The sequence below is a fragment of the Notolabrus celidotus genome, chromosome 16, assembly GCF_009762535.1.
Source record: "Notolabrus celidotus isolate fNotCel1 chromosome 16, fNotCel1.pri, whole genome shotgun sequence".
NCBI lineage: Eukaryota > Metazoa > Chordata > Actinopteri > Labriformes > Labridae > Notolabrus > Notolabrus celidotus.
The window spans coordinates 14705024-14947645 of NC_048287.1; the positions used below are offsets into that span (position 1 = coordinate 14705024).

Sequence of the window (242622 nt, forward strand, 5' to 3'; positions counted from 1 at the left end):
GTGTTTTTAACTCTGAAATAATTAGAACTCCCTGACTAGCCGTGGAAATAACAAGCCCCAGTTAGTGTGGAATATAAAAAGCCTCTCATTGTATCTGACTAACTTTACCTTTAACTTTTCAAAACCTGGAACATTACATTAACATGTGAAATGATGTCCCTGTAACATGCTGATTCTGTTCTACGTTCTTTTATAGTTTATTTTTATTACGTTCTTTGTGTGTCACTGCATCGTGACATCTAAACTTCATTAATATCATAAGGTTACAGGAAAAACACAAGTCAATACAATGTACCTGTAGTAAGGCAGTTTGAACTTTTTTATTTGTATTAAACACCTTATCCTATTACTCCAATAACAAAACATGATGCTGACATTTATCAGATTCTTCTGCCACCTCCATGCAAAGTAAAAATGTTTCACTTTCTCAGCCCAGACAATCCTGGCAGATGTCTTAAACTCATAGCAAAGGCAAGGATTAAGAAATAGCACATTTTAAAAGGCATACATCCATTTAAAGAACTCTGAAGGAAATACAACTATTTTAAAGGAATTAGGAAGAAAAAATAATTTCAAACAAAAATTTAAATTCAAGTAAAATAAGGAAAGACTCGCTAATGTAAGTATGTCTTAAGACAGGATTTTAAAGAGATCCCTGACTGTGTCTGCACTGGCTTGAGTAACCAGGTTTTAATAGATTTTAAGTATCCTGTTTCGGAGTTTTAGGAAACTACAAAACAAAAACAGGATACTGTGACATGCATACACCGTACCCCAGTTTCTGACAGCTGGTGACTATCTGCGCTGGCTCGGCCTCAGCCAAGTGATGTTCCAGCCAAACAAACATGATGGTGGAAATTGGAGCATCCTACTTCAAGGGTGAAGTAGAAGTTGAGCCACTACGTATCTCATCCATTACTCGGTCCTCCGATGTGGCGGCAGTGACAGGCTGACACCTGTCAGACTTGAGGACACGTTTCATATTTGCTGTCACTCTCTTCTCCCGTTGCTGGAAATGATGTGGATTCACCATATCTACAACGTGAGGTTGGCATTTAATGGTGGCAAGTCCGCAATAAGCCACATGGGCCTCTCAGACTAATAGCGTAGTTTGTGTAGTTAAAAAATAAACATCCCAGGCACCTGTGTAAATGCAATCAGAGCTCAGGATACAAGTGTTTATCGTGTATCTTATCTGTGTGCATGTAAACGCCTCATCCCGAATGTGATCAAAACTGGGGTGAGGCTCAAAACAGTTATATCTATGGTGTCAACAAGCAGAAGCAAAATGTGCTGGAACTTTTTTCCGCAGATTTATTTGACATGACGTGTGATCAGTTTGCCTCTAGCGTTGCTCATGTTGGTGAAAGTAAATAACCATTGTCAAGGGATTGTCAAGGGGTTTTGACCAGTCAGAATCAAGTATCTTACACAGCAGGAAGATAAGTACGAGAGCCAGGTAAAAAGTCCATATGCATGCACACAATAACTTAGCTGACTTGATCTCCTCAAATTATTCCAGAGTCTTGGAGTAGGGTCGGGTCTGATTCAGTTTCCGGTTCTGGTTCAATTTATTGATTCTGAACAGAGTTTCTGCAACACAGGGTCTCTTCATAAGAACTATGGGCGGAGGAGTGCTATCTGACCTTGTATCTGACAAGAATATATTTGAAATATTTGTAGACATGATTTGTTTGCCTCAATATAAATGTGAACATGAGCTCAACTGTGTTTCATACCTGAGTGTGTCCAGACATTACAGCTGCTACCGCCGACTGTGACTGGGACATTTTTGTGAACCACAGCACATCAAATACAGTTGATTCCCTCAAATTCAGGCTATGTTGGAGTAAATGCCTCATCATATTGGACGTGGTTCCTCCCTTGCGTGAAATATCTTCGCTACATGTGCTGCACTTCGCTGGGCCAACTGTTTTAGTAAAGCTTAGCTAAACTATCAACAGCTTGCTGTGGCCCACCACAATCCTCGTCTCACAATCTTGTTGGAGTTTTGCGTCACAAATGATGTAAGGTTACTTCTGCACAGCAGGTGCTGGCAGATAAGTACAACTTCTGTGGACTCCAAATTTCCCAATGAGTTTTATGTTGCTGTTAGGAACTGAAAAGTGGACCTGAAACTCACATGCTATATCAAATTCACAAAGCTCAGAACTCTGGAACCTGTACTCAAAACCCAAACAAAGTTTTGAACCCTCACTACAAACCCACTGTTTCCTTTCATTTTCAGCCTGGTGTTGGGAACACACAGAAGATCTGTACCCAAGGATCTCAAAGTGTGTGTCTGTTTTCTCAGTACCAAAAGGGCTAATATGTAGCCAGGGGAGATGGGCCATTTAGAGCTTAGAAGTAATCAGTAAAATTTCAACACCAATTCTGAAGTGTACAGGGGGCCAGAGTAAAGACGCTAAAACCGGTGTGATGTGATCAAGCTTTATGGTCTTAGTTAAAAGCCTGGCAGCTGTACAGTTTGAGTCAAATCTCACAGTTTTGGTTTAAGCAGGTGAGAGGGCCATTTCATAACTGAGGTGTAATCAGATAAAAGTTGAATGAGTCTGTTTCTGCTCAAGGTTTCAGCTTATTAAACCATCCCTCCTGCCATTCTTTCCACCCTCACATTTGTATTGGTCTCAAATCCTTCCTCCCTCCTCTCAGAACTGAGCATTAATGACCAAACAGTCACCCTCCCCACTAGTCTGTAACCTTGGCATCATCCTTGGTCCCACTCTCTCCTTCAAACCACATATCAAAATCATAACCAAAACATCCTTCTTCCACCTCTATAACATTGCACGACTCGGATCCACTCTCCTTCTCTACTGAAGAATCACTCATCTAAGCCCTCATAACCTCCAGACTGGACTACAGCAACAGCATCCTTTACAGTGTTCCCTCTACTCACCCACTCCCGCTCCAGAGCTCACATTAAACCCATCACACCCATCCTTCGGCACCTTTACTGGCTCCCCATACAGCCCCGAATCCACTTCAAGATCCTGAACATCAGATGCCAATCTTCTGTTCCCTATCACCAAAACCAAGAACCACACCTTGGGGTACAGAGCCTTTGCCATCGCTACCCCAACTCTCTGGAATTATCTGCCCCCAAACATCAGCAACTTGGACTCACTTCTCTCATTTAAGAATCAACTCAAGACCTACCTCTTCAAAAAAGCCTACAACAAGTGAGCTCTTCTCCTTCCCTGTCTCTGATCTGTCCTTCTGTATCTTATACCTCTATCTGTTTTTTCTAAAGCGTCTTTGAGTATCTAGAAAAGCACTATATAAATCTTATCAATTATTATTATTATTATTATTAAAGGGTACCCTTTGTCACACGTTCTTGCTCATGGTGGATCAATGTTGGGTCTCAGTAAATTATATTACAAAGGGTACAGTGTTTTTTTCAGAAGGTGAACTACTAGTGAGTTTGTTAAAATGAGGTTACAAAGAACAGAAAAACTGTCTAAATGATCTAAAGCTGGTCAGACGGAAAGGTGAACTCGGGAGTTGGTAATTAATTTGTAATCTGGTCTGAGAGAGGTCGGAGAGGGGGAATACTCTGGATCTTCTTGCCGCAGAGTCCTGGTGGTCCATGTATGTAAAGACCACCATGGCTGCAACCTTGAGAACTATGAGCGAAAGAAGCACAGAGGGAAATAGTGGTGGAAAACGTTTGCACAAGGATGAGCATAATGACTGCAGATTCTGCCAAAATGCATATGGAGCATGTAATTGAATACAGGGAGGGGTGACTTCTGGCAATGAGGCATGGTTCATCCTGCCAGCATTAGACATTACCCAACACCCATAATTCACTTCAAAGCAGCTATAATCAATAATGTCTTTATATAAACAATGGAGCTAACTAAGAAACCACCATCAAACTCTGTTTCTTTTAGTGTCTTTCAGCTCTCTGTTTTGGTTCTCTGGTCAATTACTTCATCTTTTTTCCATTGTTTTCTTTTTCTTTTTTTTTCGATCACAGCCTTGTTATTGGTCACAACATGAGCTCTAACATGCCATTGCAAATATTTACGAATAAAGAGAACCTGACATGTGTTGAACAGGGGGGAACCTGAAACAGTGACCAATTTAATAGGAGTAGGGGGAGACCAAAATGGAGCAAATGGGAGGGTGATAGTGACAGATTCAACAGTTTCGTTCTTACGGGGTGTGGAGTGTAACAAGATGGCCAACACAGCTTTAACACATAATAAAAGATTCAATTTACTAACAACACTCAAAGCTGAATATCTAACCTAATCTCTCGCAGTCAAATGTGACTTCAGCGTAAACAAACATGGCAGATAATGGGATGGTTGTCAAGCTAAACAATGCTGCTTGTTTACCAGGTACATACATTGTGGTGGCAATTTCTGTACAACTCCTCTCTGCAGCAATTTCATTGTAGGTATATTTTGCAGGATACATTGTATGAACACTCATGTTTTTGCCACAATCAACAAGTTGGTCCTCGATTTTAGACTTCCACTTAAGTTTATGCTTCACATTTGCTATTGTCTCCATGTATGTATGTGTTTGTTGGGCTTGCTTCTTAATAATAATAATAATTCATAGAATTTATATAGCGCTTTTCTTAGTACTCAAAGACGCTTTACATAAGATGAAAACTAAAAAAAAAAACTAAAGAAAAACTAAAAAAATTAAAACACATAAATAAAACAAAACAGGGACACAGGTGGGGTGGGGGGAGAGGTCATGTGTGGTATGCTTTTTGGAACAGGTAGGTCTTGAGTTGGTTCTTAAATGAGAGGAGAGAGTCAGAGTTGCGGATGTGTGGAGGGAGAGAGTTCCAGAGAGTGGGGGCAGCGATGGCAAAGGCTCTGTCCCCCAAGGTGCGGTGCTTGGACTTGGTGATAGGGGGCAGGAGGTTGGCATCTGACGATCTGAGGCGGCGAGATGGGGGGTGGCGTTTGAGGAGGTCGGTCAGGTAAGAGGGGGCGAGGTTATTGAGGGCTTTGTAGGTGATGAGCAGGATCTTGAAGTGGATTCGGTGCTGAATGGGGAGCCAGTGGAGGTGCTGAAGGATGGGTGTGATGTGGGCTCTGGAGCGGGAGTGGGTGAGTAATCGGGCAGCTGAATTTTGGACATATTGAAGTTTTTTGAGGTTGGTGGAGGGGAGGCCGTAGAGAATGCTGTTGCAATAGTCCAGTTGGGAGGTTATGAAGGCGTGGATGAGGGTTTCTGCAGCAGAGGAGGAGAGAGAGGATCTGAGCCAAGCGATGTTGCGAGTCAGCTTGCTTCCCGATTGACTAGCGTTCAGTTCCATGTGACAAATCAACAGAGTGCATGCTTGGTTGTCCTTGAGGTTACCCCACACAACAGGATGTTTGATCGTAAATATTGAATTTGTTTAATATTTATGATTTTAAATCATTGGGGCCGTGATCGTCTTCTGAGCAGATCAAGAGAAGCAGAATCACTCTCAATGTTTTCACACCACAGGAAAATGTGGAATTGTGAATCTTTGGAATAGTTAGAAAAATCAGGCCTTTGCTTAGTTTTGTTGGATGAGGGAGATCAGGCTCATAATCAGCCTGGTCATCTTTAGATCCGTTAGTTTGAAAGTAACTCAAGACAACTTTAAAAGTTGTGTCAGTTTTTGACTCATTGAAGATTTCTGCTGCAATTTATCTTTCTGCTATGATCTAATGACTACATTGTGGATTTTGCTTCTGCACCATTGCTTTCTGCCCTACACTCTCTTAAATCTGAGACTTGTACAGGTCTGTGGCGCAAATAATGTGCTTATTTTTAAAAAGATGCACATCATACCTAATTAGCTGCAGGCCAAATACAGTAGACAACTTCACTTTCCCAGACAGATTGCCAACACTGCTCTAATACCCCAATTAAAGGCTCCTTTGTATTTCTCAAAGAGATGGAAAAACTGCTCACTTAGTAATGTTACCTTACTCTAAAAGAAAGCAGTTATGCTTTGATGCAGGAGCACACATCAGGCTGTTTACCACATTTGAGTTATTAGCTGTTGGAGTTGAAAAGTGGCTCCAACGTGTTCCATGTAGTCACAAGTAGAGAAAAGGAAACACGAAGATGGCTCCCATCAGTCTGCCTGGCTAACACTAAATAACACCAGTTTACATGGAATGTATGTCTGTAGTGCTTGAAAGTGCTTGTAATGCCAGGAAGAAGAAAAATGGCAGGGAAGTGGCATGCTCTGGGCACTGAATTAACTTAATGTATCTGGACAGAGTCTAGACTATGACTAAATCATATCCACCAGAGGCATGTTGCATTGCTACCCATGTCTCTCATATCATCCTTCCTTATAATCCCCCCTCCCCACCCTGCCTGCCCTTCCATTTCTCCCTGTAAGAGGAGAGGAAATGTGTGGGATGTCATGGCGGTAGAGATTGGGTATAAATCAACAGAGTCACAGAGAGTCCTCTTATTGAAAGAGGCTTGCTCCGAGCAGCTGGAGAACACAATGCTCTCTTGCCTCATCGCTTCCAAACATATTCCTGCTACTTCACTGGTGAATAATATTTGAGAGAGGTGCTCCAGATCAAAGGCTGGAAGGCACCAAATGTCTCAACAACAGAGCTTTTAATAAAGGGTGCAAGAGCTGGTGACCCTCCAGTGCAACCTCAAATAAAAATCAATTTTGTGCCCTCACTGGAGGGTAATCATTACTTCAATTTTTGAAAATGAAACGGCTTAAGGATGCGCAACATGTAATAAGGAAGACTGTGCATCCAATTAAATCAAATGACCTCCTGAAGATGAATCACATTATGCTGGAGGAGATGTCCAATCAATCCAGAATTTAACAGCTTTGTGTATTCAGATTGGTCTTAATTTGTTTACTCATCATGGAGATGAATTTTCCTGTCATAACGAGTCTGGTCCTCCATTGGTCAAACATTTAGACCGTCTTAGGCTGTTTAGGATGCCACACAATACATCAGGGGTCTTCAACATAATGTCTGCTTAAGACTGATTCTCACAGAAAACAATGAGCTGGGTGGTTTTTAAGCCACTCAGTCTGCATTAAGAAGTGATCAGTTTACGTTCTTTGTGCTGGAGTTACATCAAAGGTTGTATGAATACTCAATTAATTCTGATATTTCAAAGGTTTTAGCTGAAAGCAACACTAAGCGATGGACTTTGATGAATATTAACTGAAATTACAGCAGCAGTTCATCATCCAATTAATTAATTTATGAAAATGCATAAATCACAAATTAAATAAACTACATTTAAATCAAAATAGAAAATGGCTTTAGATTTGAAAAACTTTGCAGAGCAATTCAAAGTGATTACCTTGTGAACCTCCATTAACAGCATCCCCCCCAAAAAAATCACCTTAAAGTGAGCTATATCAAGAGTTCGATCCTCTGGTATGTCATAAAAACTAAATCATAAGAAACACACAATATAAGCATTCTTTTGCTTGAGGAAAAAACTGAGAGACAGACTGACCTTGACCCCCTAAGGTTCAGAGCAGTATAGTAGTCCAGCTACCAAACTTCAAGTCTGAGCTAAGAACTAAAGCAGTAATTCACCTGACTTTAAAAGATCTGCAACAATCTATTGAGATCTAGATTTTTTTTCCCTTTATGTTCCTTCGGGGGACTTAACGGCAAATTGTTCACATCTTCTTATTCACTGTTCATGTTGTATTAAGGTGTAACGTGTGGTATTATAACAGCTAGTTTCCTGGTAAGGAACAGTACAAGAACTACTAACAGATAGAAAAGGGGGAATTTTATGTGAGAAGTCTGATTTTATCTTGATTTTTCTTTTGTTAACTGATGTGAAATAGAAACAAAAAAACTTTGAGAACATGGAGGTATTGGGGGAAAGGGGCAGTGCAGTTCTTTAAGCAGAAGGGAGTATTAAAACTAACATCACAGCACTATGGATGTCCTGCTTTAAAATACTGAAACTCAAGATTTGAACTCTGTCCCTATACCGATTTATTTCCTGTTTTGTGTTTGTATGTCTTCATAAACACAATGGTGTGTGTATGTTTTTCTTGTATCAAATAATACTTTCAATTGTAACAGAATTATCTGATACTTAACAATCTTTCATTAAACTCCTTGTCTGCTGGGGAATGAGAAGATGTAGCCCCAAACTTGGAAAGCTTCTTACATTTATCCCTTAGAAATAGGATGGATTGAAATGGCCACAAAGACATCAGGTTCACTGCTGGCTCACTTTTAAATCAAATAATGAAATGGTAGTGTGTTTACATGCCCCAGTGAAGGTTTAACAAGCTCAAATATGTATTGTTACTCTATATTCATCCACTGGAAGACCATCTGTATTAATTTAATCCATTACAACTATGAAACTTTAAATCTGTACAGTATGTTACTAGCTCTATGTATGGTCTGAGTGCTTGGTCACATATACAGTAGAGCAGGAAATAGGTCTGGGGCTATTCTGTGTGGGTGTACTCTGTTGAACAGATGGATTAGTTGAAAATATGATGTGTCACCATAACAGGAACCTGTTTAATGTTTAAAAGCTACTTGATGAATCTGTGTGATCTTCCCACAGAGTTACAGAGAAAAGCTCTGAAATGTAGAAGGAAAGGGAGAGAACCAGGAGAATGGAATAGGAAGGAGGGCTGCGCTTTGTAAAGGGGGAGATTGAAAAAGGAAAAATGGAGAGCGAGAGGGGAGAAGGTGGTGGTAGGGGGGTTGAATGAGAGAGAGATGGAGAAACGAGAAGAGAAGTGAAGTAGATGAAAGGAACAGAAGATATATGGAAGTGAAAGGAGGCCAGAGAGGAAACAAGAACGCAGGAAATAGGGGGATTTAGGGGAGGTAAATGCATGCAAGAACAATGTAACCTTGTTCTTTTTACCTTAATTGGAGAGACTGGTATTGGTGTATTTTTAGATGCTAAAGCCAAAGACATGAAAGAAGTCAGGCTGCAGAGCTTTCAGCGCTTTCACCACTTACCTGCTGCACCTCGACATGAGTGTGAGTCAGAAACAGGAATATATTCACTCAAGATGTGCTGAGAGGAGGCTCAGAACACAGTGTTAGCATTGACAAATCAGTCAATGAGTCTGCAAATGAATGGTTCTACAGGGTCTCATTTCTTTGAATGGAAGTTCATTACAATGAATCTTTTAATTGGCATGTTATGTATTATTAGACAGCCTCCAAACATCAGATTAAAATGCACATGTGTTGCAATGAATAACCTACACATTTCCTTTTATTGTCAGTATTGTTTTGAAGTCAAACCAGAGATTAAAATGTGTTACCCACCGACACTCTTACTTATTACCCAAGTTGTGTTATAGTCTTGAGTTTGATTGGTCAAACTCCACAACATATGTAGTTATTCTGAATAGCAGGAGTGACACCAGGGACAACCAGATCACATATGTCATATCAAATTAATCTGCAGAAAGGAGTTCCGGCACATTTTACCCCTGTCAGTTGGCAGAGGCAAAGTTAGTTCCCATTAGAATTTTAAAGTGGTAAACAATAATCTAGTGAGGGGTCATTATGCAAAAAAGCATCTCTTTAGGGTGCAGCGGTGACCCTTATTTTAATCATGTTTTGGTCAAATCAGAAGTTTCTTGTAGAAGATGCTTCTTAGCACCTTATGGTTCTCTGACATCAAAGATTTATAAACCTACCAGCAATGAGCTTTAAATTGAAATCAGGGCCTTGAATTATTTTATATTCACATGTTTTTTTTCTGTTTAAAATTCTACATTGAAAACTAATTTAAGAAAACAAAGATGGATGCCATCAAATATGTGTAAGAGGCTTTACATTGCTTCATCAAGGGTACGTTTTTAAGCAGTCCTTGCTTGCAACGATGTGTAAAAAAAAAGCCTGAAGTATTATATGGAATTAATTGAAGGCAGTTGACAAAATGTGTCTCTCTTAAAGGGATATTTCAGTTTTTTTGAAGTGGGGTTGTATGAGTTTTATGTCACTAGTAATTGTACTTGCCACAATGGATGCTGCCCAGCACGGCCCAGTCATGAGAAACTGCGAGTAGAAACAGCACACAAGCTACTTTTCTGCAGACAGGGTCAGTTCTGTCAAGTAATTTAGCTGTAATTATTGTTGGTGATATAAAATGACATACAAAATAAATTGTATTTTACTGTATTTTACCAAAAAGAGGTGCAAAATGATACACTTACAAACTGTAAACTATAAACTGTAACATTTTTACCTCAATTTCACAAACAATTTTTTGGTGTTTATGTTGAATTTATTATGCGTACAACATAAGCTACCATGCCTTAGTATTAGTATAAGTCTTTCATTGTGATCATAGGGGGTCACACACGGAGAATCAAAAGCCTTCAGTGCTGTCTATAACTCTTTTGGAGGCCATGACAAGTTATGTGTCAGATGACAGTGAATGGGAGTGGTGTCCATGGTTTGCTTGCTGTAGAGTAGTTAACCTAAGTAGCTATATAAAGAGAGTGCTTTAATACGACTTATAGATCATGTACCGTAGCTTGCGCATGACTGCAATATTTCATTCTTTGGACGGGACAAATATGAAAGCCCTGTGGGTTATGTCCACAATGTGTCCATTCGTCAAACTAATCCACCTGAGCCTGCATTGTAATCCAGCTCATTTGTCGTGGCCTGAATATTGGATGCCAAATCACGTCCGTGTGGCTGCAGCCTTCAGACTGACTGATGGGCTCTGAAGTGGTGAAAAGTCAGAGGGAGGCAGATTGAGCCGCTACATCCTCCATCACTGATGTGATGTCAGCACAAATCTGTGTTGTCACCGCGCCCATGTCCGCTCGCTGCAAGAGGAAAGAGGAGAGATGTGTGGCTCCGTCTGCCGCTGTCAGTGTGATGTACGGAGCACAAAAAAAGAGGAGAGGCAAGATGAAGGGGAAAATGAGGCACAGAGGAAGGGCAGAGGGCAAGTTGGAGAAAAGAGAGAAAGGACAAAGAAGGAACACAAAACACATGAATGATGATACTACTACAAATCTGGACACTTTAATCCACTTAAAATTGAAACTTTGGGACCAACAAAAGAAACCCTTGGGCAGTTTAATCCCAGTTAATAAAGAAATATAACTTTTTCAGCAACCATTAAAAGTAGAAAGTAAAAGATATATATGTCAAGCTTGATTCTAAACTGGAAGTATTATTCGGTTTGAATTGAGATACGGACATATCTATGATGGGTGAAGTATAAAGACTTTAAATGAAAAGTCTGAATGTCAGGCACTCATTTATTATGCACCTTTGTATAAAGCACCAAACTCAAAGAAAAGCTGACCCTTTTCAAACTGAACCTTTTTCTGTTGAAGGGCACAATTTCAAAGTCAATCCTCACCTTAAAAGTTCTCTAACTTCAATACTTTTCTTTATCTCGTGGTTTTGAATATGTACTAAGTTTGCAAAAGTGATTCTTCAAAACTTCCATTTTAAGAGCCTGACCTTTAACTTAATGCACAGATCATTCAGCACTACATAGTATTCCTACAGCGGACTGAGTGCTGTATATGTATGCTGTGCCACGTACTCACTTGTCCTGTCTGAGTGCTTTCCTTTGTCTTCTCTATAACGGGTCTGCTTTCTCTAATGAGCTACGCCTGCTGCAGGCTTTACTGTTCATGTCACATAAGATCTAATGGCCCGTGAAAAATGCTCAGGGGATCTATGTTTAGAGACGTGTATGAGCTAATGTGTAAGGCACAAAGACAGTTATTGAAAAGACCCACACCTCCCCTTGCTGTAAGACAAACCGTGGAGGTTTGAATATGAGAAAAGTAAAACATGTGCAGCGGAGATACTAAAATATGGAATGTGCCACTGGGAAATTCATTATTGATAGTGTGTGTAATAGTGTTTAAATATTCAAGGCATTATTTGTGTGTCAAAGAAACCCAGCCTCTGCCCACCTTCAGCACTAAATTTTATGTAGAACACAATTTGGTGAATTTCAAATGACAGCCTCGCAAAACTATTTATAGCAGTTTAAGTTTTTGCATTAGAAATGTTCTTGTTCTCTAATCGACCTGCCTTTTTCTTAGTTCTTATCATAGATGCTAAGGTTTGAGCCTGGATAGCTATTTTCCCTTTCAGACTAGTCTTGATGCTAAGTAAAGCTAACAAACTTTATCTTGAATATACATACACCAGAGGGCATACTTTATCTTCTACTTTATACTTTATCTGCACCCTAAATGGAGCCACTAGCAACCGTCAATAAGCATAATAGCATAGAGCTCAAGGATTCTTTTCCCACCAAATCTGCTTCCTTGAAACCACAACTTTTTGGCTTACACTGAGATTGAACTGAATTCTTACATATCAGATTGTGTCTTTGTCCCCCGTGTCCATGGAACAAAGTTGGTGATTTTTTATTAACTTAGCTTCATATGAAATCAGTCATTTCAATTTTCTCTGTAGTTATTTGACTTGTAGAAACTTGTCTCTCTCTGAGAAAGCCCCATTTTTCAGAAAATACAAGTGCTCACGCACAGCCAGAGGTGATTAGTTCATAATCAACTGGTCGGAGCTCTGCTGATGCTGATGATGTTTTTATAGATCTCCTCGTCCTGGGGCCATTTCTGGATCCATACTTGACTTCCTCTGTCTTCTGATGTCTCTTTGCCTTGGATGTTTTAGTTTTTTGTGCTTTGCCTGTTGAAGTGTCTGTGAAGTGACTGAGTTTTGTAGCATGCTGAATAATGTGTAATCATTTGGTTTTCAGGAAGTATCGATCAGAGCGTAGAGGTCTAACGAAAATGGCTGAAAAGAGGCAACGTTTGGCTTTGTAGGCAATTACACAGTCATTTTACCACTTCACTGGTATATGGTCTCTTCATTACACAAAACACATGTTGTGTTTTTCAGGACATATGATATAGTATTTTATTTTAAGTGTATACTTAACAAGTGCTTGAGCTTATTTTTCTGTTTCTTGTTTTCATATTTTCATATCTATTTTTACTAACATTAAGCTAATAGTTGTTTCTGTAATGGAAAAAAGTGACTAAACTGCTGACTTTAAAGTATGAAGGACTAAATAAATATATTTTAAATTTCTTTTTTTTACACTTTCATCATCTGTTTATTCGTGAACAAGTGCCATAATATATACATATATATACAGTGTATATCTTTCAATCTATATATTCCGACTTTCATTCCATATATACAGACTTTCATTCCATTTATACAGACTTTCAGGCTATTAAATATCTCTCTCTTTATATACCAGGGCTGTCAAAGGATGACATTTTGTTTTAACCCAAATTAATTTCTGAATTTCAATAGTTAATCTTGATTGATCAAATTTTCAAAGAAATGTAAAATTCCATAATTTTTCATTTAAAAAACATTTTTAACTCCATATTGATAAACTAGAGCAATTCTCACCAGTGTCTTGATTTGGGAATCAAATGAATGCAATAAAATGTACTTTATTTTTATTTATTATTCAACTAATTCTGAGCTATTACACCAATGTAGTATCATATTATGACTTAAAGCTAAGAGACAGCTTGAAAGTGTTTCAGCCACAGGACTATGTCGATTCACACACTGCCGCGATTGCCTGCTGACATCAACCAGAGGCCAACGGTTATTTGAATTTAGTTGCCATTCTGATGTTCATCTTCTTTTCTCACATAGATATTTGTTGTGATCTTGCCATGCCATGTGCTTTTTTATATTGTATCTTTTTTGATGCTTAAAACCATATGATCATGGTCCTGAGTCACAAGTAAAATGAAATGTGTTGAGCCCATGTCTATTTTTGGATTCATATCTTGAAATGTGATTTAAAGAGAAGTTGCTTTTTAAGTTTTTGTCAATTGTGTTTCACATCAATGGACTTGTTTTTTACAGACAACATTAATCTCCTCATAAGTAATAATAAACACAGCGATGGTATGGGAGACATTTAAGGGAATGTGGAGTCATCCCTGGTCAAAGCGCATCACTCTCAGCCATTAATTCTTTGCAGATGGAGTCTTAGGTTAATTTTTCATACTAAGTAGACTACCATCAGCATGCTTCTGAGAGCCAACACAAATACCATCAATCCCGCTAACCTTTCACAGTGACTTTGTGACCTCATGCGTGTGTATCTGCTGGAAAGCCTGCCCCCTGGGTCGCTGACAGTGTGGAACAAGCAGTAGGTGTTCTGAACTGTTCAAACTGTGGAGTGATGGGCTTCCAGCAGGGGCTCAGCCAGCCAAAGCAAAGAGAGCTGAAGTGAATTCTAATCTCACATGCACTCATTTACTACACTGTCAGATCTGCAGCTGCAGCTGCAGATGATTAATGACCAGCAACTATATTTGTCCTACCATGTGTCTGTCTGGTCCTGTCTTGTGTTTTTTTTTTTATTTTTTTTTTTATCTTTGTTCCTCTATTATTGTTTTGAGTATGGATTGCTTCTATTGCTCCTTATCTGCCAGCCACACACTCACTGAGAAAAAGTGTGAAATTTCACAAGCCTCTGCCTCTGCTGCAGTGTTTTGCATTTCTGATGAATGATGTTTTCTCCTGAGATGCTGTAATCCTGATTTTAAAGAGCCATATGTTTGCTCAGTCAGTCACTTTCATGCTACAGCTCGTTTTCTGATAGTCATAACTCCTCTTTTCTTCCTCTAGGGATCAGCCTGTGAGAGGAAGATATGAAGGTACTGGACTCGCTTTGGATCAACTGGTTTCTCCTGGTGGTAAGCTCTCACTTTCCTAATTCAAGTGAATGCAGTCAGGTATGCACACCTTGGTTCTCTCTCTGCCCATTATGTATGCAGTGCATGTGTGTGTTCTAACAGGATACAGGCTTTAATTTTCATTAAATTGGCACATAATATGCTGTGGTCCAGTGGTTTTCTTTTCTCAGCAAAAAGTCTCATTATTAATTTTCAGCCTTTATAATTAATAGTTTTAGTTTATAATTAGCTCAGCGTGTTCATTACAAAGTTGGATGACCTGAAAGACAAGATATGTGACCCATGACTGTGTGTGTGTGTGTGTGTGTGTGTGTGTGTGTGTGTGTGTGTGTGTGTGTGTGTGTGTGTGTGTGTGTGTGCAAAATAATGAATCCGAGAAAGATAAAGAAAGGAAGAAGTGTGATTAATTTAAGTTGATCCTTACTCTCTATGCAGATGATGCATTATTCGGATGTCTTGCACTTAATAATATCTTTAAACCTTTTACAAGTCCACGCTAAACAAAAGGATGGATGTGATATGTCTTTGTATATTAGTGGTGTGTCTAACTATGCATTCTGTTGTCTAAGCACACATGGGCCACACATTCTGGGAATTTCTTCCTCCCCATTATTGCAAAGCACCAGACATATCAACAACATAACCTCCCAGAACAAGGACATTAATGAACACTTTGTTTCTCTTACAGTGTTTCTTTCATAAATACTCACTGTACTGCCGAAGAGAAAATATGACCAAAATCACAACACAATGAATCCAAAAACATCATTAAGAGGGAAAAAACTGAATACATTCTCTATGCACATTTATACTTCAGCAAAGAGTCATGCATGAATCCTTGTGTTTTGTGATTGTATTTACTTAAAAGGATTGACACCTGTGAGTAACCTTTGAGAACTGGAGCCGCACTGATTCCAAACTTGAAATGCACCACCTTACAAACATATCCTCCCAGTTTAATGGTCTATTTAAGCTTCTAGACTGCCCCCCTGCTCTGTTGTTGCCCACGTTGCCCTGCACCTGTGCTGCACTCATACTTTCAGCCCCACCGCCTCCTCAGCATACACCTGCAGGCTCCAGCTAGGGTTTCCAATTTTTGCATGTTAAATGAAACTGAGGAATGAAGAATTGGAAGCCTTTGACGGTAAACCCAAACAACTTTTCCCTGTTGCAGTAAACATTTAAAAGCATTACAAAAGTCTGCAGCTGTGTAGTAACATAAACTCAGCCGCTACATGGTTACATGGTTTGAACCAAAAACAAGCAATGCTGGCAACAAAGAAGCCCTGCCACCACTCAATTATCATCAATAGATTTATACAGGAAATAATTACATATAGGTTTCAAAATGCTGTACAATGTGTAATAAAAACAAACAATCTAAACACTGTAGTTTAAAGTAGCCAATAGTGTCAACACTAAAGTATACCAAAAAAAGAACAACAAAAGTTAACATTGTAAAACCATAAAATTAAATCTTCCCATGAAAAAAATCTGTGTGAAAAAATGATAAGCTTGATAAGTAACACATACATTTGTGAAATTGAACATTTAATAATCTTCCTTTTACTCTGATTTGTGTAAAAAAAAAAAAAAGTCAAAATTCTTTATTATACATATTTTGTCCCTTACAAATAGATCATCAAAATGCTGAAGTTGAAAAGTTATATATGAAAGTGTTCACCTGTTCCCTTCAAAATAAGTCTGCCCATTATACATGTTGAATTTTAAATCAATTATCATGACACTTATATGTAGACTTCTACATATTCCTGCCATGACATTATACAATTATTACCAGGTTTTCTATCAAGTACTTGATTCTGTTTGGTCAAAACATCTTGCCAACAGTTCTTACATCAGTATCAAATCAATCCACATGCAAGAGTCCGGCACATTTCACCTCTGCCTGTTGACACTTTGACAAAAACATGAGCATCAAATTGGTAAACATTATGGCAAAAACGTTACCTTCTGTTAGCATTCTAAACCGGTAAACTAAACAACATGGATAATATTTTAATATTTGATCCTGTCCTGCATCCAGTTGATGGACGCAGAGCTGGTGAGTGCATCTCTAACTTCTAACTCGCATAGCCACCAGCTCACTATACATTATCCCTGACTTACACACTCGGGGGTTGGCAATGATGGTTTCTGTCCTTCAGCCCACCCTAGTCTGAGACATCTATCAGCCAATTGCAATTATTCTTGGAGGATGAGGTCATACTATACAGTGTATTAAACATTATACAGTGTTCGCCATTAGTTTAATGGAGGTGCTGTAATCATCATCAGTCAAAGATTTCAGAAATCAAATAATAAAGCGAGTGACACATTTTGGCACTGTCATAAGAAGCATTATGATTCCCTTGGTGTAGGTGTTGTAATTAAACGAATGAAACTTTGAAACCTCTTTCTGATTGCCCTGTAGCCCTCTGACATAAACTCCACTTAGCTTATTGTGGGTTCTTTAATGAATCATAATGGGAACGCCATGAATTTCTACACAGGCTTAAGGATGTTTGCAGAGGTCACTGTGGATGTATTCACAATGAGATGTTCTTGAGGTTCTCCTACAGCAGAATAATAGACATATTTTGAGTCATTGTCCATTGTGTTGAAAAAAACTCTGCTGTGCAGCGTCTTTGTGAAATGGAAGTTTTCTGGTTCAATTTCCTTTTCTTTTCAGCATCAAGCCAAACATCGAGGTCCTGGAAAGAATCAGTGCCAAATGTTTTTTTGTGCCTGATGTTTCTGTGCTGCTCTGCTTTATGTTTCTGCACTCTTCTATTCGAGTGTTGTACAAGATGAGGAAAGCCTTACATAAGAATTGTTCCTTTTTTTCTCATTCATATGCTCATCTTTCGATACTGGTGGTGGCCTGGTGGTCGTATGTATGACGTCATTTACTTCAATGTTTGGAGTGACATCATATGTACGGCTGCTAAACTGCTACATGGGACTTCACCATCCTTTCTTTCAACTTCCTTTTACGAGCTTTTATCAGGGAAGTAAAAATGATATTTCTGTCTAATGAGAATCTTCTTTTCCCTCCACAAAGAGAGAGGTAGGAGGCATGCGTCTGAATAGTAATGAGGCGAGTGTAGACAGACAAAAAGATTGAAATTCCTTCAATGTTTCAGAAAATGCAAGTGCATGAGCCTGGCTGGCACTCCTTGAGGCTTAATTTTTAGCTCCCCAAAAGTGTGTGATATAAGTCTAAGCAAAATGGGTTCTTTATCCTTCAGCGAGCAGCATTATCAAAATCAGCATTTCACATGGCAGGCCTCTTCATTTTTAATGCCACCTCCAAATACAAACAATAGAGCAGAGATAATATTCATCAGATGCTTTAAACTTCTGAGCGCCCAAACATACTTTAATGAGTTGAATGAATCATAAGGAAGTAGAATTTCAAAGCGGAGTGAAATCCTCATCTGATCAGCTTCAAAATGATCCACTTATTTTTCCATTTAAATGTATCTTTTGTAAATGTCTGGACTTCATGATAAAAGTGTGAAATATTAAAATATTGAGCTAGAGGAGTCATCCAAGGTAAGATTTGACTTAAAGTAATTTTTGGCAGAAGAGGAACAGAGCAGCTGCCTCAAAACATGCACTGACAAATCCCAATCTGCACTCCATAATATCAGTATTTGTCTTCTTCCCTGTCCTCTCACCTCTGGTATCACTTATTTCTCCACAGCATAAGGTGGCAGCAGGAGCTGAGTCGGTCTCAGAGCCATCGCTCAGGACTAGGCAGAGCATGACAGAAGGACAGGGAAAGGCGGTGAGCCTGGGTCAATACAAATGTCTTGAGGTGTCCAACAAAGACCACCAAGAAAACCAAAACGGTGAGAGGCCAGAATCATTTAAGGTCTTCTTAAGGCCAAATGGATTAGTTCAAGGAAAGCATCACAGGTATAATGACGTTGTAACGCAAGGGATTGAGGTCAGATCACGGTTGTTGTTGTTGCTGTTGGAGGTAATGGTAGTGTCGCCACTGGAGGTTTAAATGACATAGAAGGGCTTTTGGGGTGGAAGTTGAGGAGACACAATGGAGAGTTATGTAACTCTCAAATACATTCAAACTGAGAACGTGTCTTTGGAGATTCACTTTAATGCCATTACACTTTTCCTTTTTACATTTCTAAAGGTACATTCTGTGGACGTCTGTGGGACGGCTTGTTGTGCTGGGATAAGACACAAGCCGGGACATCTGTAAAACAGAACTGTCCATATCATCCTGACATGGACCCAAATGGTAAGAAACACCATCACTCAGCAAAAACCCCACTGATTCAAGAGTGGTGGGAAATAAGAGGGTTTCCCACAAAACTTTTTAATTCCAGATCAGCAGACAACACAGACAACAATCAAATCCTCTATGTTCTGTGGAGGTTTAGAGGTCATGAATCTGACTGCATGGTATAAAAGTTCACTAAATAGCATGGCTATTTAAATGGCTGGCAAGATTTTTTATGCTTCATAGTGTGTTCCCATTAGACGTTTTCATTAATCATTCAGAGGAAAATTAGTTCGTTATCAGTCTCAGAAGCCATCAGATATCATCTGAGGACAATATAGCCTCCGGTGAAGTCCAATTTTTAGAGCTTTCATTGGAGCCATATCTATAAAGGACATTCAGCAAAGACTTCTTTTTAAAACTATTTCATAGTTCACAGTCCTACTAGCAAATTCAAAAGTGAGAATGGGTCTGGGGTTGAGAGACAACGTTGCGGAAGAGATTGTGTGCAGATTTTTGTTTACAAAAATTTATGAAAGCTAAAACATTGTTAGGTCTGCAAAGAGCACTACAATCAATGTCTCTTTTGCTCTTCACTAAGAGTCCGTCTCAATATCCAGTTTACAAAGCAAACTCCTGTAACAATATTCACGCACAAACATATGAAAAACATCTTGAAGGTTTTGAACTCGTTGCAGTTTGCTCTTGTTTTGTCTTATTGTGGAGATGAACTGTCAGCATCACCACTGTTTGCTGCGCAGAGCTGTGCTGTGTGCTTTCATTCTTTCCACATATAGAAGATGGGTTGGATTGGGAGGAGATATTTTGTATTGGTTTATTGTGAAGTCGATTCGTGAGTGGTGTGATACAGTCAAGGTCAATGTGTCATTAACACTTCAATATATCAATATATTATTTCTAGAGATGTAAGGATACAATCAACCCATGATTCGATTTGAATACCGATTTTTGGTTCACGGTACAATTCACTCACGATTCTCTAATGATTTTCGAGAAAACTGGATTGAACTCAAAATTTTAATAATTATTTTATTTCAATTCTCAGATATGGACAGTTGCAATATATATTTTTTTCTCTTATATTTCTCTGTAAACAAAGTGATTTTTCATTTTCAAGGTGTGTTGTAACTCAAATAAAACCACTGCACACTTTTTTTGTGCGACTTGCACAAAGACTCAAATCACCGTACAAAAATATCTTGTTGGAAAATTTCAGAACAATTATAGAGAAATGGAGAGTAAACAATTCCCAAACGAAAGTGTTAAATATTAAAACAAATAAGGTAAATATCTTGAAATTCGGGATGTAAATTTCAAGTCTTTTCCGTGGTCGATCTTTGGAAATGTTAAAGATCAATTATCATTTAATTATTCAAAAAATTTAAACGTTTTCCATGTCAAAATGCTGATTCTGAAACATGCTTTAAACCTAAAACACCTCTCAGCAAGTGACAAGAGAACAGCGCAATAGACTTAATGATGTCGAACAAGCGGAGTGAAATGCAGATAGCGCCTTCTACTGTTTAAAAATAATATCCCAATACAAATTTTGTTGAATCAATTTGATCCACCCTTATTTTATTGATTTTTTACCGTCTTGCGATATATCCTTACATCCCTAATTATTTTAGGTAATTAGATCACTGAAATGTTTGGGCATGACTTCCCTTTTAAATACTGAGGCGAAGCTCTTAGCGGATGCTAAAAATTCACGCCAACTCTTGCCGTTTGTGCCAGAATTTATAATTGATAATTTCAATGTAATGAAGCTCATTTCCATTGTAAGAGGCCAGTTTTGTAAGTAACTGCGTAATGATGATAATGGCACAAAGAGCACCAGTGCACAGAGACACTATCAGATCTACAGCAGTTTGTTTTGTTTTTGTGCTTGATGATTCAGTACCTTTTTGTCTCAGTTGCACAGGTTTAGCAACAGTGATCCTTCAGTGGATAATGCTCAGACCATTGTCCTGCTAATAACCGACATGACAGAAACCAAAATGCTACTGAGAAATGAAAACATTGCCATCTTCCTACTGATTTGTCTCCTTATAAATAATCTGTAAATGCAGATTATTTCATTATTAAGAGGAACTTGACCTTGTATCAACTCATTCAGCAAGAACTTAGGATAATGTACCAGTTGTAGTAAAATAATGTTATCATATGATCATACTGTGTAATGGAACTCTTCAACTCTGCATAATGCTGCCCAGCATTGGATGAGGGAAGGTATAGTGCGTTAGCTAAATGGCATCTATGGCTCTATTATCATGGCCTCACTCTTCAGCTGAGGCTACCTAGTTGTACTGTTCAATGAAATCCAATGATGTTATTTGCCTTTTTTTGATCAGCTTTGAGTTAATGTCCATGCGGTTTTTTTTTAGGGTGACTGGTTCTCGAATCATAGATCTACTACTGCCCAGATTCTTGAGATTCTTTCTGCTCCCTCTGCCATCAAAACCTTCAGCTAAATACAACATAAATGTTAACTATAAATGGTCAGGTTCTGAACACATGTTTGTCTAAATTGCATTTTGTGATGGGATGTTATGCATCAAGTCTCTGACAGTCAAGATTCATGTTGAGTAGTGAGTAAATATATTCCTATTTGGAGGAGGATTTCATGAGTAGTAATTACAAAGTCAGCTGATTTTACTAATCATCTTTGTAGCCCTCTCTCCAAGAGAATATGCCAATCAAATCACAAAGCCCAGACTAAAAGCTGCATATACATTCTTTCTATTTTTTTCCCTTCATACTTCTGACTTTTGGCTTTTTTAGACATTAACAAAGTTGTTTTGTTCAATCAGCCTCCAGTGTGACTCCTATTTCCAGTCATGTTCTGTCAGCCAGGTGTGATAATCAGTCCATCACATAGTTCCTAGTCAAAACAAACATCCAAACAACCATTGAATGTCTGTGAACAAATTTGGTGCCGATATTCATGGTGCACAGAGGATGAACCCTCATACCATCACACAGGCAAACAGGAGGTCAAAACATGTACTATCAAGTAACTTGTGTCAGTATCTACTGGATGGATTAGGACAGGCGTTCATAACTCCTAAAGCATCTATCAACTAATGACTGATGACTCCATGACTTATTTTTCACTTCCAGTTAGACTCTCTTGAAAATGCTTTAAAGAATGTTGGACCAGTGCATAATATATGGTCAAAATATGTATTTCTCCCTCAGGAAAGGAAAAATAATTATTCTCTGAACTTTTAATTTTGGGTAATCTAGTATGGTTGAAAACCATATTCCTTGTAGACCAATGGAATCCCAGTAGAATCAGCTGAACTACACAAAAAAGCATGTCTTTGTGAGTGTGTTAGCATGCTAATGTTAGCGATTGCTCAGATCACTGCAGTGCCTTTAAGTTTAACCCTGCATGCAGACGGATATTGATGGAAATTTAGAAGCAGGATCCACAGTAAATCATTTGCCTATGTATTATCAATAAGACTCAATGAAAACAGACGTTTATTGATATTGGTAATGTCTGTGAACTGATTAAGTACACTTTGTTTCTGTGAAAGTATTCCTTGTAGAGTGTGCCGTTTTTTATTGCGAGGAATGCAAGGCTCAATTACTTCAAGCTGATGAGATCCAGAGTCAAGTCAAGTCTGATTTAGGAGATGCTATTTGATGGAGAACATGGAGGTGAAGGAGAGGTCAGAGAAAAGAAAGTACAGTATATTTACAGTATATGAATATATAGAGACAGAAAAATAGAAGCAAAAAAGAAGGGATTACAAACATGACATAAAAGTCTGAGTCAGAGAGATGGATTGGAAGAGAGAGAGTGTTTTTGTAAAAGATAGCTCATACAAGATCTTCCCAAAATGCCTGTGACGTTAAGTGTCCCCTGATGGCTCCTTATTTGAAAGCTAATGCTGCTGATACGCAGCTTTGGAGGAGACGTACAGTTGGAAGTGGATGTTGAGCAGTGGATGAGCTGTCTGAGAAAGCTCAGCAGCCGGGGCTATGGATGTTGTTGTCAGAAACAATGTGATCCTATTCTTAGCTCTGCAGTAGGCTACATGTGATTTTAAGTCAGACGTTTGAAAATTTGTCAGAGAAATACTCCTGAGAGGGGATTTTCTCTTTGACATAACGTTTGATGATGTATGCCAGGTTGAACTAATCACAGTTGCACAGTTGTAATGCCAAGATTCAGGGTCAGATTTATGTGTCTGGATGATGCCAGCATACTACTGGAGAAAACCAAAGACTGATCCAAAGAATGTAGAGATTCTCCTCTGGACTTGAACGTCAAACAGAAGCAATTATGTCCTCACATGTAATCCGATATTGTATAATCATTGGGTTATTCTTTTCTCCAATTGCCTTTACAGTAAGTATTTTTTCCTTACAGAAAAAGTGATTAAATATTGTGACGAATGGGGGAATTGGGACGGAACTGAGACTGGCTCCACTTGTCAACCAGCTTCAAAGAACAAATTAAAGGTATTTAGTCATTGACTCTTTCTTTTCAACCAATGGTGGCAGTATCAAGAGCTCTGCAAACTAATTTGTATGTTGAACTACTTTCGTTTTTCCAGAAAGAGGTCCTCCATTATTTGAGGGACTCTCCAGGAGAGCCCACCACAGAGGTCACAGGTGCTAAGACAGAAAAAGCTGGTGTTATGGAAGAAATTGTCCTTGAGAATGAAAAGAAGTGCATAGAGAAAATGAAGCGTGATCCACCTTATAACAAATCAGGTACTGTTATAATCTACAGAACTATAAAACTCCCTGATTACACAACATACTTATTTTAAATCCATTTAGTTTCTTGGATAAACTTAAGACTATGAAATATGTAATCTTTCTTTGTGTGGGTTGGTGTTGCAGGTTTGCACTGTGGTCGTAACTGGGATGGCTGGCTGTGTTGGGACGATACTCCAGCAGGAGTGGTCGCATTGCAAAACTGCCCTGACTATTTTGGCGACTTTGATCCCACAGGTGAGCTGTGAGACTAAAAGATTTTGCTCTGCTGGCTACTTGTTACCCTCTTATGGCTACCCTCTTCTTGGTTTTAAAGGTTACAAACACAACCCACTGGGTCCAAGTTTATTTTTCATTTATATGCTCCCTTTAAGTAAAAAAAATATAAATGGCTATTTTCATTGTTATACCGATGACACAGCATTTTATCTCCTGTTTAGATTTGGTAACCAGTCAGACATATGTAGCCTAAAACTAAATGTAACACAATTTGTAGCTATTGTGATCAGTCCCCCAGCAAACAGTCTTCAATTCTTACCACAGATAGGTTAATTAACTATTTAAGTTAAGCCCTCAGCCAAAACCTTGGTGTCATTTTTGATCAGGACTTGTGTTTTGCACTGCAGGTGATAAAGGTTGTCCAAATCCTATGTTAATCAGCTCAGAAATGTAGTGAAGTGTTTGATGTTTTTCTGTCATTTGGACCAGGCGGTTAATCAGAATTTAAATGTGTGTTCAAAGGAACCGGAAATCTGTCACTTCTGAACAACCCCAGTGCAAATATCCCCCCAATTTAACACCTGTATACTGGCTGCCCTTTGATTTTAGGACTGCTTAAAAAAATATAATAGTAATCACATTAAAGCAAGACATGAGCTTGCCCCTCTGTGTATTTCTAAATTTGTATCCACCTTACAAGCCAGGATGCAGTCTGAGATCCTCTGTTAGTACTTTGCACGCAACTCCAAGGTTTAGCTGAAAACAGAAGGTGACAGGGATTTTGCTGTCTGAGCCCCCAGACTTTGTAACCCCCTGTCAGAGTAGATCAGACTTGCAGAGTTGGTTCTTTGTTTTATTTCACAACTCAACTTTGTTATATCTTTATAAGTCAGTCTATCTGCTTTTGTCTGTTTAAGAGCAGTTTGTTACCTGAATTGAAAAGTGCTATACAAGTTATTATCATCATAGTGACATTAACTTTTTTGCACTGTTGATCTCATTGGAAGAAACTGAACTTAATCAAATGATTGTTATTTCCAGAAAGGGCAACGAAGTACTGTGAACAAAACGGTAAATGGTTTCACCATCCAGAGGCCAACAGAGTTTGGACCAACTACACACTCTGTGCAGCCACCCACGAGAAGAGGCAGAGGGTAATGCACAGTACTCTTGACACCATAAACAATCCTTTGGTGATTTTTTGTTCAGGTTATGCATACAGGTTCTCAATAACTAGGCTGACCTGTACTGCTGTTCTGTTTTACCACATGAAAACTTAAAAAAAGACAACAAAAAAAAGATATACCTTTGAACCAATTTGACAATGCACACAGCAACAGACCTCTGTTTTGTTTTCAGATGGGAAGTTGGTTGTATCTTTCTATATTGGCAGAATAAAGTGTTCCAAAGTATCAAGCCTAAAGTGGTTCACACTTGGGAACGGCCATTAGTAAATTATCTGCATCCAAAAAAGACATTTGTTTCAAATTACAAACCCATCATTCAGATAAATTCTCAGAAAATTGTTCCCAACTTGCTTGCCTACATTATATCATATATCCCTCCAGAGGAGGTATTTTCATTCATCTTGTTTGAATAACTTTTAACTGGCGAGAACAAGATGTAATTTCCTGTTTTGGGGATAAAAGATCTTGTCAGCACAATATGGATGCTAAACCTTTGCAATACTTGGGGCTGTTGTTATATTCCAGGTGGGTCTGACAAGTGCCAGATACTGAAGGGTCACCTGGGGTTGTTTCTGATTTGAGTAGAACCAAGTTTCTAAATAGCCAATGTCAACCTGTTGGAATTATTTAATGTGTAAAGGGGTGTCGTTATAGGTTTGACCAGGAGCTCTAGCTACAGGAGATAATTGTTCATTAATGTCGATAGTGGTCGGTATTTTACCCACTCTTGGTAAAAATTCAGTTTGACTGTGTAACGTTTGTGTCATCACAATATTTGTTTTTCCCACAGACTCTAAAAATGGTTGAGAATGAGTACAAATGCCTTCTGAAAATAAATCACAATCCACCTTTTAACAAATCAGGTATTGATATTGTGAACTTAAAATCCTTGTTTTGTTTCTTATGTGTGAAAAGAATACAAACAGGAGGCCTGTAAACACTTGTAAAGATTTTTTGTCGCTGTGTTGGTGTTGCAGGTCTGCATTGTGGTCGAAACTGGGACGGCTGGTTGTGCTGGGATGATACTCCAGCCGGGACCTATGCCTCTCAAAACTGCCCTGACTATTTTTCTGACTTTGACCCAACAGGTGAGCAATTAGACTTAAGATAGTCGCACAACAGTCACACAGATTTAAAAATGACTAGCTACTGTGTGCAGTGTACCGTATGCTGCGTATACAACAGTAATTGTACGATTGTTCTTTTTAGAAAAGGTAACTAAGTACTGTGAAGATGACGGGCAGTGGTTTCACCATCCAGAGAGTGGCAAGACCTGGACTAACTACACACTCTGTGCTGCCAACACTAAGGAGAAGTGGAGGGTAATGCTCATGTGTAATAACTATTTATCAGAATGATCATCATGCAGGGAGGCTCATGGTGTTTAGACCCATGCTACCAGTTTTACTGGATTTTCTTTGACCTTTGAAAACAGCATAATTAGAGTGTCAAATAACAAACTGTTTTCATCTTAATTAATCGTATGATGTTCATAATTAATTTGCGATTGATCACAAATTAATTGTGAATTATTCTCTTCTAAATGCAGCTTAGAGGGAGATTGTTAAAGTTTTTAATGCTCTTAACATATATTTGCAAGCATATTTGTCCACTTATGTGGATAAACGCGCTGGCTTTATTCTTGCTTTCTTAAACGTTCATTTGAGTATTTGCTGCAATAGTAGTTTATATGTATATGTACATGTATAGATATATTATATTGTAAAGCTTTGTTGAGTTATATATATATATATATATATATATATATATATATATATATATATATATATATATATATATATATATATATATATATATATATATATATATATATACATACATATATATATATATATATATATATAGGAAGCTCATTCGAGTTTTCTTGGGAAGTTAACAGATTTAGATTCTGTTTGTTATATTTATTTTATATTGCTGGTAAAACAAATGTCTTCTTAAATAAAAAAAACATTGTTATCCAAGTTTCTTGCTAAAATGCAAATTTTAATTTTCTTTACGTATCATTTGAACTCATCATGATGCCATTCCAACCTGTCCTTGAACGTGTCCTAATGCAACACTGTGTTACCTTGTCTAGTTAGCTTACGGGAACCAGGTCTTTATTAGGACAGTGTTTATATTTCTTTATCAATTTCTGCTCAATGTGTAATTGCGCAGATGTGTTGTTTGCATTAATTTGTTATTAATGTGTTAACTTTGATTGCCAAAATTATAATCTTGGATAATGTACTATGTGCCCCCTTGATACAACAAGTGATAAAGCATTAACATTGTGTCAGGATGGGAGGGAGTGGGACAGAGTTGAAGACCACAGGGTTCTGAGAGTCATTCCAAAAGAACCACATCGATCAAAGAGAGAGGGAAAAAACAAAATAAAGAAGGCTAACACAAACAAGCTTCCTTAACTAAACTAAGCTCTACAAAGATAAAATGGCAACTAAACCACTGCTGCTGCAACTGAATAGAAACTAAATGAACATGAAGACCCAGGAAACACTCCTTAACAAAAACTCAATGGATACTAGGGATGCCTTAAAAGACAACCCAAAAGGCTGAGGTAAAAAGACCTGCCCAGCATTAACAAAACAACTCTTTTAGCGACTGGACATGTAGAGCAGTTCATCCAGGAAGGGTTTTATGCAGAAAACACAACCCAGAGCACACATGGACACAACCACTCACTACCTCAGAAGGTGAAGCTAAGCTAAGACAGTGAGCCAATGAGTCAGCGCGGGGAGATAGAGCCCAGGAGTAGATTTAAGTTTCCCACACTTGGTCTAAATCAGGGGCGATAAAGCTCACACCTGTCCCTGCTCCAAGATGATTCTCTCACCAAACTTAGTGCCTCTCACACAATGTGCCTTAACTTTATTATATATATATTCCCAACTTTACTTGCTTCCCACAACCATAAGTCAATAAAAAAGTCCTGATCCAAACATATTTTGGACCCAACAATTAAAATATCTCTACTATCAGGGTTTTTAAGACCTGCTAGCTCATTCCTTCTGTGTGATGTTGACTTCACTCATATAGAAGGCAGCTGCCCAACTCTCTGGAGACGCTGAGGTGGAGCTCTCGGATGAGGCCACAGTCAGTCCCATGGTGAATCCAGAGGAGCAAGAAATCATAAGGAAGAAAATCCTTGACAGTCAGTACAAATGCTTTGAGAAAATGAATCGAGATGTGCCCTATAACAAAACAGGTAAAGACAACAGGATAATTTGCCTATCTGTTAACAGACTTGTTCTCTGCAGATGTTTGATTTTCTTATGTTGGTGTTTCAGGTCTATACTGCAGTCGTAACTGGGATGGCTGGCTGTGCTGGGATGACACTCAAGTGGGGACCTACACTTCTCAAAACTGCCCCAACTATTTTAAGGATTTTGACCCCACTGGTGAGTAGCGACACTACAGAAACATGTTGGATTCACCTCTGATAATGTGTGATTTTGTAACTGTTTCTGGAGATTTTTGAGTTTTAATAGGGGAGACATTATCTACCTAAATAACTACAGGCACAATAACCCATGCTGTGAATCAAATCTGGAGAATTTGGATTTATGACTTGATTATTACTTACAGAAAAGGCTACTAAGTACTGTGGGGAGGATGGTCAATGGTTTCGCCACCCGGACACTAACAGGACCTGGTCCAACTACACACTCTGCAACGAAAACACTAAAGCAAAACTGAAGGTAATCTTTTACAATATAGTGGCCAGCTATCAAAGAGAAAATGCATGGTGGTCACAGTTTGATAGGTCAGCATCATCAGTTTTGTTCTACATGGAGGTCTTTTATGTAGAAAATGTGGAAAATGGAAATAAGCAGTTCTAATGTAGTTGCCCATAAATATTGTGCCAGAGACCATTATTAACAGGCTCATTGCTTCCAGAAGACACTGCTTTCCTCTACTGAGTTCCACTGAAATATTTAGAGTTGGAAAGTAAACTGAATGTCAGAGGACACCTGGTCTGTGTCACGTGAAAGTTCAGATGCAAAGAAACTAGTGTATTTGTTAGTTTCCAACAATGTTGAGTAGAGAAAAAAAGTCTAAAGGTTAAAAATGTGAGCAGAAAACTGGAACTTTTTTTTCAGTCTAGTTTTCTTTAAACTCTTTGTTCACAAGATTTAACCGTGGAAGCTGACGCAGTAATGGGCTGATTATGTGGAAATACATGTTATGCTTCACACCGAATCCTGCCCTCCAAACCATGAGGGCCTTCCAAGACAGCTTTGCATTTTTCTAGCTTAAATTGGTATCTCCTTTTGGCATCGCCCTTTTTTTGGCAGACTTTTCTAACATTCACTCTCTATCTCACTGAGACAAAATTTGCCAAATAATTTTTCATGCAGTGTACATCCAAGGCCATAAAAATTCAACTCCACTATGCTCTCCAAGTTGGGCCAATTACAAATAATGGCACCTTGTGAACAAAAGTTCTGCAGAAAAAAAACCTGCAACTGCATGTTACTTTCAGTCAGTCGTTGCTCTGCACAGCTGGAGCAGCTGTTCTGGCAAACCTTTAAGAAAAACATAAAGTTTGCTGATCGATCAGCCGCTCCATCTGTTACCACAGAAATACGATCTTTGCTGACTCGGCCTCCCAGTCTCAGGAAACGTTAAGAACAAAAAGTCTCAGCAGTATGGTCCAAAAGAAAAACTAAAAAAACACGCCATTGTTTTCTGATAGGGCAAGGTTGATGCAAACTTTTGCTTAAGATTCCTTATTTCACAAGACAGGACCACACATCAACATCTCACTACTGCGGTGCAAAAACAGAATCTGACACATTTCTCTAGAATAGTTAGCTTTTATCCCATTATTAGTCACAAAAGAATTTTTTTTTATATTTTCGTTTAGCTGTTTTCGTGTAAGTGTGATTATTCCTAATAGTATGTTGATTTGCTTCGGCAATTCACCCGTCAAATATCAGATTGTAGTTCTTAGTGCATTTCAATAATCTTACATGCTACTGTACAAAAATACTTTCTGAAAATGAGTTTCTGTTTGATTTATTATTAAGATTAAGATTGTTATATATAATTTAAGATCTTTGGTTTTGAGGGGAATTGATGAAAACCATCAGCAAACATTGGTTAAAACAATTTTCTGTTGATATCCTTGATGATTGGACTGATATTTTTTTGCCAGCCTTAAGAATGTTTAAGTAAACTATTAAAACTTAGATGATGATGAAAACAATGACAAATTTACATAGCTATTCTGCCCAGTTGGAGCTCACTGTTTGATAGATTTTGATGCATTACATATAGAAATAGTTCAACCCTGATCCCACTGTATAAAAGCACAGTTTCACAATTTTATTTGCATTTGACTTTTAAATAAGAAACATAAATAATATTGTTTAACTAAAACTGTCTGTCTAGTGTCCTCACTAGGCACCATCTGTGTTTTTAGACCTTTTTCAGGGTGTTGAAGCACCTCTAAATGTCCTCCCACCAGCCCTAAAAAAATAATTACAGTGCTATGCCCAACCAGGTTTTTAAATTCAGCTGTTTTTATGTAAATATGTTAAACTTATATTCTAGATATAAAGCATTATTTTAAGTTAAACGTATTCCCCTAAAAGGTACCCCTCTCTCTCTTTACAGTTAAGGCAGATTTATAATTCTGCGTCGCCCCTTACGCAGCAGGGGCTGATGCGGACATGAGCACCACATACTTCTGTGTCGATGTGTCCGTGTCACGTAGCAATTCTCCGCCGAAACGTTTGAGAGCGGTGTGGTCTCTGATAGCCGGTTGCCTGCTTCCGGCCCCGCTACGATCTTCATTTACTTTTCCAAAGCGATTCAGAGCGTGTTCTGTTAATCTACAGCTGATAAATGTTGCTGTTTATCATGCAGACATGATTACAGGGAAGAATAGAGAGGAGGAGATGAAATACATGGCCGATGTGCGGCCGATCCCGGAAGTGCTGTTAATTCGGGAAATACATTGCCGCTGAGCCGACCAATCATGTGGCTTTCGGTCCGCGTTGATTCTACGGGTAGTTACATTTTGTAGGAGGTGCACGTCAGCTACGTGCGTAGGCCTCTGCATAGGTACGGGAGCTACTCGGTCCTCCGATGTAGGGTACTGCGTCGATTCAAGCAGAAGTATAAATCAGCCTTTAGTTTCATCCAATAGTCATGATCGGACTGCATGTACAATACAGACACGAGAGCAACAGGGAGCAGTACACCTGTGTTTTTATATCACTCAGTTGTGCTTATCTGTCTTTTTCCACAGTCAGCGTATATCCTGCTTTACATGACGATTGTGGGTCATGCTCTGTCTATCGTCTTCCTGCTCATCTCTCTGGCCATCTTCTTCTACTTCAGGTGAGGATGGCTTTTAACCATTGGAGAATAATGCTCTTTAAGTTTTTGGTGTAGTAACGTGAACTATAATGCTTGTTGATGTTAAACATGGTGCACTGATACAGTTTGTCATAACTCTTGAATGATTAATCAGTGCTGGTTTTACCCTTGAAGGCTCAGTCATCTCATCAGTGTCATCAGTTAGTCTGACAGCACAGCAGATGGTGGTGATCTTTCACTCAAGTGTCCTCCAGCCATTTCATTACTCAGCACGGACAGCCCTTTAGTCTGAGTCTTGTTCACAGTCAGCAGAGTCTTTATTGTGTCCGTACCAGCAGATTGAACATGACAGTTTTAAACACTTGCCCCAAAGCCAGAAAGAAGATTTGTCAATGTTTTATAGAGTAATTTAAATCTGGGCTTTAACGCTCTTAGCTTGTTACTTTCTCTGGAGAAGCTGTACAAGAGAATAAATAATCATCACTTAAGATAACATATTTTAAACTCTTACCATATTCCTATTATTTACCACTGCTGTTACACTTTAATGCAAATTGCTGGTCTTAAATAGCTCTGCAGCTTGAATGAGAGTAATTTATGTACTAACTTCCATTAATTTCATGCCACCTTGGCTTATTTGTGCTGCACAATTATTTCATGGATATTTAGGATTCAAAACCGGGGAGCTGTGACGTCCGTTGGAAGCGTCAGTGCTTTGCTCTTATTAGAAACGTGTGCACCTGAGCGCACTGCTCATTAAGACTATTCATCCCAATATACTGCCTAATCCCACAGGAGAAAAGTGCAGCGGTAATTGAGATACTGCTTAGGAAATTCAATTAGACGAAGGTTCAAAATAAAGTGGACATGGGTTAGGGAGGTACAATATGCTGTAAATGTATGTGAAATTAAAATACAGAGGCCTTAAAAGGAAAGTTAGCTAGCATACACACAGAGTGTTGAAACTTTCAGTTTCTCTTTCAGAAGAAAGGAACCTTCTCATCATTCATTTTAATGATACCATAAGGTTTATCTTATTACTCAGGCAGATACCTGTGAAGAAATCTAAAAATGGAGCCTTGGAGAAAAATTTAACTAAATGTCCCGTAACAATATTTGGACACGTTGCCTTGTTGGCCCTGTTGCTCTGAACACCACGGTTGTAAAATCTGACATCTTGAAGGGCGTTGACCTCCCAAACACAGCTGTTATCCAGCACAGATCTTCTGCAGGATGCTCGGTTTGCTCCTAAGTTTTATACTCACTCATAAATTCAGCGGGCGTGTTTAAGGCAGGTGCTTTATCTTTCAAACCGCCATGACCCGCTGAGAGTCAGACTCCACACTCAACTACATAGAAACTCAACGGGGTTCTCACAATTTACACGATCAAAGTGATAACAAATTACGATCTTGATAATGTTGTTGGCATGGAATATTTAATTTTTTCTTCTCTTCCATGACTAACCATATTTATAGCTAAAACACTTCAAATATTGGAGGCTTAATGTTGTATCATAAGATCCAGATGTGAAGCTTTCTGTGGTATGTGATGGTGTCCAGCTGAACTCCTCTGTTATTTACAACCACATCAGCACTGTCAGGATTCCCAGATAAAAATACTCCAACTTGCTATGGAAAAACATGTCTGGAATGAGAGCGTTTGCATCAGCGACAGTCTGACCAAAGTTGCTATAAAGATTTGAACATCAACTTTAGGCACTCAACAGCTCCTGCATGTTCTTTGAAGCTACAATGAGACTGTTTTTCAATGTGAAATAAGCATGGCCTCTGAAACAGACACAGTCGTACAAAAATCCTTAATACCATTTTGAGAAATCTATTGCCCTTCCTGTTTTTTTGTTTTTTTTGTTTCTGGGGTTTTTATTTCTCATCAAAGATGAAACTGGCCATGAGCAGAACAGGGATCTTATTTCTAAAACAGTAGAGGACGTATAGATAGGAGGACATATTCAAAAATATATCTTTTGCAAGATTTTATTCAGCATTTAACACTCTGTGAGCTGCAGAATATTTAAATGCTTACCAATAATGAAGCTTGTGGGTATGAATGACTTGAAGCTAATTTGAGATTGATAGTTATTTTCACTCCGCTGGTCAAGCATTTTATTATGCTATTAATTCTGAGTGGCTAGCCAAGGTAATGGAGAAGTACCCTTTGGATCCATTATGTATTATTTATCAATGAGTCCAGCATGTACAGTAGAGAGCATTTAGAGGCAATGCGGCACATTGACCCCAATGATTTTTACCAGCCAGAACAAAGATGTCTAAGATCCCAATTATAAGAGATTTAACAGACTATAGCAACATCTGACAACCTCCTTAGTCTGCATGTCAGGAGTCCCTGTCAGTCCTGGTTATTTCATCACGGGAGCAATTTTTCCTAACTTTTTATCTGATATTTTGGTTTGTCTACAAGAAATCATTTCCAGCTTGTAGTCCAATAAGGAATTCCTTTCTACATATCAGATTATGTCCTGGTAGGCCAGCGTGTACCTGAAATCAACAACAGTATCTGTCTTTATACAGGAGTCTGAGCTGCCAAAGGATCACCCTGCACAAGAATCTCTTCTGCTCATATGTGTTGAATTCAGCCATCACCATCTTCTACCTCGTAGCAGTGGTCAAGAATCCTGAAGTGGTGAGCAGAAACCCTGTAAGTATGGCCTCAGTGGAATGTTTAACCCTAGGACTACCACACTTCTTTACATCAACCATCATGTAGAAACATTACACTGTAGCCTTTGCAGCAAGCTTTGTATGTCATGTGCTGCCTCCCAGCCAATCATTCTCCTTATCTGATGGGGAAGACTTCACACTGTGGGCACAAGGCACTTTGGGAAATTTTGGGGGGTAGAGCTCCTGAAAATTTCAGTGGTGCATGAAAAAGGCTTAAGAAAGCTGTCCTCTTGCAGTTGCATGAGCATAGCCCTCGTCCAGACTGTCAGGTAACTCCTGAGAGGGAGTACTAGCTCCCGTTCCCTCAATGCTTGAGAAGTGATGTTCCCACCTCAAAGGACCAGTCTATGTACTGGACATGAGCATGCACAGGCTCAGATGCACATGCACAGATCTTATGAAGGTCATGGAGGGGCTGGAGCTGTTTCATACCAAACCTGGGTAGGTACCAGGTATGGCTCCAAGTGGAGACCTAATCTCTCATTTGTAGAGGTGCTGCAGCTCCTCTTGGGCTGGCTCTTGAAGAGTCCTTGGATTACGCCAATTCTGGGTCTTTGCCCGGGACAGATCCGCCTAGGGAGACACCACCAGCACCTATTGTGAGGTTACAGGGACACGCAAATCTGATCCAAAGTGGTGGTGGAGCAAACTGAGGGGCACTAACAGCTCCAGAACCAGATGCTAGCATGGCCAAAAAGTGCTATTTAGCAGAATCCATTGTGAGAGGAGGATTAGTTCCACTGTGTTAAAATGAGATACAAATGTATTCATGATTTATGCTAAGTCAAATAAAAGTGGAGAATGGAAAAGATTCTATGAACTTTTTAAAATTAATTTGCTCTGTAAGCCCAGGCAAGTATGGAAGCAAAACATAAATCTGTATAGTTGAACATTTAAGTTTTTGCAACAGACTTCTAAGTCTTTCCTAATTAGTATTTCATGTCAGTGGGCCATATCTTGGCAGCGTCACCGCTCATCGACGGACAGGTTTTGCTCTGTTCCACGTATTCCTGACAGACTTTTGGAGCCACACTGAATGCATTATGGAAATACTTTGAAATGCGGAGCTCTGCTCTGGTAGAGATGATAAATCTGTCTCGTCGGAATACCTCACTATCACATGTGAACATAAATTCATGTGCTACTTTTCAAGAAACGCACCTTAAGAAATAAAAGTAAAAGTAATGAAAGCCTGTTAACTTGGTGCATAATGCTTCTTCTTCAGAAGTGTAAGATCTTTAAACAGGCCAAGAATCTTTCTGAACTTCATCCTTACTTTTATGTAGAACCGAGTAACCTAAACACATTCAGGCTCTTTAAATGAATAAATGTCAGAATATTACCTCTTTTTATTAAAACATCTGAACCATCTTCCCTCTGATATGTATTCTAGGTTAAAAAAATAAAAGTATTTATAATATGAAACAAAAAAAATGGATGGATGGTAGAAGTTTGCTCATGTGTTTACAATCCGACAAACCCAAGCCTGTTTTCAGCATCTGCACCTCCGGCCCAACAAAGAAGGCTTTTCAGAAGCAGCCAGGAGACAGCAGAGGCATCCTGCTGCTGCTCCTTTTCATGCATTCACCAAATCTGTTTGGCTCATCCAGTCTGATATCTTTATTTACATCCCTTCTCCTGATTCAAGGAATGACAAGAGACACATACATTTATATATTTTCTGTGTTTAATGGCTCTCCTTTACGCCATCATGTTTTCTTTTTAAACGTTGTCTCAACATGTCAAAACAAAATTGGTCACTGTGGCCTGGCTTTTCAAGAGGAAGCAGAAAAAGAAATCACAAGCATCATTGGTTCGGAGTCACGCGTGTCTGTTGGGAAATCTGATTGAAATTTACCGCTGCCAGAGTGAGACTTATGAGCCTCTTTTCTGCGCTGGTGATTTAGGAAGGGTGGCTTGTGTTGGAGATTTGCTCTCGCAGAGAAAACAAGCTCATTTTATTCTCTCTGGTGTGGTGATAGAGAGTCTGGTTTGGCCTGCCAGCATTGTGGGGGAGTGAAACCCCAAAGCTTATGTCAAACCAGTGGGGAGGCTGAAAACATGAGAAACATGTACATGATCTACGGCAGCTTGATTTGTTAACCATAACTTTGTTCTTAACTTTATGCAAACACAAACACAGGCTGTAAATCGATTGAAGGCTATTGACCTGTATTGGTTCATTGACAATCCAATCAGTATCTTTTATAGCGGAGATTTCTTTTGTGGGAAGAAATGTAGGAAGGTAAGGGAGAGACACATGGATAAAAGTTCAGAAGTGAATGACTTTTGTGTGTTTTGAACCATGAAGATCCCTGAGGGACCTGGTTAATAGCTTTGCCAGCATATTTAAATAAAACTAAGGCTGCACACAGGCTCTTTTAAACAGGACTGGGAACCAGAAACCCTGGTGGGAATATTTAATTTAGATCATTTTCATAGCTCTCAGATGGAGTTAGAGGGTATCATAGCTATCATGAGGAATAAATTATATATCGCTGTTTTTTATTTGAAGTATTCAACATAAGTTTTTAGCACCACTGCTGTCTAAATCTCATGAATACCTTAGGAATACCTAGGAAGTAGGAACATCCATGTTTGTTAAAATGCATACCTTTTTGTGTTTTTGGAGTTCACCATGATTCAATTTATAAGAGAGTCCATTAACATTGATCTGATATTTTTTTTACAGTTTGTGAAAAACACAACTGTATCATCAGCGTAAAGAAATACATAATACAGCACTCTTTGTATTTGTGTGGCACACTAAGAGGCCTAACAATGATCCATGAAAGATATTTTTATCAAGTAGTAGGGATTTGATTTAACCAGTTGCAAGGACACAAAAAAACTTTTAACACATTTGCTGTTAAAAATAAATAAATAAAATGAAAGCTCCTGTGAGTAACTTTCAGTTTGAGTTGATTTTGGCATCCCCTAAGGACAAAGCATTCCTTCTTTCTCTCTTCTAATTTTGTCCTGTATGAGTGAAAGTGATGTTTTCTCACAAAAAATATCTCACCCTGCTTCACTTAATCCTGCAAATGCATCACTAATTAGAAATTAGTCTAATTCAAAGAGCTGTTTTTGGTAGCATGCAATTAATCCATTCAGCAGACACCTAACACCACCAGCTTATTTAGACATTACAAACAACTGTACAGAGATATTCAGTCTTAATGCTTACAGTCTGGTTTCATTTTGTAGTTCATACAGAGGCATCAGTTCTCATTTCAGTCTGTCTCATAACCAGTTAAAACTCCCCAAGGTAGCTTTCAAGTTAGTTTTTATTAATGCATCAATGGTGTCGAGAGCCTCAAAGAGGCTGTATATGTTTTTTAATACTACAGAGTATGATTATAAAGAATTCGATATACATTTTCATAGCTGTGAGGAACTTGGTGTAAAAGTATAGGTGCATAAGCAGTTCACATACCCATACTACATGCACACAGATCACAGTGCGCATACAACCTTTATAGACCGATCAGCAGTGGTGAGTGAAGTTAAAACATGATTCATGAAGAAATACAAAAAAGCAATAAATAATGTTGGGAAATTTAAAAATAAATGGTGTTAAATTAAATAGATTATCTATCTATGACACATATCCAACTCTTTTTTTAAAAGTACTTTATCCCTAACTCGAGCTCTGTAATATTTTTTTATCCTAACTTAAAAGAGACGTCCATGACTTGAAACAATTAGTACAATTTCAAAAAGCACAGTTGTCTTTGTTTTGCTTCTTGGTTTTGCTTTTAATGGAGCTCAATAATCCAAAACTGGAAACAGCAGAAGCCATACAAGACAGGACTGGTGAGCAGCAGCAATCACAGCTGATGTCATAAGCCGAAGAACCATCGAATTAGCAGAAAATCCCTTAGGCATACATAAGGAATATGATTTTATCTCATCGTTACTTTTCTGGAAGGAAAAAGTCATGCAAGTGTGTTGTTGTAATTTGGAGAATTACAGGGTGTGGGTAATTATAGCATTTGTAGACAAATAAAGATAAGATTCACTTGGTTATTACCATCAAAGAAATCTATTTCAAAACATTATAGTAATGATTTAATCACAGGAACTGGGTACATAATGAGACATGTTTTCATGCTGTGCTGGATGCATGCACAGAAATCTGCATAGCACATTACAGTTAAAGCTTTTGATATGCACTTGCAGAGCTTCTCATTTCTTCCTGCAAAGCAAGACAAGCGTAATCAAAGAACACCCCAATCTAAGAAAACCATCATTTCCATCTCAGCCCACCTCCAGGGGGGGTTAATGAATAAACATCTTTTCTGTAACACCATCAGTATTACAGGGAGGAAAAAAACAGTAATACTGGCAAATGATTTTGTGCCATGCGTGCAGAAGCATCTGCTTAGATCTTGTATATTATCACTGAGATGATGTCAGGAGTGTTTTAATTGAATCCTCTTTGCAGATTTTGAGAATTTATACAGGAAGTAAGCAGGAAAAAGTAATAATAGATATAAAATGTTGCATTGTGCCTTTCTCTGCAGGTTGGCTGTAAGGTGTTACACTTCTTCCACACGTACATGCTGGGCTGCAATTATTTCTGGATGCTTTGTGAAGGCATCTACCTGCACACACTCATCGTGGTGGCTGTGTTTGCAGAGGAGCAGCATCTGCACTGGTACTACCTCCTGGGCTGGGGTGAGTCTCTCTGGATTGTTCTCTTTTTTTTCTGTGCTCCCATTAAACTGAATCACAGTTTGAAAAATGGACAAAAAGGCACTCACAGAGGAAAAATCGGAACAGTCTATCAGGCAAAATTTACAAGTATCCACCCAATCCTCAAACAGTTAGTCACTCTGGACATGCTGACAGCTTTATTGGTCCTCCTGACACTTGGTGCTCAAACTGTCCTGTTTTTCACCTTGTTAAGGACACAAATAATGGGTGCAGTCTGCCAATCAAGTAGGCAGCATAACTAAATTGATAGTCATCATTACAAATGGGAGAATAACCTTGAGACTTGTTTTAGCCACTTCCCTGTCTCTGTGTGTGTGTGTGTGTGTGTGTGTGTGTGTGTGTGTGTGTGTGTGTGTGTGTGTACACCAGTTAGTTAGGTCTGCAGGGCCTCAGTGGTGTCTGGAAAAGGCTGTACATGGATTCATGCGTTTATATCCAGAAAAAAATAAATACAAATCCTCTTGTGCAATTTTGTTATGGGCACAATGTTAAATGAAGCATAAAACCAACCATATGGTTTTGATTTTAGGCTTTGAGCATAAAATCAAAACAAAAAAGTTAGTAGATTTAAGAGTACCAAAGTTGATCCACTATGTCTCAGCCTTTCCAAGAATATATTTGTGTAGTAGTCATTTATTTGAGCAGAAAGCAACCGACCAAGCTAACCACACATTTACCGTTGCGTAAATGACAAATGGATTCCCCCAAACTCACTCAAGACCTCATATGGCCGCCATCTTTTTTCCTGTCTAAGGCTTTCCTATTGTGCCTGCATCCATCCACGCCGTGGCAAGGAAAAAGTATTTTGATGACAAGTGAGTAATGTTCCAGAAACGTCTGCAAGTAAACAGGAGATGTGTACATATGTGCTCACTGGTGTGTGGCTGAGAGGGAGAGTGTGCAGACACGTACACGTGTGTTTTTGAATGTGCGCGTGAGTGTGTATTTTGGGCAGCAGTGAGCGCTGACTGATCTATTTTTCTCTCTGTAGCTGTTGGATGAGTGTGGAAACCCATCTGCTCTACGCAGTCCATGGTCCCATAGTGGCAGCACTTCTTGTAAGTCTGTTAGTCCAATGTTTCAGTAATATATAAAGGACCTGCACTGACATTAATGGGAATAATACAACTGTTGGTTTGCTATTTTGCAAGGATGTAGTAAATTTAACACAAGAAAAATGACCATACTTCCTCTTTTTTTCGTCCTGCAGGTGAACCTCTTCTTCTTGCTAAATATAATAAGAGTGTTAGTCACCAAGCTGAGAGACACACACCGAGCAGAGTCCAACATGTACATGAAGGCAGTGAGGGCCACCCTGATCCTGGTGCCCCTGCTGGGAATTCAGTTTGTCATTTTCCCCTGGAGGCCAGAAAACCGGCTAGCTGGGGAGGTCTATGAATACATCATGAACATACTTATGCACTACCAGGTAGGCACGGAACTCACAGCGAGGAACTGCTGTAATCAGAATTCCATTAAAGTGCCAAGCTGGAGCTTGGTTCAAAAGTAATTCAGTAGTGATTTAAAAAGCAGAGAGGTGGTGCTTTATAGCCTCTGGGGGTTGATTTAATTAAAGGTAAAAACATCTCCTAATAATAATTTGCTATAACCAATAATAGCATTCCACTAAACCCTCATCCTGTATATAATGTTGATCTTAAATGCAGCTCATATTTCATTGAGCTTGAGATTTAGAGGTTTTGCATGCTTAAATTCCCATCCATTAAAACCTTGTTTTCTGCCTCATTATTGTTGTGATGACTTGATCAGATTCACTGATGATTACCTCCTTAAAAAATTGTTTGGCACCCCATTACCTTTATTTAACTATCAATGAGGCGCTTAATTAAACAACAGGCAGATTATTTATTCATTTATTTATTTATTTATTTATTTATTTATTTATTTATATTAGAATCACCATATGATTACAAAGTTATTCATTTTGTATTGCTAGAAAGTTCTTCATTTTATTTAAAATTCCATTAAATATACTGATTTGTATTTTTGTTTTGTTTTGTGTTTTAAGGGGTTGCTGGTGGCAACAATCTTCTGCTTCTTCAATGGAGAGGTAAGCCTTGTTCATGTGTTCATACAGCTAGATATTCTGAAAATTATTGTTTGTTTGGTTTTTTTTGCCAAAATTGGGATGACAACTTCTGAACCTCTGTCATGTATAAAAGCTAAATATGAAATCAGATAGGAGATGGTTAGCTTAGCATTGGGCTAGAAGCAACAAAGAAAGCAGCCAACTTGACCAAAGTAGAACTGCTGTTTCTTGTTTTTTGACAACGTTAGATTAAAGGCAATGTAGACTGGGGATGATCCAAAGCGAATCATTTAGTAGCCATTAGAAGTTTAAATTCAGACTAGCCAACTAGTCTAAGGGTAAGAGAAGTCAGTAGAAACAGTCAAAGTTGGACACAACTTACTTGACACAAGAGATCACAGAGTCTTCGGGAAACAATGTGAAATCAGTTTGTTGAGTGTGGCTAACATTAGCAGAGCTAGCACCACCAGTTTTTGGTTAACATCCAATTGCCTGTGCCGGTTACGCATTATCGGGTCGAGTGGTTATATGTTATTTAACCAGACATAGCTACAAGATACAATCTGTAATCTATTACAAAACATTATGGCATGATGGCAGTAGCCACTAACTGCCCAAGATACAGCCCTAGCTAATGGCGGGCGGATTGCCATCAGCATTTAAGGCATAAAGGTCTAAAAGTACAAGTCAATTTTTTAACCAACTAGTGTTGTGGTGCTGACCAGCAAGGCTGGCAATGTTAGTGTTTAGATGACTTAAAGTGGACATCCAAATATAGCTGTGCTGATAGGTGGGTTTTTAAGGTTTTTGTGGTGCTAGGCTGGCTTCTGTTTTCATGTTAGGCATAGCTACCCTCTCCTTCCAAAATCTTTCCATTTCACAGACAGTCATGACATTGGAGTAAGTCCCCCTATCTTACTCTTACTGAGACATTCCTTCAAAACTATTGTATCCTGAAAAATCATTGTGCTCTGAGTGACCCTCTAATTGTGCATTTTTGACAGGGTAATTGTTCTTCCATAAAGGTCAGTCTGCACTTGTTAGTAAAGGATCTTCTCAGTCACAGAGCAATAAAACTGCTCATTCCTCATGATATTAATCTGTAACTCCATCAGGCCAAACATTTTCAAGGGCTGTTTTTCCAGGTCAGATCTCTGACTTCTGACATCTTAACCTGATTGAATATCAAGAGATGACCCAGATGTGAAGCTCAAATTGTGTTTCTGGCACCAAACACAGCAGTAAAATAGTTGTAACTTCACAGACAAGCTGCATCCGTCATTAGTCCGATTGTAGCAGTTTGTTAAGATACGCGCAGGTTGTCCGTTCTGAGAGTAATGCAGTGCTGCAGCAGTGAAAGCTGAAGGGTCATGTCAGGTGAGGAGTAAGACACTGTTTATAAATGACAGAGAGGTTTCCAAGCCCAGCTGGAAATTGACTCTGCTTTCAAGTTTCTCTTGTCAGCCTTTCTAAGTCTGTCAGCAGCTGTCTGAATGCGAGCATCCTTAACGTGGTTCAAACATTTCTTAGAATGAGCGCGATTCGTTTCTTTTAAAGCCATGATCTGGGGTTAATGGTGTTGTGGAGACCTCTTGGCTCTGCGCAGTCATTGCGTGAAAGACGCTTTCAGGCTCAAGGTCTGCACTAAGCAAAAGAGCAAGAGAAAGTGCCTTCAGCAGGTTGTTATATTGTGAAGGTGTTGCTTTGATTGGAAAAGTACTGACAGCTTTTGGTGTTTAAAACTAACATTCTTTTGTAATATTTCAAGAGTTCAAAAAACATAAGTAATAAAGTGCAGCCAAGTTCTCTGCTTCAGAGGCACATAATGTGTTTTTAAGGTATTTCATTGCATGAGGAAAAAACAGCGCAGTGATGCGCGAGCAGCGAGAGCAGCTAATTTAAGTACGCAGCATGAAGCGTCTGACACAGAGGAGCTTTCTTTGGAGTTGTGCTTTACTGTATACATTCAGTCCTGTAAATAGGTCAGCTGAAAGCTCATTCATGAGCAGCCAGAGAGCTACAGCTTTTACTACTTCAATGTAAACATGATTTGTAGTACGACCAATATTTAGTGTATGTTTCAAGGTTGAGGCCACTCTTTGGGAAATAGAGGCTCAACAGACGAGCAGACGATCACCAGGAATGTGACAGGTCAATCGCTCCATCCACATAATGACCAGTTCAGCTCCCCTAATCAGGACTCGGCTTTCTTGGGCTGGTTTCAATGCTGTTGTTTTTATTTCAAGGCCAAACTGCACAGACCTGCCTTGTTTGTTCAATGGTCCCATTGTAAAGTAAGGTCATCCCGACAAACAGCTTCCATGCTGTATATGTGATGTTCTACATGGAGGCTTTAAGCCCCGGCCACTCTTTTGTCTCATTACAACAATCGGTGGCATAATTAAGATAATTGGATCATTGTGCCTTAATATACTCCCAGTAATTAAAGTGGTACTAAGGTGTTTCAAAATGAAATGATTATCATTGCAGTGCAGGACGACTGTTGCTGCAGTTTCTGTTTTTAGAAGACAAATCGGTTCCAGTTCAATCAATCAGTCAATGCTTTTATTAATGGATCATCAGTCAAGGAAAAATGTCAAACATTCACTATTCAACTTTTCAAATGTGAAGATGTGCTGCCATTAAAGAAAAATATCCCATTGAGTTTGGCTTATTGTGCAGTGAGGGAGATCAGTTTGTTGGACATAAAATAATGATGTTGTTACCTTAAGGACTGGAAAACTTCACATTTTAAAACATTTTAAAACATTTTCCAAACAAATCAAAAACAAGATTCACTAAAAAGTCTCACGTCTCACACAGTTGGAACTTAAGACCTACTAGAAAAAGAAAAAACAGACAAAGACCATTCACTGTATGAAACATGGATGTCTCAGTGACAACATCTTATCTGAAGCAGAGTTTTGAGGCTGATGATGAAGGTCATATGGGAAATGCTGACTCAACGAGTTATAAAAAAAATTGAGCTATTGAGCCAGAAAAAAAAAAGTACCAAGCTGTACACGTTTATTTCTGCTATAAAGACGAGCATTTAGACATGATGGTAATGTATCAGTTTTCTTGGCTTGGAGCTATACTATACACAAACACGTACATACCTTCCTCAAGATAATTTTTCAGATACAACATCCTGTTTGTCTCTGAAACACTGTAAATACAAAAGACCTATTTTCCCTTATGACATACAGTGGGGCAAAAAAGTATTTAGTCAGCCACTGATTTTGCAAGTTCTCCCACTTAGAAAGATGAGAGAGGTCTGTAATTTTCATCAGAGGTACAATTCAACTATGAGAGACAAAATGAGAAAAAAAATCCAGGAAATCACATTGTAGGATTTTTAAAGAATTTATTTGTAAATTATGGTGGAAAATAAGTATTTGGTCAATAACAAAAGTTCAACTCAATACTTTGTAACATAACCTTTGTTGGCAATGACAGAGGTCAAATGTTTCCTGTAAGTCTTCACCAGGTTTGCACACACTGTAGCTGGTATTTTGGCCCATTCCTCCATGCAGATCTCCTCTAGAGCAGTGATGTTTTGGGGCTGTCGCTGGGCAACACAGACTTTCAACTCCCTCCACAAATTTTCTATGGGGTTGAGGTCTGGAGACTGGCTAGGCCACTCCAGAACCTTGAAATGCTTTTTACGAAGCCACTCCTTCGTTGTCCGAGCGGTGTGTTTGGGATCATTGTCATGCTGGAAAACCCAGCGATGTTCCATCTTCAATGCTCTCACTGATGGAAGGAGGTTTTGGCTTAAAATCTCACGATACATGGCCCCGTTCATTCTTCCCTTAACATGGATCAGTCGTCCTGTCCCCTTTGCAGAAAAACAGCCCCAAAGCATGAGGTTTCCACCCCCATGCTTCACAGTAGGCATGGTGGTCTTGGGATGCAACTCAGCATTCTTCTTCCTCCAAACACGACGAGTTGAGTTTTTACCAAAAAGTTCTATTGGTTTCATCTGACCACATGATATTCTCCCAATCCTCTTCTGGATCATCCATATGCTCTCTGGCAAACTTCAGATGGGCCTGGACATGTACTGGCTTAAGCAGGGGGACACGCCTGGCGCTGCAGGATTTGAGTTCCTCTCGGCGTAGTGTGTTACTGATGGTAGCCTTTGTTACTTTGGTCCCAGCTCTCTGCAGGTCATTCATCAGGTCCCTCCGTGTAGTTCTGGGATTTTTGCTCACCGTTCTCATGATCATTTTGACCCCACAGGATGAGATCTTGCGTGGGGCCCCAGATCGAGGGAGATTATCAATAGTCTTGTATGTCTTCCATTTTCTTACAATTGCTCCCACAGTTGATTTATTCATACCAACCTGCTTGCCTATTGTAGATTCACTCTTCCCAGCCTGGTGCAGGTCCACAATTTTCTTCCTGGTGTCCTTCGACAGCTCTTTGGTCTTGGCCATGGTTGAGTTTGGAGTCTGACTGTTTGAGGCTGTGGACAGGTGTCTTTTATACAGATAACAAGTTCAAACGTGCCATTAATACAGGTAACGAGTGAAGGACAGAAGAGCTTCTTAAAGAAGAAGTTACAGGTCTGTGAGAGCCAGAAATCTTGCTTGTTTGTGGGTGACCAAATACTTATTTTCCACCATAATTTACAAATAAATTCTTTAAAAATCCTACAATGTGATTTCCTGGATTTTGTTTTCTCATTTCGTCTCTCAAAGTTGAAGTTCACAATTTTTAATAGTTAGGTCTCTTTTTAAGGGTGAGAAGTTTGCTGTTTTTGGTTTAGGGTAAACATCTTACAGAGAATGTGGACGTAGTTTGTCCTATTTCTGGGACATTTCTACCTTTTTCAGACTCAAAGCTGATTTATTCAATAACTTGATGATAACTGCTGATTATATCAGGGTCTAAATTGGGGATAGTTATCAGTGTGTCATTCACATAAAGGCAGATTGTGTGGTACATGCAATTTTAACAGTTGGCTGTGTAAAATGACTGCAGCATGATATTAAAGAAAGTGAACAGGTTCTTTGACATCAAATTGTTTAAGTGACAACTGCTTCTGTAACAGGACCTAAAACATTAGGCTGTGGAAATAATGTGCAGATGAATTGATATCTTTCAGTAGAAATATGTAGGTCCTTTTAGCAGTTGTAGGCGACAGATGTAGAGGATAATTTAAACACAGCTTCATTTTGATTTCATCTTTCCTCCTTTTATAAAATAATGATCTGGCCACGTGCAAGGCTTGGCTGCTTTACAAGAAATGTGACTCTGATGTTTGCATTTCCTAAGTGGCATCTGTTAATGTGATAGAAAGATGAGTGAGCCCCATATGCTGCAGCCATTACATTTGCATCAGTTAAGATCTCTGCCGCTTGGGTTAATGTTGTCACAAGATGGTGGTTACGTGGGCTCTGCCTCACTCACACTGCACCGAGACAACAAATGATTTGCAGGTACTTTCAGAGGTCTGTTGCAATGATTTTGTGGTCAAAGCAAAGCAGACGAAAGTTTGGAGGAGTGTTTGTGATGTGTCACTTTGACAACAGAAGAAATAGCTCAAAATTCTAGCATTTGTACCGAGATGTTTTCCTAGTCATAAAAGGGATACGGTGAAGTAAATACATAGGGCAGGCAACAAAACTTTCACTTTTTCCCCCCAAGTATAATGAGTTTAAATCTCTTTCCAAGAGCTAACTCAGTAAGAGATTAGTATATTTTACAGTGAATACACAAACAAAAAACCCAACAGACAAATACAAGTATCTGACACTGAAACAGATTCAAAACATCACGTGGACAGGGAAGGAAATCATAACTGCTACAATTTCCATGAAAGGTAATCACATGAACAACAACAGTGTATAGATTGTGGGTGTTGGAAGCGTTCTGGTTTATTTTTGTAGTCTTTGTAGTATGATCCAGTAGAGTTTTAGCAGTATCGGTTTTATCCAGGTACAAGTACATATATAGAGGATATAGGACAGAGAGCACTGGCCATACTGCAATTCAGTAACCCATGACTTATCACCCAAAATCACCTTAACTTCTCATTAACTTCCTCTAAAATAATATTTTGTGATGGATTCTACAGGCCGACAATCAGATTTTGGTATTAGAAGTGTTCTGGTTTCGGTTTGTAATCCTTGAATAATAGCCCGCTAGAGTTTCAACAAACATATGCTCTATGGAGGCAATGAGTTCATGAGCAGAGGTAAATGGGCGGAAAGCATTCTCCTGTAATCTAATCCCAGAACCCATTGGCTGTCATCTGACAATGATTAAGCTTGAATTAATGTATTTGAACAGCAGTCTGTATGCAAGTGCAGCTGACAATTTCATAGACATCGTCTCTCAACACCGATATTCATCTTCACTTCTCAAGTCGCTAGCTGGTCTATTACAAATAGCAACAAATGGAAAATATGTCTCACAGGGAGTCCTTTATTGCTAACTGCTGGCTGCATCAGAACAGTTGGCAATAGTCCCTAGACAATATATCGCCATCAGACGATGGGTTTAGAGAGTGCTATAAAACAGACATTTGCATATAAATTCAGGTAATAATGTGGTAGCAGACATCATGTCTCAAAACTCCATTCTTGTTTTCCAAAGTTGATAGAAGGACTGAAAAATGAACATACATGGAAAAAGAAGCCCTGGACATTAGTATCTGAATGATTGCTGGCTAAACTGGAACCTTAGAAGAATTGGCTGGTGCCTCCCGAGGCTACATCATCTTGATGTTGTCTGAATACGTATTATAGGTATCAAGATTACTGTAGTCCCAGGCTTCATTACTATACTTGATCCCAACATGTAAGGCTAAAAGCACTGACTTTAAAAATAATTTCATGTCAAAGCTTTTCATCCTGATTATGAACCATGTTTTAAAGCTGTGTGTGTCTGTGTTGTTCAGGTGCAGGCAGCTCTTAAGAGACAGTGGATGCAGTACAAAACCCAGTTGGGTCAGAGACGAAAGGACCACTGCTCGATGCGCTCCACATCCTACACAGCCACCTCCATCACCGAGGTCCCCGCCTTCATGTACCACCAAGACTGCAACAGTGAACACTTGAACGGGCGCCACACGGACGACTCTGAACTGGTGGCACTGAAATCAGGAGAGACTTATGCTTGAGCACCACGGAGGATGAAGAGTATAGGAACAGCCGAAGAAGACTTATAGAGTCGTAGAGTAAGAGAGGAAGTGAATCTCAGTGGTTAAATCTCAAATGCAGGTGAAGCCGACCCATGGCGATGATACAGGTCTGGGAGTTTTAAGCTCATGGAGTTGAAGAGCGACTAGCTACAGTGGCGACTCTTCATTTAACTTCACATTGCTGTTGCAGCTGCTTTTTGAGAACTTTGATGTCAAGAACTTGTGGCACGAGACCAGGGCTGCTTTCGACATGTGTCACTTCCTAAAGCTGCTAAACTGTGACGGAAATAAGCAAGACTGTGTTGGGAGCAAGGGTGTTAGTGTTTGCTGTTTGGAAATTATGCTGCTGAACGTGACAGGGATGGTAAATAAAGATTTTGATGGTGTTATGATGATGATTTAAAAGGTGAAGTAGAAGAACCAATCCTTCCTAACCTCACCTATACCAAAGGGTGTATGTTGGTCACAGCTGTGTAAAGGAGTAACGTGTGCCCTGACACACACACACACACACACACACACACACACACACACACACACACACACACACACACACACACACACACACACACACACACACACACACACACACACACACACACACACACACACACACACACACAGATCTACAAACCTGATCATATGTGCCATGATAGCGGTGACATTTCAAAATCACCCTCTGTGCTAGAAGCTCTGGAACTGTGTACATAATGTATGTTCACCATGTTTCAGTTAAAAACAGTGTTACAATGTTTCTAAAGGATTTTATTTTTGTTTTTCTATTAACATTTTATTCTTGCCAATCCCTCGGCACAAGCTCAGTTAGTGTGTGTCCTGTGATGCTGCACTCCTGACTGCTTTGTAGTTGCTGTATTTGTGCTGAGCTGAACATCACAGGGCTGAGAAGCAAAACAAAAAGCTAAATGCACAAAAAAGATCTATGAATAAAAAACTTTATTTTGAGGTTGAACAGCCACAGGAGTTGCTTCACTGTGTATTAGTCTAATATGCCATCAGTTGTGCCAATGACCCTTACAAACAAGCAGATAGCTTTCTCTGAAGTGTAGAGACTGCGCTGTCTGATTTTATTCACAATCCTTCTTTGTTATGATGCCTTTAAACACTCTCTGTTTTTTTTTTATGATTAATATTCTGAACTGTCTACATATTTATTCATGAAATGTAGCATTTTGTATAAACAAGCATCAAGGGCAAAGGAAAGGCTTACTGATGATGATATGATGAGAGCATCATATCCATATAATGTTTTTACGATCAACAAGTTTATGTACAAGAGAAAAGGTTATGTTATCCTTACAAACATACACAAAAATAACAATAATAATACACTTTTATGTTAAAGTTCATCAACTTTTAAAAGTCTAGCTGGTCAATACATTATTACAAAAAGAAGTAAAGACAAAATCTGCCCACTTAGTCAGCAGATGTTTGCAAAATCAGGCATTTTATTGCATCTTGGATAAAACTCTTCTATAATAATCTATGAGGGTCACATGGACATCCAATAGTTTTCTAATTTATATTCAGCAAAGGAAGAACATGTTTCACTTTTGGTAGTAAAGCCAATAAAGCGTCCAACTGGCTCAGGCCACTGTGATTTATCTTTCCACCTCTTTACAAACAAATTCAGCTCCTTGATTTACAGAGGGAGAGAGCGTAGAGCTAAAAGACGATTCAGAGACGGAGGAAATGATAAAGCTTGGAGTATGTGTTTTTTTTTTTCCACCAACGCGTCTCTCATAAAGACAAACTCAATGTGAATTATGCCATATCATTCTCAACTTGTCCATCCTTTTTTTTTTTAGGACTCCACATAATGTCAGTTTTTCCCTCAAAAACACATCAATCCTTTTTGTTTTAAGCTTATTAAAAACACATTAAGTATTTTGTTAAAGGAAAAATTAAAGCTCCTGTGGGGAGTTTGTCTCTGGTTGTGAAACAGACTGAAACTGATACTGACTGCTCTTTGACTTACAAAAACAAACCAGATCATCAGTGACAAGATTGGAAATGTCTTTGTTGTAATTTTAACTCCTGTAATCTCTGTGAGGGGGTTGGTGTTGGACCAGACAACTGACAGCACGCTTAAGAAACAGCCTTTCTTGACATTTACAACAGCAAATATGCACTGAAAGTGACACATTTAATTGTTCAAAGATGAGATATTTTGTCAGAAAATATTACATTGGGATGTACCACACAAGATCATAAAGGTGCTGAATCAGCACAAACCAAAATTCCTCACAGTAGCTTTATTTATGAAATGTACCAGCCACTGTTTCTCTTTTGTTTTCAAGGACACTCAAAGAGATTTGTTAAATAGAAAATATCTTACTTATTTCTTCATTTTTAGTTTGATTCATACAGGTTATTTCATTTTCAAGAGAGACCTCTAATTTGACCGTTCTGTTTATTCTTTACTTCATCTCAATGTTCGACTACTGCCCTCTCTCACTCTCTCTCACACGCAGCAGCTTCAGGTGAAAAGTTCAACTGTTTTTTTTTCTCCTAAGCTTCAGTGCTTTTTCAATTCAATCCAACATAAGAACAACAGAGACTGCATTGTGTTAAAGCAGGTGGTATTGAAAAGTATCAAAGTATTGAACATTTTGACAACCTTATTAATGAGAACATCATATTAGAGGAACATGCCAAGCAGTGCAACAAATATGCATTTTTAATATAAGAAGGCAACAGTGCAGGTTTATGGCACGGAAAAACAAGATGTATCATGGTTTGATTTCAGATACCTACAAACAACACGTAATGGTTTTATTATTTAGAGAGATTCTCAGATATGTTCGGGTTCCCTGGCTAACATCTTTAGTTTTTCACCACAAATGTCCTCCATTTTTATTATGGTGCAATCATCCGTCCAGTATTCACTCACCCTAAATGTGAAGGTTTGTTCAGTTTCTTGTCCACTTCTGTCATAAACTGTGTGAGACGTGTTTAAGTTATCAGAGAATGATAATAAAGTAAAGGGTAGTGTATTTTTCTATGGATCTATAGAGTGAAGCTAAGACTAAGTTTGCACATAGTCACATAAAATAGGACTCTTAAAGTTTATCTTTATAGTGTGCTCAAAAATATTTATCCAATTAAAAAATCTAAATAATTACTAAATGGGACCATCAAGAGTTACCATCTTAAAATGTATAATGAAGGATTATTTGGGAGGAAATTGGAACACACTACCTTGAGGAAATACAATTAAATTGGTCAGAATGAAAAAAAGAATCAAATCAATCTAGTTTTTTGGGTCAAAGATGCAGCTCTGCAGTCTATTTTGTTGGCCCTCTAATTCCAAAAGATTAAACTTTTTGCAATGCCATTTATAAATGACTGTTTGTTTGCAAGATATAAGAAAGTAACAGAGTGACAATCAATATGAGAGAATCACATCATCATCATCATCATCATCATCATATGATGGCAGAGATGGTCATGTGTAATTTCAAAGTAGCATATTTTATTGATGATATGAAATGTACCATCCTCTTCATCTTTAAAATGATGGTTTGCTCAGATGTGGCGCACACAGTGTAAGACACATTATTATTAGTTATTTGGGTTTGCTAAAGGCTTCTGTATATTTTGTATGCTGATTACCATGTAAATAGGAGCTGTCACTGTGTATATAATAGAGTTTTGCACTGTATATTACTCTGAAACTTATTTTTGTAACCTTCCTGTCATTCCTGTGTTTGTCTTCTTCTCCCACTCAGCTCAGACTGGCGTCATATCAAAGCTGATAAAAAGAAAATGCATTTTGTAAAAGCCAAACTAATTGGTGTTTCTTTTTTTTGTAATTTCTTAAAAGGGTATTTAGCACAAGATTACACATATAAGAGATTATTTGTTGCTTTTTATTTCCTAAGCAAATAGAAATCAGAGCAAGATGAAAGAATTTAGATGAAAATGGACAATTTGCAGCTTTTACATGAAAATAAAAGGATCTTTCTTTCTGTGTTTTATAATGATTTAATGAGTTTATGGACTCTAACAGGGAAAGGAAATCTTTTACGATCACATAGTCGTACACTTTTTGTCTTGTAGAGTAATTTTCAATAACTATCTCCCATGATTCAGCACCATTTTCCTGGCCAACGCTGCTCATTGATGTTTCAGGGTTGAGAGATTTTGGACAATGAGTGTGCTGGCTAAACAAAGATGCCTAACTCCATTTTGTGTCTTTGGATTGCCTGGGTTTGGCAGTGTCAAAAGGGAGCTTTTTTTATATACTAAAAGGTTCAGCTTGAAACACAAACTAGCACCTGATGTGTGAAACAGGACAGAATCAACTGACACAATCAGTCTCCAAGACGGGGGGCTGCTCACATTCAGGACAAATTAAGATTATTATCGCACTAAGAAGGCTGAATCCTCCTCTTCATAACGTTTTTACAGCTTCCCTATAGACAGCTACTATATAATATGTAATTTCAGGCTCTGCTGAATCCACATGGTACAGTCGAGAGAAGAAGACTTGCTGTCCTCCTGCATATGATGATGAAGTGAGACATGTATGAAGCCTCTTTGTCATTCTCCTAGTGAATATTGTCCCCTGCCTGCCTGCAGCATAGCAACAAATCCATCAAGTGTTCAATGCAAAGTCTGAAATTATATGCAAACCAAGACAGAGATGGAGGAGTTCTGCAGTAATGGAGATGAAGTGGCACTGAAATCTTCCTCATTGTCGTAGATCTTCTTGTTATGGATGTTTATTCAATAGTTACACCAGAAAAAAAGAGAGCAGAAAGTTTGGGAGGAAGAAGCCATAAATTGCTTTGAAAAGCTTCCATCTTGACCAGGGAAACTTCAGGAAAATGTCAGCAGCAGGCTATTTCAGGCATTCAAAATGTTCCCTGACAGCAACAGTCTCACAGTACACTGGGCAAATTCAAAAAACAAGTCACGTGTGTTCAGAATTCAGCTGTGAGTGTGGATATTTTGTGATTTTTCTATGCAGTGGAAAAAAGACAGCTGGGTTTTATATTGAAATCTTAATCTATGGGTCAAGGATGGTTTAACGTTGCTTGAAACTTTACTTTCTCCTGTGACTCGTCGTGGATGGTCAAATTCTGGTTTCTTCTATTCAGGCCACATTCATTTCCATCTGTCCATTCAGTCTATCTCAAGTGTACTGACTGTGCACTGAACCCCTCCATCACACAGGGCTTGAAGTACTTTCTGCTCTTGTGGACAGCAATTACAGCCGGACCTTCACTTCAATAAGCCCAATGACAACAGTGTAAAGATGTGTTTTTCTCTGTTTGGTAACACACAATGACTCTGATCTATTCTTCACTCATTAAGGCATGATAGCAGCTCCTCTGGTTTTCTGTTTGGAACAGTGAATCCCAGCCCTTAGCCCTGCAGTACACAGCAACCAGGCTCACAGTCACGCTCCATGAACAAACATTCCCGGAGTGCCAAGCGACCAAAGATTGTGAGTCTGTAGCAACAGATTCTCGTGTTTAACAAGCAGGCCATACAGAGGCCATTATAAATAAGTGACAATTTGTGCAGTCATGCTCAATTAATTTGTCTTTTTGCATGAATTAGCATAGGATTAACAATAGTGTTGACATTTTAATGAAGGTTTCAGGAATGCCAAGAATAGCATAAAATCACCTGAAAAGCCCCACCATCAACAAAACGGGTAGGCAGTTTTGTTGATGGTGGGCAGCTAAACCAAAAACTTAATCTTGTGTGTACAGTTTTGATGCTACATATAGATATAGATATTGAGTGTGACAAATACATTATGCACTAAATAATCTACAGTTGATGGATTGAAGCCTGTATTTCACTTGGCAACAGTGGCAAGGAACATTTTTCCTTCCAGTTGGCGGAAACCTTGAACAGAAACAGACTCATTGGTGGACAGCCATCTGCATTCCGAGTTGAGAATTTGTCAACACTTAAATAGATAATGTGCTAGCTTGTTGCTAACGTACTTCAGCTAACTTAAGTTTCTGCTGTAGTAACTTGTGCATAATTAGAAACAGTGTAACTCGGGATGTGTGCATTCAGTTGACTAAATTATTAAAAGTTGTCAGCCTTGATAGTCATCTCACCAATTACTATTTGGTTAAATTAGTTATCCATATTGTTAATATCATAGGTTCAAAATGTTGGTCATATGTCTTAGATAATTCTACCGTAAATTTGCTACTGTGTTAGCAAATCAAATGCTAACATTGTGCTCTACAGTGTTTCAGGAAAGGTGATAAAATGTTTCAATTTTTTTCTGGGGTTTTAGCATGCTAACTGGCAAACTTCAAAGCAATACGTTCACTCTATTTAAAACCACCTATGGTCGACATTTTCATCTGGCAAAACTTGAGTGACCCGGAAGAGAACTTTACTCAGGTGTAAAGAGAAGAAGAAACGGGCTTTAGCGTTATGGATGGACTGGAGAACTACTCGGAGCTTGTACAGCACTTTTTCGGGATGGCAAAACCTCCTGCAGCGATTTCCACCGTGCTGCAGGAGGTCGGAGTGCCAAGGTGCTCCAAAATGTCCTTTAGAAGTTTCTGTGCCCAAAACAATCTCAGGAGAAAAGGACACGTAACAGACACACAGCTGGGGGCGGCAATCACTTCCGGGTCACTCAAGTTTCGCCAGAAGAAAATGTCGAAATCAGATGAAACTCTCGTTATCCGTTTTCCCCATTTTTCATTTGAGCACAAAAACGGAAATCGGAAATAGAGTTGTTATCCATGTTTTCATTTTTGTTTTAGAAACGAATATTGAGAAAACAAGTCGTTTTCTGATTTTTTCATTTTTGGTTTTAATTTTGAAAATTGAATGAACGAATGATACATGGATTACTTAGCATAGCACCCAGTGTGGCTTAATGTAAAGCATATTGAGTTTTCCCAAGAAGAGTGTAATGCAAGTATGGTCCATTTATCATGCATTTTTGAAAAAATTTTACCTCTGGAGAGAATGAAAGGACACACCAAAATATGTAGTGACCAAACAGACTGCTGTTGAGATACCCCTTACCGGACCAAAATGGTGTGTCTTGTGTTTCTTCCAGTGGTTGCTCTTCCCCGTGTTTTGTTTGTCTGGTGTCTCACAAAATGAGAAAGATATCACATAAACTAGATCCAAATGTGTGTGGGCATGTGTTATATAGTCTCATGCTGTGTATGAATGTGTGCATGCATATGCCAGCATGTGTGCCAGCTATAGTTATTCTTCATAATGTGAGAGAAAGAGACCCCCGCTGTGTTAGATGCTGCTGCCTCAAAGAAAATAAATCAAACCATCAGAATCTCTTCTCACTCAGGGACTAATCTGCAGCATGGTCTCATGAGAGATGGGACTTCTGAGTCGTGATTGGATTTAACAGTAGCAGCTGCATTCAGGCGTTGAAATGGTAACCCCTTTTCAGCGGGGCAGAGCGCTGAATGAAAGGGAGAACGAATATGAAAAAGAAAGTTGATAAAAATCTGATTTTACACTCATTACCTCATGATTGGCACGCCATCCCCAGAAGTATCAACTGACTAATTTCAGACACCATCGTGTCATCTGGGCTCCGTGTCTTCAGCCTGATGCTCACAGTGCTGTTCCACATTTTGCAGGCCAAGTCAATTTATCCACAAAGCCGCAGAACACTCAAGAATTTTATTGGATTTTCAAATTGCGCTTGATGCTGTTTGACTCTTCAGGAAATTAGCATCGCCCAGAAAAGAAGCCTACGGAGAGAGGAGAGATTACCTAATAAAATAACTCCTCCTTCAGGATTACAATGCAACACTCATAAATTATAATCTTAGACAAGTTTTGTGTTTGATGTATTATTGGAAGACAATCCTCGCTGCGTGATGATTCTCTAGGCTTTCCTCGATATTAGGAAAATAAAGCAATGCTTTAAAGCAGATCACTGATCAACTTGTGTGAAGATCTTTTCTTTTAGCATAACAAAGGACTTGGACACAAAAGTAGACATAAAGAGGAAAAGTGAAGTTTTTTCTGACCTCACAGGGTCGAGAGCAGCACTTCACATATCGGCATGCTGAAGGCTACTGCACAATCTGCTACTCTTAATTCCTCTTCTGACCTCACTGAAGAATCAAGGTCACGCTGTTTTAAAAGGGCCTTGAAGTCAACCGTGGGTATCTGTTCAATCACGGTAGAAAAGCCAACACATCCACATCTTTACTCATTGTTGTTCTGAAAGAAGAGGTTAGCCTGTCAGTCAAAACCCAGGGCTCATAATACCTCTTAGAAGATAACTGTCTTAGTCGTGTAATAAAATGTGTTCCCTCATAATGTACTCTTGGGATTTGTGATTGAAATGATTAATGAGGACTCTTGGTAGAGAACATGCTGTGGCCGTGGAGAGGCTTTCAGCTGAACGACATCTCCTGCTGGCTTTTATCTTTCTATCTGTTTGAGAGCTTTGCCTTTATTTTTTAAATCTGTTTGGGTTTATTCCTGCTGCTATTTTGCACTTGTGGTCGCAAAAATGCAATTACTCAGTGTCCAAATTACCACTCACACTAACCATTTTCTAGATCCTAAAAGGAGGCAGATCAATTTTATACCTTCAATTGTATGTTTGAATGTTACAGGACATGGAGGGAAGGGTGTACTTGCTGCTCGGTCGGTGGTTGATGTCATTTTTTAAAAATGGCGGGTTTCATTCCTGTGTTGGGCGTCACGCTCATGACTCTTTGGTGATGACATTCTCTGACCAATCAGTGGCCGGCAGTCTGTCAACGTCAACTTTTAGTATCGGCTCAGCTCGCTTGGAACCAAAGCTGAGCGGGTACGAAAAAATGGTATCTGACACGAGGTACCCGGCCCATGAAAACACAACACAAACCGAGTAGAGTCGAGTAAAGTCGAGTAAAGTCGGGCTAAGACGGGCCGGTGGAAAAGGGCCATTAGCAGGGTTTTTAATTAACTAATGCATTCTTTGCTAACATTTTTCCAATCCATTCACATCATTTTCTCCATCCTCAAATAGTCTTATAAACCTGGAGGGAGGCAACTATTCAGTTCTTTCGCAGCATAAATATTCAATGTACCTTCACACAAGCTTTTTATAAGCTCTGTTTCAAAAAGACTGCGAGGTTGAGTTCATAAAGAGAGTTTTTTCAAGGATTAGGGATAACTTGCTCTGAAATTGTACTGACAGGTATTGTTAACTTTAATAACACCTCCTGCTGAGAGAATCTAAAAACTTTGTTGGCCTTTTAGATGTCACAAAACAGCTGTAAAACTGTAGGGTAAAAACTGTTTTTTAGACAGCCTGCAACAAAATAAGTCAGATCCTACTCCACTTAAATGTTAGCATCCATTACCTCTGAACCACAGATTTCAACATCTACTCCGCAGAAACACAGACATGCACCAGGGTCATAATTCTTGGATGCACGGGGCTCAAAGTGACACAGCCGAGAAACCAAAGTGCTTAAAGTTAAAGGACCGCGGAGCCTCGTTAAACGCCGGGTTAGCGGCCAAAGCTTTCCCTCTATCCAAAGGCTGTGCGCTCGGATTTTCCACGGTACTCAGGAGCATTTTATGAGCAGTCCCAGCACAGCAGGAGGAGCACTAACTGGTTTCTGTTATACTTTCCCTGCAGCGTCAATTCCAGGGAGGTTTGAGAGATGCTGCTTTGAGAGAAAGGCTGTCAATGTTTTTCTAAACCTTGCTGCTTTTGATCATGTATAAGTGACTCAATGCAAAGAGGGAAATGTTTGGTTTCTACTTGTACACTCTATTTTTGTAGTTTCAAAACTTGGACAGAGTATGCTTCATAAATAAAAAGGTGATGAAGGTACACAACATAAACTAGTAAGAGAAAAATCCACAGCTGTCTCAGTCAGCATCCAGTTACTCTCACACACAGACCTCCATGTTGGATTACGGTCTGAGCCTAACAGAGAAAAAATATGATGTGCAGATGTATTGTCCAATGTTGTCATGACAATACAAAGTAAAATAAATAATCAAACATTTTAGGTTGCATTTAAGTTGTAACTCACCGCATCTATGTCTAGTTGCTGTTCTTAAAGTTTTCCACAATACCTGTGTGTGTGTCATTCCTCGCCTGAATCCACAACCTTCATTTTTTTTCAACACGTGGAGAAAACTACAGAATCTGACAGGGAAGAAGTTTGAAGTTGAAGTTGAAAATTGTGTACATCAGATGTATATGTTGAGTAATCAATTTGGTTGGGTCGAGAGTAGCTGTCAGATGGGATGAGGTGAGGGTGGTGGAGGGGCTTACGCAGTAGCTGTAAATGCTTCAAAGTGAAGCCAAATCATCTGGAGCTCCCCCTACTGACTGGCTGCAGTATATGTTATAAACCCTGCCTCATTCATGTAACCAGATCAAACATGGGTCCAACAATATCATCAAAGTATATGTCAAGTAAATGTTTCTCTAATATGTTTTAGTCATAAGCTGAGTCCTTTTCATGTTAGCTTTCTTTCAAGTGTTCTTTTTTTTCACATCAACGACCTCTATGTGCATGTCTTGTAAGCACAAACAGACCCTCTAACTGCTTCACCATAAACAACCCATATTCTAACACTTGAAGGCACTTCATGTGCTCAGCCTGTAAGACACACTTAAAAGGAAGAGTGTGTTTCCCCTCAGGGCTGGACAGCACAGCAGGTTAGGAGAGGACAGCCAGACACTTTCCACCCACTGATAAGGCATTGTTTACTGTCATTCAAACCTGCCTGTGGCAAGTTAGCAGCTACACCATGAGCATAACCTATCGGTTTTAAATCAGGTTCCTATCCGTCTCACTCCAAAGGTCTTAAAATGTCTGCTAGAGTGGAAGCAAGCACCAAACACACAGGAAACAACACCATCCAGCAAGAAAAATGAAAGTGACACATGATAGGCAAGAATATCCTGGAGCGTTAGTATGGACATCACAGACAGGAATCTGTCGAGTGGAAGCGAACTGACAGAGATAAAGTTAAACAGGATCATTCGCTTGTGTTTTTGCTTGAATAGTGTGATTGTTTGTCTGCATGCAGGCAATTTACTCCTGAAGAGAGCCTGACAGTATAGTAAATAGTTAATTCAGGTGATGAATGACTAGAGGAAGACAGAAACAGAAGAAAGATAAAGGGAGGCTAAGAAGCAGAACTAAAAAGAATATTTTAAGCTGAGAGTAAACAAGGTTTCTCCTCTCTGCCCCATGAACTTCAAAGGCACTGAGGAATGAAACCAGTACAACAGTTTTAATAATTGGGGGAAATTCAAGCACATGCACAAGACAGATGCATTATGTATCTGCATCAGTGAGTTCACAACGCAAACCGGAAGTTAATCCTGCTGTTAATTTGAATATGTAAATACTACTGGCTACAGGCCCAGGTGGGATTGGATGGGATGATTTATCTGAGCAGGACTGTGAGCCCTTCTGTCTGCAGATTCTATCATCCTCAGGGAGATCAGCAGAAACCTGTCAGAGCTCAGTTAGCCAGCACTGCATGTAAGCCCCGTTCCCTGAGCACACATCTAAACCCTCAGGATTATCAACATCTAGATCAAAAATGGCAGGAACATCACATGAAACAGACATTCAGGAGGGCTGATGGTCATCTTGATCAAAGTGCCTCAAGGCAGATGTATGTGTGGGAAAGAAAAGATGGTGAAAGGACTCCAGTAAGGCGCAAAATTCATCCCCCACAAATCTTTGATGTGGGCTACTCCTAACAGCATCTACAATGAATGTCAGAGTGTTTTCTGGATAACAGCATCCCATACTCATCTGCTCTCTACAAACAAGATCTTATTTTACAGTTGAGAATTCATATTTGACCTTTGAAACACAATCAAAGCCTGTACATAACAGTCGAAATGGGGAAGAAAAACTGAGGTTTTCATTATCAACAAGCTTTGTCAACAACAGAATCATGAGAAACAATAAATGAGTTGTAATATTGCCCCCCCCCCCAAAAAAAGGCACAAACACAAATCGGTGTGGCAATGTGGAGGGAGGGGGGCACTAAGGGTTTGCCGTATAATTATTATTTAATTATTTATTTTATTTTACTTATTGAAACTTCTTCTTCATTGTACTTATGTCTGGGTTGCTGTAACAACTGAATTCAAACAAACCATAATCAGACCAGACACCAGGTCACCCAAGGTAGAGAGGCAGAAAGGGGGCTATTCCAAGACAAAATTAACTGTGTTAGCGTTAAGAAAGTGACAAATACTTATAACAATGTGGGAATAATCCTTTTGATTTCTAACCTACCTCAGTGCAAGGAGCATGTGGCAACCAGCAGGCAAACCAGACAAAGTGGCAGCCATGTTGCCACAGGTGCTTTTTATATGGTTCACCTGATTAAGGGGAGGATCTGACCTACTTCCAAGAGGCTGCATTCAAGGCAAACAATGAAAAAAAACGACACTAGGAGCACTGCTCCCACTAGAACTGAAAAGTCTATTTTCATGGTAGTGTATCAATTTCCTGCCCCTCACAGAGATCTATTTAATAGATTCAAAATGTCCTTGACTTTCCCTTGAATTTCTGAATTTCTCACAACAACCTCAGTGCATGTACATGTCACGGTTCAGCCAATAGGCTGGCTCCTTGAGTCTAAAGCTACCAGGAGCAAGAGAGTAAGCAGAGGTGGCTGAGTGACATAGTGGGGAATTAAGAGAGCAGGAGCTTCTAATGAGAACAAAACATTGAAAAATAAGGAAATAAGGCATTATTTCCTGATCTTTTTTCCCTGCGGTTACATTCTAGTGAACTAATTAACGCCTCCACTATCCTGCACAAAATTGCAAGAAGGAGCAAAATTAGGTTTGTATGCAGCTGCTATCCATACTGCCCCTGTGTGTCTCTGATCTGCTCTCTATCAGACCTGCAACTCTCACACAGCAACTACACAGACGGTTCATGTCCACAAGTCGGCAGTCACCAACATTTCATTAAGTGCATTTGGGGTTTTATTAAGATGCAAAGGTTGCATTTGTGTTTGTAGCAGATCAGCAAAGGGCAAAAGTGAAGGAGTGATGTCAGACATCATTATGCCTCACTTTACACCTTTTCTAGAGACTTTCTGTGAGCCCCACTTGCTGCACTGACTGACACACTGGAATGCCCCTCGCACAGCCGCATGATGAAGAAATCTTAAAATAAAGACAGAGGCCAGGGTCTGTTCAGGTACAAAGACCACCACATGCTTCAACTGGATTATGAGAGATAATTGAGATGTAATATCTTAAATTGGGAGCAAGCCTAATTTTTGTGAAAATCCTCTTATTGTGCCTTTAAATACTGTTGACAGTATTACAGACAAAACAACAAGTAGTACCAGGGTTTCTACTATTGTGACAACCCTATGTTGTAATAAATTAAAATGTTAATTTTGCATTAAATAGTTTTGACTCAATGACACAACAAGTTGTACACCTCAATTTTAAATTGTGAGTAAGGATCATACGTAAATTGCAGCTTATCGCACCAGCATGCTCTGCTCTTATATAACCATCATTCATTTCTAGCTTGAAGTGTTTAAGGTATGTGCTAACTAAAAATAAAGACGATTAAGATGATAGTTCATTCAACTTTTAATGAACTTTGCAGCTTGTAGCAGCATTTCTGACATTTTTTAATGTGATAGTGCAAAACAAAATGAAGGCACAACTCTGGCCTTAAACATTTTGCACTATGAATACTAAGTAAATAGCTCACTGTTGACATTAATGTTAGCAGCTAACTAGTCAATTAGCTTACCGAGACGACTGTCCCTCTCCGTCAGAAATTGAATCAGCCACGACGTGCTTCCTTTTCAGATGCTCGTGCATCGCTGTCATACTGCCATGGAAGGTAAGTTCTGCCTTGCAGATTTTGCATTGCGCATTCTTCTCTTTTATTTTGGAAAAATGCTCCCAAACTTTTGAGCTTCTTAGCCGGCTAGCCATGATTCTGTTTGGGCATAACTTTTCAGGTGACAACACGGCTGACCCTGATTTCCACTACTGCTCATGTCAGCAAGGACAGAAAGGCAGACAAGACAGCAGAGGGTACAGCGACAGTTTCAAGAGAAAAACAAAGCTTAAAAAAATAAAGGATGACGTCGGTTATTAAATAAGTAGTCAACAATCATCGAGGACTTCATCGTGACTAGTCGACTAATCTTGACAGCCCTAATAGCAATGCACACCCTACAGTACAGCACAATACACATTGTATATCAGAATACATATTGTAACAATATGCATTGTACATAGCAATATTTATTATACATCACAGTACATATTATAAATAAACAAAATAGCCATATATATATATACACTGTATATATACTGTATATACTGTGTATTTATACTGAATATGTCATATCCTGAGGTCCTAGCTAATATAAAGCCCTAATTCATGTACCTTACAATGTAACCTATTGTAAATACAGTGTTGCACATCTTGAAATACTTCCAATACCCCCCCCCCTCCCCTGTCACCGGTAATGCAATCATTCTATGGGTACCACTGTGGTTTAATGTTATCCCAAAATTTTAGCACAACTTCAAGGATCACTAATCTCATTCTCACTTGCCAGCTTTCATCCAACGACCATCATCTTGTTGAATTATACCTGCTGTAGTCGCAATCCAGAATTTCAAGTGACTGTTTCAGTTCGGACTCAAAAAAAAAAGTTCAGATAGATGAGTGCACTGTTGGCTTGTCTACAGCCTGTATCATCATCAACACTCCTTTTTGTTGCCCCATCTAACTTCATTGCAGCATGAGCATCCCATCCTTCAGTGAAGACAGTGTTTCCTGACTAACAAACATAATACCACATTGGGTAAAGTTTGAATGCAATGTGTTTTACAATAATACTGAATTGAACAGTTGAATAAGCTGTGATAAACTGGCACTGTGCAAGGGAAGAGGTCAGACACATAAGCATTCACAGTGGTGTGAAAACCGACATGTTTCTAACTATCCCTCCCTGGCTCTCTTTAACACACCCTTACATGCTGTCAGTATGGGAGCGAGGTGAGGATGGTGTGTAATTGCCATTAAAAGCAAAGCTGTCACACTGTGAGGTTAGCTCAGTCCCTGTTAGACCTTCATTTGCTGTCGACTTTACTCTGACTTCTTTAAACTCGCTGATCTGTGGGGCCAAGCTTTCCTCTGGGTAATGAGAAACAGGGAGAGCCAAGAGGAGCATGCTGGGCCCTATGATAACCAAATGATTGAAATGGAAGGTGCAGTATACAGATGGTGTTACTAAAAGCAAGGCCTGGAAGCCTTTGTCAGACTGGTGTATGAAATATGGGTCTGTATGGTAATGGTACTCGTGAAGCACATTTTCCACTGAACACAGAGGATGTGAACGGGTCTACTTTTTCCTGATATGATGTATTGCTTTCATTATTCTGCCATCCAGTAAAAATGAAAGCAGTGCAATCATTTCTGGGTCAGTGTTTAGAGGTTTTTCTTTCAGCTTTATATGCAACCATGAAAAGTGAAGACATTTTACAATGTCAACACTGCTTCCACCTGATTGTGTTCAATATTTGTTCTCAAACCTGTTCAGCCATTGTCATCATATTCCCAGTTTAACCAGCAGTCTTTCAAATACAGTATACAAAGTTAAAGAGAGAGACTCTTCCTAACATATTCACTGCTTGTCTAGTTGTTTGACCACTCAAAGGACTCAGAGGACTCAAAGCATGTCCTATTCACAGTTTCGCAGATACAGTATGAGCTCAATAAGGGCTACTCTCCTCACTGAGGAGTTGGCAACACTGATGAAAGTCAATGCACTCCATCTCTGAGCCACAGACGCTAGTGCTGTACCGTTTTCATCATATTTACATGATAGCAATGTTCATGTTATCTTCAGGCGCTCAAGTAATTTAGCGTAAGGAGAATATCTGACCGTTTGTTTGAATTGCAAAACTGCCTGGTTTATAAGAAACTACAAATGAAATGACAGTGAAATCAGGCAGGAGATATTATGGATGGGAAACATGAAAACCCATTAGTTACTATCAGACAGCTAACATTAGCATTCAACTGCTTCATAGGTAACCATATCGTATGATGGTGTAGAAAAAGTCTAGTGTGTTCCAGGCTTAAATCAATGTGTCCTAAAAGTGTGTAAATACAAATTCTAGACACTAGAATGCTAGCTAGGAAGTTGTTGAATGCTAACGTTAGCTGTTGCTTGGTTATCACAGTACAGTATGTTGTTTTTTCTAGAACTTTGGCCACATAATTAGACATTCCTTTTTCTGATTAGTTACTGATAAATGAGAAGAGTTAAAAAATGTTTTTTCTGATTAATAATTATCCGACTAAACCTGAAACATAGATTTTACAACACTAAAACAGCATTTGAGCTTCCCACCCACATGTCATCACAGCAGAATGGCCAGCATGTATTAACAATATGTGATCCGTCTTTGTAGATTCAAATTCTTGCTGCATGTTTGACTCCTGAGCTCAGGATCAATAGGTACAATGTTATAAATATGCTGGACTGGCAAAGGTGTGTGTAAGGTCATATTTCTTTTTTTTTTTTATCAAACAAAGCACATCAACAGTATGATATATATGGTTGACCCTTCAGATTGTAAATACTGACCTGTATTGTTAATATAATTCTCCTCACGGTACAAGCTTGTGAGGTAGCCTAAGGACAATGCTCACAGGCTGCATAAACAGGAAGTATGAGAAAAACCCAGCTCTTTTATTGTACTCAAAATTGACAATTTATTTGAGTTCACCCACATCTCTCATCAGGCATATTTGCTTATTGTGCGGCCATGATTAAACCCCAAACACAATTAGATTTGTGAGATAGTGAAGCAGATGAAATACAGAGTCTCTCATTTGTTATCTGCCTCACTTCTCCAAAGTCATCACTCTGTCTGCAGTACTGTGAAAGCTGGGACATGAGGGGCAAGACCCATGAAATTACATGTGAATAATCTTTTTGTGATCATTTTGTTTGTTTACCACTTTAGATATTTAGTCTATTGAGTGCGATTCACACTCTGCCACTGTATGTGTGCACACCTCATTCGTGGATTGCTTAATAGGCACGGTGGATATGAGTAATTTCTTAATAAGAGTTTGAAAACATGCTTGAGCAGGACTATTTAAATCCAATGAAAATTGTACGTTTTGTAAAGTGGCTTTGAGGTTGTTCTTTTTTTTTCCGATGGAAAGGCTGTTTTACCTAGATAACAGGAATAAACATTTTCACTGATGTGAAGCAACTTAAGCCAAAGACACTGTGTCAGACCCTGTAGCTATGGACCTGCTATTTCAACCAGATCTGAGCTTTCTTAAAGCAAGAGAAGTGACAGCAGAAGCAATCAGTGTCTGCACTGATCATCCACAGGCAAAGAAAGAAAAAGCTCCTACAATTTAACTGTTGCACCTTCAGACAAAGAGTACCGAAACATAGTAACTGGCAGAGGAGTGGTACTCCTTTGAAAACAGGAAAATTAAATGATTGCTTGGAAGTTCACCAGCTCATGGGATTCTTGTGAAAACAACAATGAACCAACAAGTTCCAAGTCTATTTTTTGGTGCTGTATCTCTATTTACTCCAACCTTCCTGCACTGATTGTTCAGTTTCATTCTTCTTCTTTACTTCTTTTTCAATAACCTTAAAATATATAGGCAGCGAGGCGCAGCAGTCATTTTGAGTGACTAAGCATTGAGGTAGTGACCATTCAGAGATGCTGTTGTTCAGTGCCCTCTGAATATAAATGTCACTGGCCATTACAGAAAGTATTGTATAAGAGACCATTGTCATTGTGACTGAGATCATGAAACAAAGAAATCCAAGAAAAGTTGTGCCATTACCGAGCTCCCCTGCGGAAAAATAAACTACCATCTCTGAGAAAACTGACGCCTTAGATACACCATCATTTTTTAAAACTGTGTGAATACCAGTAATTCACACCAAAACATCAGCTCACAGGAGGAAAATCAATACTCATGCCTCGAGGACCGGAGTATTGACTTTGCCTTTGTGTGAGGGTATTTCCAAGCACACCTCACACTGCTGCTGTTAGGATGTATAGTGCTGAGTGATGTCAACGGGAATTAAATATGATTCATCACGTCTGCAGACAGTTGCTGTACAATGTCTGCTTAATGTTTTTAAATGAGGCAGCTGCCGAGCATCATGTCAAATGCTTCTCTTGTTTATGTGATCAGTTTTATGTGCAGCAGTATAGACCACTGAGTCCAGACAGGTTTCCCCACAGGAGCACTGAAGTTTATGCTCTCTCTCTCTCCTTTATATCATACAAACCTAGTGTTTTGACAAGAGGATTTCAGCGTCAGTAGAAAATAAAGGAGAGTATCACAATTTAATGATATTTCCATTATTTTTAGGAAGAACACACGCCAATAAATGAACACAAATTCCATTTATCTTCTGCTTTTGAGGGATGAACTTTGATTTATCTATATCAAAGTTTTCTGAAATATCAAGCTTCTGGATTCACAGCTTCTTAACTGAAGCCAATTTCACTTGATGTTGTTAGAATTAGCAATCACCTCGTCTGATTCAAACAGAGCCCTCATTTTCCTTGAGAGGCCTTACTACCTTGCTCATGTTTTCCACCACACACAACATTTGTTTCCACCCATGCAGAGTTACTCAGGCAGCAAATTAGCAGTGACTGACGGAACAAGATTCTCAGAGGGCCGTCGTGAAAGTTTATGCAGCGGAGTCTGACATCCAATTAGAGGCTTCAATCTGTACTGCCTGTCAATAAGAAGAGAAAACACCACTGTGATGTCTATTAAGTTAATGAAAGTAACTCCATTTATTGAATCTTTACTGAATTATTTTGAGGTTTAATGACTTTATGATGAAAGAAAAGTGTTCCTTTTCATGAATTCTGCAAGGTAACGCGTAATATTTAACTTTACTTCTCGTCCCTGCTGAACTATTTGTTGGCATGGTCAATTCGACCACATCCCATGAAAATTTCTCGACTTGTGCACTGCGGTCTAAGAGACACTTCTATGGATACAGGAATATTCATTCCCTTGCAAGTTTATTGGGTGGCAGGGCTAAATCAATAAAGCTGCTTTAATGAAAAGCCCTGTGAATACACTTGACAGTCATTATCCCCAAATGGGTTCATCCAAACCCTGCACAGCTCTCTGGTTACAGTTTTCGATTTTCTGCTCTTACAGAGTGTGACATTGAGATTGAAGGTGTTCATGTGTGTATGTGAGTTCCAGTTTGCCTGAAACCCAAAATGTCTTTTATACTCTTATATCCTGAGATGAACCCTCCAGCTCATCCTCTTCCCCGTCAATAAAAGACAACCAGATATGAGCACGAGTTAAGAAACCCTTTACCCCGAGGAGCCTATAGATGAAGGTCATAAAGACGTAGACTTCAAAATGGAAAAAATTATAGACTAGGTGTTATTTTTCTCTCTCTGGTTTACATTTTAAATGAGATGACCAAAGTGAGAACAAAGCAAATGAAATGATATGACAACAAGCAAGGTAGGCCCCGGGCAATTAGGAGGCCTCAAACTGCTATAAGACAAACTTTAAGCCACAGCAGGGGCTCAAAACATGCAAGGTTTGCAGTGACAAAAGAAAACCTCCCGTCTTCCGACTCACTCTCTTTGCGCTGCATAACATTGCATGCAAATTACTCCCGTTGAAAAGCTTATGAATGAAAATCACTTATTGAAAAATGTGGATGAGTTATAAATCTGGGAGTACCCTGGACTAGCCCTGGACTGCATTATTACGTTTAGGACCATAGTTTTAGCATCATTTTTATTTATTTTATTCTATCTTATTCTTTTCTAATATTTTAATTTTATTTTTCTGTTATTTATTTTATTTTAAATGATTGATTTAATTTTAATTAATTTAATTTAATTTTTATTGTTTAATAACTTCAGATCACATTCCTCTATCTATTTTGTATCATTGTATCTATTGCTATCGTTTTCTGTCTCTGTTCTTCATGAAGCACTTTGGCTGCAGGCTTGAAAGTATGAAACGTGCTTTATAATAAAATTGAGTTGAGAGTTGAGTTGAGTGAGAAAAGACAAGAAAGAGAGTATTGAAAGGAGCAGATTAATTGTAAGACTAAATGGCAGGGCACTGGTCACAGCAGTAGCTGGCTCAGCACCTGTCCATACTTTACATTATAGGCTTTGTTCTTGGATGTGTAACATTAGCTGTCTTTGCTAGTGACCGGGTGAAATGTGTTGTCCTCAACACACACAAGAATCCCCACTGGACTGATAATAAATACATTGCTTTGTTAACTACCTTGGATGCCTGTATTGTCTAACTAACTTGATTAACTAGATAGCTAACTATTTTCTATTGGCCCTGCTAACGTTGGTGCAAGCTAAACCAGCTGCATGCTGTGATGTTAGCTTGGTTTGAGATAAGGTTATAAAAGTTATACGGTTTAATTAGATCCTATGACAAATTTGTCATTTAACTAGCTTTGTCAGTGAGCAACACTGGTTGCTGTTTATGCAATGGTTATAAAAACATTGGCTGGTCCAGGACACTCTAAACACTGATTTCAAAAGTTATCAAAAGCATTTCAAAGAAAGTAGTGCAAAAAAATCTGATTTTATTTATTTATCTTTTTGGTGGGGGAAATGCAAACACAGAAGGAACATTCACTCACTGAACATAATGATATGGTTTTTTGCAACAAAATTTTCTTTCATGTATCAGTGTTGGAGTGTTTGGTATCCAGCCAGTATCTGTCTGTGTCTATAATTAACATGCTTGTCCCTGTGTTAGTTTTGTCACCTGTCAGTACAGGTCCTCCCCAGCTTTAATCCTTTTGTAAAAATGGAGTTTGAATCTCACTAAATTGTAATCATAGCTCCCATTTTCAGCTCAATAAAAAGGTGTAATCAGCCAAACTACTTTTATCTCTGCAGGGGGATGAGGGAGGGCAGCAACTGAGCAAACCAAGTTCCACAAAAGGAAGTTCACACAAAAGTTAATAAGAATTTCAGAGCTCAAGATTTCAGAGACAAATTATTTTCAAAACCTTTCCTGTGCCTGAGAAAATCTTTTATAGATGATGACCGTTGATAAAAAATGTCTTCGCATTCATGTATAACCAGCCCCCTTGATGTCACATCTTGTCTTGTCAATCATCATGTATGAAAAATTACAAATAGCCTATGCCAGTAATTATTAAATATGTTTGAATAGACATGAAAAAAGTCTAGATCAGTGCATATCAGCAGACAGTGAAGGGGTAGAGGCCATGTGAATCGGTGATTACTACAAGCTCAGCTCAATGAAATCTGGCAGACACACAGGAGCAGAGAGCGCCTGCTCTTTTGTCTGAGAGGGTATCTGGGCCACTGCCTCACAGGAGGTATTGTCCAGCTGAGCAACCAAATGTGCAGCACAAGAACAGTGGGAACAGTGGTGTTAGGTAGGTCATGATTCAGAGTGTTTGAGAGCAGGAGGGTGAGAAAATCTCTGCAAGAAAGACACACAAGGGTTGAATGGTCAAATACTTTCACAGAAACTGCAAAAACATAGAAACGGCTACATGTCCTTCAGGGAAGTATGTGGGTGAATAAAATCTTAACACGAAGGAGCTTAGACTGTTCTTTTGATAATTGTATTGTGTTTTTTGAGTTGCTCCCTTGGGGTGTGATTTGAAGCCAACAAAATCCATATCCTTTGGTGAACTATGTAAATATCCCACAGGTGTATGCCTAGAGGGACCTGCATGGTGCTGATAGCAGCCACATCAGCAGCAGCAGTAGCAGTAAATTGAGCCATCCATCAGCAGCTACCAAAAAATAAACTCACTTGAGGAATCATCTCATTGAAGACAAAGCACCACTTGACCTCTAAATGTCTGGCGGAACACGCTCATTCACCTCCCTTCTTTTACAAGAATCAATTAAAATGACTCTTTTTAAAAGAACAGGTGAATATCTGATAAAAGCAAATCTTTCATATAAATTATTACGAGTCAGTCTTATTTCAAACCAACAGCTACGGTTTGACAATGACATACCTCTGGTAGTGATGACTGACTTTTTGGAGCCTACAATGTAACCAGCTGTTGACAATAACTTACAGTTTGACTAACAACTTTAGAAGGGGGACAGAGTTGTTGTTTATAGATGATTCCAGATTACTATCTGCACACACATGCACATGTCTGTTTAATGACATTAATGTAAGCTTGTCAGGTGACCCCTGATAGGTTCAGAGGATTATATCCCGCCCCTCTCTATTAGGGCGTTTTTCCTGCTGGCATCCAAAGCCTGCTGAAAATGCCAGATGACAATACTATTCAATGAATGAAAAATGAAAACCGAAACACCATGGGGGATGCTCATCTTAACAGTGACGGTGCTCGCAAATAAAATGTATTTAAATTAATGTTCTGCCAACACTCCATGCGCACAAACACACCTATGCGCGTAAACGCACCTATCGGCACACGCGCACAGTCGCTCAGAAACTGGTGCATCTACACGTCCCGTCACATTTATCATGTCTTCCATGTAAAACAAAAGATGGAAGTTTCAACTGAGCAACTGAGCCTGTGACAGGGCCTACGTACACGCAACAAGCTATACATCTCGTTTTGCTTAGATACAGAGATCAAACAAAATCCACAGTATTCCACTCATCATCATTATATTAATGAGCAACGCATATGAATCAGTAGGCCTCCAGGAATTATATGTGCCTCAACCACCAAATGCATTAAATTAACGCGCACTTACCTATTGATGTCTTCATAATTAAACTGTCTGTTGATATGGTTGACCGCAAATGTGTTTTTGAAGAACTTGGACACTCACGTGGACGATCTCTAGTGTCTTTGGCAATGTCTTATTCCTCAACTGAAAAACCGGGTCCCCTTCTTCAGACTTTTCTTAGTCCTGGTCAGTGATTGGCACTTCCAAATCTCCCTCAGCTCCTTAAAACAGCATCTGAGCCTTAATGTGATCACTGTCATTATCCTTTGCGGTTCTTAACTGCGCGGACACCGGGCAATAAGCAAAAACTGTCGCTCAAACACCAGGTGAGTGTACGTAAGGTCAAAGGTTGAATGCGTACTGCGCAATTGGCTAAAAATAACCACGTGATTTGGCTTTTCCTTACTTTTTTTTAAGGGGGGGTATTTATGAAGTCTTGACTGAAATTGAAATATATAGGACTCACATGTATAGGCAACTATATTAAACATTTAAACCTCTGACATTTCTTGGGGGTGCTGTGAGGGTGCTATGCCTGCTACAGGGGTAGTTTGAGCACACCCAAGCCCGTCCCTGGCACCACCTTTGACCTTTATTTAGAGAGGATAGGACAGTAGATTGAGAAGGACACCGGGAGAAAGAGGGGGGAATTACATGCAGAAAAGGGTCCGCCGGATGGAACTGAATCCGGGCTGCCTGTGCCCACCATATGGGTACACAGCTTAACCACTAGGCTAAATCCACACCCCAAATCCATCATTTGTTTGCAGATCCTACTCTCTTATTCTAAAATGTTAGTATAAGGTCCATATGAGGCTATCTAAATGGGCTTTTGTACCAGCCATTACTTACCCTTACTGACATATCACTTGTAAAGGTTTGGACTTTTTTTTCTGCTTTGAATGTTGAAAGCAGACACAGTTGCTTAATGACTAGAAAGACACCTACATTTTTCTATAGTATAAAGAAAAACAGTAAGTCATTAAGTTAAAGTGAGTCATTCACAGCTCTTTTAGCTGGATCAGTGGGTTTCCTCTGAATAGGAAGGCTGCTGGGTTTAGCCACACAGGAAGCCACATTAATTAATGGGACAGTGTCCTGCTCCTGGCTAAATAAAGCACCATTAAGATGACAGCAGCTCTGCTGAAAGGTAACACTGATATACACTGATGAAAGGTAACACTAGCTCTACTAAATCTGATCAGAGCACCAGAGGTTTTAAAGGTTTGATAGGTTTATAGAGTGTGTAGATTATTCAGGGCACTGAAGGGATAAGAGGGTAATAATGGAATAAACAATAGGAGTCCATTGTTAGTGTGTTTATTATGTTAGAATCATTTTGGTTCAACCTACAGTTAAACACTGATTACTGATTATTTTCACTATAGTGCACTTGACTCATAACATAATTTGACAAAGTTTAAATATTTGTTTTAGCTTCAGCTGATAAGTCACAAGATGCTGAGATGTGATCAATGACAGCACACTTACAGCAATTATCATATAAAACCCAAAACAAGACACAGAGCAAGAAATAAATACAGACATTGTTCAAATCATTCACATTTACAGTATTCTTCATGGAACAGTTGCACAGGAAATATGAAGCCATGTCAAAAACTGTGACTCCAGTTGTTGTTTTTTTTCTCCAACAGTACATCAATCAGGCCTCTCGGCAGGTCTGGTCTAATGGACACGATAGGAGGGCGCGGGGGGCTTTGAGCCTTGGAGAAGAGCTCTACTTGTAGTCGACACAGTTCAGTTACTAGCTCATGAGGAATCACATCATCAGCGCCTGACTGCACAAACCAACAAAACTGATAAAAAAACACAAAGAACAAAAAAAACTGTTCAGCAAAGAAGTCAGAGAATGAAACTGAAACAAAAGGAGCTGCTTTACTCAGATTTTCAAAAACTCATCCCATGATGATAAAATAATGTACTCCTCAGAAATGATCAAATGGTAAATGATCAAAAGCAGCAGGAGCTTATATATAATATGCTAACGCTAGCTACGGTAATTTATATTATTTTCTGAATCATCATTATATTTTATATATATATATATGTCATTGATGGACAAAACAAACAAATAAGCATTCAGTCAGGCACAAATAATACCCTGAAGTAAATAGTATACAGAGAAAACAGGAGCTGGAATAACATAGAAAGTGTCATCTACTGATTCAGGGAAACATTCAACCATATGATGTAGCTGATATCAAAAAGTGGAGGTTTATAATTGCTACAAACGCATCAAGGAGCTGCAATCAAATGTAGAAGAACTTAATATAACTGGACTTTCAAAATAAGCTCATGTTAGCTAATCATTTTCTTTTCATCTTAAGGTAGGAGTTGTGTCAAAAAATTGAGCACATTTGGTGACGGAATACCATAAACAACCACACAGTTATCTTCACACTACACTGTTATGACCTGTATTTGCAGTCTGAAGAGGTCTGGTAGTTACTGAAAATAGAAGTGGTTGTGAGGATTTGCAGAAAAGCTTCATACGCAGCATGTTTGTTAAATAAAAACATGAAGGCTTGCATTATGGTCCTTATTATGTCTCTGTAGAGTTACTGCAGCATGCTGAAAGGTGGAAGTTTTAGCATTATGTCCATCAGTACGTCACAAGGTGCATTCAGCAGGTCAAGTTTGTGTGTTTGTTTAATAGGTTTACAGCTGATTAGCAACTGGCTAATAAATTAGCTTTACACTGATACATCCAGCAGCACTACTACTTAAAAACACCCCAGCATGAAAGTGACACTGAAGACATTCTCTGCTGAGCTCCTCTGAGGGAGTTTTATTTTTCTGCTGGAGTGTCTGTCTCTACGGGATGATGCGTTCAGGGTCTGCTCCGCTCGTCAGTCTATCTCTTGGGTCTGTCGATGTCGTCAATGGCCGCCAGAAGTTTCTGACGAGCTTTCTTGTTTATATGTGAGCCCAGACAAACATTCACCAGGTTGGCTAGCTGCTTCATGGAGTACTCCTGGACAGAAACAACAAAGAGTAGGTCAGGAAACAGACACACCACAAGCTGCGTCTCCGCATCAGGCTTTCAGCAAAATGAAGATGATAATTCTTCACTGTCTAACCCTGTGATTCTTGATAAACTGCTCCATGTCGTTCTCCGTCAAGTAGTAGGCCTTGATGTAGGTCTCCACAAACTCTTTGTCAGGAATGGGTCGCAGGTCGGTCAGCTTCTCCAGCTTCATGAGGAACTGTTGGAAGTCCAGCTGCATTAGGGCCCTGCCCTCGTTGCTGCATTTCTTTACATTAGCGTAACTACAAAAGAGGACAAAGCAGCAGAGAGAGGCATTATTAGCAATGCCCCAGATACTCGTTTAGATTAAAAGTAAAGGGTTAAAGCAAAAAAAGACAGTCAGCTACAAGATTGAGCACTTCTTTAGTGTCAGCTTTAATGCATGGGGTGGGCAGCAAACACTACCTCTTCATGTACACATCAAGACAAACCAACAGTTCCACAACAAAGACAAACAAACAGTTCCTCATGGGAAGGGGAGTATCCAGAGGGGCGGCATGGGTCAACCTTGAAATCACATCGACTAGCCCGGGTGAGACCCCAAAATGCTATGATTGGCTACTTGTCTTGATAGAGGCAAGACTTTTTCTTGAAATTCACTACTTGTACTGTGTAACAACAGGCTGCTAGTAGTGCTCTTTGCATCTAAATGTAGCTCCTTTTCCTTTTGTTGGTGCTTTTAAATGTAGAAAAATGCTTTGCACATCTATTTGATAAGAGGTGAAGAAGAGGAGAGGGATCAGTCGATCAAAAATTGCAGGCAAATTCCTGTACACAGTCAAAAAAAACATTTAATGGCAATGTTTTGGTACAGGTACAGTTGGTATTGTTTTTGGTTCAAGACAGTCAGACAGTGTGCAGAAGTTTGCTTGGGATCTTTAAAGTTCTTTAAATTGTGAATCTTCTTTTTTTTTTGAGTCCTTTAAGAATTTATCTTGGATTATTTCTATGTTGCCACTCTGTTTAGTTATTTCTCAAAGGTAAAAGAAGACATACTTCATGCCACATGAAGTATGTCCCAGTTCGGGCACCCCAGTCAAAAAAGTCTAGACGTGCCCCTGCTTATGAAAGCAAGTCTGTGTTAGTTATTTATTTTGAAACATGAAAGTTATCACAGGTAAAAGCTCTTTAAATATTATATAACCTTTAATGTTTTTTAGTGGAGAATACTGATTATCAGTACTTTGAATAAGACATGTCTCCAGGCCAATTTACAGCAAAATATTCTCTACATATCAATGATTAATCCAAGGAGCAATGATTTTAAATTCTGTTTCAGTGCGTCATGAGCCAATTTCTGATTAAAAATTATTTGAGTCAGAAGAGAAACACTATCAAAACTCCTGCAGCAAAGTTATCCAGTGGTGTGGTAAATTAAATGATGGCAGACACTCAGAATCCATTTGAGTCTTTGAAACAAGGGAAAAAATGTGTAATGAGAAAAACAAAGAGTCTCAATAAAAATGTGTTTGTGTTGCACTAGTTCTGTTTTTAATTTATTGGTCTGGCATGTTGGATTGATCTGTTTTCCGCCCTTACTTTAGAAAACATGGGTGACAAGTTTTTAAGCACACGCGTGTCTTCTGTTTTATGCTTGGCAGCATGCAGCGTGTTGTCCACCGGCAGGTCAGTGTGATATCCATGGTACATTAACACACACCACACAGACAGCTCAGCTTCTCTGTTTAATGCTTCAGAGTTCCTCTTCCATTTTCTGCCTCTGCTGCTCTCTCTTTCATCACCTTTCTCCTCCTCTCTTTCTCTCGCTCTCCATTTTTTTTTTGCTTGTCAGGCCTGCCAGAGTTCGGCACTGAGTTCTGGCTCAGACTGCTAACGGAGCCATTTTCCGCGAGCCTCTGAGGGGAGACGAGCGCTGGACGGCGAAATTGAATAACAGGCTGAGCGAGTCGGAGTACAAACAAACAAATATGACCACTCCGTCTTCTTGTGGTGCCAGAGGGGAGGGGGGATATTTGAGTGTTTGTGTGTGTGTGTGTGTGTGTGTGTGTGTGTGTGTGTGTGTGGAGGGAGATCTACAGCAGCAGAACAGCAGCTCAAATTTGAAGAGCATTGCAATCGTAATGGGCCATTTGGACATTGGAGAGGGTTCAAATGTTGGCTTACACAACGTGAAGGAAAGTGCTGTTATGAGGTTAATATGTTTCCTTTTTCTCAGCGTGTGAGGCTGAGCCCTCTTCTTAACCCTAATGCCTAATGTTCTCGTTCCTTCTTAATACATTTTGAAAGCATTAAAGCACTTATAAAAACATTTTCTGTGCCTATTACTGCAACCCCAGTGACATCCTCACTGTATCTAGAACAAATTGGAAACCTTTCACAACCTGTGTTTCCAATAAAATGTGAGCAACCTCATTATAACTGTCAGCGTCTGGTTTGTCAGCTGGTCTGACTCAGTGTTTCTGTGCATCAAGTCTGTCAGATCAGACCGGTTTTCATCACACCTTCAATCTAAAAGCCTTTTTTTCCCCACTCCGCATCGGGATGCTGAGTAAAAAGACAGCAGGGATTACAGGTGTTGAGAGAGAGAGAGAGAGAGACAGAGAGAGAGAGAGAGAGAGAGAGAGAGAGAGAGAGAGAGAGAGAGAGAAAGAAAGAACACTGCTGCTCTGTCACCTATCATGGCTCATATCTCTCGCTTACAAAGGAGAAAGTGGTGAAATGCATTACAAGGGATGTGTCAAGAGCATTCGTTCATTTTTTTGTGAGAGTGGTCTGTGTCAAACAATCCCCCTGATGGGCTTTCTGCGGAGTGATGTGAAACGGAGGTTTGCCAGAGTGAGGAGAGAGGAGAAGAAGGCAGTAGCTCAGAGTGGTTTTCTTTTGGGGATTTCTCCAAAGGAACTTGGCAGCAGAGTCTTCAGGTTTCTTGTGTACTGGAGGTAATTTCCCCTGTTCTTCACAAAGCTTGACAACATGCTCTGGAAAGTTTTCTCTCTCTCTCTCTTTTTAATTTCTGCTGCACAGATGTTAAAAAAGGAGGGATAAACACTAAGGAATAAAACGAAAGAAAGGTACTATGGATGAGAGTGGGAGGCCATGAATCACCATGACACAATAACTCATTAAGGATGTTTGTTGTGTGCACATGACACAAGCTTCCGGTAGCTTTAGAGACACTGAAACATGATAGTAGCAGAGAGGATGTCAAAACAAGACTGCATGATGAATAGACATAAAACATCTCTGCTCTTCATGCAGCTCTGTAATGTAAATATTTCATAATGAAGTGTTTTGTGTACTCCTCTATGCAGGGTTTGTTATTCAGTATCAGCTTGAAAACATTAAATATCCTCTAGAAGAGCTGCATAAATATTGAATTTGAATAAGCTATTGAAAGAGAAATATATATACTTACTATGTGTATTATAAATCATGATTAATCATCATAGTTCCCTAGTTCTCTTCAGTTATCTCTAATCTTTATAATTTCTCTGTATTCTTTTCTTCTTCTCTCTCACACACACGCACACACACACACACACACACACACACACACACACACACACAAGACTGTACCTCTGTTCTCTGCACACAGCTGCTTTTCCTGCCCCCTTATTTAAGATTTCTGTGTGTTTGTTGTTGACTGTCTTCATCAGTTTTATGTTTAATGAGGTCAGGAAAAGTTATATTTTTCTTACAATCGTCACAGCACGTGAGCTAAAATGTGCTCTTCAGACATCTCAACTTGTAACAAGATTTTAAGGTCTGAATCTGCAGAAGTGGATGTGTATTGACTGGAAAAGTACAATGAGCATGTCTCTTCATGTGTGTATGAATGTGTGTGTGTGTGTGTGTGTGTGTGTGTGTGTGTGTGTGTGTAGACCAAGTGGCAACCTCCAGTCTTAAAATATGAAGCCCATGCGGAAGTGCTAAAAAAGTGCAATACATCAAGCGTCCTCTTGAGGCTGGCTGCAGAAAACCCCAGAAACCACATACACACCCATTCACAACGACGTTCTTTGCAGCAATAAAAAACAGCCTGGTTAAAGAAACGTTTTAGGGCTGAGTAGTTAATTTTTCTCTCGGCACACACTGTACGGGTTGAATTTTTTTGGGAGTTTTTTAAACTTACGAGTTTTGCCCAAATAAGGACATGGCTGACTTGATTGACAGGCGGGCACCCTGTAGCTGTTAGCGAAAAAGCTAAAGGCCCGCCTCTTTACCTCACACTAGCTCAGATGGAGTTGTGTTCAGCATTTCCAATATGGTACTGATGGCTTCAAAACAGTGCTTCAAGAACAGATGGGTGACGTCACGGACACTATGTTCATTTCGTATACAGTCTATTGTGTAGAACCAGGGGTGTCCAAACTTTTTTCAAAGAGGGCCACATATGATGTTGTCAGAATACCTCCGGGCCAGTGGCTCCTACTGAGACTTAGGAATCCTAAAAGTTATACATGAAATATTTATTTAATAACAATCATTTTAAATTTTGTCTCAATAAATCAGTAACTAGGAAGTCCTCAGTTCTCCACATGCCATGTAAACATGAGCAAACATTATCTTCTTCTGGAGGAAAATGTTTTTCATTAGGGTCGGGAAATGTGGGAAAAAATATTGTATCATTATTTTCCTATGGCAGGATCACAATCTAGATTTCATCACACTTCTTTTTCATGTTGTTTTTAAGACCTTTCTGACCAGCAGACAACATTTTAAGAACTAAATAATTATTTTCCTGAGTTCTGAACATTTTTGATGCACCACATTTTTCCCTTTTCTGCACAATTTCATGATTTGATCTTGTCTTGTGTCCTCTTTTGTGTCTTCTGAAGTTTTAGTGTTCATCAAGAACATTTTCACATCATGATAAAAACAGGAATTTGAAAACTTGTCAACTTTAAGAGTCCTTGTGATTCTTCTTTATTGCTGTCTTGCAGAATTCCCAGAGCTTTGGCTTTAGACAGGTAGTCCATATAAAGCTTTTTGAGACATTTCTGGATTGACTTTAGTTTTGTTTGTAGAAAGAAACTGTGTTTAATTTCTTTGCTATAAATAACACAATTTAAGATGGAAGCTTGGGGCCATAAATGAATGGACCTTGGGCCGCAATTGGCCCCCGGGCCGTACTTTGGACACCCCTGGTGTAGACCCTCCTGACACAGTTACGTAAGGAGGAAAAAAAGTACGAGTAGGGTGTTGTTTTCTTGACTGGATAAAATAAATCAAAAACAGAAGCCAATTCAATTTAAAGCATGTGTTTTCATCATGTTTACAAAGCTGATGTGATTGGTTGTATGATCAGTGATATGCTTCTTATTGGCCTACCTACAGTCCCAAGGCTTTCACTATTCTGCCTTTAAAAGTTAACAATTGTTAAATTCTGTCTGAACCCCTGCCATTAAAACAGCTCACTATCAGCAACAACATACAACAACTACGAGATATATGAGCAGGACCGAAGATCTTTACAGCTTTAACTCTTACATGTATCTGACTTTATTGCCTTGCCTTTATTGATTTGACAGCTGACAGATGTGGGGAGTAGAGATTGGGGGGGAAGACAGCCTCTGTGTATAGTTTACCCCGTTTTAATGACTTTCTTACCCTTCCACTAGAGTCCTGTTAGCCAAGCGGATGCAGTGCTCCCACAGGACATTGGACACAGGCAGTGGGATGCGCACATGTCTGGAAACATCTCCCAGCCGCTTGTTGAACTGCTCAAACTCCTAAAAAGTTGGAAAGCACGAGACATATTCAAGAGTTAACGAGAGAGGAATAAACACATGGTGTACATGAAATTGATTTTTTATTGGATGAGCAGTTTGAAGTCATTGTTATGTAACCAGACAAAGATTACGTGGTGCGGCTGTTATTGTAAAATGTCCACAATAATTAAAGGTAAGCAGCTTGTTCAAGTAGAATAAAAAAAAATAAGCACAGTAAACAGCTTAAGCTACAAACAACACACCCTGGCATGAATGCAACTTTTGTTTTCCAACAGGGAGATATTAAGAAAATCAAAGTCTTCACGAATAACATACATGTATATTCCCAACACCAGCTCCCTGAATCCTAACTCTTGACAGACCTAGTGGACTGCCTTCTACGCTGAACTGCACAACATCAGGATTAAAGTTAATCAGATGTTTGTTGCAATCTCTTTTTATACATACTTTGGTAATCTACCATACAGCACACTCTTGTAGTGATGTCAGGTCTATCAGTCTTCCCAACAGCAAGTTGTCGGATGTACATAGCCTATATCTGAGGGATTTTACCTCTACTCCACTTTGACTCCACTAGTTTAATGATTTTACAGTCTGGACTTACAAACAGAACATCCTGATGTACAGAACAGACCAGGGCAGGAAGTATGAATCCACAAAGCTGTAAATCAAGCACTAAAATAAATCACTTGTGTGCTGCTGGATACTGTGGCTCCGGTTTGAGAACATCCAAACTGAACTACTTTATTATCTTTTTGAGCTCAAACAGTCATTCCTCTGTTGGCCTTTTCGTCTCTTTTTAAATTGTATCATATAAAACATTTTGAATTGCACCCCGGGGATAAATAAAGTATTTTGAATTGAATTTAAATTAATCTGAACTTTGACTTTTGAGTGGATTATTCAAAAGGGTTCTATTTAATTTAATTGCAAGCTATTTAGATTATTATTTAATTGTTCTGTGTGACTCTTTGAAAGAGAAAGTCAACATTCTGCAGAAGCATCGCTAATTTCTTTACCCCTCTCTGACTGAATATCTTCTGGTATAAGAAAAACAATGACAGTGACAGCATGATGTTATTTAAGGCTTTGGGAAACATTGATCAACAGTTTTATCATAACTTTCTAACACTATGTCCAGGCCAGAACACCTCATATGCAAACAGAGCAGCTTGTGAGGCAGCATCTTGTCCAATAAATTTAGGCAACTAAGAGAGTAATCTGTTGTAACCATCAGAATGCTGGACAGATTGTGTTTCAATGCACCCCTCCCACACTGCCTTTTGTTTCTGTCAACCAAAGACTGTATAAAAACATGGATGACATAACAGCTCTCTCAAAGTGAAGTCAAAAGAGTCAGCACTGCCCCTACTGGCTGGCTTCAATAAAGGTCATAAAGCCTGCCTCTTCTGTGATAACAAGTGTGATAGAGGTCACACGCTGAAATCAAAATACTTAACTAATACATTTTATTAGTTACGATTTTCTCAGTACGTTAGTTTTTTTTCATGTTGAATTATGTCCAAGTGCTTATTTTTCTAAGACATTCTTGAAATGTTTATTATTTATTGATGGGCATTCGGGCACCCTGCGGGGTGTCAAGAGGTCTGAGCCAGCTTCGGGCTGCGACTCGACACAGAAAAGATTCAATGTGAGTCTTAATCCCTGGGAAGAAGTTCTGAGATGAATCGAATCATTTAAGGTTTTTTTTTTCGTTAAGACAAGACCAGTTGTGATTCTGTGTCCGGCGGGACAGTAAGACTCTGCAAGTTACGGACTTCAGAGCAGCAAAGGGGGCTGATTATTTATAATAATCCCTCCTAATTTAAATAAATAGTAAGACCCAACACTATTTACTTTGTACGTTAGGTTACATAAGTACACAGAGAGAGAGAGTAGATCAAACATAACTCGCTGCATATAAAATTTTAATGTTTGAAGTGTTTGCTGTATGTTTTTGTTGATTGTTACTGTTCTGGTTTTTGTTTTTAACTCTGTGAGGCACTTTGGATTGCTCTATGTATGAATGGTGCTTTACAAATAAACTTGCCTTCCCTTATTGATGCTACAAAAACGGGTACAATGACATAATTGATGGCTCTGAAAAATGCACCTCTTGTTGTACTGTGTGCATCAGATTAGCAAAGCAGAGGGGGTACGAGGAAGAGAAGACATGACAAACACGAACAAGAGTCATGCAGTTTTCCATAACTATGAATGTTGACTTCAAACCGACATAAGAATCTGCAACACTGTAGATTATATCGATCTTTTATTGGCAAGTTTAATATGTGTTTTAAGCAGGCGGCATGGGTGTGAGGAGGAGTCGGAGACGCTTGGTCCACACTTAAATACAGTCAATATTTCAAGCACAAGGACTGTGTCATCATTTAGAGGCTTCTTCAAGGTTTACAGCCTTACCTTCTTGTTTTTTTCTGCATTGCTTTGTGTACAATGATGCGACTTACAAAACAAAAGTATGGCCCCCCTGTCCAAACAATGGCGTCATTCATCTTTTTTTTTCACTCTGGATAGCGCCATGTGTATCATTTGTCAAAATAATCCAAGCTTAGTTGCAGCACTTCCTGACACAACATGTTACTTTTATGCCCTACAACCAGTCATCAGGGTGTTGTTACAATAGAAACCAAATGTTCTCTCTTTTTATGTTTTAACACAAAAAAAGAGAGAAAAAAAATCCCAATGGAAGACACTGGCTGCAGGACACCTGGCGTACTGAAACGAAAGATGAGGTTCAAGTTGTGCCAAACATTTCTGTTCCCTAAAACCTTTAATCATGCATAGCATTATACAACTATAATATGATGTTTCTGTGCAGGGAACAAATTAAAATACACAGTGTCGGTGTACATGGTGGGTGTAGGATAAGTATATGTTTTTTTCCAGTGTGTACTTGTCCTTCATTCAAACTTTACATGTTAAAAGAATGAACCTGAATTTAAAGTCATACTTCCATTAATTTTCCTCCCAAGAAATGTTATTCATTCACTAACAGTCGCACAATAGTGCCTGACTTAAGCACTCTGTCAATGAAGTCATTCTGAGGCTGCTGCATTTCCTCACCACTTTATATGCAAATCAATGCCATTGTTGAGTGCCAGTGATCAACCTGAATTCATGAATAAAATATCCTCCTGTATGCAGTTCGACAAAATGTAGCACATTCTGTTCAATCAGCGCGCATAACGCAATCCATATGCATGTCTGACAAGTTGGCAGAGGCTATTAAGACCTGATGGGGAAAAGTACATGCTAGCTGTAATATGCTTTATGTTCATTTTGAGACTGTTCAGCATTTAAACCAGGCCAGTGAGACTGAGATTTTCCCATTAGGAGAAGCTAGCTCATGAGCTAAATTAATGGACTTAACTGCAAAGCTGCTACATCCAGACAGATTTATGAGCCATTCAGTGATTCAGAGGTAAGTTTGATTCTTTAGAAGCAAAGAACTTTTAACTCTGACTGAATCTGAACATAAATTGCTTATCATTTTAAAAAAGATCTACCATCTAAGGAGAGGTTTAATCAACAGAGAAATGTTGATGCACGTGGGGATCTGTCTTGCTTTGGGTGCAGGTCTGTTCAGGATTTCACACCCCAGCAAACCCTTCAGAGACCTTGAAAGGTGAGAAAACTGGTGCAAGATGTCCTTCCAACCCAATGAAAAATGTATAATGGGATAAGTGGCCAGCATGCATGAAGAGGTATTTCGATGAAAACTATCACTTCTAAAAAAAAAAAAAAATAACTGAGCTTGAATATCTTCCACGAAGCAGAAGAGGAGGGATGCTCTGCATTCAGCTCTCATCAGCTCACCCATGTGCTGAATTATTCACCCCTGCCCAAATAATTGATAAAAAAAAAGTTCTTGAATGAGTTTAAACTCAAGTAGGACGACGAGGAACTTAAGAGTTCTTGACTTTGGGTGGAATAAGAGGTAATGGTTATGTAAATGGCACAGATAGTAAGAGGATAACCTAGAATGTATTTTCAAGAAAAACATTGACAGAGAAATCCTTGCTAAATGAAAATAAATGTTAAACAGATGTCTACTGTGTGTTCTTAATTTCTTGCATGTCTTTTCCATGGTGCTGTGAGGGCTAGCTTAGGCTTTGGTATTTTTTGGGAGAAAAATAATAAACTTTAAGCAGATTCTGAACTTTTCCTGAATGTAAAATACACCTGAATAGAAAAAGCCCTTTGAATAGAAGTAGTCTTAAAATCATTGTTTATTCTCAACGTATCAAAAGTCCACTTGGCCTTATTGACACGGCAATCTTAAAGGGATATTTCAGCCTTTTTGAAGTGGGGTTGTATAAGTTACATGTCACTAGTAATTGTACTAGCCACAATGGATGCTAGTCAACTTGTTCCCCTCAATGACAAAATGCCGGGGAAACAGCATGCTAGCTAGGCTACAGTTTTCTGCACATGGGATTAAGTCTGCCATGTAATTTAGCTAATTTTTAGAGACTCCAACCCAAGCACACATCTCAGTTTAAGTTCAAGCTCTACTGAGACATTTTTAGCATTTTTGCTAGAAGCCCATTTGTTTTTGCAATATTTATGAACACCACACACCAATGCATGTTCCAATCAACCAGGTGTCCAGCAGCAGAACCCCATTTAGTGAAATTTTGCAGTTCAGGCTTTGGAAAGACTTGTCTGAGCCTGTACCTTCTGTTAAATCACTTTTGAAGACATTTGCTTTCTTATAATTTTGATGTTTTATCGCATTTGTCTCATCAACCATTGTTTTTTCCTTTTTGAAGGTTATTTTTTGGTTTCTTTTAATGCCTTTACTCTGCCTTTATGAAACTTGGAAGGAAGAGAAGGGGATTACATCTGGTAAAGGACTGTAAACGCAGTGATTTAAGCACTGAGCTAAACTGGCGCCCTATCACCAAGTTGTTCCACTGTTATTCTGTAACCATGGGTGATTTTTGCTTAAATTATGTTTAGTTCTGAAAAGTTCTATATAAATAAAAGACACAAAACTCTGAATCCCTGACTTTACATAACCTCCTGGGCACAAAATGGCAGAAAAAGTTAGCAACTGGTCAACAAATAGAAGCATTCAGCTGCATAATAAATAGATATTTCATCCAGAAATTCATGACGACTAAAAACAAATCTAAAGAAAGTGTATATCGCACTTTTACAGGTTGGCTGGTAAGACGCAGTCCAGCTCAGTATAAGTAAAACATTTATGTTGCTTTTTGTCTGCTTGGTGTGTGAATAATCTAATGATTGTTAATATGTTAGCCATGACCATGCCAATGGCAGAGTTTAATCATTGTAATATCCAAAGAGGTCAATTCACTGTGACTCTATTCAGAAACCATCAACACCACAGCACATCACATATTATGTTAACATTCATCTACACATCTCTTATGCAACATTACCTTCAACAGGGCATCCACGTATACATTATGCTGTGACATTATCTCCCTTATGTCCCATTTAACTCCTGCCATCATCAGCAGCATCTGTTCGTAGTCGATGGCCTTCGCTGCAACAATCCAGTAAATTGGTTTTCGGAGTTCACTGGCTGTCGACACCGTCTGACAAAAGGAAGGGAGAAAACATTTATGTGTGTTAGATTCAACATGTTATCCAATATTACGTAAGCAGCAAACAGCAGAGAGGCAGACACGAAAGTCAAGGTCTCTTCTGAGACTGACTTGTTGTGCGGGTAAGATCACGTCATTGATTGCACAAGATTTCCAAGAGTGAAATTACAGGACATGACATGCATTTGATGTTTGGGGTAAACAGACATGTCTGAGGATCTGGGGGCTTCAAATGTCAAGTGATCAGAAACAACACAAAAAGAGGAAGAAAAAAGCAGCTTGCATGGTTGTGTGTGACAACTTTCATCTTGCAGATTCAGAAAAGGACTGAAAGCTGGTAGAGTGATTGTCATTACTCTCATACACTTTTGACAAAAACCAAGGCAGAGTGATGGTTATGATTTATGATCCAAATATTGATAGCAACATGCAGGTAAAGGTTTTTTCTATAGTAGATTTAAATGACATAATTATGATGATGTTTTGTTTAAAGTTAAAGTATCATCAAAGCAAAAAACTGTGCGAAACCTGGGGTTTAGAGCAGCCTGCAAACTGAGGGATTGGTTTAACATTGTAACAATATAAAAAACACAATACCTCCCTATAAATTCGATCACAGAGTTTTTAGAAAAGAGGTGAGCATACCTGGGAATAAAACTGTTGCAGGAAGGGCTTCTTGGCTGCCGGCATCATGGTGTCCAGGTGGGACTGGAGGGATTCAAATTGTTCTGCCAGAAACACACTGAAAGAAAGAAAATGACAAATTAATCCATCAAAGTGGTGGCAAATTATCTATTTGTGGCATTATACCACAACACAATTATTGTCTTGTTTCTGTGTTTTTATGAGTGACAGATCTATTAAATAAAGCTGATATTACTTTCGATTACATTTTTTTTTTGATAGCTTGAGTTGGAGAAAGTGACATTAGAAATAATCATTTTTTTAACCTCAAACAGGCAAAGAAAGCACAAAACATGATCAACATAGCCTCTAATTTAAAAACTCATCCTTTCTGTTCTAACATGGCGGCAACAAAACAAGAAAGAGTCAAAGTGAAGTGTGAGACCGTCATATTTTTCACTTTTAGAAGCAGAGCCAGTACAGAAACTATTCTCCTGTTACAGAAATCTAATTTCTCTGCTGTGATTATTAGAGTGTAATGTACTAAAAAATTAAGTTAGCAAAGACTCTATTGTTGAAACATGATGAATTGTCTTGTAGTTCCTCAAATCTTATTAAGTTGCATTTTGTGAAAACTTTATCCACTTACAAATATTCAATTCTCACACCTCACAGACCCAACAAATCAGCCAGAACTTTTGAAATGAATGGATTTCAGTTAACCTTAAATATACAGAGCCTGAGCAAAGTAACAGAGAGAAGAAAGACAGGACAAAAAAATCAATGCAGACAGAACAAACACCCCTATTCTACTGTGAATCCAGCTCTGACTAAATAAAGTCCTGTTGACTTGAGCCGATCGATAGCTCTGAAGTGCTACTGTGCACTAAACAAAAAGTGACATCTGAGGGAAGTTCAGAGTTGCGTCCAGAGTTTAACAAGCATGCCAGCTGCAGTACTGCGCCTCTCAAACTGTGATTTCTTGACAGTCCCAGGTCAACAACAACAACACAGCTGACTGGACAGGGCAGATTTAAAGAAGGAATAACAGCTCGACCAGACAAAAACGTATGCCTGATAACAGGCCCTTAAATTCTGTGCTGCCCCTTGAGCTCAATTTTTGGTTTGAACTCTTTTGGCAACCAAGTGACCAATTTTATCGTCAGCGTCATGCAGTCCTGCCTGCGTCACCAAGGAGGACCCTGTCACTCTGAGCAATTCCATGTTACTTAATCAGGTGATCTATCAATCTGAGAGAGAGGACGTTTAGCATAAAGATAGGACAATGAATGGGTACTTGCACTACAGGGCTGGGTAAATGAGTGTTTATAAAAATATAAGAGTACACCTCATATGGAATATGCATGAAGACAGGGGAACTTATCCAAAGTGCAAGGTAAGGTATGGCCTAATTAATGCAAATTTTCATTACAGCCTGGACAATAAATGATTTTTAGTGCCGGTTCAAATAGATTTTTTTTAGATTGTTTTTGTCAATTTATTATTATTATTATTATTATTATCATTATTATTATTATTATTATTATTATTATTATTATTATTATTATTATTATTATTATTATTATCATCATCATCATCATCATCATCATCATTATCATTATTATTATTATTATTATTAGTAGTAGTAGTAGTAGTAGTAGTAGTAGTAGAAGTAGTACCAATAATACTCCAACAATAAAGTAGAAAAACTTGGGTGTCTGGGGAAGCTGCTGTGTGGTAATAAGTTTGTCCTATCATTACATGCGGACCGAGTGAAATAATTGGACGATCTCCCTGCCAATCAAGAATCTATAAGCTGTTACTGTCAAAGGAGCTCAAACTAAAAGCTGAAAGTCTGACAACTGCAGAAAAGGGGCAGGCAAAGTTTCAACTTCTCATACACCAAAAACCTGTGCTACACAGAGGTAGAAAATGGGACAGCATAAAAGAGATGCCAATATGCGTTCCTGTATTTTGGAGGTGGGGCTGGGAACAAGACCAGAGTGAAGGGGGTGCGATTTTTGCGGTTGTATCATTTCAAAATCTAGCTCACTCCTGCTAAATTCTCCAAATATCCTTCTCAAGCTTTAACATTTTTGATTCAGATCCCTGGCATTAATCTCTTTTTGAGCACTTAGTGCTCTGTGTATTGAGCTGCCATGAGAGGGTTTATCATATTTACCTGTCTTTTAAATGGTTCTAGATCTACTACAGGGGTGTCCAAAGTACGGCCCAAGGGCCAATTGCGGCCCAAGGTCAATTTATTTATGGATATAGAAGCCACTGGCCCTGAGGTATTCTGACAACATCATATGTGGCCCTCTTTGAAAAAAGTTTTGACACCCCTGATCTACTAGTTATTTAAATGTTCTTTACATTTTATATTTTGACGAAAGACACTTCCTGATTTACAAAAAGAAAGAATCTATATCATTCTCCTCTCCTTCTTTAGAAAACAAAGAAAAAACTTATTCTCAAAATTGAAGACACTATTTTTCTTTCATGATCGACTCATTTAAACAGGATGTTTTCCAAAGGCAATTATTCCACCAAGGGAAAGGTCTGTGTAATTTCCAAATCCCTGCATGGCTGATTTACTCAATAATTGAGCTCTAAGTATAGCTCCTTTAACAGACCATCTGCTGGAAATAAATGTAGCCCCACCAGAATATTTCTATTAAAAGCAATAATTAGTATTTATAAGTACTGTCTTGTTAACACTACATCCGGAGGCACAACATCTAAGAGAGCCAGAGTCCCAAAAAAAAGGACAGTGGACATGTGTTGTTTTCATGAAGCAGAGAAAATCACATTAAGGTTTGCTTCAGAAGCTTGTTTACCTTCACGACATGGTGCAGAGAGAAAAAGCGAGTCCACCCTACAGATAGTTTGATCACACTGATTTAAATAAAACACCTCAACAACAACCAGATGAGCACCTTTTGATCTGAAATACACACAAGATACTTGTGCCCTCATGAAAAAGGTGAGCGCTCTGTGAGGACGCTCTACCTCCCTCTACTCCCAAATTTTCATGAAGGAAAAGAAGGAGGAAACAAGAGAGAAGAGTCTGCTGAGAAATGTTAGAAAAAGGACAGGGGGGGCAGAGCAAGAGCAGAAGGCCTTTATGGGTTAGAGCAGGGGTGTCCAAAGTACGGCCCGGGGGCCAATTGCCTGCCCAAGGTCCATTCATTTATGGCCCCAAGCTTCCATCTTAAATTGTGTTATTTATAGCAAAGAAATTAATCACAGTTTCTTTCTACAAACAAAACTAAAGTCAATCCAGAAATGTCTCAAAAAGCTTTATATGGACTACCTGTCTAAAGCCAAAGCTCTGGGAATTCTGCAAGACGGCAATAAAGAAGAATCACAAGGACTCTTAAAGTAAACAAGTTTTCAAATTCCTGTTTTTATCATGATGTGAAAATGTTCTTGATGAACACTAAAACTTCAGAAGACACAAAAGAGGACACAAGACAAGATCAAATCATGAAATTGTGCAGAAAAGGGAAAAATGTGGTGCATCAAAAATGTTCAGAACTCAGGAAAGTTATTATTTAGTTCTTAAAATGTTGTCTGCTGGTCAGAAAGGTCTTAAAAACAACATGAAAAAGAAGTGTGATGAAATCTAGATTGTGATCCTGCCATAGGAAAATAATGATACAATATTTTTACCCACATTTCCCGACCCTAATGAAAAACATTTTCCTCCAGAAGAAGATAACGTTTGCTAATGTTTACATGGCATGTGGAGAACTGAGGACTTCCTAGTTACTGATTTATTGAGACAAAATTTAAAATGATTGTTATTAAATAAGTATTTCATGTATAACTTTTAGGATTCCTAAGTCTCAGTAGGAGCCACTGGCCCGGAGGTATTCTGACAACATCATATGTGGCCCTCTTTGAAAAAAGTTTGGACACCCCTGGGTTAGAGCTTTTCTACGCTGGGCTAGGCCGTACGCTCTACCTCCCCCTACTCCCACATTTTCCTGAGGCAAGAGAGGAGAAACGTAGCTCTAAGCTCTGATTTATGTTCTCAATTACCCCTTCTTTTTCATTTCTATGACCCAAACTTTCTTTTTTCTAAGATGATGTCTAAAAGCCATGAAGATATCAGAAGGGCTTACGATTAGCTGCCTCTTCTAATACCACCTTTTTTTTAACAGAAAACCTTCTTTCTGACTTAAACAACTTTTCCTTTAAACCTCACCAAAAAATATCTTCACCTCTGCACTGCAGCTCTTTTAGCTCAATCAATCCTCCGACCTTTTTGGCTGCCACCAGTACATGCAAACGTTTGTGTGAGAGAGTGTTGGCCTATTCAGCAGTTTTATCCGTCTGGGTCCTTGGTTTACAAACTTTAAAAACGCTTATGCGCTGCAGACCATTCACGTCCAAAAGTTGTCAAAACGATGAAAGCTAATTATGTACGAGGGTGCTTTGTGAGAAGTTTTTGAGGGAAAAAGAAAGTTAGGAATGGAGAACAGCTATATAGGCAGAGAAAGAGGGAAAAACATGCGTTTAGTAAACTACAGCGACTGATCTGGGAAATCTACTCGGGGTGTAAATGATCTTGCGCTTGCTATTTCTATAATCTGCTTTCTTTCATTTGAAGAGGTTGTGTAGACGTGAATGTTGAAATAAACAGTGCCACACACAAACATACACAGCAGGTCATGCTAATGTTAGATGGCTGGGTTCTCTGATGCTGTTTAATGAAATTATGATCACCTCGAGGCGAATAAGTGAGTGAGAAGCAGCGTCTTTGACTTCATTAGAGAAAACGCTTTGATGTAACTGCTGAGTTACATCACTCCACAATGACCCAAAAATGAAGGCATAGAAGCCACATTCTCATCTTTTCCCCATACTAGAGGAAAAAACACCAATACTGCTGCATATCTCAAGGTGTAATTACATTGATTACTTTGTAATTACTTTAATTACTGGAGTGTTTATGCAATGCCTGAAGTCATTATCTGGAGTGCAGTGCAGGGGATTACTTACAGAGACTCAGTAGCCACCACCCGCTGGGCAAGTCCATAAAGAGTCCCACTGTTAGTGAGGACCACCAGTTGGCTGAGATGAGGGCTGGGCACCTTCTCTTTCCTGTCTTCTGCAGGACCGTGGACCCCTGGGTTCTCGCCCACCGCCTCCTGAAAGACACACAGGTAGATAGGAAAGGTAGAAAGTAGATTAAAAAAGGAGTTTCCATCATCATTCATCATCAGAGATACTTTTATTCCTGATTGAAGTTATAAATGCTTACATATTATTACCTATTATCAATGTTATTTATATTTTATTTATAATATTATTATTAAGTGGGGTTGTATAAGGTTCTTGTCAGTATTAAGTGTTCACCCAAATGGGACCCTAGTCAACTCGGTACAGAAGCAAGAATATCAACCACTGCAGATAGGGGCAATGTTACAACATAACTTAGCTGACTTTAAGAAAGTCCAGCCAAAACATTAATGTCATTAATGCTATGCTAATGCTATGCTATTTAGAACATTTTCTGCACTTTGCTATGCCCTAAGAAAAACTATTTGTTTAATCACTATCTGTGGATGCAACACATTCATGTTCCTCTGCCTGCAGTGCACAGATCAGATGTTTGATTCTACCTCCAAAAGAGACGAAATCAGATGATACCAGCAGCTCACATACACTGCAGTCTACTTCACTCACCATCCAGAGTGCTGAACACAGCTGTTTAACTGACTTTCTTCAATTTTTAGAAGTTAAATATGAAAACCAGTGAAGCAGAAGGGAAGTATGTCAATATGAATTAACCTGCTGCTACTGATGCTTTTGTTAACTAACCCTTACCCTAACCTTAGGAGACATTTGGTAACAAAAAAGGCAAAAAATGAATGTAACATTTTTTTATTTGCAAGGTTTTATTTTGAATTCAACAACTATTTTTGTCTATAATTTTAGAACAATGCACTGCAGGCAGAGGAACATGTAATGTGTTGCGTCTGGGGTCACACTGTAAATACTAAAGGGCTTTCTGGTGGCAAAATACTCTTAAACTGAAATTAGTGTTTTGGTTTGACTTAGATAGCTGAGCTGACGGGGATCTCTTGTTGGTAGTACACTTACTATTGACAAGAACCTCATTCAACCCCATATCTGTTCCCTAGGAACAGGAACAGTTCTCTAGTAACATATATGGGGTAAAAAGATGGGAAACACTGCTGTAGGAGACTGTAAAATAAATCATAACTCTCCATGTTAACTCTGTTATGGTTTCTGAGGGAGATCTTAGTCCTGTTACTTTAAGAGCAAACGCCACACATCAAATGTTTAACTTGCAAAATGAAGACAAAATGCAGATGCATGCTGGTGGATAAGCGTAATCTAAAATTCAATCAACCTTTAGAAACTCGGTAAAATCTGAAATCCTGCTGACCAAACACTCCTCAACGGCAAACATTTATCTTCCTTCTGAAATATTCTGCTACACATCTCCATACAGCAAGCCTTTTATCCCTTCATTGAAAAAACAATTGCAATAGAAAGGGAAAGATTCCAGCCTAATTTTCTCCCCATCAATCACAATAATCTTTATTTGCATAAAAAGCCACAGAGACTCCACACAAGAGGGGAGTTGGTATTATTCTCTAAGGCACATCAACCTGGCAACATGCTGTATCTCACTGGCATGTAAGGCTTTAAAGCGGCAGACTGAATCGGGGAATCAGCCTCTGGGAGATCAATAGCAATCACACAGGTAATGAACAAATGGGAGCTATTAATGCTGTATAGCGTATCATGCACTTACACACTGCACTCCTGAGCAATCTGGGTCTAACATGGAGTACGAGCACAATCATTCCACATGGCCAGTGGATGGCTTTTATTACTGAGACTGCAGCAAGTACAGCGGAGCTGCCTTAGAGTCAGAATGTTAGTAACTCAAAGCAAAATTTACAAATAAATCTTAGTCCCTTTTAAGTTTATCTCGGATAAAATTATGAGATGTCAACAAAAGAAATAACACACAGTAGAAAATGTCAGTGCTGACAACAAACAAGTGTCGACAGTTTTAAGAGGATGATGTTTTACTTTCCACAGAAATCTGTTCACAGAAAATACATACATGCAGCTTATTATATGGAGCAGAAATGCAAAGTATGCAGGTCTGCTAGAAATGTATCGTCCAGACCTGGTACAATGACTCTGCCTCCTTCTGTGTGGAAAACTGCAACCTCTCCAAAACCTCACCAAGTTAGCTCCCTGCATTCAGTCAAACCTTCATCTCCACAGAAACTATTATCAGTCCTCAAATGTGATCACATTAAGAGGATTAACACCTGAATTAGACCACTCTACTGTACAGTGGAGGGAATCTAATTGTTTTCCTATGAGAGTGAAATAGAAACCTCTCAAGAGACACTCCCTGCCAATATACACGCTATTTATAAGCTACTCATAATGATGAGTTTATTCTACACTTTGAAACAGAGTTCACATCACAAACAGCAAACCCCTTCTCTGACATTTTGTATGTGCAAAAGAGAATAATAAAGCTATACAGAGTTACTGAATACTTATGTATTTGTCTGCTGTCTTTGTGTCCTCAGACAAAAGGCCACAGATCAGAAACTATGCTGATCGTGTAGTTATTCAATTTTCATGGCAACAGTGAGCTTCAAAAGTTAAAGATGCTGTTTTATTATTTTATTTTTTTTGGACAACAAAAGCTTTTTCTTTTAATTGACAAATACTGTCAAAGCTTAATCAGGATTGATATTGTGTTTCTTTATTATTCAAAAGTAAATAATATACTTTCTGTAATTTACAACTATTGCGTCACAAAGAGCTTTTAGCTTAATTTCGTCAAGGGGACTAGTAGGGCTAAATAACACTTGACCTCAGTAATTGTTTTTGTGAAACAAAAAGTACTGAATGATTTAACACTTAAAGTTTAACAACATCATCTCAGTCAAATAGTCACGGTACAAAGGAGAAAGCCACTTAAAGACAGACAGTAACAATTTGCAGGAAGTAAACAGGATGAGTGTTTTGGTTTTGGACTTAATTCAAAAACACCATTAAGAAGTCACTTTAAAGCAATTTGCAGCAGATGCTTCAAGATTTGGATCGCGATATAAAATGTTGTGGAGCAGCGGCTGTTCGCCGTATGTGTGACACACAAGACCAAAAGAAACGTGACAAACACATAACTAAATATGTTGTCTAAAATGTTTGAAAGCTAATATGTTGTACTGTATGACAAGATTTAACACATTAGAGGATTAGTGCTACATTGAAACACAGTCACACCATTACACAGCTGCAGATGTGTCCTTTTTCTAATTCTGATTCACATAATTTCTGATTTCAAAGTCCTTTCTTTGATTGGTGTCTTGTTTTTTTTTTTAGATCTGCTCATGCGAGTGTGCAAGAGAGGATTCTCAGGAACACCTCTTTATTCACAAACCAGGCTACAATGCCCCTGAGAGAACACTCTAATATGAACCTTATGTTAAAGGTCGCCCTGGGTGTTTTGTATTAAAATACATAATAGCTGTGTTAAGACTGTTTGTTTGTTCTGTCTTCCCTACCTCTCTGTCACCTTCTGCCCTGCAGGTGACTCTATTTAAGGTAAAGAGGTCCACCTGGCCTACTGCTGTCTGTAGTAGGGGAGTGGCCATTTGAGTTGGGGACTGCTGCCTGTCTGCCTCTCCTTCAGGGGATTTGCTTGTCATGCTTTGGTTGTGTGCTAAGTAAGAATTTAGTTGATCTTTGTTGAATTATTTCTGTCATTTTATATTAAATCCCTTTTAGTTAAGTGTTTTAAGGTGTTTTTGTGTTTTCATATGGCTCATGTGCAGGATTATTGTTAGCCCCACAGGGCCGTATTAGGGTGGGGCGTAACAGCTGTATATACTTCATAAGATTAATCGTATCATCTGACCATGGTGGCATTACTCTGACATTATAGGGAAGTCTGGCTTGGTCTATTTTTAATTACACTGCATGAGGCTTGACCTTTCATTGACTGAGCCCCTGCAGCATTCAGCAGGCTTTTGAAAAAGCGATGGGAGAAAAGTTGTCTGTCTTTTCCAACTGGGTACAACTCTGCAGGGATTCTGCGGGTAAATGCAAGACTTAAAGAAAAAAAGTGTGGAGAAAAACAAACTCGAACAACACCCATGACATTTAGGATTTTACGCAAGTGCTGCTCTAAATCTGAGGCAAGAAAACAAGAGTAGAGACGCTTCCTAAATGTCTCCATGCTTGTAAGAACCTCACTGTTGTTTCACAGTTACTTGAGGTAACATGATCTTGAAGGTGACACATTGCATGTTGATCAGTTTATTTGGTGGTTTATCTACAATCAATTTATGCACAAAAGGGCAAACATGGTAGGATGGAGTAACATAACTTTCCATTATTGCCCTTTGGCGCCCTGGAATATTTACAAGGGGAAAACATGCAAATCAGATCAGGTCTGATACTTAGGAAGACATGGATACAAATGCTTGGATACAATTTGAATGTCTCTGCCTGGTTTAGTCTAAAATTAAATATTAAGAAGCCTGGGAAGAATATGTTTGTTTCCTCCCATAAATAAAATGTACAAATGAGCGACACCAAACATTTTTTGCTGAATCCCGTAGCAGTCTTGCACCAAATATTTTGCGTCTGTAAGCAGATCGTCACAAAATGCTGCTGATGCATTCAGATGCAAAAAATTTACTTTTCAAAATAGCTTTTCAAATAAAGACATCAACTCTTACATAAGCTACTGAAGTAAATCATGGTAAAATGTTTTCATTCTTTGATATCATTAAAGACACAACTGCTCAAAATCAAGATTTTACAATGGCTCTCAATCAAAATGACAAAACACTTCTTCAAGATTAAAGCAAACTGACTCAACTTTCCTGTGGTGATGCCAAGTGCACACAGAGGAATGCCATATTGCAAAAATTAAGCAGCAGCGATATCACCGACTTTTCAAACTCATGCAAAGGCTTCAAAAACTGGAGGAGAAGCAGACCTTTTTATATAGCATGACTTATAGTGAAGAGGTTGTACTCTATTTGATTTACATCATGCAGCTGCTGAAGATATGTAGGAGGAGTTCAAACCTTAACAGCAGTCTCTCTGCTGTGTAACCAACTTTTCCACAGTGGAGCGCCGTCTATTATTTATTAAGAGGGATGATTTTTGGTTCTTAGAAATGTTCAATATTTCATATTTCTCGTAGGTTTATATTAAGTGTAGTGGGGAGTACATAATCATTTTGATGGCCCGTTTCTATAATGGATTTTCAGGAGGAGAGGGGGCAAAAATCCTTAACATTCTTTGGTTTTAGCCTAAAATCAGAGGATATACTGCATTTATCACAAATGAAACTTATTCAGAAACGTATTCAAAACAAAAATAAACGCTTAACATCCTTCACACATAATCTTTCATTCTAACACCTGCAATCACGCTTCAGTAAATACTCATTACTTTAAGATTAACAAGTCAACACATCAGCCAATAGCATGTGGCTTTAAATTCCTCGTGTAGTAGATTCATTGTTTCCAGGAAAATAAATGAAAGTTGTGATAAATGTAGAAATCACATGAATCCAGTATTAGCAGCGATGGGATGCTACATTGAGTTTGATATTACAACCATATGAATGATTTCCTCTGAGTACAAAAACACATCATGTGCATCCAGGCATGGCAAAACAGCTCCATGGTGAAATGCTCCCACTCGTATTTGTTGTATTTTCCAGAGCGGTCTCAAAATCAAAGCACACACGCTCTTTACTGAGGAGAACTTCACAAATCACAGCTTTTCAGAGAAAATTGTACAACAGCCAGAGGCAGCTACTTTCTAATATGTCTAACATCGATTTGGAAGGAAATAACAAGGAAAATATGCTTGTTTTGATTCCTCACTGGGAAGACATTCACCTCAGTCAGGAGTTAGCTATCATTTACATTAACACACTGAGTCTAATGCGGACAGAGACCTCTTCCAAAACACGAGAAACTAAGCAGTGAAGTGAGACACAGCAAACAATACAGGACAAATGAGCATTATGTAAAGTAAGGATACTGCCTCCACCTGAACCTTTCTGTCTCTATGACTACAGTGAGCATTTCAGCTACTATTTATCTGCCCCCACATCACTGCTTTGAAGGGGTTTATATTTGTCTTTACAGCTAAATGACTCACAGCACAACTCTTACAAAGAGTCTGCAATGGAATTTAAGTATTTGTCATAACATGGTAACAGTACATTCTGTGATCAAGCAGCAAAAAATGAGACTAAGCTCCAAAACTCAAACCTGCTATCCCTCAGGAATTATTTTGAAACTTCATACACTTGGATGACTTTAATTCTGCTTGATTCATTGTGAGGTTTCAATCTATTCACTGAAGTGTACGAGAAACAGCCTTTGTTGACATTTTCTACAGCAATAATTTACACTGAGAGATGCATTTCTTAAAAAAACGTTCTTGTTAAGGGGAACTCAGAATGGCTGATAACTCTGAAGACCAGCAGCTACACTGACGAGTGGGACCCAAAGTAAATTTCAGGCTCTGCAGGAAATAAACAAGGTTGGCAGCCTCCAAGGTGGATGCACTGCAGGGTACAATTTGTTCAACACTGGTACAGAGGAACAGAGAACAGCCGTGCCTGAACCAAGTAACAGAATGGAAATAAGCAAGCAGGACCACTACAGCTGGCAGCCCCTGAAAAGTGCTTCAAAACATGGATTCAGCTTATGATAATACGTACTGGTGACCTCAAGACCAATCGAAAAGAATATGATTCAAATGTCAATTGGTTTGCAAGCAACTTATTCAAAAACTTTTATGTGCTACAAAATTTAATAATAAGACTAACAGTCATGCAGACTGACTCTCTAAGAAATATTAAGTATGAAGTAGGAATGTACACAATTAATTGATTGTTAAGAAATTACTCGAAACACGCATTTTTGTTTTCAATTTTCTGTTACATTGAACAAACATCATGTGGTCTCATAGTACACTCAGCTATCAGGGAGGTGTTTTAAGTTTAAAGCATGTTTCGATGTGATTCAGTTGGTTAAAGGTGTTGTGCACAGCGGAGACGCTCAGCTGGCAGCTGCGGCTGTGCTTCAGGTCTCCACGTGTGCTTTTTAAAGAGGATCAATGCGCAACTGCTGCCAACAACTACATGGGCACAAAGGTTGAGAACTTTAAACAGGACATTTCCCCACCTTTGGACACAAAGCCAACAGACTGGTGGGAATTGCTACTACGCTATGTTTGCAGAGTAGCAACATCAGAGCTGCCTGAGCTTTTCTGAAGCTGGACTTGCGACCCAGTTGCGCTCCCAGTATGAAGTTTCCATAGCCACAAGTGTCTGTCTTAAATGTCTGTTCTGCTGTGGTCGGTATTGACCTAAGGGACCTTTGATATTTTATGGTTAAGTTTAATGCACGTTTTGGTCAGCAGTAAGGGTGTATTATATGGCTGTTACAGCTTGTAATGTAGCATTAACACAGCGTGTAAACCAATATGCTGTAACCTAGCCTGTAGCCCTTTGCTAGTACCAGCTAGCAAGCCTTATGTGTGGACTTGAAAAATGCATAATCAATGAAAAAAACACACACATGTATTACTTGGTTAGTACACCTTGTTACGTGGTATCAATACAGCCTGTCAACCTTTATGCTCTGCCCTTTAGCCCTTTGCTAGCACATCAGGCAGCAGCTAACAGGCATGTTGGGTGTAGGACTAGCCAAGGACTTTGAAAACTTACATTCGCTTTGTCCAACTCCTCATCGAGAACAACAGCAACTTTGTTCCTTTTCATTACACTTTGAAAACTTCACAAGAAACATAATAAAAGTTCACAAATGAGCCTTGAGCAAAAGAAGTGTTTTTTTTCCCATTGTACCAGAGATAAGGGAAATATCTGTATGGGTGTCTGACTCCTGAGTATGATGAAAAAATGGATGCCATGAAGCAGGACTGGAGGGAGAGAACAATTCTTTTCTTTCTTGCCATGTTTAATTATCTGTCTGGCACCAGAGCTCAGATAAAAGCAACCCTCTAGTTAATGAACCATTTTAAGACCTTTTAGCTAAACGGTGGGTAAAAACAAGACTGAAAGTTCTCAGTGACAGACAGACAGATAGTTTCAGTCTTTTTATTTTTAGAAGGGATTACTCAGCCCAAGAATAATACTTATAAAAAGTAACAGCATGATCTTATTAAGTAATTCAAACCTTTGACTTAACATACCTCTGCACTCTGGGGGACTGCACAGATTTCACACATAGCAATTATCTTCTATATAGTTTATATATTGTATATATGAAAAAAAACCAATTATATACTGGATTTACATTTCTAGAATATTATGATGTCAGAATGAGTATTAGGAACTCATTGAAGTCAAAGTTTATGACTTATGATTTTTCATGAACTCTCCTTGGGTGAGTGACTGCATACATTAAAGCACTGAGAAAGACATGCTAAAGTTAAGATTAACACCATGTTCAAATGTTACAAAGAAATCAACTCTAAAGCAACATCACAAGTACAGGGCTACATTAATGGAAATCACATGATGGACATGCTAATAATTCATTTGGATAATATATTTGATTCACACGAAATACACTCCACAAAACTTTGGTGTATAATGTTACAGATGCTAACAAACCAGGTGTCTCTGTTTCAATATAAAAGTATGGTAGAGGTTTCACTATGCAACCCTTCCCTACTTAGTCTCACTTGAGTCTTGTTTCTGCCTTCATTGACAGACGCTCCAGCTAAGGTCAAAGTCCTCTTAGAAAGTGTCATCCTTTTGTCATTTTAATATAACTCCCTCAGTCATGCTGTGGAGGCTTTCTACTTGCTCTCAGGCACTGTTAAAGACATCATCCCTGATCGATAATTTATGCGAATGGGGCAAAACACCAGAGTGAGTCAGACTGGGGAAGAAGTGGCACCAATCAGCTTCCTGAGTTAAAGAGACTGCCAAGAGACGAAACATGGGATTATCTGTACTTTGAGGGATATTGTTTCAAGCCAACCTATGATTTCATTAGGAATTCAGGAGAGGACAGCAGCATTACCCCTTTGCCTTTGGGGAAGAATTTCTTTACTTATTCTGTCAGCTTTACAAGCATTCAGCAGTTGAGAGAGAACAGCTTGCCCGAGAGTGCAAACATCAACTTCACAGTCTGTGAGGACCTTTGTTTTCTGTGGACACACGAGCGGGTGAAACAAGTCTTGTTTCTGCCTGCTAGGTATTAATGCTGAAATGGTTTCTCCCAAATGGACTAACAGCCTAGTTAAGTGCGATGAAGACATCAAGCATCAAAGCCAGGGAGCTTATCTACCCTTGTGTAATGATTAGAGATGAAGCCTCTGGAATTTTCAAAGAATATAGTACTTGTAACACTAAAGATGTTTTTAGAAGAGATGTGGGCGAAGCTTTGAATAATATTAAAAATAAAGATACTAGCGTAACTTGATGACTTTGAGTCCCTGCTGTTTTTATTTTTTTCAAATAGATCAAAGACAGAGAAGTATTCTTAGTGAGGATATGGTTAAACAAATGCATAATGTGTTTGTATCAGAGTTGTCTGGGTTACATATTATTATCTGTTATGTTACCACTGATGAATAATGAGATTTTGCTATGCTTTGTGACATCAATTCTTTAAGTGTCTCCTGAGAAAACAACTGCCCCCCGCAAGTCTTAACTCCTAGCAGGGATGCATCAGGGTGGTGGTCTGGGAACCACCATTGTATCTGATCTACAACCTAGGTGCCTACCCATAATTCTGAAATTTGAGAAAACACTTCAAATACCAGTTGTGTCAAGCTATTTAAATTGTTCTTGTTTAATTTGTTCATTGCAAATAGCTGAAAGTTTGTACATTTTGAGAATAAACCTAATTTGCAATGGGGGTTAGATAACAAGGACTATTGAAGACACAAATGGTTAATAAACGCTATTCGAACATGTGTGTGCACACATATATTATGCCATCCCTTTTTATGTAAATGGGTGCCCCCAGTCAAAAAGTCTGGACACACTTGACTTTTGGCAACATGTTTTAGGCTTTGTACATGTTTAACTTGCATTTTTATATTAGCATAACCCCCTGAAAATGTTTTGGCACAAACCATCTGAGAGCTTTAACTTGTTTTTTCATCTCCAATATGACACTACTCCATCTGTTCAATGAGTAAACAACCTTACCAGGCTCCTTTCATTACACATAAGAAGCCATTGTCTGCATTGTGGGCCCTTGGGTTTCACTGAGGACAACATTCTCTGTTTTTTCAAAGTGCTGATTCAGTCCCACCTCTGCTGCTGCGGAATCTATTTCATCCTTGGGTTTTCCCCACACGTTCACTGAGGGGTTTGTTGTGAGCAGATCAATTTTGATTAACAGCCCGAGGTATTTTTGTGGCGGGTATGGGAGGCCATATCTGTCAGCCACAGCAGACACCTGAGGGGAAAGTGGAGCTCCCTCTCAGTATCATATCTGCTGGATCCATCATTTGAACTGTGTGAGGTAAAGTTATAGATGCCTGGGGGGTGGACCACAATCAACCTCAACATACTAGAGAAGCTGTGCATATACAATTAAATACTTAAAGGTATGAGTAAAGTTATACACCATTGTCTCACTTTATTGGACTATTGAGGACTTTGCATTATTTGAATCAAAATCTTATGAATGTTGATTGACCTTTCTTGTTTCACAGAAGAAGTAGTCCACTTAAACTCTGATTGTGTAATCAAATGTTTGTAGCTGGAAAGTAAGCTTTTGATTATAGACCAAGATTTAAGGGCTTTAAAATCAACATAAACATCTCTTGATCCAGAATTTGGTTAAAAAGAAAGTCATTTCTTCTCAATTTTCTTTGCTACTTTATTTTTATTTTTTAAGTGGCAAATTGGCTACTTAGTGAAATTTTTGCATCTCAATTGCTCCGATTTTCAACAGTAAAACAGGAGCTTTTGCATTTCTAGATTTCAAAAAATGACTACAGTTTGAGAAAGAGTTGGTAAGTTATTCCCCCAATATATATATTTTATTTTGTTTATTTTGTTTATCAGATTCTATTATTTGAAGGTTAAGAACATGCTCTTTATATTGTGTATGCTATGTACATCCTCTAAAGACTATAGTAAAGGTAAGGTAAGTAAAGGACTGTATAATGATATCCAAAGTACTTAACCTTACACCTTAAAAAAGAACAAAAACAAAAAGAAAATTAAGATTTGCTTTACACTAACCCTTATAGTTGTTGCCCTTTGAACCTCAACATTTGCAAAAATCTACAAAAAAATGGGTTTCATCTGTCAGACAATCCCCAATCTGATCCTAGATTTGAAAGGTACAGTAATCTCTGAGAGCTTAATAATTCTGTAATCGCCCTTGTCTGGACGGAAGCTTCCCACTGGGAGTAAAAAAGTGATCTCTCAGCTGAAGTGTCTCAGTCTAACATGATTGACTGCTTACTCCTCTCCAGTCTATCCCACTGAGACTGACGGCCATGTTGAGTGGACTGGCTGCCAGGCAATTACTGTGAAGTGGATCCTATTGCACCTCTTCGTCACTCTCATACAAGAAATGTTGTTTTCATTAGATGAATGTCGAATGGAATTAGGGCTTTCATTTATTTCAAGCGTCAACGCACAAATCTTCTCGGGTTATGTCTGGAAACTTCAACTCCCAAAGCTGCAGGTCGGCTCACCTGTCTCGTCAGACAAAACAGGCGGGACTGAAGACGGAAATAACTTTCAGTAGAAGCTGAACAGTAGAGTTTCAAAACTGATACCAGTAGGTGTACCACAGTGTTTCCCACACATAGACTAACCTGGCAGGGCCACCCATATATTACATTTTCAGCTGCCCAAATATCACACCAACCATTTTTATAATTCATCAGTATAAGATCACTATCCACTGCCAATGAGGACTATCGCTTGACATTATCTGCCCTTGCATCTGATAGCTAGCAGTAACTGACACATGCTCTGCAGGATTGAAAAGCTTAAAAGGAGTTGTGTTATTCAAGCATTTTTATCAGACTTGATTCTAATTAATGTTGTCAAAACATCGGACACATACAGGAAGTTTCTCTACTATTTGGATCAGGCAGGAAGAAAATGGTACCAAAACATCTCCACAAAACATGGAAAAAGCAAAGAGATGAAATACAACGTTTGTTAAATTACTGTGATTCAGCTCATGAACACGTCTGTCACACTGGGAGTTGTGTTGAGTCATTCACACAAGTTGCAGAAAGGATGCTAGGTAACTGACTCCACAGGGATCAACTGTCTTCTCATCACGACTAAGGAGCATGAACCACAGCTGGGCTTATCAATGAAAAGATATGTGTGTGTTTCTGTGAAACCCAACGAAATGTCGATACCAGCGAGGCTCTGATGACTACCGTGTAAAAAGTCACACCATGGAGCTTAATTATGATCCATAATCCCTGTCAAATGGCAATCCCTCAGGTCACTTTCACCATTCACAGGGAGAGACAGTAGGCCACAACATAGAGACGCATCTGGACAGTGATGTGCCCTCATGAGACATGCAGAACTAATGACTGCTGCAGTGTGAAAGAAACTGTACTTAGTGTGTGTGTGTGTGTGTGTGTGTGTGTGTGTGTGTGTGTGTGTGTGTGTGTGTGTGTGTGTGTGTGTGTGTGTGTGTGTGTGTGACATGAGAGGCAGCATGCCAGAGTGTATTAGCAGTGCCAAACCAGAGTAGCGAACCACAACCACAACACATGCTCAGAGATTATCACTTAGGACAGGAATACAGCATGAAAATGACACCGGCAGCAGTGGCTACTGTGGTAGAGACATTCGATGAGACCGTGTTTGTATAAAGTTTGTATTCGCTCTGTTTAAATGTGTTGTCTTGTTTGTTAGTGTGTTTCTATTCATGTTGGCAAGCACCCTTTACTGCCAGATTACTGGTGCCAACACTGAAATTACCCAGATTCTCATTCCTGCTGCAGAGCCAGGCCCGAAAAAGTCTAATTTTGCACTAAAGCTGAGCACCCAGAAGGGACACTTATACAAAGAAACTCACATTTAATCTGCTCTTTCCAATACTGTGAGTTTACGTCAGCAATTGTAAGACTGGAAAAAAGACATTGTCTGCTGTACAATCTCATCTTCATGCCTGTATGGATGAAGACCACTCAAAAAACACACCAACAGCTGATGATTACTAACTGATGATACAAGCTTGGGTTTCAGAGTTGAGAAGTGTTTCATAATTGGTATGATTAGGTGGGAGGATCTGTAAGAGAAGGTGGTAAAAAAAATGGAGTGACTGATTGAAAGAGTGGATACTAGTGGATGACCAATGAGAGCTTGCGGCAGCTCCCTCCACAATGATGCCTGCAGCTCAACAGCTGTTACAGCTGAACTTTCTGGCAGCGACAATATGGCCACAGATGTGGTTCATGGCACCATTCTGACATTGCACTGTCATCTCACCCACCCAAAGCAGAATGGATAAAGGATTAGACTGTTTCCAGCATGAATGTGGGGTTAATTATTATTTTACACCACAGATAATTCAGTTCAAAGCTTCTTGTTCGGATGAAGGTGACACATCTGAACCTGAAACTTGTGTTGATGACAGCGCATGTGATTACAACATCACATAACAGGTGATTTGCTGAAAGAACTGAGAAGGCAATTATGTCCCTGCCACTCTCAGAAGTTTCTCTCAAACCTTGCCAGCTTCCAAACATTTCTCAGTGAAATATTCAAAGTCAAAAAGTGAGTTAACTCCAAATGAAACTGTCAAACCAAGGCGAGCAGCAGGGTGTCAGGGAGGTAATCAAGAATAACGGAAGCAACAAAATGGAACGTAAATGAGGGGATGATCTTTTACTTTTGGCCCATGGGGCTCCCAATTTAACTACCGGAGAAGAAATTAGATGGAATTTCACCGCCGTCCATATGGGACTCCAGTCATTACCAGCGCATCGGTTTTGGAATCAAACAGTTGCGACGGTGAGTCAGGTGAAGAAAACCACAAGGATTCACCGGCTCAATTGAAATGCAGCATGCAATTAACTTTATAATCTGTTTACAAATGAGGTCTACCCTGCCTCAATCTCAGGAGTGCCAGGGTGGGTATTAGTATGCAGGTGGAAAAATGTGTTAGTGTACTCTTTTTGAATACATTCAAACTCTGGAGTGAAGTCATCTACAAGAAAAAAGAGGGATTTAAAGGCCATATAGAAACTAGATATAAAAAGTTACAAATGACAAAATGCATTAGCTCTGGAAACTTCGGCTCTCAAACAGGTATTCACATTCAATATGTACTGTAATGGATAGTGTGTCAGTGAGATTTATGTGTTCAGGTCCTGATCTGAAACACAGGAGAGCAGAAAGAGCGTAAGACAGAGAGAGGGGGGAAAAAAAAAGTGCTGTGTTAGCGCAGCATTTTCCCAATATTGAATGATTTATCGCAATAAGCTGAAAGAGCTCTGCATACGAGAAAGGACAGATTAAAAGCATTGGGCGATGCATTAGTGAGAACACTGCTGTAGTTACACAGGCTGTATCGTTGTCCTCCCTCTGAGGACACTGACTGTGATAGCCAGAGTGATATCATTACGGTCATCTGTAATGTATGTGTGAGCATGTTCGTGGCAGGTTTAGCATCGTTTTGTCTCATGACAGTCTTTCATTCCAGTTTTCCACCTCCTTCCAGTCCATTCATTTATCTGTATTTGATCGGTTGTGAAGTCAAGTGGAGAAAACACACCCTCCACAGAAAGCAGCTGAGCCCGTCTGGCATTAGAAAATATCCAACAAATTAACCAAAAAATGAGCCCCGTTGAATAATTTGTCATAGGGCCTCTTTAGAGAGGGAAACATGTTTCTTCATCACACCGCTGAAAACAATTTTAAGCTTTTATCATTTTTTTGTCTGCTTTATATTATTTATTTTTTCGCTGCTTTATTTCACTCATGTTTCCTCCTCAGCCTGAGCCCTGAACTGCAGAGCTATAAACATCACTGCTAAGCTGCAGGCATTGCCATCACATCAAAATGCCATTACGCTGCACTGTCAAATAGGTGCTGTGTTTTAAAAGGGGAATTTGGGTGCTGTGTGGACCCTTGTGCTGAAAAGGGGCTGATTGTATCTGAATGCAAAGGTGATGCAGGTCAGAAAACAATTCCCTACTACGTTCACCTTACCTCTCATTCGGATGAGCTTTATATTGAAATGGGACTGGTGTTGATGGTCACCATTAAGGCTCCTCATTTGGATTGACAGTTGCAATCAACAACCCAACGCAATCCACATTTGTGTTCAAGTCAGTGTTTCAAAGTTGCAGAAATATATCAGACCCCCAAAAAAGAAAAGGCATTGCATGGGTTTTATTGCAACTTAGTGTACGATGTAATATGGATGCACAGATTAAATTAGAAAAGGTAATATGAGAGAAACAAGCAGAAAGCCCCACAGATTCTAAGAAAATGAAAAAAGAAATAACATTATTCAGGATCCCACCATGGGAATAGACAACATTTTATTTTTCATTTTCTAATCAGCTGGCAGAGGAGTGTGAGTCACAACTGGTGACATATGATAAAAATCTAATTTAAGTGTGCATAAGCAATATTGGCCTCTCTGTTTTCTGGAATAGCTCCGGGCTTTTATTCTTCTGATGAAAAGCTGCACTAATATTGCTTTTTTTCCACAAGCGTGAAATTACGTGAACATATTATTTCAGAATAATAACAGAATGATATATGTAAACAACTGATTCCACTTAAAAGGAAAACAACTTGAGTTTTAGGATCCACATTTGAATTAAAGGCAGAATCTCCAAACTACGAGTTCAGTAAGCCATTCATTCACATTTCTACTATAGTTAAACTCGAGGGGGAATAAGCTACTGTTTTATCAACATCAACAGAATTATATATTCACCTGCAGGGGGTTTCACTTCAGCTGCATTGCAGATTAGAGTCAGATTGAAGCCCAAGTATGGCTTCTTTGAACCTAGTAGGGATTGGCATTTCAATCTAAAACACTATTCGATAGTCACTGGCATCTATTTGGCGATTATTCGGAATTGGAATCGGGACGAGATGCTGCTCGTAGCGGGCACTTAGATAAATAGTCTAAGTGCCCGCTTAGTCTCAATCTTTTTATCTGTGTTTCTGTGACACAGCAGCATGGCATGTATGTTTACATTCTACAGATATGATCATTCTCTGCAATTTTCTCCATTTCTTAATCTCACACCAGAATACAAGCATTTCCAGGGACTGTCGCTAATTTTCTTCTTTTACTGTGTAATGCAGTTGGCATTCTTCATCTTCTGCTACTTAATGCGGTAAGCATCAGCTTTACGACACTCCATAGCCACCGTATGGTGGTAATAGCGTATTAAAACCAGGCACTGGTAAAAAACATGAAAAATTTTACTTTTAAAATGAGATAATATTTGCATTAACTCTTCGCTTTTGAATAATTGAACAAATATTCAAGCATTCTAAAATCATGACATCCTTAGAGCATAGGCCAAAAAAAGTGGTTTGATTAAATTTAAAATGGACTCATGACTTGACTTTGACTCAAGCACTAATGACTCTGAATCTATTTGGACTCTGACTTATATTCTGTCAAAGTCTGTTGTATAAATCTTTTGTATATGGCCCTTCAAATTGATTTAGTTTCAAAAAGGTAGGCACTAGTGTTCATCTGCATGTTCATCTGCATTCACATCTACACACCCTACAGCTAAAGTTCTTTCCAGGATGCAAGAGGTGCCATGTATCATGCATTTTACTTTCAAAGATATTATAGCTAATGCAAACAAGAGCAGTGCAACGAGTTTAATATGTAAAATAACTTTTAAGGAGAAGATTGTGACAAGCTCAAAAGACCCAGAAAAGTAAGAGTGATGCTAAAGTTACTCAGACTGTTGATAACATTGCTGCGACCTAAAGTTCACATTAGCCTCTTTATTGACTCAACCACTAGGTCCAAGATATCTGGGTGGTTCAAATTCTGATTAATGGCAGGGAGGTTGCAGGTATTTTTGGGTTGATTGGACACCTGCATTGATGCCACCGCAGCAGAAGCAATGAGTACATATCTACATGAGGACAGGTGCATTGTGCATTAACCCACGATGCACTGCTGTGATTTCATTGATCATTTAAATCTCCAGACACGCAGACAGGATCAGTCAGAATGTAATGTTGGAATATGAAATGTGTTTTCTACACACCCAAAAGGTCCATCACAGTCAGTTGAAGTTCCCACAGAGAATACAGGTGCATCTTAACGATTTAAAATACAGTGGAAAAAGTTCAATGTTTTCCATCAGTTATCTAAGACAGTGAAAATGTAATAAATTCTGGACTCATACCATGTAAACCGAAATGTTTCAAGCATTTTTCCATTTCAATTGAGATAATTAAGGCCTACAGCACAAACAATTAAAAAACAAGACACATCATGAGTTTTAATAAATTGCTATTTGAACAGAATAAGCACTGTATACCAGGACGAGCAACCATAATCATGCGGAAGACTGCTGACTTGTCAGTTGTCCAATAGACAATCATCAGCACCCTCCACATGGAGGGTAAGCCACAGAAGCTCACTGCTGCAAAGGGCAGCTGTTCACAGAGTGCTGTATTGAAGCACATGAATAGAAAGTTGACTGGAAGGGAAAAGTGTGGTAGGGAAAGAAACACAAGCATGACCATGACCGCAGCCTTCAGAAGTCTGTTGAGAAAAGTCAATTCAAGGAAGTTAGGAGAACTTCACAAAAGAGCGGACTGAGCTGGCAGCCACCACGCACAGACATCTACAACCGCTGAATTCCAAATATAAAGTCACTCCTGCACCAGAGACATCATTAGAAGTGTTTGACCTGGGATAAGGAGAAAAAGAACGACTGTGCTCAGTGGACCCAAGTCCTCTTTTCAGATAAAAGTAACATTTTGCATGTCTTTTCATGTAAAGTTTCTACAGTCTGTGATGATTTGGGGGCACAATGTCATCTGCTGGTGTTGGTCCACTGTGTTTTAGCAAGTCCAAAGTCAACACAGCATCTACCAGGAGATATTTTGGAGCACTTTATGCTTCTACCAGCTGACAAGCTTTATGGAGATGCTGATTTCCTTTTCCAGTAGGACTTAGCACCTGCCCACAGCGCCAAAACTACGACCAAAGGGTTTGCTGATGATATCAATGTGCTCGATTGGCCAGCCAACTTACCTGCCATGAGCTTGAAGCCATAATCATTCAAATTAAAGCAAAAAAGCATTAGAATATTTCACTTTATTTGTAATGTTTATAGTAAGTTAATCATTATAGTCCTTCTTATAATACATAACACTAATTGTGATGGGGCTGGACTCGTACTCGACTTGGATTCATCTTTAGTGGCTCACACTAGGGCTTAAACATTGGGAACATGTGACTTGAAAAAGACTCTAGGTGTGGAGAGTACACTTGGATAATTGTCCCAATGTAGTGTCACAGAGGGGAGCGCAGATTGAAAGCTCTAATGGATTAACACACACATCCAGCCTAGAAACATGGGTAGGTGTGTATATGTGAGTGACCGCTGGCCAGATAATGACAACCCATAATGCATTTTGTGGCAGCACAGGCCGTTGACACTTTCAGCAGTGAGACCACACATACAGTCAGAGTGGACAGAAAAAATGACACATTCAGGGGCATAAACAGGTGAGAGGCACATGAGGTTGGAGGGGATGGAGGGAGCACGTTCGTGTCAGAAAATGAAACAGGGGATGAGATAACGACGGATGATAAAATAGGGAAAGAAAAAGAGTGAGAAAGTGAGGAGATAGTCAAAGTCTTACAATGTCGATTAGGCTCTCCTGGATCCGGTTCAGGGTGGTTCTCAGTCGGCTGCTGATAAGGCCCAGACCAGATGACTCATACTGTAGAGACACACATGTACACACACAGAGAATAAAGTAACGCACTTCAGCAGAGTGTGAAAGCACACAAATACACATCTGCTCCCATCTCATAGAGCCAGAGAGGAGATCATCTTTACCCTTATTTTTTTGGTAAACTCTCATGCCAAACAAGGAGTAGAAACTGGGAGGAGGGGGCGTCAAAATCAGACAATCACACAGGCTACAGTGGTTTACAGACTGGAGGTGAAAAAAGGAGGGTTGAGAAGTTGATATTACAGCAAAGTCAACATCTAAATGCCTCTGAAATTACTTTCAGGTGCACTTGATGTTCCACAAGAAAGCAAATCACGCACACTTTGAGGGTGTCAAATTAACTACAGCCTTCACAGGGAGGGACAGCCCTGTCAGATCTACTCTTACCAAGCAAGCAGGGCCCACCACCCTGACAGCACCCGCCTCTCTGCCACCATGAGTCGGCAAAGACGGGCTCGGGACAGGCTATGGATGATGAATGGAGAGCAGTAAGGAAAAACGAGAAGCAAAATCCCAAATTAAGAAGGAAAAAGATGTTAAAGAGAAATAAAAGACAACAAACAAAGACAACAGAAATATATTAATGGAACACATAGGTGTGATTGTTATTATACACATACATTAAGTAACACAGAAAACACTTACATGTTATTACTCTATGATGTAAGTAGTCAGAAACTACCCATCAGCTAAGGACAGTGAATGGAAGTTTTGGGTTTTCTTGGGGAAGGCATTTTCGCCTTTAATGGAGAGAACAGCTGAAGAGAGACAGGAAATGTGGGGAGCAGAGAGTGGGGGAGGACATGTAGTAAATGGTCGAGGCTGGAATCAAACCTGCGACCTCTGCGACGAGGGCTATAGCCTCTGTACATGGGGCGCGAAACTACAACTCACTCCCAGATCAAACTCAGCCCTTTAACATCTCAAGGCCAAATTCCAGCAGATCCGTCACGGCACCGGATCTGATAGGTTTCTATTCTAGTCAATCTGTTAACCCCCACGGGTTTCCGTTCCGTTGCTTTCCGGCTGTGTCTCTGGTCCGGTAGATCGGAACGCAACGGATCAGATAAAACATCCAGTTCATTTTCAGAATAAAACACTCTGTGTTATTGTTAGATCGTTTTTAACTCAACTATGACAACAAAATGTCATTTAGAGTGGAGGCAGGCCTGGAGTCATCAAGTCACAGGTTTTGAGAGGCTGATAAAGACAACATTGATGAGGAGAGGAGGAGGAGAATCCTTGATTCAGTGATTGCCGCAGGAAAACCTTGGTCACATGACTCCAGATATCCGGCGGTCCTGCTCCGTGCTGCGTTCCTAAAACGCAACCGGTGGATGTTGACAGACGAGAGAGAACGGAGCCGGACTGCAGTGGATCGGAGGCGGACCAGACACAGATCTGGTGGAAGTCCTGTGTCAGAGATTTGATGCAGAGCCGGGTTATGTGATGTCACATATGAGTTTGTCTAAATTTTAATAGTCTTGATGGCAAAAGGTTTATTTCAAGGCTTCTCAATGCATTTTTTTTGACAATTTCAAAGCTTTCAGTACTTTTAGAAATTAGTTATTGATATTTTACAGATAATTTGACAAGTTGTGAATTATTGCCTGTCGTGACACAATGAAATTTACGATGCATGACTTCTCTGCTAATGAGATTTTTACTTCAGAAAGCAACAGCATGCTGCTAGGGTAAACATAATGTATGAAGCATGGGCTATTTAAAATGATTAATTCATTTGAGATCAAGCCAAAAATAGAAAAAAAAAGGAATACAATTTGGGGGTAATGGGTTGATTTACTGATTATAATTCTCAACGCCATTAAAGCTGTAGCAGGCATTTCATTTGAATTTTGGTTATTAATACATTTTGTTCAACATATGTCACCAACTAAAAAAATTTCTAACAATTAATCTGCTCCTTTGAGTTTAGTTGGTTTCTTCAACTGATCTGGTCTGATTCAAACAGCCAATCAGGCTTAGCTTCCATGTAACTACAGCAACTCTTTAAAAGCTTGAATCATCCAACTTCTATATGACCTGTGTCACAGTTCTCCCTTTCTCCCCTTTCCTCACACAGCTGCACCTGTTTCTTCCTTATAACGTTTTTGGGGTTTATTTGCACATGTGCAATAAAAAATGTATAACCTCTGTAAAGAACTGTCTGTGGGAGTTTGGAACCAAGGATAAAAAAAGTAACTGTTCAGAGAAGCCATCTTTTCAAATGTGACACACTTTTCTGCACCGTTCTGCTCAATCTCAACACGACTTTCTACTCGATTGTCTCGGTAGCTAGGCTCTCTCCTCCCTCATTTCTACGATTGCATTATGGCACAGAGTGACAGAGTACAGTCATTCATCTTTATTCCTCTTCAATCGTCTTGCTTTCCTCTGTCTCCTCTTGGAAAGAAAGACGAGTGAAGCATCAAAGTCCATGGGGCATAACTTTGAAACATGAATCACGTTTTCAAATAACTGTTAATCTGCCTCTCTTGGTTCCAGCAGAAGAAAAACTCAGTTGTTAGCGACGATGGAGGATCTCTCAGCACGGCACATAATGCATCTTTAGCACATGTGTGACAGAGTCAATAGTGCAGATCCAGTTGACAGCGCCAATATACACAGATAATGGGCTATTTACCCTTTTGAATATTAATGTTACCCATTACTCTTCACACAAAGAAGTCAAGCAGCTCCATCTTGATTCTGGCGGTGTAAAAAGAGCAGAGCCCAGGTCAAAATACCAGCATATGTGCAGCAAAATCTGCATAAGCTGTTAAAAAATTCATGGAGACATTAGCATTTTACTGTAGGTGCCTCTTTGGGAGACACTGTTCATGAAGTGGGTGGGTTTATGATATTACACTTAATGAGACTAGAGGTACTGGAAAATAAAGAGAAAGGGAAAGTTTAAGAGCGATGTGCACAGAAAGATAAAGAGCAGCAGGGGGAAAGTAGAGGGGAAGAAAGACAAGTGTGAGAAGAGCAGAACATGTAAGATTAAGGACACTGTATGGCACAAAAGATGTGAAAGTGTTGGATGAAAAGGAGGAGTGGCAGAGAAAATGACTTATAGTGTATCTCTGAAGACAGAACATTGAGGAAGAAGATGAAAGAAAGCAAGAAGACAGAGCATTCACATATATTCACTGTATGAACTCACAGAGGTCAGATTGAGACACATCAGGAAAGCGACTGCTTCACCACTTGTCAACTCTCAACCAGCATACCCACTTCCTTCATCTCCCCATCTCTCTCACACACACACACACACACCTACACACACACAAACACACACACAAACACACACACAAACACACACACACACACACACACACACACACACACACACACACATATACACACACACACACAAACACGAAAATAACGCGTATCATAGCGACTCCCACAGAGAGCGTTCATCCTGTTTATCTCTTCCACCGTGAAGGGACAGAAGTCATTTTGTTGCTATCATTACCACATCCCTGAGGGTACTGCTGCTGACACAAATGATGTTTTCTTTCTTTGTGAGGCGCAGTGTAAATGTCATGATATTCTTTAGATGGAGAGGAGGAGAAGGGGACGGGCTTGCAGATTGTAACCTATCATTCAAGGGAAATTTCAACTGAGACAAACAGCCGTGAGAAAAGATTGAAGCAGCAGTTATTCCCCAGTCTCACTGTATATCATCTAATAAACATACAAAAATCATCAATCCTCTTTTAGAAATAAATGCGGCAATTTTCTTAAAGCACCAACCCTCTGATGCAGCAGCAGGATTTTATGTGACTGCCAGCTCTGAGGTGGAAAAAAAAAACAACTTGTGACTACTTGTGGGGTAACGCTTACTCACGTCTTTGCTCTGAATAGCAATGTAAACGATGTCACCCAGCAGGGCTATATGATGCTGCAGCAAAACATCTGTTTAATATTTTATGCTTCAAGGCTTTTTTAGTTCTAAAAAAATAACTTTATAGATTACAAAAGAAATGTAAAATGTCTTCCAAGAATTTCTACCAAGTCCAGTTCCCCTTTATGGTTAAATCTTTGAATTTGTAGCAGTGGAGGACAAAACACAACAGTGCTCTGCTATGTTACAGCTGTGTCATGTAGCTGGTAAAACCATAACCTGCTAAAAAAAAAAATGGACAACACTGCAATACCCAAAATTTAAGCAAAAACAGTTGGAGCTCCCTCTAGTGGCAGGCAGCAGTATAGGTCATAAATTCTGCCTCCTCTAAACTAGCTAACGGGACATGAGTCAGACTTTCAAATTTAAATACACATCAACTTCTTCTCGAACATGGTTCCTGTTGCCAAAGTTAGTTCATGTCATCCTAATTTACGCCCAATCGTTAATTTTTCAGAGAAGTTTATTTTTTATAAAAGGGGGATATAAGGCCTTGATTGACAGCTCTGTTGACAAATGCTGCTCCTCTGGTGCTGTGCACACCAGATTTAGAAGAGCATGCATGAGGAATTGTAACGTGTTAACACCAGAGTCATTGAACCTTCTATAACTGAGAGAGCCAGCTTTAAATCAAGTCAAAGAAACCTGCGCTGAAGATTTTTGCTGTTTTATCAATAACTTAAACGTGTGTTCTGGCAATTAGGAAGGGCAGGACATCTATAATGCGGCTCCATCAGCCGAACCATAGTGCACAGACTCTGGATCCAGAATCTCCAATGAAAGATGTCAGTGCCTGTCACAGGGGGTTTGGCCTTGCCTTTGTACAATGGGGAATGTCCATTTTTATATACAGTAAAGCCTGGTTTATACTTCTGTGTTGACCCTACGCATTAATGGCTAACGTGGTTGTGAGCAATACATACTTATGCGTCCACGTGCCTGCGTCGCTCTGCAATACTTTGACAAAATGCTTGTGGGCAGTGTTGTCTCTGTGATAGTTGAGTCGCATGTTTATGGTCCCGATACAGTTTCTGGTGTGTTTTCACAGAGATATTGAACATATTATGTTGAATTAGAACTTATACATGTTGCCATTGATCATACAGCAATAATTACAAGGAAGAATAGTGAGAAGATGTCGAAAGAGATGACATTTACAGCCAATGTACGGCAATTCCTGAAGTGTTGTAAATGCGAGAAATACAATGTGGTCCAGTGGACCAATCACAGCGCTTGAGGTCCGTGTTGCCTCAATGCATAGTTAAATTTGGGAGGAAGTTTCTGTCAGGCTGTTTTCTGCATTGGAAAACGGCTACACAGACCTACGGCAGAGGCTACAGCGTTGATTCCACACAGAAGTATAAACCAGGCTGAAGTCAATAATAGATGACATTAAAGATGGCAGAACAGCTATAATTCCTTAAAAACAACAACAACAAACAACCTTTTACATATGCATTTACTTGTGTAATTAAAAGTAAACAAAGGGATTACAAAAATACTGTACCATGTCATTGCGTCCAAAGAAGGTGTAGACAGCATACAGGTAGTAATCAAACAGCTGGGACACACAATGAATGACATCAAAGGCGATGGGCTTCAGGATGTTCATCATCTGCATGTATTTCCCTGTGCAGAGTTGGAGTAAAATAAAAAGTCAAAAGAGCTTAATAGGTGCATGTATTCCTGGTTGCATAACTGGGTATGACACAGTGGATGCCCATACTGCTGCAACCCAGTATCGTTTTCCACTGAATTTGGTTCCTCAATTCCAAGTACATCTTTAAGGAGATTAAAAGGGTTCAACTAGAGGAAGTTAATCTGGGTGGAACAACACTCTTTCAGGGAGAACTTCTGCAGAAGCACATTTGCATACATTCAAGAGCAAGGACTTAATTTAGCAGGGAGGTAATAACAGCAATGGGTACAGAGGTACAGGAGTGTAACAAGGTTACCACTGACTCAGAACTGATGAATGGAGGGGGGGGGGATAAACTCAATCAAGCTGGCGCTATTTCTCTCACACTCATTTTTCACGTCCTCTCTCTTGAAGGGAGTTCTCTTGAAGTGAGGGAGCAATCTAACTCCATCACAGGCTAGCGCTGCACAGAGTGAATTAGAAGTGATTGGTTGGGATCAAACTTTGGATTCTCACTCGGTTAAAGTTTTGCTACATGGCTCGGAATCAATAAGACCAATTGTGCAGTGAAAAAAAAGACAAACGATAGATGGAATTATGGATTAGTATGAGAAGGGAGAAGAAAAGGAAGAATACATTCAACGGAAAACAAGACATTTAAATTCAGTTTTCAGTTAAAATGTGAAGACTATATAAGTGTTTCAGGACAGTAAAGACAACATGGGGCATTATTAAAGCAGAAATCAAGCAAGCAAATAAAAGACACAAATTAAACGCAACAGAAAATGCAGAAAAAGGAAGAGAAGAGTAAAAGTTTTGTTCGATAGACTTGAGAAGTTGCTGATTGAATTGAGAGTGGTTTTGGTGTATGAACACATTTATAGTTGTGGAGTTCATGTCACGATGTGTAGGTAAGATGTTAAGTGTTAAAGGGTAAGAGCAGACCTGTATCAGCCTGAATACAATAATTGAATTCACATAGGAGGAGATCATACAACCACACCGAGAGATAACTGGCTCCTCTAATTCCCTTTCACAAATGAAAATCACATCATTAGGTTTATGTCGCCAAAGGGCACGTTCTGCCATGAAGAAGCTCCGATGTCTTCAAAGCCACATTAAGAAGACATGAAAGCACCTTTCTGGGAACAAAAGGTCAGAGCTCAGGGCAGAGGCTAACTGTTATTATTGGGGCTCATTCACAAAGGTAGCAGCTGAGACCCGAGTGTGACGTCTGCCACAAGATGCTGGCTTTACTGGCAGATTAATGGGAATCTCTGTAGATTAGAGAGGACACCCAATGTGGCTGTGATGTGCTTGCTCTTAAGAACAGTTTAATATTGTTGTTGCATATTTAAATAATTTGTTTCCACTGGGGCAACATATATTGCATTATACACTATTTACAGTGCAATATAAAGTACCTACAGTGCAATATACTGTACATTATCTATTATGCATTATACATTATCTACAGTCCAATATAAAGTATCTACAGTGCAATATACTGTATATTATCTTCCATGCAATATACATTATCTACAGGGCAAAACACTTTATATACTTATTACAATACAATATAAATATACTATTGTTCAATATACATAATCAAAAATGTGTTATACATGAACTATCAATCAAATTCCAGTTTCACTGTGAATATACATTATCAACCGTGCAATATGCATTATTTTACTTGGCTGCATGATTGATAATGTGGATGCCAGTAGAACACTGTAAAACATAGGGGTGTCTGTCTGTAAGTGCATGACTCACCAACAAGCCGGATGACGTTAAGGGTGGTGTTAGTGAGGATGGGTGCATTGGTTTTATTCAGGTTGTAGTCTGACTTCTTCTTGCTTCTGATGGTCTCCCGAGACACACTGGTGTAAGCGTAGAGGTAGGGGTGAGACAAAAAATAGGGCAGAGTCATGAGAAAAGAAGGGACTGGACAATAACCGTTAATACCACTAATCCTTGGCTATGACTGGCCCGGTTCAAAAACTCAGCATGGGTCAGAGTCATGTAATTGATCAATCAGAACCCTCAATACGACGCTTGAAACAAAACAGGACCTCATTGGTGACGTCTTTGAACTGGTAAACCTGCAGCATCAGACCCCTGACACTCATCAACGAGCCATATTAGCCATTAATCATTACACACACCTTCTTATTTCAGGTTGTGACCATGCAGTCTAATTAATTATTAACCGGTTGTGATTCCTGCTCAAAGAATGGGAAATTAGCAATTTTGCGACAATAGGCTGATGTACGGTTAAAACATATAGCCACACGCTGAATGCGGTGTGACACACAATATTACTGAGCACAAACAATCTGATAGCATTCATCATTAAAATTATACAAAATTACACAATAGGAGATGATTATTTAGCACAAGGCCTCAGTAATGCAAAGCTATGGAACAAGTAACATATGTCTTGTTTCCTGAACTAATTTAGTAATTTAATGTCGGGTTTCAGATATGCCATAACACATGAATACACACAACTCTTGTTTCTTTTTAATAATAATAATTCAAGGACCACTTGAGTACAATTGATTTAGGCAAAACTAAAAAGGGAAGTAAGCTGTATGTTACCCTGATGAAAATAATTCAATCATATATGATCAGGCTGACAAATAACTTGAATATATAACATTTATTTTCTGAATAATCTGTGAGGATAAACAGTGTTTTTTAACATTTATGTTATTATTTTTTTCAATTCAAAATAAAGTAACACAGGAGTCTTGTTCAGCCAGCCAATCATGTTTTTTCTAAAGTTTCTCAAGACCTGCAGCAAGAAACAGCAGAGCACCCATTCTGATAAGCCTGGAATAATTATGCTGAAGTAACTTAATTGTACCCGATAGATCCCTGTCCTGTGTGGGTGTGAACCCGGTATACTGATGATGTTATTTGTTGAGAAATAACTGCATGGTCAGGTTTTTTTTTTATCCACCTTGAGTTTCGACCGTTTCCTATTGGGTGTTTGATGGTGAGCTACAGAGCATGAAGATCTAGACACACTGTGGCATGCAGGAGATTGATACACCTGATGACAAAGATTTTGATTTAACACACATCCAATACATTATTCTACGGTGCGGGATGTGGAATACATTTTATTAACTCAATGGTATAAACAGAGCTAACTCCTACTGCAGCATTATATGTTTTTGACGCAAGGATTTAGTTCAAACTGAAAGTGACTGAAAGAAAATAGATGTCTGATTGAAGCTGTGAAGTATGGATGAAAAGTGTTGTTTTGTTACATTTTCTATTATTACTTGAGTAAGAAACTGTTTTTCTGTAAATGTTTTTATTTTATGCTTTACTTTATAGGTAGAATGCAATTTTCAAAAGGCTAATAATTTATCATTTATCATTTCTGGTGTATTGTTTGGTTCTCTTGTACTCCACAGCTGATCCTCAGCACCTTCTGGCATCTGGTCTAATAAACATCCATCTACTATAATCCAACAACATATTTTCTAACTTAAAGTACAAAACCAATGTGTGTAACATGCTCACATTGTGAGTGTTTGCATATATCACAAGGAAAACAATGCAAAACTTTCCTCGACTGCATTAAAATGTCTCAATTATGTGGAAATGAATGATTTTACGTGAGGGGCAAAGAATCACTTGATTGCCTCCGCCTCTATTAAACATCGACTAATCTTTCAATAGTCACTAATCATGTAGGCGGAGGTGGGAAGAAGGAGAATTTTTCATGGGTTGACAAAAAGCTTTACAAAAGCTTTCTGCCTACTTAGCAGGGTTAGGCAGAGGCGAGATAAAATTATCATTGCTAAATGCATAAAAAGTGGCATAATGCGTGACTTCTCATCCTTTTAGAGGCACCGAAAAAGATACCCGAGGACACATCGTTTTGTTCTGTGTGCCTGCTTTATACGAGAAACTTATTTTGTGTCTTTTTATGCCCACTTGCTGTCATAAACTTGAAATGGCAGGGAGTAGAAATGATGGACACACTCAGTGCCGTCACACATTGTAACCTGAGCTGTGTGCAGAGAGGAGTCGTGCAAAAAGGTTTGGCTCGGAACTGACCTCTTGAGGGGGGCGTCTCCCGTCTGCTCGTCAACGTAGTCCTGCTTGAGCTCCTCAGGGACATCGCTGTCGCTGTCGTAATCTTGATAAACACTCTTCTCCAGCTCGTCTGACTCGTACTTGATATGTGAGCGAGACAGATGAAGGAGGTCACGGGGGATAATGGTCGAAAGGCCAGTGAAAAGAAAGAAAGAGCACAGAGAAAGGAAGTGAGAAGAGAGATGACAAGGAGTGAAACAGTGCTGTGATACTTAGCTCTGTGCCATGGAGAGATTGTGTCACTCACATATACGTAAATAACAGGTCTACGCAAGTTTTAAAAAGGTGGAATTAAAGAAGAAGGGAAAGTGGAAAACTAAATTGTTGTGAGGGACTGTGGGATTATTAAGTAAACATTTTATTAAAAGTGTTAATGTGTGTAGAACAATAGAAAAAGAGATGGATTTTGAGCAGAAAATTCATTCATCTCAAGAGTACATTTCAGTTCAATCTCCCCTGAAATAACAGATTGGGTTTTTTTGGCCTTAAACTGCAGGCTTGGGCAACACAACAGCCGTATAGAGAGGATTACAGGCTTAAGACACAGCCAAGCTAGAGCTGCTGTAAGTCCAGTGTGTTAGATAGTGCAATATTGCTTTTCATGTTGAGCCTGAGAGGCAAATATATCAAAATACAAAAGATGAGGTGATGTGTCAAGATATCAACGTGATCATTCTTCTTCTACTGTTAAAAAGAAATACTTTTTATATAACAAATAGCCTATGCCCTCTTTGGCACTGTGTATTTAATATATGTGTATAAAATCCAGCCAACATTCTCTGGCTCATGTTATAGGTGTATGGTTGACCATATCTAAATTTTACTCGTATACTTTTGCCAGATGTGGGTTTGTTTCCACCTTTGGCTGAGAAATCCATTAAATATATTAGAAATTGGTTCCACTGGCAGGAGCAAGTAGCTAACCTGCTCACCTAGCAGCGACCCTGCCTTACACCAGACCTGCTAACTACAACCAAGGAGATAGGCAGGAAGTGTGCCCATCAAAGCAATTTCTACCCTGCAACAAGGGTTTTGCCAGGATCAGCGAGGCAATACTGTTGCGTGTGATAAAAGGAATTTAGAGCTCAACTCTTCGAACAAGAGAAGCCGGATTTCACACTAGCGTTGCAGCTAACAGCACCTTGCTAATTCAAAAATGGAGAGACATTTCTGAATCATCCTGTTCTTCCTCCACCACACAATCACAGTGATTTTTCTGTCTTTTGCGGTGGATGCTATTCTCATGATGGTTTCAGATTTCTTAGGGAAGCCGGAGCTCTTAGTTTTCAAGTTGCTGAACAAGACAAAAGGCTTACACCTCCTTCTAAGGAGATCCAGCCTGGTCCTCTGGCTTTGAAGATGCAGTTGCACAAAGAATACTGATATACGCACATTCGACCAATGCACTCAGTGAAAATAATCGGCATTAGAATGTTTCCTATAAAAGTTAGGTGCTGCCTTCTCAGATTTTGAACAAAACACATAGCAGGAATGTTTCCTTGTTAACTTGTTTGTTGACACAGGTTGCCTTGTTAATTATCGGCCTTTAGCGGGTCGGTGTATGTGAGCGATGCTCCTACCCCGTTGGATGCCAGCACGTCCTCCGTCTCCTCCTCTCTGTTCTCAGCGTGCATCTCAAAGGGGTTCCCCTCCTGCAGGTACTGCTGGAACAGAGACAGCTCCTCCTGAGCCGCGCTGCTTGAGGATGCAGCCTGTCTGCTTGGGGAGACGGACGGCGAACGACACTGGCCCATGAACTTGAACTCCTGGATGGGAGACAATGGAAGAGACAAAGGAATGCGATAAAGAAGGTTTAGCTGAGAACATACAGTACATGATAAGTGATTTAGAAACGTTGACCTTTCAGATTATGAGCTTTGTGATATGCTATATCAACTCTCAATTAATTTACTGCATCATTTCTAAATTAGCAATCCTGATTAGGTCAAATTAGTCATAAGAAACAGATGATTCAGTGTAAGTTAGCTTGCAGAACTAAGCCCAGAGCCAAATAAAAAAAAGAGAACAGCCTGCTCGCAAGGCAATGTGCCTGTTCTTGCATCATCTGTTTCTCTCCCTTTCAAGTCAATGACCTTCAACAACAAGCTCTCCTTAGGCTGCATGTGAGTAGGTGTATCAAAGCTTCTTATGTGATTAATTTAATGGAAAATGCTCCATGCTCAGGAAATGTAATTATTTCAAATGTAATCTGTGTAATTGGTTATTAAAAAGGTGTGTCGAGTGTAGGAGAAACTTAAGGGGTAGAAGCAGCAGCAGGTGCCAAAGTTTGTTAGAAGATATGCCTGCATTTGAACATTACATTTATTTTAGGATTTATGTGTTTAAAGTTATATTTTTGGGGCATTTTTTGCCTGTATGGATAGGACAGCTGAAGAGAGACAGGAAACATGGGGAGCAGAGAGAGGGGGAGGACATGCAGCAAACGGACGAAGGTGGAATCGAACCTGTGACCTCTGCGACGAGGACCACAGCCCCTGCACGTGGGGTGCATAGACCACCAGCGCCCCGGATTTATATGTTTGATCTTAAGGCTACAAAAATCTATGCTTCATTATTTTGTTTAAGCTTCAGTGTCGATTTCTTATACCAAGTTTTGACCATACAGATGTGAACGAAGCCATCAGCAAAATGTTTTTTCATGAACTTTTATATTTGTCTCTCACATTGAAACATTGAAAGGTAGATGAATAGAAATCAGGATGGGATTTCACTTTTAAATATGCAGGATAAGATCACAAAAGAGATGGCATGCACAACTTAGTCCACAGGGGGTGCCAAAATTGACACAAACCAAAAGTTCCTCACACACCCCTTTTCACAGAGTCAGTTCCAGGGCTGGTTTGGAACCAGTTGTTTGTGTTTCGACAACCAAAGAACTGGCCCTAAACCAGAAAAAATGGTTCAAGAGTAGTACCAACTCCTTACTGGGCTAGAAGAAAGAACCGCTTACAGCAGGGGGTGGAGGTGGGGTTATCACAAAGTGGCTCACTTGTGGCCCTTGCCTGTGGAAAAGCAAACTGGTTCTAAAGAGGTTCTCAAGTTGAACCAACTCTGAACTAGTACTAGCACCAGCCAGAACTAGCACCAGGGTTACCTTTACCTCTTTTCGACCAAAGCGAACCGGGTTGTATTTCCCAGCTTGTCTCCTCGGCCGACCACTGCTTTGCCTTGGAATCCATTAGTCAGGACAATGGCAGAAACACGTTTGGTTTGTGTTTCTGATCACGGCAACCCTGCCCCTCGCACTTGACGTAAGCGGTTTGCGGTTCTAGACGAGCAAAGAGTTGGAGCCGCTCTGGAACCGGTTTTCCCGGCTGGGAGCCGGTTCACTCGCAGTCAATACACGAAAGAGAAACGGTTCTCATTTGAGCGCCAGCTCCGAACCGGCCCTGAGACTGCCTCAGTCGAGAAGATGTATTTAGTGGAAAAGGGGTAACAGGAGCTTTAATGGGGACCACGCTGTTATGAACTTTATAGAAACTGACCATGGTGAAATTTCTCATGCCAGAGGGTTTATTATGAAAATGAATTGAGGCGTGGGTTCGTTTCAAATTAACATGCAATACAGACAAGGGAAAAATAAAAAAAGTCTCTGCCTCGAGGCGAACAAGATGTAAGCATGTTGATCTTTTCTCTGAGTTAGGTAACGAATGTATCCATGAGTTAACTTCAATAACTCCAGGGCTTTCATACCTGGTCCTCATCAGGCTTTAGTGATATTCAAGGTATTATTCTTATCTCCTGCTCAGGAAGCAGGAAATAAAATCCAGTGAGATCCGCGCCACAAGGGACAACAGCCGTATCCTCTACGTATGTGTTACATAATGTGCTGTGAACTTTACTGCTCCTGTGTTGATAGATAGGCTTGCACACACATACAAATATAGGTAGCCGAGGAAATCATTGAGCAGGCGCCCTTGTGTTTCATATGCTTATGCAAATGTCACTGTGGGCTCGGGGTTTGAGTTGAGTGACAGCGTGAAATAAACGGATGCCGCCATGCGTCACTGTCTCGCCCCTGTGATTTGATTCCTACTCACATGGAGCTGGGCGATGTTAAAGTTAGACTTGACCGGGCACAGTTCCCACGTCTCATTTTCCAGAAACATCCTCAGCTCTTCTAGTCGTGCCCTGGGGAAGGTTCGAGAAGAAAGACAAAAAAGGGGCAATGGAGTTAGAAGGAGAAGAAAAAAGAATGAAAAGTCAACATCTGTCCATCACTGACCTTATGCCATTTCTTACATTAAAGCAGTTCCTTTGTTCTGAGAGTTCAGATTAAATGTGGGGACATAAAAAAGACAAGCCTGCAAAGGTCACTAATGTGTAGCCAGCAGGGAAGGTGTTGGTGTGTGCCTGTTTATGAGTGTGTGTGCAGCAGGTTCACAGCTCAAGACAGGCCCCCTGGTGCTCGCATGCTAGGTCAATATCAGGTCTGTGAAATGACCGAGCAGTGTTGACTTCAAACACTGAGGTCCCCCCCTTATTGTTTCTCTGAAGGTGTTGGAAGTTGCGGTGAGACAACATGGAGTAGAGCGAGAAACAGAGAAGTGTTGTACAAAGAAAAGGGACGAGACATGCGTTACATTTTAACTCTCTAACTTCCATGTTGACAATACTCACAGAGCAGCCAATTTCTGCTGATATCATGCTTACAGTCGGAGGCTTAATTGCAAACAAAATGTCAAACTGCTGTGTTCAGTGCTATAAGTCTAGTAAATAAAGGTTATTTACTAATCATGACTATAATGAAAATGTTCCTTTACACTTCTATCTGGTAGTGTTACATGATTAAATAGTAAAGGCATCATTTCCAAATGTTGTTAGCTTCATAGCTTAGGATAAATAAAAGTTAGCTAGGGAGTGGTTGAATACTAATGTTAGCTGTTATCTAAAGATAACTTCAGGGCATTGGGCGAGCTAGAACATAGTACAATAATATGATGTCAATAGCCGTCTTGGGAATATGGTGACTTTATTTAACCGGTCCATTTTGCATTATCTCCTTACAGTTATACTCATCAAATTCAATGTGAATTTGAAGTACATTAAAACTTCAATCACTTTAAGAAAATGACTTATGAATATGCAGAAACAACCAGCGGCGCATCTCTTAGATACTTATCATGTCTGAACCCCTGCTAGGGTCATTCTGTCCTTTGCAGCCACAGGCCAACACACCCCTGCTGACTGAGTGTGCGTCTGCGGGCTGCTGACACACAGATACAGGCATCCAGTCAAAGTTCACTGATGGTAATCTCTTTAGTGATGGCTGGAAAATAAACCCAAGCTAATGTAAAGATGATGCACACAGGAAGCCTCCTGGCTAACAGTGCTGATGTGTCAGAGCAGGAGAGGATAATGTGCATTCTCTCTTTTCCTGGGTCTGTCACCCCTCATGTTATTATTTTAGCTCTAATTACAATTTCACACCTTTAATGTGTACCCATCCCAGAAGCCTTTTTGCCTCCTTCCTCTGCCTTTTGTGTCACAGTATCAGGCTTATCAGTATTCCCATATTTCAGGATCTTATCAATGATTCCTGACAGGTAATCAGAGCGATGATCAATGCAAATCAACTCGGATGATGTGGTGCTGTCAGTGTGAAGGCTTACATATTCATGTGGATGTAGATGTGGTGGGGGTTGTGTAATCAGGATGTAAATGCACTTTCCAGCTCAGTGAGTGTAATTGTCTAATTACATGACTATTCTAAAGAGAATTACGAGGGGAAAAGACAGCCCATGGTTGTTATAGTGTAGAGAAGTTTCTGTGAGGCAGTCAAGCACTGATGGCAACTCTCCTTAAGCTATGTTAGGGGACACAAGTCAGGTCACTGCAGTCTAATTTTTCATAGACAATCATTTCTGTCAGCTGAGGGAAATAAAAAAAAATGAAGGCTTCAGTACATAAATCTACTCAGTGATCAAGAAGCAACCTTGGCATCTCACCTGTGATAGTTTTTGAAGTAGTTGACACTCTGGCGTTTAATGGACTCCTGCAGGACCTCTGACTTACTGCCACAGAACTCTTCACCCACCTGCATCAACCTAGAGGAGATGTTTAAGACAAAAGGGGAAAAGTTATGACGGAGGATGGATGAAAAAAAGGTAGGGAGATTGGGGCGAAACATGACAGGCATGTGATTGGTATAGCGACATCAGATGGTGAATTGGATTTATTATTTATGCAACTTAGATTCACGTTAACCTGGGTGTAGATGTTCTACTTGACATATTTATGACTGAGATACATTTTGAAATTAACTCCTAGTTTCACTTGTTGTGTAATGCCTTTTGATTTATTATAATAATGTATAATGTATTGCGTTTGTATGTATGGCTTCTTAATGTTTGTCAGTGTTTGAAATGTTAAACATTTATTTCTGTAACTATCTCTGGTATTCTAAATTTAGCAGATAAAAGAAAGAAACGCACAAAGAAAAGAAAAAAAGGACAGAATAAAGAAAGAGAAGAAAATTAAAAAGAGAGAAAAAAAGAAAGATAAAAGACAAGAAAAAGAGAGAAAGAATGATAGATAAAAGAAACAGAAACAAACAAAAAGAAAAAGAAATAGAAATAGAAAAGACAGAAAAAAGAAAGAGAGAAGGAAAAAACACAGAGAAAGAATAAGAAAAGACAAAGATGGAAAGATAGAAAGTAAGCGAACAAGAAAGAAGAAGAGAGAAAAGAAAAAGAGAGAAAAAGAAAGAAAGAAAAGACAAACAGAGAAAGAAAGAAAGAAAGAAAGAAAGAAAGAAAGAAAGAAAGAAAGAAAGAAAGAAAGAAAGAAAGAAAGAAAGAAAGAAAGAAAGAAAGAAAGCCTTTTTGAGATACATCAAAAACAGCCTATTAGCGTTTCAGCCTCTCGGGTAAGACAACTTTGTGTGTTTGACTGACAGCAGAGCCAGCTGGGGCACAGAGACACCATGTAAACAGAGCTGCTCTGGTTACTCCGACTTGGCATGCAACAGCCAGACAATGTAATGTCAGCAGTGATATTAAAGAAACGGGACCACACAGTTCTGCATCTTTAATAAGCAATTTGACCTATTTTTTGACATTTTTTGGGAGCTGACTAGGCACACAGCTGTTTTTCCAAAACCAGCTTTTTGTCCAAACTCCAAAACTTTTGATTTGCTCCTCAAACAAAATATACACCCATTGACAATAACAGCAAGCAGAGCAAGGGACAGCCTGATTACAGTTCAATAAAAATGACTTATGTAATTGCACTTAAAAAATTATACCCAAAGAGTTGTGTTTAAATGGTAACTTTCTAATTAGAAAAAGGAATATATGTGTTTTTGTGTTGGTTTATTTGCATAATTTGTTTCAATAAATTAGTAAATGACAGAGCAAATCAGCATTGAGAGAAACCAGAAGGGGAAATATAAGAACTGAAAGGACCAGATAAAAAGGCAAAAAGAAGGGAAAGGGACAGCCATAGTGACGATAATGACAGCCAATTATTGGAAACAAGGATGAGCTGCCGGCTCCGGCTCTGTGCTGTACCTGCTGATGACATCCAGTACCACAATGAAATCGTCATATTTGAAGTTGGACATGTCTGTGCCGAGGATGTAGGCCTTCACTTTTAACTGAACATCCTGAAGAAACAAGAGAGAGGGGCAGGGTGTGAGGAGGACTTATGATAGGGCAGAAATCTGGGGGGAAAAAACTTGGAAAAAGAATGTTTTTATGTTTGTAAAAATGAGAGGAAAAAAGTTCATTATATACCTGCCAGATCCGTGTCAGTCCGTGCTCCAGCTTCTTCTTCACATAGCTACGGTCCACCACCGACTCATCAGACCCGGCTGCCGCATCATCTACGAATATTCAAACAAAGTAAAGAGACAGATTGAAAAATGAATAACCAGACTGATAAAATTCAGCTTCCCCTAACTCATTTCATTTATCTATTGTCGACTGTGTCATTTCTGCATGACTCAAAGGATTTCATTTAACTGTTTCAATGGGCATCTGCTCAATGAGTCGGGGCAGACGGGATCAGAAACTGTATACAAAAGTCAGAAAAGGCTTTTGCTATTATTTGATGAAAAATCTTGATGGAAAAAACTCTGATAATAGAACAGTATCATTCCTCAGGTGCAATCTAATCTTGTACTGTCAAAGGTCCTTCTTGTTAAGGGGGTACTGCATGGTTGAGAGGTGATTTCATCGTAAACAAAAATAAGTCAAACTACTGAATTTGTGTAGAATTAAAATGCCTTACTGCGACATTGGAAAAATATATTCTAAAACTGCCCCAGTTTGACCATGCAGGCAGCAGGAGTTTAAGTGGAAGAATTTCCACTTTCCTACAGAAGTGGCTGTCAGTCAGCATCTAACAGGGGCAGCTCAATAGAAAGGACACTGACAGCAAACCCAGTATCTAATAGGACAATACTGGAAGACACTTAAACAAGATGTCAGGATCTTGGTGACTGTCAGAAAATGACACCAGCCTCTCCTGTGATTGGATCAGTGATGTGGGTCAGATAAAACAGCATGCAGTGCAGTGACTGTAGAGAAAACAATCTCATAGTCGCTGTATTACTTTCCACTGGCTGAAAATTGCTTCAATCAGTGTGTCAAGCTGCTCGCTCTGTTCGAAGTGGATTTTGAGGAAGGCCTTGAGCACTGAGCAAGGCAGCAAGCAGGTGGCTGTCAATCCCACATCTTTAAACGTTTCAGTAAGGTGAAAAAAATGGAGACTGAGCTTGGTCAATGTTGTGGAGTATTTTGTTGGGCAAAGAAATGTTAACAGTTCCAGGAACAGATTCAGTGTTTATTTCTTTAAATCAACCCAGGACTTTATATAAATAACATTTTCCTACAAGACACTGTGAACATGTCAAAGGAAAATCCTGACTAGAACCATTAAATATAAACACTACAACTCTGGAATCTATAATGTGGCGTTTGTTTTTCTGATTCTATTAAAGGGATATTACAGATTTTTTTTGTGGAGTTGTATGAGTTATGTGTCACTAGTAAATGTACAAACAACATCTGGTGTATTTGGTGGAAGTACGGCATAAGAGAGGCCTTAGACTATGTCCTTCAGGGACTCATGTGGGGGCTACAGGGTATCAAAACTGGAAGGGTCTCAAGGCACAGCCAGGAGAGGAGGGTGTACGTTTGGGGCTTTCAGAAAAACATCGCTTTTGCAGACGATGTGGCCTTTCTCTGTCTAATGCAAGCTGAAGCTGGTCACCTTCTCAGTCATTATGGAACAATTTCAGTGCAGGGTGTAAGAGCCCAAATGAGGACTCTAATTATATGATCACAACAGTTTCTAACCAGAAGGAAAACTAATAACTCTGAGAAACTTGGACAAGAATGTACGTTTACAGGCAACCAAAACAATTTGGAGAATCCATGCAGCAAATCTATCTCTAAGTGCACAAATCAAAGGTGCGGGTGGACTACTGATGAGCAAGACATTCAAGAGGCAAGAGTACAATCTTCAGACTAAGAATTCTGAAGAAACATAAATGTGTCACCGACAGAATGTGTGTGGATCTGTTGCTTTTGCCATCACACACGCACTGGCCTTCATTAACGGTTAAACCAGATGATGGTTAGACACATCAGTCTGAAAAAACAAGGCAGACAGGCATGAATCATGGGTAATGTTTTTCTTTTTCTGAGAGAGTGAGAACGTTCAAAGACCTAAACACATAATTTATCTCAGCAAGACTCAAACATCTCCAAGCTGCAGTCAAAACAAAGCAGCTGAACCTGCTGAGCTGGGCGTTTGTCTTGAGCAAGTAGAGAAATATCTCTAGTAATATTGAATGTTTTTAAAACAAGGTATACATTTATGTCACATTTTTCAGAAAAAAAGGATACCCAGTCACATATGAAATAGCAATTTTTGACTAGAGAATGAGTGTATGCAAGGTGAAACCAATTTTGAATGTACAAACTTTAATCTTATTAAACCCACACAATGTTATATCAAATTACATTACAAGAATGACAGAGACAAAGAGAAAGAGCATGGAAGAGGAGTTCATGTAAGTTTTCACAACTAAGATGAGAGACATGAGGGGAGTTATATGATGCCTTACAGGAAAAAACTATCAAAGGGGATCTCTAGAGGTTAAAAAGTATGACCCAGACAAAGGAAGTTCTGTATATTTTAAGAAAAATAAAATGTGAGTAAAGCACTTCAAATGTCTGTATTCAGTGGGGATCAGTGAATCTGGATTAATCAAAGCTCCTCAGATTCCACTGCGTCTTTGGATGCTTTCTTTTCTAGTGATACAGACAAAAAAGTTCAAACAGAAAACGACATCACTCACCTACAATTGAGAGTTGAAAAATGAAGGTCCTAGCCATAAAAAGCAGTGGGGTGTTCTGGTGTGACACAAACATATAGAAGGCTAAACCTGTGGTTATATAATGAGATATATAGCCCAATAACTCTAGAAGAGCAACAGTAGTTACAATGCCATCATGCCATTCATACCAGCTACAATCACTGTGGTTTAAATTCCCACACTGGCTCCAGAGGGAGCTGTTTCAAATGTGATAAATCTCCTCGGGAGACGTCACTCGTCTCTACTTGAGGGTAATGGCTTTAGCCAACATTAAGCACAACAAACCTAAATCTCAAACAGCCCTCCCCAGTAGTCGAGTTGGATTTATGTTTATACTGGCACCAGGTTCAGACAAGGAAGAAGACGGAGTTGGTAACAGTGATTTTTGCTTCAAAAGGGTTGGGGTTAATTCCATAGAAACAAATTGTCCCTTGTCTTATTGTTTGCATGACTAGAAAAGGGTAAAAATATCATGACTTAAACGTAAAATTTTACCTTTTAAAGCAACTATCACTTGTGCATAGAACTTTATCGTACGGATAATCTTGACTGATGCACAACACACAATGTAGCGCATGGCCAGTAGGCATGCGTCAGTCCATGTTGTCTTGGATTAGTGGGTTGGGCGTAGACTACAATTTGAGAGTCTTTGACAAAGCATTCGTTTAGTTAAGTCTATCTCATTGTGAAAACCGAGCTTGCAACATTTAGTCTGACACATGGACTGTATAGAAACATGGATGGCACAACAGCTCCCATAAGTGAAGCAAAAACTTTTAGAATCCCACCCACAGTGACTGGCAGCAGTTACGGTCAAAAAAGCTGCATCCTCAATTACAGAAGAAGGGATATGAGTTAAACTAGAAAATGTCAAAATGTAGGTTAAAGGGGATGTGGCGTTATGATTGGCAGCTCCTGCCTCTCACAATAGTACTTTTTCTGACAGTAAGCGAATTGAAAAATTAGGTGTTAAAATCTTCTTAAACAACTCTGACCAAATAAGTTCCCCCTACTTTGTTGTTGTTGTGAATGTAGGATGCGTCAGTGAAGACTGTGAGGGTGTAAACTGTCTCCCCAAGGTGTAAACTCTGTAAGCCTTAATAAAGGTTTGTAAAATGTTACAATAAAGATGGGAGAAAAATGACAGATTAAAAGCATTTCTTGCCATTCCATAACTAGTAACCACTCTGTGCCCTTTTGTTGGGTTGTGGGTAACGGAGTTCTTTGTGACTCACAGGAAAACCACCCGCAGGGGCCTCAGCTTCCCACTGGTTTCAAACTATGAGTCATAAAGGAAAAGCATTTCTATGACTTTGAATAAATATGTACGGGTTCAGCAAGAGACCAGAGCAATCACAACTCAAATTTGTCAATATTGCAGCAACACAAACTTCAAGAAAAAATAAGTAGTGGAACTGACTTTGACAACCACCAAAACAAAACAAAACTTCAGATTAGTTCCCCACATTAAGGTATATTTGCCTTTAGAACTACAACACATGGTTTAGAAACCTCCCTTTATTTGAAGGGATTGCACTCCAAAACACTTTAAGCCATTAATACATTTATTTGGAGATGTTTGGTGCAGTCAAACCAAACATTTATTTTCAATTAACATGCAAACCACAGTATTTTTAAGGGCTTAGTTTCAAAGCTCTATGTAAATTCCAACCTAAAAGGCCTTTGAAGGGAGAACTATTTGAATGGCTTGAAAATAAATCAAATTACTATAAACACATGATCTATAAGCACATAGAAAATATTAAGGAGAAAGATTGGATGAGATTGGTCATGTTGACTAAGGTCGTAGGGAGGTTTGCATGAATAGAAAAGTGCAGAAATAGGTCCATCAAAACAAAAAATTGCAACGTGCATGAGAAAGGTCAGCAAAGCAGAGGTTATTTCACATGCCATGTTCCCCATTTTACTTAATATTTCATGTTACTTCTGAACATTAATGAGGTGTGAAGGCCAATTCTCACCTAGACTGCTGAGAACTGATGGCTTTCTTAACCACAGCAGAGCGTCCATACATTTCAATATCTCTGTACATGCTCCATGCCCATGCCTTGTATGCACAAGACCTGCCATGCTTATTTACCTTCACACACACTGTGCGACCCCTGTGCCTGACAGCCTTCAATGCTGACAGGATGTGTGCAATAGCAGTAAATCTATTTTGTCAGGCAGGTGAATGACCCTGGCCTATATTACTTCCTGAAACAACCTTCTTCTTCCATTACCTGACCATATTAAATTCTGAAACATTAGACTGGCAAGCTCAATATTTCAAGTTGCCAGAGCAATTCAGTGGAATGGTCTTTTTGCTTTCTCAGCATTCCCCATTAACAGATTCTGCATAAAATGTAGAATCTGTGCATGTGGATATCAGCTGTATATCAAATAAAAGATTTTGAATGGGGAGCAAAAACAGGCTGAACGCAATCAAACATAATGGTGTCACTGCTCCCATCATCAGTTATCTGAGGACAAATTATTTATTGCAGTAACCAGATTTCTGCATCCAAGTGCAGCCATCCGTTCCAGGACTTCTGTGGAGAAGTTGCTTTAAGCGGTGATGCCAAAAACAGGGTTTGGATTCCTTGACTTCCTGGAATGCATCAGAAATGATTGTTCTAGGGCACAGTTTGGCCTGACAGTTTAGGCACATGCCCCATATACATAGACTATAGCCTCAGCCATTTGCTGCATGTCATCGCCCTCTGTTCCCACCGTTCCTGTCTGTCTTCAGCTGTCCTATCAAATGAGGGCAAACATGCCCAAAAATATAACTTAAAAAAACCCAGAAAAAAATGATCGTTCTGACCTCCATTCAACAAACACGCAATCATTTAAACATTTTATTCCTTTCCTCTTCAGGTTATAGCCTCTATGTAACTTACTATTAACAGTGAAACTGAGACCTACCTGAAACACACGAAAGTGCACTCCTGCAGGGGATGCGATGAACCAAGAAATTATGCCTATTATTTAGCAGATGTATTTAGAGGGGATGAATTTCACTTGGCTTTTGATCTGGACACACAGTCACCTCTTAAGGTTTCTAATTAGACTGTAAATAATGCTACATATGGAGAAGGAAGCCTTGGCTGGAAGAAATATAATGCTAACCACTGGCTGCATTGGGATGCTAGTAATGTGGCCATTTTCCCTAGAGAGACACGCCGCTGTTAGAAGACAACAAATGAGATCTGAGGTTGCTTCCTCAGTGATAGTAAAGGTTAGTTGTATGACAGAAAGAGGAAAAGACGGAGTGATCTTCAGTCAGTTTGACCGTTAGGACTCAGAAGGCCTTGTGCCTGAGATGGGGGTTACTGTCACCTCAAAATTCTCTTTCACAAATGAGTGTGTCCAGTCAATCACTACACTTACGGACCCCACGCACACAATAGGGTAAAGACAGAAAGGGGAAAGCCAGGATGAAGGCAGGGTCAGGGGCACCTTTACACACAGGGGGAATAACGTGACAGCCAATCAAATAGGAGAATGATAGATGGGCTTCATGGAGGGGAATGTGTTGTATGTCCTTTCTCCAGCTAGGGGGGTAGCATCTAATGAAGGATCGTGAGGACTTAACATGTCACCAAGCATTCAGGACACCCTTGTGTGCTCATCCATTCCCCTAATGAATTCTGTGGAGTATGGGAAATGGAAATGAGCGATCTTTCAATACACAGCAGGAAGGCGGCAGCTAATTTGACAGTTCTGCTTTTGCAGCTAATATCTGACAAAGCCTGCGGTAAGACAAATGATATAAACAGTGATGAGGAGAAAATTGTTATACACCAAATCCAGTATGGGTCTTTTCTTACACTGGTGAGGAATTCAACTTCGAGTGGAGCTTACTGCTAAACCACAGAATATGTATTGCCTTGACAACTGAGCTTCCCAAGGCTGATGTTTTCACATCTGGCAGACTGGAAGCAGGATGGAGAGGCAGCGATGACACAAGCAAGACTTTCCCTGTTGATCCAGACATAAGCTCTGGGTTTAGACAGATGTGGTGTATGGCCTTCTTGCTGTTCTTAATGGGTTGTGGAGAGTCAGTGTACTTTCCGCAAAATGTACGAACACAACAGGTAACTTGCTGTTCAGCTTAAACAATAAACATGGTCGGAATGGTCACAAAAAAGAAAATAAAATCAATAGCTTTTTCAGTCTACTTGATGGCACTGTTGAGTTTTTTTCTACCAATGTCAGCAGAGGTGACAGTCAAAAATAAGTTGAAATGAATAAATGAAAGCTTTTATGTCTCAGTCAAATGACTGCACCTATTCTGGATTGTTTTAACAAGGAAAGCTGAATTGTGACTTAAGTATTGTGATAATAGCGTATCATGGGGCCACTGGTGATTCCCACCCCTACGTATTTGTAGTGCCGTATCTTGACCGCCCGTGATGTGTAGATGTAGAAGGAATCTTAGTGACACTGGCTTGCTTGCATAGTAATATGTTTATTATAAGAATCAAAACCAGTATCGAACGAGCACCGCGGAATGCTTGGGAGAACAGATCTGCTGACTCCCAGAATGCTGTTGACCCAATACCCTTTATAGGTCTGAGAGCCAGTGTCATAGCCTACTACAGTGCCCAAACTTATCTTAACATCTAGTCATTTATTGTGCTCTCCTTGGCTCTGCTGGCCTAAGGGTCACAAAACCTATCCATGCAAGTCACTAAACAGGAAGGGGGTCTCAATCTAAATTTCCTTGAGAGTCTGGGACACCATAGTTTTCTCCTTGACTTGTTTTACGTCAGTTTCTTATTCCCTGTCAGTTACGTATTTCCTGTCAGATACTTCAGTAGCAAGTTACATGTTAAAAGTTATGTATCCATCAATCTTAACCAAATAAAGGCTTATACAAATGACCAAATCTGGAATACTGGTACTCAAAATAGGATGACATAATCCAGAGGGGGCGCCAACATTTACGGAAACCTTGAGATCCTGACAGGTAATTTCATATTTTTTGTCTGGTGTAAACAGCTGTTATCAAATCTTTCCGTTTTTGTTATTCGCAACCCTAAAGTCTACCTCACCTACCATGTCATGGTACTGATTCAGTGATTCTTGTGTAAAATCTTGAACAAATGTTCAAAGTATCAACATCATTGAATAAATAATTATTTGTTTTACCTACTTAAAAATGTATTGCTTTTTGCTTGGGCATTCCAACCAGAATCCAGCCCTCTCAGATGAGGATAATCCTATTTTTTTTTTTTTTCAGAATAATCCCAATCTTACTTAAAAGTTTGGTGCAACACAAACTTTAGGTTTTTGTAACCCATTCCAATCTGATACTGTAGTCCTTTTTTGTATTTGGAAAGACTCAATTTTAAGATGTGACCCATCTAGACGCTTCTCCAGATTACTTTTAAACAACCCGGCCCGGTATGAGAAAAACCCTGTATGCATTAGCATTGCAACAGAGCACTCGCAATTCCCTCAGAATGAAATGCAACATTCATGACTCATCACCTGCTTACACAACTATCCTTGAAACCTGGGTCATAATAGTTCTTCTATTTAAATTATACAATGTGTACTTATAATTTATATTCATGCAATTAGGACAGACTATCAAACTAATTTCAATTTGATAATGAAACAAGATTAATGGGTACAGAAATAAAACATCACCGTGATGCACAATGCACGCCTGTTTGTATTGTTGCAGAGTGGAGCTACTTTACAAACAACATTGTAATCAGAAGTGTTTGTTCCACTATCTACTCATTCAATGACCTCTACACTGAAGGGGGATTTGGTAAGTGGTGGAAAATATATTCCACTTCTGTGCCACTCCACTCTGTTCTGCACCGCAGCACCTCAGTGCTCTCTTCTCTTTTCATAAAGCAAGATTCAATCATTCCTTTCTGTCAGTTGTAAAGCTGATAAATCTACTGTATGCTGGAACCAAACAGCCAGGAGAGAGCAGAACTGTCTGAAGAAAGCTGACCTCATTTTCTTTGTAGACTGAATATGTGTGATAGTCCTGCAGTTTGCTGTATAGGGAGTGGATTTGGCATTTGGCGAAAGTACACACTTTCTGTGAAGATCCACATAAAGCTAAGAAATATATTCCAAACAAATGTTGCTTTTAACTGGGAACACTTCTGTTTAGACATGAAATACATTTACAAATACTCAAACTAAGGGCTTGTATGGAATACTGAGCAAAACTGCCAGGCAGGCAATAACAAAAAATGGCTTAAGCTAGCAATGTCATGATCGGTGGAATTTTGCATCACTTGCTGCCTGAAGCTTCAGTAAACACAGTTTTGGAGAATCTGGGCACAGTGGAAAATCATACGTTTGTTCAGATGCACCTCTTTTATTTAGATGTATTTCTATGGCAAACAATTATGTTTACACATATTTGTAGCTCATCATGCTTTCTTTTTCTAACAGAAAACACAAAATGTTCTTACCATAACTATCCTGAAAACTGAAAGGATGGATCACTCTGGAAGTTTAATGTCAATCAATAAATCAATAAATCAATAAATCAATCTATCAATCAATCAAAATTTGTTTGTATAACGCCAAATCACAACAAGTGTTAAGATGCTTTTACAAACATAGCAGGTCTAGACCATACTCTATGTTAAATTATTAACATAGACTATGTTAAATTATTAACATAGACCCAACACCAAGACAGGATATGATCAAGTCCCAACTTACTGACAGGACTTTATCTTATCTCATCTTAATCCAACATGAGCATTGCACCTCGCAGTATTCAGCTAGTTACAGTGGCGAGTAAAAACTTCCTTCTAACAGGCAGAGACCTCGAGCAGAACCAGACTCATGTTAGACAGCCATCTGCTTCGACCGGATGTCATGTTGTTGATGACTGTTCAATAATTTGTGATTTAGTGTAATTCTATGATATTATAATAAAATGAATAAACAAGGAGAAAAGGACAGGAAGAAAGTGCAGGAAAGAGATTTCATGAGTTTAGCACACAAAAAAAGGACGTGGAGCTTAAAGCAACAGCTTGCAAAAAGCAGAAAGTGTTCAAATAACGTCCCCTTCAGATAATGATTGTATCTTTTATTTCTGAATTTGGGACTGCACAAAGACAAGCTGCTTTTAAAGGAACTGTGTGCGTCCTCCCTGCCTTTTATCAGGTCAGAACAAATAGAGGAGTTCAGCTGAATACAAACAGAATCTGGAGGAATACAAAAGTCAAAGGGTTAAGATGTGTGTAGTCTCACCTGGAGAAGGGGCAGACTCCAGTTTGTCACGCTCCTCATGCCACTGCATGGTGCGGTGGTAGCTCAGCATCACCTCCCACAATGCTTTGCACAGATCTGTCAGGCAGGGAATGTAGCTGTCCAGGGTAATGTGCTGCCAACAAAACAGAGAACACAACAAGGTCACTCATGCACTTTTCTTATTTTTCTTGGACTTGGCATATTTTGTAGGACTTGTTTGTTTGTCGTATGTGCTCTGAAGGCTTTTTAATATCCTTAAAGAAAAAAATAACCATTTCAGGGTCATGGAAGACATTGTGCTGGCTAATTTTAGAATCAAGTACAAGATTACAACTCAAAATAAGCTGTCCTCTATGTAACATCTAATTAAAGTCTGTTTACACTCTTCATCCAAGGACACTAAGGAGGAAAACAGCCTTTTTCTGTGTCAGAAGAAAGCTTAAGGAGGAGCTAATTAATGTAAAACCTGATTGAGGTAAGTAGTGGCATGATGTGGCTTGGCTACAATATTAATGATCACAACAGATGATCCTGATCTTGATGATGTATATGAAATATGTGACATATGAATTCAATTATGCATTATCTTTGAAATATCACAGTTATGCTCCATCCAAATAAGAGCTAAAAATGTTTGGTACCACGCCATCCAAGAAATATGCACACTGTTTTTTTTCCAGCACACACCCCACAGATGCATGCTTCATTCCTGTGCTCTAAGGAGGCTAGACTGCCTGGAAAAAATGCATGAGTTGTGTTAAAATTTGGCCAACTTCAGGATAGCGGAGCTGGCATAACAGCAGCTACTACTGAGTTCAAGGCTCCGCAGCACAACTCACCAATGGAGCCATGTCAATGTGTTCACAGGCAAATTAATCACTGCCAGATGAAACAGAGCCGCCGACAGCAGACGCACTTTGTGTAAACCTCGGGAGTGAGTAAGTGTTTGCAGTACCCTGCCACCTCTCACAATAGCATTGCAAATTACACACCACAAGCCTCAAGTAACCCGAGTTGTTGAAAGAGAAAACAGATCCCAACTGTTCAAAAACTAACATGAGTAGGACCTTCTTCAGCGGGTGGGGGGGTGTTCCACCAGCATGTCTGAGTGCCTGAGTGACAAGTGACGGATGATTTCTTAGTGAGTCACTCAAAAGAAATCAATGAGACAATGTTGTGTAATGACCACTATCATATAAAGTGTCTTAACCGCGGAGCTGATACCTAAGGAAGCTCCACGACTCCATGACTCCACTGCAGTTAAAAAGGGTGTTAAAATCTGTCATCTTACAAATCTAACAACACTACACTGAATTCTGAAGAAGACACTTTTAGCCCTTCAAAATAAAAGCTGTAAAAGTAAGATAGTCAAAATTCTTACATTTAAAACATAGGACTACTAGGGCAGGGGTTCCCAAAGTGGGGGTTCCCAGACACTAATTGAAGGTTGCAAGATGTTTTAATTTTTTTTCAAGTAATCAAAAATTTTGTATATTGTTCATTGCTGTAGATATATTAACCTAAAGTAATTCACTTTGAAATAAAACCTTGTAAATATATATATTTTTTTCAATATTTTTCTGCCTTTCTTTGTTTCTAGATGACTCCTAGGGTTAAGGTTAGAGTTAGGGTTAAGGCGGATTTATACTTCTGCGTCGAATCGACGGCGTAAGATACGCTGGGGGTCCGCATAGCTCCCGTACCTACGCAGAGGCCTACACACGTAGCTGACATGCACCTCCTCCAAAATGTAACTACCTGTAGAATCGATGCGAACCGCAAGCCCTGTGATTGGTCCGATCGGCGGCATTGTCTTTCCCGCATTTACAACACTTCCGGGATCCCGGATATCGGCCGCACATCGGCAGTGTATTTCATCTCCTCCTCTCTATTCTTCATGTAATCATGTCTGTATGATAAACAGTAACATGTATCAGCTGTAGATTAACATAACACGCTCTGAATCACTGTGGGAAAGTAAACAGAGATCGTAGCGGGGCTGGAAGCAGGCGACCGGCTATCAGAGAGACCGCACTGCCCTCAGGCGTTTCAGTGGAGAATTGCTGCGCGACACGGACACATCAACGCACAAGTATGTGGTGCTCATGTCCGTGTCAGCGATGCAGAAGTATAAATCAGCCTTTAGTTAACAGTTAATTAACAAAAACATCAGCACAGGAAATACAGACATGTGTAAATGTAGGTGGCAAATTTTCTGCAGACCAGCTAAATGACGTATGAAGCTACATTGAATCACTTTGAGGGACAGTGGGGGTCGCAAATCTTTGGCAACTATATTTTAGGGGTCGCGGTCCGAAAAGTTTTGGGACCCCTGTACTAGGGGATAGGAAATGTATGGTGATGCTTTTATACAAACAAAAATAAATCACTGTCAACATTTATATGATACATTAGATTGTACGGTGCCATTTTTTAGCATGTAGCACTCTATAGCATCAAAAATCTACCTTAGGTCCAATTTTTCAAAAAAAATGTATTTAAATAACATAAAAAAGTAGCATTAAGAGTCACATAGTCATCTACATCAGCTGAGCCCCATCACATAGGAAACCATCTTACATTAAGGAAAAAACAGAGATAAACAAAGCTCTGTGTACAAAAGGGCTCCAGTGCCATCGGTCAGAAAGGTGAGCTTAATGAACCAGTTCTGACAAAACAAGGCTTATATGTGTTATCTCATGTTCTCCACCAGCCAACCATTATGCAGCAGCATGTTGCTAGGCAACTGGGGTTAGGGGACATGACATTTGGGTGAGTGGTAGGAGCGTGGGTGTGGGTTCAGGTCTTCAGTGGGTTTGACAATAAGAGTTCACCTCAGCTGCCCCCGAGAACAGAGCTGCTGTCACATGTTTGTGTTTCTCTGTGTTAACATGTTAAAAGCAGCAACTGACAGTAAAGTGCTTTAATGTCGCGCCTGTGTCAAAGGAACATGGGAAAAAAACAGCTGCAAAATGGAGTTGGAGGATACAGCCTTCTCAGAAAGTGCCTAGAAGAGGGAGGATCCAGGTCTATTATGGAGCAGCCACGCTGTCTGTTGAAGACAGTTACCTGACATTATGCATATAAAATATACCAAGCTGTGTCAGGGAGATTTTGAGAAAAACAAAGCACAGAGAGCCTTTTTTCAGTCGAGCGTTGGCGTGTGGAGAAGCGTGAATAAAAGAAATGCCAGACGTTAACGAAAAGAGATGAGAGAGAGAGAGAGAGAGAGAGAGAGAGAGAGAGAGAGAGAGAGAGAGAGAGAGAGAGAGAGAGAGAGAGAGTGCAGGTAGTCTTGATTTAGCTGATTCACTCTCCTTATGAAAAGATAATCACATACACACACACCTCCCCTCAAGAAAGGAATAAACAAACATATTAACCTGACAGAGATCAAACACATAGTCAGCAATATGTGGACCTGCTGGGCCAGCAAGGGAGCACGGTGCAAAACACTTCCTTAAACGGAAATCATTTATACGCAGCCGTACGCATGCTCTCGTCTCAAAACAGTTTTTTATTGATAAGTCAACAAGTATGATCTGAATTTTAAAAAACACATCTATGCAGTTAGATTCCTGGGGACTACTTGTGTCTCAAAAATCTCGTATGATTTCTTATAACAGGGATTAAAGCGAAACAATCTTGACTGAAAATTCTTTACATATTAAGTAAGTTATAGAGGAGCCCCTAGTATAAACCATGTATATTTCAAATGGCGTTTTCTATTAATAAATCATAAAAATGTTATGTTATTTCACTGATTAACAACAACACTGCATAATTTCTCTGAGACTAAATACACAAACATCTAACGAATGTGGTTTTCTGGTCTGAAAACAAAACATTCCTCTGATGAAGTAATTAAAAAGACACTCTCAGTAATAAGCAGCTGCAGTCTTTAGATGTCTATTACCACTGTGACTGAATAATAACAACAAATTACATGAAAAATCAATTCCCATCAGTTGCCACTGATAAGTTTGATTCTGTAATGAAGCTTTAGTAAACACAAAACACCCCCAGGATCATGGCAATGCTTAACACAAAAGAAGCAGCAGAGTCTACGTCCACTCCAGGGCCTGAGAGATGGACCATCTCTCCGTTATACGACTGCATTAAAAGTCAGCCTTAATCAGAGAGTGGGGTGGATGACTGTGGGTTACTGATGTGCAGTTTGATACTGGTGGAGTGATGTCTCTATCATCAGTAGAGCTTATTGCTTTAAAAGATAAACAAACACAAAACTAGCCTTTCTGGCAGCTTTGGAGGAAGCCATGTTCAGTCTGCTACAAAAGATGATTTAACATACTGTAGTTGTGGAGCTGAGAACAGAGGCCAGTCACAATACCAGAATTGTTTGGGGTTTTTTTTAAGTTTTATTTTGGGGCATTTTTGCATTTATCATACAGGACAGTTGAAGAGAGGCATAACATGTGGGGAGTAGAGAGCAGGGGAAGACATGCAGCATATGAGCCAGGCCGGGAGTTGAACCACTGACCACTGCAAGGGCGAAAACAACCTCCGTACCAATATGGCTGCCGCCGACTATTTACCTCAAACAGCGCTGCAGAAACAGATGGGTGACGTCACGGGTACTACGTCCATATTTTATACAGTCTATGGTAATGACCCAATTTAAATATTCCATAACAATTAGTCTACAGTTGAAGTATGTGTCGGGTTTGTACCTGAAGACACCCTGGCCTCTGTCTGTGTTTTCAGATGTTAACATCATCTGGCTGTGTTGGGGGACACTTCTGTGTGTCAGTCATGTTGCATTGGTGAAAACATAACAGACGGACAACAGAAAGGCAGTAAAAAAAAACTATGCAGCAATCAGGCATGATTGCTGTTTCTCCTGTGCTCTTTGTTGCTCTGCGACAGACACAAATGTAAGTCATGCATCTTAATGAGACGCCACATGGACATGTGGACGTGTTCTTTAGAGTGTAACTGCCGTGAAAACATCTGGGGGGAAAAACGCTTCATGTCTCTCTGTCACTGTTTTTTTGTCATTAGCACAGACTCTCTTCACCTAACCTTTTTGTCACCTAACCACTGCTCGCTCGCTCTCTCTCTCTTGCTCTCGCTCTCTCTCTCTCTCTGGGCAGCCAGCCTACTAGCCAAATATGAGGTTGTTGTGATTACGTCTTCATGATGATCAATACTACAGTCATATTATCAGTACAATTACCAAAGTTTTGGCCTGCAGTCGTTGTATAGTCCTGCATTTAAAGTCCCCTCATTTCCCACAAGAACCTTCTATGATTCTGGCTGTGAACTGTCCTATATCCAGCAGGAGACAAGCCAGACAGACCAGGGGATTGATATGGAGTGAGGCTGGCCAATAATGATGAGATGTTGATGTAAAATTAATAAGACCCTTTCCCAATCAGGGCTGACCTTTCTGTCTGCCTCCATTCCTCTTGAATTTTAAGTTGCATAACTAAGAGGTCAGTTCAGAGGGTCTTATGAGACTCTAAAATTCTCTCAACCTTTATTTATCAGAGGTATAACTGGATAAGTTTGCCTTTCTGCTTCCAACTTTGCTATTGATACAGTCTCCCAACATACCCGCATCTATACCGAGCAGCTCCACTAGAGCAGCTTCGATTCCTTGCTCAGGAGCTAATCGATGATGTTTGTTGAAGCAGAGAGTATTGCTTAGCAGATTGCACATTGTTTTGGCCTGTTTGTCACAAGTGTAATTTAAATAGTTGTGAGACTGAGCTTGTATACAAGTCAATGGGTGCTTCTGCTCTTTAAAATCCGATAAAATCTCTAAGAGGGATGCTGGAGAACATTACAAATACTCTGAGAGCACTAAAACTACAGATTTCAGCCTTTTTTAAATAGATATTATAAGCAGCTATTTCATTTTAGACCAAAGAGTGCATAATGAAGCAAGGTATTTATTTTTCATTTACCTACTTGTAAAGTTATTTTCATAATGCCAATTTAAAGGCAGGTATATAAATGCCTTAACTGTATTCAAAACAAATCATATACTGTATCTTCATCTCCCTTTGCAAGTCTCCACAGGCAGGCTGAAGATGCTGCTTTCTTGCATATAAATTGTATGTATCCGCTCAAATCCTTCATTGGAGTGTGTGATTTTGTTGCACGAGCGTTGCCCCATCAATCGTTACAGCACGGCCGAGAGTTTATTGACACGTCCCATCAATCTTGAGTAGCTTCTGTTGTTTGTACAATGGATCTGTGTGTTAGTAGCCTGAGTGGGATCATCCAGGCAACACTAGAGAGCAGGGGATTCATCAGACATATGTAAACATGAGGATGAATCTGTGGCTACTGTAACAGATACATACACACAGTATTTCAGAGGATCCGTGACACAGTTTTTCAGCTAGCTTAGTATCAGATCAGCAAGAAAAAAATAAAGAACAGAGAGAACTGAAAGTATGGATGTTTGAAAACGCCACCTGAGTGAAGAGAACATTTCTTTTGTTGGGTTGAAGATTTAATAGAATTCATAGAAGGTTACTAAGGCATACAAGATGATACAAAAATATATCCAATCATTTTCTTACTAAATATTTGCAAGAAGATTAGAGTAGAAAAGGAAGAACTAACAATTTTGTAGAGAAAAATACTTGTACCTCTTAACCAACAGTGAGAGAGGAATCCTTTTATTTAATGTTATCTCCTCCACAGACTTCCTTTGTTTGGGAATCTCATGCAGCGTAAGCTACCAGTCAAATCGCAGCTTCGTGAAGCCTTTTTTGAGTATCAATGTCATGGGAGCACATTTAAAAATACTTAAACCAAGTGGCAACCTCTGTTAATGAAAAATTAAGCCAATGCGTGAGTGCAAAAAAAAAATACTGCAGTTTTTCACGTGTCCACTAGAGGCTGCCTGCAAAAGGTAGAGGATCCCCATTAGGTCTTGTGTTTAAATACCAATTTTTAAAGCAAAAATAAACATGATTACGGCCTGATCTATGGCCCATTTTTTATTCATTATTCATACAGGCGGCTGCACTGTAGATGTTAGCCAGGATGAGAAAAGCGCCACCTCTTAGCCTATGTCAAGGTTGATCCAAAATTAGCTTGGTCAGTTAGTCAGTATTTCCAATATGCCATCTTTGGGGTTGAAAACCTCCTTAAAGAAACCAATGGGTGACATAACAGAGGAAGCTCAGATAAATCTCTTTTATTTTGGCCTTACAAGGCATAGATCAGTTTTTTTAAGTGGGGTTGTATGACATACTTGTAAATAGTAAGTGTATTACCTACAGTTGCCAGTCAAAATAACAGAATGGAGGCTAGACTATCTGCCCCTGCAGATAAGGTCAAAGCAGATGGATTGGCCTGATTCCATGTCTATCATCAGGCGGATCCATCTTGCAAAACTTCAAGCTGATAGGTTTGTTCCTGGTAAGAGAATGACCAGACCAATCGGCTTAATTTTAGGAGAAAGAAGCGTGAGCTATGGGCGCAGTTTATCAAGAAGCGACCGCAAACCTGTAAACAATGGCGGCCGTCGAAGAGACAGTCGTGGAACGTACAGCTATAGTGGCAGTTTTATCAGAACTGCAAGGCAATGGGCTAATTTTCTTTCCAAAAATGGTAAGAATCATGACATGAAGTTCTGTGCTTTGAAAGGTTCTGACCTTTCTGAACACCGTCTATGGGGTGGTGCCCACATGGATGTGAATTACACCCCAATCCAATATTAGAATAAGTGACAAAGTCTATCCATCATTTCAGGTTAAGAAAGTACGACACAAGTGTATATGTACGATTCACAATACACCAAAAATATCCAGTGATTTTTGATATTAGTACTATTGAGTACTAAGTATGTGATACTATCCCACTTCAAAAAATATATAATAATGTCTGTCTAAGCTCTTATTTGTGGTGACACAACAGAAATGTGCTCAAAACTAGTTTAAAATGACTGGAAGAACTGAATTATTAGTCCACTTTCAGCTCTTACATCCTAAAAACACTGCCTGAGAGTTTAAATGCAAGCTCCCATCAACCCCCCTAAATCTCCCACTAAAAGAAATGCAACCCCCTTGCCTTTATGAGCTGAATAATGCTCCTTCAAGAATGTTTACTATTTGTGGCAGGAAAAAAAAGTGGAAAAATATGCAGGAAGCAGGTGCAGTGAAGAGAAAGAGAGGTAGCATGAAGGTAAGAGGTAAAGGACAGGGCAGTGTAGTTGTATGAGCACAGTAGGCATCCCCCCCTTGTTAAAGCTATGCAGTCAAACAGCAGGCAAAAAGTGGAGCCAGAGGGGTTGGGAGGAGAAAAACTATGAGTGCTGAAATATTGGGAGAGGAAGATAGATTGTGCTCCCGGATTGGGCAGAGATAACCTTTAGTGGTGCCCCGTATAAACCCCTGAACATGGAAGGTCAGACTGTGACTGTGCAAATTCATGATCAAATCAACCAACTTTTTGCTTGATGGCCGAGCAGATGTGATTTATTTTGATCTAAAGACAAGGCAGCTTAGGGAGCAGAGTTGAACAGTGCTGCTTCTGAAGTGTGGTTCTGTATAGTGAGCAGGATGAATGGCCTCATAGTTGAGGGCTACAATGTGCTTTTTAACACCCATTTTCTGGATTACTTTCTCCATGCTCTCTGCATCCTCCTTTATTTCACTCTATTATGGAGAATCTGTAGAATCCCTTGTCATGAATGTAGGTATTTTTCGCTTGGCTACAAGGCAGAAAGAAATCCAGAGAGATAATGTGAGTAGCAAAGTGGCTGAAAATGGGCTCAGCAGTGTGTCAAATGTCCTTTCAGCACTTTGTAGGTGGTGGTTTTTATTCACAATTTCATTTAACTGACTACAGAAGAGGTGAGACCTGACACTGGCATTGAAGAAAGGGGATTGGACCTAGCCATTTCTAGCCAGAAATGACCATGAAATTAGAGACAGAATAGGCAAATGTTGGTGGCATAAATTGACCAGCCAAACACATTTATCTCCTTACCGTGCACAGGTCTTTGTACTGCATTTTCTGGAACTTGGTATCAGCATTGCCGGCACACAGCTCCACGTATCCCAGTACGACTTGGAACACAGTGTTGTGGATGGCCTGGGTGAAGTGCATATGCAGCTGGTCCATGGCGGTCTGCAGGAAGAGCCAAACACATTGTTAGGAAAACGATACAGTCAGGTTGTAACTGCCGCCTGCCAGCATGAAGCTGTGAAAATACAAACAGCAGGAAAACGGCAAATCATACCTCTTGGAGGCCCATGCTATACACATGATAATTGGAATTGTTTGCAGACATACTGTATTAGTCACACTAAGTGGCATGACTGATAATTTGGCTTGCCTGGACTTAGAGTCCAAGAGCAATTCTGTCTCAACTTGCCATGAATCATTACTATGAGAAACAGCTGAGTTTTAGATGAAATCTGTCATAAATGAGGCAAAAAGACAGAGAACTAATAGGAAACACAAGTGTAAAGACCTATTAGTGGCATGTGCAGACCAAAGCATCTCTGTAAAATGTTGGGACACAGTGTGCAGCCAGAACAGCTTGATTTTGTCTTGGCATTTACTTTACAACTCTTTTTTGGGGGGGAAGAGAAACGATTGTTCCAAAAGCTATTCCCAAACTTGATGTTTTGATGATAGTTGTGGAAACAGTGCCCAACAGGTTGGTTAAAATTCTTCATTGAGTTGAAATATGGAGACTGTGAAAGTCAAATTATTTGATTCATATTATATCTGATTGTCAAAGAAGTCAGTGACCCTATGCACTATGCATGAAACCAATCTCATCGTGGAAGAAAACATTAGGACTGAATGTTTCATCAAACTATAAAGTTGATAATCTAGAATATCTCTGAATTGATACCCATTCAAACTCGGTGAACTATGCTGCTACACTAAACAAAGCAACATGAGCTCTTTTAGTGATCAAGCATTAAGGTTAATCTGTAGCTTCCCCTGGCTCTGTCAATTGCCATCTGTAATGTATTGCATAGTAACCTGAACCTGGTCTTATATTTGGGGTCTAGATTTAAAATCCCAACAGTAGACAGCACCACTTATCTGTAAAGAGGGCGTACCCCCCATCCTTCACTCACAACTACAGCACCAGGGGGATGAAAGATGAAGTGACACAGTAACTGTCCAGAACACGGTGCCTCAAAAGTAGATCTGGTTATTCAACAACTAAGGCAAAGTTATGATGCCAATTTTGAGATAATGGTTATAAATGCAGCAGAAACATTAAATATCTGTCCCTAATTGAAATATGGTGTTACAGAGTTTAATGTCTGAAGTGGGCAGCCCTTAAAGAACATATTTTAAAAAGTAAGTAAAAATTCTACTGTTGTAGTCAAAGTGTCTGCTTCCAAGAGACTGACAGAAGACTGAGTATGTTACAGAAAAAAATAATAGAGATATGCCCACTACCAAGGCAGTCGGCCAGCTGAGAGCCTTGGAGATCGCAAGAGGCTAATAATACTAATGCTGAAAATAATGCTAATGCTTATAATAATAACAATAATAATAATAATAATAATAATAATAATAATTATTATTATTATTATTATTATTATTATTATTATAATTATTATTATAATAATAAGCATACTATTATTATGATTAATAATAATATTCATATCATTATTATTATTATTATTATTATTATTATTAATAATATGAATATTATTATTAATCATAATAATAGTATGATTATTGTAATAATAATAATAATAATAACAATAACAATAATGATCACAACAATAAATAATACAAAATAAAACAATCAATAATAATGTTAATTCATAGTATTATCAATATTATTGTTATTATTGTTATTGTTGTTGTTGTTATTATTATTATTATTATTATCCTTGTTATTATTATTCAGGGTTCCCACTCTTTTCCAGAGATCATTTTCCAGGACATTTTCATTGATGATCAAGCTGGTATGACAGTCTAAATTTAGTTCCTAATTTAGTTCCTAAATAGTCTAATATGTTCCTCTCAGTGGAAGTCTACATTGAAAGACATGTAGTCTATGGCTATCAATGAAATCATCTCTTACATACTTAAAAATGATGGCAAATTGATAATACAATAGTCAGGGACCCCTTACAGGTGAGAAAATTGTCCATGGCCCCCTCATAATTGTAACACAGATTAAGCACATTAGTGATGTGTCATGATCAAAAGCTGCGGCTCTGAGAGCCGATGCTTTATCGAGAATCAGAAGAGCCGGCTCGCATCAAGAGAGAGAGACGGCTCCCAGTATTTTCCTTTCCCTCCTTAGCTCTCTCAGTGCTCAGCCCCAGCTCTGCTCACAGCAGAACTTTGTTTTGATTGGTCAGCATGGCGGCCATGTGGCCAATCATATGTGAGGATATAGGATACAGGTGATGGAGGGGAGGCTGTGTATCCTGGCTTCATCTGTTCCTTCAGAGAGTCTTCTTAAAGAAATACTCACTGAGAGGAGAAATCGGATCAGCCCTTCCAAGCTGAGGCATCTGATTTTTCTCAATACCAACCTGAGGACATTAATAATGTTTGCTTGAGTTTGGTTCTGGTTCTGTTTGCTTGAGTTTGGTTCTGGTTCTGTTTTCTTGAGTTTGGTTCTGGTTCGGTTTACCTGAGTTGGTTCTGGTTCTGTTTGCTTGAGTTTGGTTCTGGTTCTGTTTTCTTGAGTTTGGTTCTGGTTCGGTTTACCTGAGTTGGTTCTGGTTCTGTTTGCTTGAGTTTGGTTCTGGTTCTGTTTTCTTGAGTTTGGTTCTGGTTCGGTTTACCTGAGTTGGTTCTGGTTCTGTTTGCTTGAGTTTGGTTCTGGTTCTGTTTGCTTGAGTTTGGTTCTGGATCGGTTTACCTGAGTTGGTTCTGGTTCTGTTTGCTTGAGTTTGATTCTGGTTCTGTTTGCTTGAGTTTGGTTCTGGTTCTGTTCTGGTTAGTTCTGGTAAGGTTCTGTTCTGGTTCGATTATGGTTCACGGCTGGTTCGGTTCTGGTTCGGTTCTGATTCGGTTCTGGTTCGGTTCTGCTTCAGTTCTGGTTCGGTTCGGTTCCGATTCGGTTCCGGTTCTGGTTCGGGTCTGGTGCAGTTCGGTTCCGATTCGGTTCTGGTTCGGTTCTGGTTGGGGTCTGTTCGGTTCTGGTTCAAGTCTGGTTCGGTTCTGGTATGGTTCTGATACGGTTCTGGTTCGGTTCTGATTCGGTTCTGGTTCGGTTCTGGTTCGGTTCGGTTCTGGTATGGTTCTGATACGGTTCTGGTTCGGTTCTGATTCGGTTCTGGTTCGGTTCTGGTTCGGTTCGGTTCTGGTTCAGTTCTGGTTCAGTTCTGGTTCGGTTCTGGTTCGGTTCTGGTTCGGTTCTGGTTCGGGTCTGGTTCGGTTCTGGTTCAACTCTGGTTCGGTTCTGGTATGGTTCTGTTCGGTTCTGGTTCAGTTCTGGTACGTTTCTGGTTCGGTTCTGGTTCGGTTCTGGTATGGTTCTGTTCGGTTCTGGTTCAGTTCTGGTACGTTTCTGGGTCAGTTCTGGTTCAGTTCTATTAGGGTTCTGGTTTGGTTCTGGTTTGGTTCTGGTTTGGTTCTGGTTTGGTTCTGGTCGAGTTTGATTCTGGTTGAGTTTGATTCTGGTTGAGTTTTATTCTGGTTCTGTTTGCATGAGTTAATATCTAGTTCTGTATGCTTAAATTTAGATCTGGTTCTAAACCTAACCCTAATCCTAACCCTAACCCTAACCCTAACCCTAACCCTAACCCTAATCCTAATCCTAACCCTAACCCTAACCCTAACCCTAATCCCAACCCTAACCCTAACCCTAACCCTAAACCTAATCCTAACCCTAACCCTAACCCTAACCCTAATCCCAACCCTAACCCTAACCCTAACCCTAACCCTAATCCTAACCCTAACCCTAACCCTAATCCTAATCCTAATCCTAACCCTAATCCTAACCCTAACCCTAACCCTAACCCTAACCCTAACCCTAACCCTAATCCCAACCCTAACCCTAACCCTAACCCTAATCCCAACCCTAACCCTAACCCTAATCCTAATCCTAACCCTAACCCTAACCCTAATCCTAACCCTAACCCTAACCCTAACCCTAACCCTAATCCCAACCCTAACCCTAACCCTAACCCTAATCCTAATCCTAACCCTAACCCTAACCCTAACCCTAATCCCAACCCTAACCCTAACCCTAACCCTAATCCTAATCCTAACCCTAACCCTAACCCTAACCCTAATCCCAACCCTAACCCTAACCCTAACCCTAACCCTAATCCTAACCCTAACCCTAACCCTAATCCTAATCCTAATCCTAACCCTAATCCTAACCCTAACCCTAACCCTAACCCTAACCCTAACCCTAATCCCAACCCTAACCCTAACCCTAACCCTAATCCCAACCCTAACCCTAACCCTAACCCTAATCCTAATCCTAACCCTAACCCTAACCCTAATCCTAACCCTAACCCTAACCCTAACCCTAACCCTAATCCCAACCCTAACCCTAACCCTAACCCTAATCCCAACCCTAACCCTAACCCTAACCCTAACCCTAATCCCAACCCTAACCCTAACCCTAACCCTAATCCTAATCCCAACCCTAACCCTAACCCTAATCCTAACCCTAACCCTAATCCTAACCCTAATCCTAACCCTAACCCTAATCCTAACCCTAACCCTAACCCTAATCCTAACCCTAACCCTAATCCCAACCCTAACCCTATCCCTAATCCTAACCCTAACCCTAACCCTAATCCTAACCCTAACCCTAACCCTAATCCCAACCCTAACCCTAACCCTAACCCTAATCCTAACCCTACCCTAACCCTAATCCTAACCCTAACCATAACCCTAACCCTAACCCTAATCCTAACCCTAATCCCAACCCTAACCCTAATCCTAACCCTAATCCTAACCCTAATCTTAACCCTAACCCTAATCCTAACCCTAACCCTAACCCTAATCCCAACCCTAACCCTAATCCTAACCCTAATCCTAATCCTAACCCTAACCCTAATCCTAATCCCAACCCTAACCCTAATCCTAACCCTAACCCTAATCCTAACCCTAACCCTAATCCTAACCCTAACCCTAACCCTAACCCTAACCCTAACCCAATCCTAACCCTAACCCTAATCCTAACCCTAACCCTAATCCTAACCCTAACCCTAATCATAACCCTAATACCCTAACCCTAACCCTAATCCTAACCCTAATCCTAACCCTAACCCTAATCCTAACCCTAACCCTAATCCTAACCCTAACCCTAACCCTAATCCTAACCCTAACCCTAATCCTAACCCTAATCCTAACACTAATCATAACCCTAACCCTAACCTTAATCAAAACCCTAACCCTAACCAAAACCCTAACCCTAATCCCAATCCTAACCCTAATCCTAACCCTAATCCTAACCCTAACCCTAACCCTAACCCTAATCCTAACCCTAATCCTAACCCTAATCCTAACCCTAACCCTAATCCTAACCCCAACCCTAACCCTAATACTAACCCTAATCCTAACCCTAACCCTAATCCTAACCCTAATCCTAACCCTAACTCTAACCCTAACCCTAATCCTAACCCTAACCCTAATCCTAATCCTAACCCTAACCCTAACCCTAACCCTAACCACAATCCTAACCCTAACCCTAATCATAACCCTAACCCTAATCCTAACCCTAATCCTAACCCTAACCCTAACCACAATCCTAACCCTAACCCTAATCCTAACCCTAACCCTAACCCTAACCACAATCCTAACCCTAACCCTAACCCTAACCCTAATACCCTAACCCTAATCCCAACCCTAACCCTAACCCTAACCCTAACCCTAATCCCAACCCTAACCCTAACCCTAACCCTAATCCTAATCCCAACCCTAACCCTAACCCTAACCCTAACCCTAACCCTAACCCTAACCCTAATCCTAACCCTAATCCTAACCCTAACCCTAATCCTAACCCTAACCCTAACCCTAATCCTAACCCTAACCCTAATCCCAACCCTAACCCTATCCCTAATCCTAACCCTAACCCTAACCCTAATCCTAACCCTAACCCTAACCCTAATCCCAACCCTAACCCTAACCCTAACCCTAATCCTAACCCTACCCTAACCCTAATCCTAACCCTAACCCTAACCCTAACCCTAATCCTAACCCTACCCTAACCCTAATCCTAACCCTAACCATAACCCTAACCCTAACCCTAATCATAACCCTAATCCCAACCCTAACCCTAATCCTAACCCTAATCCTAACCCTAATCTTAACCCTAACCCTAATCCTAACCCTAACCCTAACCCTAACCCTAATCCCAGCCCTAACCCTAATCCTAACCCTAATCCTAATCCTAACCCTAACCCTAATCCTAATCCCAACCCCAACCCTAATCCTAACCCTAACCCTAATCCTAACCCTAACCCTAATCCTAACCCTAACCCTAATCCTAACCCTAACCCTAACCCTAACCCAATCCTAACCCTAACCCTAATCCTAACCCTAACCCTAATCCTAACCCTAACCCTAATCATAACCCTAATACCCTAACCCTAACCCTAATCCTAACCCTAATCCTAACCCTAACCCTAATCCTAACCCTAACCCTAATCCTAACCCTAACCCTAACCCTAATCCTAACCCTAACCCTAATCCTAACCCTAATTCTAACACTAATCATAACCCTAACCCTAACCTTAATCAAAACCCTAACCCTAACCAAAACCCTAACCCTAATCCCAATCCTAACCCTAATCCTAACCCTAATCCTAACCCTAATCCTAACCCTAACCCTAACCCTAATCCTAACCCTAACCCTAACCCTAACCCTAATCCTAACCCTAATCCTAACCCTAATCCTAACCCTAACCCTAATCCTAACCCCAACCCTAACCCTAATACTAACCCTAATCCTAACCCTAACCCTAACCCTAACCCTAATCCTAACCCTAACTCTAACCCTAACCCTAATCCTAACCCTAACCCTAATCCTAATCCTAACCCTAACCCTAATCCTAACCCTAACCCTAACACTAACCACAATCCTAACCCTAACCCTAATCATAACCCTAACCCTAACCCTAACCACAATCCTAACCCTAACCCTAATCCTAACCCTAACCCTAACCCTAACCACAATCCTAACCCTAACCCTAACCCTAACCCTAACCCTAACCCTAATACCCTAACCCTAATCCTAACCCTTACCACAATCCTAACCCTAGCCCTAATCATAACCCTAGGATCAGGGTGAGAATGATTTTGTAACAGAAGAAATGCACACAATTGGGCATTATAAGGCTTCTCATAAAAACACCTCAGTAAAGGGTTTTCAACACAAACTATTATTTTTTGCAAAGTTAAGGTAAAACATACGGCTACAAAAGATCCTACATTAAGAGCCGTTTGAGAGTCGAAAGAGCGGGCTCTCTGAAAAGAGCCCAACTTCCCATCACTGAAGCACATGCTTACTACCATTTTCACTCTTAGTTGCCCTTGGAACTATTTGTATTGTAAAACATATCAATGTAAATACTTCAGACCTGTACCATAGTGATAAACAGATAACACTTCAATTTGAATCAAGTAAATACCACTTGTATACTTTAAAACAGAGGGTCATTTCATTCCTTGTGGACTCAACATGACAGCATTTATACTTTTCAAGTAATTGATCTTAAACGCTTTCAGAAAATTAACAGTAGCAAGACTCACATATCCCTTCGAGCCACCAAATGGTATCATAACAATGGTGTATGCTGTTTTGTAATGACACAGCACAATTTTATAATTTATTAGAAATGTATTCAAATTATTTCACGGACCCCCACGCTATGGTTCGCGGACCCCCAGGGGTCCCAGGACCCCACTTTGAGAACAACTGAGCTAGAGTACGGTAATTGAGCCAAATGTACCATAAAACATAAACAATGTACCCCCGTTTTCTGTGAATGCATGATAATGAAGTGAAGGAGAAAATATGTGAAAAAAGTTGCGCAGTGTCGCTGTTTTTTCCAGCACAGCGTGCACTCAACTTTCAATGAATGGGGATGTGTTTTGTTAATAGGGTCAGGTCAAACGCAGCCATGTTGGAATCATTTTCCAGGACTATATGAGATTTTCCAGGACATTTTACTTTTTCTCCCATTTTCCAGGTTTTTTCCAGTACTGGAAAACTGGTCAACTGATTTCCAGGTTTTCCAGGACGCGTGGGAACCCTGATTATTGCTATTATCATAATAACTACAGTTTATTTTTATTTGTAATGGTATCAATGGTAAACACCAGTCCCAAAAGTTACAGCTAACTTGTTAGCAAGCACTGTATTTTTTACATTTTGAAAAAATTGGAGACAACATTAGCATTCTTGGGAGTCACAAGTCCAACACACCCTTCTTTTGGCTCTTCTTATGTTTCCATAAACTTCTGAGGAATGTATTTGGTGCTTAAAGCCTCCCTTAGCTCACCTATAGTCACAAATATTATTTGTGTGCTATTTGTCTTTGGCAGGCCGCAAACAGAGCTTTTTGCTACTCAAAGCAGCCAGCCGCAACCTTAAACGACCCTGATGAGTGTGGCAAGAGTGAAAGCAACAGTACAATTGTGGGCACCATAAGGTTAAATACCCCTAAAGTGCTTGGTAGAGCAGAGAGGACCTGCTCAGTGGGGTGATAATTTTCTGATAAGCACTGATTAGATCCCCCCTGGAATCAGTGCTTAAATAGAAATATGGATCCTTTTTTTATTCCTACATTTATCATTTATAATCAGGGGTTTCATTTGCAAGTACACCCAATAATTGCTTACAACCATCAAGTACAATCTTGCTCTACAGCACTGTATTCTGTTTATCACCTTGCAATTCAAGTCAGTTATTCCCTCTTCTTTTCAAAGAAAAGTTTCATTTACGATCATCTCCACTATCTCAGCTCCCACCCACAGTCTTGCTGTGCGACCCTGGTGAATTGAGGACACCAGAGTCGCAGGAGGTGAGGGCACAGCATTGAGCTAAGCCCTATAGGTAACGGGTGTTGCAGAGCAATTAGATTTTCTTACCACAAGCTCTTGGCCACAAGATGTTGCCCCCATCCATCCAGTGCCCGCTGGCACAAAAGTAATTTAAACATTTGTTCACTTTTCTAAGAGAGTTTCACTTCATCCGTCCTAGAAACACCATGAAAATTGCTGCCTGTAGAACAACTTGACAAGAGGAAGATGGAAACGTGGCTTCTCAAAATACTCCGATCGTTGTACTTTTTAATCGTCCATCATAATTTCGAATTAACTTTTAAAACAAAAGGGCAAATGTTTTATTCTGACATGTTACAATATGAGAGGAGAAAAATAGACGGTCTAAGGAATCATATGCTGCTGTACAAGAATAATAAGAGCCTCATAATTTGAATTTACACATTCTATATCTGTACACAGGGGTGTCTGGACTTTCAGCATGGGAAGTGTTCTGGTGTCTGTTTGTCGTTCATTTAAAGGCCAAGTAGTATTAACCAATTACATATCAGCAGGCTTTTAGTCGTAAGTAAAGCAGGAGGAACGCAAATCTCCATTGTGTCATCCAAGCTCAGCTTCATCTTAAGGACATACCTCACAAAGCTAGCATTTTTACTTTTCACAAATTTGAATCATGGTGATGTCATTGCAGCTAACTTCAGATCCATTAATTGCAAGTCAAACACAAGACCGATTCGTTGGTTTCATACAGCTGCTAGCACCCCTCTCATTAGCATAACCAGCTTCCCCATTCAATGTAGTCGAGCTCAACCTTGTTTAATAACAATAGACTGATGTGGTGTTTGGAGGGAGCCCCACTCATGTGACAATTTGTGTCTTGGGCACTCGTGTACACGTGATTTTGCCGCATGAATTTAGCAAGTTAATAGCACGAAATGAGCGAGCAAACACAAAACATTCTCTTGGTTGTATTCGTGTGAATAGCGTTCACGTTCATGTTTGATGTGAACGCGGCATTAGAGCTGCTTTGATTGGTCAATTATTAAAAATAAGTGTCAGATATCAAGTTTGCCAGAAACAGATGAGCACATTTAGTTTATTGCCGTTTATTGTGGCCAATTAATAGTTTCCTTATTTTCAAAATTCTGTATTTTTGGGGTGGTTGACAATATTATGAGAGTAATATCTGTGCGATTAGAGTAAATAAACTGCACATTTGGAGGAAGAGCATAAATAAACTTTAACACCAACTCAAGTTTGAATAACAATGACCTGCTATGTTGAGTATAAGGATGACAGAGAGGCAAAATGTAAGATAACCCAAGAAGGTGACTTTATTTGATTTAACAACTTTTGTCTCATTCGTTCGAAGCATTTGCACTGCAGCTGTGCTTTAAAATGCTATGGTTGCAGGACATGTTTTCCTAGTATAACTCAATAAAGACTGGCAATCATCCATACATCCATTGAGTATAAATTGGGAAAACTTCCCCATCCAACTGAAGACTTTAAGCCTCTAATTACCTTCACATGGAGGCTCAGAATGTGTGAGTGCTGAAGTTGGGAGGGCTCAAATATTCAATAAGGAAATTCTTATAAACTCTCCTAAAGACTATTTTCAGTGTTTTTTATTCTGGCAGCCCCATCATGGTTTAAAAAAATCAAGGTTTGTTAGATTGCTACTCAGTTAGCTGTTAGCCGTAGCATTTTAAATGACATAAAGTATTATTTCACGATTTACAAAGACTTTTTGAACACAACATTTAATTCTAGCTTACAATTCTATCCTCAAATGACTACTCACAGCAAAGAGCTCACACAGGAAAAAAATGCTTTAAGTTGAAATAGAGGAACAGTGCTTTATGAAAGGAAGGAGAATTGTAAGTGTAGGCATCATCATACGCTGGCGATGATGATAGAGTGGTATTACACTTTTATAACAGAGAGAAGTGGGCAGAAATGGGACGCTAGGTATCATCAGTCTAGATTCCTGTGTCTGAAAAGAATGGCTGTACGCGTTTGAATTAACTGCATGAAACATCACACACAAATATTTTGTTGTGAAGGTATTGTCGTGACTGTTTTGGTAATTTGAGGGATTAATTTATATTATTTGCGGATTGTTTTTGAGGGCTCAGTTTCTCATTGTGGGTGTTCTCTGTGGGTGTTGCTTGATTGACAGTATGTGACAAATTACTATGGATGACAGGCACGCTCTTCAGATGAGAAATTCTCTACTCTAAGAATAAGACATTTGAAGAATTTATAATAATGGCAATAAAGGCAAAGACCAAATCACATTCTTGTCTTCTATGATGATTCATCTACCCTGTCTGAGGGAGATTTTTTTCACTATTGGCTGACGAGGGTGGTCAAAACACAGAAAGAGTGCCTCAACTTGAAATAAAAACCCTCTAAACCCCTAATAATAAAAAAGCTAGAGTAAGACATGTGGACATATGCAACAAGTGTTGGCAACAATATAACCTTCAAGTTCAGCCATGTTCAGCCATTCCCAGTGACCCCATATGCAAGTCAAATCACTGACCTGTGTCTTGCCCAGGAGCGTGTAGGCCAGCTGGACCTTGGTGTAGTGCGAAACATCAAAGTTTTTACACGTCTTGGAAAGGGCGACATCAAGCTGCTCCTGTGGGCAGAAATGAGGGATGACAAAGGTAAATAGAGAGGAAAAGTGAGGGGGTAGAGAGAGAAAGGGATTATCAGCGTTAAGACCGGGGATTTGGATATAGATGTGCAGATGTAAAGCTTCCACACAGAGCCAAGGGCAGGTAACAAGATTGTGGATGTGGGCGTATAGATGTGAGTGAGTCTTTGACAAAGACATAAAAAGTGAAAGTAGGGCAAGGTTAGACAAAAGTTAGGGAGTGCAGGGATGTGTAACAACTCTGACACAAAACAGCTGACCTCGTAGAATAAAGTGCTGACAAAGGCTGGGGATCAAACACCTTGTGTGGCCACGCATTCTCTAATGCATATGCTTAAAACCGCACTTGAACTGCACAATAACTTTTGCTGACAATACAACGATTCTGCAACTATTTCAGAGGAAGTCAATATCTATCAGAAATAACCCAACAATCTGAATACTGTGAGCTATGATGAAGTAAATTATACAGGGCAAAAGTAAACTGATCCAGACACATGTTGTGGAAACAGTACTGTACTGTGCTTTAATGCTGCGTCACAACTAGTAATCTGATGATTGAATAAGCTTCCAGTTAGCATCCAAGAATACTCAAGGGTATTTAAAAGAACAGAGCTGACAGCCACACTTCTGTATTCACATAACTCCTGAAAAATCAATGATATTTTCAAGGTGGGCTAAACTTTTAAAATGTTCATCCCAATTTTCTCCAGAGTTTTCCTGTTTGCCCTCCAGTAAAATTTACTACAGGGCTTTTTCCTGATCGCGCCTGAGTAAAATGTAGAAATGCATTCTTTCTCCCAGGATGCTACTGTGCTGATGTTGGCATAACATTGCCACCAAGTAAGGTGATACATCTTATGTAGTGGTGGCTATTTGACATTAAGTAATGACTCATTTTAACTTTCAGTAATTGTAACAGTGTTATTGAATATGAAAAGTTCAACTCTACCACAGATTACACATTAAGGAAGCTTCTCAGGATTTTTTCTCAGGCTTCAAAGGCTTTTCAGCTTTTGTTGTCACGTCAGAAGGTGACAAGCGAACCTTATATTTTACTTGCACAACTTCTGTGTTTGCAGATTTTCCAAGAAAACATTAGCTACATCGAAAGGTATATGGATGTTTCTAAAATTAAATTTTATTTCTCTTCATTTAAAAAAGGAGTCCTGTCCACACTGGAGGTGTTTTTGAATATTTCTCTGTCCATACAACTACACAGAAATGGTTAAAAACGCCTGCATAAGCTCAAGGGCCAGTAGGGGATATGTGTATTCAGTCTGTCACGTCAAAGAACACCTAACTGCGTGCATGTGTGTTGAGTGTCTTCTTGAGTGATCAGTAATTGTTTGAGACGTTCTTTAAACTGTACCTGTGTGCCGATCAAAAACAATTCAGCATGAGCGCAGGCTTAGCCTAATGATTAAGTTGGATGCCAATACAGCAGCTGGCCACAATACAGTATATATAAGCAACAATTGCCATGTGCAAGTACATCAGGGCATGACAGACTATTGATAGTGAATAAACATAGTTATTGTATACTCATAGGATTGTTTTTGCCATATGCATTTTAAGGTGAAGGTTTTAGTTACTAAAATCCTTTGTGCAAGTGTTTACCTTCATGATTTAGAGGATTTAACTTTGTTTATTCAGAAATGCAGGCTGATAGGTAAACAAACAAGCACCATGGCGCCTGGCTGGGTATGTGTGTATGTGCACATGCACGCCTGTTTCCTGTGTACAGATAGATCTGTAAGTAATTAATCTACTCAAGCGCAGCGACAGCGTTGCAGAGAAAATTGCTTTGCATCCCATTTATCACACAAGAGTATCACGGTGCTGGAGATGACACAGATATAATTTATTGTGCGCGCACCATCACAATAATGACTTTCTGAATGTGTCAATATTTGTGAGGCACAGAATAAGAAAGCCAAACTATTACAATATCAAAATGAAGAAGAATTGCTTTTTTCAGATGATATCTTCTCAAAAATTACAAGGTTAGAGGTAAATACTCCTTACTGCTAAAAGCCTCTTTACTAATTTGACTTTTAAATAATGTCATTAGAGATAAAGGAGAGATAATGCACAAACCTCGATTTGCTCCAGAGTGTCTTGTAGTTTGGAATTCAATTCACTGCAGGGAAAGAAAGGAGATAGGTTAGTTCTTCCGTTCTGAAAAAAAAGGAATCACAAAGTGATACATTTTAAACGTTAGTTGGATTGTATTTATGTATTTCAAGTAAAGTCATGATCGCTATCAATCCATTGCTTACACCATTCAACCTTTAAAGCTCTGTGGAGTGATAGAGTATACCCCAGCTTGTATTGTATCTTCAAGAAACTCAGATTTGTCAATATTAACAGTTACATTTGTTCTTGACCACTAGTCTAAAAAGCCTCAATTGCTGTCAATTTCCAAGGATAAGAAACCGATAAAAGTTAACAAAACATTAAAATTTGAGCATTGTAACCAGAAAATATTCCATTTTTTTTTATTTTTTTTGCAGGATTATTCCAGTACAACCAATACAGTGTAATAGTTAACAGTCTTTTTCTGTTTTTAAACACACACAAACACACACACACACACACACAAACAACCGTCCTCCCACCACCCCACTCCCTCAAACCCCAGCTCAAATTAACAAAACAGAATGTAAAATAAAATACAATACAATCAAGTAACACGTGGTACAGACATAAATAAATAAGTAAGGAAATAAATAAATAAATAAATAGAAATATAAGATGTCGTTCATAAGGAGTTTGATATTAGTTTTGTTTGCTGCTCGCATCCCAGTCAGAAAGAGTCTAACTCGGGCAGCATTGTCCACATGACCCATGTTGGCTCCAGGCGCCCAGACTCCACCGCGCAAAGGCCTCTAATGGGGGGGGGGGCAGCCACCAGGGACGGGGGCACGTAGGTAAGAAGTAAGGAGAAGGCACTGAATTAGCGCTGCCGTCTATGGGGTCAACTCCTTGGGAGGGAGGCGGTCTACATAATCAAGTAAAGGCCTCCAGTGGGTATAAAATTTATCCGATGAGCCCCTGATGGTGAATTTTACCTTTTCTAATTTTAGCAGCCTTAAAACATCGTTTAGCCAAACTCTGAATAAAGGTGGTTGAGAAGACTTCCAAAGCAAAAGGATTCTTTTCCGGGCAACCAGGGACACAAATGCTATCACATTGTTTTGCGTATTAGTAGTAGCTAAATCAAGCGGGGCTCTGCCAAAGATGGCTATATGAGGAGATGGCTGAATCTTTAGGTCCAGGATGTCAGAAATTGCCAAAAAGAAGGCTTTCCAATACTCACATAGTTCGGGACATGTCCAAAACATGTGGGTAAGGTTGCAAGGGGTTTGGGAGCACCTACTGCACTCCTCTTCTGTCTTATCTGGGTAGAACTTAGAGAGTTTGTCTTTGCTATAATGAAGCCTATGAAATACTTTAAATTGAATAAGGGATAGCCTAGCACAACTTGATGATTTGTTAATTACTTTCAGAGCCTTCTCCCAAAATGCATTAGTTATAGTAATTTGCAGTTCTGATTCCCAACTAGTTTTAATGTTGGTTAGAATGGATTCATCAGAGGGAGTCAGGAGGTCGTAGAAAAAGGAGACATGTCCCTTAGGGAGGGATTTAACTTTAAGGGCATTGTCTATCCCACAGGGAGGCGGAATACGGGGGAAGGCTAACGTATGGGTCCTTGCAAAGTCCCTGAAAATATTCCATATTTTTTAACAGATATAAAACAAAAATCCCGGGCTGCCGTTGGCTGAGCGGTTTAAGTATGCACCCCATGTACAGAGGCTATAGGTCTCGCCGTTGCGGTTGTTGGTTTGACTGTTGCATGTCTTCCTCTTCTCTCTACTCCCCACATTTCCTGTCTCTGTTGCCCAATGTAGCACAATATAGGTACCCACATTATTAAAAAAGTATCACAAAAAGCTGCCGCCATGATGTGTGTCATGATACTCCTCATTCATGAGTTCATCAACAGTTTCAACAACTGTGTCCATGTAATTTACTATAAAAAATATATGTGTGTGTTTTTGTGTGTGTACCAGATGTTCACTGCAAAAAAAAAGGCAGACTCAAACATCTCGAGGTTGGCTTATCTAGGGAAACTCTTTCAACTCAAAAGTAGCAAGAGAAGTCAAAACGACTTTGCCAATCCCAAGACATCACTGATTCCCTTGTGACCCCTCCATTCATAATCATCCTCTGTTCAACTTTTACATTACCTCCATCAGTGCTTCACTAAGGGTCTTTTTCAGGCCAGCTTTCTCTTATGTTGTGCCTTGTGAGACCCAAGTTGTCAAGGGAGACAGTGTCCTTAACAAATTGCTAATTAAGCATCTTGGCTTCAGTTTGGCATTGAGTTAAAAGAGTACAGAGATGAGGGACTGTGAGGAGACTGCAGAGCGAGTAACACAGGTCGTTTACAGGCAGGTAAGAAAAAAATGAGCAGACCATTTTTTTTTTAAACCTGGTGCGGTGTAACCCTTTTTATCTGCCAGTGTGAGTGTGAGCGAGAAGAGTATTTGGAGGAATGAAGAGAAAGCTGTCACCACAGTTGGAAACTGTCCAGTGGGCACAATGTGAAGCAATAGACAGATGTCAGCTTCTGACCTTAACTGCCAAGGATGTTTGAGAATATACCTTCAGACACAATGACAGCAGACGCTAGTGAAGAACTACTCTCAATTACCACCAAACTGTCACTGAAGGTGCCACTGCAATAAAATAAGATATATTCTGAGCTTAAAGCGTAGGAAGGCAAGTCACAGCTAGTATCCTCAATGGAACGGAGGTCAGCACAAAGAAAAAATACTGGTCCAACTACAGAGGGGTGAACAGATCGATGTCAGGTCCTGGCTTCTGTAGGATTCCGTCTGAATGTTCATGTGTAACGCCCAGGAGAGCGTTAAACAAAAGTTTACAGCTCTGGCAGCCACACTAAGAAGCTACACCAGAGGAGCAGAAGCCAGCAGGATAAATGCCCCTGTTCATCACAGAATGTTCCAGTGTAATCCCATGCTGCAGTGTGGTAGAGGCAAAGAAGTGTAACCACAAACTAACCAGCCCTGGAAGAGTGTTGCAAGAGCGTATGAAAGATGATAATTATGAACTGGGCAGCAACAGAGCCTAGCATGACTCACGTCTCCTGTGAATGGCACTAAAATGCAAGCATTAAGTCTGGGTTTCGAATGAATGTACTTTGCTATTTTTTGGCATCTATGTTAAGTTAGTGGTAGCGGCCAACTAGCCGAGCTTAGCATAGTTTGGGAAAACAGATAATATTCCTCAAAACTTCACCTGACAGCAACTTTGAGCTCTCTTAAAGTGCTTATCTTCCCAAGTCAAGTCATCAACCTCCTCACTGGCCTGTAATAAGCTGTACATAAAACACAAGTTGTTGTTTCTGCATTTCTATCTGTTTATATCTTAAAAAACAAATTAGTAAAACTTTTAATGTTAGAATGGGCAGATTTGTTCAACTTCGGACAAAGTCAGGCTAACTGCTTCCAGTATTTTGCCTGGCTCAAGCTCCCCGCATGATAGACAGCTATTTCCTACAAATGTCGAACTATTCCTTTTGCAGCTAGGAAAACACAGGACATATTATTAACAGATGGCCTCCATCCTGGCAGGGTAATAGAAAGAGGAGCCACCCAGCTGCCAACAAATACCAGATTTTCTGCTGACCTAGCTCTGGTTAGGTCAAGTACATCCATTATCTCATATGGCGTGGGCTCAGTGATGTCAATTATGTCACAGAGGAGCTCTGTTGAGGTTTTTTGTGAGATAACCAAGATGGCTGCAGCTCATTTGAAGCATTTTAAATCTGTTATCACATCAGTTTAAACTGAAGTATACAACCACTCGTGTTACGAAAAGATGGTTTGTGTTGGCTCCCCTGGTGACTAAATCATGTCCAACACATGTGTCAGTCTACTTTGTGGGACTAGAAACCAAATGAATTGGATTTTGGGGACAGCTACTTAGCCTGGCAACGCATTGCTATGGCACGCTCCATTGCTCTGATCGGTTATTAATAGCAACAAGACACATTTTGGTCTGCAGCTGTTGGTAACACTCCTTGGAAATCAAAAGTTAACTTGAATGTTTCAAACTAATCTGAATTAAAGGACAAGCCTGGTGATAAGAATGAAATAGAAAGCATAAAATGGAACCAGGGTAAACATAGACCCCAGAATGGTTGCTGTAATTCATGGTAAACAAACTGCTAAGAGTACTGATGTTTTTTAGGACTTGTCTGAGTTTTTAAAGAATAGCCAAGAAGGTCAACTAAAAGCTTATAACCAAGGTGCCTATAAAATCCAGTCCTTCTGTTATCCAGCACTTGTATGTATGACTGCATCACACTGCCCAGTGTGTGTTCATGTGTTCAGATGCATCTCCTCCCAACATACGGACCTCCTCCATGATCAGAGAGAATGCATAAATAACAGATGAGGTGAAAAAAACTAATTAACAATCTATTCCCCACAGGGAACACAAGCATTGAAATAGACTTATGTGAAAATCTGGGACTTTTTATCCCCCCTCGTATTCAATTATCACAGGCAATAGGTGTCCACAGGGCCTCCAGGCAAGTCCCTCCACAGCGGCTGCTGACTTGCTTAACAGGCAATGTGTGGACTTGTGTGCTTTAAGGGCCTTTCCGGATGCTCAGAATTTGCAAGAAAGACTATTTTTTTCTTGCAATCACGTTAGCCACAGTTACAAGGCAAGGAGAGAGGCAACAAAGTGGCAGGGGAAGGAGTTCAAAGAGTGAAATAGCCAGAAGAGACAACTGAAACCATGATAATAATCGTGGAAAAGCAGAGGAGGTTAGACGAAGGCCAGGGGAGGTTCAGAAGAAAGAGATTAAACAGAGAAGAGAGTTTAAAGGAAGAGCACTGAAAAGAAAGATTGTCCAAGACAAGAAGAATGTTTTCTTCTAATCCAGTTTAAGATTTGATGTAAAATTTAGATATTTGTTTCTGGATAAGTAACTAGAGATGTTCTACTGCCTATACTGAAATGTGTATCAGCCTCTGATGTGTACTATCTGGCATCTACAATGAGTACTGGAGGGGTTCCAGGTATCGCCAATGCTAATGTCCAGTTATCTGATCTTGTTGAGAGTGCAATGGAACCTTTAAATTAGAATAATAAAGAAAGCAAGTAAAATTAAGTATAAGTGAGACACTTTCAGCATATACACATGTGGAGCGTCTTAAGACAACAAACTACAACTCTCCATCCAAGGGAAATAAGGTAGAACCTCAGAGAACATAAAGAGTGCCCCTTGACTCTGAATAAATAGTTGTATTGCTGCATTGCTTGCAGAGTCATGTTGGGCAGCCAGTTCAAAAATTGTTTGTTTATATGAGACACATTCATTGCAGTCCTTTGCCCTTCCTTGCCACACCATGCTCCTCTTGAACAAACAGCTGGACCGCCCTGTCCTTTGAGAAGTTCAAAGAGCCTATACAAACCACATCCTGTCAATGCTAAGAGAGCAATTAGCTGAAGTGGAGATGTGTTGGAGCCTTACCTGGAATAACCCACTGAACATTTCAAAGAGTACAGGTTCAAAAATAGCATTTATATTATTAACAAAAGTATGATAGTATCTCTTATGTGTCATTGGTGCTGAACGAAATGAAAGGACAAAGTCCAAAGTGGAGCAGTTTTGTATGATACTCCTTAAATTAGGAGTGGCCCAGTGGTAGAGTGGGTCATCTCTCAATCAAAAAGTTGGTGTGCGATACCAGCGCTCACAGTAACATGACAAAGTGTCTTTGAGCAAGACACCAAACCCCAAATTGCATATGAATGTAATTAGTAAATACAGACAGTCCCCTACTACAGCATTCTCTACCATCAGTGTATGACAGTGGCGTGAACGGATGAATGTGACGAGATGTGTAAGAGCGGTTTGAGTGGTCGGTTCACAATATGATACATTACATTACAATACAAAACAATACAAAACAATACAAAACAATACAAAAAGGGGCATTACGATACAATACGGTAAATTACGATACAATACGATAAATCACGTTACAATACATTATGATAGGAAGCATTACGATACCATACCATACATTATGATCAATACATTACAATACAGTAAGATACACTATGATATGATTTGATACAATAGGACATATTACCTTACCATACCATACCATACCATACCATATATTACATTACAATACGATACGTCGTTACACCTGACACATGACCCACAATAACGATAAAATCACAATACAACAAATCTGAGATCATTGGTAAATTATAAGACAATCTCAATGATACATCACAGCAACTGATCCACTGAAGAATACAAAATGCCCCATAAAGGTAAAGTGAAGGATTAATGTGATAAGAGCCACCACAATGAGCCATGAAGTTGTGATGCAGTGAGTCAAATATAAGGGAAAATTTTTATTATTTCACAGTACTGGCATTTGGCACCTGTGATACGAGGATTGTATTGCCCAAGTCAGGATACATATCTAGATTCTGTTTCCGCCCTGACACAATCTGATCCAAAGCTCGATCCATAGGCTATCCAAATCCAAGGCCAGTCGATTATAATGATTTGATTGGGATTTGACTTGGCATGATGAGACGCGATTAAAGAAAAATGGTAATTTGAAAACAACATTATGTTGTGGTTATTACTTGTATAAGAGCCAAAAGAGCAGGCCTTCTGTACAAATGTTATGACATGTATATGAACTAAGGTCTTTGTCACACCATTATTCAGGTGTCTCACTTCAACAGTTAGTTTGGTGGTAATATAAAATAAATGTTGCGACTAAACACAGAATTCTTAGCCCTCATGTAAACCTCACTTTATGAGCCCACCTACCACTTGATATAAAATATTCAATCCTTCAAAAAAGGGACAAATGAAAGCCAATTAAACTGTAAAAGGAGATAGATAAAAACTAGTATGACAGCGTTCTTAGCTTCTGCTTGAATAGGAGAGCAGTGTTGTTGTGGTAAACGACTAATGATGTCTTCTAGATATCTTGTAACTTGGTTTAAATGTTCAAACCATGTCATGAATCACTCTGATCCACAGAAAGGTCTCTAACCCTGAAGATGCAACAGGTAATAGATGCTGTGATAATGATAGATTTGAGGATTTGAGGCTGTTCTGGCTTAAAAGTTTTGCTGCTTGTTATTGATAACATCACAGCATAGATTTGAAATGCTGACTCACCAGGTGAGATTTGTCCTGCTTCCTTTTACTACTTCCTTAAGGCCTACAGATGGAGACACTTTTGGAAAGTTCTTTCTTCCTTTCTTCACATTAAGTTGACTTGATTTCTGAGTTGGAGATTGCAAACTGCTACAGCAATTTTGGCCAAGGCTGCTTTCTCTTTGTAAGATAGCTGATGCTAACTGAGAAGCCACCCAAGCCAGCGCTGCTCTCATTGAAGGTAAAATGTCAAGTCTTGCACAACTGAAGACTTCGTTTATGCCTTTTGTTTCATATGCTTCATAGTCTATGAGCAATGTGCTGATACGTGGGGGTCTTAAACTCCCGAACAGCTGCCCATTCAGACTGATGATGAAAATGGACTGAGACGAAGCACAAGCCTGTGTAAGTGCCTTCTTGGGGAAACAATATTGACTTTTAAAGGACAGGGAAAAAGAAAGGGCAGGCATGAAACAAAGCCATGTAGCGCGTAAAAAAAAAGGCACAGCTACAAGGTTAAATCAAAGTGCAGCAGACCAGCAACGAGCCGCTTAGGGAGGCCAATGCTGAAGTCAGGGCTCCAGCAATTTTGGGCTGAGAGCCAAAGTGCAATGTGCATGCCAATGCAGAGCAAGACGGAAGTGTGATCAATGAACCAATGTTAAAAACTGCAACATTCAGAAAGTGGTGTTTGCATATTTCAAAGGAAAGCACAGGTGAAAGGGGCAAACAGGTTTTGATCCAACTGCCAAAGTCACACCATGTTTCATTACCCATCAAGAGCACATTGAAATACAGCGACATTGATGTTTTTATTTAGTGTGAATGTTTCTTTTAATGGTCAAATTCCTTTATTCATAGGCTGTTTTCAATAGGTAGTCATTATACGTGAAAAATGGTGCACCACAGTACCAGCACATTCATCGAGCATAAGTGTGCAACATTGTTGAAATTATTGTAATAACACTATGAATATAACAGTGATATCCATACAAAAACAGCAGCTGCACTTGGGGTGGAACAACTGAACATAGTACTGTGTTATTGGTCACTATTTCCCAGAACGAAAGCAGCTGGAGTCTCTTTGTTGCTGTGATAAATGATGTCATTGTTGCTGGAGATATGAACTCCATTACTTCCTCCGTGCTGCATGAGAAATGCAGATCAATGTGATCACAAAATCACTGTGAAAACCACTTCAGAAAGTGCCGACACCGCAGATGATTGTATTTTGTTTTTTCTGATATGTAAATATTGTTTGGCTTGTATTGTCATGATGATGTTTCAAACCAAATGTCATGGCTCTGGCTGCGATCCCACTATTTTCCCTGTTTTCCTCGTGCCTCCTCCCCCCCATCTATATATTTGTGTGTCAGTCTCTCTGGAGGGCAGGGCTTCTGCGATCAATCATACACCTGCAACCCATCTCATCTGCCTCAGTACAAGAACCATGGCTCCACTCTTTGCCGGATTATTCTGTCTACCTCAATGGTAGCTATGGTCTGCCGATTGGTACAATTTCCGTCAGTGTTTATTTCCCAATGGTTTCGAACCTGCTTTTCTTTGTGCTCAGATTACCACTCTGTCAGTGCTTCACCTGCAATCATTCTGCTACAACCAGTCATCCGGAGAGACCTGTAATAAACCCCATTGAAGTCTCTAATCTTGCTGTTTTTCTGCATTGGGTTCCTAAAAGTTACAAATGACTTTAAAAAAGCGTATTTTTCTTATATTTTCCAGTCCATCTAAGGGCAGTTGTTCGCGTACACAGACCAAAATGCCTTGAGACTCAGTGGAATTGACTTGAAACCCAACAGAGTGAAAACCTTGTGAATAGAAAGGCAGCCAAGTTATGTTGAATAAATGTGTTAACAGTGCTTTCCTGCTCTATCATCTTATAACCCCAGCCTCGCATTAGATACAGGTTTATAGACTGTCTAAAGTTGAGCAAAGATTCAATGTGTGAGTCTTAATCCTTGGGAAGAAGTTCTGAGATGAATCGAATAATTAAAGGGTTCATTTCCGTTAAGACAAGACCAGTTGTGATTCTGTGTCCGGCGGGACTCTGCAAGTTATGGACTTCAGAGCAGTGAAGGGGGCTGATTATTTCTAATAATCCCTCCTAATTTAGATAAATAGTAAGACCCAACACTATGTGCGTTAAGTTACATAAGTACAGAGAGAGAGAGAGAGAGAGAGAGTAGACAAAACATAACTGTCCGCATATCAAATGTAAATGTTTGAAGTGTTTGCTGTGTGTTTTTGTTGATTGTTACTGTTCTGTTTTTTGTTTTTAACTCTGCAAAGCACTTTGAATTGCTCTTTGTATGAATGGTGCTTTATAAATTGCCTTGCCTTGCCTGGCCTGGCCTGGCCTGGCCTGGCCTGGCCTGGCCTGGCCTGGCCTGGCCTGGCCTGGCCTGGCCTGTCATGCCATGCTATGCCATGCCATACAGTGTCCTAATTGAGGCCGATTCAGACCTTTTTTGTGAATCACACGAGTGCTTTGGAAGTCAGACCATATTTCAGCCCATTGGCCATGCAAATGGGGTCATGAGAGCTGATTTCAGCCCAATCAGTTTCTCTCGACAGGTCAGATGGATTTCTGGCATTTACAAAAATTTGGTCAGCCAACTGCACCCTCTCACACAGTAAAAGCAGGGCGACAAGCCGATTCCCCAACTTCTGGGCTTGTTTTTCCTGACTGCACCTGCATAAAATGACAGGCAGCATCTGAAAGCACCATGGCAGCATGCTTTGTGATGTGGACAACTGGAATAAACATAGATACACAATGCAGCAAAAATATCATTGGCATAGTTTGGAGTTGAAGTTTGGGGGTTCACAAAAATAAATGACGTGTGATGCGTACAACAGAGTGTGAGTGCAAAGTTGTGGAAATTATACTTTTCAATGTAAAATACAATAATGAAGCAGATACATTTCCTCAGCTGTGAGCATTTCTCTAGAGATGATGGGCTCGGTTCTAGACCTCTCTGTGGCATCTCTACCTCTCTGTGGCAAGACTCTTTCTAAACAACTTTGCTTAGCCTCTAGACCAACACACTCTCTACCATATATGATAAAACAGCAAAAGCAAATGCTGGAACCTCATGTAAGGTTGTGCTTGGAGCAGTTAAAGAGTGTCATTCTCACACACCTCTTCATTAAGCTTTCTGTGTGAATCTGTACGGGGCATTGCAGAAAGGGGAAGGAAGCGATCAATGATATGCATCCTTGATCAACTTTTGATCAATACAGCAAAAAGGAGCAGTGTGGAATCCACTTACAGCCATAAACTGTGGACGATTACAAAGGAAATGATACAAACAGAGATGATTGCCTCTCTGGTTAAAATTCAGCTCTCATCTCAAACAGGCAGGTAGGGAGGATTGGTTTATTATGACAGTTGTGTGTGAGCATTGCTAGAAGTTAAAAATGAGTGTCACGTTTTGATTCATTTTTTTGGTGTGCACAACTTGATCGAACTAAAGACTTTCTAAATAGGACAGAAGTGCTAATATGGTCATATCAGGAGGCTGCTTTCAAAAATAATCTGACTGTGTGAGCATTTGCTTTCCAAAGAAAAGCTGAAAATATTAACATACATGACTTTTCAGAACCATTTGACATCCTAAGCAATGCAAAAGCAGGGCAACAAGGCAATAATAATGAGCAAAGCAAGTGAATATAAATAAAACCTCTGACTTTCCCTTTGTTTAAGAAAAGACTCAGCTCACTTCTGACCTTGAAAATGAGTCGAATCTGACCCAAGCACAATAGAAGGACTTCTCCGAGCAAAGCAATTACTCTCCAACACAGGGTCATCGTTTTAAAAGGGAACAATTTCCGAATTTCTCTACAGGGTTGACATGAGTTGATTTCAGGTCTCACAACGATCATATTTTAATCTATAAGATCTGAAAACTTTCCATTCAGTAGAGGAAAATTAAGTCTATGCCTGTTACCATTTGGATACAAGTAAGAATCACTCCATCAATCTGTTACTCCACCTTACCTGATGCAGCTGTAGTGTTTGAAGGTGCTGGCAGCCTTTTGACATTCCAGACAGAGCTGGATTGCACCTGGATAGTCTTCCTCCTAAAAGAAGAGAGCAGTGAGGTCATTCAGCAGCATGGAGAAAACACTATGTATCAACTGGGGCTGCATGCACAGAACAGTCTGTGTGATTGTGTTAAGACAGAAAAGGAAAGCTCACCAAATACCAAAAAATGTGTTTGATAATTAAACGATGAGCAGTACGTGTGACTTCTTCTGTTTTGTCTTCTCCAATTTGATACATCTTGATATCAGAACTATTTTGCTATTGTCTGAAGAAAGGCAAGCACCAATGGATGACTTTGAGACAGATTTCTGTGCTACATCAAGCAACCACATGTTCAGATCAAAAGCCAAATTTATCCCTCTGGATATGTCTGCAAAATGACCCCCGACATAGCTTGAGTCGTTAAACTCGCCGTTTATCTGTTGCTAAAGAGTCTCAGCTTCACTGTAAAGGTTCAGTTACACAGAGGCTTCGCTCTGTCTTACTTAAGTTGTATTAACCTGAAAAGAAACTAATTTTCTTATGAACAACTTGGGATTATTGGTTAAATGTATGTTTGTTAAATGGACATCAAACCTCAACCAACTTTCTTATACATTATTTGCAATGAAAAGTCAAATGCTGCAACAATTTTCGCAACACTGTCTACAGTTTTTATAGAATCAGTGAACAGATATTATGTTGTTTTAGATACATCAAACAAAGGATCTCACATTCAGTAAATCCATAGCAAGTGCTGCAGCTAATCTCCACAACAAGGTGACTACAAGATGGACATTTGTCAGAGCATCTCTTGCCTTTATAGGCTTTTCTTTAAAAGCAGAAATTCAAGCAGAGGTTTGACCTTTCAAGTCAGCAATAACCAAACCTGCATGTGTACTATGTTGGTGTGTGTTAGTGTTAGTGCGTGCGCATGTGCGTGCGTGCGTGCGTGCGTGCGTGCGTGCGTGCGTGCGTGCGTGCGTGCGTGCGTGCGTGCGTGCGTGCGTGCGTGCGTGCGTGCGTGCGTGTGGTGTGGAGAAAGGGTCACAATACCTCGAGCATCTCGCTGAGTCGTACATCTGTTCTTTGCTATGGAAGAAAAAAAGAGTAAGACATTCATGTAGCACAAATTCAATAGCAGGCCACATATAACAAATGAAATAATAGTAAAGTGACGTGCTCCTATGTTGGAAACATGACAGTAAAATGTTTCACTGATTATGGTCTCAGGGGGGATACTACAGGCAAAGTCTGACAACATTTGCGATGGTTATTACACTACAGAACACACGCTGTATGGGGGGTGAATTTTTTTATAATACGACAGTTCAGAAGATATTAAGATTAAAAGTTTTTCCCATTTAAGGACATGACTGTCTTGACTGACAGGCGGGAACACTGTAGCTTTTGGTTAGGAGGCTCAAAGCCCGCCTCTTTACGTCACACTAGCTTGACAGCAGTTGGGTTCCGTTCACCATTTCCAATATGGCTCCCGCCGACAATTGGTTTTGAAACAGTACTTCAGAAACAGATGAGTGAAGTCACGGATACTACGTCCATTAATTATACAGTCTATGGTAGAAGCCTTACCAGTGTCTTGATGGTCCTCAGTGATTTCAGCAGGCCTGTCAACAGCTGTCGTCTCCTCTGATTGGCCAATAGACCGAGGCTAGCTTCTGTGAATCCCTCTTTTGATACGCTTAGTTGCCTTCACACAGAGTGTCACAGAGAAGAGGGAAAATAGCATCACTGTGGGTTATTACTACTCTCTTTAATATTGAAGTATCACTTTTTGAATAATTCCGAATTCCTTGTGGTGAACAATCAAGAGTTAATAATGATCCACTATTAGAACAGTAGCCAGATTGCACTTTTGGCACTTACGTTAATAACGATAAATTTAAGTTGAACAATCTGATGAAAATCTATCAGAAAATAGAGAATGTTTTATACGAACAACAAAAACAATGCAAATAATGTTTTTTATTTTGTATTTCAACTAAGATCATTACTTAGCAAAGCTGTAATTTGTAATTTTGAAGCTCCTCATTGGACTAATGATGGAAGGCGGACACTTTTGGTGTTGCTCATTCTACTGCGGTCTACCATCAAAATAATGGCGATATCAAAATAATATTTTTATCTCATAAGGATGAAACATATTTGGACAAATAAATGAAGTATTGAATATCACTGATTTACCAAAAAAAACTTTAAATGACAGAAAATTGTCATTAAAATGTAATAAAAAACCTGACATGGTCAGACAAGACTTATCCCATCAGCATCTTGCTTAACCTGTTGGAGATATAATCTGCATTACCATCTACTCACTATACGTTATCCCTTACCTATTTCACTAAGCTGAGAATACACAAGAGTTTAATGTTGCCATGAGTAGCAGAAAGGAACGTAGTATGCAGATGGCTTCTTTCCCCAGCTATTCCATTTAGTGAAATGATAGTTTGAGATTGAACACTATTACCTCCTTGCATTCGTGCAAATGACTGCTGCCAGCTGCAGGTTAGTCTGTAAAGCTGTCACTCGCTCCAGCTCCTGTGAGGAAGGAAAATGACAGGAAATAACACATGAAGCATTCTGTACGTATAAACACTGGGATGTTTCAAAGGGAATGTTTTATAGAATGATTTACTACAGAGCACTGCTTTAATTTCAATTTAGTGCAGAGTATTCTGTAATGCTGAGGGCTTGTGAAATCTGTAAGATTTAAAGATTTTGTTGACAGTGCTGTCAATGAAATATGCCTGTTTTTATGTCATCTACTGTGTAAAATCACCTTCCACACCATATGCTGCAATGCTCTGGCATTTGTACACACACACACACACACTCACACACACACACACACACACACACACACACACACACACACACACACACACACACACACACACACACACACACATACACATACACATACACATACACACACGCACACGCACACGCACACACGCACACGCACAGTACCTATCAGAGAAGTCGAGTTTGATGAAGTGAGCATTTGATGAAGATACATGTTATTGATGTTGCTATTATGGCAAAGCGTGTGTCATCACAGCCGGCATGTAGTTTACGAGACATTCAGGACAATGGAAAATGACAGCAAAGCTTCCTCTCTTCAGGGCCTTGACATTTGGAGGATCAATGAGCACTTTGCTTAGGGGGTTCAGCTATTATGCCACTTCAATGACCTCTGTTGAGAGCAAACACCCTCAGCCAACGCAGAACTATGAAAATAAAAAAAAGTTATATTTTTCAAGTTCTCTCTCCCTCCACTTGGTTTTAGTTTTTTGATCTAGCAGATGTTAAGTCTGAGGTGCAGGATGCTTGTTCTTTGATCTTGTTTTTTTTTTTTATGTTTGATCAAACGTCTGCACAAAATGGTCCAGTGTTCATGAGAAAGTTGTCGTTACACTGTCAGACTAAGCACAACCTCTTACAGACAGAGAGTAGTCTGGGAAAAATGAATTCTCAAGGGTTACTTTAAAAAAAAACTCAACATGACACTGGCACTTCAGCTTTATGTACATGATCAATGATCCCATTCAAACCAATCTGCCCTCATAATCTTGAGTGTTGACTAAGCCCTTGACAAGTCCTCAGAGGAGTTTGCAGGGGTTGATTCAATATCAAGACTCTCCGGGGGGACAAACACCATGAGGCTATTTTCTGTTCAGGGAAGAACTGCTGGACAAAATGTTCATGCCAAGATACTAGGAATACTCTTGTTTATGCCTGAAAATCCCTTGTTTTTGCCTTCTTGCCATCAGTCAAAGAGGAAGATCTCTGTAATTAAGGGTAGTAAGTAGGGATACACATAATTAATTGATTATCGGTTCATTGATTGTTAAGACATTACTTGAAACACGCATTTTTGTTTTCAATTTTCCGTCAAGTGGAATGGACAACATGTGGTCTCATATTACACTCATCTATCAGGAAGGTTTTTTAAGTTTAAAGCATGTTTCGATGTGAATCAGCTGTTAAAGGTGTTGCACACAGCGGAGACGCTCAGCTGGCAGCTTTTTAAAGAGGATCAATGCACAACTGCTGCCAATAACGACACGAAGGTTGACAATTTTAAGCAGGACATTTCCCCACCTTTTGATACAAAGCCAACAGACTGTTGAGAATTGCTAGTACGTTATGTTTGCAGACCAGAAACATCAGAGCCGTCTGGGCTTTTCTGCAGCTGGACTGATTATGACTCGGTTGCGCTCCCAGCTGACACCGGACCGAATACACATGTTTATTTTAAGAACGAGTAGGCAGAAAAATGGACACTGTGAGTCTGAAGTACTTTTCTGTTATTATTATGAGCCTTCACTTTATAAGACTGTCCGCGGAGAATATTTGTATGAGCCTGATCGTTGATAATCAGTGTTAAACATGTACCTGTATTCAATACCGTCAGTTATATTCATTTTGTTGCTGTAGAAAATATCATTTAGGGGGAAAAAACGTATTTAGCCTTATTTTTCACACAAGAATAATATATATATATATATTTTATTGATTAATCGATAATTGATCATTAACATTTCCAAAAATCAATCACGGAAAATACTTAAAATGTACATCCCTAGTAGTAAGGCAACAGCCAGCATCCTGCTAGGTTAGCTTAGGTTAGCATAAAGATAAACAACTAGAAAACAAATTCTGTTGGTTTGATTTTCAAAATGTGTCAAAGAGGTTTTTCTTGGCTTTGCAGTGACCTTAACCTCGTTTTCATTTTCATTTGCTAACGAATGCTAACGTTAGCTCAGCTAAACTATTACGGTCATTCCATCATGTCAAATGATGTGTGTTTATGTCGGCTGGTTGTTCCTAGCAAGGTGTTTGGTTAAATTCTAACAACACAGACTGGTGAACAAAAGCTGTAGCGTTACTGTTTGTTGTACACTGATTTACTATGTGATATAGCTACTTCCTGAAGACAGAGCAGTGGGTAAAATGCGTTTGATTTACTGTTCACAGTCTGCCTAATGTGTTCAATGTTTATTTAAATGAAGCTTGCATGAGGGAAGGACTTATACCTATTATTAAGTTATTTTGTAAATACAATATCAATCCTAATGCTACATCTATTGTTATGATAAGCAATTATAATGATATAATTCCTGTCAGTCTGACAATATCTGACCTAGCTGAAGTGAGGCAGTAATAAGTCATCAGACTGACTGGCTTAGAAATTACACTGAATCCTTCACTCTAATTTGCAGGAGTAAATTTGAAACAAGTAGACTCAAAATTAAGGTTGTGTCTCATCTCTTTCTTGATCTCATATTGTTCTGAACAAGCAGAGAAGAAAACTTTGAAAAATTTCACTGAAGAAAAATATAAAACATTGTTCACGTTTGTAAATTAGATCCAATTTTTAAGTTAGAATTTTTTTTTCAATTATACAAATATTTTGAATATAGTTCTGGTTCTGTTTGCGTGAGTTGGTTCTGGTTCTGTTTGCTTGAGTTTGGTTCTGGCTCTGTTTGCTTGAGTTTGGTTCTGGCTCTGGTTCTGGTTCTGTTTGCTTGAGTTTGGTTCTGGTTTGGTTCTGGTTCGGTTCTGGTTCTTGTTCTGGTTCTGTTTGCTTGAGTTTGGTTCTGGCTCTGTTTGCTTGAGTTTAGTTCTGGCTCTGGTTCTGGTTCTGTTTGCTTGACTTTGGTTCTGGTTCGGTTCGGTTCCTGTTCGGTCCTTGTTTGGTTCTTGTTCTGTACTGGTTCTGTTCTGGTTCAGTTTGCTTGAGTTTGGTTCTGGTTCTGGTTCTGCTTGCTTGAGTTGGGCACAGGTTCTGTTTGCTTGGGTTTGGTTCTCGTTCTGTTTGCGTGAGTTGGTTCTGGTTCTAACCCTAACCCTAACCCTAATCATAACCTAACCCTAACCCTAATCTAACCCTAACCCTAACCCTAACCCTAATCCTAACCCTCACCCTCACCCTAATCCTAACCCTAAACCTAGTCCTCACCCTAACCCTAATCCTAACCCTCACCCTCACCCTAATCCTAACCCTAAACCTAACCCTTATCATAACCTAACCCTAATCATAACCTAACCCTAACCTTAACCCCAACCCTAACCCTAATCCTAACCCTAACCTTAATCATAACCATAACCCTAAACCTAACCCTTATCATAACCTAACCCTAATCATAACCTAACCCTAACCTTAACCCTAACCCTAACTCTAACCTAACCCTAACCCTAATCCTAACATGACCCTAGGATCAGGGTAAGAATGGTTTTGTAACAGAATGAATGCACAAAATTGGGCAATTATAAGGCTTTTCATAAAAACACTGTACGTAAAAGGGGTTTCAACACAAATCATTATTTTTTGCAAAATTAGGGTTAAATATACGGCTACAAAAGGTTGTGGTCAACTGTTTTCCAGGTTTTCCATGTTTTCCAGGATGCGTGGGAACCCTGCATAACCAATATCAGTTAGACATTTTCACAAGACACTAATTTTTTATTGGGGACCCATTAAATATCCAAGAGACCCACCAAATCTCCACCCATAGGTCCCAGTAATTCACCTCATTGAAAACCTGGCAAAATCACTGATGTAGTGCATAAAAGAGCATAAGAACAAAAGATCCTCAACATGGTCGTTAAAATATAGACATTGTTATGCTCACAATGATGCTCTTCCAATCAAATACCAGTCACACATTTACAGTGTAAAACACCATTTAGATATCTAAACACAAAAACGGTTGTTGAATAAGTCCATAAGCACTATAGTCAGAACAGTTTATTCAGACATGAGATTGCCACTGTGGCTTCAGTGCTCTCAAACCTACATTAAAATGTGTCCTCAGAATATGCCCTTGCTCCTCATCCCAATGGGGAACAGGCTGGGGTCGGGCTGACTCACCAGGTCCAGCTGAGGAATAATTTAGAGTCTGAATCCGGCAGATTGAGTCACGTACTGGGTGCAGTGCTGCAACACCACTGCAAAGAGTTCACAGAGGGAAGGAGTATCATTCCCTCAGAAGAAATTCCAAACTTCTCCAGTGTCTTGGAAATGATGTTAAGTCCAATTTAAAATAAATAACAAATGAGTGATTGAGATGCAAGTCCAAGCACAGTACATATTAAGTTACCATAGAAGTTCATTCAAATGCAGAACTGTGCACACACAGAGTCTGGCACAGAACTCTCCAGTCCTTTCAATGTAATATTACACTTTCTCACATGCGTAATACTATACACAGCAGTTGTGCATACACTCCGTCCAGGGGGTAAAGTGCTGTGGAAATACTCATGAATTGAGTTATGTGCACAAGTCCACTGAGAAAAAAAAATGAAAAAAAAACAGCTTGAGTGCACACATGCTACTTCAAACCAAACTGCACACACACTCAGGCCCACATGGTCAACATATTGAGCGCTGTGTGTTGCCCCGGGGCTTCAATTTGTTGCTATAGAACTGCTCTGAGCTGTCCATATAGTGTGTAAGCCGTAGTGAACCTGACAGACAGAGAGCTCTATCAGCTTAGCTTGTGAAAAGAGGGTAATACAGTAACTGTGTACTATAGAAGGCTCTGACAACTAGTCAGTCAGGTTTAGGCTGATAAAAAGAGGTTACAGAGATAGTATGCATTATTAGGATCTATGTACTGTAAACATACAGGAAAGGTGGGCAATTTAACGGCCTCCTACGGTGTCCACAAACATGAGCGCTGGTGGGAAGGAGAGGTCACAGAGGACGAGACGCTTAGTCACGAGGGGAATTTTTAAAGGTTTTTTCAATTCATATATTCATATAAGATCCTCTCCGTGACCCTCCTGCATATTGACTATGCACTAACTCCCTGTTCCCAACCTGCCTACACATTCTTATGAAGGCTGTTCAGACCAAGATGGAGTCACTTTGCTTCTGTCACAGCAAATGGAAAACAAGCAAATCCAGGAACTCACATCTGAATAGGTCTTTTTTACAAAGTAAATCTATCCACATTCACAAACAATTATTTCAAGCTACACGGCCACAGCTCAACAAATTAATTAAAGTCCTTTTTATTTCCAACCCATGAAGCAGACCTAAGATCCTCCATTTAATCAGTAGGTTCAACCACCAAGATTAACAATCTTTTTAAAAGTGAGCAACACGGGAATGCAATCAACCACACCAGCAGTGTTTCTACAGGAAAGTAATTGAATACGAGTCCTTGGGACTACCGTGTGGTTGAATAACCTGGTCAGGGCTACCTGGTATAAATTCATTAAAACCTGGGCTCACCAGTAGTCTTTCTATCCTTCAGGCCTGAGGGTCATGCAGGATGGCCACTCTATTAGAAGTTTTAGTAACCAACAGTTAATTTATTTCAAATTGCGGTAATATAAGTTTTATTTATAAGCAATGAAAGCAAGAAGATTTTTTTTTTAAGTTTTCAGCAGAATAAATGTCTGTACAGTCCTTTCTATCAACATATGACTTGACCCAGTGGTAAATGGGCATGAGCAGGCCAACCAGTCAAAGTCATTGCATGTTTTGCAATACCATGATGAACACTGGGTATTGGTCATAGGATGTGTAATAGAAGTTGGAAAAGTCAAATTAATGCCAGTCACTGGTTGCTGTACTTAAGTTGCAAAATTTGAGTTTGGTTTTGTTTTGCGGTTGACATTGGGGGGAGGGGCATCATTGGATTAGAGGGTTGATAAACATTGCTATAGCCCGTTCTGAATTGACAGGTCACTATGGAAGGGTGTGTATCAATCAAAAGGAAGAATCTTCACTGCACGCTCCAAGAACTGAAGTTTTGAACATTTCCGAATTGGCTTCAATTCTCGTGTCCAGAGGTTGCCGCTTGAGTATGCACGTTAACAGCCTGGTTGGAAAAATGGTTTTGGTCTATGTAGCTCATTTCTTTTTTTGTACACACTTTACTGGGTGACTTTTTTTAAAACGCTTCTGTTGAGATTTAAAAAAAACCTCAGGGTTAATAAATGCATAACTGAGACGTGACCAATTTGAGGGACAGGTTGTGGGCATTGTTGCTGTTGACAATGTGAGTAGCAGTTCCAATATGGAGACCGCCATCAAATGGCCTCAAATGGCCTCAAAGGGCCTCTTTAGAAACCAGTGGGTGGCGTTGCACACTGTGCCCATATTTTATACAGATTCTGAGTATTACCATCTTATGGTTCAATTTATAATTAAAGCAAAACTCAGAAAACATTTGCTGACGAGGACTTGTACTAGCGATTGAGACCATAAATTCATCAGAAATTATTAATTGAAGAATTTTATTCTGAGTGAAGTAAGCTCACTATCTCATTAGCTTACATACTATGGGACTACCTTTTTACAAACCAGTGGAATTTGCTACAATGCAAGTCTAAGGCACTTTTCCATTGGCTTCTCTTTTCATACATAAAGGCAGTGTACACTTCTAACATGTAATCTGTGGTGTCAAGTCCCCCCTACCAGACAGAGCTTCAAGCAGCGCAGGTTAAGTGATGTCTTTTCTATCGCAGAAAGAAGGTGTTGGGGTTACATTTACAAACTTGGATTAAATATAAATTCTGCTCAAAGAGGCAAGATTTTTTTTCTGGTCTTTGGTAGTGTTGCCAGACTCCTTAAATATCCCTGTTCTCTCAGGTTTACTATGACTAGTTACAATTTCCTGCTCAGGTAACGGCTTACTGTTTATTGCCACAAGTGATGCCAAAGAGAACAAACAGAAATCTTAGGGAATTTAGGAAAAAGAAAGTACTAACAACGAAGGAAGATACACAAAACATTTTGAAATAAATAGTTGTGAATCAAATACCGATAATGTCTCCAGCCTCAATGTAACTTTCCACATGAGGAAACATGATCACATTTGGACCCTGTCTGAGAGCAAGTGCAGGCCATGTGTCCCCAAAGGGCAGCAACAATGATTAGACGCTGGTCCCCTACAGAAGCGGGGTATGGTCGCTACACAGCTATGACTCACATCGGAGACTAAGAGGACCATCATCTTAAGCTCTGAGGCACGAGTGTATGTGTCTGCACAATTTATGTCCATGGATGTGTTATACAGGGTACGCAAGCACAGTGGCACTGTGCCCTTTGGCTGTGTGTTTTCTGCTGTGGTACTTGTTACTTTGTAAGTGTTTGAGAAAGGCATCACAGAGTGGGTAGAGGAGGACTTAGAAAAGGAAAGTTGCAGAAGGGAAAAGCAGTGAAAGTGCTCTCATAGAAGCAGGTACATTGCAGTAAACAGGACAGTAGGAGGAGCATAAAGTAGGTCGACATTTTATCCTAAAATTCCTGGACAAAGGGGAGATTAAACATATTTGCCTGGTTCTATTTACTTAAAAATATAATATACATACAATACATATATATATTAGATCTTCAAAAACTAAGACATGATGTACTAAAACTAACCTCCTCCACACTGGGACATTAACTCAGTGGATTTAGAAACCAAAATACCCTTTGACCTCCTCAATACATTTTTTCACCAAGTGAATATGGGCAAAAAAGGGTCAATGCAGATGCCCCCCGAAATACCCTGTAACGTCTACTAATAAGCTCTGCTGTCATTTTGACTCTGCAGAGTCACTGCGAGGGTCGCAGAAATAATGATCAATTTGCTATTCATAGACTGACCTTCACATGGCTTAACAATGATGGTAATTTCACTGCAATTTCACCACATCCCAAATGTGTTAAAGCTGTCAGTCTTTCACTGAGTCTAACTGGGATCAAAGATTCACCTCCTCCAGATTAACATGACAGAATCTTCAAAACTTCAGTAGTGATACATCTGATTGGACAAGTGAAGCTTGGCTTCTAAATCAAATGAATCAAAAGACACAAGTATGCACATTTCAGCACAGACAGATCTCCGACATACTGCCAAGACACGCTGGGCATCACTCGAACAGTTCTTCCAAAGTTTTTTTCAGAAATGTGTTCTTAAGAAAGTTTCTAAGAAAAGTCTTCGACATAATTATCACTGATCTTTAACTTCAAAATTGTTCACACCGGTGTTCTTCAATTGATGAATACCATGTCTTCTTAAATTGGATGCTCTTGCCAATAATCCCTAATTAGCATAGGTTAGCACATTCTCATAAAAGGGCATGACACTGCAGCTCCATATGCAAGCAGAAAATTCACACAGGATATAAAAGAGAAGTATTTACGGCCAGGAATGTCCAAATAAATTGCACACTAAAAATCACTGTACACTGGACTACAAATGTACAGTAAAAAAAAAGACTTCAGTGTCAACATGGAGCAGTGCTGCTGAAAATATCATAAACTAACCGATATTTAGTTGCAGAACAGATGTATAAAATGATATCACTCTATAAGAGAGTGATGTCATCAGAAAAAGGACGCACAGATCTCATACAGAAGAGAGAGAGTGACAATATCAAGTTTCTTTTTTTAATCAGAATTAAACCAATTTGACTACATTTTTCCAAAAAGCTGCTGCATAGCTGAGGGGTGCGGCTGTGCACCAGGTCTGCACGGGCGTTTTTTTTTCTCTGCCGCCGAACTGATTTTGACCTGGTTGCGCTCCAGACTGACAGCTGACCACATACACATGCTTATTCTTTTCAATAAGAACAAGTAGGCAGAAAGCTGGACACTGTTAGTCTTAAATATGTTTCTGTTCAGTTTTCTTAAAGCAGCAAAACATGTTGTAGGTTGAGCCTTCACTTAATTACTGTACGTCCGCAGAGATTATGAGCCTGCTCCACACGCTGATATTCAGCGTGTTTAACATTTTGTACACCTCAATATGATCCGTAGCTATTCAATACCATCAAATATATACGTTGTGTAGCTAAGTGAAAAAATTATTTAAGGGAAAAAATGCATTTGGCATTGTTTTTGACATGGAAAACTTCTACCTTTTTTAATGAATAATCAATAATTGATTATATTTCCAAATATCGATGACGGAGATTTCTAAAAATGTACATCCCTAATAATCATTAAAAAATATGTTAGAAAAAAAATAAGGTTTCGAAGTGCTCACTTTATTTTTATAATGCAATATACTGACGCTGCATGACTGAAACTGAAGCAGACCACATCAAATGTATCCGTTCATTTTTGTCATTTATCAATATCCATGTGCAGAATTAAGTAAGACTCAATGAATGATCATTTTGGTGATCATTTAGCAGTTGGTGAATGAGGCCCATTGATCTTTGGGCCAGCTGGATGCAGATACAACAGCATGTAATGTAATTAGACATGTCTACGTACTTAGTGATATAATCAAAAAAACACAAAGATACCACTGCTGCCTTCAGCTGCTGCATAAGCATCTTTATAGAGTTCAGTTTCCTGACAAGCATCAAAAGATTGATTTACTAAACCTCTCGAAAAAAAACTCAATGTTTTCTCTATCCTGTGAAATAGTGGGTGATTCAGTGAACCACTCTTAGCTCGTGTTTTTAATGTTTGAGGGGTCAAGAATGTTGCTGTTGCTGCAAAGCGCATTGCTAAAATGGATGCAACATCTGAGATCACATCAGTGCTCCAGCGTCAAATGAATCAGATTAATGAAATCAGTTAAAAGACTCATTCTGACTCATCACTAAAACCAAAGTGGTTTAGGGGTAATAATCATTCATTACTGGATCTGTCTGACTGCAGATGAGTAACAGCTTACTTGATGTAAACAGTCATCGCACATTTAATTGCAACATCACTGAGGGGGGTTCAAGGAGGGATTTTATGAACTATTCTTTCTACACTTCCTGAATCTGTTCTGAATGAAAAATAGATTATTGCCCCAATTTTAAGTAACCATGAAAGGAGTCAGATTTCCTAATGCAATGATTACAGAGTCTGAAGTTTGTCTTATTTGGCAGTCAGACACTAAAACAGGAATTAATCTACTGACTTCCAAGTCAGAAGTCAAGAAAAGATAACCTAAAAGTTCCATATTGCTGATATTTTGTGGTGCAACATTTCAACAGCTGAGTACATTTTTTAAACAAAGTGGCTTGGTGAAGAAAAAATCAGAAGTGGTTGTGTAAAATGGACATTAGTTGACATTGGAGGCTTACCTTGACATACGCAGGCTGTTTCTCCAAAATGAGATCTGCAACCTTTTTAGAGACCTGCAGAGAGACAGCCTGAGAGAGAGAGAGAGAGAGAGAGAGAGAGAGAGAGAGAGAGAGAGAGAGAGAGAGAGAGAGAAGTCAGATATTACAAAAAAAGTAAAAGAACAATTTGATGTTCTCTACAAATGTCACCCTGCAAAAACAGTTTTTGATGAGTGCAATCTTGCTGTTGAAGATGGGGCAGGAATAACAATCACCACTGTCTATGTCTTAACACAATATAGCCAAAGCCTTTACAAGGGTATCTCCCTTTTTCATTTTCTTTTCATTTTATGTCTTCCTAAATAGCATTACTGTTGTTTTTTGAGAGGAGAATGTTCTTTCTGTTCCCCATTGTGTTTTCTAAAGTCCTCTCTCTTCCCCTGTGTTCCTCCTTGTGTGTCCTTGTATGACATATGTTTATTCATTTGCACAGGCAAAGCACAGTTGATTATTACTTTTACTGCCTAATTTTAATACAAATGTGTTTTGAAAATAATATCATTAAAGCTCATATACATAAAAAGGGCAGTCAGGTGATACAGAATTGTTTTTCTCAACCCTGCTGTTAAATTAAAGTCTCCCCCCACTAGCAGTGGGAGTAATTACAAGGAGTAATAGTTATTACACAAGTACTCCAGCCGGATCTTAAAGCCCTTAAATAATGTGTCTTCAGTCCTATGTGTCCTCGGCCGAGCCATAAGTACTTATGGACCTGCCATGCTAAGGAGCGTTCTAAAGCTTTAAACACTGCTCGGAGGAGAGAGGATTGAGGGGAGAGGAGGGAAATTGGAGAGAGGTTACACAAGAGCAGCCTTCGCAGAGGACTTTTCACTGACAGAAACACCTCCATATCGAATGTCAGTCCCTGGTTGGACGCTGCAGCGGCTTAGACTTCACTGAAACTTAACATCACTAACTTAATGTAACTTTATGTATCTACAAGCATATTTTCTCTCTCTTTTTGTCCCTCTCTTAATTTCCTTGCACCTCTGGTGGGAGGGACTAGGACTCAAGTGAAAGACACAAGTAGGGGATGCATGGTTGCAACTTATGGGTAATGGGATGTACTCTATATGATGTTCTTCAATGAAAAAAGCTACTCCAGGGGTTATCCTTATTTAATGATGCCAATGAAAGAATCTTTTTCGGCATTGTAACCCGGCCAGCAACCTGCAAAGCAACCATGTGTTCAGATCAAAAGTGAAATGCGCCCCGTGATATGTCTTCAAAATAACAGCAATTCTTTTTTGGTTTATTTCATCTACTGGAGTAGTGCCCATTCATCTGTTTCAGGGGAATCTCAGCTTCACAGTAAGTAGTAAGTAACACAAAGGTATCACTCTGGCTTACCGTTGCAGTATGAACCCAAAATTAAAACCCATTTTTTTGTGATTTGCAATTTGCAATTACTGTTTCGTACTGGAAAACGGTATGCCAATACATTTTAAAAGATCTGTGATATGCCCATATCAGTACCTAATATATTTTGAAGAATATCACTCTCTCTTTAGGCCATCCTTGTTAAATCATCAAGGTTATTTTCTTTTTGAATTAATGCAAAATGTTTCAAGTCTTTGTACTGCAAATACCTTGCTGTAAATAATGTGGAGCTTAATGTCCGATGACCAAGGACATTAAGTGATTCAATGGATATCACCAAGTGACTATATGCACACCCTCACTACCTCTTTTCCATTTTTGTCACTGAATGAGTGCTCCCTCCAACACTTACATACACCGAGCATATATTTTACAGTAGGTAAATGCATTTATTCAAAGCACTCAAGAGGTGTTTGCATCCGCAAGTAAGTAGGGGGGCAATCTGGGGGCAGGGAAGACTTTCAGTGTGTGATAAGTATGCGTGTGACCGTTAAGAGACCTGAACAGATGGCATAAACTGCTCAGTTGAAAAACTGTGCATTCCCCAGGAGTGACTGCCGCTGTCTTTTAAAATTAAAAAATGTAAATAAGATGCAGACGGAGAAAATGTTCAGTCCTTGGAAGACTCTCATGGCAATGCTTGCCCAAATTTAGGCCTGAACATCCCTGATTGGTTACTAAAGGAAAATAGCACACAACACTGCATTTCTTGAAGAAGTGACTGAGTCTCAACTTATATTACAAACCCAGCAGTGAGTAAGCAAACCCTCCTACCTGAGTCAAAAGGCCAAAGTTATTAACTCCAAGCTTGCACTCAGATTGTACACCGACTGGATTGTAAAGCAGGAACAGTGAATGTAATATTTAGCAGATGAAGAAAGTCAGGCTCGGTATGGGGGAAATAAGACAACAAAGGAGATATTTTTCCTGCAGGTACACCAGGATGGCATGAGGAAGGGTGAAAAATATAAGTATGAGTGAAGTAGCAGGAGAGGACAGATTTACGAGGTAGCTCACACACATCATCTATTGAACAAAAGAAGCTCTAAAATAGTACTGATGAGTTTTTTAAGTGCTCCCTTGTCAATAGCAAGTAATCTGTACACTATAGATATACAGTAGATGTTGCTCTAATAACAAATGTGTCTGAATAAGAACACTTTTTTACTTCTGGCAAGTGTTTACAGAGATGTATGAGGTAATTAGGACTAAATTAGCTTGTGCTAATTAGGGTCTGAAGCCGTGAAAAGTACCAAGCAGCTAGGTAATAGTGAAGGTTGGTCTTTGTAATTAAGACAGCTAATGAGAGTAAACTTAACATTAGAGGATTTTTAGCCATAATCACTGAAGAAGTGGTCTAATGGTAGAATGTTGCAGTGCAGGAAAAAAAATCCATATTGACAAATGGAAATTAAGACTTGTTTTGTGAGCTCAGGGCTGCACAGTTGTGCAGTGGCTAGTGCTGTTGCCTCACATCAAGAAGGTTCCGAATTCAAATATCAAACAGGCAGGCCCCTTTCTGTGTGGGGTTTGCATGTTCTCCTCATGTGCTTTCGTGGGTTCTCTCCCAGGTACATCATGTAAAAAAGGGCTGTTCCTTTTGTCAAAAATGACGGGGTAAAGAGAACTTCTCATACTTGAATTCACGATGATGCAGATGTTTATATCCCTAGGTACTCCGGCTCCCTCCCGCAGTCCAAAGACATGCTTGTCAGGTCAAATGGTGACTCTAAATTGCCTGTAGGTGTGAGTGTGTGCGTGAATGTTTGTTTGTCCCTACATGTTAACCATGTGATAGACTGGAAACCTGTCCACACTGCACCCTGCCTCTCACTCAATGACAGCTGAGATAGGCTCCAGACCTGGGCAGTCCCTAACGGGGTAAGTGGTATAGATGCTTACAAAAAAAATGTAAGTTCAGCTTTTTTTTTAGACTGAGTTTAAAATAGTCAGGGTGCTCTGGAGATGTGCATGTAGGCCTCTTTTTCATGCAGTGCTGTGATCATCCCTGCTTCACTTTCACTTACACGCACCGCCTAGAAACTTTCCCTGCACAGCAAGACGTCTTTAACCCTGATTTAAACACAGGAAGAAATTTGGCAGCCAGACGAGGGTTTAGGCAAAGGTTGCATAAGCATTCATAACTTTAAAAATACTGTGCAGAGGGAAAGAATTCATCATTGCTGCAGGAGGGAGAGTCATCTCTGGCTTTCAAGTTTCATTAAAAATTGAAAATGTTCACCCACGTTATTAACATCGCCTCCTCAGACATCTCCGCAGCCTACATTCTTGGGAAGAAGACACTTTGAGGTGAATGGGAAGTGTTATGTAAAATGCTGGGATACTGCTCATGACAAGTTATCACTGCAGAGGGATTAAGGACTTTGCATGCGTATAAAAGTGTATTATATTGCTATATTTGATGGATGTTAGATCTTAAAAGCCAATTTTAGGGTTTAAACTTTTGAAGTGAGAGGAGATGAGGTTCTGCACAGACCTGTAATCCATTGGCTGTCGTACTAAAGACAATCAAAGCATGGCTCTGGGAACGCTGGCACACTTTTCGGGCTACTTTGGTGTTGCTAGATGTTAACAGTTAACTTCCAGCCAAGACTTCCTTTTCTGCTGCAGAATTGTTTACAGTCCAACAAGCAACCTGCAAAGCAAATGCAATGCAGTTCATTCATCGTTCATTTTTTCCCCTAGAGTAGAGCACATTCATTTATTTCTGGGGAGTCTCAGTTTTACTGTAAATAATAAGTTACACAGAGGCTTTACTGGCTTACTTCAGCATTATCTACACTTGCATGTAGATATCTGAGATAAATAAATGTTTGTCAGATTATCGCCGATGGCAGACCCAGTGTGACGGATTGGGTTGTGCATGCTTTTGCTTTCCTTACAGACTGTTTTACTTGTATACACCAAAGGCGAGACCTCTGTTGACAGACTCCACACCTACGCAGGATCTATAGATAGAGATTAAGTGTTGAAAAGATCTACAAATATAAACATTTCCACATCATTTATGGCTCTTTTGCATCTGTGTGTTAATAGGAGAATAATATTAACAATGAATGAACAACCAAATTGTGTCTCTGGACCCTGACAGTTTTGTAGTCTTGCTGCAAGGCAACTGGCCTTAAGATGCCAATTAAGCTTAGATGCCAAGGCAGGCACACAGGGCAGATTTTCTCAGCTCTGATAGCAAAGAAAGTGCGTTCTACCCTACAGCAGAGAAGATATTTGTCAATATGTTTCAACACTGCAGCTCAACCACACCTCCTCACAGCAGGAGTGAAAAACGAGCGGCAACAGAGGTAAAAGTACATGCTGTACACAGTGTATAGTACTGTATCTTTCCCACTGTAATCTCATCTGCTCACACCCTGCCTAGTTCACAAACACATACACACACACACCTCTATCAAGCTGCTTTACAGCTTTCCAAAGGCGTCACAGATGAAATGTGTGGAGACCTTGCACATCATCTGCCAGGGGGAAAGGGCGTCACACGATAGCCCCGTGGTGAGAACCTGAAAGACCCATTCTCACTTTTTCAGAGGGCTGTGCTCCATTTCACACGCCGAGGACTATGTGCCTCTGTATGGTGTGCATGTTTGTGTTTATGTATGAGTAGGAGAGTCTGGATGCGTCAATTATGAAATCGTACGTATAAACTGCCCACTTGCAGAGATAGGTGTTCCATCTGTGACAGCAGAAGAGCAGCTCTATTTTGGTTAACAACAATCTCTACTGGCAGATTTCATACTTTCTCCTGAATCTCATTTGTTATGCATGAGATGACAGTGATATTTCTGAAAAAATCAAGCCGTAGAACCCCCTGTATCAGACATAACACCAATGTTAGGGTGTAGATTCAACAAATCAATCTATGGAAAGGAGTATACTGTTTATGATTTCACCTCTTCTTCTCATTGAAATAAAAACAATACTTTTAGCAGCAGACAATATGGAGGATATTTTTAGAATTACTCTCAACGTAATTGGAGGGAAAAATACGTAAGATTGGTGGTTAATAGCTGACGAGTCACCAACAGAGAAAACAAGATGAGAAGGGAGACAACAGCACGGAAATTAGCAAGAGACATTAAAACACAGAGGGAGCTGCAGAGTGAAAAGTTGGCCAAACTGAAGTAAACACACCCGAAGCAACAACAAACCGCAACATGGTATGGGCTTTGGCTGTGTTACAGGAATGGCTGAGTGAAAAGGAAAAAGTCCAACAGACTGTCACATGAAAGAGGAAAGAGGACCTTGTACAGGTGCTGCTCTTATTTTCTGCAGCACCTTTCTGCCCCTGTTAGGAATGCCATTTGGAAACGTATCTAAGATGTCCTTTTCATGTCCTTTTCTTTATGTTTCTGCAGTTTATTTTTTGGACTGTTATGTGTTTTTGACATATAAAATAAATCCAATCAAAAAACACTAATGTTTACACTTAACCGTGAGTGAAAATGTTAAGTTTAATGTTAAATCGACCCATAAATTGGCGGTTAAGATTAGAATTGTCATGGAAGTGCTAACTAAGAGGAACTAAGGTATTAAGCAGTTTTTAGCTGTATATATAAATCACTTTTAAATCAAGATCAGAACTTAAGCTGTTTTTGAAACCTCCAACTATACTAGTAGTACATACTGATTTGACCAAAATTCAGTAAGTAGTATGCAGTATCTGAACAAGAGCAAAATCTGCAGTATGCCAAAGGTACCCAGACGTCGTACCGATTCAGGAAAATGTACCAGCAGACCAGTCTCCCTCACGTTCTGTTTCCCACAATACACAGCACTAACATTCTCCTTCCTTTTTCTGTATATGTATTTTTAGCTGCATTACCGCCACCTACTGTGTTGGAGTGTGGACTAGACATTTAATAGTCCGTTACATTTACAGTATGGATGCACCGAAACTTCGTCCACTGAACATTTTTGGCCGAAAATAGCCCAAAAGTGCATTTTCAGTTTTCGTCTGAAATACTCACCGAAATTATCACCGAAACGACACGGCCGAAACAAAATGTTGTGATGACGCAAGCAAGAACTGCGGCCAGTACGCGCTTGACTGGATAAGGGCCAACATGTCTGCATCCGTTATTCCTTTAATTGCAGCACTAAAGCGTCTTCTAAGCAAAGAGGTTGGGACGGACCACAGAGTGAAAACAATGAAAAGTACACTCTTAGAGTCTGTCAGCACACGTTTCACTGAGATATATTCGGATCCTCTGCACTTCATCACAACTACAGACTTGTTGGAATGGATTTGCGGATCCTATGGGACTCGCTCTTCCGATTGGCTCATTCTGGAAGTACCATGAATAAATACTGAACTGGGTCGATCAGCATTCTCCATTGATGCTCCTAAATCATGGAATACCCTCCAACAGACTTTGAAGCTGAGATCCTTTCCATCTCTTGCAGAGATCAAGACCTTGATCTCTGACCAATGTGTCTCAAACTGTATCTGTTTTAATTAATCTATTATTTTGTGTATGATTGTGTTTGTTTGTTTGTTTGTTGTTTCTAATCTAACTGTGATCTCGACGACATTGGAAATGAGGGAAACCTCAATGTCTTTTCGAGAATAAATAAAGGTTTGAATTGAATTGAACTGTACTTGATCCGCGTTATAAAGCTCATTAATTGGATGTGGGAATAAACTGTTTTCGGCCTTGGTTTCCTTATTTTCCGTTTTAGGTTTCGGCCAAGAATTTCCATTTTGGTGCATCCCTAAGAAGTAATGTGAAAAACAAGCTGGTGAATCTTGTAACTGCTAGTAATACAGATGTGATGAACATCTCACAGGTAACTGTGAAAATTCTTAAATTCAATATAAACCACATCTTAACCTTTTAAATCATAAGTGATGCTAAAGAAGCAGTTTCGCTAGCAGCTTGGCCGTTGTTTACTTCCACTTTCCAAAATAAAAAAATCCAGCGACGCCCGACCCCGCATACTGCAGAACAGATCCAACAGAACATACAGCATCTGTAGATCAATACTCAAATATAGCATACACATGATATACAATTATTTTTCAAGCAAACAGATATACAATCATAAGTTAGGAAAGAGCAAAAGGTTAGAAGCAAATCAAATAAAAGTATGTGAATTTTTAGGTATTTTTAAAAAACATCAGTGTCAAAAACATCTCTTGACATTGAGACCATTTTTTTTCTTTTATTCTAAAATTTATATTAATGACCGATAACGTACAGTATATCCAACACTCAACAACTAAAGCCATAAGAAGCTAAATGCTGTCTATCGTTGTCTATCACTCTGGTTCCTCTTTCGACACGGTAGATGAGCATTTAAGGGATAATGTATAATTAGCCGGTGTTTATGCAAAATAGAATTTCCTCAGGGTGGACAAGACCCCGACACAACCATCACAACAAGAGGAATGAGAGTGATGGTTCAGACTGTTCCAGACAGACAGTGTAGACACCATGTGTGTAAAGTTATGTTAATCATTCTCAGCTTTCATTTATATCGGCTTTAGACTAATTTCAAGTTATCTTCATCTGCATTTGCAAAGAATTTGTGTTTACATTGTTTTTGAGACCAAAAGACTTTTAGAATATTTATCTTAAAAATGTAAGAAATCAAAGCAGGTGTGTAGTGAAGTTGGCTTATAGGAGCTCTGTTGTATTGAGGTACCCAAACTGGCTTGAGTTGGCCAATAATAGCTCAATAATGCAGGTTTGCATTGATGAGCTCTGTGAGAAACATAGCTGCAGATTTTATGCCTGCCAGCACACCAGCGCAATTACCATGGCTATTCCAACAAGGGGCCTGCAGGCCCACAGCCAAGCAGATAGAGAAAGACTGACAAAGAGAGAGAGTGTTTGTGAGAGTATGTTTGTGCACTCTTAGGCTTACACACACTCTGAGTCTAAAGAGACAGCTATGTGGGAAATTGCCGAAAATGTCCAAATGCCCATAGTGACGTAAGATATCCAGGGAGAGAGGCATGTATGAAGTTAAAAAAAAGAAAGGATGTGGAGTGTAGGAAAAAAAATGAGATGAGGGAATGTTGGAGACATCAGGTGTGCCAAAGTACTAACGCTCATCAGGAAGGCAGGATAGTGGGTGACAATCTGCTCTGGACTGTGGGGATTGAGGGTGCAAGTACCAAAACAGCTGCCTCTCGCCCACGTGTTTCTATAAATAGAATTTGTTGACAGGGCAGCTTTCCAATCTAAAACTGAGAGTACCTGACTGACCCAAGAAAGGCTGCCATGTGTGAAAATGAGCCTGCTGTGACTGCAGGAACAAAACACAGTAAAATCACATGTTTGTTTACAGATCTGGGGCACAAAGGAAGAAGTATGTCAAAGGGTTGCAGGTCTCCTCACGTCGTTTGTCTCTTTCCATGTTCGCTTTTGTTTGCGAATATAAAGACCACCAAGTTTTGAATGACTGCTTGTAAACCTCTGCATTCTCATACATCCTGTATTAGTTCTATTAGCTTAAAAAGTCGCCGGGCAGCCAGACACAATCTTTAGGATGGCAGTCAAATTGTTTTTTAGTGAATAACAGAGCAAATTGAAATTCAAAGCTTTTATCTGAATGAAATTGGCCTTGGGGTTTATTTTTTCCAGATTCATTAGTATTTCATACAGTATGCCTGCAGGGTATGTCAGTGTAGTTTGGGTATTTTGCATTTATTTTATTTTCAAAATAAAGCAACAAGATTGTTTGTGATGTAAGAACAAACTTTTACCCTTAATTTATACAACAATGACAAAACAAAGTCGTTAATGAGCTGATGGAGGTAAGTGGCGTGGATGTAAGTATGTTTAAAAACTCCTCTTTTGATGGTCAAGAATGAACTTGAGTACTGAGATCACATGCATGCAGTATTAGAGTATCACTCATAGACTGTGTAAACTATGGATGTAGGATCCGTGACGTCACCCATCTGTTTCTGAAGCGCTGTTTTGAGGCCAATCGTCGTCGGCAGCCATGTTGCTGCTGTCGAGCGATTGTGACGTAAAGGAGCGGACTTTGAGCCTCCTAGCCAACAGCTACAGTGTTCCTGCAGTCAGCTGTGCCTCTCATTGGAAGACTCGTAATCTAAATATCTTCGAAATTGCTGTGTTAGAAAAAAATTCACCCCCCTCACAGTGTGTGCCGATCAAGAAATGAGCTATCCAGACTACACTCGTCTTTTGTACCAGCCTGTAAACATGTTTATTTCTGCTGTAAAGATCGCCTTTTTCCCATTCATGTGTATGTGACTTCCGGCACTTCCGGAACCAGCCTCAAGCGGATTCTCGATGAACTGCAGCTTTTAACACTTCCGCATTGGACTCGTATTTTTAGACCGGAGGTTGCCGCTTGGCAACACTTCATACATAAGGAGCTTTAACTACTATCTACATTTGCAATGATGAAGAACAGATTCTGAAAGTTTCCAGTCAGTGTTGTTTTCTTTTAAAGAAGGCACTACATCTGTAGAGAAATCAATACTTCAAAAATCCATTGAGCTGTAAAAAAAATCCAAACTCCAGGTCTATCCATTAAATTTAAAGACACCAGCACTCACAGTAATGCATATAACCTATTGGTGGATATTAACAGCAGCTTAAGGAAACAAACAGTCCTTGACTTTCACCAGCCTTTTACAAACAAATGTTGGTGTGACCCACTTTTAAACGATCAAAAAAAGACAACATAAAAACAAAAACAAAACAAGTTCTGTTGCATTTTTCCTTCTTGTGATTTATACTTGTTTTGTGAAAACATGTTTCTTGTGGAGGTTTTGATGATCAATGTTATTAGTTCCATCTTATATCTTCTGTCTATCCAGATGTTTTTATTCTTTTCTTTTCAGGCAGTGTCACTATATGGATTTTTTTTAAATACCTAAAAATTCACATACTTTTATTTGATTTGCTTCTAGCCTCTTTCCTAACTTATAATTATATGTATATCTATTTGCTTGAAAAATAGTTGTATATGGTTCTTATATTTTCCTCCTTTTGTTGTTTTTATTCTTCCAACATTGTATTATTTCCTTTTATCTGTTGGTGATCATAACCTTTTTATCTTCCTTTATATCTCTGTCACTTTGTGGATCTTTTTGCCATTAAATCCCTGCAGTTTTTCAAACTTTTAATCATTGCCTTTCTCACATTTCTCTTTCCTTTTTTTTAATTTTCTGGCTTATTTTGAAGCACTTTATAATCCTGTTTGAAGTGCTATATAAATAAAGATTCTAATAATAAAAATCAAAATTCTTATTCTTATTCTTATTATTCTTAGCATTATTGTTGGTAGTAGTATATGTTAATGACATTTTATGATGACTGCGGGTCCCATATTGAGTATTACTGGTGTATTTCTCATGAAAATGATATTGTTTTGTGTCCCTGTCTGTTGCTGTTTTCTTTCGAGTGTGCTCCATTCCTTCCCCCTCCATCCTGCGCTGCAGATGTCCACTGGGAATTGGACAGGAGCTGATGTGTGCGTGCATTTTAAAGTGTGAGATGCAGAGCAACACTTTGCTTGGTTGGTTCGGACTTCAAAACTACCAGAGTTAGGCTGAGTTCATCCACTATACCCGCAGCCGGCTAGTTCATAACCTTACAAGGTTCACCAGGCACTTTAAGACATATTACATGATCTTCCTCAGGAGATGGAATTGTGGCAGTGTGCATGTGCAAGAAAGAGACGAGACACTTACAGCTGCTTGTTGTTTCTTCAGTTTGTCTCTGTACTCCTCCAGTTCCTGCAGGTTGAGCTCAGGTGGGAGTTTCTATAATCAAACAAAGAGATACAAACACAAAACCTTATCATTTGTTTACAATGCATCATCCTACCCAGATGAAAGCACCTGAGACACAAAGTCTGTAAGCATGTCATACATTCTACACGGCAGCATGCTCCTTCAAAATTTGAGTATCTGGTCATGAATGAGTTTTGAACATATTTCTAATTGAAATTAGAGCCACAGGAGCTTCTGGTGCTCAGGGCCACAGCGGGGATTTCATCTTGAAAGAGCTAATCTTTACTCCTGAGCATCTTCATTTTTCAAAGATCTCTCTTAGTATTTCAAAGAGCTGACGTTGGTTAAACTAGTGTGACCCAAGAAAGCTGCAGCTCTCCCTCCGCTCAATGAAACAAAAAGACTGCGCTCAGTAAATACACTCTGCCAGATCAGAAGTCAGATTAGTGAAGAAGGTTGAGGAGGTTATTTAGTAAACAGCAAACAAACTCTGCAAGTGAAAGAAGATATTACAAATTCATGGCCCAAAGGATGATAGGTAATTACTTTCCCCTTGACTGAGAGTCTCATTTCAGATGGTGTAGCAATACCAAGATAAATCTAATGAGATTTCACACCCTTCCTCTGTTGAGCGGATGCAATCCATCAATCTGGACGTCAACGGTACACACGCGACTCGGCAGAAGTGGAAGAGATAGCAGCTCAGGTGAGAAAGAGCTTTAACTCTGTCAATCAGACAGGGTTCAGAGCGTAAGAAAACCACTTTTACTCACATTAGGGATGCAATGCTGCTGTTATCAGAGTTAACGAAATATGGTGGGTGTGATGGAATTATTATTTCACTGCACCGAGGGGGCGTGGGAACTTTTTCCGACTGAGTCTCTTGTCATCATTTAATGAGCAAGTGGTGCTCGTTCAGCCAATAACGATCATTCATACGGAGAGAATCTGACCTCCAGCTCGTGCTGCACCATGTCGAAGGAGTCGTTAGAGAAGTAGACCTCCTCGATGCTGTCGATGATCTCCTGCTCCGCCTGGGGGTCGATGGGCTGCTCCCTCAGCTCCCGCAACTCCTCCTGAAAGATGATGAAGACAGAGAAATTAAAAACAATCTGAAGGAAGCATTTTAGGATCATTTAGATACAAACACAAAAGCACCAAAAGGGAAAGTTACATCATTTCCAAAGCTGTGTAAACAACAAACAAAAGCTCCAACATAAACTTCAAGAAAATTGCATCAGGCAGAGAAAGAGAAATAGGACAATGCAGGGAGAAATTAGTGGCAAGAGGTAAAGATAAAAGCAATAAAGGAAGGAGAAAATGGATCAAAGGAACAAGAGGTGCATAGAGCAAGGACAAGAGCAAGGGTGAAGGGCAGTGTGAAGAGAGGACAGAATAAGAATGAGTACAGGAACAAGGAAACGAGGGGGTGAGGAAGCATGCATTTCAGAGTTGGGGAAAAGATTGCAGCTCATTTCGTTGGACAGCTGTCATGTGGGACAGCCTTGAGAAGAAAGACGAGAAGAAACAAATGACTGAGAAAGTACAACAGAGATTCCCCTTCAGAGTATCTTGGAGAAACATCAGAGTGTCATTGATTAACATGCTGTGTATCCGTCAAGGCTTATTGCTGCAGTGAGTTTTTTTAGATGAAGGGTTTTAAACCCACATTCCTAATGAGCCAAGAAAGTCACAGGTCAATAACAAGGAAGGGGATGACTGTGCCAGCAGTTTACAACAAGGAGAAGTTACTGAACAAAAGACTGAAGTAGAACAAGACTTAAAGCAAGCTATCCCCAAAATCCCCTCCATAGTATTAACTACACCATTCACTGTTTAACCTTCAGCTCTGTGAGGCGTCCAAGCATGCCAATGCAATGTTTGCTACAATGTCCACCTATAAATGATGATAATTGACACATGTCCAGTATCTCAATATTACTGCTAGATTCTACAGTCAAATAGCTCTGTGAGTCTAAGCTAAATGCTAACATCATGACACTGCTAACTTACCAATTTATTTATTTTGTGGTTATTTATCTGTTTATTTATTCTAAATGGATATGTATGAAGGAGGAGATGCTGCTGAGCTCAGCCCCTGTGGTGAGAAGCCAGAGCATCTGTATGTAAGCCAGGCAACACACTGCCACCAACAGGGCAATCATACCATGTTATTTGGCTACATTTTAAGAATGTCCTACCCATAGACTGTAAAAAATATGGACGTAGGACTTATTGAGTTCCCGCCTGTCAATCAAGTCAGCTGTGCCTATCATTGGAAGATTCGTAATCTCAATATCTTCAAAATTGACGCGTTTGAAAAAAATTTGTCTTAACGCCCCCCACAGTGTGGGCCAATTGAGAAATGAGCTATCCAGACTACACTAATTTTTTGTACCAGGCTGTAAACAAGTTTATTTCTGTTGTAAAGATTATCTTTTTTGAATTGGTGTGTATGTGGTTTCCGGTACTTCCGGAGCCAGCCTCAAGTGGATCCTGAATGAACTGCAGTTTTTAGAACTTCCGCATTGGACTCATATTTTTAGACCGGAGGTTGCCGCTTGGTCCTACCCCAACACCAACTGGAATGTAAATGCATGCTCTATAGAGAAATGTATCCCAATTTACTGTCAGCATCTTAAGAATCCAACATTTCTTAATTAGTACGAGAGATGACAGATACAACTCCCCCCTGCCATACTGGAACTTGTGCATCACCAGATATATGATTATATAAACTGAGTTCCATATTTCTTTAAGAAGACTGTATGAGGCTCTTATCAGTCTGAGTTCCTACACCGAAGTTGTGTTTTTTTATTTTACGACAGATGGTATCACAAGGAATATGTTCTTTTGTCACAAAGAAAAGTTCTACATTAAAAAATGTGTGTACACTCTTGGCTTACCTCTATATAAACGGTCCTACCCTCTGGTTCTATCTTTCTATCTTTCTATCCTTGCAATGGTTCTACATACGTATGCAAGCTGCTTAGTATTGTGCTTTATGTCAGCTGTTCGGGTCAGGAAGTGCAGTGTCGAGCTGAAATTAAACTTTCCTGAGGATACAACACTTGGTGCTTGCTTGTGCTTTTCCAGAGAGTTCAAACCTATTATTACCCGGCTTTCTTACTGATCTTGCGGTTGTTCAAAACCCCTAGACAACCCCTTGACAACAGTTATCAACTTTCACTAATATGAGCAACACAAGAGGCAAACTGATCACACGTCATGTCAAATCAATCAGTGGATAAAAGATCCAGCATATTTTGCTTCTGCTTGTTGACAGCATAGGCCATAAGGTGAGGTAAAACCGCTAGTTTCTGCTCGCACAATGTGGCTAAAACGCTAGTTTCGGTTGGCATGCTAAATTGGCAGGCTCTGGACATTTTCAAATTGGATCCTGCCCAGCAATATAAGCAACAACAGCGGAGCCGGAGGGGTCTTGCCCACCCTGTTGGGATTCTATTTCCCGACAAGAAAACCATACTTTATCCCTTACTTGGGGTACTGGGCCCGTATGCATGTCCGGCCGTTAGCAATGAACCGTTTCACTAATGGTGAAAAAAAAAATGGCGCCCCAACAAAGCATTAGATTTAATGGCGGTAGACCAAACCATTACAGGTGCTAACGGCAGGATTACCGCACCTGTTGGGCTGTTTAAAGGATGGTGGACATCGTGTTTATGCATTACCGTTTAAGATGAAATATGCAAAGACATTATTTTATTTGTTAGGTCTTCTACTGTGCGCTCAGAAACACCACAAGCATTTACCTGGTTCAAGATCTTAAACCAAACTTCCCTGTATCCTTGTTTGTTATCTTTGACAATGGACTTGCTGATAACAGCTGTTTGTTCATTCTATATTTTTGTAATAAAATGTCAATTTCTTCCGCTGAAAAATTGTTTTTTCTTGATTTTCTCTCAGTCACACCGGTACCGCTCGTCATGTTTATTGCTGTTTATGTGTAGTAGGCATGCACAATTCAAATTTGTTGGATAGGGGTTTTCCAGGAGGTTCCCTGGACATATGACGTTTTGCACCAGCCTTGCTTTCATGGTGCAATTACTTAATTGGCCGATTATTTTCAGTCGTGCATGCAGCTAATGCTATGGCCAAATGGGCCGTTCCATAACAGTACGTTAAGACTAATGGTCCCGTTTGTGTAATGGCTGGACGTGCATATGGGCCCAGGTCACCATATATGTTACACTGAGTCCCATTGAGCGTTAATGGCTTCAGAAAGCTGTGACTAGCTGCACTGAATTTGAGTGAAATACAAGGTACTTGTGCTGAAAGAAAGGATGAGCGCTCAGTGAAAACACCCACCCTACTATACCTTCTACAGATAAGTTTAATAGCCTACCCCATGGCTCCTCATGTCCCCCAAAGCCTGAGATAGATAGGAAAGATTGGGCAGCGAGAGCCAGCACATCACTGGGGTCATCGAGTGGGCGTCTCCCTTCACTGATGTTTCGTTTAGATTTTAAATATCAACACTCCACACTAGTGATGCACGATATTGGATTTTTTGCCGATATCCGATATTCCGATATTTTACAACTCATTTAGCCGATTACCGATACCAACATTTTTTTTCCCTCACACCTAATTGCAGAGATCATCAATTCTCTTCTGTATTGGAATAAGTGTACAGTATTATGGTGATACTCTTATCACATTTGTTATATAATATTCATTTATTGTGCATAATAAGAAAAATACTTAATACTTAAAACTGTATATTTATTTATGACAATTGCATTCAGACAAAATTCATACAAACAGATACATCCTACTTAAAACTTGGATGATGCTCTCCCTGAGACAATCATAACAAAACCCACAACCAGGGCAAATTTGGCCAATTTCACATTTGACATGGTAAGTAAACCTAACCTCTGTTCACATGTGAAAAGTGCAACTGTACAGCAATTAAACCCAAATTAAATTAAATGGTTTACTCTTTGACAGTAAATGTGGCTAAATTAGTGAGCTACATGTACCTTACAGACTGCTGCTTAAATTCAAATTTAACTTAAAACCTAAGCCCAACATGTGTGCAGCAGCCAATTAATTTATTGGTTAATTATACCGGCGGATATCGGTGTGTTTATGTGATAGTTCATTTGAAAGCCAATATCAGCCAATACCGATAATGTGCCGATAATACTGTGCACATTATCGGTATACTCCACACACAATCTTGGTATAACTTTGTACGGCAAAAGGAGGTGGAGACATTTTATCATCTTTTTGTACAGTTAAAGATATCAACCTCATAGCTCTTGAGAAAAGGTCAGGGTATGCCTACAGTCATGTGGATTTATTCCCAGGGGACCACAAAGGCTAGTAGCAGATTTCAAGGAAGATAAATCCAACATTTTCATTTTTATTTCATTCTGGACTAAAGTGGTGACACATGTCATCCCTATAGGCCCATGCTGTGGCTCAAAGCATTACCTCGAAACCTTTATATAGCGATATGTCACATGACTTTCCATACAAAGGAAAGAGAGGTAGCTTCAGTTCATGCCCTGAGCAGACATCCTTTATGTAAGGTAAGCCTAAGTTTAACAACTCATTTGTGTGGGATCAATGCTCTGAGTCATCAGAACATTAAAGCATAATGGCAGTAAAAATAGACTGCAGGCTTAAGATGGAGGTTGGGAAGCGGTGGAGGGGAAATTATGGGATAAATGTAATTCAAACACCCTTATATATCCCCCAAACTCTATTAAATAACAGCATATACATCGCTTTTAAAGATCAGCACTCATCGTCTCATTTAAACTCCTCTGCTGAAAACCTTGTTACACACCTGCCTAAGCACACGTATTTTCCTCAGCTTCTATCAGCAAGGAGAGCGCTTCAAGGGCGATGAAGTGAGCCACCCATGTAAGTGAATCTGCTCCTGGGGGTGTGAGTGTGTCCGACTGAGTGACAGTTATGTGAGGAAATGCTGCAGTTATTTTAATGTTGTTCATGAACAAATAAAGCCTCATTTAATTCAATTACACAAACACAACCCCTTTTATAAACTCCTTCTTTATGCAAGGACATTTGAAGAATGCATGCATCACTGTGTTGATGTGTGTGTGTGTGTGTGTGTGTGTGTGTGTGTGTGTGTGTGTGTGTGTGTGTGTGTGTGTGTGTGTGTGTGTGTGTGTGTGTGTGTGTGTGTGTGTGTGTGTGTGTGCATTGCCATGTTTAAATCAGGTACAGAAGTGAGCAGAGGCCCCGGGGGGAAACGCGTGGGCGATTGCATGAGATTGGAGAGGAGGGATAGAGAGGTAGGAGATCGCGCTCTGCCGTCAAAAGAAGGGTGGGTGGGAAATCAGTTCAAATGAGAGGGAAAGGGAACGTGAAAGAAACGGGGGAGGGGAGGGATGAGGTGGATGAGTCACAGGGAGTGAAAGTTAGAGCAGAGAGGGAAAGACTGAGGGATGAGCGAAACGAAAGACAATGATGTGCTGTTCCTCCAGAGAAGCCACTTCAGTGTGCTATGATGAATCCCTCCACCTGTTTCCCTTTCCTCTCTCTCTTTCTCTCACACCTGCAGAGAAAAACAACATATCTCAAAGTTTACTGAGAGGCTACTTCAGGTTAAATAATTGCCTTCTTTCCCTACCACAGCAAACAAAACATGCAGGCGGTTAAGTGTGAATCTCAACATTAGCGTCTGTGATGCTTCTGTCAGATTTCCCTTTGACGGATGAGAGACAAACCAAACTACATCTCCCCCTCCCTCAATCTGCAAATTAATCATATTCTCATCTCATTGCGGAAATTAGAAATCTATTTGCATCCAACACGCCTTATCAGAGGATCAAAGTGGATATTTGTCATGCTTTTCCAACGCGGACAGTCAAACTCAGATCGTAAAGGTGCTCCACGACCCATGCTCATTAAACAACAGGCTGGATAAAATAAGAGGGGAAATCCTGCGGGAGGGAAACACAGCAGGGGGTGAAGAAACCAAGAGGAGGGACAATTACTTTCACTCATTCATTACATGAACAAATAAAAAAACCCTCACTGTAATCAGCATTGAATATTTATGTGAGCCTAACTGAGGTGTAGACCCTCATCAGCCACCTAAACAAGGGTTTAACACAGTTGCCTTCTGGGATATTAGTACACTATCACAGCTGACAGCAATACCCAGGATGCAACACTGCTGTCAGCAGCAAGGTTAACAGGTAATACTATTCAATTTGTTCTTTGAAGTACGTGATTGTTTTGTTTTCACAGCCAAAAGCACTCTTCTTCTTTGTTTCTGTGATGTCTGATAGTTGTTTTATCCTTTCAAGGCCATGAGAGTACACTCATCTAGAGTGCACAGTCAGGGCCTTGAAAGAATAATTAGACAGCAGCTTATCAATTAAAAAAAAACAAAAACAATGATTCAGTCACCTACGGCCAAGCATGTGATCTATCAAAGGCAGTCGTGTCCCCCCCTCGAGACATCCTGAAATTATGACAGGTTATCAAACTTTTTCCCCTCACAGCTTTAATTTGTGTCTCTATCTTTATAAAAAAAAAAAGAAAACATAGTGTACACTAGAGGCTAATCAGCTAATCAAATTCATGCTAATTTTTCAGGAAATAATAAAATATTAAGCAGGGGATTCACCCAGAAATAAATGCGTTTTTTCAAAGGTCTTGAGTTCTGATGCAGTGGAAACACGGACTGAGTAGGGTAATGGTGACCCCTGCTGGAGGGAAGTGGTAACTGCATCTTCGTTAAGTGTGATGAGAAGGTTTATGCAGTTAAAAAAAAAACACAGTTTGCCCCAGGTTCAAACCAAAGCTCAAAATAAATTCCTGATGTTACCAAGAAATCCCAAAACAGCATTTAAGTCTGATAAAAAAAAGAATAGATGAATGGAGATATTAAAAAACAGCTTCCTTTCTTACATTCAGAGCAACTAACACATACTGTCTATCAGTTACATCATTAGTTGTTATTATTATTATCATGATTAAGAGTCAGAGGTGAATGAAGAAAGGCCATCTTTAAAATACTTTGGATGTTTTTTTGAAAATTCCAAACATGAGCCTCCAATTAGAAGAAGAGCTGTAAGGACAGAAACCATCAAAGAGGTGGAACGAATGCTTAAAGACCCCACAGCTTTGAACAAGAGGCAAAATGGTTTGTTTGTTTGTTTGTTTGTTTTTAGTATGAGACCACAAAGCAGATTACCCTTTCTCAGGAACCAAGAGATAAAGAAAAAGGACAGAAACATCAAAGCAATCTAAAATAGCCTGGAGCCCTATCATGGAGTCAAATCAAGAGTTTTCTTCCTTTCAAATCTACAAGTGTGTTGTTTTTCTTTTTAATAGTTTTGGTGAAAATTATTTTTTTGTCATCGACTGTAAAAAAAAAAATGGACGTCCATTAGCTTGGCTGGAATTGAGGCTTCTACAAAAACTGCTCCCCTTAGTGGCTGGCTGCAGTATAAGTCAAAAACTCTGTCTCCCCCATTCATTTGAATGAGGCTGCGGTCAAACTTTAAAAAATAAATACACGTCGTACGAATGTTTCTCACATCCGCATGCTGTGGTGATATGTAGCTATTATTTGACTGTTTTGTGTTCAACCCCTCTTTTTTCTGAAAAGTTTATTTTTCGTTAGTTATCAGAGGTTAAAAAACGGGGTTTTACTTCTGGATTTACTTTGATTGACAGCTGCCGTAGATAGAAACTCTGTAGGACCTTGTGACGGTACGCTGTAGGGCGGAGCTCGTTACCTTGGAAACACACAAATTCCCAACTGCGCAGACTCTTGCTGCAGAAAATGTACAGGATGGCAGTGTTCTGGAACAGGATATTTTGACTTCAAAACTGTACAATAGGAAAAGGCGGAGCATCTCTGTCCATTATATATACATGGTTATACATGGTCTATGGTTTTTGTTCTCACACTCAGTTTTCATCATCATATTAAAGTTGATGTGACGTTGAGTTAATGAATTATCAATCTGTATCACATTTATGTTTCTGACTCATTGTCCAGATGTACATTTGCATGTGTAGAGGGCACTATGTACACAGCTGCTGTTTAACAAAGGGGATCAGGATGATTTTTCCCTGAGGGTAAACTGCTCCTAACAGTCTGACATCTGTCTGCTCAGATGACCAGCCTGACATCTGTGGACTGAGCAGTTACAATCCCCTTCAACCCTAAAAAGTAAGGGATGATGTATAGTGAACAAGTTGTCATAGTGGATTGGAATCCCAACAGGGCGAGCAGGAGCTCAACATGAATCAGTTCTCATCCTGTAGGAGTTTCCACACCATAACAACCTGCTCACTATACATTATCCTGTTTTCTTACAGAGTTCTGATTTGTAAATTATTTTATTGATTACAAAAAAGTTCAAACTGGGCTAACTCCTCTGCTATTACTCACATTGAACTGATCATTTCCACTGATGGTAAAGCATGATGCAGTGTGATGCAAATGTGAGCAGGTCTGCATGAATCAGCACTGCACATGAATGAGTTTTTTGTCTTGTTAGTGCCAGAGTCTGTCACACTTTCTTTACAGTCCTTAAACATCGCTATTTAAACATCCCTGAAGCTAGAACAAAGGCCCACAGTGAAGCAGCATTTCATCATTACAGTCCAAGTCTGTGGAATAGCCTAACTGAAGATCTGAGGGCTGCACAGAATATAAACATATTTAAAAACAATCTGAAGACCGACCTCTTTAGTCTCACTTTGAATTAAGTTTTGGTCTTATGTGACTTTAGCAACTTTTATTAAGTTTAAATTTGAGTCTAATTAAAAATTTTGATATATTAATATTGTAATGTACATAGTTTATTATTTATCTATTTAAATGGTATTTTTCTTTTTACCTTTAGACAGTTGCTCCAGTGTTTCCTTATGAAGACTTCATTATAGAATTTACGCAATTAGCTCTTGTTTATATTGAGTATTTAATTCATATTTTTCTCTGAATATTCATTCTGGGTAGGGGCTGGTGGTGAGGCCTTTTTTTTTATTTATTACTATCAACTTCTGCTTATGTACAGCACTTTGTGTTACACTGTCGTATGAAAAGTGCTTTATAAATAAAGTCTGATTGATTGATTGATTGATTGATTGATTGATTGATTGATTGATTGATTGATTGATTGATTGATTGATTGATATTCCAAACCATGTTCCATTGAGTCTTTACTTAAAGCACCATTCATTTTGTAGATATCTCTGTCATAGCCATCAGTTTCCTGTCTTCAACCTGTCCTCTCTGCTTGTCCAGGCGCTTTTCTTCTTTTTTCCACCATAAACAACAAATGTCAAATTATGCTGACATCTTTCGACAGATTGATATGATTGCTGTTATGGGATATTGACCAATCAGAATTGAGTATTTTCCACAGTTGTGTGATAAAATACTATGTCCTTTTGTAGTCTTCAGATCATTGTCCAGAATGTATTTTTGCATTTGTAAGGGGCACTAGTATTTACACAGCAGCTGTTTAACAAGGGGGATCAGATTTTGTGTGGGGAATGATTTCTCCTGAGGGTGAACTGCTGCTAACAATCTGACACCTGTTTGTTCAATGACCAGCCTGATTCCTGTGGAGTGAGCCAATACAAACGAAGCACTTCAGTTCCAGTCATTACCTGCTCATCAACTCAACATACTAAACAGGTAGGCGTTTATGAAATTACTACAACATGAAGAGGATGTCTTTAATGTACAGTAACTAAGCTACATCTAAAAACTGAAAGATGACATGTGGAACTGGGCGAAAGTAGCAGCAGATGTCAGATATCATCCTGATGATGATGACTACAGCACACAAAAAATTAATGTAAATGTTTTTTCTCATGTATAATAAGTGATATAACAGTGTGAGAATAAATCAGTGATTTTCCAGCTTTTCACAGAGGGACATTAATCCCAACCAAAGCATGTTTATTTTTAGGTTTTAAGCGTAGTCAAGTTGCTTTTACTTCATCTCACTAGGGATGCACGATATTGTCAGCATATTATCGGTATTGGATGATATTGGCTTTAAAATGAACTATTGGGTATCGGCCAACACAGCGATATCCGCCGATATGATTAACCAATAAATTAATGGGCTGCTGCACACATGTTGGGGTCATGTTTTAAGTTAGATTTGAATTTAAGCAGCAGTCTGTAAGGTACATGTTGCTCACTAATTTAGGCACATTTACTGTCAAAGAGTAAACCATTTTATTTAATTTGGGTTTAATTGCTGTACAGTTGCACTTTTCACATGTGAACAGAGGTTAAGTTTACTTACCATGTCAAATGTGAAATTGGTCAAATTTGCCCTGGTTGTGGGTTTTGTTATGATTGTCTCAGGGAGAGAATCATACAAGTTTTAAGTAGGATGTATCTGTTTGTTTGAATTTTGTTTGAACGCAATTGTCATAAATAAATATGCAGTTTGAAGTATTGAGTATGTTTCTTATTTGCACAAGAAATGAATATTACATAACAAATGTGAAAAGAGTATCACCATAATACTGTACGATAATTCCAATACGGAAAATAATTGATGATTTCTGCAATTAGGTGTGCGGGGAAAAAAATTGGTATCGGTAATCGGCTAAATGAGTTGTTAAATATATGCATATCGGATATCAGCAAAAAATCCAATATTGTGCATCCCTACTTTACAGGAGTCTCTGTGCTTTATGCAGTACAGAACAAGTCTCACAGCTGGATAGCTGTACAGGCTTTATGACGATAATCAATGAACATGAGTAAATTTGCAAATCATATTTTTTTGCCGACTTATCAATTATTATTTTAGTCCATAAGAATGTCAGGAAATAATGAAAACATCTATCACAAGCTTTCAGAGGCCTCAGTGTCCTTGGCGAGGCGATGAACCCTATAATTGCTCGAAATGGAACGGAAAGCACCTAAGTAGTAGGCTAACTAGCTTATGCTTATGTTTTCCAGATTACTGCTCCATCGAACTTTCCAGTCAAGTCCAAATAGTGATTGAGGACATCATTTGCCAATTCCCCCCCCCTCTTCATTAGTCCACCTCCCCTACAGTAAGCCAGCTGTTACTGTCAACTCCTGCAGGATGATGAATGATGTGAGTCACAGCTATAATGGTGGGAAGCACACAAACAGTTCCAAGGGGTAAGTATAAGATTAAGCATTATAACATACACAGACACACTTGCATGCACCCAGACACAACTGCGCCACTTGGTCTCCACAAAGCAGTGTGTTAAGTAGTGTAGTGCTCCCCTCAGGAGCTTATTAAGGGGATTATTCACCTTTCATCTAAGAGGACTGTGGGTTACGGTGAATAAAAAGCCTGGCATGTGTGGGTCATATTCGTTTACCTGAGAGATGAAACACCGGCAGCAAAGTAAATAAAGTCAATGCATAATATCATCAAACAATAAGCCCGGGGCTTTGGTTAAACACACGACAGGCAGGTGTTTGTGGTAAACACAGGAGATGTCATTCACAGCTGTGATATAGAGCAGTGGGCTAAGGTTCATGTAATCCAAACATGCAACCAATACGACTACAGTTTTTCTGTCAATCTATCACATTAGCCTGGTGGAATAAAATTCAGTGTAACTGAACAATCTTAGCATCCATTGGTTATTGTCTGATGCTTAATGCCTCTGAGAATGATGGCCAACTTGTCTGGCATTTGAATTAGCCTGTGGTTAGCAATACACTACTTCCAGCCAAGTCCTTTGATTCTGTGTGCTGCATTGTCCACAGTCAAGATATCAACTTGAGAAGCAACTGTGTTCAGATCAAAAGCAATATGGACGCAAAAGGAATGCTATCCTCTCTTAGTTCATTTCATCCCCTAGGGGAGCATCCCATTCATCTGATTCTGGTAGGTCTCAGTTTCACTGTAAATAGTTAGTGACACAGGAGCTTCACTTTGTAACTACAGTGGTCAAACTCAAACTCTCCCTCTTTACATCCCACTCTGCCTGGTTGAGTTCCGCATTTCCAATATGGCTGCCATCGGCAGTCGCATGAACCAGCACCTGGACGAGGTGCTGGCACTGGCTGCGTCTGTCTCGACCTTCATATCAGTGTTTCTGTGAGGCAGCAGCGTCACTTGTATGTTTACATTTTACAGCCATGCTCAGTCTCAGGCAATTTCATCTGTTCCTTAATCTCACTACACACGTACTTCCAGCGACTAATGTTTTCTTTTTCCTTTGCTATTTAATGCAGTTAGCATTCTTCTTTGCCTGTTAGCTACTTAATGCTGTTAGCAAATACTTTTGGAACGCTCTTTACCCAACGTCTGGCGGGAATACCTAGTACCACCATGCACCGGGGAAAACTATAAAAAATTGTACTCTTAAAATGAGATAATATTTGCATTAAGTCTTCGATTTTTAATAAGCGCACGAATATTCGAGCATTGTATAATCATGTCTCATCGATAATTGTTAGCTGCAATAGCAGATATCTATTAATAGTGATAAACAAATTGTTCTCAGATGACAACATATGGGAGCATTACTGTCTTTGATCTTCATATGGACTGTTTGTTTCTGCGTACACCAAAGCTTGCTGATATATGACTGGCCAATTCTACTCTAACAACTAGAAATGGAAAGCAAAACACATCTCCAGCCTCCCCAACTACAGTTTCAGATTGTTTATATGCAGGATCTGTAAATAAGCAAAAACAATCCTGATTTCAACTGATGGCAGGTTTCAGTTTCACTGTAAATAGTGAAATAAGTATTAATTTTTAAATCTATGTATAAGTTCAATATTTTCTACCAGTCCAGTTGCCTTATGGATCAATCTTTGGTAAACCATGACCTGGAATTCTATTCTAACAACTAGAAATGGAAAGCAAAACACATCTCCAGCCTCCCCAACTACAGTTTCAGATTGTTTATATGCAGGATCTGTAAATAAAGCAACATAACATTAACAGTAGAAATATGTCAAACATAAAACCAGTGGTTGTTGTCTGCATATCCAGACATATTGGCCACATCACCTGATACCAAATTCAAAGCCAGCATATTAATTAAAGAAATTAGTATCCTTCTACATAACCTCCTCGTGTTTCTTTCCGGCTCTTATTACACAGGAACAAATAGCTGCTTCTCTTATCTGAGCTTGATCCGTGTCACAGGACTGTATTCTGCAAAAACAGGTTGAGCAACATATCTAGAAAATATAAAGAAAGAAGAAATATGATGCAATGATCTCAAATGTACAGATTATATAACATTTGGAGTATATAATCATGAGCCCTGTAAAAATAACATCAAACAGGGGCATTGGTGGCCTAGCGGTCGAATATATATATAACACATGCGCCCAACATAACATACAGAGTTCACCCGTTCGACTCTCAGCCGCAAACATTTGCTTCCTCCACTCTCTACCCATACTTCCTGTCTCTCTTCAGATGTACTATCAATAAAGTCAAGACAGCGCAAAAATATAACTTAAAAATAATAATAATAATAATAATAATATCAAACAGATGTCCTACATTTAAAAAATGATTTAGTGTGCTTTCTTAAGTTCTTTCAAAAGAGACAAATTCAATTTAACACAGGCTGTTTCGTCATCCTTGCTGTATTTTCTTTTTCTCATTTCAAGAAGAAAAACAATATAGTGAAAGATCATTTTCAAAGTTCTTACAGCTTCATATTTCCTAACCCCTCGTGACCAGGCAAAAACAACTTCCTTTAAGTCTAAAATCTAAAATCATCTACAATTTAAGTACATCACATTAAAATTTCCACAACAATTACAGTCACACTTTGGTGACAATCAAAACAATGTTCATGGTTAAGAGCTGAGTCTGTTAGAAAGAAATTGCACATCAAGTTGAATCAACCCTGCTAATGTAAGCCCTGTGATAAATAGAGTTTGTCACCGTCTAAATTGTGCTCTGCCTACCACTGCATTTATAGAAGGTCACCAGGACACAGCAAAGTCACAGCAACTTGCAGTGTATTGAGGTGGAAGTAACTTTACATGAACAGAGCCAATCTGCAGCTTCACTATGCCTCCCCTTGGCAAAATTGAATTTATACAAGTGGGTAGTGACAAATGTTTCCCATGACCAAGCATGACTGATTACATTATCAAACTCCGCCATGCCAAAATGTTAAAAAAAAAAGTTAAATATGAAGCTTACCATATTTCACAGCTCTGAACTTAGGATCAAAGTGAAGCTGTTCCAACAATTCAAAATTGTAGGTAGTTAAAATTATGGTGTAAAAACACAAAAATGTTTAGTTATATAATTATCAATCAATCAATCAATCTTTATTTGTATTGCGTCAAATCACAACACGCAATATCTCAAGATGCTTTTACAAACATAGCAGGTCTAGACCGTACTCTATGTAATAATATTAACAAAGACCCAACACCAACTCAGGATAAGACTCAGTCTTCTCTCATCTTAATCCCCATGCGCATTGCACATCACAACATTTAGCTAGTTACAGTGGTGAGGAAAAACTTTCTTTGAACAGGCAGAAACCTGGAGCAGAACCAGACTCATGTTAGACTGCCTCGACCGAAATTACATATAAGTAGTTCAAAATATAGTGTTGCACGAAGTGAAAGTTTACAACAATCTAACTAACATTGCAACTATGCAACAAATCTCATTAAAAAGTATAAAAATGATTCAAACAGTCAAACTTACTGCGTCTAAACTTGTGAAGTAACTACGTCCACCTCATACCGCCTTGGCTTCTTTAAATTATACATAGTAGTCCTGTTGTCCGAAGATGTTAACTCATGCACAATGACTGTTGTTCATAACATTGAGACAATCTCAAAGCACATTTGGAAATGTGGAAATTTCTGAAACTTTCAATGAGCACTTAAAAGAATGAAATAGTAGCAGCAAAAACAATCCTGATCTCAACTGATGGCAGGTTTCAGTTTCACTGTAAATAGTGAAATAAGTATTAATCTTTAAATCTATGTATAAGTTCAATATTTTCTACCAGTCCAGTTGCCTTACGGATCAATCTTTGGTAAACCATGACCTGGAAGACTGAGAACCTTCACAGACATATTTACCTATACTTCAACACATCATGAGATTTTATAGAACATACAGCCAAAATGCATCAATCACAAACCTGAAAGCTACAGTTTTAGCTTTGCAGTAAGTTTTACCTTGCTTGGGATCCTCAGGTTCTCCACAGGACTGAGGTCTGCCATATTCTCTTGGGGGCTTTTCAGACCCTGTCAAAATAAGACTCAAAGTTAGACCTGAAAACCTACCCCAAAAATGTCATGTAACCTCAACACTTCTTGAGTTATAACCTGTTCCTGTTGTCACTTATCAGCACACTACAGCATGTAGTAAAAAGTGGAAGTGTTGGGCAGATTTCTGATGTAGATATATTCTGTCGTGTCCACCAGTGAACCAATGAGTCTAGCATTACAGCTGTGCAGACTGAGAACTTCCCTAAGCGCTCAGTTTCCCTTATTGTTTTGCTTGTGTGATGGGAAACTAACAACAAGGACGTAAGGATGAATAACGCAAAATAGGTGAGGTTTTCCATTGAAGGTCAACAGCTTGTGGCTGTAATAGAGTCGTGAAAAGAGGCTGAATGTGCCCTTTCATTAGCTACACGGTGAGCTGTCAAATTAGCCAGGTAGCTTTGCTAGCTGTCATGCTAGCCAATGCAGCTTTCAGAGTAAAACTGCTCATGTTCAGTGGGGCTGCTTTACTCACCTGCCGGGCCATCAGAGACTTAATCTTCTGCATTTTCAATCCCACTCGCGTCAGTAGATAGATGCTGAAACAAAGTGACAGTTGTGTTGTGTTATCAACGAAGCGCCTGCATCACTACCAGAGGGAAGCCATGGTTGACCGTCACGTGACGAATACGAAGAAAACCGGAATGCTCGATAGCATCATGGGTAATGTAGTCCATTTGTTAAAGATGGTCCTGTACCTGTGCAGTGTGTGAATGGGATTAGTTACAGTTTTTCTCAGTCGCTTTAGTAAATTTCTCAGATCAGACTTGAAATTTTCAAAACTACTTGTTCAATCTTCACATCATTGCATCACTTGTGCACAGTTTCTCATTTCTTTGAACAAGCTGCAAATGCTTTGGTACATCCATGCAAATGATTATGTACAATTCTCTGCTGTTTCCTACATTATCAATTGCTCATGTCATGTTGTTCAAAATGTATTATAAGGGGTCTCTGTTGAAAAGTCTCACCCTCCACAACATTTGGGCATTAGTTCATCACATAAGTCTTCACATGCAAAATGGTTGAGCATGCTGTCAGAATAAGTCAGTCATATTTCTGTACATTTCCATTCGACTTCTTTTCTAAATCTGTCCTGAATTGGTAAATTGCTCCCAGGTGAATCTTGACTTTCTCTAATGAAAGGAAATATATGAAGCATTAGATCAAGCAATGATCAACCAGTTTTCTGAAATAGCCCAAAGGTGCATCTCATGAACCATCAACTGGCAAGTCTATATATAGCTGGAGCATAACATAACAATGTCTGACAATGGAAGGACAAGGAATTGGACTGGGTCAACAGCCAGAGAGAAGAAGAAGAAGAGGAAGAGGAGTGAAGCGGGAGGCAAAACAGAGGAAGAGGCAGAGGACATATGCGCGTTCCTGATGAGATTAGAGCCAAAATACATTAAGGTGTAACTTACAATTTACAAAAACTGTCATCAGAACTTTAGCCATAGTTTCCATCAGAACGTCCCTCCGGAGTACACTGTTATATTGACAACATGACTAAGCAATTTGACTGTCTTATCCGTACACAATGACAGAAGGACTTGTCGTTCTGATGGCACTGACATGTTCATTGACACAGATATTTACTTTTGAGAGATGAACTAAGAATTATGAGCAAGATACTGGCTTTTGCAGGTAATCCATGGTGTTTTGCTATTTGTACGAATTGTTTTGAGAAATGCACTTACTGTTTTGCAAATGTCCAGGATGATTCGAGAAATGTACCAAAGCGACTGAGAAAAACTGTAAAAGTTAAAACACACGTGAAATACATTTTTCTCAAACATGGTTTCAGTCGTAGGAGGTTGTACTTATCACGCTGATTTATCTGCAAGTACAATTCTCTGCTGTTTCCTACATTATCAATTGCTCATGTCATGTTGTTCAAAATGTATTATAATGGGTCTCTGTTGAATAGTCTCACCCTCCACAACATTTAGGCATTAGTTCATCACATAAGTCTTCACATGCAAAATGGTTGAACATGCTGTCAGAATATGTCAGTCATATTTCTGTACATTTCCATCAGACTTTTTTTCCAAATCTGTCCTGAATTGGTTAATTGCTCCCAGGTGAATCTTGACTTTCTCTAACAAAGGCCCAACAGACAGGAACGTCAGGAGGTGTGGGAAGACTGCACTGCACTGTAATTCCAACAGCACTGCATGTACAGTTTCCCCTATGTTCACATTTCTACTTTTGTTTCTTTTTGTTTTTTCTTTGTGCTATGCAGTGCTGTCTTTTTCTTGACAACATGACTATGCAATTTGACTGTCTTATCTGTACACAAAGACACAAGGACTTGTCGTTCTGATGGCACTAACATGTTCATTGACACAGATATTTACTTTTGAGAGATGAACTAAGGATTTTGAGCAAGATACTGGCTTTTGCAGGTAATCCATGGTGTTTTGCTATTTGTACAAATTGTTTTGAGAAATGCACTTACTGTTTCGCAAATGTCGAGGATGATTCGAGAAATGTACCAGAGCGACCGAGAAAAACTGTGATACTGATGGGCACTTTACACAGGAGCCTCTGCCATGAAGAATACGTATGTTGTTTGAATGGCTGAATGCAACATGTCACTTAAAGGTGCTTTGAGTGGTCAGAAGACTTGAGAACGTGCTATATAAATACAGTCCATTTACCATTTATGACCATTCATGTGCTGCTGTTTTCTGCCACTGGATGGTAGTAATTTAACATCACAAAATAGAGATAAAACACACAATGAAAACCGTTGCTCTGTTTAACTGTTTAGTCACATAGTGTGTGTATGTGGGTTGGTGAAATATTGTGTTATGTTATATTACACAAACCACAGGTGTAAACAATCAAATTGAATTATCACTTAATAAATGTTTTTAGTGACATGTGGCCTTCTATGAGCAGAGAAAAATATCTGCCAAGAAAAAGACATATGATGGGATCCAATGCATTTTTCCATTTATAAAATTCTCTATAGCCATAAGTGAAAGTGGCACAAGGACTAAGGTGATTAGGCCTGCTCAAAAACTCACATAAAGTCACCTGTAATGTTGAAGAAATACTGAAATAGCATCATTGTTATCAATCTAATGTACAGTATGTAGTGAGGGTTGATAACACTGACTCCCTTCTCACTCCCCCCTACCTCACGTCTGACATTCCTCCAACTCTCTTCTGACTCCTACCTAACCCCCCATTGTATCATTTTTGACACCATTAACTAACCTCTCATAACACCCTCAAAAGCCCTTTAATACAACTTAATAACATTAACAGAACTGTTATTGCACCCTTCATCCACAGTGGCCCTGAAGGGCGAAACACAACAACATTTCACAAAATACTACAACATGCGATTAGTGGTAATAGAAACAGGAAATGACATCAAGCTGTTGGGATCTGTCCAATCGGAAACAAGACGGGTTGTCCCTACACTTTCCATCTTGTAAAATGTTGTGTTTTGTGAAATGTTGTTGTGTTTTGCCCTCCAGGGCCACTGTACTAACCCTTAATCAAACCCTTAACTAACCCTTAAACACATTCTTTCTTACAAACTTAACCAACTTATTACAGGCTTAACTTACCTAGAATGTCACATTTGATGACACCCTTAACCCCGCACTCCCCTCTAACTCTCCTTTTACTTCAAAATAAACTCCCCTCAATCTCCCAATAAGCTCCCTCCCTAACTTTCCAATTCAACTTATAACAAAGTTTGGCTAGCATGTCAGTAGAGAAACAGATTAGTTGAGCTAACTGAACATTTTTACTCGTAAAAAGTTCTGCCAACTTATCATTTTGAGCGATGACCATATTGTGTCAAATAAATGACAACATGAAATATTATAGGTGGGGTCCCTCAACTTGTAGAAGCTGTGAAACGTGTTACTAAACATATTTACGCTGGGCATCTCAACACAAAAAAAATGCGAAATGTTGTACCTAAGTCTGGGCACATTCGTTTTTGCAGTGTGAAGATTGAGTATAAGGTAAACAAGGGGATTTTTTAAGTTAAGATGAACAATATTTATTTTTTTGTATGTGACACAAATATTCAACAACGCTCTTCCACTATTTACTGTTGCTAGAGTGATCATGTCATCATGTCACATGGTATGATGTCATTTACTGAAGTGCATCTAGTTTCATTTTTGCCTTGTAAAAAGACTTGGCTCTTCATTAACAGTTTGAAATAATTACAAAAAGCCTCATGACCTTCATTTAGTTTACCATATTTGCTCTCTTGGGTGTTTCATTTTGAGCAGTGTTGGGTTAAAAGCAGGCAGCATGCAGCAGACAGCAGGCACTGTGAGCTCTAGTTCCTGGTTAATGATGCCTCAGGCTATTTCCCAGTCAAATGAAGGTGAGGTTGATCTCCTCAGGTGAATTTACTCTTCTGTTGTTTGTTAGGCAGTCATCCACAGAGCGGCGCCTCCCTTTAAGCACACACAGAGACGGAACAGATGGCAACCCCTACCCGGAGATGCCATCACTAAGACACAACACACTCAGTCGGTCACTTCGTGCACTATAATTAGAGCAAGATTTATTAAACTGCCTGTTGTTATGCAAGGCAGCATCATGATAAGCAGCAATTTATGACTCAGATTGAAAATAGTTTCATAATAGTGTAATTTATTTATGAAAAACCTTTCTAACTCACTACTTTATCTCTGGGAGAAAACGAGCAATCTCCTTTTCAAATACTGATTTTAGACATTTGTGTGCTACAGCATGTAAATGCATTTTAACAAAGGAGAGGCACAATGAGGATGACACAATGTTTTGGTAATTATGTGAATCATAGCAGAAGGCAAGCTGTTAATGTATAATGTATTTAGTCTTTGCAGACTCATTTTCTATTTTCTTATCAAAATATTGTGCTCTCTGTTTTGTTCATCTATTTTCTTTTTATTCTTCTACTACACCTGATCTCTCTTTTCACATAAACACACAAAGCGGCTAATGAGCAGGCTCATTTTTATCTACTTGTGACAAGGTGTCAGCAGGAGCAGGTGGAGGGCACTCTGCCACATGGTGAACCATCCGTCTGTTGCTGCCTGTCTCCAGATCTCGCCAGGTACAGAGCATACCAATCCAGCAGAGCTAAGAGAGAGGCAAGCACTATGCTCCAGTTTCAAGACACTGAACGCAACACTTGTGGGAAGAGAAATTGCAGCCAAGACATCAGACAAAGACTGACTGTGAGGCAGCAGAACGGACATCTTTGCTGGCTTCAGCTATTTGTTTTTTTGTTGTTTTTTTCCAGGATTTGCAAGTGAGAAAGTGTTCATTTCAAGCCACACTGCCAATTCATCAAGAAGTACATTAAAAAACATCAATATCAATGCAGAAATGGCTGTTGGAAGTCAACGTCTGCTTCTGGTTGTAGGCGAGATATGATTTCAAGAAAGACCCAGAATATTGGAATTCTATTTTAATAAAGTACAAAACATACATATCGATGCAAACTGTACAGAATCAATAATTATTTTCCTTTTTTCAGCATTTCATTATATCCATGATGAGCGGAGGAAATGCTACATTTGTGAGGAAAAAGGTAAGTGTTCAATAGGAATAAATAGATTCAGACAAACAGGAATGGAACATTAAGTATAGAGAATCTGCAGTATGATCAATGTACAATATTTACATACACGTATGTACATATATTTCATACAAGAAAATGCATTCATTATAACACCTTTCATCTCACAAAACAGACTCTCCTTGGTGGAAATGTTAAATTACAAATAAAATTCATATTATTAAAATCTTAATTATCAAAATTAAATATGTTTTAAATATTAATCAATCTAAGTGGAGTTAGAGCACTTTGCAAGTACGTCTCAAAATCTCAGAAATGATGTAATATTAGCCATTGCTATTTTGCTAGGTTCATAAGATTGCAGTAATCTTCATTTTTTTAATAAATAAATAAAAAGGAAGAACAATTTGAGCTCAGTTACATATTCACAGAAAAAGGCAAACTTCAACTCATTCACACACTTTCATCTCACAATGTCAACAAAACACATGAAAAATCTGTCCTAAAGTGTGGACAATAACAGTGCACGATCAGGTCACAAGTCTCTCTCATCCGTTGTGCAAAAAAATGGGCCCTCACATCCAGTTTCAGGCTTTCAGAGCAGAGATTTAAGAGGATAAGGCTACAAAAGAGTCTTCAAGTGGAATGACTGCAAGTAACGCCAAAGCACAAGTTACTTCAGCAAACTGTGAGTCGGGGTTTCAGGTACATGTCTGATTACATCGTAGATGGTGGTGTGCATATCCTGAACCGACTCAAGACGAGCCAGAGATCTGCATGAATCCTGTGGGACAGTTGAATCAGAAAATTAATACAGCCCATAATAATTCAACAACAATAAATTGACTTAAGTTTCCTGCGTTACATACCTGTGCAGATTCCATTTTCCCGGGTATGGACACAAACTCATAGATACCAAAGTCTTCAGTTGCATCCTCGTGACCTGATGATGCATACATTTTAATATCAGGCCAGTGCTTTTCTAATGGTGAATGTATAAGTATCTATTCTTGATGAATTTCATCATAACACTTGAATAAATATATGCAGTGTTTACAGTTAGAAGTAGGTAAAAGCATGTTCTCATGTTGTAGCTTACCTGAACGATGTGGTCGTTTCTGTTCCGAAAGCGGCCTACAAAAACAGCCAGATGTATTTGTTAGTGAAAGAATGCCTTTACTCATGTATACTTAAAAATAATGAAGTAAATATCTGTATTCCTTGAAATTCCAATGCGGTTACCTTTTGTAGATATTGATAAGAACTGTTGATTGTAGGGACAAAGAGGGAGAAAGAGGACAAATGTTGGTTACACAAAAATGACTCATTTTTGATTATTACCTGGACTAAGTCAAACAGAGAAGTTACTTTGCCTTGTTGACCTTTAGTTTGACAGACATTTTCAAGCTAACTACATAAATGTTTACTATCCACATGTAAGATCTCATCTCACTAAGCCGTTAAGTGTTATCTTTGGTAGCATGTGAATTTCAAACATAGAACATGTTTAACTGGTTGTAGGACTGACTTTAAGGGCTGAACTCACGGGTGTTAACATGGACTACAGCAAGAAAACACCTTCTGTCAAAGCAGCAGGATAATCTTTTATCAAACTAACCTCTCTTTGGATGGCAGGTCCTCCTGAGGAAGAACAGCAGCATCAAGCCGATGATGAAAAAAGAGCAGACAGTGATGGCCACCAGAGGGGAAACAGAGCTGCCGTCCTGGGTGTGTTTCTCTTTTCCTGTTAACATATAGGACACAGATGTTAACATTTTTGCCAAGCTAACTTGACTCAAGAAATGGCAATGTTGGCCATCTGGTTCACCCCTATTACCCTGACTCAAATATTTCATCTTCTGTTTGGCTAGGTGGTTTTCAAATTATGAATTTTTCCAATACTTGAACGGCCAAATGAGCTAATGACACACCCGTGAGAATCATCTGTACATTGCTCATAAGCTAGTGTTGGCATGCGAATAAGGTGACCATAAAATTCCCTAGAATTTAACCAGAATTGTCCTATTTGTCACCAAAATGGAGCTATATCGGACCCTTAGCAAAAAAAAAGGTTATATTTTATAGTTTTCCGTGTCCTGAAAACGTTTAAAACATGATTAGTCAGTTTGTACACAGGAGTATTAATTCAGTTTGCTTCCAAACACTTTCCTTAATTTGATCAGAAAAAGGCAACTGGACTTGGTGGACATTCTGAACATATCTACCAAGCCCAGTTGCCTTTTCAGATTTGGGTTTGAATTACCATGACCTCAGTTTTTAAATTTACTTCCCAAGCTGCTGGCTACCATTGAGTAATCATAACAGTGTGTTACAATGAAAATTCCCTCCCTAACATAACCTTTTTAATGATAATAATGTTGAATTGTATCGGGTGTATTGGGTTCTTTTAGTGTGGTTATCTTTTTATATTGATGTCAGTAAAGATTCAGGCCTCAATGACTTCTGTTTAGTCAGTAACCAGCATTTTAAACCATAGCCAGCATCAGCAGTGGCTATCAGCCTGTCTTTGTATCACCAAGACAACCTATCAATGTCACATTCAGCACACAGAAACTGCATGCTATAAAACTTAGTCAACAAATACAACAGCTGTCGTCCACTGTTTGCTTTCCCAGCCACTGAACTTTAATTGGCTGCAGGCACAGAAACCAAGCAACAGAGATTCAAAAATATAAACGCTCCTAAAAGACATGTAACACGTTATAGTCATAGCCTGGTTTCTCTTTCCAACTGTTGTGTACACACTGAACTTGTTTTTATCTACCTAACTGTTCCCAAGCAGGCCATGGTGTTTGTCTGTCATTGTAAGGATAATGATATATCTCCCATAGCTCATAAACCTCCTTTGCATTTGGCATGACACACTGTTTACAGAGTGTTTATCTCAAAGGATTCCCAAAATCTACCCACGCTCAGCTCCCGCCTGCCATGTTCCACCTCCTACCCACCTGGCCCTAAGCTGGCCACCACCAGAGTAAACTGGGCCTCGTCCTGCTTCTGCGTCACGTTGTTGAAGGCTCGGCACAGGTACTCCTCAGCCTGGGCAAGTCTGTAGGAGCGCACCTCTAGCCGTGGGCCCTCCGTGATGACCTGAGTGGTGTTGCGGCTCTTAGAAATCCAGACGTAGCTGTTTGGTGGGTTAGAATCAGCCTGGCATTCGAAGAAGACCAGCTCCCCAGGGTTGATGGTGAACACTTCTCCTGTCCGCAGGCCCTGGCCCGAGTTCACCTCCAGGTTGTAGGGGCCATCTGCAGAGACCAACATTGTGTCAAGGAAACATGGCAGCTCACTGCTGATATGGTTCTTATTATACACAACCCTCACTTTCATAAGAATTGCCTCATTTTAATGCACCATGAGGTGGCTGGGGCTTAAGATTCTGTCTACAGCGTCAAAGGTTCAGTCTACTATGTAACAAAAAGTCTTGGTGGAGACATAAAAGAGCAGTGCTTGCCCTTCATATTGAGAGCTGAAGAAGACGTTTTGTTTTTTTTAAAGTATGTGATAATGTGACAAGATTTCTTAGTGACAAAGACAGTGTATTGTCCCAATATAATCTCAGTTCTCTAGTGAATCTCTCTTATAGGTGATATAAAGCACCTGTTGCGAAGTTTTACCTGGTTATGAAACAGACTGGAATCAATACCAATGCCTCTATATTACCTACAAAAACAAATAGGGCCATAACTAAGGAGATTATCACTGCCTCAAATTCTGCTGCAGGGTAGGTGTCAAAGTTATAGACTGTAAGCTGCAAAAACAAGCTTTGTTTACATGTTCCACAGCAAATATTGAAGTTAAAAACAGCTTGATAAGAAATTTTGTTTACAAACATTACACATGTACAGGACAAAATAAGCAAAGAGATAAGAGCTACCACTTTGGTCGCCAAAATCAACAACAAACTAAAAGATCCTCACAGGAGCTTAAAGAAAAAGGCATCCCTCTAACTCAGTAGCTCTAATGAAACGTGTTGCATCACAAAACAAATGAACACTAGAAGTACTTCATCAGTTTTAGTCAGTTTAAATGTGTAATATTTTCAGACAATAAATGTGTTTCATCACCCTAAAAGATGTAATTTGCAGTCACACATTACTTTGACATTTGTAAAGACTGCTTGAAACCGAAACTAAACACAGTTTAAAAAGTGGCCAATTGAACAATGCTAGTTCTGCTTTCAGAATGTCACTGAATTTTATAAACTTTCTATTATAAAGAAATTGTAGCAATGCTTAAATAATCGTAGCTGCTGCTCTCAATTTTAAGTTATTACACCTATTTTACCACATGAAGGTACATTTGGGGAAAAACTAAGTAAGTCACAGGCCTATCAAACAGATATATATTAACACCTTTTTGTGCCATCAAAACAGAAAAGTGAGTTACAGGAAAATTACACCACATTCAAATGAATTCATGGAAAGATTAAGTCCTCTGTGCCACCTCCAACTCACAAAAGCAGAGCAGTTTATCAGTGTATCTACACACTTTATGGTGGAACAGAGGCGTTCTGTGAGGTGCATGTGCTCCCATGCAAATAATGTCCCAGATCTGCCACGTGTTTTCAGCAGACGGAAATAAGTTTGCCCTCGCACACATTTACATACAACTCTATATCTCCACTGTGGAAGAACAGTGCAAAGAGAAAGTACAAGAGAAAAACATACATCCCTTAAGTGGATGAACCAATTTTAACTGATCTGGTCCCAGTGTGTTTTCAATTAAAATCTTTTAGGTTTACCTTACTTAACTACAAGTCAAAACTTGTAATTGTAGGTTGCATGATCCATCTATTGGTGTTCTGGCAGATAGGGAGGTAAAACAAATTTGTCCCTTCATATTAACAAGGCTTTATGGTTTTATGTTTGCTGTTAACTATAATTTCTAAGGTTCACAAAGAATATTTTCACTCTAAAACCATGCAGGGGTTTGTTATGCTAGCCCATGGGCTTTAAAAAGTGTTGTAGCCACTGTTGTCACCTGTTTGTGAGACACTTGATATGTGCATTGCTAGGTCTGAAAAGCTTGCAAGTCAGACCATAAATGAATCAGGACAATGTTTAACAAGGTTGTAAATCACCAGAGATATTATTCGGTCATTATTACTTATCTTTTTTCAAATAATCTGACTTCTTTTTGAGACAAGTACGAGCTCCTGTGAGGATATTTTAGTTGGTTTGGAAAGAGTGAAACCAAAATGCATGCTAGACCATCAGCATCAGAGATTTACTATTTCTATATAGTTCGATTTTGTGTAAAACCCACTGAACTACTGCTTAATACACTGCAAACCTTAACATTGTTGGTTGTTCACAGAGGTTGTACCATCATCAGGCAATGACTGATGAATTCTGGTTTCACTTTTAAACTATGAGGCCACATCCACTTCTAATAAACAGTCACTGTGCCAGACATGGAAAACTGCTTTCAACATCATTCCCCCTACACTATAAGACACATGACTAAAGGTTCATGCTCCCCAGAGGATGAATCCAAAAATTAACAACACTGTAAATTTCTGGGAACTAACTCTACACTTATAATCTCAGGTGTTCTTGGTACAAGGAAAGAGAAAGACAATTCAGATTTATATGCAGCTTTTACTCACAATAGACATTGAGTTCCACGGCCCTGCTGTGACGACCCGGGCTCACAGGATTGCTGGCCACACAGCGGTACGTTCCTTTGTCCTCTTTTCTTACAGGACTAATAAACAGCGTGGAGTTTTCTTGGGAGAAGTGGTATCTGTCATTGGGACTAAGTGCAACATTGTCCCTTAGCCACTGGAAAACAACTCTTGTTCCTCTCTCGACAGAACAAGACAAGGTTGCATTCGCCTTGTCCTCAATCACAGCATACGACGGGTTCTTCTCAATGACTGGAGATGAAATAGGAACTATGGGGAAAAAAACAGGAAATTAATTTTTCTGTTGAAAAGAGCTGAGTCAGGAGTGAAGTCAGCAGATAAAATCAATGTGTTCATCAAAATACAAAGACACTTACCATCAACTGTTACATGCACAGTCTTCTCCTTGATGACCAGTCCTGTCTTATTATGGAACTCAATGTTGAGGTCCAGTGTGTAATCCCCCTCATCATCCGGGTTTAATTTCCGGATAAGCAACGAAACGTTAGGGTTTCTAAATAGGAGGTGGTTCCGGTACATCATGTGGGTGATCGTGGACTCTTTGGTGAATGTCACCAACGTTGCTCTGGTGCCACTCGGCCTAGTGTGGGACCAAGTTCCCTGGATCTCCACTTCATCCATGGAGAAGTGGGTCTCAACAGACAGGAGCAGGGACCTCCCTTCAATACCATGATGGACTAAAGTGGGGATATGGATGTACTCGGTGCTGACCTCTGAGTTTGCAGAGTTTGCAGGGGAAGGAGGAGAAGGGAAAAAGCAGACAAGAGAGTCCATGTTAAAGCTTGGTTTTTTTTTGTACAGTGTTTGCAAAATTGATGCTAAGAAGTAAGTTATGGTGGGATAGCAGATTAGAAAGTGCGAAGAAAATATAACTCTAGTACAGCCTGTCCTTTTTGCTGAGAATGTTGGAGAGGATGTGACATTAGCAATCAGTTACCAACTTATTGACACTTGAGGGCAGCACAAGCTGTAACTACAACATTGACATACCATGGTCTTTTGAAACTGCTAACTTGTTAGCAAACTACTCTCATTTACCATGAAAAACACATTCAGCTGTTGAGGGCAAGTTTAGCAGACAGCGATGGTTCAAATCCGACCAACAGCACTTTACCCCATGTCATCTCCAAGTGGCAACCTCCAATGTTGAAAAATGAAGCTAATGCAGAAGTGCTACACACTGCAGTTCCTTGAGTGTCCAGTAGAGGCTGGCTCCAAAAGCAAAGGAAGTCCCATCAACACCCATGTTAAAATGCCGTTTTTTACAGCAGAACATGTTTGCAGCTTGGTATAAAAAAGGTTTTGGTATGATTAGCCCACTTCTCTATTCCTACACTCTGTATGGAGGATCAGTTTGTTTTTTTAAATTCATACATTTTGAAGGTATAGTTTCACATAATTAGGCATAATGAGGGACATGCCCATAGACTGTATAAAATATGGACGTCACCTATCTGTTTCTGCAGCGCTGTTTAAGGCAAAGCTTCGGCGGCAGCCATATTGCTGCTGTTGAGCCAGTGTGACGTAAAGAGGCGGAGTTTGAGCCTCTGAGCCAACAGCTGCAGCGTTCCCGCAGGCAGCTGTGCCTCTCATTGGAAGACTCTTAATCTCGATATCTTCAAAATTGACGCATTCAAAAAAAATCCCGCCCTCACAGTGAGAGCCGATCAAGAAATGAGCTATCCAGACTACACTCATCTTTTGTACCAGGCTGTAAACATGATTATTTCTGCTGTAAAGATCATCTTTTTCCCATTCATGTGTATGTGACTGGTAATTCCGGAGCCAGCCTCAAGCGGATCCTCGATGAACTGCAGCTGTTAGTGCAGCTTTTAGTGCAGCTAACACTTCCGCATTGGACTCATATTTTTCGACCTGGTTGCTGCTTGGATATGGCTGACTTGACTGACAATCAGGCACTCTGTAACTGTTAGCAAGGGGCTGCCATCATTCAAAAACTCAAAGCTTCAGAAACCAATGAGTGACATTACAGAGACTATGTCAATGTTTTATGCAATGTGTAGTCATCCCCCATTACTCTAAGAGAAATAATCTTTCAAAAACAAACATGCATGCAACCCCATTGTCATTTACTTTCAATTATGTTTCAAATATCAACTTTAATGTTCTTTTAGCACTGTTTTGGAGCACACTTCATTTCTGTAGTTTTTTTCTTCATTGTTTTAATTCAAACAACTGGCTGCTGGGAGGTACAAGTAAGCTTTTTGGTCAAGTAAAAACCCAACAATAAGCTGAAAGACACAAAAACTGTGATTAACACTAAAATGGAGACTATGTACTAATGTAATGGTCTGCCTTTAGCAAATTAGAAGATTTTTTAACTGGTCATGAAATCGTTTTGATACTTTTCACCAATATGACCAACATAAGCTAACCATACCATCAACAAATAGACTGGCTATACTGTGTTGTCAATATATGATTATTTTGCAGAGTAAAATTGCAAAAGTTTAAAGTACATAATAGAAATGACCAAATTGTGGTTAAATCTTAATTTTAAACCAATAATAATTTAGCTTATACATGGTACATCATATTTTAAAGTCCAGTAACAAAACATTGCCATGCTGCTACTGATTTGATAAAGTAGGACCGTCTTAAACATGACAGGACAAGCTTCTTTTAGAGATGAGCTCACTTCTGTTCAGTCAGTCTCACTATAATCTACATCCTAGTCCTCACATTGAGCAGGTCCTGAAACTCTAGTGAGTTAATATTGACCCAGTGCACCACATAGTGTCATTGTGATTGTCAGACAAGGACGAGGCTTGTCTCTTTGATCCCAACTTGTCCCAAAACAAACACTCGGCCCGTCTGAAATCACTCGATAACTGTTGATTCATTGCACCGTGCTGTCTGTTAAAAAGCACTGGCTTTGTTGCTAGGACAGTTTATTCTCTAGTAACCTGTCGGAGCAACTTGAAACACAAACACCAAAAGTGGGAGGAGCCAAGATTAGCAGTTATTTTCATATCAAAATGAAGATTTTATATTATGTATGAACGAACTGTGCTTAGCTGTAAAAATTATCAAATCTGATCTTCATCCCTTTTTACATTAAATATCAACTCTGAAGGATCACTGCACAGTTTATTGACAGCTTCAAACTTCATTTTCAGAGTTTTTCTGTCAGTTTGAAGTTTAAGAGTGAGTGAGTGTGTATGGGTGCCAGGTTGAGTGAAGCAGCAGCATGTGAGTAGGCAGTGCTACTGTGAAGCAAACTTACTAAAACCTCACACTTTCCTCATACTTGTGTCTTTTTGTCTCACTTCTGTCAGCACAGCTTCCAGTTCTCTCTTTTAGAATAACAATTGGCTTAAGGGAAATGAAAATATATATGAAAGACTGATGATTTGCAGTTTAAATTCACAAAGTTTCATTTGAATGTCAAAATAGAAGAAAAGGAACTCTTACTGGATTTAAAACAGGGGGATACTGAGACAAAATGTCTTGGATCACTTACACCCACACCATACCACTCCATCTCTTTTTTTTCACCCCTCCTCTGCCCTCTTGACTGATCCAACTCTATATCCTCCCAGGGGACGCATCGCGGGTGTCATCCAGGTCCCTGCTTACTGCTGCCCGTGTTGTTCATCACAATAGACTCACTGTGTGACTGGTGTTATGTCCTAAATAATACATGCAGGGCAGACAGCCCTTCAACACGCTCACTCTTAAAAGCCTGCAGGCTACTTGCTGCTCTGTGTGTGTGCTTGTGTGCGTGTGTGTGTGTGTGTGTGTGTGTGTGTGTGTGTGTGTGTGTGTGTGTGTGTGTGTGTGTGTGTGTGTGTGTGTGTGTGTGTGTGTGTGTGTGTGTGTGTGTGCGTGGGCGTGTGCGTGTGTGCGCGTGTTGTCAGAAGCAGGAGTGTGCCTGTGTTTACCCCAGCTGAGACCCGGTGAAAAGGCAAAGTGGGGAAGAGTGTGCCGAGCCTACTCCCTCACTGTTGTCCCCAAAACAACACATGTATTGTTGTGGTGATGCGGAGGACAATAGAGTGTGAGGTGAGAGGATACCTTCATTTAGTGGTCAAACACACACATTGAAACAGACCAAGAAGCACCTGCCTCTTATCTCTACCCTTACACACACATTCTAGATGTTTGGACACTAAATAAAGTCTTGTGGAGCGTGTCCGAACGACACCAGCATCTGTCTTCTTACAGATAAGATGAATAGAGCTGCTTAAAAGTGTTGAGAGTGTTGACACAAACATCAGAGCTTGAGCAGAGTCCTCCATTTTTGGGGCATTTTTTTATGTGAGCTGTATATGAGGTTGGTCATATGATGTTCATGTCTGTTATCACTGAGTCACTGAGCTGTGGTCATGGTCACTTCTGCTTTCCACTGACCTGTTCCTTTTGTCTCAACTTACAGGCGGCGACAAAAGAGGAGCTAATCTTGTGAAATCACACAGGGTTACTATGAAAAGAAAAACAACAACAATACACTCTAAAAGCAGCTCTCAAAATTTCTTTTTTTTTTTTATGTTTCAATATTCTTCCTTTAAAATTTCTCCAGTGTAAACCCTTAAAAGCAATATTTCACTTTTTTGAAACACAAATTTTCCGTAAAAGTCCTGAAATATGTTTTTTTATAGCATCCAAAATTCCTGTTTTGATTTTTTTTTTAAATTGGCAGTTTGATTTAATTATTCTGTCTCTAGTCTGAACCCTTTAGAAATATATTTATTGTTTTTAATACACTAAGGCATTCAGCAGTACACTTTGAAATTATTTATAGTACTAACTAGGGTGCCTCTCTGTCCTTTCTTTCAATTTTGCAACCTTATTTCTTTGATATCTAAAAAATATTCCACTTTAAAAAACAAAAACATGCAATAAAAGTCCTTACATTCACTTCTTGTACCAACTGTCTTTCTGGCCCTTTTTAAATCGTGTAACTTTGATTCAATTTTTTAGCTCAATTGTAAACCCTCAAAAATTAATTATTTCAAAAAGTTTTAAGGACATTGTGTTCATGTAAACAAAAACCTTCCCTTACTCACCCTGCATATCAAGCAAACACAGAAACCACAGTAACTGCTATAGCTGCAGCAACACAGCATAACACAACACAGACAAGCCAAGCAGAACATCCCTCTACAGCAACAGCACAACACTCACCTGTTAGAAAGAAGAAGAGAGCAGAGCAGACATAAAGCGCTGTCCCTCCTGTGGCCTCCATGGCATCTTATCCTCCTGGGATATGTGAAACTTGTGTCAGGCAGACAGGGAGAGAGGGATGAAGTAAGGAGTGGAAGAGAAAGAGGTGTAGTTGGAGGAGGAGGAGGAGGAGGAGGAGGAGGAGGAGGAGGAGGAGAGAAGTGTGACTGGTTGTGGTGACAACATTTGCCAGGGAAATAAGAGAGAGCTAGCCTTAGCCTGCATGCGATCCAGGCCCCTCCCATGTGACACCAGGAGGAGAAAGAAGAAGAAGAAGAAGAAGAGGTCCACCTGGCAGACACACAAACACACACTAACTCACACAGAGTTCCCCTTAGGCTGAGGGTTTTGCTCTGTCGTAGAGAAACCGAGACACAAAGCTGTAAACGGATAGCAGAGAGCAGAAGGGAAACTGTTTCTTTACATTATAAAACACCAGCTGTCTGTTTCCCTCGGGCTGTGAAACAAAGACAAAAGCAGTAAAACGGACAGATTTTAACCGCCAACATCACACAGTTTGGTTAACTTACACAACTGCAAATTATCAGGAATCAGTTGTTCTGTTTTTGAGGGATTTTCAAGTCCAGAAGTTGGTAGACAAAAACAGAGATTGATCATCCAGATCAGAAAGACATACATTGATAGCATTTTTAGGATCTGCAGCCCTGGGGAAAATAAAGTATTCAATGACTCAAAAAGTGACATTTTGAGTCAACTTTGATCTTTCTTCAGACACAACAGGCGTGACAATCAAGAAACAGCAGCTTGCATGGCTGCATCCTCTCTGATCTATTATAAATGACATATTCTTGAAATCAATGCTTGGGAAAGATGAACCAAAAAAAAACCATACATCGCAAAATAACACAACCACTGAAACACTAACTATGTCCCCTGCATGGCATCTTTGGTACACTGTTTCCTTTCTGCATGGTCATCCTCTAAAAGGAAACAGGCAAACGTGGGACTGGACTGCACAGTGAATGAATGAATTAGGCCATTGTGGGTTGTGTTAATGGGTGCCCAGTTTGGTGATGGCACCAATAAAGAGAGAGTATATAAACTGAGATATGAATACAGTATCTGTTTGCCAAATCACATGATCTGAAAACTCTACACAGATGTGTTTATTCAGATTCTTGGAAACATATTTCTGGTCTTTATTTCCATTATTTAGCTTTGATTATACAATAATGAAGTCCATATGATCCTAGTTAAGAAATAGAATGTTTGTTTTAAAGTTCAGAAATGTTGTATTGACTTTCTTTCTCAATGTTTAAGTAAGTACTAATGTGTCAGATGTTTTTTTCACTTTACTTAAGCAGGCTTTGTCCAAAGAACCTGCCATGTTTCCTCCTCACCTGTAGATGGAGCCATTGCTTCAGCTATAAAGCCAAGTCTGCCAGTCTGGATTGATGATAGTGGCTATACAGCAGGTTACAAAAAAGTAAAAGGGTTTATTGCTGCCCTCTTACAGTAATCCAGCCCAACCATTCTCTGGCTTTGGCATTACATGACTTTGTTACAACTGTGACTGACCTTTTTGGCTTGTGCTCCTTAACACCTTGTCAGTTTTCATCTACAACTCTCTGCCACAGGTAGCCTGCGTCTGACAGTATTAGTTTTAAGAAGAGTGATTCCTTTTTTTCCATGATTTTTTTTAACTTTACAGATCACATTTTTAATTTTATCATTCACTTGGTTTGAAACGCTCCATGTTGACAGATGGGACATGGGTCAACTTACAGTTTTTCTCAGTCACTTTGGTACATTTCTCAGATCAGAATTGAAATTTTCAAAACTACTTGTTCAATCTTCACATCATTGCATCACTTGTGCACAGTTTCTCATTTCTTTGAACAAGCTGCAAATGCTTTGGTACATCCATGCAAATGATTATGTACAATTCTCTGCTGTTTCCTACATTATCAATTGCTCATGTCATGTTGTTCAAAATGTATTATAATGGTCTCTGTTGAATAGTCTCACCCTCCACAACATTTAGGCATTAGTTCATCGCATAAGTCTTCACATGCAAAATGGTTGAGCATGCTGTCAGAATAAGTCAGTCATATTTCTGTACATTTCCATTCGACTTCTTTTCTAAATCTGTCCTGAATTGGTAAATTGCTCCCAGGTGAATCTTGACTTTCTCTAATGAAAGGAAATATATGAAGCATTAGATCAACCAATGATCAACTAGTTTTCTGAAATAGCCCAAAGGTGCATCTCATGAACCATCAACTGGCAAGTCTATATATAGCTGGAGCATAACATAACAATGTCTGACAATGGAAGGACAAGGAATTGGACTGGGTCAACAGCCAGAGAGAAGAAGAAGAAGAGGAAGAGCGGGAGGCAAAACAGAGGAAGAGGCAGAGGACATATGCGCGTTCCTGATGAGATTAGAGCCAAAATACATTAAGGTGTAACTTAGCCATAGTTTACATCAGAACGTCCCTCCGGAGTACACTGTTATATTGACAACATGACTAAGCAATTTGACTCTCTTATCCGTACACAATGACACAAGGACTTGTCGTTCTGATGGCACTGACATGTTCATTGACACAGATATTTACTTTTGAGAGATGAACTAAGAATTTTGAGCAAGATACTGGCTTTTGCAGGTAATCCATGGTGTTTTGCTATTTGTACGAATTGTTTTGAGAAATGCACTTACTGTTTTGCAAATGTCCAGGATGATTCGAGAAATGTACCAAAGCGACTGAGAAAAACTGTAAAAGTTAAAACACACATGAAATACATTTTTCTCAAACATGGTTTCAGCCGTAGGAGGTTGTACTTATCATGCTGATTTATCTACAAGTCATTTTTTTCTGAGATTTTGAGACTATGGCTTAACTTCTCACAATGGGAGACAACGGAGGCACAACGTCCATATTACATTGTACACAATAAGACCACTGTTCAATGGAGACATGTTAAGGCTTTAGTAGACCTTGATAGTGTTTTCATTAAAAAGGGAACAAGATATTGACATAACAATAAGGGATATTGAGAAAGACAGGGGGAGGTTTTGTGTCACACTGTGACTTTTTACTGTCCAGTAAGTGGTGAGCTTGAATAGGGATCCAACTTTATTAAGCTATTAGATGCAAGTGGAAAAGGTCAAGTTAGTTTCAGTAACTATTTTTAGTACACACGTCCCTACAGCGTTTATTCTGCGTTGTTAGGACAACATGACATACATTTTCACATGGTGGCTTCGTGGGTGGTTTTGGTCAGAAAAGGTAATTGACATTTTGCAATCCCTGAACCCTGTCGATGTTCTACTTCTCATGTTTTCATGGATGAAACACCGAACAGGATCTATCTGACATATACTTCAGCAAAGTTATCTTGGTGTTGCACTTTACTGGCCCGCCCAATACCAAAAAACCAGAGCACAGCAGCTGAGTTTCACACACACACACACACACACACACACACACACACACACACACACACACACACACACACACACACACACACACACACACAGCCTCAAATGGGGGCCCTCTTGGTGTGCTAAAATATGTCACATTTTCCATCTTCAGGCTCACAGCTCATGTCTGAGACTGTTGCCACATTTCACCACAACTCTAATCCTCTGGACTGTTTGCCTCCTGATGCCTCCTCCTCCTCTTCCTCTTTGTCCTCCTCCTCCTCCTCATCATCATATAACCTTGTTCTCCTTATTATTTATGTTGCATTATCATCCTATCATATATTTAATAACTCCCAACTGAACTTCTTCCCTAATTTTCTCTTGATCTTCTTCTCTCCTCTAATACCTTCTTCTTCTTCTTCTTCTTCTTCTTCTTCTTCTTCTTCTTCTTCTTCTTCTTCTTCTTCTTCTTCTTCTTCTTCTTCTTCTTCTTCTTCTTCTTCTTCTCTTTTTGATCCTTTCTAGTCTCCTCCTTCATTCCTCCTCATCCTCCAGCAGCCTTGGCCTCCAGCTGCAGACACTCAGAGCAGACACAGCACACCAGCCCACATCAAGGCCACACTATTGGCAAACTTGTGTGCATTCATGTGTGTGTGAGTCTGGAGCTGTCATTACAGTGGGGCCATATAGGGTGTCAGCGGCATACTGTGATATACTGTAGGCTCCCAGTCACTTTGTTTCTGTACCCCTCTGAAATGTTCAATAAAAGACAGCTAGAGCTCAGTAAGTAAAGGCCCCTCAAGGTCGAAGTGCAGGACCATAGGCTGTATAAAAAGATGGGCGATATCACTACCTATACAAAGTGAGACCAAATCATTTAGAGCCCCCCTTGCTGACAGACACATAATATAGCCTGTCTCCTCCATATTGACAGATGGGACATTGGTCAAACTTTAAAATTAAAAACACAGGGAAAAATCACTCAGACATGGCTTCTGTCATTATAGTTTGTTCATATTAGTTTGTATCATGCTGAGTTTATTTGATGCTATACTGTAACTCCATGATTGACAGCTATGTTGATACATTTGGCTCCTGCTATGCTGTATGAATCCAATTAGCAAGATAGAGGAGGAATGGCAAGAAAAAAACAAAAAAAACGCTCCTGTCTACCAGACTCTAGTTCAAATGTGTGCTGGGGTGTTGTTTTGGCTTCACTTTTGTACAACTGGAGGAGGTGGAGATGCTTTGTCACTCTTTATACACAGCAGACATGCAAGATCAACAAATCTATCACTTGACACACCTCTAACAAGGTTAATTTAAGAAGTAGTCACAAGAAAAGACAGCATTTATGGTCCCATGTGCACTTTCAATATTTGTTATGAAAACTAGAAGAAGTCCTCTATATGTGCCTTTAAGGTTGTCAATGAGAGGATGGTTCACTGTGGATGACAACTTGAAATGCTTTGAACTTCACATATTGACTATAAATAAGAGAAAAAGGGAGCATGAGACAGGAAGAGAATGAGGGCAGGGTTAAAAGGAGAAGTGAGGAAGCAAAGAAAGGAGGCGGGGAAGTCTGCAGGGCCTGTGAGTGATTTGATTGGATGACAGAGTTTCATTCACACAAAAAGATTTATAACAGTGGGAAACATAGAATGTTGGATGCGCACACGCAGAGTGAGTATTTGCATGCATGCATGTGTGTGGGTGTATGCAGGCGCATGTTTTCTCTTATGTTTGCATGTGAACTACCGTGGGGTTTTTTCTTTTTACTGCTGCACCATTGAACCCTTCTATCTCTCTCTGCATATTGACTTCATGGACCGAGCGTTTGACCCGGACTGCGTGGGTTTGGAGTCAATGTGAATCTGCCTCAGCATTCTCTATTCTGAACTTTAAACACTGTGTGTGTTTGTGTGAGTGTGTGTGTGTGTGTGTGTGTGAGTGTGTGTGTGTGTGTGTGTGTGTGTGTGTGTGTGTGTGTGTGTGTGTGTGTGTGTGTGTGTGTGTGTGTGTGTGTGTGTGTGTGTGTGTGTGTGTGTGTGTAAAACGCACAACTGATCCCTGACTTTCAGTGGGCACCAAAACAAACATATAAATAGGCTTCTACAAACTTTATTATTTCAAGTCTTCTTTAAGTGCAGCATGGTTACAGTTGCAAGAACTGCTCTCTCTCTCTCTCTCTCTCTCTGTGTGTGTTTGGTGGCAAGAGCCTCACCCCTTTAACGCATTCCACTATCTCGGCCCACGCACTTGCCATGTGACCCACAGTCAATGACAGGAAATAAGCCGATGTCAAATCCTGCTGCCTTGCAACTCAGATCCTCTTCTGCCACAAGTCAAAGACTCAGCTTTGTGTTCTAAAAAACCAAACACACCCACATACATAAAGTGCAGTGTCATTCTATAGGTATACAGGCTGCATATTTAATATCCATTTTTCCCACCTGTCATTTATTTGCCTCTCTAGAATCATTACTTTCTTTATTCAAAATCCAAAATGTGAAATGCTCATTCCCTGCTGAACATGTGACACCGTATCTGTGAATGGCAGGTGTAGCACTGATAAAAACTTTCCTCAGCAGTTGTGTTTACATAGTTGACAACCATATAAACACAGAGGTATTATCTTATTTTCTGTTAGAGTTCCTTGGAGAGATTAGAAATTAAAATTCTTACTCAGAAAGCTGCTTTCTTGAGACATATGACATGCCAAGGGGAAAGAAAAATAGATACTAGACTTCTGTTATGAAAAGTGTCTCCTCCAGACATAACCAAGTAAAATGTCCCTACAGTACAAGGTGTGTATACACCAGACAAATAAGAGTTTGCCGTTATTCCATTGCAGTAATGACTTTTTAATTAATTCCCCAGAAGCATTTCATCCAACACATGCGTCTCTGACAAATAGGTGTTTACATCGCCACAAACCAAACTAGTGTGTGTTTTTTCTGGATGGGTGCACGTGCATGCATACAGAGCTGAGTGGACACAGCAGCCTCTATGTTCTCTGCAGCAGTTAACTGCTGGCTGTTAATACAGACTAGAATCCCAGGCTGAAAGGCAGTACTCCCTTTGCTCAGGTCTGTGCTTGTCTGCTTTGCTTCACACAGTCATAAAGCGCAGGATATGGAAAACAACACAGGGCTTGCACCAATCCGAGGTTCAAGAGGGTGTATTATCCTTATTTGACCAGCCCCAAGTTACCTGAGAGGAAAAGGTGACATTCAGTGACATAATGTCACACACAAGTTGCAGGTTTACTTTTCATTTCCTGAAAGCAGGGTTTTGTGTTTTGGAATTGCCATGAGAAGTCAAAACACCAGGCCCCCCCAAACGTACAAATACACACACACACACACATCGCTGGCTCCTACAGAGACCACCACATCCACCCTTTTCCAGTCCTGGAAGGTGCCAATGTTTCTCGTCACTAAACACGAACTAGCTGGTCCCTTTTCATGTACTGGACTCCACAAAAATATTCCACGAAATGTTCTCTGCCCCGCATCCCTGCTGTGATGCCAAACATCCACCGGTTTCATGGTAAAACGTTTCCCACTGGAGCATGGCACAAGTATGAGATTACATAGCCCCTGTCAAAAAACAAGAGACGTAAGGATAGGGGTAGTTTAACAGCTGGTTTTGGCATATCACACCCTTAGTATCTCAAATAGAGGCACTCCTTTGTTTGAAGGTATTTGGATGTGATTACCCCCCTAACCACCCACAGTGGTGATGTAATCAGTGAGAGGTGTGAAGAAAAACAAGCCAAGCAAGTAACTGTTGGTTTTCAAAGGAAAAGTATGGTGAGTTGGGTTTGAGTTTCACAAAGTGTTGTTGGAGAGCTTTTATTGTGGTGTGTGTGCTTACAAACATTTGCATTGTGGGGGATAACAGGACCCTGGGCACTGTCATGTTAAAGGCCCCCCTCCATACCTACATTGGATAACTTTTTTTTAACTTGATCCTGTTTTGCATTTTTTTGGTTCCCCTGAACTTTAAGGGCCTGTAGAAATATAACCAATCTATGCTTAAAATCGTGTAGAAACTCACAACTTATTTGCGTACACGGATGCGGAAACAAGTTCAATTCTATGTTTTTCTGCACCTTGAAATTGGGTGGTTGTACAGTTTACCTGTTATGGTAAAAATTGTAAGATGTTGTTATTCATGCACAGCCAAATCAGAAAAAGTAGTCCCTCTGTTACAGCAGGTTTTAACCTTAAAAAATTCTGCTAAATTGGAAATCAATGCATCAATTTTTAAAGTAGTGACTACTTTAAATCACATCATAAAGGCAGATATATTAAATTAGAAACATTACATTAAAACAATTTGTGTTTTTGGTCCGCTTGTTACTTTGACAGACATACATCTCAGTTTTGGTGCAAGTGAGTGTAATGCAACAAGAAGTTAGCCTAGCAAAACTGCTAACTAAAGTCTCAGAAATCCCCTATGCATACCTCCAACAGGCTGAAGAACTGCTTATGAGAGTTAAAACATTTGAATTTATAATTTAGTGCTGTGAGGTGTTTCTCTAACCATTTCCACAACCTAGAAGACAAAAAATGGAATGTAAAGTCTGTGTTTACTCATTCAAAAACCATAAACAAAGACACAAAGAGACCCTTTAATTGAAACGAGGTGGAAAACAACCATCATGTTAGCAGTAATTAGATCCCACCTGTCTCCATGAGTGTACGAGGGTGACTGTACGCAGTAAGACCATGTGCTGTGCAGTAACACAGGCCCATAATTCCCACAGCAAAGAGGCACATATAGTATCTGTGACCACTCAACTGATTACAGACAAGAAGGCATACTAAGTGTTGCCAGGTGATACAATAACAAATCTTCTCAATGTTAGAGCCGCAAATGCTAGTGAAAACACCAGCGGCTTGTTTTAAAGTACTAATAAAGTCCTGTCCGCCCAAACATCAAACAACTTTGATTTCTTTACTGCAGGTATAATAAAAAAGAACAATGCTGTGCCCGGGATAACAATTTCTGATTGCTGATATTGTTCATTGTATTCTTTTTGCACAAATCCCTGGGAAGGATGCCAAATAGAATTGTACGTAGCATATGCATAAGTTTCATTTTTGTACATATTACCATTATTAAAACAACACATTTTTATGATGTTTGTACAATTTCAGTTGGATCAGTGAAAGCAAAAGCTTCACATCTCTCCAAAGTTCAAATATACACTTACATAGATTACTGTTTGTGTAATCAAATTTCTTATTTTAGCGCCAGCGGTACCCTTTTAAGAGCTAGTCAAAGTCGTCTTTAACTAAACACAACAGCCTATATCTCTTGACTGCTATAACAAGCAATAAAATTAAATCATGCGAAGAATGACCTGGCCTCACTCACAATGCAGTTCACTTGCTTCACATCCCCAAAAGGTAAGCAAGCACCAGCACAGTAGACATTATCTGAACCCCTGCATCTGCTTCTTTAACTATTACAGCACATGCTTGAAATAATCCCTCTGATCTACTCTGTAATCACTAACAAATCCCTTTAGGGACAAAATAGACAAAAGAAATCTGTCAAATGTTACTTAGATACTCTGAAGTTGTGTTTCCTGTGTCTGGAGTTAATTTTCTGGGGAATGTGAGGAGCAGCTGTCACTTTATCACATGAATGGAGCCAGTTCAGTGGCCCAGAGTCATCAGAGTGGATCAACGGCAGAGGAGGGACAGCTGGGCCCGCGGGGACAATAGCACTCTCAGTTAATCATTAATACTCTTAATGAACAGCAGCCAGGCACCAGAGGTTCACTCACCAGTCTCTCCAGAATATTCCGCCTGCGACAGGAGGAGGCAGGCAGCTGACCCCAAACTGACACTTGTTGATTGGGGCCTTTAAAAGGGGGGCTTTCGGAACTTGAAACTGTCTGTTTGATGAAGATTCACCTGTCAGTCTTAAAAAAAATGACAACTGGCTGACAAGTCTGTGGTATAATTTGTTGGAAATAACTCTGGATTCAACTGTGTCTTCTTGTTAAACTGCATTGTGTTCATGCTAATGACGGTGTTGGTATTTTGCTGTGTGGAACCTGATGTTAGCTTAAACTGGTAGCTTCTAGATAATTTAAGCTTAATGAATGACATTGTGGAAAAATTCTCTTTAAGTACTATATTTTAAAGCTGCTTAACACTGTTAAATGGGATATCAATATTGTCATATAGTACATGTCAGTTAAGTATGATGTTGAAGCAAGCCAAGAAGCTGAGCAGCATCTACACCTATTCAAGTAATAGTTTACCAAGCACATTTAAACCACAGTCTCACATTCTGTTTTACATCTCTTTCAAACTTCTGCCTGCCCACTCGTTCAATTAGCACAACCCAACATGTCAGTCAGTGAGCCCTACGGGTGCTTTTGGCAGAGTTAGCATAGCTTTTTCATTTGTTTCTAATATTTACGCCTGGCTAAGCCAAGCTAAACTAAAGGTGCATTTCGACCAAGAGTTCCAGGGTCTTTTAGCCCCCAGAACTACTTTACCCTGAACTACAAGGTTCCTGTACCCCCATTGTTGTCTGCGTTTCGACTGCTGGCTGAAGTCTCGGGTAGATTGTGCAAATCAGGCCAGTGACATATGGAGAAAAGGATGTATATTAAATAATATTTTTGAAATCTTATTAAAAAGCTAAACTAGTTTGCATTCCCAGGAACTCCCTCTGGGTTTCAACAACTGTGTAAACTCTACAAACACCGTTACGTTCAACCGAAAGTCCCAGGACCTTTGAAAAGTACTACCCCCAAGCAGGGGCTTTTCAGGGGGGAGATTATCTACCCCTGAACTATATTTAGACCCTGGTTCCTCCGGTTGAAACGCACGTAGTTCAGGGGTAAAGTCCCTAGTTCAGGGGTAAAGTTCCTGCGGTTGAGAAATGCCTTAAGCTAATCATATGTTTGGACTAGCTCCATTCTCAGAGAAAAACAGCATGCACAATATGGTTTTCTTTGGTGAGGGAACAAGAATATTACTGGTACTGCTCTACGTTTTTGTAGACATAGCTTAGAAGAGAGACTGAGATGAACGGAGGTGGGCTAATCTCAAAGGCTAACCAGCTCCTCGTAATCTCATCAAAAGACCTTTTCTTGGCAGATAATTTGGTTCCCTCATAGCAGGAATCACACACGTGTATTGGATAACATTATCACATTATTACACTAGCTGCATTCCACTTCAGTGAGTTAGCTGAATGCTACTCTACAGTCATGACTAACAGGGACACTAAATGTTACTGAGGCACTGTGAACACAATTTGTCTCATCTGTTTATGTTTCTTTCTGGCTGATCAAAATGTGTGTTGTATAAGTAAAAAGACACTATGCAACAGATTACGCTTTATTTACTTGTTTTTTACGCATTTATGGTTGAGTATGCTAGTGTTTTTATTTTGGTACTTTTTGTGATATTTGTTGTAATTTCCTTCTAGATTGGATAGCAATTAATACATTGAAATGTTGTTTTTAAAGGTGCATTTCCTGGCATCGCACAATAGAATTATGTTGTTGTTTTTTTTAACTTATCTCTGAAATGATAGAGTGACATGTTGGTGAGGTCAGCTGACAGTTAACAGAAAAAGCTCTCAGGTATAGTTGTTGCTGAATGGATGAGTAGATGACTCAGCTGACCATGGGTCTGCTGGTCCTTGTGGATTGCTTATCACCGGAATCATTGGTGTGAAAAATAAAACTGAGATGTTAAAAGAAGAAGAATATGTGTCTCAGCCTGAAACCATAAATCTTATCAACAATGAGTTCTTTGTTTCTATGAAACGCTTTCTGAGAACATGAGTTAAGAAAGCCTCCAAACAACCTGAGATGTTATTGGAAGATAAATAAGCTTCAAAAGGGGAGCAGATGTTAGCTAGAGGTCTCATTTGAATGTTACACTGATCCTCTGTTTATGTGGATGTGTTTGTGTGTGTGTGTGTGTGTGTGTGTGTGTGTGTGTGTGTGCGTGCGTGCGTGCGTGCGTGCGTGCGTGCGTGCGTGTGTTTGAGACCACATGAATTTGTATGTCAGTGTGTGTCTGCACGTGGCCCGGCGTCCAGCCCAGGCCCTCCCCATCGGGCAGAGGCGGCAGGTGTTCCTGTGTCCCCCTAAAAGAGCAGGTTTTTATGTCGCCTCCTCAAGTTAGTGGCTTGGTTGCCATGACAACGCCCCAACAGAAAGAGGCTTGTGTCTGGGGGGCCGGTGCCGGGAGGGAGAAGAGGAGGACAAGGGAGAGAGAGTGGAGAGAAGGGGCTTTACTTTCACACCATGCACACACTCTGGACTTGACAAGAAAGAGGAAGAGAGGAAATCAAGTCAGAGAAGCGAAAACAGGCTCAGATTGTCTGCCGGGTGCCATCTTTACACCCGAAATCTGGCTTAAACATTAAGCTGTCGATGGATGAATCACACCTGAGTCACATGAAACACTGTGGACTGAGTGATGCTTGTAACCCCTGACAATAGAAATAGGAACTTAAAAGGAAACCAGTATCTCAAACTATATCAGGTTCCTGGTTCCTGTCAGGTGTGACATCTGTTGAAGTATACCTGGACACGCCCACAATCTATCTCTCCTGCTGTCTGTACTTGCGTGTGTGTGTGTAGTGTGTGGGTGGGTGTAAGGAGATCTGGTAGAGACTGGGAGTCACCTGTCCCTCATTGGCCTCTCCCGTCCCCCTCAGGAGGGCCTTAATTCTCTCTTGGCTGGTCTGATCAGCAGCTGCCACGTGCACCCATACACACATACACAAATATAGAGACAAAGGCAAACACATTCAGCCACACAGAACAACATCCACATCTCAGAGTCAAAGTGAAAGACTTGACTGGTCTCTTAAGAACCCCAAACCAATAACTAAAACGACCTCTTATGGTTGTGCTAGTCTAAAATGAAATTGAAAATCACAGTGACCTGGTTTCATTTTGTTAAAGTGATTAAAAATAAGTTAAGCTGTAAACACAACTTTGAGTCTCTTTTAGCTCCTTGTTTAGGTTTTGTCTCCCACTGTTTTGGTTCATTCTCACCAGTCTCATCATCACTGTGCCCAGACATAGCCGGTTACTGCGGCTAAAGAACTTGGCTGAACCAGTTGCTGCCGAGCACTACAAAGCACATGGTAAAAATCTACCCCAACTGGTGAACAAACAGTGGCATTTGGCTACTTATTAGATTAGATTAGGGAATATTTGATTAGTGAGACATGACTCAAATGAATGCAAATGGCCCTGTGTTGGTTTAATGTCTTATAGGCACCTTTATCCAACTTGTGAGATCAAATATGTCAATTCTGTGTTCAGAGTTTGTTTGGTGGTTTCCAACAGGGTGAAATACCAATGATGAAGCTTTATGTATTAGAGCTTTATATGCAAATATATTATGCTATTCATTTTCCAGATTTTAATGGTTACCAACTCAAAATCCAAGTCTATGCAGGTACAATGTCTGGTTTCTCTTTTGCTATATTTGATTTATATCTGGTTTTAATTCAACATGTTGAGTGAGTAGCACCGCCTCAAACACCAGCAACAGCTCATTGCTTTGGTTGTCAATTCTGAGGTGCTGTCATTTTAACCTGACGATTTCCAAAAAGTGAATAATTGAAAAAAAAAATACTCAATCTCTTTTTTATGATTATTTAGATGGTAAAAAAAGGGAGGATTGGCTCGGCTCTTGGCTCGAGCTACCAGAATAGACTTCCAAGAAAAGAATGATATATAGGTGTATTAACCGATCTTAAATTGGGAAATGATTGTGTTAAATTTATCTAGGCATTTTACTGTAACAAATGTATTTATATCCAAAGAAAGAATTTGAAAAGCAGAATTTGACAATGCTGGAAATGAAGAGAACCCAAGTTCTTCTTCCTATTTCTTAACACATTGTGCATGTCTGTATCAAAAACTACTGTCACAGGTACAGTATTGGTGCCTGGAAATTCAAATTAACTAGTTACTTTAACAAGACAGTGTCTTGTAAACAAGGCATAATTTTATGAAATGAGTCAATTTTATTTTAAATTACAGAAGATTTCTTGAAAATAAATTGGGTTCATTGATGACTAAAAGGATAACTTCCGCTAAAAAAGATCAAGTTCAGTCTTATTTTTATTTGTTCCACATTTCCTTTGTAATTTCCAATTGCGCAAGAAGTCAATAAAAGCAGAAGATTAAACATCAAATTATTTTCTGACCATGTTGTTCAGAGAACAGGATGTTCTTTATCGAACCATCCTTTTCCTGCATCTTCTCTCGAAAGAGACTCCAAAGTTGCCTCATCGAGATAAAAACATGACACACATGGACTGCTGCAAACTAAAAACGAACCTTTATGTGTCAGATATTCAGTATGATTCTATGTGTGTGTATTTGTTTTAGGTGACTGTGTTGCTCTCATATCTCTAAACTGCTCACAATTTATCTTATCGACTTGTTCTCTAAACAAACATAAAACCTGTACGTTAATGGATTCAGTCTGGGGGGCAGCTCTCAGAGCTGATTTCACATGAACAATGATGTAGAAAAATGTGAATTACATTTACAGTAATTGGTGTGGGATTTAATGTCTGCATTTTTTTTGCTTTGTGATGCAAATATTTTAAATTTGGGGTTGCCTATTAAACTGCAAGACACACTAGCTGGCATACATTCTTCCATGTAATTATCGCCCCTAAATTAACCTTTTCAATGTAAATCAGGATCCTACAAGCAGCATGAAGTAGAAGTTTGCATATAAATCTAAGCACAGGAGGAATGTCCTTCCTCTGATACCCTGTGCGTCTCTCAAACACGCCTTCAATGAAGTTATGATAATGGAGCTGGGTTACACGCCTGTAATTGGCTATTCATTGGGATAATCTGACATCAAGTCTTGTCATGTCTAAACCGTGTCCAGCATGAAAGAGATGAAAAAAAAATGAAATACAAACTTTATGTAAGGGATTAAAGAGCATTTCAGATGGAAAAATGTGGTTTCACTGTCTAGACCTGAATCAGTTTTAAATAGTATGCATTTTTGGGTTGATTAGAAAATAAAGGGAGCACAAGGAGAGAAGGTAGGCTAGTTAAACAAACAAAAATAAGTAAAAACAAACAGCCAAGAATGAAAGTTTGTGTAAAATTGTCGAAATGAAAATGAGAAGATAAAAACATTTACATTTTAAGGTTTTGAGAATATCTCAAACATTGGAGATTATTTTTTATTAAATTCTTATTTTTAAATAACCTTCACATGTGTTTAATTTTAAATCATTTTCAATTTTTCGATTTAAATTTATTGTTTTAATAATTTCTTCTCGAAGATTTAATAGT

The 242622-nt window shown here is 39.5% G+C and overlaps 3 protein-coding genes and 1 long non-coding RNA gene across 5 annotated transcripts; 2 read left to right on the plus strand and 2 right to left on the minus strand.

Moving 5' to 3' along the window:
- The first annotated feature begins 14651 nt into the window (after positions 1-14651).
- calcr (calcitonin receptor) lies at positions 14652-48509 on the plus strand. Its single transcript, XM_034705341.1, has 21 exons — positions 14652-14719; positions 18429-18576; positions 18879-18986; positions 23374-23465; positions 23561-23720; positions 23853-23963; positions 24987-25099; positions 25923-25995; positions 26110-26220; positions 26342-26454; positions 28190-28358; positions 28441-28551; positions 28739-28851; positions 31410-31501; positions 34033-34159; positions 38709-38862; positions 39656-39716; positions 39893-39959; positions 40112-40330; positions 40931-40972; positions 47862-48509. Exons 1-21 carry the CDS (start codon positions 14675-14677, stop codon positions 48081-48083), a joined length of 2451 nt encoding a protein of 816 aa, XP_034561232.1. The 5' UTR covers positions 14652-14674; the 3' UTR covers positions 48084-48509.
- A 25003-nt stretch (positions 48510-73512) lies between these two features.
- vps50 (VPS50 EARP/GARPII complex subunit) lies at positions 73513-212126 on the minus strand. 2 transcript variants are annotated; one of them, XM_034704659.1, is made up of 29 exons: positions 211957-212126; positions 211392-211460; positions 196177-196299; positions 195182-195253; positions 184051-184104; positions 173480-173550; positions 172585-172702; positions 172048-172083; positions 170965-171047; positions 159806-159848; positions 157589-157687; positions 146065-146205; positions 137092-137224; positions 127256-127344; positions 127031-127125; positions 125468-125566; positions 123560-123650; positions 121079-121264; positions 119460-119578; positions 117156-117262; positions 115248-115369; positions 110215-110292; positions 109732-109812; positions 90834-90982; positions 85845-85941; positions 85032-85190; positions 79481-79602; positions 73962-74151; positions 73513-73855 (listed from the first exon to the last, which is right to left on the minus strand). In XM_034704659.1, the coding sequence occupies exons 1-29, from the start codon at positions 211987-211989 to the stop codon at positions 73736-73738; spliced, it is 2979 nt and encodes a 992-aa protein (XP_034560550.1). In that variant the 5' UTR covers positions 211990-212126; the 3' UTR covers positions 73513-73735. The 2 variants fall into 2 exon arrangements, with proteins under 2 accessions (XP_034560550.1, XP_034560551.1); XM_034704660.1 differs by lacking the exon at positions 110215-110292 and having other exon boundaries at positions 211957-212110.
- On the plus strand, positions 202381-216952 carry LOC117827848. Its single transcript, XR_004634293.1, has 4 exons — positions 202381-202425; positions 205809-205892; positions 207183-207371; positions 216487-216952. It is a non-coding gene; the product is annotated as an uncharacterized LOC117827848 (long non-coding RNA).
- hepacam2 (HEPACAM family member 2) lies at positions 216918-228082 on the minus strand. Its single transcript, XM_034704661.1, has 9 exons — positions 227855-228082; positions 223063-223419; positions 222668-222955; positions 220005-220304; positions 218654-218779; positions 218278-218299; positions 218135-218169; positions 217905-217978; positions 216918-217819 (listed from the first exon to the last, which is right to left on the minus strand). The coding sequence occupies exons 1-9, from the start codon at positions 227913-227915 to the stop codon at positions 217709-217711; spliced, it is 1374 nt and encodes a 457-aa protein (XP_034560552.1). The 5' UTR covers positions 227916-228082; the 3' UTR covers positions 216918-217708.
- Between the last annotated feature and the right edge of the window lie 14540 nt (positions 228083-242622).

Excerpts from the sequence above, each read along its gene's own strand:
- hepacam2 (XM_034704661.1), bottom strand. The coding sequence starts at position 227,915 with ATGGAGGCCACAGGAGGGACAGCGCTTTATGTCTGCTCTGCTCTCTTC. Across the intron at positions 223,420-227,854 it reads TCTCTTCTTCTTTCTAACAG|AGGTCAGCACCGAGTACATC; the intron begins GTGAGTGTTGTG and ends CTGCAAACTCAG. Across the intron at positions 217,979-218,134 it reads GAAACGACCACATCGTTCAG|GTCACGAGGATGCAACTGAA; the intron begins GTAAGCTACAAC and ends ATGCATCATCAG.
- calcr (XM_034705341.1), top strand. The coding sequence starts at position 14,675 with ATGAAGGTACTGGACTCGCTTTGGATCAACTGGTTTCTCCTGGTG. Across the intron at positions 18,987-23,373 it reads TCCTGACATGGACCCAAATG|AAAAAGTGATTAAATATTGT; the intron begins GTAAGAAACACC and ends TTTTCCTTACAG. Across the intron at positions 23,721-23,852 it reads TCCACCTTATAACAAATCAG|GTTTGCACTGTGGTCGTAAC; the intron begins GTACTGTTATAA and ends TTGGTGTTGCAG.
- vps50 (XM_034704659.1), bottom strand. The coding sequence starts at position 211,989 with ATGCAGAAGATTAAGTCTCTGATGGCCCGGCAG. Across the intron at positions 157,688-159,805 it reads ACACTCTGGAGCAAATCGAG|GAGCAGCTTGATGTCGCCCT; the intron begins GTTTGTGCATTA and ends TTCTGCCCACAG. Across the intron at positions 85,191-85,844 it reads TGCAACAGTTTTATTCCCAG|ACGGTGTCGACAGCCAGTGA; the intron begins GTATGCTCACCT and ends TCCTTTTGTCAG.